This window comes from Muntiacus reevesi, chromosome 7 (assembly GCF_963930625.1).
Source record: "Muntiacus reevesi chromosome 7, mMunRee1.1, whole genome shotgun sequence".
NCBI lineage: Eukaryota > Metazoa > Chordata > Mammalia > Artiodactyla > Cervidae > Muntiacus > Muntiacus reevesi.
Window position 1 is genome coordinate 16,994,199 of NC_089255.1, and position 288,358 is coordinate 17,282,556.

A 288,358-nucleotide genomic window follows, 5' to 3' on the forward strand; every position below is an offset into this window, starting at 1 on the left:
GGAAATTTAATTGCACGATGGGTGCCAGTTAAAGATGGTATGAGTTCTTCTTGGCTTTTCTTAATTCTAATTAGGATAAAATTTACCGATCTTACAGACTCACAAACAGAGGCTTGTCACCGGGCCAGGCATGGGTCCTAACAGCGTTGGCTTCCTTTTCTGAGTCCCGGGCCTTTTCTTCTCTCTAAACATCATCTCTGATTGGGGCTTTTTGCTGGTTGTGAACATCGTCAGCTCTCCAGTTTCTTTGCCATGTCAGAGGACCAGATGTTTTTTATTTGAGAGCAAATTGACACATTAAATTACACTGTGCAAACATTAAAGCCAGCCGCGGGTAAACAGGCCGAGATTCATTGAATTTTACGGGTCACAATAATGTTTATGTAATTTAACAAATTCCTGCCCTGCTGCTGGGTGTCTCCCAGAAGTATTAATTTAAGAAAGATGGGACCTGCCCAGAGGCGCCCCATGCCATCCTCTTGCTGAGGCCCGCTGTACTTAGATCCGGGCATCTGAATTTCCCATACAGAGTGGGGAACCACTGTGAGGCCTCACTTTGTCTTGTCTACTATTTCCATGCACATGGAACCTTATGAAACTTTCTTGGTTGTGGACATCTGTTGGATTTGCCTGTCCAGGATCCATTTATTATTTCTCTTGATAGCTGCACTGTGATTTTTCTCTAGGAACCATCATTTCTGTCTTATCATCAGTTTTCAGGCTTCCTTTGGGGGCAGAATTCACGCTAGCGATATGGGCACATGTGGTACTCCATTCAAGACGTGGCCAATCAAAGCATTCCATTAGTCCCTGGCCTTGTGATTGGTTCAGAGGTGGGAGTATGATCAAATCCAGGCCCACGAGCATCAGCCGGCCCCAGTGTCTTTATAGGAACTGGCAGAATAAGGAGCTCTCTTTCCACTGGTCTCATTAAGTGGTAAAATGTAAGTTGGGAGTTGCTGGGCACTGTTTGCCACCAGTTGGGAAAAGGCAGCCTGGGAATCAGGCCAACACAGAAGAAAGTCAAAATGGAGAAGGACAATTCCTATGAAATTTTTTTGAGCCCTTGGATCCAGTTGTGGTTGAAGTCTACACCTGGGCTTTGGGGTTATGTGACTTAATAAATCCACTGTTAAGGTCAAGCCAAGCTGAGCTGAATTTCTGTGACACTGCATATTCAATGAAGCAAGACATCACCCCCTACCTCTCTGTAGGAATAGGACCCCTTTCCTAATTTCCTGCAAAACTGGCATTGGTCCCCATGGGTGCCCCTCTCATCTCTGATTCTCTAGTACTCTCCTAGGAGACCCACCACCCTCCACTCCAGCTAGTTCTGTTTCTAAACATACCCTGCTTTTTGCTCCTGCCTTCCTTCTCTCATTTTCCTCTTATTGCCCACAGTGCCATTCTCCCTCACCCCTCATCTACCTGTCCATCCTTCAAGGCCAAGTTTAATTCTGCCCACCACCACCCCCCACCCCCCAACAAGGAAGCCACCCTACCTATTCAGAATGCTCTGCTCTGAAATCCCAGATGCCTTCAGTAGGCTCCACATCTTTGGCCTTTATAAGAATTAAAGAGTTATTGAACTTTTATTGCTTCTTATATTATATGGTTGCTTTTCCTCTTCTGTTTTCTCTAGCCTATAAAATTCCCAAAACAGTGCTGGACACAAGAAATCATAGATAATTAGTATTTGAAGGTATATTAAAGATTAAAAAGATCACCCTGCCCCCACAGCTTACAGGTGAGGAAACTGAGGCCCAGAGATGTGGACTGACTTGTTCAAGGTCATGCAGTTAATTTACAGCCAGGCCAGGGTGAAATTCCAGCTGAATGTTCTTTTCTCAACACCAAGCTCCATCAATTTGGTTGATTTATTTTCTGGTTAAGTGTATGTACAGCTTGAATTGGCATCGTACCATGTACTAATGGTCCTGAGTCAGCACCTGCCGAAGAAAGAAGGGTGGACTTGCCCAAATCAAAGGATCTGGTTTCAGCTTCCAGCTGGGCTGTATGACCTTGGGCAAGTCCTACTGCCTCTTTTTTTTTTTTTTTTTTCTCATTTTCACAACTACGAAAATGAGTCTTGGCCTAGATCTGGGGACAAGTTTTATTTGTGGCCTTCTCCCTGGGACTGGAGGTCCTGTCTGCAGCGCTGTGTGGGAAGGATCTGAAGTGGCATTCAGCTCAGTAGGAAAGAAGGCCTTGACCTGTTACCACTGGCTCAAGTTCAGGAAGATGGGTGGGGGCGTGTCAGATACTTGCCCCACATGGACGAGATGTTTTCTTTTTTTTTTTTTTAATATTTATTTATTTTTGACTGTATTAGTTGCAACATAAAGCACCTTTCCTAGCAGCGTGTGGGCTCTCGGGTTGTGGCTCGCGGGCTCCAGAGTCAAGGCTCAGTAGTCAACCTTAGTTGGACTTAGTTTGGGCTTAGTTGACCTGCAGCACATGGGATCTTAGATCCCCAACCTGGGATCAAACTTGTGTCCCTTGCATTGGAAGGCAGATTGTTAACTGCTGGACCACCAGGGAAGTCCCATGGATGAGATGATTTCTGAGGTCCCCTTCTATTCTGTTATCCTAGGTAGTTAAGTACTGCTGCCACTGCAAACACAGAGCGCATACTCATCTTTGGAGCCTCTGTCAGGGCCCATCAGCTCTGGGCTGCCTCTCTGTGTAGCCTTCTGTGCCCAGGGCATCATGAAACTTCCTGACTCCAAGATCCACATCTCCACCCCACAGAAGTTCTCTTGGACCCTACCCTGGATCCACTGAGTAAGAGAAATTTGGCGTGTGAACTTGGTAGACCTAGAAGGTCACACAACTGAGAAGAGGCATGAGGTTATGGAGAAAAGCTGTTGGTTGGGGAACACAAGGGCTCTGAGGAATCTATTTCCAGTTTTGCACTGGTCTCCTTCTGGCAACAGACATCTTCCCAATACCCAATGGGAAACAGGGACCTGGAGCAATAAACCGTACAACTCTGGTATGGGTTCCCCTGGAGGGCCAGGGGCCAAGAATCTAGGGTCAGCTGGGGGATCTTGTCTGCTAGTCTACTTCTAGGGGAGGTCTGCATATGGTCCGACTTCTGAGATGTCAGAAAAGTACCCAACTTGGAAACTTATGTGCTGTCCTGTGTCTGAAGTTCTGACCTTTCACTAGTACTCCTTTCTTCCTCACTTTACCCCTCTTGCAAGTGGAGATAATAGTCCTAATACTGCAAGATTGCGATGAGAGAGTCCACTGAAATAATTTACATGATGTGCCTGGTACACAGGACCAAGTGGTATCTGGCAATGTACCTTCCTCCCGAACCCCAACCCCATTCTCCTCCAGTCTAAGGACATTCAGACACTCATTTAACAAGCCAGTCTCTGCATGCTGGGTGCTAGTAATGCAAAGATGAGCGAAGTTTATTACCTGGCTATCTTTTAGTCACAGTTAACTGGAATAAAATCCAAAGTACTTATGGAAGAATAAAGTAGGATGGAGATCTTCTGGTTTATAGAAGTAACTGCCTTCAGGCATGGCTGCATCCAGAAACTAAAATGATAGCATTGGGTCTTGATCACTTTCTTCATCTCTCAGCCTGGTTTTCTGCATGTGACAGGCAAGATGGACATTGGAAGCCCAGGTCAGTTTAACAAACCCAGAACAGGTGGAAGGAAGTCTTCTGATTGGCCTGGCTTAAGTCATGTGCTCATGATGGATCCAATCATGCGGTTAGGTAAGGTAGGTTGGTCAAGCTTGGGTCATGTGACCAGGGAAAAGGCAGGATGGACCCCCCCACCCCACCCCGCCTCCTATCCTCATGGAAGAAGCTTCCTCTGGGAAGGAAAGGGTCTTCTCTCTGGAGAAGCTGGATTGAATAAAACCACAGGGGTCTATATAGAATGGCTTTTGGACAGGGGTAGGGGAGGGACACATCCTCTTAAGAAAATGATTAAAATGTTCCCTTGGATTCTTTGTGGCTTTCCCTTGGGATTTCATGCACAGCAGGCTTGCTGTCCCCCTTGCTGGGCAGGGATGATGACAGCTCCTCGTTGGCACCTAGTCCCCCTCCTGCTGCCCTGTTCGGGGGCAGGGAGCCAGTGGCAGTGTAACCAGAGGTCTCTGGGTCTTTAGTTTTCTCCAGAGAACATAATGACATGATGCTGACCGCACGGGCCATGGACGGGGGCCTGGCGGCAGAGGCTTCTGAGGCTTGTGGTTTGGTTCCTGCCAATGTCAACTCCTTTCTGTCTAACTTTAGAAACCCACGGTTGGCTTCCCTTGCATCAAAGAAGTCAAAGTAGTCAACTCCAGAGGCTGTGTATTTTTAAAACAACAACAACAAAATCAAAACAAAACCAGAAAGAAAAAAAAAAAAATCCAGTGATCTTTCAGAGCCAAGGAGACTCAGCACATACACCCCTAAGCTTCAGGGAAATGCCCAGTGACTGTGGTCAGCCCAAATTAAACATATCTACTCTGTTTTTAAAGCTAAAAAAAATTCTAAATGACCTTTAATTAGTAGACCCACTTCTTTCCTTCCCATCAAAGCCAAGTGTTTCATGCAGAACTACATTTCCTAAAAAGGCCTAGGGCTAGAGGCTAAGTTCCCTCACCTTGCACATATTAATGGCCTGCAGACAGCATTCCTGCCTGGATTCGTGGTTCATGGCTATACTGAGTGGGGTGCTGTTGCTGGAGCAGAAGGGTAGGAGAGTGGCCAGACCTTGAAACCTCAGTAAGGAGGCCTGGAGTTCCCCAAATCTCCAGTCTGTTCTTTTTTTAACTGTGTAACCTTGAGCGAGTACCCTAATCTCTCTGGTCTTCATTTCCCCATCTATAAAACAGAGGCCCCCGATACCAGGTAGACACCTCAGCGTGACAAAAGTGGGCTTTATCAAAAGCCCCAGACCCTCTACAAAAAGATGAAATTGTTGCTAATCTATCAAAATGCCTTGACTCCTCTTCCCCCTTTTTTTCTTCCTCTTCTTTTTATTTAAACATGTCTCCCCTTTTCTCTGTCTTTGCCCCTCTCCTTGGATCTTCTTTCTTGGTCCACTCCTCCCTTGTCCTATGGGCACATCATTCATCTGGTTTCTAAGCAACAGGAAGTTCAAGAGTGATATTGGTGCTAGGGAGAAGGGGGGTTTCCCGAAACGGCCAAGCTACATTTATATAGGCGTCATCACCCAGACATTCTATTTGTGCATCTTTTCCAGGTCATCTGGCCAGATCCAGCCCCTTGGACATAGAGCTGTGAGAAAACATTCGTCCTTTTAGATCCAACTGGTGGTGCAACCCTTAGGAAATTTCCCTCTGCTGGCTGCCCAAGTTGGCCAGACAACTTATCCTCTGATCAGGGGGGTCACACATCATCCCAAGAGAATGGTTTATTTTTTTCTGAAGGCTGTAGGGCAGCAGAGGGAGGGGGAGGAGGCTTAAAATAAAACACATACACACATAGGAGACCAGTGAGTAACACTGATGGACTCACACAGACTTCAGGATTAATTTATAGATGCTTCTTAAGCTGAAGTGACTTGTTCAGGCAACTGGGACAGGCCAGGCCACACTCCCTGGGCTCTCCATCTACTGAACCTTTCTGTCCTCAGCCCCAGCTAATGCAGAGAAAGAAAAGCACTGACACTGGCCACAGGCCCCGGTGTGATCATGCTCCAGGTCTCTGCACTCAAGCCTCCCAGAATGTTAGAGTCCTAATAATTTTTTTTTTTAATTTCTTCAGTTGTTTTGTTTTTTTCAATCAAGGCAAAGTTTACAGAGAGTGCAATGTAGCTGTATTTAGTGTGCAATGCAATGACTTTTGATGAATATATATACCATATCAGTTTTAATAATACTAGGCAGCAAGTTAAAAAGCAGAGATTTTACTTTGCTGACAAAAGTCCATATAGTCACATCTATGGTTTTTACAGTAGTCATGTATGTATGTGACAGTTGGACTGTAAAGAAGGTTGAATGCTGAAGAATTGATGCTTTTGAACTGTGGTGCTGGAGAAGACTCTCAAGAGTTCCTTGGACTGCAAGGAGATCCAACCAGTCCATCCTAAAGGAGATCAGTCCTGTTGGAAAGACTGATGCTGAAGCTGAAGCTTCATTAATTTGACCACTTGATGAGAAGAGCTGACTCATTAGAAAAGACCCTGATGCTGGGAAAGATTAAGGGCAAGAGAAGAAAAGGGTGACAGAGGATGAGATGGTTGGGTGACATCACCAACTTAATGGACAAGAATTTGAGCAAACTCTGGGAGATAGCGAAGTACCGGGAAGCCTGGCGTGCTGCAGTCCATGGGATTGCAAAGAGTCTGACACGACTGAGTGGCTAAACAACAACTATATCAGTGACATTATAGAACATTTCCATTGCCCCCAGGAAGTTACTTTGTGTCCCTTATAGTCGTACCCACCCCAAAGGTACCACTCTTCTGATTTCTACCACCATACCCGAATTCTGACAATTTTAGAATTTTATGCCAAAGCAATCTCCCTATATTTGTTCTCTTGTGCATTGTTTCTTCACTGAAATTCATGTCTGTGATGTTCAGCCCCACTGTTTTTGGCATCAGTATTTGAGTCCAGTTTCCTCTGACTCCTAGCCCAGCATGCGAACACACCACTATTAATTTGCCCAATGTCTCCATTTATGAATATTTTTCTCATTTCCAGTTTGACGCTATTGTGGATAAAGTTGCAACAAGCATCCATGTACAAGACATGGTGTGGACATATGTTTTCATTTCTTTTAGATAAATACCAAGGAGTGGAACTGCTGGATCATAAGGAGTCAAATATTTAAATTTAGAAGAAAGTTATAATTGAAGTGGTTTGTACCACTGACCTCTCAACCAGAAATGTATGAGGGCTCCAGTTGCTCTTCATTCTCACCAACATTTTTTGTTGCTGTTTTTTTAATTAGTCACTCTTGTGTTTGTATAATAGTGGCTCATCGTGGTCTTTATTAGCATTTCCCCGATGACTAAGTAAGCTACAGCTTACTGTGTGTATTGGCCATTCATATGCCCCAAGGTCCCAGAGAGTTTCTCCTAGATTTTCTTCTAAAAACTTTATAGTTTTATCGTATACCTTGACGTCCGTAGTATAGCTCAGATTACGTTTGTCTGCGGTGAGAGGTAGAAGTCCATTTTCACCATATACATCCAGTTATTTAGTAGTGTTGCAAAGACTTTTTTGTCCCATGAAATTGCTTCGACACCTTGGTTGAAAGTCAATTCATTGTGTGTGTGTATATATATATTTCTGGCTTTTCTAGCCTGTTAAATTTGTATCTTTGCTTGTGCCAATGCCACACTCTCTTGACTATGTAGCTTTAAGTGTTGAATCAGGCAGTGTAAGTTCTCTAAGTTTGTCTTTCTTTTTCAATATTGTTTTGACTGTTCTATATCTTTGCTTTTCCATATAAATTCTAATAAGTTGTTTCTTGTCATTTGCTACAAAAACATCTGTTGAGATTGTAATTGGGATTACTTTAAAGTTGTAGAGAATTGGCATCTTAACAATATTGAGTCTTTCAATTCATTAACATGGAATATCTCTTCATTTGTACAGTTTAAAAAATGCCTGTCAGTGTATTTTGTCATTTTCATGACAAATATTATTCATATTTTGTTAAACTTATTCCTAAGTATTTTCCACATTGAGGTATTAAAGTAAAAGAGCACTTAAAATTGAATTTTTTAATTTTTTGCTGCTAGTATATAGAAATACAATAGATTTTTGTATTTAGACCTTGTGGCCTATGATCTTGCTAAATTAACTTATTAGGAGTTGCTTTGTAGGTTCCTTAGGATTTTCTACATAAAAAATCATATTGTCTGTAAAGAAAATTTTAATCCTTTTATTCATATTTTGATGCCTCTGTTTTGTTGTTGTTGTTCAATCTTATTTCATTATCTGGGATCTCCAGAACAACGCTGAACAGTAGTGGCTAGAGCCTTATCCCCATCTTAGGGGGAAGCATCTAACATTTAGATTGGTTACATTTATGGTAGGGCTTAGTTTTTTATAGATACCCTGCAAGAGATTGAAGTGGTCATACTCTATTCCTAGTTTGCTGAGAATTTTTTATTATGTGTAGATGTTCAATTTTTTCAAATGCTGTTTTGGATCTATGATTATATAAATTTTCTCCTTTATTCTATTAATATGGTGAATTACATTGCTTGGTTTTTCAAATATTAAACCAACTTTGCATTCCTGAGGTGAACCCCAATTGGCCATGATGCATTACTTTTTTTACATGTTGCTAGCTTCAGTTTGTAAATATCTTATTAAGGAGTTTTGTATCTGTGTTTATAGAGGATATTGGCCTGTATAGTCCACTGAGGGTGCTATAACAAAAATATCATAGTCTAAGTGGCTTAAACAACAAACGTTTATTTCTCATACTCTTGGAGACTGGAAAGTCCAAGATTAGAGCACTGACAGATTTGTGTCCGGTGAGAGCCTACTTCCTTCTTCCTAGGTGGCAGCTGTCCTCTCTCTGTGTCCCCGCATGATAGAGGAAAGCTTTGGGGGTCCCTTTTACTGGTGACTAATTCCACTCCTGAGAGTTCCATGCCCTCCCAAAGGCCCCACCTCCAAATACCATCACATTTAGGGTTAGCATTTCAACGTTTGAATTTTGAGAGGACACAAACATTCAGTCTTTAAAGTCTGTAATGTTCTTTTTTTTATGTCTCTCAATTTTGGTATCAGGATTAGCTAGCCACATAAAATGAGCTAGGAGTGTTCTGTCTACCTCAGTTTTCTGAAAGAATTTGTATAAGATCAAACTATTTTTTCCAAAAAATATTTAATGACATTTGAGTGCAACCATCAGAGATTGGAACTGGGGGATATCTTGCAGTTGTCACTCTCTTTAACAGAACTATTTAACTTTCTATATTTTGGGGGTGTCAATTGGTAAGTTGTGTTTTTCAAATAATTTGTCTATTTCACCTAGGTTGTGAAATTTGATAGTAATAATGTTGTTCATAACACCCTCTTACTAACTCTTTAATTTATAGCAGACATTGTGGGTAAGATATTGTAGAAACTCTGGATTCTATTATCTTCTGAAAAATGTTGAAATTTGTTATGGCTGTCAGTGTTAAGTTACTGGATAACCACTTTAAACTTGTAGAGGTTTGAGTTTGTACTTTCTTAAGGCATGTAATAATTGCTTTACCTTAGTTTTAGGGTAAATTCTTTGGTTCTGAGACACAGATTTTATTCTGCTAACTTGGTGAAACTCAAATCTGTAGCTAGGCCACAGCTGAAATCTCTACTCAGTTTTTCCAACCTCCTGGTTAGTGTTTCCACCAGGCTTCTTTTAAAAAAAAATTATTTATTTTTTGGCTGCATTGGGTCTAAATTACAGCGTGAGGGCTCAGTAGTTGAGGCACACGGGCTTAGTTGCTCCAAGGCATGTGTGACCTTAGTTCCCTGGCCAGAGATCAAACCCTTGTCCCCAACATTGAAAGGCAAACTCCTAACCACTGGGCCACCAGGGAAGGCTTTCCACTGAGCTCCTTGATGTCACCCCATGCATGTACAATTCAGGGGTCAGTCAGAAATTTGAGGGCAGTTGACATGCAGATTTGGGGGCTCTCCTCTTCTCCCCTTTCCAGGATTTCTCTCCCAGGTTCCAGTTACTCTGGTAGACTTGAACTCCAACCTCTGACACCAAAGATCAGAAATACTTTGGTTTTCCACATGAGTCCTGGCTACCCCAGGCCATGCAGATAGGGGTACAGTGCACTCAGGGGAAGAGTCATGAATCACCCAGTAGAGCTGTCTTCTTCCAAGGACCAATCTAGCTCCAGTTTCTGCCTGGTTTTGGCAGCCTTCCAATTCTTTCAAATACTTGTTTGTACATTTTATTCATATATTAAAACTACATTCTGTGAGAGAGTTAAGTCCAACACAACTGCTCTGACATTACCAGCACAGGAAATTAACCACTTAACTATTAAAGTTGGGGAAAGCGATGCCCAGAGAAGAATAGAAGAACTCTGAGCCAAGTCTCAGGTTGCTGGCTCCTCTTACTGTATCTTGGTGGTAGGTGACTTTTGATGCTTCAGAAGGAGCTATTGAATGAGATTCATGTAGCCTCAGGGAGCCTCACTGCAGGCTTTAGGTGGAGAGCAAAAAGGAACATGAGAAACTATGAGGTCAAGAAATTATGAGGCCACCAGAAAGCCAAGCATTATGTCTTAGAAGCAGAGGCCCAGCCCACAGGCAGGCTCAGAGGACCAGAGATTTCACAGCAGCTTCAAGTATCACCTGCACAGTTCTACCTCTGTAGTTCAGACTCCCTGGAATCTTAGACTCAATATGTCTAGAACCATTATGGTGCTCTCCATCCATGATCCATTTTCTCTTGTGTTCCCTAGCTCTGATCACAGCCCTACCACTGGGACTCCTCATTCCCAATACAGGGGGCCTGGGTTTGATCCCTGGTCAGGTAACTAGATCCCATGGGCCACAAGACCTCACACAGCCAAATAAATAAATATTTTTTTAAAGGCCCTACCCCCCATCTTCCTGAGTGTTTATCTTCCCAGAATATAAGAGCTAGTCCTGGACTCTGTCCTCATGCCTTATAGAGACTCATACAGATCCCACATCCTGTAAAACCCAGGAGTCTATCTCCTCCTTCTGGTCCCTGTTTTTGTTCAAGGTTTCTTCCCTTCTCCCTGGTTTGCTGCTGTGAAATCTGAACAGGCCCCAGCTCTGGTGAACTATGCTCACCCTCCCCTCGATTGCACTTTTTCCAGAATTTTTTTTTCCCCCTTAAGCCCTAAATAAGATCCTTCCCCTTCTTATATACTTAGGGAACTCAGTCCGGTGGTGAAAACAGGCAGATTAACAACTGGCTATAATACAAGAGATAGATGTGAATAGTAATTGTGAACTTGGAGAGCATCACATCCCTTGTAAGGGCCACCTTCCCGTCTGCCTGAAGAGGACTTCTGAGGAGACACTAAGGAAGACAGAAGAGCATTCTCAAAACCCCCTGGGCTCCATTCCACTCCCACCCCACACCCCACCTATGCAAAATCAGGAGATCTAATATTTATTAAGGTTGGTAAAAAAAAGTAATTGCATTTTCCAAATTGTGGTTTTGGACTGTGAATTTCAAATCATTATGACTAAGCTCAAACACATCTTTATTAATCAAAATAGGAACCATTACAATCAACATATTGCTGCCAATGTGAAATAAGTTTGTTAATTCCTGTAGCATAAGAATTCACGCTTTAGGATTTGACGAACTCTTGGAAAGCATTTTCTGCCTTTTGCTGGTTGAGGAAGTTGTTGAGATGTTTGAAGAAGTGGTAGTTGGTTGGTGAGATGCCAAGTGAATATGGCAGATGAGGCAAAACTCTGTAGCCCAATTCGTTCAACTTTTGAAGCATTGGTTGTGTGACGTGCAGTTGGGCTTTGTCATGGAGAACAATTGGGCCCTTTTTGTTGACAAATGCCAGCCGCAGACATTGCAGTTTTTCATGCATCACATTGATTTGCTGAGTATACTTCTCAGACGTAATGATTTCACTGGAATTCAGAAAGCTGTAGTGGATCTGACTGACAGTGACCATGAACCTTTTTTTGGTACAAGTTTGGCTTTGGGAAGTGCTTTGGAGCTTCTCATTCCAGCTACTGAACTAGTCATCACCAGTTATCATAAAATCCACTTTTCATCACAGGTCACAATCTGATAAAGAAATGGTTCAATTTTGTTGCATAGAGTAAGACGACACTTCAAAACAACTTTTTTGATTTTTGGTCAGCTCATGAGGCACCTACTTATCAAGCTTTTTCACTTTTCCAATTTGCTTCAAATGCTGAATGACCATAGAATGGTTGATGTTGAGTTCTTTGACAATTTCTCCTGTCAAAGAACTCAACAAGAGTTCAGCTCTAAGAGGATCAGCGTCAATGGCTGAGGATGGCTCTCAGTCGGTCATTATCAATTTGCAACGGCTAACCACTATGCTCCCCATCTTCGAGGCTCCCATCTCCGTTGCAAAACTTCTTGAACCACTGCTGTACTGTACGTTCATTATTAGTTCCTGGGCCAAATGCGTTGTTGATGTTGTGAGTTGTCTCTGTGGCTTTATGACCCATTTTGAATCTGAACAAGAAAATTGCTTGAATTTGCTTTTCAGCTATAGTCTAAAATAAACATAAAATAAACAGCAAGTAATGTCATTAGGAAAAAATATATAAATTGAGAAATGGACACTAAAATTATGTATAGCATAGCCATATTTATTTAAGAATATGTTCCAATATCAAACAGCAAAGTTTAACCACACAAAACCTCAATTACGTTTGCACCAACCTTCAAAGGAGGGGAAAAAAGTTCCCCAAGCTCAGAAATGAGACTGAAGAACAAAAGGAGCAAAACAAACAAACAAACAAAAAATGTTAAATAAGGTGTTTAAACTTTTGCAATAATTTCTACTTTAAAATAAAATCAATTTCTCAAAAATTGGGGGAGGAATTCCTCCCAATCCCATTTTAATCCAAGATTCCCATTTTAAAACTAAAGATGTGGAAGTCACTCAGTCTTTGAGACCCGATGGACTGACTATACAGTCCTTGAAATTCTCCAGGCCAGAATACTGGAGTGGGCAGCCTTTCCCTTGTCCAGGGGATCTTCCCAACCTAGGGATTGAACCCAGGTCTCCCACGTTGCGGGTGGATTCTTTACCAGCTGAGCCACCCGGGAAGCCCAAGAATACTGGAGTGGGTAGCTTATCTTTTCTCCAGTGGATCTTCCCGACCCAGGAATCGAACTGGGGTCTCCAGCATTGCAGGCAGATTCTTTACCAACTGAGCTATCAGGGAAGCAAAACTAAAGGTAAAGATGGGCTTAATATTTTCAAACTTCAGAAAGTGAAAAGGGCAGACAATGAGACGTAGGCCAAAATAGAACTTCTCTGCACCCTCCATCGCTCCTCTTTAAGGAAGAAAATGATCATTATCATCCTAGACAGCTCACAGGGTTGCTGCTTGTTGCATATTAGACAACAAATGCGAAGGCCTTTTGAGAAATTCAGAGTGCTATGACACAAGGAATTACTATCCCAGACACATTTATGTTCATTTTGCCTTCCTTGCTTCAGTGCTCCCAGGCCAATTAATATTCCAGAGGCACAGAATAACTTGAAGAATTATAGGTAGGGACAGGCCCAGAAGGCAGAAATCTTTGAAATTCCCAGGAGACAATGGGAGTCATCACTATTTCTAGCGGGCAGCAGGACCACACAGGGATCTTCCTAGCCTCATTTGACCATCCATGATGGCAAGTGCCAGGCAGACCATGAGCACTGGGGGGAGGGCTGAGCCTGGGCCCTCACCTAGCTCCAGTATAGAGCCCACAGCAAGGACCCTAGGTGCAAATCAGAGGGAAGCGTCTTGGCTCCACTACCGCCCCGCCGTGCCACGTTGGGAACTTCACACCTCTCCTCGGAGTTCAGTTTCTGAACTCTCCACTCCACCCTCTGTGCTGGAGTTGCGGGGAGAGTGAGATGAGCTCAGGGATGCAAAAGCCTCCTGGTAAACCACATGAACTGCATACATTTCCACTGCTGCTGTCATCGTCATGCATGCAGCCTGCATTTGGTGGAATAAGTCCATCTGTGCAAGCAAGGCCTTTGAAGGTATCCTAAGTCTGGCAGGTTTCAACCTAAGCCAGTTGTGGAGTGTGGTTTTCATCAGGAAGGCTGGCAGGAGACCAAACACCACGTAGCCTGTGAAGCCTCAGGATGCAAACTCTGCCCCTACCGGACAACCCTATACCAAACCACCCAGCCTCCTGTCCTGGCATTTTCAGGCCTCCGTTTCCACGTAGCACTTACTTTTAGGGTGGCCTGTGAATGAATGCTTTCTTCTTGCTTTTTTAAAATTTATTTTTAATTGCAGCATAATTGCTTTACAATATTGTGTTGGTTTCTGCCATACACCAACATGAATCAGCCATAGGTACATATACGCCCCTTCCCTCTTGAAGCTCCCTGTCACCTCCCACCACATCCTACCCCTCAAGGTTGTCACAGAGCACCGAACTTGAGCTCTGCATCATCCAGCCAGTCCCCACTGGCTATCTATTTTACATATGGTCATGTAGATGTTTCAATGCTGCTCTCTCCATTCGTCCCACCCTCTCCTTCCCCAACTGTGTCCACAAATCTGTTCTCTATGTCCGTGTCTCCACTGCTGCCCTGCAAATGGGTTCATCAGTACCATCTTTCTTTCTTTAGCTGGGGACTCTTAGGAAAGGCAGTAGGATTCAGATTCCCAGCTGGAACCCCAGGCTGTCCCCTTAATTGATTTCCTTTGTTTGCTTTGAGTCCTCAAAAATGTGTCGACATCCGTTTGGAGCTGCCTTCCGCCCGGCACACGCTGGCCAACTTTCTTCAATTAATGAGCTGAGACTGGAATTGAGAGCCTCACTTTTCACAGCCGCAGCAGGGACTGACCCTGCTGTGGTGCTAAGATAAAAAATACACTGTCAGTGCTACATCTGTGGAATATAAGTTAATAAGAAGTGGACACGCCAGCTTGCATGGGCGATGTATCCTCATGGACGACTATTATTTTGGCTGTGGCTGGACTTCTTCCTTCCCTCACCTCTGAACTTGGCTTGCTGGCTGCCTGTGCCTTTGCTCAACCCTGTCCCCCACCTAGTATGCCCTCTCTGTGAACTTTTGGCTCATTACAACTCAGCCAGCCTTCAGGGCCGAGTTTTTTTGGATTTTTCATTCAACCGACCAATGTTTGCTGTATGCCTACCGTGTACCAGATTCGTTTTTTAATAAAATTTTTATTGGAATATAGTTGTTTTGCAATGTTGTATTAATTTCTGCTGTATAGCAAAGTGAATCAACCATACACATACACATATCCCCTTTTTTGGATTTCCTTCCCATTAGGGTCACCACGGAGCATTAAGTAGAGTTCCCTGTGCTACACAGTAGGTTCTCATTAGTTATCGACTTTACACCTAATAGTGTATACATGCATGTCAGTCCCAAGCTCTCAATTCATTTTCATATATTCATTCTAAAACCATTTCTTAGGTGAGCAAGATAAACGCTGCTCTTATCCTCATGGAGTCACAGACTTGGAAGAACACAGAAAATTTCAAAGGTGACTCGAGTGTGACCTGGTAGGTGCAGGGCAGTAACAGACATTGGTATGGGCTTTGGGTACCGGGAAGGGGCACTGACTTCTGGAGAAAGTGCTGTGATTTTAAAACTTTTTTGTGATAGCAAATTTCAAATTCAGACAAAATTGTATAATGGACCCCTATGGAGACTGTTCTAATACCTATCATCTCACAGCCAATCTTTTCACCTATATTCCTATCTATCTCCCTCAACGAAATCTTGTACTGTTCTTAAGCAAATCCCAGGCAGCACTGTATTTTATTCATGAATCCACAGCCCTTCTTACCTGCACCCCTCATTGACTTTAGGTTAGTATTATAAGCATTATGAGTAGGGAGCCATTGAGGTGTTGAAAGACTATTAACTGGCCTTGGCATTAAATAAACCTGAGTTCAAAACCTACCTCCCATATGCACACATTGTGTGATATCACTCAAGTTACCTAAACTCTCTGGGTCCCACATTCTTCATCTACAAAATAAGGATGATATGACCTAGCTTCTAGTGTTGTCTGAAAATTAAATGAGATGTAAAGTGCCTAACATGATATCAGACACATAGTAGGTGTTCTGTAAATATTTCTCTCCTTGTCTAGGTTTGCCCTGGATGAAAATGAAAGTAAAATAAAGTGACCGAGTAAGCTTGACAATGGCACTTCACTTCTGATGTCCTAAGATGGGCGGAAGCTGCCAGAGGGCGGACACCTGACCGTACACGGTGCAGGTCCAGCCCAGACAGCTGCTATGAAAAGCACTTCTCTCTGATGTCAGCCTCCCTCACCGACTCTTTCTATCACAAGGACCTTCCACCAGCTTCACGTCTACCATTGTGTGGTTCCACCCAAGACAGACGTCGCATAGGTTTTGTGAAGTTCAAGTGAAGAAGTCAGCCATGATTTTACCTGTCTTAACTTTGGGGAGAAGGGGACACTCGGCCAATGTGAATGCGTGCACTCAAACCAAGCCCCCTAAGCTTGCTTTTAAAAACCTTGACCTGCTCTGCCAACTGTTGCAAGCACCAGATTCCTCTCTACTCTGGGTGGCAGCAGGCGATAAAGCCCCTAGAACTCAGACAAATGTGGCTGACGCCAGAGAGGAGTCAAGGGCCTGGCTGCGACGTCTGGGGCCAGCTCGGTCTTGGACCTCGCTGTGTGTTTACAAGTTTCTCTTTGACAATTCAGTTTTGAAGATGGGCTTCATTAAAGGGCAATTATAGGTTAAGTAACTTGTTGGCTCCCTGCCTAATGTGAAAAACTCGACTGTGACAATCAGATAATTTTGAGATTAAGCAAGACAGCAATTGCTACTGAAAGAAGAAGCTTAGCAAGAGGATAAAAGACTCTCCCCAGCCATGACCTCATCCCAGCTGCCCTGTCTGGGCAGGAAGTCTGAATCCAAGGAAGCAGCAGGCTCTGGGAACCTTTGGCATCAAGGGTGACCTCTTCTGGAAAAGGAGATTGCAGAAGGCAAGGTGCTTACCCATCCGGGTGGTGACGTGCCCCCCTTCCTCCCGGGCTCAACTCTTCTAGAGGCTTCTCACTGGGTCCTGAGGGCCAGCCTACTGGTCTCTGCCATGACCTCTGTACCTTACTCTTCCGCATCACACATTTCTGCCATATCGTCCAGCGTCCCAACTATATACCTAGAAGGCTGATTCCTCCCACTTTTCTTACTATCCGTAAAGCTTCCTGACCCAGAAAAGGATGACACACTTCAAAATTCCTAGCACACTTTGTATCGAATGGGAAACTTTCTATTATATGTCAAAACCCCCACCCCAAAATATGGGCTATGCTCAAACGGGGATTTATTGACTCATGTAACTTTTGGGCCTTTTTGACTGACTTCAGGGATGGTTGGATCCAGAAAGTAAAGATGCCCAAAAGGAAATCCGGGTGTTGTTATCAAAATGGGGAATAGATACCAAGAAGACCAAAACCTAACATACTTCTGTTCTCTGTCATGCATGTAAATGTCAACTCCTTGAAAACTCTATCTCCAGAGGGGTTTTTAGTTCCAAAAGGGCAGTGGTCCTGAGTGATCCCCAATCCCTATGAGGCATGAGCATCACCTGGCAACTCACTAGGAATCACTTGTTCTGGGTCCGCCCCATCCTGATGAATCAGAAACAGTAGGTCAGGGCCCAGGAATCTGTGCTCTAACAAGGGCTCCAGGCACCTCTGATGCTCTAAAGTTTGAGGACTACTGCTGTAGGCCAAGGGCTGTATTTCACATTCCCTCATTGTTGGCATTTAATATTCACTATGTGAAATAAAAGTAAATAAATGAACACACAGAGGGAGGCCCTGAGCTGTTCCTTTGAAGAAAAGTATTCATTACTCAAGGTTCACTTGGGTGCCTGCACAGAACTCTGGCCAATTTAGGCATGCATTTAGTCTCCTTCCCCTATTCTATTGGCGCATGGTAAGGGCTTGAGATAAAAACACAAAACAGCTGTTTTGATTCCTATGTGCCAAGCATTGTGTTATGTTCCAGCCATGGGTGGTAACAAAACACAGACCAGGTCTCTGTCCTCTGCAGCCACAGACTAGCAATCACGAAAAAGTCAGATGAATGAATGAAAACGGGGCACTCTGGGAAGTGCCCAAAATGAGAGATGCTGATAGGGTGTATCAGGGGAGGGGAATCCAATCAATGCAAGGAGGTGAGAAAGGCAGAAACCGGATTTGCTGGGAAACTCTGGAATCAAAGAATCAAAGGAGACCTGAGCTCCTGGCCTCAGGAAGACCATACCCAGGGCTGCCCTGAAGACCACAGCAGTCAGGGCTGCTCCTTGTTCTGGGCTCTGCCTTTAAAAGAACTCACTGTCAGTGTTGTTTTCCCTCCACTCAAGCATCAAATTCTAGAGAGGAAGAAGCTGCTTGGCCCAACTTAGCCGGTTGCCCCATGCCCGGGACTTACTCAGCCAACAGCTAGGTAGGCAGGAGAGCACCCCAGACAAGGGTCCCGAGGCATCCTCGAAAGCCAGCATTGCAAAGTGGTCAGCTCATTCTGATTTTCATGAGACTTTTTCAGTTTTAGTGTTGCAAGTCTCTTGTCCAGAAACCCCTCACTGTCTGGCTCAATCTGGCTCTACTTAAGCCCTTGAAGCCCCTTGGGACGGAGGCCACATGGGCCAAGGCCTCCCTGCCTCAGCTCCTGTGATCAGCGCCACCCTCACTCCACTCAGTTCACAGTCACACAGGCAGCAGGATGGAGGGTAAGGAAGGATGATCCAGGGGTGATCAGAGCCAGGACTTGTGCAGGCCTTGCCCAACTCATTGGACCTTCCTGGGCCTTTCTTGCTCTCTAAATGAGAGTCTAAGAAGTCTGGATTCTGGAATCCTTGCTCCTCTGAAACGTTTGGGTGTGCGGACCTCTCTGCTCGACTCTGAGATGGGGCTGGGTCAGTACAGAAAAAAGAAAGGGTGGTTTCTGCTCACACCGATTTATAATCCAGTTACACATCATTCAGGTGATGAAAAAACAAAACAAGCCAAGCTGCTCACATTTCCTCGTCCAAGTGCAGAAGACACCAGGGCCTGGGTAGGCCCCGGGAAACCACTGGGGGCTTCCTGGAGGAGGGGCTGAACTTAACTCACGTACTGGGTAACAGTGTAGAGGCTCCCTGGGTCTCCCTGGCTTCTTCCCCCACGTCATGCAAAATCTTGCTTCTTTAGCCTCAGAGAGCTGCAGATACTTTGTCAGAGGGTTCACTCAGATCTGGGTGGGCACGGGGACTGGATGGGGGCAGAGGGCAGTGAGTGTGATGCTGTGATTAAATTCACCTTTGAGGCTGGACCAAACTTGCTGAGGCTCAGACTCTGGGCAGTCGCCCCTCAGGTGGTATTTAAGAGGCGTTTGGGGAGTGGATCTGGACTATTGAGTGGGGGGCTACGGAGTACACCGTAGTCCAGTGCAGGGACAGGGAGGGAGGCTGGCATCTCTCATCAATTTGTTCATTCATCCAATCACTATCCAAACCTTTACTGAGCTCCTGCTCTGGGTCAAGGACTATTCAGGGCACTGGGATGGCAGAGACTCCGTATGTTCTACAGTCATTGCTGGGTATTTAGAGAATGTCTCCAACACCTCATTTTACAAATGGAGAAACTGAGGCCAGACCCAAGGCACACAGGGTGTTAATGGCCTGCCCAAGACATATCAGCAGTAGGCAGGTCCCCACCAGGAAAATGGGAATGACTCTGGGACGTTGGAGCCTTATATCACCCGAGCCTCAACATGTAGGACAGGGATGCAGGGGCAGGTACCACAGGTAAGGTGCAGCTTCTGGGGCTGGGAGGGGATGAAAATATCAGCACCAGCTGAAATTCAGACAATTAGCCACAGGGCAAGTTCAGCATCCCACCACCCCAGGACAGAGGCGCCCAGGAGTCTGGCTAGAAGCAGAACTGAGGTAAAGAGGGCTAAGCCCCAGCATTGTGATTTCCAGCCTTGGAGAGACTGAGGTGCTAGGCTTGGTCCTGAGTGACTCAGGTGGGGCTGCAGCATCATAAGAAGAATGAAAAAAAGAAGCTTCCCAGGTACCTGCTATGCATTGTCTGGATAAATACTAGCAACAAGTATATCCCCATATCACAGATGAGGAAACTGAGGCACAGGAAGGATAGGTTCTGGTCCAAGGCCACACACCTAGCACCTGGTCGAGCTGGACTTGAATGGAGATAGTTGGATTCTAAAGCCCATGTCTGAATAGCATCCCCACCCCCTCCCTATGTTTTAACTTTGCCTAGTACGCACATTTTCAAACATGTACAAAAGTAGAGAAAGCAATTATATTGTTCCCAAGTGTACCCACCATCCAGTGGGTGTGGATCCACATTTTGTAATCTTATTTAATCTATAGACCTACTATATTCAGGAGGGGGCTGGAATATTTTAAAGCACATTATGGACATCGTATTTCAGCACTAAACACTTCAGTATGCTTATCTAACGGACAAGACTATTTTTCTTTCACATAACCATTATGCCACTGTTTCACCTATGAAAGTCAACATTGACCTCTGGAGGTCATCTATTGCAACCTTCTCCAATTAGCTCAAAGATGCCTTTTTTAAAAAAAGATGTTTTGGATGTGGACCCTTTTTAAAGTCTTTATTGAATTTATTACAATATTGCTCCTGTTTTTTTTCTTTTTTTTTTTAACATTTTGGCATTTTTGGTCCCAATCTTAGCTCCCCAACCAGGGACCATACCTGGAGTCTTGGAACGTGAAGTCTTAACCACTGGACTGCCAGGGAAATCCCCCAAAAAAGCCTTTTTACAATTGATTTGTTCTAATCAGGACCAAACTAAGAGCTACCCAACGCATCTAGCTGCTTGCATCTATCAGATGCTAGTTTCCCCTCCCTCCACCCCAGCCAATGATGTGTCCTTCCTTTTACAGATGGGAAACTGAGGCAGGGTTCAAGGGGCAAGGCCAGGACCATAATGCAACTGACTCAGGTCCACAGGTCTCCCCACTGACAGTTTAGAACCCCTCTCATTTATTCTCATCTATTTTTGAACCAGCAGAGAAGTTAGCAAGAACGGGCATCCTTAAGCACTGTGAGTTCTCAGGATATAATTCACTTTAATCTTTTAAGCATTTGACAGTATTTGCTCGAAAGAAGGAGCAACAAGTACATAATTATTGCACTAATTAAGCTGCCAAAAACACAAGCGTGCAGCAAGAGCACCTTTGAAACGGGGAGCCCACGACGCATTAGCATCTGCTGTAAGCTTATTAATCACCTAACAGGCAATTAGCAAGCTGTTACTGTTTGAGGCTGCTATGTAAATAAATTCTTGGGTTAATTTCTTCCTCTGATAATAAAGAAAACATTATGAAAATTAGCTAAGCGACAATGTAAATGATCTTCACTGTTAATTATATGACGGTGTTACATATGCAAGGACCCCAGTGCTGATAAGGCCCCGGCTCCCTCCCTCCTCATCGGCCACCCCCAGCCCCCACCGTGGCTCTGCCGCTTTAAAAATAAAAGTGTTGACACAGGTAATGGGGGCGGGGGAGCGTGGGGACTGAAGTCACAGCTGTTTGCTTGCAGCTTGCCCAGAGCAATTGCCAATGCTGCAAACCAGGACAGAGCTGTTTCCTCGCTGGGACCTGAGGAGGCCCTGGGCTGCCTGTGACCCCAACTGGCATCAGGGGAGCAGGGAAGAGGTAGAAGATGAGACCGGGGTCCTCCCCAACCCGGGGCTGCCTGGTCCCACAGGCTTCCCTGCAGTGTTGAGTTAAAGCTTCCTGGGCTCCTGCATTGACACAGAGAGGCAGTTCCTCTGTATGTGGCATCTGGTAGGCTGGGACCTCCTGGCTCATCCATCAGGCGTGAAGTACAAGGCAGGTAAGAGCCCTGGCTTCAGAGTTCAAATTAGGTCTCCACCACACAGGGGCTATGTGACCTTAGACAAATGATCAAAATTCCCTTGGCCTCAATTTCTTCATCTGCAAAATGGGGATGGTGGTAATAGCACCTACAAAGAGTTGCTATGAACAGTGAAATGGGATCCTTGGAAAGTCCTTAGCACAGAGCCGGTCTATGGTGGGTACTCAATCAGTTCTGTTCAGTTGCTCAGTCATGTCTGACTGTGACCCCATGGACTGCAGCACACCAGGCTTCCCTGTCTATCATCAACTCCCGGAATTTACTCAACCTCCTGTCCATCAAGTCAGTGATGCCATCCAACCAACTCATCCTTGTTGTCCCCTTTTCCTCTAGCCTTCAATCTTTCCCAGTATCAGGGTCTTTTCAAATGACCCTTAAAAGTCAGTTCTTCACATCAGGTGGCCAAAGTATTGGAGTTTCAGCTTCAGCATCAGTCCTTCCAATGAATATTCAGGACTGATTTCCTTTAGGATGGACTGGTTGGATCTCCTTGCAGTACAAGGGACTCTCAAGAGCCTTCTCCAACACCACAGTTCAAAAGCATCAATTCTTCAGTGTTCAGCTTTCTTTATAGTTCAACTCTCACATCCATACATGACTACTGGAAAAACCATAGCTTTGACTAGATGGACCCTTGTTGGCAAAATAATGTCTCTGCTTTTTACTATGCTGTCTAGGTTGGTCATAGCTTTTCTTCCAAGGAGCAAGTATCTTTTAATTTCATGGCTGCAGTCACCATCTGCAGTGATTATGGAGCCCCAAAAATAGTCTGTCACTGTTTCCATTGTTTCCCCATCTATTTGCCATGAAGTGATGGGACCGGATGCCATGATCTTAGTTTTCTGAATGTTGAGTTTTAAGCCAATTTTTTCACTCTCCTCTTTCACTTTCATCAAGAGGCTCTTTAGTTCTTCACTTAACAGATGGGAACCCTTATGGCAGAAAGCAAATACTCACTACACGTTCACTATCACCACCAGCACTGACCTGGTCACTGATTGTTTGCCAAGTGCCAGGAACCCAAGGGGAAAGGCGCAAACCAGCCACCCCAGAACTGAGACAGCCAGCAGATGGGTGTCAAAATAACCAGCTCACCAGGTCCCACAGGCCACGAGCTGGAGGACAGAAACAGACAAGAACTGACCTGAGAGGGACAAGGCCTGTGTCTCATTTCCTGGGGGTTGGGTCTTGGATGTCGGTTCTAAACAAGTCCACTGGGACGTTATGTAACTGCTTTGAAATCAGGTAGCAGTTTGTTTCCCTTTGAGAAAACTCTCTGCTTGAGTCTTGCTTATAGAGTTTTGGGAATGGATAGATGGATGGGACAGGCTCACACAAGGCCCGACACTGATGGATGCACGATAAGAATGGGTCCCTTAAATTATAAAAGAGATGCCCGCAAAGAAGGCTTCTCGCAAGGCTCAGCCCCTGAGAGCGTCAAGGTCCCCTGGGCAGAGGAGAGGGGCCTTGTCATACTGTTGACAGTTGCCCAGATGTCTGCATCTTGATGACCAGGTCCAGATGCCCGCTGCCTTACACCAGCCTTGCCCAAGCTAGTCCTCTGAGATTGTCAAGGAAGAAAAAGGGCTTATGGTCCATTTAGGTAGGGAAGCACTTAGTGATACAGGTTGCATTTACTGTGGGACTCTTCTGAAAATTTAAACGCTTATATGTCCAAATCACAAAGTGTAATTTCTCCCACACTTAAAGAGCCCCAACAATCAATAAAAAGATCAGCAACTCGTTTTTTAAATGGGTGAAGTTGCACTTTTTTGTTCCCTAAAAATGCAACTACACAAGAGCCAGCAATTCCAATCCTAGCTACACACTTTAGTCTGGACGTTTTTGCCCCTGTGCACCATGTCCCAGGATCGCAGTTCCTGATTAAGAGCCTGGAAGTCCTCTGTTCCCCACTCTGCTCCTGGGGACTCAGGCAAAGGACAATCCAATCCTTTTATACCTTTAGATTTGTCCCATGTGATATATCAGACATATATCTATATGTCTAAATGCTAAGATGCCTTTGATTCACCAAGAGGGGTGTTGATAGAACATGTATACATTTTCTACACTTATTTGACTCTGGCCCCTTTTTTTAGGGGACACCTGTTGACCTCCTGACATTCCAAGGACACAGCTGGTAACCACAGCACACCCCCTGCTACTTGAAGTCCCAGTTCTGTCCTCTGGGGTCACCCCGACGATCTTTACCCCATGACAACCTCCTTGTAAATGGAAGGCCTGGCTCATGGCCTTTACTTTTCTCCCCCACCCCTTTTTTTCCCCAGCTAAGGGTCTTCATCTTCTTCAATAAGGTCTTTGACAGGTTCCCCAGGCCCTTCACCAGCTCAGCCCCTCTCCTCTCTGTAGTCTGCCAACCCTGATATGTCCTTTAATCTGTGACACCTCGAAATAAACACATCTCAGAAAGCGGCCCACAAGCACAGAGGACTGTCAGGTCATCAGTCCCCAGGCTCTGGGTGCATTGCCTCTGCCCAGGCTGTCCATGTAAGAGGCAGACTTCTCTGTGGGCAGCTGGATCACGCCACAGGCTTCTATTGATCTTGTGGTCAACAGAAGCCACCCCATCCCCCTCGTCACCCCAGCCCAGGTCTTTTACATAAGACGGCTGCAAGCCAACTTCCTGCATCCTGTACTTAGGCGATTGATTTTTCTGAACCTGAAATGGAAGGTGTCACATTCATCCCTGTTATGCTCTGTCCTGCTAGAGTGGCCGCTGGCAAGGCCTACAGCATCACATGAATCCTAAGTTGGGCTGCACGGGCCAGTGGAAAAGATAGCCCTGGGGCTGGCTCTGCCACCTGCCAGTGGTGTGACTTTGATCAAGTCCCATCTCGTCTGAGAGTGCAGAGTGGCTCTGAAACACCTGGGTCGTCACTGTCCCTTCCAGCTGTGTGCCCAGCCTCTTCCTGTGTCTGCCTCCATCCAGCTGCTTACACTCTCGTGTTGACAGTTTCAGGGCCCAGGAGAGAACTTGAAGGCCACCAGTGACCTCCCTCTCGGTCAAATGGAACCATCTGTCAACCCGTCGGGGTTATGCCTGTTCCATGAGCCCTTTACTGATTTATGATCCAGCCGAGGTTTGGGTCCATCTTCTGTTTATCACTCTGCCTTTTCTCCTGCACTGTTTCCTACATGTGGAAACACCCAGTGCAGTGTCTGATCTGAAGTCTAAGCAAAGTATGTATCTGTTTGTTTCCTTTTCCTTCCATCTCAACCTTGCTATGACCACGGTCTTTGCTTCCTAAGTCCTGCCTTCTTTTATACTCGATAATATGGCTTTGAGAAATGAATGAGGGCTCTGTGGCAAACCTGTTTCTCCAGCTGATCACTAGGGGCTCACAGTTGTCCTAGGTGGTCCCCAGGGGCCTGACTCCATATCAACTCCCATTGATTTGGAACAAGGGGAAAAAAATCATTGAACTTGTTTTGCCTTAGTCTTGGGTTAGGAAGTGGGTTTTAGTTCTACTCTCTGTGTTACTGTATCCTAATCCCACTGGAAGACCATTCTGAGCACCTCAGGAATCTTTTCTTGCAGAGACACAGGAACCCAGATCCAGGAGCAATGCCCTTTTTACAAAATAAAAATGAAATGGAAATGTATCCTCCGATACATTTATCTAACCACTGAACAAAAAATACTAATGTGACTAAAGAAAGAGATAAAAATACTAATCCTTAGCCATGAAAGGGAGAAAATTCTCTCACTGTTATTGGGATGATTAAATGCAACCGTTGATGTGGTCTGTCCCAGCATGTTCTAGCTATTTCATCTTTTGCTTTTTCTCTTGTACACCAGGGATATTGGCTCCAGTTATTCTGGAGTTAGGGCTGGAGAGGGCCTAAAAGCTATGCTAACTGATTCTCTTTTTACACTGAGACCCTGGCAGACAGGCTAGTGGCAGAATCTCCTACCCAGAAACTTTGCACATTCATAAGGTGATAATAAGAGCTAACATGCATTGAGGGCTGACTACATTTAAGCACATAACTCTACAATAACCTTATGAGGACATTTTATAGTAATTATTTTAAAAATTATTATCTTCCCAGCTTTGCAGATGAGGAAAGAGAGAAACAGAGAGGTTAAGAGGCTTGCTTAAGGTCACACAACTAGACATGGCAGGGCATGGTTTAGAAGCCTGTAGGCTGGCCAGTGCTCTGACCATCACACACAGTAACCTCTTTCACAAACTCCGAGGCTGCAAACCCTCCAGGACCCAAAGGGTCAAAGCAAGGCCTGGAAAAGAGCAACTGGATTCTCCTGCTATCGTAAATGTGCAAATCAGTGTGTTAACCGCAACCCCAGAGTTGTGCAACCATCACCTCTCTCCAATCCCAGAACATTTTCATCAGCTCCAAAGGAAACCCCAATTAAGCAGTCCCTCCCCATTTCCTCCTCCATCCCCCCCGCCCAGTCTCTGGCAATCACTTTCTGTCTCTACAGCCTTGCCTTTTTTGGACAGTTCATCTAGATGGAATTATACAATATATGACCCTTTATGCCTGGCTTCTTTCACTTAGCATCAGGTTTCTGAGGTTCATCCATGATGTAGCATATGTCTGCTTCATTCCTTTTTATGGCTAAATAATATTCCTCAGCAGCACTTCCTAATCAACATGGAAGTCGAGGGTCCATTCCACCTTTGAGCAGAGGCTTCTCAGGAGACAGGCAGGTGGACACAGGTGCACGTGAAAGGAAAAGGGAAACAGAAAAAAGATAAAAAAAGAAGAAGGCGAGGGGGGAGAAAGGGTGGGGGAAAGGGAGAGAGACCACATTTGAACAAGGATGGCTACAAGGAGCAGGGCTCAAGCAGATGCAGCTTTCAAGCCAGGCGGGTGCATTTTGGTGACACTCAAGTGTCAGGAAACAGTAGACACCAGAGTTAGGTGGCCTGGCAGGGGACAAGGTGTCAGAAATCACACAGTCGGTCCTGTACTTCCCCGTCCACCTGCTTTTCTCACCCCCTTCCCTCCCTCCTTCACACGTGTTCTTAGGCGTGGCTGGCGCCCTGCAGGCCTGTGAAGGCAGTGGAAGTCCCCTGGTCCTCTGACTCTGCCCCCAGATTTGGAGCAACCTTTTTCCTTCCCTCTGTGGGGGGAAGCAGGGTGCAGTTCAGAGTCTCTGCAGGAAACGCCTATGGTGCCTCTGCAGGGATCAGAGATGCTGAGACCCCCACGACTTAACTGCAGGCCAGGGCTGTGTTCCCATCCTCAGTACCGAGGAAACGGACCAGAGCAGGTGTGCCTCCCACGTTAGGTAGGGAGATGGGGTTGGGGGGGGGGGGGGGCGGAGTGCAGCCTCCCTCACTGCGGAACACAGGACAGGGCTTCCCTGGAAGGGCTCAGTCAATAAAAGACCCTAGCTCTCCTCTGAGCTCAGAGAGTCACACAAGGTTTGGCTTCTGCTGAGCCAGGGAGCCAGACCAACAGAAATATTGACTAACGTCAGGTTTAAAGGCTTTTGATGTCCCAGGTTTGTTTTAGCTTAACAGTTCGGGGAGTTAGAGATTCCCTTCCGATTCAAACTGGTTTGCTAAGGGTCTTTCATTCCCCCTCTCTGTTTTGTTTTGAACATAGCTTTGAAAAGTGGCTCGTAAGAGAAATTCATATTTGGCTTTGGTTCAAAGATCAACAAGTAGGTGCAGTTAGTTCTGGTCTGGGCTTGAAGCTCTGGTTCAGAGACAGGGCAACGCCACCCTTCACGCAGCCGGGGAAGGACCCAGTCACCACTGCCTGTTCTCAGCCACCCCAAGTGCAGGTTGACCTCCCCCCTCTCCACCTCATGCTGCGTGTAGTCCAGCCCTCAAAACCCAGTGAGTCTCCGGAGGGCAACACTTTGATTGATTTTGAAACTCTGACAGTATAACGGTTAATAAAAACCTGATAGATCTGTACAGAGGTGCTTTCCACATGGCGCGGGCCCTGCTTAAATGAGTGCTATTCCCCATGGCTGGGGACCTGAAACAAAGGGCGGGGTGTGTCAGCACTGCCAGGCGCCGGTAGGGACCCCCGACTTCCCCTGTCTGCTTCGGTCTCCAGTGAAGACGGAAATGTCTGTCTCTGGTGACCTCGCTTCCTCTTTCTCTGAGGCAACGGATCTCAAAGTGGGGTTCCCAAACCAGCCACAGTGTCGCCACCTAAGAATCTGTTAGAAATGCAAATTCTCAAACTCTGTCCCTCCTTGGGGACCCCCAAACTCTGGTGGGGCAGGGAGTGAGTCCAGCTCTTGTTTTAATCTCCTCCAGGAGATTCCACTGTGGTCCCCAGTCTGAGAACATCAGCTCTGCAAAACATCTCCTCTCTGGCCCCTCCAGTCTTCAGACACCCTGGGTTGTCAAACCTTATATTTCCTATTGAGAAACATCTAACAAATTCAGGAAACACCAGGTCTGAAAGTCTCATCCTCTGTGGACAGGGCTTTACCCTTGGACAGAGGGCAGAACCCTGCTTCTCCAGCCCTGGACACTGATGTTCCTGCTGACTGATGTGTCCTTTTCTGGGGTGGGGTGGGTGAAGGAGCGTTTGTGGCCCCAACTCTTCCTGCTGGTTCGGAGAATCAGAATGAGAGGGGTAGAGAAGCATGGAGGTTAGGAGCATGTGTTTTGGAGTCAACACACCTGGATTCAGGTGCCAGCTGGGCCCAGTGCTGGCTGTGTGACCTTGCGCAAGTCATCTCATCTCTCTATACCCTTTAGTTCCTGCATGTGAAAACTGGGAATGATGATAGGATCTATCTCCTAGGGCTGTAGTGAGGATGAAATCATCAGCGTGTGCACAAGTTCTTAGAACAGGGCCCTGCCCCTCTCCCAGGCACCACCCCGGGATGCTCTCATCCACCTCCCTTGGGCCCAGGGCTCTGTGCTTCTATAGATGCCCCCATCCCAGTGCTCCTGCCCTTGGAGAAGCAGGAAACCCAAGGCAGAGGCTTGAGGATGGTGACATGGCTCTGACACTGCCACTTTTGCCCTGAATGGGATAGCAGATCCTGGCAGTTACTGGTCCCCTGTGGGACCATCATGATTACCAGGGACAGTGGCCCTAGGGAGCTGGCTGGCTCCCCAGAGGAGAGAGCAGAGGGCAGTAGAGAAGCAAGAAAGGACAGCAAGAGGGAGAGAGAGGAAAATAGATGGAGAGAAAGAGAAGGGCCATGAGAGAAAGAAAAGAGGGGGAGAACGGGGGAAGAAAGATGGGCAAAGACAGGAGAAGCGGGAAAAGGAGCCATAATTGGGAAGTAACCAGAAGGTGACTCTGGACTAGGCTGAGTGCAGCCCACCCAAGTGTCTTCTTTAGCCCAATCAGGTTTTGTTTCTTTCATTCAAACCCTGTGCCTTCAGATGAGAATGTGCCCTCCTGTAGGCCACAGCCCTGACCCCTCCCTCCTGTCCTGCCTGTGTGCCCCTGCAGGCCCTGGACTTTAACTCATGTTCTAGAGGAACCAGGGGCCTCAGGCAGCCCACTGGTCTCTGTGAAAATCATTCAGGATGCAAGCATTTGGTCACGCCCAAGCAAATGTCCACTCGGGTCAGCAACTTCTAGCTCAGCATGCGGTCCCAGTCTGGGCTGTTTCTGCTTTTTGAGGCGAGGCCTCCTGGGAAAAGAGGTCTGCAGAGAATGGAGGAAGGAGTGAGCCTGTCAGGGGGTGGGGAGAGTCAGGAGGCCTGATAAGCCCCCTCCCCAGGGGAATGAAACTAGAGGCCAGCAGGGATTTCAGGCTGGAGTCAGGGACACTAAGATTTCTGGGATCTTCTCCCCATGGAGTCCCTGCTCCCAGTTATGGATGACAAAATAATCAATCAGAACAAAAGCTGATCTCTCAAGAAGACATACAAATGTCCAACATGCACACGCAAAGATCCTCTGCATCACTAGCAACAAGGAAATGCAAATCAAAACCACATGCAATGCCACTTTACCACTTCATACCAAAATGAAAAAATGGTAAAATAACCAGTGCTGGAGAGAATATGGAGAAGGTGAAGAAACTGGAACCGTGTATGCTGTCGGTGGGGATGTGAAATGAGTACAGCTGTTGTGGAGACAGTCTGGCAGCTCCTCTAAAGGTGAAGCAGAATGATTCAGTAACTCCAGGTGTATCCTCAAAGGGAGGAAAGTGGGGACTGGAACAGATACTTGCACACCTGTGTTCACGGTAGCATTGCTCACAGTCACCAAAAGGTAGAAACAACCCGAGGGCGTCTCCATGATGAATGGATGCACAAAGTGTGGGCCATTCACACGGTGGGTCATTACTCAGCCTTAAAAAGGAAGGGAATTCTGACAGGCTGCAACGTGGATGAACACTGGGGACCCTATGCTCAGTGAAAAAACCTAGTCACAGAAGGGCAAACACTATCTGATGCCATTCACATGAGGTTCCTAGAGGAATCAGATTCACAGGGACGGGTAGTAAGGACAGTGGGTGCCAGGGGCTGCGGGATGGGGCTGGGGAGTTCGTATTTAATGGGGACAGTGTCAGTTTGGGCAGATGGACACGTTCTAGGGGTGGGTGGTGGGGAAGATAACACATTATGTGAATGTGCTTCGTGCCACTGAGCTGCGTGCACTTAAAAGTGGTTAAGATGGTGAATTTTATGTTATTTTTTTATTATAATTTTAAAAACTTTTAATCAAATGCACTGCAATAAAACTTAAAAAACTGCATAGAATTCTATATACACATGTATATGCACACATGCGTGTAAAGCTGAACTGTGATAAGCTCTGTGGACGCATCGGTATCCATTTTCTAGTTTTATATTGCTCTACATATATTTTTAAAATTGAAATATAGTTGATTATAAATCAACTATGCTGTTTAGTTTGAGGTGTAATACTGTCTTACATTTATGCAAAATATCGGGGAACTGGGAGAAGGAACTCAAAACCTACCTGTACAATTTCTTGTGAATCAATAACTATTCCAAAATAAAATGTAAAAAAAAAAAAAAACTCAACATGAATGAGTGATCTAAATGTAAACTATAAAACCATGCAGGTTTTAGAAAAAAATATAGGAGAAAGAAACTGATGTTAGACAAAGAAATCTTAGACATAACATCAAAAGCACACACAGAAAAGGATATAACAGTGGGGCCACTAAAGAACGAAGGACCAGCTACAGACCTAGAGAAGGAATTTGCTAATCGTATCCAACAAAGGGCTTAGCGCCAGGACCATATAAAAAGTTGTCATAACTCAACAATACAAAAACAAGCCAACTGGTTTTTTTAAGTGTAAAAAAGAAAAGAAAAACACCCCACTTCACCAAAGAGGATGTTGGTTTCATGGCTCTTAAATGCACAAGAAGTTGATCACAACATCATGAACCATTCTAGAAATGCAATCGAACTCATGATAAGACACTGGTTAAGATAAAATATTCTGACAACAGCAAGTACTAACAGGGATGAGAGATGGCATGAGCTCTGAAAGAGAGCTGGCGGGACAACAGCCACTCCGGGACGCAGACGGCAGCGCCTCAGAAAGGGGGACAGACGCTTGGCATGACGCGTCAATCCCTCCGCGATATTTACCCTCAAGAAATGAAAGTTCAGCTCCATACAACAGCTTCTACCAGAAGGCTCAGAACAGCTCCACAAATATTCGCCCCAAACGAGACACAACACCTATGTCTTTCAACACTGTCAACGGACAGTTGGCGGTACATCCACAGGAACGCCACCCACGATAGAAAGGGAGCAGGCATTGGCATCACAGAGCTCGGATGAATTGCAGAGGCATCCAAGTTCATGCACTGTACTACTCCATTCACAGGAGATTCTCCAAGAGACAGAACCCTGACGTTGCAAGGAGAACAGATGGCGGTTGCCGGGGTTAGGGCCTGGAGCAGGCAGGCACCCAGGGAGGTAGAGGGCAGTGGAATGGTTCTGAGGCTGACGGTGGTGTCTGGAGAATGAAGAGGAGAAACAGCTCATAGACCACACAAATGCAGAGCCAAGCCTCCAGTAAGCTAGACGAGGTCTGGAAACTGGACCACCTTTAGCTTGTGTGATGCCAAATCCTAAGAAAACCAAAATATTGGCCACAGTACCTCTCTTGATGTTGCAGTCTGTGTCTGGTGGCATCTCTTCCAGCAGAGTCCTGTGGTCCAGCACACTGGTGAGGATGAAGAGGGTGTGGGTTCGCCAGGAGAACATGCCGGTGTCTGCAGGCGTCCTAGACTTGCCACTCCAGGCTGTGGCAGCCTGAGTCTACCATCCGGCCACTCCTCCAGGGAGTCCTGGCCCACAAGCACAGGAGACCATGGCTTTGGCCCCTCAGCACCCTTGGATTCAGCCCCCTGCGTGGTGCCTGGTCCTAGCCCCTCCGCCCTGCCCCTTGACCCCACACACCAAGTCACCGCAAGACTACTGCACAAAGGATGCTGGAAGTGAGTCTTGGTGCTTGTTCTGCAGAGTCTCCCACAATCAAGTACTTTTTATTCTTTTTTTTTTTTTTAACTGTTTATTTGGGCTTTTTGGTCTAACCATGGTGACATGTAGGATGTTAATTTCCCAACCAAGAATGGAACCTATGCCCCCTGCATTGGAAGCTCAGAGCCTTAACCACTGGACTGCCCAGGAAGCCCTTCAAGTATTTTTTGAAGTATATACACATTTAGACATGATGCTGTTACACACTTAATAGATTTCATTATGGTGTAAACATAACTTTTGTGTGCACTGCCAGGAAACTGAAAACTCACATGACTCCCTTTACTGTGATATTTGTCTTATTGCAAGAGTCTGGAATCAAGGGCTTGATATCTCCAAGATGTGCCTGTATAAGCAAGTGTATTAAATAAACAATAGTACAGGTGTTGGTATGTGCTCAAGTTCTTCAGTCATGTCCGACTCTTCAGTCATGTGACCCCATGGACTGTAGCCCACCAGGCTCCTCTGTCCAAGGGATTCTCCAGGCAAGAATACTGGAATGAGTTGCTATTCCCTACTCCAGGGGATCTTCCCAACCCAGGGATTGAACCCACATCTCTTACATCTCCTTGCATTGGCAGGCAGATTCTTTACCGCTGATCCACCTGGGATAAAGCTAAAAATGGTGATGGAGTACAAAAGACTGAAGTTTGGGAAAGCCTGTGTTGTCCCAGACACAGGCAGAGCCCCACCTGGACTGCAGACTGTTCTGACGCCATTCTGCAAGACGTAATACAGGCTCAGCCCAGGAGAGGTGGTAAAGGCTGGTGCTGAGAACATGTGCAGAGGATGTAGTGTGCCCAGGCTCATCCAGGACAGAGGAGATGCTCAGGGCACCTGGGTTCTGGGGCTCATGTCCACATCTTTCCCCCTGCAGACTTTACCCTAGTAACCCTCCCCTCTGAGGGGTGCATCTTGGGAAATCTGCTTTCCTGGGGGAGCTTATGACCCTGCTCTCCAAAACCAACTGGAGAGAGTGGAGCTGCAAGGGAAAGAGGTTTCATTGACGTGCTACCTCTGGATGATTCCCTCCTTAGGAGTTGGGAGGTGCCATAGCTGGTGGGGGGCGGGTGTGGAGCTAAAGCCCTTAAATCCCTCAGAGGCTCACTCTCCTCCTGCCTCAAAAGGGTGTCACCTTGCACCATCTCACTCCTCACTCCTTCTGCATTGGGTGAGGAGTGAGATGATGCAGGGAGGGTGGTGGGAAGTCCATGGCACCGTGGAAAGGGCCTGACTTGCTCCCTTTCCCCGGCTGTCTGAAGGTCAGCCCTTACTCCTCCAACCCGCCAACCAGGGCTCCCAGGAAAGCCCAGAGAAGGGGACCAGTGGATGAGGAAACAGCCCCTATAGCATCTCTCAGCAAGCTCAACACTGCAAAGGTAGGCTGCCCACCACGCAGCTGCCGGCTTTGTCAGGGAAATTACTCTGGCCCAGCATCATCAGCATCATTTTTTATGTGCCTGTTCAATAAAATAATTATTGATGGCCTCATCCATTTAAGTCACAATCAAAATAGCGGCCAGGATGAGGCAGCCCTACATTATATCACCAGAGCGAGAACTATTTTCTATCAATTCGCAAATACATTCACATTTAGGTGAAAAATTATGCCATCTAAGATCAAATATATCAGAAGCTTGGAGCCAGGAGGGAGCGGGCTGGGGTCTGAGGGCTTCTTCATTATTCATTAGTGAAGCCTGTGGGAGAGCAAAAGAACAGCCGTCTGCCTACTAGTGGGCATCAGTGGAGGGTGATGAAGCACTGCCAGTGCCCAGTGGTCTCGAGGGATGCTGACCCATCCAGGAGCCAGGTGGACCAAGGACATTCCAAGGAAGGAAGAATGAATATGTGTGAGTTAAACAGGGGATAGGCCCCCAACTCCCCAGGTGTTAGCCATGTGCCAATTCTGGAGCAATTGTCAGCATCCAAGATGGTGGCACAGATGGGGAAAGAGCCCAAAGATGGAACCTGAGCCAGAGTAAAAAGTAAGAGGGAGAGAGAAAGAAAAGAACACTCACCAAACGCTGCCATGTGCCAGGCACTGTGCTGGGTTCTTGGCATTAACCATCTCATTGAATCCTCCAACCCATGAGGCAGGGAGCAGTATCCCCACTGCTGAGTGGAGGTTGGGAGGCTCAGAGAGGGACATTCACTCCTCCAAAGGCACACAGCTTGTAAGGGACAAAACCCAACTTTCACCCTAAATCTGCTGCAAGTGAAAGAGGTTTCACTTGTTGTGTTATGGAACCCAAGCTGTATTATGGAACATGGCCTCATTCAGTACCTTATTGGTATGTGTGTTGGGTGTACAGAATTGAGATTGTCTGTCTGCTTATTAGGGGATTTTGTTTGTGTTTTGGAAGGAATGTGTTAGACCAAGGAACCAGCACTGCTTTTTCTGAGAACTGGAAAATTGGGAAGAAATAATGGATAAGTAGATTTGTAGCTACTGCGGGTGGGGGAGGGGGCTGTTGGGAGGAATGGGGAGTGACTACTAATAGGTATAGGCTTCTTTGGTGGGGGGTGATGGAAATGTTCTACAACTGATGATGCGGATGGTTGCGAATGTTTGTGAATATGCTAAAACCATTGAATCGTACTCTTTAAATGGGTAAATTGTATGATATGTGAACGATATCTCACTAAAACTGTTAAAAACAAACCACAGCCATGTTCATTTCTTAGACACCAAGGCCTCTGATACCTTGCTTGCCCTTTCTGATAGCAACCTTTAACTGGCCCTTTAACCCAGCGATCCTCAATATTTTAGGCACCAGAGACTGGTTTCGTGGAAGACAGTTTTTCCACAGACAGGGGTCCAGGTGGGGGTGGGGGGGGCCATGCGAGCGATGGGGGATGGATGTAAATACAGATGAAGCTTGGCTTACCCAAAGCTCACCTCTGGCTGTGCAGCCAAATTCTTAACAGGCCACAGGCTGGTACCAGTCCATGGCCGGGGGTGTTGGGGCCCCCTGCTTTCATCCTTGCACACAGATCTGTCACCTAGTTTCCCACTCTTCAACTACCCACCTTCTGCTACATGCAGCTGTTTCTGCTTACCCCGCCCTGGGCTCCCCACCCAGGGCGCCCTGTTTTCCTGATTCACATCCCTGGTCTCATCAGTCACCTGAGCTGAAGCCGCCCACAGCTGGAGCCAGTAGGAGGCCCGCTCCTCTAGGGCCTGAGTACTCCCTGGGGCGATCTCCTCTGCCTGGAATCAGGGTCACTCCAATGGCCAGGGCCATGGACACCGGCCTGCTCACCCCTGGCTGGTTGCGCAGATGTCACGGTGGACCAGTCTAGAATGTGACTGTGAGACAGAGGACTGGGCTTAAGTCCTGGCTCTGCCTCTTATTAGCTGTTCCAAGCTCAGGTGTGGCCCCCACCCCAAATTCTCATGTTAACGTCCTAAGAATGTGGCTGTATTTGGAGATAGGGTGTTTGAAAAGGTAATTAAGGTAAAATGAGATCATTAGAGTGAGCCTTCATCCGATAGGAGCAGTGTCCTAATAGCAAGAGGAAATTAGGACACAGGCATGAAGGGAAGATTTCACGAAAACACCGGAGAAGACAGCCATCTGCAAGCCATCAAGAGAAAGGTCTCAGAGGAAACAGCCTTGGGACTTCTGCAGTGGTCCAGTGGCTAAGAATTCACATTCCCAATGCAGGGGGCCTGGGTTCTATTCCTGGTCAAAGAACTAGATCCCGCATTCTGCAACTAAGAAATTAGCATGCTGCAACTAAAGATCCTACGTGCAGCAACAAATATCAAAGATTCTGTGTGCCTCAACTAAGACCCAGTGCAGACAAATTTTTAAAAAAAATTTTTTTTTTTTAAATAAGAAACAGCCTTGCTGAAACCTTGAGTCAGACTTCTAGCCCCAGAGCTGTAATAATTTCTTTTGGGTAAGCCATTACGCTGTGGTACGTTGTTATGGCAGCCAGAGCAAACTCATACACTAGTTATGTGACCTTAGGCAAGTCATTTCACTTCTCTGTGCCTCAGTTTCCTTTTCTGTCAAAGGGAGATAATACTAGTACCTACTTCCTAGACTTGCTGTGAAAATTAAATGAGCTAGACAAGTAAGGGTCTAGACAGTGTCTAGCACATAGTAAGTACTCTATGTGTTACTGATTATTATTCAGGGACACAGCTACATATTTTCCAGGGTCAACAACCATAATCAAAAGTCAGAGTTTTACTTTAATAGTCACTCCTTTAGATTCACAGAGGTATGCCAAGATATATGGCAAAATTTTAGGATATTTTGCTGCCTTATTTGACAAAGGAAAAGCTGGACACAATCTCTCAGCAGGGATCAAATAACATCAGAACATTATACAATGAACTCTATTCAGCCATTGACCAAGAAAGTCTGTTCTGAATGCTAAAAACTCAGACACATGAGGATTGCAATGCTTAGCACAATGGGTATTGGACAACTCTCTTTGTGTAAGTAATTAAGTATGATATATTATGCACAGATAGAAATATTGAGGGTGGTATGCATACTTTTTTTTTTTTTTTTTTTTTAAGAATAGCCTGTTGACAGAGGTTATCTATCTAGGAGAGAGACTAGAGTAGCAGCAAGGAGATTTTTTTTATTTTATACCATTTTGAAATGAATGACTTCCTTTTTAAAAAAAGTAATGTCACAGGATTATTTGGGTAGTGGATCGTGAGTCACTTGGCTTTCTAGCCTTTATTTTTCCTTGTTAAACAACACAACAACCAAGGCCTTAACAGGAAGCTCTTATAAAATGGCCCTCTGACTCCAGAGGTACCGCCCTATCCAAGTCCAGGCATGGATTTGCTCATTACTGTTCCCTGCTCTGAAAAGGTCAAAAGCCTGGGTTCCAACACCCATTCTGCCACAGGAGGGCTAAGTGCTTAAACTTCCAGGGCCTCAGCCCCCTCATCTGTAAAACAACATGTACCCTGACTGCCCTCCCTTGCAGGTCATTGGCAGGATCCAAGTCTCCATGGGAACTCAGCTGTCCCTGCTTTGCGTTCCTCCCCTAGGGTCAGTTCCAGAGCTTTTAAGATGCCAAGGAAAACTGCAGGGTCCCAGAAACCCCAGAGATGAAGCCCTCTGGGCACCCTCTGCTTATAAGACTGTCACACCACTAACCTCCTGTCATTGGGGCACTCAAGCAGCTGCTAAGTGCCTGCTGGGTACAAAGCAGAGCTGTGGGCTCAAAGGGGACGTGAGCTGAGACACAGACCCTGGCTCAAGGGTCTCCTAACCTGGGCACAGAACAGCTCCAGGGCAGAACTAAGCAAGGATGCAGAGAAACAGGGACAGGCTCCTTCCGGCTGAATGATACATCCAAGAGAAGCTCTTTGAAGTGATGAAAGAGGGTCCTATTTGCTCCTACAAAGATGTAGGGGAGGGTATTTCAGAAGAAGAAAGCCCAAGAAGAGGTTCAGGTTGGCAGAAAGAGGGAGAAAGAGCCTCCTCTGAGGTTCTTGGGAGGTTGGGGCAGAAACTGATCCAAACAACAGCGCCCACTGCCCAGGCAATATTCCAGACCACACTGGGTGCCACTAGTCTCCACGTCTCAGCACACTCCTGGGACAGACTTCCAGTGCCTAGTTCTGTCCCACTGGGCCCTTGGCTTGGGGTTCCAAGGGCCCCTTTCCTAGGCTTCTGCCCCCTTATATTTGAGGCAGCACCCTTTTCCCTTCAGGGGACTCACACACACTCAAAGTCCACTACGCCACTCATGACTGCCCCCTTTTAGGGCAGGAATGTCTGGAGGCTTGCTCATTGTCCCAGCCCACTTGGGCCAAAGCCTGGTGTCCTACAGCCTTATCCACCAGACGAGACCTGGCCTGTGATGGAGAAGCCAGTCACAGGAAGCCGGGAGCGGCAGGCATCACCTCAAAGGCCCTGGGTCCAGGAAGGGAGGACCTGCCCAGCATCACATGGCTGGTCAGTGGACAAACCACGTCTGGTCTCTGTGCTCCTAATCTATCGGAGAAGGGTGCAGTAGTTTCCCTCAGCTTCCCAAAGACAGCCTCTCCTGCCCTCGACGCCCTAAACCTCCACTATTAGCGACTTTCTTTTATAAATGAGCACTGACAGCCCCTACGGAAATGGAATTAGGAGGACCGAGTGAGGAGGAGTAGGGCCTGGCAGGCTTTATTGCCTTGCACCTCTGCCGGGTAGCAACACTCTTGCAAACCCATCCAGCAGCTGTTCATGGAGCACTTTCCCACCATTAGCTCCTGCCTTCAGGAGTTGGGCAAATGCCAGCTGGGTTTGGGTGGGAGGGAGGTTGGGATCGGAAGCCTGGCCCCACAGGTGCAGAGAGCCACCAGCAGGCTGGGAAGAACAGCAGGAAAGAGGGAGCAGCTTGGGAGTTGAGGGAGATGGCTTCCCCCTAAATGTCCCAAACTTGCACAGCTGGCTAAAGATGAGAATGATGCTGGGGCGAAGCCTCTTGGCCTCTGTAGGATCAGTGGTCGAGTACCAGGGTGGCTCAGGCAGGGAGGCCTTCCCAGCTCTGAATCAGATTCCAATTCCAGAGTCTCCATGCAGAGGGGTGAGCCCCAAGCAGCCAGAAGGGCCAACCCCAGCTGTACTCAGAGGGCTCACGGGTACAGAAACAGTTCCCTGAAGTCAGGAGATCCCAAGAAGTCAGGAGATCCCAAGAGGGCTACAGGTGCAGGATGTAAATCTAGTGACTGAACAAACACCAGTCTGCATGGAGCCGAGGTGGGGCTGGAACCTGTAGCAAAAGGCACTGCTGAATCAATAAACTCGGGCTGTTTGCAGCTGCCTGGGGGTTCAGTCTTCGGCCCTCCAGACATGGCAGATGGGGGTGTGGTGAAGGTGCAGTGCAACTGTGGGGTGTTCCTCAGACCACACGGGGCAGTGATGGGAAGAGAAGGAGAGTGAGGGGACCCACCTCCCCAGAAGGGTGAGGGACCCCAGGTGAGTCCCAACAACACCTGCTCCAGGCTGACCCTCTCCAGTGGGCCTGGGATAAAGTGACTGAGCAAAGGCAAGTTTGTAAAAGGGAGGCCGATCTGCCCAGCGGGGGTCCATGTCCTTTAAGAGAAGGACCCTGAGCAGGGGGAGCCACAGCGCAGAGAGTGTGAGGCAGCACGAGGCCCATCCTGGAGCGGGAGGAGGACCAGGAGGAGGAAGGGGTTCTTCCCCCACCATGTGGCCGCCCACCCCACCCCCCTCCAGATCCAGGGACCCAGCCTTCCGTGGGCTGGTGGCGGGCGCTGGGTGCAGGCCTCAGCAGCATCCAGAGAATGACTGGGGCCCAGGAGTGAGTTTGGGGCACCTCCTGCTTTCTGGGGGGTGGTGGGTGGGTCTTGCTCCCTGTGAGCATGTGTGTGCATCTATACACAAACACACAGACACATTCATTCAGGAAATACTTATTAAGCACACTGCCCCCCAGAGCTTGCTCCAGGTGTTGGGAATACAGTGAAAGTGTTAGTCACTCAGTTGTGTCTGACTGTTTGTGATCCCATGGACTGTAGCCTGCCAGGTTCCTCTGTCCATGGGATTCTCCAGGCAAGAATACTGGAGTGTGTTGCCATTCCCTTCTCCAGGGGATCTTTCAGACCCAGGGATTGAACCTAGGTCTCCTGCATTGCAGGAAGATTCTTTACTGGGAATACAGTAATGAGAGCAAAACAAAGCCAGCCCTCAGAGCACATACAGTCTTAGCAAAAGGATGGCAAGTAGAAAGGAGACACTATCTGGTCTTGTACTGTCCACCATTTAAATTCAGTTCCATGGGCCATTAATTCTACTCTTCTTTCTGCCCAGACCCTGCTGCACAGCCTGGGGCCATAACCAACAGCCCCACCCTGTCCCCTTCCCCCAGCTACCTCTGTCTCAGCTCTTCTTCCCTCTCTTCATCCTTACCCCGCTCCCTTCATGCCCCCCTCCCTCACCACCTCTAGGCCTCTCCACAGACCTCTCCCTCTCTCCCAGCAGGGGAAGCTGACCACAGGGACCTGGAAGGCAGGAGTCAGCTGATCTCCAGAACTTACACCTGCCCGAGCACCTCAGGGAGGAAATCTACCCACTGTGCCCAAGTTGACAGGTGGACCAGCTTGGGAGCAAAGCCGGCCCCCCAGAGAGTCAGCCAGGTAGGTCTCCTGTGTCCCCAGACATCCCTCAGACCCTCCTTGTCCCCAAATAAGAATAGCTGCCTTGTAGAGATTGCGTCTTCCCATACAGGCTCTGGCTGAGCCCTAATAAGCATCATTTCATTTAACCCTCCCAACAGTCATGTGCAGTGGGCAGCATTACTATAGCTTCACCTCCCCAGGGACTTTCAGAGAGCTCAAGGGGACTTGCCGAGGTTACAGAAGAAGAAAGTAGCAAGATCTAGACTGGAACCCAGGTCTGCCTGATCCCCAAGCTCATGCCATTGACCCCATCTCTACTGTTTTCCGAAACCTTTCCTCCATGGGAACTTCTCTTGTCTTCCAGTGCTCACCAATAAAGCCCACTATGCTTGTCACTCAGGGCTGTTTGCCCTTACTCCAAGTAACCGAATGTCTTTCTAGACCTAGATAATATATCTGTGACGGTAGAATTTCAGACAGACAGGGGTGAAGTGATAATCTTCATTTGGGAACAGGGCCTTCCCAGAGGTCCCACAACCAGCCCACACAGAAAGTGGCCTCCTTTCTCATAAGACTGCACCCTCCCCACTCTGAGTTAAGCAATCAGACCCCTCTGTTCCCGTGTTCACTACTCACCTAGCTTGGCTCCAAGGCAAATGTTCTAGACCTATTAATTATCACAGGATAATTAGGAATGGGGAAATCCAGGCACAGATAAAATCAAGGCCTTCCCCCACCTGCCCCCACATTCCAATCTGGAAATCCTGGGATGTGCTGTGTTTGCCTGTCATCTCCACCCTGTGGCTCCCCCCAGACCAACCCGGGCCGGTGCCAAAATGCCCAGAGGAGAGCTAAGCCCTGCCTGGGCCTGCTCAGCCTGCCAGTCACATCAACATTGGATTCCCAGAGAAACCCTCCTCCTGCCCACCCCAGAGGTCTGAGACCTGAAACAACCTCATCCTTGCTCCTCATCCCCAAGGCCTGAACTGTCTTTCACCCTTCCCACCTCCCCACTCAGAGGGTAGAAAACCCTGGAAGACCCTGGCTAGAGTAAGAGACTTTAATCAGGCATCCGTGCACCTAAGAATGAGTCTCTTAATTTCAGGTCAGGGACACCGTCACCCCGACCCTGAGATACTCGGCAAAATTCTTTATATGTGAACATAGCTGCATTTATCTGGGAAGACCCCACACCCTGCAAGAGATCCTTTTCTAAAAAATACTTATTTATCTACTGAGCCTTAGTTGTGACATACAGGATCTTATGTCTCCGTTGCGGCATGCAGGATGTTTAGTTGTGGCATGCAAACTCTTAGTTGCGGCATGTGGGATCTAGTTCCCTGCCCAGGGATTGAACTCGGGCCGTCTGCATTGGGAGCTTGGAGCCTTAGCCACTGAACCACCAGGAAAGTCCCACAAGAGACTCTTAAAGAGCCCTGGAACCTCCCTGAGACCTCCCATAGAAGAGGGGTAAGAATCTCTGCAGTAAGGCTTCATGAGCTTACAAAGAGCTTAAGTATCTGGAACTCCTCTAAGTCTTGCAACTATGCCAAGAGGCAGATTATGACTTAATGGTTGGGACCACCACCCTGCAGTCAAACTGCTTGAGTTTCATCCCAGTGCTGCTAATTGTTATAGAGCCTCAGTTTTCCTATCTGAAAAGTGGGGCCACAGAGGCATGGGAGCAGGCAGAATTGGATGAAGACAGTCAAAAGGTACAAGCTTCCAGTTACGAGATAAGTGAGTACTAGGGATATAATGCACAACATGATAAACATAATTGGCACTGCTATACATTATAGATGAAAGTTAAGAGAGTAAATCCTAAGATTTCTTATCACAAGGAAAAAATCATTTTTTCTATTTCTTTAATTTTTTTATATAGACGAGATGAGGCATGTTCACTAAACTTACTGTTGTAATCATTTCATGATATACACAGGTCTAGTCATTATGCTGTACACCTTAAATGTAAACAGGGCTGTATGTCAGTTATATCTCGATACACTGCAAGGAAAAATGGAATCACAATTTTCTCTACCACACAGAATTATCATAAGGATTAAAATAAAAGAGATTCACCAAGATAGTTCTAAACAGTCTTTCTGGCCAATAGTAAGTACTCAGTAGATGTTAGGGCTTCCCTGGTGGCTCAGATGGTCAAGAATCTGCCTGCAATGCAGGAGACCCATTCAATTCCTGGATTGGAAAAATCCCCTGGAGAAGAAAATGGCAACCCACTCCAGTATTCTTGCCTGGAGAATTCAATGGACAGAGGAGCCTGCCAGGCTATGGTCCACAGGGTGGCAAAGAATCGGACACGACTGAGCAACTAACACTTTGACTTTCATAGATGTTAGCTACGGTTTATCACCCCATTTAGGAAAGGAGACTGGAGCTCAGAGAGGCTCACTGACTTGCCCAGGCTCACATGTAGCACAGCCCCAGGTGGGAGTCCTCTCCGGAGTAGAATCTGGGATTGGATTTTGAGAACACTGTCAGGCCAGCAGTTGCTGGGGGCTGATGTTATATTGAGGTTGTTGCTGGGATCAGGTGGGCCCAGGGAATAGAGGTGCCTGCTGAGGGGCTAGAGACAGAGGAGGATGAGCTCAAGCCTCACTGGACTCATGAGCTCAGGCGAGCCGAGCTCTAGTTCTGGGGCTCCCCCGTGGACTGGGCAAGTTCCTCCCCTCTCAAGACTTGAATTTCTCATCTGTGAGATGAGGTGGGTGAGGTGGGGGCAGGACCAATCTGCAGGATTTTATCCCATAGTTAGGAAGCAGACAGATGAGGCTCAAAATTCCCAGGCGGTGTGCAGGGTCAGACCCACCCGAGATGAAATGAGCTGCCTTGGGGCTGCTACCAGGTCTAGAAAGAGTTGGGAAGAAGTTGGAGGACCACCTGCCCAGGAGGCAGTCGAGTTTGGTCAAGTCCCACATCCACTCATCTCCAGTGAAACCTCCCAAACAGCCTGGGGTCAGCTAGGGATGTCCAGGATCCAAAGGCCAGCCTCAGATAAACCAAAGGACACACAGCCTCTTGGTTTCTTCCTTGGATCATACAGCCTGGCTGCTCCAACAGGAGCTTGTCAATCACTGGCATGCTATGCGGCTTCAGTCCTGCCCAGCTCTTTGCAACCCTATGGACTGTAGCCTCCCAGTCTCCTCCGTCCATGAGATTCCCCAGTCAAGAATACTAGAGAGGGTTTTTATGCCCTCCTCCAGGGGATCTTCCTGTCCCAGGAATAGAACCCCCATCTCTTATATCGCCTCCATTGGCAGGTGGGTTCTCTACCACTAGCGCCACCTGGGAAGCCCATCAATCACTGGAGGGACCCCTAATCATAGTCTAAGGGAAGAGCCACAGCCCTGGACTCAAGCTGAAGTTACTTACAGTCAATATTCACTCTTTCAGCGAGACCAGCACCCTGTATCTCCCTCCCCATCCAGTACACATCCCAGGGTGGAGGAAGGCCTATGGATGGCCCTAAGCAGCCCTGCCTCACTTCTGATAACATGGTTCAGAGCTGTGAGGAAGCACCCCAGCACTACAGAAGACTTCCCTGCCCTGGGGGACCCCAAACACCCCTTGAGCACAGAACCCAGCCCAACAAGGTGGACAGTCACAGCCCAGGCAGCTCACCCATCTGCACGCACCTGCAAAAACAGTCACAGTAATCTGGGCATCGCTGCAGACAGGATTGGAAGGACTGGTTCTGCCCATCCAGGATGGCCCAGCAGAGACTTGGACAGAGGCCAAGACTCCTCCAGAGGTCAATGGCAAGACAGGCTGCTTCAGGGAGGGATGGGGAGGACGGAGAATAGGAGAGAAAAAGAAAGAACGGGTTAGGGGGAGGGAGGGCGAAAAGAAGGGAGGGGGGAGGAGGAAGAGGGGGGCCCTTTACGCCTCTTCAAACTCCCCATCCCTCCCTCTTCCAGGCAAAATATTCTTTCTCTAAAATAAAATAATCATCATCACTCCCCCTTCATCCCTTCCCTTTCTGAACAAGAGCTTTGTAACACTAGATGGCTGATCCGAAAATAACTATTTTGCCCTTAGACGGAATCTTTTTTTTTTTTTTTCCCAACAGGAGAAGCTGAGATATTTTGAAAGCCACCCCCGAGGCAAGAAGGTGGTGCATAAGGCACTAATTGTCAGCGCTCCCCAAGGGCGGCCTCAGGTTGGCAGCACCCGTTCCCTGGGGGAGTCTACCTCCCTCACTCAACCAGCCAGGCCAGCTCCCCCAGCCGGGCGCGGAGGAGATAAAACACAGGAACACAGATGATCTTACATAACCGAAGCGGGACTGAACATTTTCAGCAAATTACCTCTGTTATGAGCTCTGCCATAAAATCGCCTCACAAGTGAATTTAGTTTTTCTTCCCTCCGTGCCCAATCAATTAGCACATGAGTAATACCAAGCGCATTAGGACAAACCGATGCCGGGGGAGTTGTGTCATCTGCTATAGAAATGATTGCTTAATATACCAGTTGGCTCCGAGGAGCTCTTAGCCACACACAATCTTGCCATAATCAATAGCAACAGTCAAGCGATGCTGCTTCCAACGAGAACACTGCTGGGCAGCTCCGGAGCCTGGCCCAGTGTGGGGCGTGGAGCCGAGTGGGCCCAGAAGCCAGGGCCCCTCCCGCGCCTCCCGCCTCCCCCCCTTCTCCCCGGTGCCCTTCCAAGCCAACCGGAGAAGCCTGTGGTGACTAAGAGAAATGGAAACTCAGAGGGAGCCAGACAGAGAGGCACAGGAGCACAGCGACGGGGCGGGCATTGTGGGGATGCGTATCCAGGAGGGAGAAGGAGCCCCGCCTTCCTCTTTCCTCCTAGCAACCACAGAATGGGCTTTCCCTGGGAACATCTCCAGGCTCCTGGGAGACCAAAACCTCCATGGAGTTGAGCCTGTGGGCTGATACCAGTGCCTATGCGTGTGCACACTGGTACCCCAGGGCATAAACAAGGCCAAGGGCCTACACCTACTTGTGTGTGTGTGCACGTGTACGCTGGTGTGTGCGTGGGAGTGCACACCGAGTGCAGGTGTGTCCACGTGCTCCCGTTACTCCCCGCGGTCCTGCACAATGAGCCAGCCTGCCACGCCAGTCTGTTCTGTCACAACCCTGGGTTGTAGGAATCCAGAGGCCAAGCTAAGAGCATCTCCCCTGATTGATGGACAAGGGAAGCGGTGAGTCGTGGTGATCCCAGATCTCTGGGCAGCATCCTGGAAAAAGCACCGGCTTTTGGCGCTCGATCACCTTCCACCCCGGGTCTGGACCCTGCCCTGTCACCTGCAAGGGAGAGTGACTTGAGCTTCCTGGGCCTCCCCCATAAACTCTATAAACTAGAGATGTCTCATCTATAAACTAGAGATGTCAGCATGTCCCCAGAAGCTTGGATGGAGAATAAATGCTCAGAACGCACTCAGCATGGCTGCCACGAGTTCCTCCACTAAATTGAAGCCATGGTTACTAACCTCTGCCCTCCTGCTACTTCCTTGGCTGCCAAGACCAAGAACCCCCATCTCTCCCTGCTCCTCAGGATCCACTCAAGAACCAGGCCTCAGGACTTTTCCTTTTCCCTCCCAGATCCTCTGGGAAGATTTGTCAAGTCCCAGGGATCAGGCAAATCCCAAGGGATTGAGGGTTGACAGCATCAGCCCCTTCTCCCGTGCACAGACTCCTCTCCCCCTGGCTAGCCGGAGGGGCTCCCTGGCAAGGTAATTATTAGCCCTCATTGTCAGGTGGTGCTGCATTCAATCAATCACAAGATCCCAGACCTAGGGGGAAAGCTTGCAGGGGTAAACCCAGTGGTCCAGCATCTCAGACACACTAAGGATCACAGGCCTTGGAAACCATCTAGCATTACAGAAAACCATCTCCTTTACAGATGAGGTTTCCAAGGTCAGCCCTGGAGCAAGAACTAGGGGCTGCATCAACCCAGAGATGTGAGTCTGTTGTTATTGTTGTTCAGTTGCTAAGTTGCGTCTGATTCTTTGCAACCCCATGGACTGCAGCACGCCAGGCTTCCCTGTTCTTCACTATCTCCTGGAGTTTGTTTGCTCAAACTCATGTTCTTTGAGTTGATGATGCCATCCAACCATCTCATCCTCTGTCATCCCCTTCTTCTCCTGCCCTCAATCTTTCCCAGCATCAGGTTCTTTTCCAATGAGTCAGCTCATCATGTCAGGTGGCCAAAGTATTGGACCTTCAACTTCAACATCAGTCCTTGCAATGTATATTCAGGGTTGATTTCCTTTAGGATTGACTGGTTAGTCCAAGGCTCTCCAAGAGACTCTCAAGAGTCTTCTCCAGCGCCACAGTTTGAAAGCATTAATTCCTTGTTGCTTAGCCTTCTTTAGGGTCCAACTCTCACATCTGTACATGATTACTGGAAAAACCATGACTTTTTTATTATACAGACCTTTGTCAGCAAAGTGATGTCTCTGCTTTTTAACACACTTGTCTAGGTTTGTCACAGCTTTCTTCCAAGGAGCAAGCGTCTTTTAATTTTGTGGGGTCAGTCACCATCCACAGTGATTTTGGAGCCCAAGAAAATAAAGTCTGTCACTGTTTCCTAGCAGTGGGATTTTGCTCCCATGACAGTGGTGGGAGAGCAAGTGGGTACAAAGCGTACTGGAAGGGATGAACTTGGGCCTGTGAGGAGGTGCTGGCTGACGTCTGGGTATCCGGGATTCGGGGAAATGCGTGTGGAAGTGAGTGCCCAGCCCTTTGAAGCACTGTATTTCCAGAAGCACACTGAGAAAGAAGCCTCTTTCCCTCCCTGGCCTCAGCTTACCCATCCATACAATGAAAGAAAGGACTGTATGAGCCCATCGTCACTCCCAGGTCTGATGCCCTGGGATTGGGTTGCAGGCTTCCTGGGGCATGTTTGATGTGAGCTAGCATCTTCTGAGGATGGAGAGGAGGAAATGGAGAGAGTCTGGGAAGGTGTGAGTGCATCCCCAAGGCAAGGAGGCACTCCTTGAGCCCCACCCCTACCCCTTAACTGTGAGTGCAGAGGGAAAGGTTTTCTTTCACTTCCCTAGTCACGTGTAAGTGAATCTGCAGGGGCAGAGGAGGGATCTGCTTCCTGATCTTTCACTCACTGCCCAACCTCACGTGGTTACGTGGTCTCTCTGAGCCTCAGTCTCCTTACCTGTGAAATGGCATTGAGGGTGGCACCCGCCCAGGGGTAGTCGGTGAGCATGCAGTGAGGAGCTCCTAAGTGCCCGTCACTGCAGGGAACGAAACAGACGGACATCCTGCCCTCATGTGTTGGTGACTGGGTGGAGGACAGATTAATAAGAAAAACAGAATGTCAGGGGTGGTAAGCATTGCAGAGAAAAATCAGAGGGAACGGGGTGTAGGGGAGGGGTACAGGGCAGTTTAGTGAACAGGGCTGGAAGAAAAGAGATCTGTCTCTGGACTTCAGTTTCCTCATTTGCAAAGTGGGTATAAGGCCACCCACCTTACCTTCTCCTGGGCTTTTATTAGGGAATAATGATGGTCCCTTTAAATTATGGGATTGAAAGTCTAAAGGGTGAAACAGAACCTACGGGTGACTAGTATGAACGGGACCAACTGCATGTGAGCTCCTGTTAACTGTGGGTCAGGGCCACAACTCAGGGCTGGGATGTCCCCACCCCAACCCCAGCCTCCCTCACTACTGAGCTGGGCTAACATGAAGACTCACTCCCACCCCATCCTGTCTCTCCACCCACCCTCTGTGCCATGGGGAGCGTGCAGCCTCCTCTTCTCCCTCAGGGCTTTCTCCAGCCCAGAGCTCCAGCCTAAGCCCTGCACCCCAGCCTCCCTGTCCCTATGCATAGCAGAGAGGACCAGAGACACTCAGGCCTCCAATCACTGCACAGAGAGGCAGGATTTTTGGTGAGTAGCGCATTAGACTTGAAGACAGGAGTGCTGAACTTTCGTGCCAGCCCTGCTTCCAGCTGCTATGACACCATGAAATTCTTGGGGTCTCAGTTTCCTCGTCTCTAAAGTGGGCATAATACCACCCACTCTATTATATCACAGAATTATTATTAGAGAAGAAACAACTTAAAAAAAATTTATGTGGTTACAGCATCTTGGTTGCAGCATGTGGGAGCCTTCGTTGTGGCATAGAGGATATAGTTCCCTGACAGGGAATTGAATCCAGGCTCCCTGCATTGGAAGCAAAAAGGCTTAGCCACTGGACCACCAAGGAAGTCTCAGGAAGAATCATTTTTTAATGTAAGGTAAGCAGCTTAGTAAAGCAAAAGGTGTGTGAACTTCTAAAACAGAGGCTTGAGTTCTAAACCTAGCTAAGGAGCTTCCATGACCCTGAATCTTGACCAAAGTCTTTCCTGAGGCTACTTCTTCCTTTGGGAAGTAAAACTTGCCTGGTGACTGATGTAAAGATTAAATAAGCCGGGTCGGGGTCACTTCTGCTCCCTTTATTGAGACCCTGACACAAGTGAGGCCCTAGAAAAGGGCATGGAGTTACCAGATGTTGCGGTAACCAGCCCTCAAGGTAGTCCTCAAGGCCTGCAGGTACCCCTCGCAGGTTGAATAGGCAGACCTTTGTAACCCTCTGAGTTTTCAGAACAGATGGGATATGACTTCCAAGGCTAGATCACTTAGACTATCCTGCTTCTTCTTCCCCCGCCCCCCCCACCTTTTTTTTTTTTTTTTATATGGGCCCTTTTTAAAGTCTTTATTGAATTTGTTACAATATTGCTTCTGTTTTATGTTTTGGGTTTTTGGCTGCATGAGAAATGCTGGGCTGGATGAAGCACAAGCTGGAATCAAGATTACCGGAAGAAATATCAATAACCTCAGATATGCAGATGACACCACCCTTATGGCAGAAAGCAAAGAACTAAAGAGCCTCTTGATGAAAGTGAAAGAGGAGAGTGAATAAGTTGGCTTAAAACTCAACATTCAGAAAACTAAGAACATTCAGAAAACTAAGATCATGGCATCTGGTCCCATCACTTCATGGAAATTAGATGGGGAAACAGTGGAAACAGTGGCTGACTTTATTTTTCTGGGCTCCAAAATCACGCAGATGGTGACTGCAGCCATGAAATTAAAAGACGCTTACTCCTTGGAAGGAAAGTTATGACCAACCTAGACAGCATATTGAAAAGCACAAACATTACTTTGTCAACACAGGTTCATCTAGTCAAGGCTATGGTTTTTCCAGTGGCCATGTATGGATGTAAGAGTTGGATATAAAGAAAGCTGAGCACAGAAGAATTCATGCTTTTGAACTGTAGTGTTGGAGAAGACTCTTGAGAGTCCCTTGGACTTCAAGGAGATCCAACCAGTTCACCCTAAAGGAGATCAGTCCTGAATATTCATTGGAAGGACTGATGCTGAAGCTGAAACTCCAATACTTTGGCCACTTGATGTGAAGAGCTGACTCATTGGAGAAGACCCTGATGCTGGGAAAGATTGAAGGCAGGAGGAGAAGGGGAGGATAGAGGATGAGATGGTTGGATGGCATCACCGACTCAATGGACATGAGTTTGGGTAAACTCCAGGATCTGGTGATAGACAGGGAGGCCTGGCATGCTGCGTTTCGTGGGGTCGTAAAGAGTTGGGACAAGGCTGAGCGACTGAGCTGAACTGATATGGATCTTAGCTCCCCAGCCAGGGATTGAACCCACAGCACCTGCATTGAAAGGTGAAGTCTTAACCACTGGACCGCCAGGGACATTGGACCACAAGGCAAAAATCACAAGCAAAAACAGTGGGTTTTGCCTTGCCCTCTGGGATCACTCCTTGTGGAGGAACCCAGCCCCCACATCATAAAGACCCTGAAGCTACCCTATGGAGTGGCCCCTAGGGCAAGGAACTGAGGCCCCCAGCCAACAGCCAGCATCCCCTCACCAGCCGCGGAAGAGAGCCATCTTGGAAATGAATCCTACAGCTCAGTCAAGCCTTTAGCAGTCCTGCGGACATCCCCACAGCCGCCTCAGGAGAGGCCTGGGACAGAGCCACCCAGCGCCGGGGCTCCTGCATATCACTGTCCTGAGTCACCTGCAGCCTAGCTCTGTTGCATAGGGTTTCAACACGTATCAGGAAAGCAAACGCTTCGTGGCCCACACGTGTCAAACACAGCACTTCACGTCGACTTCATTGTATTAATTCCCACTCCCCCTCCATCAACCACCAAGTTCCAGGATCGCTGACCTGCAGAAGCTGTGAGAAATCGCACGTGTTTAGGGCTGCGGTCGCATTTGGGACAGCCGGCGCAATAGCTAACGGATGCGAACGTGGTCTCTGGCCTCTTTAACCTGGTTTCAGAGGAAAGGAAAGTGCGCAGAGAGGCGGGAACAAGAGGCCGTGTGTGGTCAGAAACCAGCCCATCACAGCGTTAGGATCTTCTCTGTGTGCAAGGCCCAGGGGATGTGTGTGATTATTCCACCTGAAGGCCTGGGAGGTGATGGATGAGAAAGAATGGTGGAATTCAACCGCTTCCTGTCCAGAGGGGCGGGGTTATGACAGGAGGAAGGCCTATTGCAGCCCTGAGATGCAGATCCCGGGCCCTGGCCCCAAGGAGAGAGTGAGTGAGCATGCTCACCTCTCAACATCTGCTGTGTAAAGTCCGACACTGGTGCACTGCACCCTTGCCTGGTACTCAGATCCACAAAGGCCCAGAGTCTCCCAGGAAGGGTTACTTTACTGTGAGTTTCAGAAGAGGGGAAAATGGGCTCCTTTGCTCTCCCAACAGCCTGGCCGCCCTCTGATTTTCACAGGTAATGGGGCAGGCAATTGCCCGTGGTGAATGAGCGGGACCTGTTACCTGTGGGTGGAAATGGATAATGAGAACTTAAACCCAGAAGCATCCCCTGATTGCATTAGGGAGGCAGCTTGCAAAAATGATTAGGATGGTTTTAATATCCACCGATCGGATGGCTACCCATCTCCTGCAGCAACCTCAGACTCATTAACCTAGCAGTCCCGCTCAAGCAATCAATCTCTCATGCTGGTGGAGTGGCCTCAGTCCCAGACCTCTCCAGGGGGGCCTCCCAGAACCCAGAGATTTGAAATAATTAAAATCCTATGTGGCATGCTGCAACTAACTCCCCTTAAGCAAAACTTGGATAACCCTTCAGACCTTATGTCAGCGAATAGCTTTAACCTTCCTGCCCTGAGCTGGAAAGCGGGGCCAGGGCCAACCCACTGGACTGTATCTGTTTCCTTTTACCTCCCTGCCACAGAAGTGCTCCTAAGAGGCAGTGGGGTCCACTGGAAGGAGCACCAGAGCCCTGGCGCTGGCTCAACAGCCGGTGACCATCTCATCAAGCCACATCCCCTCCCAGAACCTGTGGGTGGGGACAAGAGGACCGGCCTGGCCCAGCTTACTTCTGGTCCTCTATCACGGATGACCCGTAGAATTTTCCCATGTGTTCCTGAGTTAAGTGCCTTGTGTTTCCCCTCCCAAAGCTCGCCTGCTCCTACCTGGCCACCATTGTTCTTTTGTACTCATGTTGGCACTTCTTTCACCTTACGTTTCTTCTGCAAATCCTATCATCTTATCTTTGTAAAACTTCACCCATCCCATTGCCTGGCTCGTGGTTGGATTACATCAAGCTCCTCCTCTTAAATTTCCTATTCCAGCCTCTTCTTTCCCCTTAAACACAGCTTTCAACACATCGTCCTTCTGCTCCTAGACCAGCAGGGCCTCCACAGAGCATGAAGCTCTCCTTAAATCCCCCATTACGGCCTTGCCTTCTGGTTCCCCAACACGCGCCCTTTATCACGTGGCTGTTCTCCTTGCTTAGCACCCTCATCACCTGCAGGCTCTGCTCCTCCTCTCACCTGGCTGCACATCATCCCTCACGCCTTCCATCGCCCTCCTGCCCAGCTCTGCCTGTCATCCTCGCAGAAGCTGGACCTGCCTGTTTGTCTCCTTCTGGTCCCTCAGCCCAGAGCTCCTGCCACCCCTCCATCACTGACCTCCCAGCTTCACACAGACTGACTGACTTGAGGGTCACTTGCTCATTTCACTTTAATATTTCTGTTTGAGCGGTTTGTTTCTGCAGTCTGATGAGATCTTTGAGAATCCTGTCAGCTACACCTCTGCAAGGCCTGGAGCGTGTCTTGATCAGTGTAAGTACACAACTAATGTTCCTCTTCTTTTAGTGCTAGGGTGTCTGCCCTTGAGGAGATTCCCCGAGGAATACTTTGCTAAATTTGCATCCATAGAATTTAGAGCTTAAAAGGACCCAAGAGACCTATGTCTAGATAAAGAACTACATCCAGTCCTTGACCCATCTCGATGGAAGACTAGACTGTAAGATGAGAAGCAACATTCACTTTTTTCTGGACCTCAGACTTTAGATGGGGAAAAAAAAAACTTAAAAAGTGCTGGGGGACTTTCTTAATGGTCCAATGGCTAAGACTCCACGATCCGAACACAGGGGGCCCAGGTTGAATCCCTGATCGGGGAACTAGATTCCATCTGCTGCAACTAAAGATAAGATACTGTGTGCCACAACACACACAAAAAAGCATTAGCTGGGTAGCAGGGGAATGGGTCTGGGTTTAAGTGCTGCCATTTGTTTGCTGTGTGACTTTGGGCAAGTCACTTGACCTCTCTGGGCCTCAGTGAGGAATCGGTACAAAAAGTACTCCAATGTGTGCATTTTACTTTAGAATACACACACGCACACATGCACACACACACACACACACACACAATTAGTTTTGCTTGCAGAACTTTGTAGGGCCTTGTCTCCAGGCTGAGCAGGGAAGAAAGAACTTCATCTTGTAGGAAGACATTAGCAGAACACTCGATGACATAAATCAAAGCAAGATCCTCTATGACCCACCTCCTAGAATAATGGAAATAAAAACAAAAGTAAATAAGTGGGACCTGATTAAACCTAAAAGCTTTTGCACAGCAAAGGAAACTATAAGCAGGGTGAAAAGACAGCCCTCAGAATGGGAGAAAATAATACCAAATGAAACAACTGACAAAGGATTAATTTCCAAAATATACAAGCAGCTCATACAACTCAACACCAGGAAAACAAACAACCCAATCAAAATGTGGGGAAAAGACCTAAACAAACATTTCTCCAAAGAAGACATACAGATGGCTAACAAACACATGAAAAGATGCTCAACATCGCTCATTATTAGAGAAATGCAAATCAAAACCACAGTGAGATATCAGCTCACACTGGTCAGAATGGCCGTCACCAAAAAGTCTACAAACAATAAATGCTGGAAAGGGTATGGATAAAAGGGAATGCTCTTGAACTGTTGGTGGGAATGTAAATTGATATAGCCACTATGGAAGATGGTATGGAGATTCTTTAAAATACTAGGAATAAAACTACCATGTGACCCAAAAATCCCACTCCTAGGCATATACCCCGAGGAAACCAAAATTGAAAAAGATCCCATTGTTCATTGCAGCACTATTTACAATAGCTAGAACATGGAAGCAACCTAGATGCCCAATGACAGATGAATGGATAAAGAAGTTGTGGTACATATACACAATGGAATATTACTCAGCCATAAAAAGGAACTCAATTGAGTCAGTTCTGATGAGGTGGATGAACCTAGAACCTATTATACAGATTGAAGTGAGTCAGAAAGAAAAAGAGAAACATCATATTCCAACGCACATATATGGAATCTAGAAAAATGGTTCTGAAGAATTTATTTACAGTGCAGCAATGGAGAAACAGACATAGAGAACAGACTTATGGACATGGGGAGAGGGGAGGAGAGGATAAGATATATGGAAAGAGTAACATGGAAACTTACATTACCATATGTAAAGTAGATAGCCAACAGGAATTTGCTGTGTGGCTCAGGAAACTCAAACAGGGGCTCTGTGTCAACCTAGAGGGGTGGGGTGGGAAGGGAGATGGGAGGGAGGTTCAAAAGGGAGGGGATATATGTATACCTATGGCTGATTCATGTTGAGGTTTGACAGAAAACAATAAAATTCTTTAAAACAATTATCCTTCAATAAAATAACAAATGGGAAAAAAAAAAAGAACTTCATTCACAAGCCTCCTGAATCTAAGCTGCTGAGAGGTGGCCCCAATGCCTCAGCAGCTTTGAGTTGCCCACACCACAGCTGCCTGCTGTCCTTTCCTCCCCATGCTGCCCCTGAGCCAGGCTGGTGAGCCCCCTTCAAGCCCAGGCTGGCACCTCAGCAAGCCCTGGCTGCTCCCCCACCTTCCCTGAAACCTGGCAAGGGAGGGCCATGGGTGGGGGCAGGAGCTGGCTCCCTTTTAGACGGGATTCTCATGGAGAATCACCTCGGGCTGGCAGCTTTAGCATCATCTGGACAGGTGGCAGTCAACTGAAATCTCCCTGAAGCCTGTCAGAGGAGCATGTCCACCTGTTCTGGCCCAGCCCTTCCCCTGGTGTGGCCTCGGTACCACCTCTATCACCGTGGGAAGCCAAGCCCCACGTCAGGGCAGCAGCCTTGCTTTCTGAGGGCATATAGTTTTCTGGAGCAGTCTCGGAGGTTGTGGGGTTGATGTGGATGGTACCCAACTTGAAGGTATGAAGAGAGGCACAGTAAGAGGAAATTCCAAGAGAAAGAGGCCCAGAAGCAAGTTCCTCCCCCAGGGACAATTCAAGCATGCAAGAGAATGCTAAGTCACTTTAGTCATGTTCGACTCTTTGCCACCCCATGGACTGTAGCCCTTCAGACCCCTTTGTCCATGGGATTCTCCAGGCAAGAAATACTGCAGTGGGTCGCTATGCCCTCCTCCAAGGGATCTTCCCGACCCAGGGATTAAACTCGCATCTCTTACGTCTCCTGCAATGGCAAGTGGGTTCTTTACCACTAGCGCCACCTGGGAAGCCCCAATTCAAGCATGTCCTTGGGCAATACTGGGCCGGGGTGCCTACCAGTAGGCACAGAACGCCCAGTAGACAAGAGATCTCTCTTCTTCAACTCTTTATTTTGACAGAAACAGCCACCCATAATCAACAAGGAGGAGACCCCTGGACACTTTCTAAAACAGCCCCCAACTTCCAGAAACATTGAAGGCCATTAATTATTGACCCTTTGGCAAGGGCTTTGCCTCTGTGGGAAGAAGCAGCCCTGAAATGCTCTCCTACATAGACCTGTAATGACCCCCTGTGTTATCACCCGATAGATGGATGGGGGGGCGGGGGGGGGCACGTGCAGGCCAGCTTTGCAGCCTCAGCCTCCTGTCCTCCCAGCCTCCCTGCCAGGTGCAGAGGCCTCAAAGCCAAATTGTTGAAATACTATCACCCTTGTTGTTGCTGAGTCTCTCTGTTGTATTTACCTCTTTGCGACCCCACGGACTGCAGCACGCCACGCTTCCCTGTGCTTCACTCTCTCCCAGGGTTTGCTCAAACGCATCTCCATTGAGTCAATGATGCCATCCAACCATCTCGTTCTCTGTGGCCCCCTTCTCCTCGTGCCCTCAGTGTTTCCCAGCATCACCATTATCATCTAATAAAAAGAGCCCCAATCCAGGCAGCCCACCTGCCTAATCGGGGCACCTCATGAAATTCCCATCACAAGCAAGGCCAGGGCTTGAAGATCAAGAAAAACCCAGCACTGAGAAAACAGATTCCACCTCTTTCTTATTTATGACACAGAGCATTTTTATATAAGAAAAGCCAGCCATAATTTGCTTATAAATAATTGACTTCTCCAAGATTAAAATCTCTGGAGGGACTCAGTTTATTCACAACAAGGCGCTTCTGCCTACAGTGCAAATTAGGCCCTTTCAAACCTGTCTTATCTCCACCCCGAACGTTATGAAGAGTGATTTTTTTTTCCCCTTCATCCCCTGTAATAACCTTCAACTAACCTTTAAACCGGAGTGAATAATTTAAATCTTATTTTCATATCAATGGAGGAGTCAAGCCAAGCAATTATCTTTTATCTGTATATTCTGTCGTCAGAGCGGCAGGCATAATCAAGTTTTCCCAAGCGAGCCAGATGAGAGAGAGAGAGGAAGAGTGAGAAAAGTGAGAGATGGTATCTGAAGACATTAACGCAACTATGAATTATTCAATAATGAGTACAAGATCTGTCATAACACACACACACATAACACACACACACACACACACACACACACACACACACACACACACACACACACACACACACACACACACACACACACACACACACACACACACACACACACACACAGCCACACAGCCTTATATCTGCCCATTGTTCCAGGCAAGGCAAGGCTGGGGTCTGGAGGAGGGATACCAGGAAGCGCGCCGGGCTAAGCATGACAAATCGGCAGATCATCTGCTCAATTAGGGCCGAGAGCAGGTGCACGGGTCGCTTTTGCAGCCTAGGATGGCACTGTTGTGGGCCAAACAACAGGCGGAGGGAAAATACCTCATTTGCGTGATAGTGATTTAAAGCAGCTCAAGCTATGATTTTGCTAAAAGGGGTTGGGGGAGCAGAAAAAATTTCAGGGAGGGGGTGTGGGAGAGAAAAGGGAAGATAAAAAATAAAATAAAAGTCGAGAAAAGGTTGAAATTCCCCATGGTGCTCATTAAAATTCTACAGCACGCATCTCTTCCCGGGTCCCCCTGGACGGCCCATGATCATTTTTATTAATTCATAAAATATCGCACCAGTGATTGAGGCTGATGATTAGTGGGGCCGACAAACAGAGGAGCTAGTGAAATATTGCAGCCGCTCCTATCGGGCCCCTCCGAGTGAAAACACAGACGTCACATGAAAATTCATCCTCCAACTGGGCGGTGGGCAGCTAGGCTGGCTGGCTGAGGAAGCAGGCGGAGGGACCGGGGTGTCTGCCATTGCTCCTGCCGCCCCAACTGTCTCCCTCATTTAGACACCCAGTGGTATCGGCAGACATTTCCCGCCCCCATCACTTGGATTGTCGGAAATGCCTGCCTGAGACGGAAGTGCACTTTAACCTCCCGTGTGAAATGGATTGTCAAGCACTGGCAAGAAGCAGCCTGGAGGTTTGCATTAGAAGCGAAGCTCCTGGCTTAGCAGCTTGTATAGGATGAGCGAGAGAGCCGAGATCTCCCGCACTCACCCCAGGCTCTTTTTTAAATGTCCAGGCACCCCTCCCCCCACCCCAGAAATTCCGTTTAATGGGGATAGAGGAACCCCATCCCTGTGTATCATGTAGTACCACCCCCACTGAACAAGCATGGAAGCTCAAGGTTGGCTAAGTTCAATAGTAAGAGTGATGTCTCAAGGGTAGCAGGGGAGAGGTCCTGGCTGCAGGAAAAGCAGTCCAATTTTGTGTTCAGTTGTAATGATCAATCATTCTCTCAGGTTTCTACTGTAATTCTTTTGCCTTCTAGTTTCTGATACTATTTTTACTAATTATTTTATTCTTGGTGTGAGTCCGTATTTTAAGACACATCAGGGACTTCCCTGGCAGTTCAGTGGTTAAGACTTTGTGCTTCCCCTTCCTCCCACCAGGCACATGTTCCATCTCTGGGCAGGAAACTAAAATCCTTAATGCCATGCATCTCGGTCACACATCATGTACATACTCTGTGATGCTAGGTAGGAAGAAAGAAAGACTAGATCGGCTTTTCTCAACACTGGCCTCACTCCAAAGGCTTATCAAATGTAAATCTCAAGGAGGAGATGAGACATGGGAATCTGTATTTAACCAGCTTGTTAAGTGACTCTCCCTCACTCCCATTTGAGAATCACAGGCCCAGAGAGATCAGAGCTCAAAGTGCAGCCCTGGCTGCACTTTAGAATCACCAGAAGACTTTGTGAACAAAAAAATGGTTCCCTTGGGACTTCCCTGGCAGTCCAGTGGTTAAGACTCCATGATTCCAGTGCACGGAGTACACAGATTTGATCCCGGGTTAGGGAATTATCATCTCATATGCTGAGCGGTGCAGTCAAAAAAAAAAATCATAAAAAAATGTGATCCCTAGAAATTTAGATTCAATTGATCCTGAGATGAGACCCAGACACTGGTGTTTGTTAAAAGATTTCCAGGTGTTTCCAGGGAGCAGCTGAGATTGAGAAACACTGACAAATGACAATAGTAGAATCAGTTCAGTTCAGTTCAGTTGCTCAGTCATGTCCGACTCTTTGAGACCCCATGGACGATAGCACCCCAGGTTTCCCTGTCCATCACCAACTCCCGGAGCTTACGCAAACTCAAGTCCACTGAGTCAGTGGTGCCATCCAACCATCTTATCCTCTGTCATCCCCTTCTCCTCCCACCTTCAGTCTTTCCCTGCATCAGGGTCTTTTCAAATGAGTCAGTTCTTTGCATCAGGTAGCTAAATATTGGAGTTTCGGCTTCAGCATCAGTCCTTCCAATGAATATTCAGGACTGATTTCCTTTAGGATGGACTGGTTGGATCTCCTTGCAGTCCAAGGGACTCTCAAGAGTCTTCTCCAACACCACAGTTCAAAAGCATCAACTCTTCAGCACTGAACTTTATAGGTCAACTCTCACATCCATACATGACTAATGGAAAAACCATAACCTTGACTAGATGGACCTTTGTTGACTAGACTACTAAAATAGTCTCCCTGATTCTACCCTCTCAGATCATCTATATCTGATTCCACATACAGTGCCCACTAACCTAGGCAGAAAAAAATAAATAAAAGAAGTAGAATGAATTACTTTAAATATATCTATTCATTTTATCCCTGGGCACAGAGTCCAGGCTAATTTGCATGCACAGATGAAATATTTCAGTTTTTACTTAGAAAATAGCAATGTTATCTATAATGTGGGAAGAAAGATGTACTAAGTTCTTATATGATACACTCAAAATCGTTTTCCCTCTCAATTAGCTTTTGTAGACATCAAGCTTGCTGGATATACATTCTGCATTTAATGTATTTGTGCAGCTTCTACTGGGATCATTTTAGGATTCTGAGCTCCCAAATCTAGAAGTATACAAAGGCAGTTTTCATCTTATAGGCTTGATATCAAAGTAAAGCCTTGTTTCTCCTGAGCGAGCAGCTTAATTTTAGACTTAGTGCCAGCATGAATTGTAAAACTGATTGGGTGGCCTTCTTCGCTTTAGACACTGGGGAACTCAGGGCCAAATGTATATGCTGTGTATATTAACCTTTATCTCCTCTTTCTGACTTAGCATGTAAGTACACAAATATGGATAAAGAAAAATTAAGTAATAAGAGCTTGTGTTGGTACCTGTTGGATACTCATCTATCACCTCCTAGACCAGAAGGTCGCAAACTCAAATGCCTTCGGGGACCAGGCAGGCTGCATAAGTGAGTGAGTGGAATGAGCTTGGGTCACCCTAGAGAGAGGTTATGAAAACTGGGGAGCAATGTCCCATTATCCCATTTAAAGGCTCAGAAATTAAAAATAAAATGAGTAACCACTTCATTGGTCAATCAGAGCACATCTGCAGACCAAATCTGGCCCCTAATCCGTGGGAGGATGCCCAGGGCCCAAGCCTCCAGGACACTTAGGTAACGGACACTTCCCTCATTTTGGAGAGTTTGCTTACACAAGCAGCCAAATTTTCACTTTGGAATAACCATTCCAGCCTGAATGGAGGAAAAGTATTAGATTCCTGATTGAAGAGAAGTTGGTGCCCAGTAAATGTTTCATAAATGAGCTTTTGAATGAGGTTCATCCTTTCTGCTCTCAGAACTCTGCTCTGGAGTGCTGTGAGTGATTACCAAAGCAATACATGCTCATTGTAGACAAAATAGAAATGTGGACACATGCCAAAAAGAAAACAAAAATGCACATAAGTGAGACACATAGAGGCACATAAGCACTTAGCACCTCAGTGTAAACATGTCAGGCATGTGTGTGTGCTTGTGTGAGTACAGGGCATACATCCACTTTTATTTCCAATTTACATTCTTTGGGGAACTCCTTTGTTCCAGGGAAGGATTTATTATTTTCCAAAATTAGTTTCTTAGCCTCCTAAGGAATATTGCATAGTAAATGTGAAAGTCACAAAATCTCTTCCTCCTTAATTAAATGAAAAAATAAATTAAAAATAATAAAAAAATAAATAAATAAAATGGCAAAAAGAAAACCAGAAAAATATTTCACAAAATTTTAGAAGAAAACTTTCCTGAAATGAAAACTTCTGTCTATACTTTTTTAACTTTTTATTTTGTATTGGGGTATAGCTGATTGACAATGTTATGATAGTTTCAGGTGAACTGTGAAGGGACATAACCATACATATACAGGTATCTATTTTCCCCCAAACCCTGCTCCCATCCAGGCTGTCACGTAATATTGAGCAGAGTTCCCTGTGCTGTATATACAGTAGGTCCTTGTTGGTTATCCATTTTGAATATAGCAGTGTGTGCATGACCTTCCCAAACTCCCTAACTATCTCTCCCCCCACCACCCCCAGCAACCATGAGTTTATGGTCTGTGAGTCTCTTTCTGTTTTGTAAGTAAATTCATTTATATCATTTCTTTTTAGATTCCACATATAAGGGATGCCATACAGTATTTCTCCTTCTCTCTCTGACATACTTCACTCAGTATGATGCTCTCTAGGTTCATCCATTGGAGAAGGCAATGGCACCCCACTCCAGTACTCTTGCCTGGAAACTCCCATGGATGGAGGAGCCTGGTAGGCTGCAGTCCATGGGGTCACTAGGAGTCGGACACAACTGAGCGACTTCACTTTCCCTTTTAACTTTCATGCATTGGAGAAGGAAATGGCAACCCACTCCAGTGTTCTTGCCTGGAGAATCCCAGGGATGGCAGGGCCTGGTGGGCTGCCGTCTATGGGGTCACACAGAGTCGGACACGACTGAAGTGACTTAGCAGCAGCAGCAGCAGGTTCATCCATGTTGTTACTATTGGCACTATTTCATTCCTTTTAATGGCTGAGTAATATTTCATTGTATATATGTTCTACATCTTATTTATCCATTCCTGTGTCGATGAATATTTAGGTTGATTGCATGTCTTGGCTGTTGTACGCAGTGTTGCAATGAACACTGGGGTGCATGTATCCTTTCAGATCATGTTTTTCTCTGGATATATGCCCAAGAGTGGGATTGTAGAATCATATAGTAGCTCTATTTTTAGTTTTTTAAGGACCCTCCACACCTTTCTCCATAGTGACTGTACCAATTTACATTCCCAAAAACAGTGTAGAAGGGTTGCCTTCTTGAAAAATTACATCTGTACTTTAAAGCAGAAAAAATGCAGAACAAATCATACCACAACATATCTTGATGAAGTTACTAAAATGATAAAAGTAATATCAAAATCTCAAGTTTATTCAGGGTGAAAATACAAATCATATCTAAGAAGCAAAGTCAAATGACTTAATAATTCTTCACAGAAATATTGTATGCCAGAAAACAATGTAAAAATATCTACAGAGTTTGGAAATGGGAAAATAACCTGTCAATTTTATGCCCGAGCAAAATTTCCATTCATGTATTGGGTTGGCAAAAAAGAAAAAAAGATACATCAAAACCAAAAGTTCACATACAATCTATCCTAAACCTCAACCTAAGAGGAAAAACTTAGAAGTTCTAGAAAAGAACACAGGAGAAAATCTTTGCAACCTGTTGCAAAGTTCTATTAGATAATAGTGAACAAAGGTTTAGAAATGAAAGCGATCAATAAAGAATGGGAAAAATATGTGCAATATGAAAACAGACAAAGAATTTGCATCCAGAATGCAAAAAGAACACTTATGACTCAATAATAAAAGACAACCTAATTTAAAATGAGCTCATATTTAAGAGATCCTTTACCAAAGAAGATGTCTGAAGACTCATATAAACACATCAAAATAATAAGCACGTAAAAAAGGCTCATCCTCATTAGTTATAGCAAACACAAATTATAACCACAAGGAGACAGCACTTTATATCCCTAAAATGTCTAAAACAGAAAAGACTGACAATACCAAGTCCTGGCAAGAACATGGACCAAGTAGAACTGTCACCCACTGCTGGTGGAATTGCCAACACAATCACTTTGGAACAGAGTGTCAGTTGCTCATAAAGCTAAACATACGTCTATTATATGATCCAGTCAATTGAACACTAGGTATTTACCCAAGAGTAATGAAAACATATGTCCACATAAAGATTTTATACAAGTGTGTTCATAGCAGCTTTATTTGGGGTAGCCCAAAACTGAAGACAATCTAACTATCCATTAACAGGTAAGTAGTTCAACAAATTGAGATATTACCATGCAGTGGGACACAACCGTTAATAATTAGAAAAAACCTCCTAATAAACACAGCAATGTGGGTAAATCTCATGGACATTATGCTAAGCAGAAGTTGCATGCAGAAAAATATAGACTTATTATTTCTTACATATGAAGTTTTAGAACAGACTAAAATAATTATTGTGATGATTATTTTAAGGGGTAAGTGGTGAGGGGAGATTGACAGTAAAGGGGTACAAGAAAATTTGGGGGAAGATGGAAATGTTTTATTGTCTTGGTTGTGGCAATAATGGTAATGTGGGTACAGACTTTTGTCAAAGTCAACAGCTTTTATATTTAAATCAGAATGTATGATTTTTATTGATGAAATGTACACCTCAATAAAAGTATAATTTTGTAAAAAAAAATTAGTAAACCTGGAAATACAATTATAATACATGTAGTGGATAGTAAGAACTATTTTTCTTAAAATAAAAAGATCTCTAGAAGCACAGTGGTTAAAAATCTACCTGCCAATATAGGGGACACAGGTTCCATCCCTGATCCAGGAAGATTCCACATGCTTTGGCGTAACTAAGCCCATATGCCACAACTACTGAAGCCCATACACCTAGAACCTGTGCTTCACGAGAGAAGTCACCTCAGTGAGAAACCTGTGCACTTAACAAAGAACAGCTCCCACTCTCTGCAACTAGAGAAAGCCCACAGGCAGCAATGAAGATCCAGTGCAGCAAAAAAATAACTAATTAACTAAAAGAGGAAAGTTAGGTTTAATCCCAGTAGATCATCTGGAAGTGTATGTGAACCAACAAATGAAAACAAATCAATAAATTACAAATGAAATGTGAAAAGATGCTCAACCTTACTTATAATTAAAAACACATAAAATAACATTCATCAGTTCTCATCCACTAGATTTACCAATATTCACAAGATTTATAAAACAGTGTTTCTTGGGATACATGGAACCCATACTCTAATATACCTCATCATTTTTTGATGAAATTGATACATTTTTATAATGAGGAATTTCAAAAACAAAATCAGTTCATCCCCTCTTTGGTTCCAAATGACTTCATGACTCATCATTGCTCGTGAAAGTACACAGTCCTTAGCCTGGCAGCCAAACCCTCCATACTCTGGATCAATTTTACAGCATCAGCAGTATTTTTTGATGCGCATTCCCTCACTGAATCTTTCCAACAGCCCTATGAATTTGGGTCCAGCTGGGCCACTTTGGACCCCCAATACTTAGCATAGTGTCTGGCACACAGTGGATGTTCAGTAAATATTCAATATTCATCACTTCTACTACCTATATCGAGTCTCAGTCTATCTCACCTTTATGATGTGCCTAACCTCTACAAAATGTTGTCTCAGGTTGAAGAGCAAGAAGAAAGACTGGGATGCAAAGATGAAGTCATTGTCCCTCCTTGTGACTATGGAAATGAAAGAGTTCGACTGTAGGATGTCTGGCCTCACAGTTACACCACTCCACCCCCGTATCTGTGAAGTGTGGCCAGGGCACCAAGGATAGCACCAAGATGACCTGGGACAAGTGGGATAAGACTTCCAAGTTCACCTTGATTTCTTCCTTGAGTTCCTCTCATTGTCTCCCAATTCCCACACTCATCAGGACCTCAGGATGTTACCCTGGCATCACCTGTTCCTCCTTTCCTTATATATCAGGAGCCACCAGAATCTGGTATTTCTCTTCTCCAAAGCCTGGTACCAAATCCAGGATCTAGAAGAAAGGGTGTTAACTTAAAATGATCCTTAACTAAGGGAATGAGTCCCTGCTGGTGGTAGTGATGGGAGGTGGGATCTCTACATCTAGAGAACTCCTTTCCTCCTATATTCCTGTGGACACAGGCTGTGTCTGATCACCACAGCTCACACCACTGAACTCCAGGATTAGGTCAGTGGTACTGGCTGACTGAACAGTTCTCCCCACTTCTCACACTTCTCCCTGAGCACTAAGCCCAAAGTGATGGAAGAGAGGGCAGATCCTTCAGAGAGTGGAGGGCCTGTCCTCAGTCCAAGAGCTATGACTTAACCAGGCAGCTCTAGTAATCATACCACTGCGTGATGTCCGCAATAGATTGAAGATGCCCCATTGGGAATGGGGTCCCGAGCTAGACTAGCTGCCAGCTTCCCCCAGACTCATCCGAACCTTCTTGGGGAGCTCTTCTGGGAATGCAAAGGAAAGAGGATAAAAGGGAGCATCAGGGAAGTTCCCCCCACCATAGGCAAGAGTGAGTAAGTCATTTCGGACACTGGTGGTTTACAGACACTGAAATCTGGAGGCCCAGGAGGAAAACTTTTAATGAAAATATCTCTTTCAAATACCATCCAGGATTTTATTTAAAGAAGCGATTCCTTCAGAAGTGTAAGTAGGGGCTTCCCAGGGTCTAGGACGCTTAAGGCCAATCAAAGAGGAGCCTCAGGCTGTAGGTTCAACAGAGGAACTTGGGAGGAAGCCATCCCTCAGAGAAAGAACAAGGCACTTGCATTGGGGGCTGGAGAAAACAAACAGCACAGCTCCAACCCTCCAGATGATGTCGGAACAGAGAGAAAGACACGCAGAAGACAATGCCTTCTCCTCTCTTGGAGTCTGTCCCCTCTGGCAACCTGCTTTCCCTTCCAAAGAGGCTCCTGTGGGGGCTCCCACCCCACAGCAGACCCTGGTGCCCACTCTCCCCAGGCACCAGGCTAAGCTGGCCGGTCACTGACCCTTGTTCTGTCATTCTGTGCTCACAGCCACCTGTGAGGTAAAGACCATTACTGTCCTCATTGTCATGATCAGAAACCGGGCTCAGAACGTTAAAGAAGTTGCTAAAGGTCATGTGCCCTGTGAGAAAGAAGACGTGAATCCAGATATGTTTGGGTATGTTGGTTGCCATGCCAGTGGCTCAGACGGTAAAGAATCTGCCTGCAATGCAGGAGACCCAGGTTCAGTCCCTGGATCGGGACGATCCCCTGGAGAAGGGAATGGTTACCCACTCCAGTATTCTTGCCTGGAGAATTCCATGGACAGTGGAGCCTGGCAGGCTATAGTCCATGGGGTCTCAAAGAGTCGGACATGACTGAGCAACTAACGCACATGTGCACGCGCACACACACACACTCACGCTCTCCCAAGAATCATATCTGAGGGCATCCTGGGTGAGAGTTGGAGATCTCATGAGATTCATTCTGTTCAACGGTACAAATGATCAGGCTCACAACTCAGCTATATTCCAGCAAGGTTTGAGGGGCATAAAATCAACATACTTAGAAAGCATGAAATGATGTGCTTAATTCAGTTGGCAACCACAGCACAGAGCAGCATCATTTTTATTCTCCTGTCGGCTTCTTATCATGAGGGACCCAAAGTTCAGAACATTATGGAGTGGGGTAAGGTGTTCTTTTCCAACAGAATTTTAGAAAAGTAAGTTTCAATCTCAATTCTGCTCCCACATGCTCTGTGCATGGCTTTGGAGCCCAAGAAAGGAGGTGAAGCATACGCTGCATCTAGGAAGATGACAGCATTTGGTTAAGATGGGATGGAGGGCAAGGTCTGGAGGTTTGCAGTCCTCTCCTCTGGAGCAAGGGTCTCTGTCTCCAGAAGGAGACAAGCTGTGCCTATAACACTGTCTGCAGTTCGATCACTCCTGCCAGGAGATTCCCCCTTACTGGAGATGTTCACTGACTCTTGCTGAAGTAACACCTATTGTGCTGATCACAATGCACAAAGCTTGCCCATCATGCTCACCTCCCATCCTCAAGCCAAACTGGTGTATAACAAAAAAACTGTCACTGTGTATACAGCATTGATTCTATGTATAAAATAAATAGGGCTTCCCCAATAGCTCAAGTGGTAAAGAATCCACCTGTAATGCAGGAGACACAGGAGACTTGGGTTCAGTCCCTGGGTTGGGAAGATCCCTTGGAGGAGGAAATGAAAACCCACTCCAGTATTCCTGCCGGGAAAATCCCATGGAAAGAGAAGCCTGGTGGGCTATGGTCCGGGATCTCAAAGAGACATAACTGAATCGACTGAGCACGTATGCATGCATAAACTAGATAACTAATAAGAACCTGCTGTATCTCACAAGGAACTCTATGCAACGCTCTGTGGTGATCTAAATGGGAAGGAAATCCAGAAAAGAGGAGCTATATATATACCTACAACTGATTCACTTTGCTGTACAATAGGAACTAACACAGCGCTATAAAGCAACTATACTCCAATAAAAATTAATTTTAAAAAAAGAAAAAATAAAATATAAAAAAGTGGATATGTGAAAAAAAAAAAAAGAAAAAAAAAAAAGTGGATATGTGGACATGTGTAACTGATTCACTTTGATGTACACCTGAAATGAACAAACACAGCCTTGTAAATTAACTATATTCCAATACAACTTTTTTTAAATCTAAAAAATTTCTGTTCCTGTAGGAAGTGGTGGCCGTTTTATTAAATGGATTCAATTCAAAGAAAACCATTCATTTTGACAACACTCACATGGGGAGTTCCAGTAGGAGGTAGTGCCTCCACATCTGACAGACACCCCCAATATAGAGGGAGATGGTGGGGACCAAGCATCCCTGACAGTTACAGTATGATATCAGATCTCGGGAACTGCTTTACACTTTCAAGCAAGAACTAACTTGGATTCTCAGAGCAAACAAACCTAAAATAAGAAATCATTCCCTCAACTTTGAGAACACGCCCAGTCTCCCAGACCTTCCCTAATTTCTTCAAGAATGGTCTCTATGCCAACTTAAATATTGCATTTGGTTGGGAGAGGAGGACCCACAAGACCAGAGTGGAAGTCAAATTATTCCACAAATACTGCCTACTTAAATAACGTTTTAAAAAAATATATCATGTTCAGAGGTGAAGAACTACTAAATTATTGAATTCCCCGAAGCATCCTACAGGCTTTAAAGTAGCTCATGAAACCCCATAAAAGAATGTCATAAATAGTCGAAAAGGAATGCTGGGCTCCATGTCAGAATGCCTCTATAAGCCAACGCTAAACATCTTCATGTAATCTTTCCACTTAAACCAATGATTAAACAGATTAAACAGATGATTAAACAAATAAAGATTAATGGAACAAGTAAAGTAATCAAATCTGTATGGGTGTATAAACGAATGATTCCAGACAATATTAGAACAAATTGTCTAAAACTAATAGCGAATGCTTCAGTTCAGTCCCAACAGCTTTTGTTGGGCTCTCGCTTGGATGTAATCAAAACATTTGTTTAAACTAAGATGGATGTGAGGCCCTAAGATATCAGTTTCTTGAAAGGGAAAAATAAAACAAAAGCAATGTCTTCGGTAGTGAGGTTGGTACTGTCAATAGGGCTGCATAACTGAAGGGCTTGTGAACCTCGTGTTAGGGATACGTGGAAGCTTCAGGTCGCTCTGTTTTGTCAAAGAGACTCTGCTCACATGATAAATATAAGTGAGTCAAAAGAAGGTGGATCTGAGAGGAAGAGAAAAAACTGCTCAAATATCCTCCAACTCTTTTGTTGTTGTTTAGTCGCTAAGTCGTGTCCAACTCTTTGCGACCCCGTGAACTGCAGCATGCCAGGCTTCCTTGTCCTTCCCTATCTCCTGGAGTTTGTGCAGACTCAACCATCTCACCCTCTGTCTCCCCCTTCTCCTCCTGCTCTCAATATTTCCCATCATCAGGGTCTTTTCCAATGAGTTGGTTCTTCTTGTCAGGTGGCCAGAGTATTGGAGTTTCAGCTTCAGCACCAGTCCTTCCAGTGAGTAACTCTTTAGAAGTGTCAAGCGTTAGTCGCTCAGTCATGTCTGACTCTTTGCGACCCCATGGACTGTACCCCACCAGGCTCCTCTATCCACGGGATTTTCCAGGCAAGAATACTGGAGTGGGTAGCCATTCCCTTCTCCAAGGGATCATCCTGACAGGGATTGAACTCAGGTCTCCTGCATTGAAGGCAAACTTTTTACCACCTAAGCTATGAAATCTCTTTTAATTATCAATCACTGATATGCTAATTATAGCATTTGCTTATCTGTTCCTTCTTTCCTGGAGAGTAGGCCAACTATTCCCAATGCACTGTGGGAAAGAATAAAATGGAATTTCCTAGCAAGAATGCTCTATTTAGATTTTTTTTCATTAATTAAAACTAGTGAGTTTCTTGCCCCTCCTTAGAGTAGTTACTTGATTTCAACCCTACTGGCTGATTCAGGGGTTTTAATTTGCCACTCATTTGTAATTCCTAGCAGAGGGAATCCAAATCCTTGTTAATCCAAGTGTGGCCCTTATGTGGGAGCCCCAACCTGTTGCATCGGGATCTACATTTTAACATTTATCTCAGGAAGTGTTTGAGAAGCACTGATACGTGTAGTTTGGACCCTATGAAATTTCCTAGGCAAGTTGATAAATGAATGAAGAGGAAGGGCCATTTTCATTCTTCAAGGTAAAGCTTGTACGAAACGCTTTGAAAAAGTTGCTTTGGGAAGAGTGGCTCTGAAACAGGAGGGAAGGGGGCAGGGCATAACCTTGAAAAGAATGACATAGCCATAGGATATGATGAAAACTGATTAGAACCAACTAGGTTCAAGACGGTAGAATATTCAACTCCCAGTGGGCATTGAGCCTCATCATACACTCATTGTAACGCAGCAGCCAGCTAAATGACACACCCGCCAGTGCATTGACAGTTCCAAGGTCAACCATCCAAAACTAAAATGTGGGTGATGGCCCATTTCCTGGAAATCTCTGCCCCTTCCCCAAAACAGTCGGAATAATCCTCCCATCCATTAGCCTATGACATTATCCAGCCCATTGAAACTAACCATGTTGTATTTCGAAGCCACTCTCACCTTCGGAGATGGCCCACACTCTGTCTGTGGAGTGCGTTTTCCTCTAAAGAAATCCACTTCTTACCTATCTCTTTTTCTCTCAATGAATTCTTTCTGCAAGGAGACATCAAGAACCTGAGCTTCATTAAGTCCTGAAACTGGGTGTGTGATCTCAGTTAAAAGACCACGGATTCGTGTCCCAATCTGAGCTGCATGGTTTCAACTGGGGCGTGGGTGGGTGACATCTGCTGCAAAGTTTCAGCCAGGACCACAGAGCCTATCACTGTGAGGAGATCTCACATATGCCGTCCACTCAGTAGGGCCTGTCTACTCAACATGTATTCAGTGTAACGGATAGCTAGGTGGAATGGCTGGATGGCAAGCAATAGAAATTAGACAAGTCTGAGCAAAAAAAAAGGGTGAGTTATTTGCTCATTTGTTTTATGTAAAAATACAGAGTGCCCTCCCCGCAGACCCCACAGACAAGATGCTGCTTAAGGAAAACCTTGGGCTATAGTCTGGCAGCCCTCAGGACTCCCCCTTTCACCCCCCTCATTCTTCTGCTTCTCCCTGAGTCTCTACTTCATGCTCTCTGCAAACCAGCTCTCTCTGCCTACAGTAGCTGCACAGATCACAGCTGCCTGCCAACAATACCCAGGGATACACAATATTTCCAGCCTCCTAGAGACTTCGTATCTGAGGCCAAAGTACAAATGCAAGGTGAGAGAATCTGAAATCTGTTTGGATGGTGACCACCTGATCCAATCAGCTAGGGGAGTGGGCGCATACAGAACAGCCAGGCCTATGGGGAGCCCAGTCCAGTGCATGGCTGGGTGAGGGAGACAGAGACACAGAGGTGTCCTCAAAGAAGGGGAAGCGTGGCAGCTTGCCCAAGGTCACACGGTGCTGACGCCAGAGTTTGGACCCAGAGGTAGTCTATGACAGACCTCAGCCTGGATACCCAGCAGGCCCTATGGGGCTCCTGGGCACAAGGCCTTTGTCGCTCCCATTTCTTTGATTACAGGAAACAGCCTTCTCTCAGCCTCCATGACCTTCTCTGGGTTCCAATGGGCAGATTCAAGCAATTGTTAATCAGGAAAGGGAGAGGACATAAGACCAGGGAGAAACAATCCAGAGCACCCTTGGGGCAAGATCCTGGCTTCCCATCAAGGAATACGTGACAATACATGACAGTATCTTTGAGTTATTTTGCAGGTACTGAAACCCCCTCCAGATGGGAGAACTTAATGATTAACAATGATATGCTGACCACAAGTATGTAGACGCCAGACCAGTTGGACCTGAAGTTTGATGATGCTGACTAATACTTACCTCACTACCAACCCATCAGAAGAATGTCCATGAGCTGATCATGTTCGCTTTGAACAGTTACTATAAAAATTCTCACCGTCTTCCCCAAATGGGGACACGTGGTTTTGACAGCATGAGTCCACTGTGGCCCCCTTTGCCTGGCAAAGCAATAAAGCCCTCCTTTTCTACTTCGCCCAAAACTGTCTCTGAGATTTGACGAGGCACCAGGATCCAGAGAAACTGAGTTTTCAGCATCAGCCTCCTCTACCTCCTCTTTGATATCCTCCTGGATCCCGGCCAAGCCTGGGTCCATGTGAGGCAAGTGAACCTTATCATGAGCCACCTTTCCCTTGCTTCATGCTAGCCTCTGCCTTTCAACAACCAGACTCTGGTCTTCAGTACTCATGGGATGGTCCCTCATGGCTCAAAAACCACCCCAGCACTGGGGTTGCTTAGCACTGACATCCTCAGATCCTGATCTCTGAAGGTGATTTGCTCCCTGATACAGGAAAGCAATCTGTGTGATGTTATGGATGCTTAAGTGATGACACATCAGCCTCTGGAGTAACTCACTGGTGTTTTAAGAGAGGCCTCTTTAGAGATGCTTGCTGCTGCTGCTTAGGTGCTTCAGTAGTGTCCGACTCTGTGTGACCCTATGGACTGCAGCCTGCCAGGCTCCTCTGCCCAGGGAATTCTCTAGGCAACATAGAGATAGCACCAGCTCTGAAAGGTGGAAGGTGCAAAGCTGTCACAGTTTCTAGGGGAGATTCTGGGAGTGGAATTGCCTCTTAGGATTCCCTATCATTCCCAAATCAAGTTATTGAGAGAGAAACAGAGATCAAGACAGAGAAAGAGAGAGAGAAACTTGTTAAAATGTGAGAAATGTGGGACTCCCCTGATGGTCCAGTGGTTAAGAATCTGCCTTCCAGTGCAGGACCAAGTTTGATCCCTGGTCAGGGAACTAAGATAACACGTGCCTCTAAGCAGCTAAGCCCCAGAGCCACAACTACTGAGCCCACATGCTCTGGACCACACGCACCACAACTAGAGAGAAACCCGTGTGCCACAGCAAAGAGCCCAAATGCTGCAACTAAGACCAGATACAGCCAAATAAATGAATGATTTTTTAAAAGTGAGAAATGAGTTAAAAACACAGAAGTCCAGCATGCCCCTGGTATGCTGGATCAGAATCCCAGGAGGTGGAACTGGGGAACCTGTATTTTTAGTGAATCTCACTCCCCCACCCTACCCTCACAGATGATGGGCATGGCCAACCCAGATGAGCACTTAGGAACGACTCAAGTGGCCAAATGGGTTATAAGAAGTACCTTGTTCTATGGTCAAGCAGCAAGTTGGTGGTGGGCTTGAAAATGCTGGGTCGGTTGCCTTACATTCTAGTAAGTAGCTCCTAAAGCAGGGTCAGGTCCAAAGAAAAACCAAAGGGAAAAGAAACCCGAGAGCAAGACAGAAAATAAACTTTCTTAGGTAGGAAGACATGTCCAGAAATACCCAGAAGAGAAACTTTACTGCGAAGCTGGTAGCCTCACAGCAAGATTCCAGAACCACCCTCTTCCCTGGGCCAACCAGAGTCCTCCTCCCCACCCATCCCAGGGCACCAGCTCAAATGGGTCAGCCTGACATACTCCCGACCTGACATTAATACTAAGTGCTAAGGAGAGGAAAAAGGCAAAGACTGCAGTCAAAGGGTCTCATGTTCAACCCTTGGCTCACATCTGAGTATAATATCTCGGCACCTCAGTGCTGAGCCTCAGTGCCCCCAGAAGCAGATCCCAGGAAGCAGGCTGACCCAAAGGTTGTTGACTTTGGAAGGAATGAAGGAACTGGAGTGAAGGACCAGCCAGCGGAACACGCTGGAATCCTATATCATGCATACTGCGCTAAATCTCCTCAGTCATGTCCAATCCTGTGCAATCCCAGGGACCGTAGCCTGCCAGGCTCCTCTGTCCATGGGATTCTCCAGGCAAGAATACTGGAGTGGGTTGCCATGCCCTCCTCTGGGGGACCTTCTTGACCCAGGGATCAAATCCATGTCATGTTTCCTGCATTGGCAGGCGCATTCTTTACCACCAGTGCCACCTGCGGAGCCCTGGATTCCCATATAATCCTGCATAGTCCCATATTGTTGTCAGCCACTGCTGGGTGACCTTCTGAGCAGCCTTATGAAGTATGTTGTACAACTCTTGCCCTGGGGGAGGGACAGAGAGAACCTTCCTCCTGTGGCTTCTACTCCTCGCTGGTCAGGGGCGGCTCCGTGGCTGCCTTCCTGCACACTGGCTTCCTGCACGCCTCATGCTTTAGCATCACAGAAGGCCCAGGGTAGGAAGTGAGAGCGCCGGAGCCAAGCTGGTAAAACCCACTCAGAACTGATCATCACAGTGCTTGGAGCAAGATGAAGACAAAGATCTTCAATGACACCAGAAAGTATAGATTGATAGAGTTCCCCAGGGGGTTGTTACAGGAATTACAGGATAAGAGCAGTGTTTCAGCCTGGAATCTGAACTGCAAGCAACAGACACCAGCTTTGGTTACCACAAGCAGAAAGGACCCTCAGAGTTCACAGGAATCTGAAGAATAAGACTTGGAAAGTGGGAGAAAATACTAAGGTAGATGCAGATGACCAAAGAGCAGAAGGCTCAATCAGCTCTTTGCAAGGACAGACTGCCTAGGGCACTTGCCCCACAGCCATGGCCCCTGGACTCTGTCATGAGTCCATTCAAATGGTCCCTTTGTCTTTGATAATTTGCTCATTATTTAGAGTCCAGACAGGAACATCTGGCTGATGAGATCTGGGCCACACATCTAAACTTAAATATCCCAGGATGACTAGGGAGGCAGCATTTTGCCCTATTTGCTTTCCTAAAGATATGACTGTGCCTTCCACCCAGACTTCCCCAGAGGAATCTGGGATCAGGCACCCCAAAGAATGAAAATCAACCCACTCCCTGCTATGTGGGAAGTCTTCCCAATGCACAGGCTGACACTTGGTAGATGCTAAATGAATAGCAGTTTGTGGTGTGTAATGAAGTTTTCATTCTGACTCTGTACACCGTGCTGAAGTCCATCCCATTCTCCTACCTCATAGGTGACTGACCAGTGGATTTCTAAAAGGAACAGCAGGCCTCATTAAAGCAAAGCTAAAGCCCCCCTAGGGAAGACTCCCTATGGGAAAGGGTGGCCGTGCTGACAATTTCTCAGCTGTTTTCACTCACTTTTCCCTCCCTGCAGGATTCACTTTGATTTCCGCAGCCCAGGGAGCTGTTGAGTCTCCCTCAGAAGTCTTTGATCCACTCAAGCCCTGGAGAGTTTGAGGCTTTAGGCTTTGTGTTAGACAGGGAGGCACTGGGGACTTCCCAGTGGTTACAATCCAGTGCTTCCATTGCGGGGGATGTGGGTTCAATCCCTGCTCGAGCAACTAAGATCCCACATGCCATGTGCTGTGGCAAACAAACAAAAAAAGATCTCTCTCTCTCTCTCTCTCTCTCTCTCTCTCTCTCTCTCTGTGTGTGTGTGTGTGTGTGTGTGTGTGTGTCTATCTATCTAGTTCCTTTATTAAGAAAAAGAAAGAGGGATGTACTGCCACAACCATCATGGCGTGGTTTAGTTCAGTTCAGTCACTCAGTCATGTCCAACTCTTTGCTACCCCATGGGCTGCAGCACGCCAGGCTTCCCTGTCCATCACCAACTTCCAAAGCTTGCTCAAATTCATGTCCATCGAGTCGGTGATGCCATCCAACCATCTCATCCTTTATCCTCCCCTTCTCTTCCTGCCTTCAATCTTTCCCAGCATCAGGTTCTTTTCCAATGAATCAGTTCTTCACATCAGGTGCCCAAAGTACTGGAATTTGAGCTTCAGCATCAGTTCTTCCAATGAATATTCAGGACTGATTTCCTTTAGGATGGACTGGTTGGATCTCCTTGCAGTCCAAGGGACTCTCAAGAGTCTTCTCCAACACCACAGTTCAAAAGCATCAATTCTTCAGTGCTCAGCTTTCTTTGCAGTCCAACTCTCACATCCATACATGACTACTGGAAAAACCATAGCTTTGAGTAGATGGACCTTTGTCAGCAAAGTAATGTCTCTGCTTTTTAATATGCTGTCTAGGTTGGTCACAGCTTTCCTTCCAAGGAGCAACCATCTTTTAATTTCATAGCTGCAGTCACTACCTGCAGTGATTTTACAGCCCAAGAAAATTAAGTCTGTCACTGATTCCATTGTTTTCCCATCTATTTGCCATGAAGTGATGGGACTAGATGCCATGATCTTAGTTTTTTGAATGTTGAGTTTTAAGCCAATTTTTTCACTCTCCTCTTTCACTTTCATCAAGAGGCTTTAGTTTTTCTTCACTTTCTTCCATAAGGGTGGTGTCATCTACATATGTGAGGTTATTGATATTTCTCCCAGCAACCTTGATTCCAGCTTGTGCTTCATCCAGCCCGGCATTTCGTATGATGTACTCTGCATGTAAGTTGAATAAGCAGGGTGAAAATATACAGCCTTGACATACTCCTTTCCTGATTTGGAACCAGTCTGTTGTACCATGTCTGGTTCTAACTTTTGTTCTTGACCTGCAGGTTTCTCAGGAGGAAGGTAAGGTGGTCCGTTGTTCCATCTCTTGAAGAATTTTCCAGTTTGTTGTGATCTACACAGTCAAAAGCTTTGGTGTAGTCAATAAAGTATAAGTAGATGTTTTTCTGGAACTCTCTTGCTTTTTCTATGATCCAGTGGATGTTAGCAATTTGATCTCTGGTTCCTCTGCCTTTTCTAAATCCAGCTTGAACATCTGCAAGTTCATGGTTCATGTGTAGTTGAAGCCTGCCTTGGAAAATTTTGAGCATTACTTTGCTAGAGTGTGAAATGAATGTAATAGTGTGGTAGTTTGAATGTTCTTTGGCATTGCCCTTCTTTGGGATTGGAATGAAAACTGACCTTTTCCAGTTCTGTGGCCACTGCTGAGTTTTCCAAATTTGCTGGCATGTTGAGTGCAGCACTTTCACAGCATCATCTTTTAGGATTTGAAATAGCTCAACTGGAATTTTATCACCTCAGGTAGCTTTGTTTGTAGTGATACTTCCTAAAGCCCACTTGACTTTGCATTTCAGGAGGTCTGGCTCTAGGTGAGTGATCACACCATCGTGGTTATCTGGATCATGAAGATTTCTTCTGAATAGTTCTTCTGTGTATTCTTGCCACCTCTTCTTAATATCTTCTGCTTCTGTTAAGTCCACACCATTTCTGTCCTTTATTGTGCCCATCTTTGCATGAAATGTCCCCTTCGTATCTCTAATTTTCTTGAAGAGCTCTCTAGTCTTTCCCACATGGCATGGTAGCCTGTGGGTATTGGCAGGGAGTCTAGAGAGTTTCCTTATTGGATGAGGATGCTGAGTTCAGAAAAGTTGGTCCAACATCATACAGCTAGTGAACAACAGGCAAGGACGTGATTTAATTGTAAAATCCCACCTCCTCTTTTCTTTGCATGGGTCAGCTACCTGTCCCTGTCCCAACATAATGCTTTAGCCCAACCACATCTCAAGAAATTGCCTTTAAAAAAACTCACTAGACACAGAAACAGGCAGAGCCCTACGTCACCCCATCACTCACTCCTGAGTAATAGCCCTTTTCCTCTCTATAGGCATAAAGTTGATGACACAACACTTCAAGAGATGATTGCATGCATGCTAAGTCTCTTCAGTCATGTCTGATTTTTTGCAGCCCTATGAACTGTGTAGCCCACCAGGCTTCTCTGTCCGTGGGATTCTCCAGGCAAGAATACAGGAGTGGGTTGCCATTTCCTCCTCCAGGGGATCTTCCCGACCCAGGGGTCAAACTCTTGTCTCTCACATCTCCTGCATTGGCAGGTGGGTTCTTTACCATTAGCGCCACCTGGGAGACCCCAAGAGACCATTACAATGAGCAAGTTCGAAGACCATGAAGCTCTACAAATGTGTTAAGACAAGGATTTCTCATCTGGACACAAACACAAGTCCTTCTGGATCGGGAAAGAATTTAGGAAACTGTTAAGTTCAATTACGTTGTTTTGACAGGAAGAGAAACCCAGAGATGGATAGTGACCTTCTCAAGCCCACACAGCTAGTCAGTGGCAGATTCAGGCCTAGAGTTTAATCCTGAATCCTGGATTCAGGATTGGTGAACCTCCCATTCTACAATGCTGGAGAGCATTTCCAGAACCAAATCACTCAGCAGTTTTGTCATCTCTGGTAAAGCCCTTTGGCCAACTTTCACCCTTCCTTTGTCTTCAAAAACAGCATCCTTCTCGTCCCCTTTGCAATTGTCCACTGGCTGTCCTAAAATTACTGCAGTCTCATTTGCTTATTTTAGCTACAGTGGGTCTGAACTTTACACTCAGCTTGTGTGAGCTTCTCAAAGCCAGAATCAACCCCCACACACACTTGTCTTTGAGTGTAGGCCATTGAAGTGCAGGCCAGTTATGGCCAAAAAAATCAAGGAGGAAAGGATTTAGCGAGCTTCTGCCCTCTCCACATTTCCTGGGTCACCAGAGAAGCTATTTCCATTAAGAATTCTCACTCGTCTGTAACACAAGAAATAAATCAGATGCTCAACCAAACCACACTGCCAGGGTGGCCTCCCCACCAAGTGTCAAGGAGTTGGCACTGTGGGCACCAATATTTATAGATCAGGTCAAGCAGTGACACATTAAGGATGTTCTAAGAAACAGAGGTCTTTACATGCTTGACACCAGCAGGGGAGGATGAAAGAACTGGAGCACTGGGGATCTGTAGAAGCTTTCCAGCAGCCAAAAGGACCTGGAGGGCAGCATGGGAGGCAAAAGGAACTCCCAGGAGATTGTTAGCACCCATTCCATTACCCACCAGTCCCTCCAATTTGCAGTGGTTGTTTGAATTGCCGGTGTTTCAGCAAACAGCATACCTCCCAGCTTCAATCCATCTTCGTATTCCTACAGCGCCTAGCACACAGCAGGTACCCAGGAGCTGCCTGCTGTATGCTATGTCGTGCAACCCTATGGACTGCAGCCGCCAGGCCCTCTTGTCCTCGGATTTCCCAGGCAAGAACACTGGAGTGGGTTGCCATTTCCTTCTCCAGGAGATCCTCCCAAGCCAGAGATTAAACCCACATCTTTTGCGTCCCCTGTATTGGCATGCGGATTCTTTACCACTGGGACCACCTGGGAAGCCCCAGCTCCCTGTTGAAGCACTTATTTAATGCGGTTAATGGCATAAGGCACTTTACAAAATCAAGTGAAACACATTTTGCTCACAGAACAAAGTTGTCCCCAGCCAGGGGACACTTAGAGTGACCAAGCAGACACCAGTGAATGACAGTGCGTGCTAAAGGGTGTCACCAGGCTCCTGCCTTCGAGAGCAGACAGTTTGGCAGAGGACACAAGTGGCATACACACACACACGTGGTTTGAATGACGCTTTTCATTTTTCATGTACTTCCTCTTTTGCCTGCTTGGAGGGTGACCTTCCCCGTCCATCCCAGGGAACCATCTGCCCGGAAGCAGATCAGCCTTTGTTTCAAAAGGGATGCAGAAAGAAAGATTGAGGCAATTTTCAGTTATTGACACACAAATAGGACTATACATTGGGGCAATAGTTTTGTAAGCCAAGCTATTGTCTCAAAGAGGATTTCTAAATTCCTTTTTAGCCTCCGTTAGCATACCAACTGCCCCAGAATCCCCCTAATGAGTGGACAAATCCTGGGACCTATTTGCCATTAAGGTTCAGCAAAGATTTGGAGTTAGAAAGGGAGACGCTATGATGAGTGGAGGCCCCCAGTGTTCCCTGCCCCCCCCCACCCCACCCCACCCCCCCACACACACACACTATTATGACCCACTGCAGCAGGGAGGAGTGAATCCCTCAGCAAGTAATAGACTACAGGGCCAGTGGGCTGGACACGGATCTAGCTGTCCCTCCTCCTCCCCCAACAGGATTGCATCCCATTAGAGTTAAAGAGAGACTGAGTCAGCCAAGAGTGTCCTTCAGATCTGGCCAAGGCCAAGCCAAGGTCTTCCCATGCCACTGGCTCTAGCAATGAATGCCCCCAGGCAGACAAAGCAGGGAGCACAGAGGAAATTCCTGCTAGGGACTTGGATTCAACCCTCACCTCCACACAGATTTATTAAGATTTTATAAGCCCCTCTATATATATATACACCTGGACCCCATCTTAGCAAGTACAACAGCTAAGTATTTTTATTCACATGAGTAAAAATGTTCCTAATGAGACTGTTTAAAATGATCAAAGCCAACTATATTCAATCATATTAAACAATTAGTTAATTTTCTTTTCCCACTGTCCATCAAGATTGGGAGGGAAATCTGGTTAGGTAGGGGGGAAAAAACTAGTTATATTTTATCTGCAAATATTAATTGTGTGAATAATCAGATCAGCCATATACACATCTCCTATATAAGGCAGGGTGTGATTATAGCCAAATGAATGGAAAGATAGGAAGCTAGTGAAAATCCAGAGAACCAGTCAAGGATAGGATGGGCATTTCTTGTTTCTCTCTAACCAACTCTCCTTTCTCACTTCCTCCAGTCATCCTGCTTTTCCTTGAAGGACTATACCTCCCCTAGTCCACATGGTCAAGGTGAGGTTATCAGTCACAGCCCCCCTGCTCCAACCAAGGCTTAGACAGATGCTCCTCTGACCAATCAGAGAAGTGTCTATCAACTTGAATGCAATGATTGGTACAGGATGAGCACCCCTGTCACCAATCAGAGAAATACCTCTTGATATGAACACAGTGATTGGTTCAGGATGGACACTGATCCATAGAGGACCAATCAGTCTTCTCTGTTCTTTCAAATAAAGATGCTGGGAAGGGTGGGTTTGGGGGGAGGATACATTTTGCTTTTAAATTTCAAGTCATAAAGAACAAAGCTTGGGGCTGCTGGGGAGAGTGCATACTTTTTCCTTTTTTTTTTTTTTTAATCCCATATGAAGAAGAGCCCTGACGTACAGAAGGAAACAAAGAAAAGAGATGGATAGGGAGAGGCAAAGTTCCAAATACACAAATTGTTTCCTGGATCCATCTGTGTCTAAAGTTAACCTTAGATTTCACAATGACATGAATCACTAGTTTCCATTTTTTTCTTCTCAAGCTAGTTTGAGATGAATTTCTTATCATTACCATCAAAAGAGATTATTCATACAGAAATGCTAAGGAAGTTACCTGGAGCAGTTAAGTCCAGAGCTAACCCTTGGAAAATGGGAAGTCTACTTGAAGTCTATTTGCTTAATTTTTTTGTTAACACAGAGAGCATAGAAATTAGAAGAGAGAAAAATGAATGCAGGTACCAACAGTGGCGGGCAGCATGTGCGGTAGTGGGGAAGAGTCAGGGTGCAGAGCGAGCAGGGAGCAGTGGGACTAGGGTCAGAGGTCAGGCTGGGCCCAGACTACCTAGACCCTGAATAGCAAAAAGAAGAGGGTCTTCTTTTTTCCTACAAGCAGTGCAGGCCCATAAACAGTGTTTGAGCAGACTATGGCAAAACAGAAACAGTCTCATGGGAGGATGGTTCTGACCCTGAAGCCAGAGATCTCATCCAAAGGAAGCTACAGCTCCCTGGTGGTCATCCCCACGCATTTTTATGTCAGTGGCTATAATCACAGTTGGAATGAGCGTTCTACGAGAGACCTTAAGGAGCGTGGAGTCCCAATCCAGCTTTTACAGAAGAGGAAATTGAGGCCCAGAGAAGGTACATGTTTTTCTTGAGATCATCATTAAGTCTATGGTGAAAACCTAGACTAAGGTCTGAATCCCAACATGCCTAGATTGTGAAAGAAATGGCAACGTGTCTCTATGCAGTTTTCCTCCTAGGCCAGTTAGGAGACCTAACACATCAGTTTTCCATTGTTGCATAACAAATAGTACAAACATAGCACTAATAACTTCCCAAGGCATGCATATATTCGCTCGGGGTTCTGTAGGTCAGAAGTCTGGCACAGCATGGCTGAGTTCTCTGCTCAAGGTAGGACACAGCCACAATCAGGTATTGGTCAGGCTGAGTTCTCATCTAGAGGTGCTGAGGAAAAGTCTACTTTCAAGCCCATTCTTGTTGGCAGAATTCAGTTGCTTGTGGTGGTAGGACTGAGGAGACTGCTTTCTGTCTGGCTGTCACAGGAGAGCTGCGCTCAGCTTCTAAATCTCACCCCAGTGTCTTGCTCTGTGGCCCCTCCATTGTTAAGCTGTAAATGGTATGTTGAATCCTTTCCATTCTTCAAATTTCTGACTTTCTCTTCTGCAACCAGCTGGAGAAACCTCTCTACTTTTAAAGGGCCCCTGTGACTAGGTCAGCCCCACCCAGTTATCTCTATTTTAAGGCCAACTGATTAGGGATCTTAATTACATCTGCAAACCCCTTTCACAGTAGTACGAAGACTAGAGACTGATCGAGAGGAGTTATGAGTCCTGGACTTCCCAGGTGCTGAGAGATGTAAAGAACATGCCTACCAATACAGGAGACTCAAGAGAGCTCAGGTTCAATCCCAGGACTGGGAAGATACCCTGGAGGAGGGTATGGCAACCTACTCCAATAGTCTTGCCTGGAGAATCCCATGGACAGAGGAGCCTGGTGGGTGACGGCCCACAGACTCACAAAGAGTCGACACGACTGAAGTGACTTAGCACACACACACACGTGCCCAGTAGCCATGTAGGCATGTCACACTACCTGTGCATGCTCAGTCGTTCTGACTCTTGGTGATCCCGTGGACTATAGCCTGCCAGGCTCCTCTGCTCATGGAATTTTCCAGGCAAGAATACTGGAGCGAGTTGCCATTTCCTCCTCTGGGGGATCTTCCTAACTCAGGGACTGCACTCATGTCTCTTACATCTCCTGCATTGCAGGCAGATTCTTTACCACTCTGCCACCTGTCTAGGGGGTTATCTCAGAATTTTATCCCCAGAGTACCACAGTGCCTCCTGGAATGGACCACTCAAGAGGGGAGTCTGATAGCTTATTTCACTGAATCGGAGTGTGTGTGTGTGTGTGTGTGTGTGTGTGTGCATGTGTTGGGAAGGTACATAAACACACACAAGGCAAACCTACCATCTCAAATAAGAAAACAAAATTGAGGGTCAAAGCAAGAAGAGCAGCTTCTCGTATCACCCTGCATCTGTGTGGTACACCTGTGTTGTTCAGTGGCCTCTCCTCATAACTGACAACACTGTAACCCATTCAAGTTTGTTCTGTAAAAGTGTAAAAAAAAAATTTATACTGTAAAATTCGGTGTAGCCACTAGCAATTCCTTGAGAGCTCCCCCATTTGTTATTTCTAGAACCCCAATGTCCTACTATTTCTGGCATGGCCACTTCCACCCCCCTCTTGCAATCAACCCATGAACCTCAAAAGAGCTGCACTATCCCTCACTCTCTTGGGCCAGCCTGCTTTGGTTTCTGGACAGCCTGGAAAAGCCATCATGTAGTAATCTGTGCACTTGGCCTTGAATCAGGTTGCAGCAATAGGCGGCTCAACATCTGGGTCACTGGCCTGGGTCATCTGCCAGGGACCCAGGAGGTTCACTCTGGATCCCATCCAGCCCACCCAAGCACCTTTATGTCAACAGATTTGTCCACGAGCCATGTGGTCGGTCTTCAGAAAGTGGTTGGCACTTAGCTCATTTAATCAATTCCTTTACAGAGAGCTTGGAAGAGCTGAGAGGGAAAATCTGCTCAAATGGAGAAATCCAGAGGGAAACAAGGTAGAAGGGAGAAGACACTGATGTTCGAATTCTGGTCTCTGACTTCGCTCCCTCGCCCTTTGGAGCACCCTACTGCCCACCACCCTGGAATCTCAGAGCGCCTGATGGGCCCCGCAGCAGGAACCCCGCTGTCTAGGAGAAGCCCCAACTGCCACACCGCCTTGTGCTCCAGCAGAGCCTGACTCTGATTCTCCCCGGCTCCAGCAGTCGGCTCAGCTCCGAGCAGTTTGTTTTTTGAAAAGTCTCATAAATTTCCAAGAAACTTCTCCAGACAACTGTCACGAGGCTGCACCTGCCAAACAAACACAAACAGAGCTCTCCTCCACCAGATTAGTTACTTAATTAAGAAGAGAAAGAGACAAGGCACATAATGTGGAGATAATTACCCGTCTTGCCAAGGCTCCGAGTGTAGCGTGGCACACGCCGGCAAATTGCAGCACTGCCGCTAATGCATATTCATCCAAAGTTGTAACTGCTGTGAACATTTTCCACACAGACAGCAATATGTTCAACCAACAATCTGAGCTCCCTCTCGGATTCCAGCATCTTCCCACACCCTTCCCCTTCCTTCCCGGCTCCTTCCTTGTCTCTGTGAAGGAATTTGCTAAACAAAGCAAATAGCAAACAAGTTACAAGCAAATGTGATCAAAACCCTCTCCAGGGATGCTGCTGGGAACAATCAATTCTGGACCCCAAAATGAAGTGTTTGGATTTTTTTCTCCCTAACCTATTGACTCATTTAATTTAATCTCATGTAATTGAATGACAAGGATTTATTGCGGGTTTGTGTGCCCACCAAGTGCTGAGAGACACAAAAATGAGTATGAGGAGGTCTCAGCCTAGGAGGCTCACAGTCCATGGAGAGAGGAGCTCTCCTCTGTGAACTAGGAGGGTGGGTATTATGTTAATCCTACTTGCAGATGAAAACACAAGACCAAAGAGATTAACCCTACTGCTAAAACAGCATAGTAACTAAATAGGTGGTATGGACCTTGAACCAATATTGTATGGTTGGGTTTAGTCGCTCAGTTGTGTTTGACTTTTTGCAACGCTTTATACTGTAGCCCACCAGGTTCCTCTGTCCATGGGATTTTTCAGGCAAGAATACTGGAGTGGGTTGCCATTTCCTCCTCCAGGGGATCTTCCTAACCCAGGGTTTGGAGTGATGTCTCCTGAATTGCAGGAGGATTCTTTACCCATCTTATCTGTATTATCCGACTCCAAATCCTATGTACAAGGCAAACAAGGGGAAATTCTGCCTTGGAGACAAAGGAGGACAGAATAAAAATCAGAGCCAGGGAGGCCCAGGAGATGGCAGGGGGAGGGGGTGTGTCTGCTCCCAGCTTTGTCACTTACTAATTCTACTACCTCTGTCAAATCACTGAACTGCAAAGTTACCATTTTCTCATAAATAAAATATAGATGGGACTTCCCTGGTGGTTCAGTGGTTAAGAATCTGCCTTGCAATGCAGAGAACTAAGATTCTGGGGAGCAGCTAAGCCAGAAAGAAAGACAGTGAGATCAGAGAAATAGAACTGCTGGTAAGACTAGTAAAATCAGAATCCGAAAACTGCTCTCTGGGATAGTGCCTGGATAGTGCTTGAAAGGACAAGGAGAGCAAAATGGAAGAACATGAGGAAAGAGGCAGGAAGTGAGATGGGAGCCTCATGCAGGAGACGTTATTTGAGTGTGGTTTAATATATAGCAAGACGTTCTCAGAAAGAAACGGAAGCCAGGACATTTCAGGACATTCAGATAAATGCATGGAGAACATGCAGGAGAGAGAGTCAGAACCTGGGATGGGGTGAAGAGGGAGATCAGGAGGGAAGCTTAGGAAGCCCCAGGTGCTATGTGGCCTTGAATACCAGGGTGAGACATACACACAAAGGCATTTGGAATATAGTGAAAAGTGGTGCTAAGTTTAACAATTGGCAGTCAGGCCTTTGAAGAAGAAAGTCCATGAGTAATCCAATACATCCAGAGAAGAAAGAATTTGGCCTGTTTCCAGAACATGCTCAAGTGGTAGGGAAATTGACAATGTTTGACAATGTTGTCAATTTTGTTTGAAAGTACATCCTTATCTGATATCCTGCTCTCTCTACTCAACCTTCTTCACCCTAGGCCACCCAAGAGAGCCCATGAGAAACCATATGCAATGTATTTTTTAAAATGAATAAATTAATTCACTTCAAAGAAACTCTAAATTGCCTTTATCATCTCAGGTTAGGCCCTGAGGACCTCAAAGGATATTTAACGGAAGACTATAGTTGGCCTCTTTGGTATAATCTAAAAAGCTCGAGACATAATATTTACTAACCCTGCCTCTCTTTTACCCTGTGGTATTACCTCTTTAAACCAATGATAACAAAACAGGTTTCAACTGGGGTGCCAGATCCAATTCCCTGGAGCTGCCTGGAGTACAGGGTGGTGAAGCTCTGTGAGGACACTTCTGGTTCAGAGGGAAACCATGCCGTGATTGATTAGTGATGCCTGTCAAGGACATGGTAGGGAGGCGTGGCTACTTAGATATTTGCGTCCGTGGCAGTTGTCCCTGGGCTTTGGGCTAGTTTAAGCCTTCATGGAGCCTTGGGTTATTCTTCCCATTCTGAAAGCAGTAGAGAGCAGGCAAGAGCAACAGAAGCTACCAGATACTGAACTCTTAGAGTTTTAGAATGCAGGGGAATTGGTTTTCTTCTCTGATTGCCCTTCCATGTCTAAAGATGAGGAACAGTCTATTACAGTGGTTCTCATTCTGGGATGGGGTGAAGAGGGGGATCAGGAGGGAAGGTTAGGTTGGGGCCAGATGCTATGGAGCCTTGAATGCCAGATTATTCCTTGTGCATCAGAATAACCCAAGAACTTTTGAAATGATGCAGTGGCCCACAGAGATTTGGTTTTAGTTGGTCCAGGGTGAGTTCAGGTGTCAGCATTATTCAAAGCTCCCCAGGCGATTCTGATGTGCAGTCATGGTGGACACCTTTGTGCCAACTGTAAGCCCAACTGAGGAAGCAGCATGACTTAGGCCCCGACTTAGGCCCCACCAGGAATTTTCTGTTCCTTGGGACTTCCCTGGTGGTCCAGTGGTTAAGAATCTGCCCTGAGATGCAGGGAAAGTGAGTTCCATCCCTGTTTGGGGAACTAAGACCCCTCATGCCATTGAGCAACTAAGCCCCTGTGCTGTAACTACTGAGGCCACGTACCACATCTCGAGAGTCACAGCACAAGATCCCGCCTGACACAATTAAGACTTGATGCAGACAAATAATAAATTTTTTTTTAAGTTCCTGTTCCTTGAAGACCTGGTGAAGGTTCTAGTCCTCTCCTGGGAGGTGCAGGAAGCTCGGTTGGTGACATGAGGCCAAGACACAAGGATATGAGACTTATGGGGAGACAACTCATTCTGTCGGTATTAGATTCCACAGAGACGGGTTTGAGCCAGGCTTGGGGTCGATGGGCAGACTTTGGATAGATGGACTAACATGCACAGGATGAAGTATGGGGTCACAGAATGTGGACAGCAACTGGAACAAGCCGGAGCAGAGGCTCTAGAGGGGAACATGGGGGAGGAAACCACAGTCGTCCTGGGACCAGGGCCACGTGGCCTGGGAAGAGCTTGCTGAGAACTGAGGTCATGAACCTGCCAGGTCCTGCCAGGTGTGAGTGCTATCCAGACTTTTCTGCCTGCCAAGTCTTTCTCCTGGGAGCCCCACCTCTAGCCAGCTTCTGGCCCCAGGTACTGCTTTCTCCGTTTGTATTTCCTATTGAAACGAGTTACTCGAAACCAAATTTTCCTTCTGGCCACAACGTCTTTCAATATAGTCTAATTCCAAAACTAGGCTTTCAGAGCGGACTTAAAGAGCCTGCCCATGAGAGTTCACTGGGGCCTCCCTCCTTCCAGATGGAACAGTGGGCTCCCTCAGCTGGCGTTTCTCTGCCTGAGCCCCAAGAATCCTCCCCACCAGCGTGCACTCCAGGGACTGCCAAGAGCCTGTTGTTTCAACTTGGCACCTGCCCATGTTGCTTCTCTTGTCCCTTCCTGTCTCCCACCTGTTCACAGGGACTTCTAAATTAGTCATCTGTTGTCAAGGAAACGTTCTGCTTCCTCTGAGGTGTGAAGCCTGAGGGACTCAGTTATGGGGGAGGGAAAAGTGATTTACCGGGGCTGGCGTGCTGCCTACATTCATCAATACCTGGGTGGAAAAGGCTAGAATTCTCTGGAAAGGTGTGGTCCTCCTACTCCCAGCATTAGCATCAATGGAAAGGTTTGTTAAGATGCAGATTCCTGGCCCCACTCTGACTTCCTAAGTCACCACCTCTGACAGTGGGTCTCGGAACTGCTTATGGTGCCAAGAGACTCATGGTGGGAGCAGAGTCTGGAGGTCAGAAAAGAGCATCTCCGGCTTGGCCAGTGTGCAAAAAGCTTCTGGAGGACTGTGGCATTTCCTCGGACTTGACCACATTTGGCTGTTTCTAATAATTATGTCTTCATCACTTGATATTTGTAGAACTCTGTGTGTGTGTCCCAGAGCTGAACGCAGAGGTGGAGAGGAAGAGACTCAAGGATTAAATAATAGAGAAAACCAGAACTGTGCTTTGGAATATTTCCTTTGTGCCCTGTTAAGCAACTTCCTAATTCCTAGCAAATCCTATGAGCTCTCCCAGTGAAAAGTGCATTCCCAACATGTTCAAGAAAACTCAGCATTTAATTAGATCTCCATTTCTGATTGAAACAGAACTAAAAGAACAGCAAAGGTCAGAACCCTTTTGTGCTGGAATCAGAGACGCACAGCTTTGCCTGCTCCCCAGAGATCCATAGAAACGATGATTCCCCATGGTCAGAGAGGCCAGAGGCTCCCTTTCTATTTATGTATCTGGTGACCATTGCCACTCAGCCCTGTGACATACTAGAAACTGCTTTGAAAGCTGTAAAGCCCTCTTCAAGTATGGGAGATGACTGTTACAGGTGTTTGCTCTCCCCACTAGTACTGCTCATGCATCCGCTCCAGGTCAGCAGCTTTGCCGTACTGAAATAGGAGGGAAGCGGGTAGGCCCAGCCTTTGAAAGAATGACATAGCCCAAGGACATGACACGAACTGGAACCAAACGGGTCCAAAATGACTGACAAGTCCACTTCCCCTAGAACTTGAACCTCAGTATGCACTCACTGTAACACCTCAACAAGCTAAATGATGTACCCAGAGCTGCCACAACAGTTTCAAGTGAAGTGAAATTGTTAGTCTCCAGCTGTGTCCAACTCTTCTGTGACCCCATGGACTGTAGCCTGCCAGGCTCCTCTGTGCATGGAATTCTCCAGAGAAGAATGCTGGAGTGAGTGGCCATTTCCTTCTCCAGGGGGGTCTTCCTGACCCAGGGATCGAACCCGGGTCTCCCCACAGATACTTTATCGTCTGAGCCACCAGGGAAACCCTGTGGTCACCCATAAAGACTGCAAAGTAGGTGGTGGCTCAATTTGCAGAAATCTCTACCCCTTCCCCAAAATAACTGGAAATAATTCTCCCACTCATTAGCCTATGAAATTACTCAGCCCTTAAAAACTAACCACACCGTCATTTGGGACCTCTTGCCTTCTGAGAGGGCCCACACTCTGTGGAGTATGTTTCTCTCTAAACAAATCCATTTCTTACCTATCACTCTGTCTCTCATTGAATTCTTTCTGTGATGAGACATCAAGAACCTGAGCTTAAGTCCTGAGACCAGGTATGTGATGTCAGCTGAAAGATCGTGGGTTCAATCCCAACCTGAGTTACATGCGTTCAATACATCATCTCATCCTATATTCTCATCCCTATTTCACTGATGAGACAACAGAAACATAAATGACTTGCCCAAGTCATACAGTTAGTGAGAGACAGGGTTCTGTGTGCTTCTAAGAGAAACCCCCTTTCCATTGCCCATCATCCATCCCTGCAGTCTTTTCTTTCTTTAATTGAAGCCAGGATCCTCTGCATTGATACTGACATTGAGTCTGACTCTCACAGCATCCAAGGGGGCAGCAACACTTTCAAACCAACTCATTTTAATTTCTTCTGATAAAAACCACCCGCTGGTACATATACCTGGAGGCTGTTAGGAGGAAGAAGGCAACCATGGAAGAAGCAGAAAACTGGGATGTTGGGCAGTGATGCCCCATGCTGTAGGGACTGTCTGCCCATCTCCTTCCTCCAACACATGTTCACCAAACCTCTACTGCTCCACAAAGTTTCAGCAGTTGGAGGGTGCATGGGGGAGAAATAGAAAACACGTCCTGCTCCCCAAGAACTCAAATTCTGACAGTTTCAGTGTGTGCCTGATGCTGAAGCTCACCTGCTCTGTACATTGATACTAAATCAAATCTCAAAGACAGAATTTGGGGTAAAGTAGAAAAGGATAACTTTATTACTTTGCCAGGCAAAGGGGGCCCGCAGCAGGTTAATGCCCTCCAAACGATGGTATCCCCACTTGAAGACTTTATAGTAATTGTTCAAAGAGGGTGTGATCAGCTGGTGGACATTCTTCTGATGGGTTGGTGATGAGGGAAGTAGGAGTCAGCATCATCAAACTTCAGGTCCAACTGGCCTAGGGTCTATATGCTTGTGGTCAGCCTTCCATTGTTATTTGTTAAGTATTCCCACCTGCAAAATAGCTCAAAGATATTGTTATCTGTTTCTGTTAATGGGGAACCAGGATCTTATCCCAAGGCTGTTCTTAACTGTTTCTCCCTAGTCTCTCATTCTCTCCCTTCCCTAATTAAAAACTCCTTGAATTTGCCCATTGGAACTCAGAGAAGGTCATGAAGGTTGAATGAAGGCTATTTACCATAATCAAAGAAATGGAGGATACAAGAAGCCCTGTGCCTAGGAGGCCCACCGGTATCATGCAGAACCCAGCCCTTCAGCCCTCCTTTACAAGGTGAATGGAGAAGACTTTGCTGTTTTTAAGGAGGGGGTTATTGGCAGGAGGATGGGAGCATCTCAGTGACAATGGAGATGCTCTAGGGGGCACATCTAGGTGGACCTGGAGGCTCATTCTCCAGTCAGTGGACCAGCAGGGAGATTCAGCTCCTCTTCTCCACACAATTGATAAGCTTCCCTCTGAACCTCTTTCCCCTAACAAGGTAGAGCACTATGGAGACAGGCATCTTTGCCCAGCACATCCAATCCTGTGAGCCTGGCCTGAACGTGCTCTGTGAGGGAGGTCATCCAGGCTCTGGGGCTGGGAGAACCCTGCTGCTTCTCTGCTTGGAAGTTTTATCCCAGGGTGCCCCCCTTTACACGAGACTGGCACCAGATGTGTGGATGGCGGCGGGGGTGGGGGGGGCTTGCTTTGCAGAACAATGTCTATAATAAAGGTATCAGTCACATGACATGATCTTTGTATTATTATAGAGTGGGATGAGAAGACAGGATGCAAAAACAATGAGACATTTTCTGCATCTGGGCTGGTTCTGATGGGTCAATGATTGCTGTGGAAAATCCTTTAGAGCCAGCTGCCTGGGACAGAGAACATAGGTGGAGGACTTGATAAAGGTCTCCAAAGGCCATGTATTTCCCAAGGGAGTTCTCAAAGGGCACCCTGAGGTGCTGCAGCAAGGCCTCCAACCCAGAGAACACTTGCCGTATCAAGGGCATCCTGACAAGGACCTACAGGTTCTGTCATGACTGTGGCAGGAAGGGCACCCCTTCCAGGGCCTGAAGGTAGGCTCTTGTCTAACACTGGGGAATGAACTGTCAGAGGAGATACACGTGCTGACAAAGCAAGAGACTTTATCGAGAAAGGGGGCCTGGGCGGAGAGGAGGAGGGTAAGGGAAGCCAGGAGAATCGCTCTGCTATGCAGCTTGAAGTCTTGGGTTTTGTGTGATGGGATTAGTTTCTGAATTGTCTCTGGCCAATCATTCTGACTCAAGGTCCTTGCTGGTGGTGTGCGTGCAGTGCTCAGTCAAGATGGATTCCAACGAGAAGGATTCTGGGAGGTTGGCAGGACATATGGACCAAAGCCTTCGCACTTCCTTTGACCTTTCTCAAATTGTTCTGGTGGATGGTAGCTTGTTAGTTCCACGTTCCTTACCAGGACCTCCTGTCATAAGATAACTCATGCAAGTGGTTGCTATGAGACCTGGACCGGGCAGGCAGTTTCCGTCAGTGGTTTCCCTGACTTGACGATGGAGTGTTTTCTTCTCCAAGTGTCAGAAACAGACGCCGATTCCCCGCCCTGGGAGGCAAACAGAGCTATGTCTGCTCCCTTCTGCTTTGGCTCTAGACGCTCAGTCTACCATTTCCCGATTTCTTTCTTTCCTGGATTCACCAGGAGGCTGAAATGTCTTTGAGCAGAGCCCCATCCTCCTCCGGCCTCATCAGGGGTCTTCTCTTAGGGAGATGGGGCTCATGCTCTGTGAGCAGAGAGGCTATGGCAGGCCTGAGCTGGTACTTTATTGTCTTATTTAATCCTCCTAACCACTCTAGTCACCTACCATCCATGCCCCTGTCTGTGTCCTCTGTGGTCAGACTGCATTATTTCTTGCCTCTATCACTTTTTTCTTTCTTTTTTTAATGACATATCTTTTTGTTTTTGTGGGCTTTTTTGTGTGTGTGGCTGTGCCAGGTCTTAGCTGTGGCACATGGGATCTAGTTCCCTGCCTCTTTCATTGTGAGCATTGAGTCTTAGCCACTGAACCAGCAAGGAAGTCCCTCGACCACTCTTGAGTGGTGTGAACTTGGCAACAATTCCTAACTCCTGAGTCCTCATCCCTGCCTCCATAAAATGGACCTCTTAAAAACACTGACCTCTTCCTGTGTTCTTGTGAGGACTCAAAGGGATGATGCCAAATAAAGAACAAGTCACCCCATCTGACACAAGATGGACATATTTGCACATAATGATTCTGTGTGTTGTTATTATGAGCTCAGGGAGTTATTAGTGACTTCCTAAAGGTCACACAGCTGATAAACAGCAGAACTAGATTTGAACTTAGTTCTGACTAATTCCAGAGTTCATTCACCAGAACACCTTATGGCTGTGGGTCTAAGATGCAGTCCAGGACCAGTAGCACCAGCATCACTGAAAATGCAAATTCTCTAGCCTCATTCCTAAGGAGTCAAAAACTGGGGATGCCCCCAGTGATCAGCCTACCCTCCAAGGGATTCTGAGAAGCCTTGGTGTGGGGAAATACAGCAGGGCAGTCCCTCAACTTCCCTATGGCCTCAACCCACCCCTCACTCAGACAAAACTTCAGACCTTTTTAAAGCTCCATGCAGGAAGTACCAAGCAAAGCAAATCCTTAAGAACTGAGAGGATGCGACACAAAGGAGCAATTAGAATCAAGGAGGAAGTTAGCACTAACAGGAGGGTAGTTATTTTGAGTGAATTTTTAAAAAACAACAACAACAACATAAGGTGAGTCATATCTTCATAAATTCACAAAATCCCTCTCCTTCTCCCATAGCTCCTTTCTCTGTGCATTCTCTCTCCATTCCTGGTCCTAAGAAGGGCCACAGGGACCTGCATGGTTTATGAGGACTGCGTTTCTCCCCCTATGCAACCCAGGCTCTTGAGAATGGGGGTGACTGGGCGTCAACAGCTGCCACAGTGAGATCTAGAAAAGAAAAGGGGAAAGAAAGACATGCCCCGTTTCCAAGGGAAACTGGAAGAAAAAGCCCAGGAGACCCCGGTGCTTGTCAATGGAGGGACCGGGCAAGCCAGGTGCTTAAGACATCAAATTTAAGGAGACACTTGCCAGACCCAAGAGTAAGTACCTCTTGAAAGTTTGCACCCTTGTCCTGGCCCTACGTGAAGGTAAGCCTATACTTTGGCATTAAAATGTTGGTTTCTCCCAGATAAGTCACCTGAGTCAGGAGAATCATTTTATTCTTTGATTGGAAAGAGCCAGCTGCATCTGCACAATAGACAGGTGAGGGCCCAGAAACCTCAGCTAACACCTGCTTGTGACGATCGTGTGTGCGGAGCGAGCCTGCCTCACCACACCAAGGTGGGACCCATGCTGATGGTACAGCACCCTAGGGACCCCCGTCTGGGCCCTCCCAGCTGCCAGGAGGTGGTGCCCGCCCATGCCAGCTGCTGGGCCAGCCTCTCTGTGCTCAGGAGCCCTGCAGCAGGTGGGAGCCCCACCGGGGAAGGCAATGAAACTCACAGCCATAAACGAGTTTATTATTGTTGTTAACTCAGGAAATAAACGTCTCGAGCACTAATAAAATGTTGTGTTTTCTGTCTTTATGTCTCAGAGCTGAGGTTTTTCCCATCATCACGGCTGCTTGGAGCTGGTGTGGCCCTCGGTGACAGGGCCAGGGCCTGCTGACGGGGGTCTCGGGCGGCCCCCCCTCTGTCACCCAAGCCCCACCTGGTTCTTTCAGGAGGTGTCAGGAGAGGTAGGCACAGTGGAGGGACTCAGCCAAGGAGGAAACTTCATATGGAGGAAACTCACACATACCTCGGGTACATAAAGAAGCATGATCAGGAACTTCCCTGATGGTCCAGTGGTTAAGAATTTGCCTTCCAAAGCAGGGAACATGGGTTTGATCCCTGGTCGAGGAACTAAGATCCCACATGCCACAGAGCAACTGAACCTGCATATTGCAACTGCTGAGCCCCTATGCTGCAATGAATATCCTGCGTGCTATACTAAAATGCAGCCAAAAAATAAATTCATTAAATTTCAAATAAAAAAGAAGCATGATAACTTCCTCTCTGTTCCAGTGCGGTGTGTGCTGCATGTGACTGCAAGTGTGTCTGCTGAATGCATACATTATGAACACTTACATTATGAACACTCAGCGTGGAATTGTGGTGACAGGCCAGTTCCAACTTTCTCTGAGTCTCCATAGAGATTATGCAGAGACCCTCACAGGGCTGACATTCTATAAATTCATGACTGGATTTTTGAGGACAGAGTTTCCTTGACAAGGTAGGCCCTGGACAAATGCAAGTGAGGACAAATCCGTAGGGAATCTTGGGTTCTTTTCTGGCCGTGGGTCATGTTTTGGTCGGGTCAAATGCTAGTTACTGTATCAAGTAAACTTGAAATCATTAGGGGCTTAACACAAAATAAATTTATCTCTTGCTCCACAAGACTGTTTCTGGTTAATGGGCAGCTCTCCTCCACATGGTGACTCTGGGATCCAGGTTTTACTCATCTTGTGAATCTGACCTTCTCCAGGAGTCTCTGTGTCCTCCGAGAGAAGGCAAGCTCCTACACCATTGGTAAGAACTAGTCTTATGGCCCAACGGTTTGAAAGGGAGCCTGGGAGATGTAGTCTCTGATTGAGCAATGGCCTTAATATGTGAAAGTCTGGTAGGCAGCCGGTGGCAGAGACCAGCCTGTTAGAGGGATGAGCAAAGAAGCCAAGGTCTCAGGCTCCCAGCATATAGGGCTAAACCTGGCTGCCCCAAGGCCTGGCAGCTACCCCACCAGAAGGCTTCATTATCACCAGGGTCAGGGGAAATGGAAGGAAATTGATGAGGGGCTTCACACAGATGCTCTCAGCTTCTCCAACTGCAAAACGGCATTTCTAAGAGTACTTAACACTTTCCTGGTTGGGTCAGGATTAAACGAGATGACACATGTGAGCACCCTCAGCCCATGATACCTGCACTGTGAACATTAATTACTGAAAGGAGAGTCTCCATTATAGACAGCGAAGCTGGGAAAGAGGCAGTTTCTGTGGCTGTGGGAAGGAGACAGTCTACTCTGCCCTCTGTCCTAGCAAAAGTCCCCAAATCTGAGCCTGCGGTCCTTACATCTGAGCCTGGCCAAGGCTTTGTAAGGTAGAATCATATGTGTGTTCTTGGTTTAAAACTACTCAAAATTGAACTGACACCAAACTCCTTCCCTTAGACAATGACGTGGACACAAAAATCACACAGAGAGAAGGAAACAAACTTAAAAAAAAAAAAAAAGATGCAGTTTTAGCTATAGATACTATAAAGCTATATTTAGTGCCAGTTTAGCACAATCTTGTACTGCCTTACATTATTTGAAGGTTTAAATGAGTCCACCAATCCAAAATAATCACCCTGCTAGGAGTTGAGAGAGAGAGAGAGAAATAAGAGATGTGATGTCCTATTCTCAAATTGCTGATGACAGTGGAGATGTGGGAAAGGACAGCCATTCTTCGTTAAGTGGGAACCCCTGTTCTGATAATAAACAAGGGCACCACAGCTGGGATGGCTCCAAGGGAGGGCAGGGGTCAGGTTTCGGAGTTGACTGTTCCTCTTGCCCCTTTGCTTGGTGGTGGGCATGGGTGTGCACTGGTGGGGATGTGCAATGGGCCTGGCTTCCCCACAGGCAGGTTGGCTCTCCTGTCTTCACTGAGCCCCTTGAAAACTGTCTATCCTCGACAGATGTAAAGAGTCAGAGTTGAGCTGTGTACACAGTGCATCCAAAGGTCTCCCTCGTGGTCAGCCCACGCACCACAAGATGCATGAAACTTGCTTTAATGCAAAGGGAACAAGATGTTCTCTTCAGCTCTTGGGGGTGGCCCACATGTTCTACAGACTCTGCTGGGTGCATGATAAGGGCTCAAGACATCATCAAATGCAATTGGTGATGCTGCTGGTATTTCCCCCTCCCTGCTCCTTTGCCTTTTCTCCCCACTCTCTCCCTCTACCCAGGCAGCTGAGACAGTCTGCAAAGAATATTCTTTGCTTTACCAGATTCTCCTGCACTAATCTGAAGGTGCTAACCCAACAGGAGGCAAATAGTGTGTGGGGGTGGGGGGGTGGTTTCCCCTCCTTGGCCTGGTTGAATGGAAAGAACACAGACTTTGGGATCACACTGGTCTGGGTTCCAATCCCAACCTTGCCACTTACTCGATGTAACTTTGAGCAGATTGTGCAAACTTCCGAAGCCCCACATCCCTGTGTGCAAAATGGAGGACCTCCCCACCAGGAGAACTTATGCAAGGGGTAAACAGGATGACTTAGCAGATACTAAATAGCTGTTAGCTTCCTTTTCTTGTGCATGCATGTGTGTGTGCTAAGTCACTTCGGTCGTGTCTGACTCTTTGTGACCCTATGGACTGTAACCTGCCAGATTCCTCATGGGATTCTCCAGGCAAGAAAACTGGAGTGGGTTGCCGTGCTTTCAAGGACCTGGGTAGCCATACAGCCTCGCTTCTATATTCCACTCTGGAATTTCCACCATTAGAACTTCATCTCTTAAGCCTTTGATCCTTGTAAAAGTCCAGTATCCACTGGGAAAAAATCTGCATAGTAGAAAGATCACAGAGTGAGGGGGACTGGAGACATTGAAAGGGAACATGGAGACGTAGACTCTTAGGCTGCATGGCAGGGAGATGCTAACTCTGGTTCTAATCTAACCAGTTGGCAGCAGGCACTGGGAGCGCTGTGTCAAGGCTCCTGTGTTGAGGATTCTGAGGTCACTTTTGGCTTGGGGGAAGGAGGCATGCCTGGTCAACTGGTGATGTCCGTGAATGAAGACAAGGAGGTCACTGGGTCTCGAAGGGTGTGGGAGAAAGGGCTGACAGCATCCTAGGTGTTTTTGTTCCTTGGTACTCAGCTGACTTGTTCCTCTGCCTGCCACAACTCAGATTATTCCTCCAGGAGTTCTTCCTGACTGATCTTCCTAAGCTTTTCCTGCCCTTTGCTTTCCTTTCTCTGGACCAATCCAGCCTGACTGGCTACTGAGCATTGCTATGCTTTACTGTAAGTCCAGCTGCTTCCAGCCAGAGCCGGCTCTTGCCCACAGAGGAGAGCAGTTTTGAGCATGCAGCACCATGCTTCAGCATCCTTCTCCCCAAGCCTCATTACGATATTGTCGATATTCCCCTCGAAAGGGCATCTCTCCCGACGCCTTCGCTTTTTTATTAATGTGTGTGAAGGCAAGTCAAGCCTGATTATCATGAAGACAATTGCTAAATCCCTCCTGGAGAAGGCTCATCCAGACTGCGTAGGCGGTTTAATTTCAGAGACCCATTAATTGGCAAAATTGCTTAAGCAGCTGCTCTTGATGTCATTTCAGGACCACGTTGCGAGAAGCAAAGAGGAGGGGAGTGGGAAAGAAGGGAGGAAGAGGGCTTCCCAGTGGCCAGCCTGCTCAGCCTTGTGAAGCAGGCCATCAGCCCAGCATCTGCCAAGGTCCACTCTCCCCAGGTAAACAGATATCAACACGAGGAAGGCCATATCACGATCTGTGTCTGTGAGTGTGCTCAGCTGCTCAGTCATGTCCAACTCTTTGTAGTTCCATGGACTGCAACCCATCAGGTTCTTCTGCCCAAGGAATTTTTCAGGCAAGAATACTTGGATAGGGTGCTGTCGCCTCCTCCAGGGGATCTTCCTGACCCAGGGATCGAACCCACATCTCTTGTGTCTCCTGCATTGGCAGGTGGATTCTTTACCACTAGCGCCACCTGGGAAGCCCCCAGCACATAGAACCTGCCATAAATAAAGAGCTAAATAAAGTTGTGTTACAAGGAACATGCAAGGTTTATGTGCATGGATCATAAAGTTGTCCATTATTCAATAAACATGTGCCAGGAACGGTGCTGAGCAAAGAGTGTGGGCCTCATTTGAGATAGAGAGAAAGTCTGACAAGCTATCAAGGGATGTAGACCTGGGGAGATTCTGAGGTGAGTGTAGCATTCCCAGCTCAGGAGACTGGAGTAATGTTTGCAGAGGAGAGACTCAGAGCTGGAACATGGGAAAGGGACATAGCAAAGCTTTTTGACACCAAACCCTTCCAGAAAGCTGCAAATACAAAAATAAATATCTACATGTTCTGGTTAATATTCAGAAGACAGACAAATCCTGGGATGAGCATGTTTTCTAAAAAGTTACTGAAGCATAACACATGCAGAAAAGCGGATATATGTTAAGTAGATGCCTCACTAAATTCTTATATTATTATCCCCCTTATAACTGCCACCCAGATCAATAGCTAGAATATTTCTAGCTCCTGGGAAAGCTCCCCTCCTTAATGCCTCCTCCCCCACCAAGAGTAACCCCCCCAAACCCCCCTTTTTTTTTTTAACTGTGATCACCACAGATTGGTTTTGCCTGGAATTGTAAAGAAATCTTTCAGGTCTGGCTTCATTCACTCAAGTTTATAACTGTGAGACTCATCCATGTTGTATAGAGCTATTGGAACAAATAGGCTTTTAATGAACAGGCCCCTGTGAGCCCAATTCTGGCAAAGACTTCTCATTACCTATCACACATCCATTTCCCTTTCCTACTAGCTGAACTCCAATTTATATAGGGTGGTTACACACACACAACTATAAGACTACATTTCCCAGACTTCCCTGCAGCCCACAATAGCCAATGAGACATCAGTGAAAACCACTCAGTAGGGCTTCTGGGAAGCTCTTTACAGGAGACTGAGTCAGCCAGGAGGCCTCCTCCACCTCCCTCCTCCTTATGCCTTGTGTGTCGACATGATTGGAGAACCAGCGGCCATCTCAGGCCCTGAAGAGACTTGCAGATAGGGCTGTATGGTAAGGAATGCAGAGCAGAAAGCCAGCAGAGTCTGGATCCCTAATGACATCCTGGAGCCTCCATGTGAACCCTGGATTGCTTTCCTCTAGGCTGATACTTGGGTTTTCAGTTACAGGCAGGAGAACTGAATCCTAACAACGAGACCATATTGGTGCCTGAAACCTCCTGGTTTCCATATGGTGTGCATGGAATAAAATCCAGATTCTTGGCCATGTCCCCCATAGCCCTGTGTGATCTGGCTTACTTTCTGAGTTCTTCTTCCATTCCCTCCCTTGCTTTCCATTCACAGGAACCTTCTTTCTCCTCCTCAAATACCCAGAGCTCTTTTTTGCCTCAGGGCCTTTGCACGTGGTATCCCTCTGGTAGGAGCTCTCTTTCCAACATCTGCCTGGTTTCTCCCATTGTTCAATAGCACCGTAAGCACCGTCTCTTCAAAGAGGCCTTCCCCGAGTTTCTGATCTAAACTCGATGCCCCTGGTATTTTGCATTTGGGCACTTACCATACTTTTTAATTATACAGTCATTTGTTTATTTGTCCAAAGCCTGTTTACTCCCACTAGACCTCCGTTCCATGATGGCAAGGACTATGATTTTGACATATGGCAAGTACTTCAGAAATATTTTTGAGTTAATTTATTAATTTGAGGGAACTAGAAAAGAAGTTACAGTCCCTAGCTGAAAAATCAAGTAGACTACAGACCTCAGGTCTACAATAAAATGAAAGCAATATTATATAAGATACCAAGATGAGTCAAGCAGAGAACCAAGAGACCAAGGCCAGATTGGTGGGGGGACATCAGGGACTCATACAAACAGGCAGTGTTCTGAGAATCCGCAGAAGAGGACTTGAGTGTGATCAAGGAAGGCTTTGTAAGATGAACACAACTATAAGAAAGAGAAAGAAAGTAAAAAACAATCAGTAGATGGAGGAGAGTCTATTCATTAGAATCGAGTTCAGTTGTGACAAAAGTATCAAATTAGCAATGGCTTAAAGAAGATACAAGTTTGTTTTACTCTCACATAAAAGGTCTTAAGTCACCAGGGACATTTGTGCCTTCAGCCTTGCTTCTCTGCCATCTTGAGCACATTACTGGATGGTCTGATATGGCTGCTCATGCTCCAGCCGCTGCATCCAGAGTCCATGAAGCAGGACGAAAGAAGAGAAAGGGACAAAAGACGTATGCCAGTTTCTCTTACCATCTCATCGGCCAGAATCTAGTTATATAGCCTGTCACAGCTTCAGGGAAGTCTGAGATAGGCAGCCATGATTCTGAGCCCAGATAAATGTCAGGATTCCATTATTAAGGAAGAAAGAGTGGGTATGGAGGTAAGCCATCGCAGTGTCTACCACAGGACAGGGAAGGCATTCCTTTTGTCAAGGTGTGGTAGGTTGCAAAGGGGGCCGTGATACCCTGAGGCTCCTCCCATCGGGAGGTGGAGCCTGTCTCCCCATCCTTCATCCTTCCCATCCTGGACTGACGGATGACTTGCTTGGGCCAACAGCCTGTGGTGGAAGTGACAGTAGTAGGGGAGCCATTTCTAAGCCTAGGCCTAAAGGGACCTTGCAGCTTCAGCTCTTGCTGCCCTTCTAATACTGCTGCCCCAAGAACAAGCCTGGGCCAGCCTGCCAGAGGAGGAGAGACCAAGAGAAGAAAGAGCAAGGCATTCCTGCTGACAGCTAAATGATCACCAGACACACAGGCAAGGCCACCCAGGACCAGCCAGCCCCCAGCCCATACTCTTTCAGCAGAGTACACACACGTGAGCAAGCAGACTAGCAGGGCTAACCGACACATGCGTGAGCTGTATCAATCATTATTTTGAGTCACCAGGTTTTCGTGTGGTTCCTTACACAATCTTCTTTGGCAACAGACACCTGATACAGGTGGAAAGGATGCAGGTAAGGAAGTGTGGGAGGCTGAGTGGAGAGGAGACTTCTTGGGAGGTTGAAGTCAAGTCTGCTTCTCCCAAATGGTCCCGGTGATGTTTATTTATTCCAAATTAAGAGTCTTCCTGAGAACCAAAGTGCTTTCAAGGTGCTTTGGCTGAAAGAGGGAGTCAGGAGTCCCAGACTCCAAAATTCCACCATCTGTAGCATCTGTGTGGCAAGAAGTTAAGTCCCACCACCTCTCCTGTCCCCAGGCTCATCTGCCAGTGATGGTGTGCACTTAAGCCTTAAGGCACCTTCAATGTTTATAAGGACAAAGTTAGCTAATGAGGAAACAAAGAAGAAGAAGCTGGGATGTGGAGAAACAGGTCGTGGGACGTGGATTGTTGGAGAAACTGCAGTGATCTGGAACAGAAACATTGACTCAAGGTAGAAAGAAAGGGCTCAGTGCCGCCCCCAAGTGGCCATGGCCTTCCTCTGAGGGTCTTTCAGGTTCCTTAACGGGCTCTTTGCAACCACTACTTGTTCTTCCCTGGCAGAATCACAAAGACCCCAAAGCAAAAAGTAACTTTGATCTGCCTAAGCTCTCTCAGTGAAGAGGTGACAGCTGGAATTTCAGCCCAGATCTCTGGGTTTTGGTCCATTGCACTTGCTACTGATTGCCCTGACACCATAGAAGTCAGAGGGGCCATGGGTGTGAGACCTTGTGGCCCCAGGTCGTGGATGTCACCAGGTCTTTCTCTCCATCCAGTTGTGATTGGCCCCTGGGCCTCTACACCTCCTCCACATCAGAGGAGCTAAGTGCTAATGGATGCCCCAGGTTGCACTGAGCTAAGACTGCTCTGGCATGTTTTTATGGTCACACAGCTCCCCTCCCAAAAGTGGGCAATGGTCAGTCCCCATCTCCCCCAGTGCCCCTCTGAGCAAGAAATATAGGCCCCAGAATGCAATTGTACTGCCTTCCCACACCTAGGAGGCGGGTGGGCACCTCTGCTGTTCTAGAGCCCAGCAATCTGCTGGTAAACTTGGCCCCCGGGGACCACGTGGGTTTCAGATGCTCCCCACCCCCAATCCCCACTTAGAAGCCTCATCTGCATTCCTGGTTTCTCCCCAAATCACTGGCTCCTGCTGGGACTGGCCACCTGTTCTAAACCCCAGCTCAGCTGAACCCAGTGACCAGTACTGCCCCCAAGTAAAAAGGAGCAGATGTTCCGGGTTCAAATGTCTGCTCTGCTGTTTGCTGGCTGTGTGATCCTGGGCATTTTAGCTAACCTCTCTGAGCTTCATACCTGAAACAGACATGATAACCCTCCCCACGTCCCAAAAGGTGGTTGAAAGAATCCAGAGTAAACTTTTAAATCAAATCATGTATCCATCCATCCATCTATCCGATTGCCTGTGGTCGTTCTGAAACATAGCGGGTACATGTGGTCTCTCAGAGCCCCACTCTACAGTCTCCAATCGTCCCGTATCCCTGAAAACTACATTTCCCAAGCTCCCTTGCCTGCTGGCTTCGCTTTACGTTCAGCCAATAGGAAATACCGGAGGGAGATTGAAAGGCAGGAAAGAGGAAGAGGTGGCTGTGGCCCTGGAGGCTACAGCAGCAGCAGAAACAGTTTCAGCAGCATCTGCAGACTGGTGGCTCAGACGGTTAAGAACCCACCTGCAATGCAGGAGACCTAGGTTTGATCCCTGGGTAAGGAAGAGCCCCTGGATGAGGGCATGGCAATGCACTCCAGTATGCTTGCCTGGAGAATTCCCACGGACAGAGGAGTCTGGCAGGCCACCGTCCGTGGGCTCTCAAAGAGCCAGACTCGACTGAATGACTAAGCACAGCACAGCTACAGAAGAGCAGACCCTCGGGCTCCCACTGGGTGGCCGCACCCAAACGTGGCAGCGGGGCTGCACAAGGGCTGTGGGTCAAAGGTCCCAGGACAGGAGCGGCTTCTTGGTGCAGGGTCAAGAAGCTTCATTTCTATTTGCCCTCTGACCTTCTAGCCCCTTATAACCAATTCCTTGCATTATATCCTTGAAACATTTAGAGCAGTTCTGGTCTCCTGCCTGGGTCCTGGCAGATGCCATGGACAGCAGGTGACCCCCATCTGGAGAATTTCTCACTTTGTGCATCCTTCACTGAACTCTAGCCCAGGCCCTTTGGGTGGACTAGACCACCGAGGTATTCCTGCCACCACAAACATACAAACACACACAGCCTGACCCTCAGACCAGTCCCAGACTTGGGGCTCAGTTGCTGTACCCCGCAGGTCAATGGATTGAAACCTTGCTTCTCCAGTCTGTATCCAGCCCCTCCATTCTATTTAATTCCCCCACCCCTCCCTGCCCCAGGCCTTGTCTTGGCCCCGTCAGTCCTCAGGTCACTCGTTACCCACCCCTGCCAGGGGAGCCCAGCCACCCCAGTAAGAAAGAACCCTAAAAATGTGCGTCCTACCCACCCCTGGACAAAGCAGAGGAACGAATGGTTTCTGCTGCCAGCACAGCTCAGAGGTGGCTCTGGGGCTGGAGCAGCCCCATAAACATCTTCCAGTCTGTCCTCTGCTCTTCAGAATTACAAGATATGATTATGCCCATTGTACGGATGAAAACAGTGTGTCTCAAAGAGCTGAAGTGACTTGCACATGGCTTTCTTCTGAGAAAGGCTTCCATCTGACATCAACACTCAACTTTTCCCATTGATGGTTCTTCCAACTCCTCTGCCCTGTCTTAGGTGCTCACGGGGTCAATGCCCCTCACTCCCATTACATGGAGCCCTCAACTCAGGCTGAGTCCCTAGTCCTGGACTTTCTTGTCCTAAGACCCCAGATAAAACACGTCTCAGATTCCATGTCTGTTAATTGTTGTTTTCTGCCAGAAAGGGGGAAAAAAATTAATCTATCCTAAAGTGTCAGTGAGCAATAGAAGTGAGCAATTGTCAGTGAGCAATAGAAGGGTCTTCTATTGCTTAGAAACACATTTCTTCTGATTCGAGGTCTTCAGCCCATGGAAATCACTGCCTCCAGCTGTGTAAGATATGTGGTCTCCTCCCTGGTGGGCGCTAGCTGAGTGACTAGCCATCCACCCACCACCACCTAGAGTCATGCAGTGCACATTTAGACAGTGGCCCTGCCTTTCCAGAGGCCATGCTTAATCCAAGGAGCACCCTGTTAGAAAGAACTCATGACCACGGGTCAGGAGACCTGGGATCTGAACTGGAATCCTCCATGAGCCCCTGACTCTCTCACTATTGAATTCTGTCCTCTCTCCAGAAAAATCAGGGCATATGTTTGTGCAAAACTGGACACCTATATATGCACTATCTCATCCAATCACATATGAGGCAAGGCGGGCCTCCCCTGTTGCAGAAATGAGGGGATGGAGGGCAGAGAGTTAAGGACTTGCTCAGTATCTCATGGTTTAAGAGAGCCAGAGTCTAAAGGACTTCCCTGGCGGCTGAGTGGTTAAAACTCTACGCTCCCAGAGCAGGGGGTATGGGTTCAATCCTGGTGGTGAAACTAAGATCCCACATGCTGTAGGGTGTGGCCTATAAAAAATGAATAAAATCTGGGGACTTCCCTGGCTGTCCAGTGATTAAGACTTAGCCTCCCAGTGCAGGGGGTGCTGGGGTCAGAGAGCTAAGATCCCACATGGCAAAAAAACAAAGCATGAAACAGAAGCAGTATTGTAACAAATTCAATAGGCTTAGAAAGAAAGAGAGAGAGCCAGAGGCTGACCTTGGACCCTGTTCTCAGGCTCTTCCTCTGGTCCTTCCGTAGCCACTTGGGAGCAGGAAACTTTGTAATCTGTAAAGGCTCTTGAGGGTTTGTACCTGCGCACCCATGAGATGGCATCCTGGGCAGCGTGGGGGGTGGTGTCACAGGGCTGCTGAGGTCCACGAGCTCTGTCCACCTGGGTGGACCCTTCTCCAGCTGAAGCTCTGAGCTGGCTCCTCAAGGTGCCGGGTGGAATCCCAGCGTTTCCCCGCCTGCCTGGGCCTGGCAAGCGGAGCCTGAGAACAGATGCCGGGCACCTTGTTCTTGGCGAGAATGACGGATTTGTGGGTCCCCTTCCAGGAGCTGCACGCACTCCCCCGGTGCACGCTGTGTCCGCCCATCCCCAGCTAGTGAAAATAAACAGAGCCATTATCCCTCCGCTGACTGCCACGTAGTCTATTTACACCACTTAAGACGCGGGATAAATGGCTTCTCAGTTTCATAATGAAAGGAATATTTCATTTCGCAGAGCTGAGGAACTGTTTATTGAGTATAAAAACAACATTTATACTGTGTTTTGATAATAAACTGATCTGGAAGTTGGTTCATTTAGGCGATGGCTTGCATCTGAATTGGTTGTCTCTGCTGAGATTGGTGTGGGTAGTGGGGATGGGGGTGTGCGGATGGGGGCAACAGGGGTTCAAAGTGCCTGTGGTCAAGGGAGGCTCAGGGCCCTGAAATGCCTTTTCCATTGACCACATCAACTCACCAGTCCTCGCAGCACTCTTTTTGGTGGCTACCGTTACTATCCCCATTACACAGCTGAGGAAACTGAGGCACAGAGAAGCTCAGAAGCTTTCCCAGGTCACAGAGCCAGTATTAAACTGTATTAAGTGGTACAGTTTGAATTAAATGCAAGCAGACTAGTTCCAGAGCCCACCCTCTTAACCACCATGCCAAAGATTTGTTTTCAGTCTGAGAAAGGTTTAGAAGGTGACTTCTCTGGTGGGCCAGTGGTTAAGAATCTGTCTTCCAATGCAGGGGATGGAGGTTCGACCTCCATCTGGGAGGGGAACTAAGATCCCAGATGCCACTGAACAACTAAGCCTGCACTGCAACTAAAGAAGCCCACATGCTGTAAACTACAGTCCGTAGGGTCACAAAGAGTCATGATTGAGCTATTTCACTTTACCACAGAGGATTCTAGGCCTGTGTTACAAGGATAAAGAGGACCTTATTCTGAGTTTGCATCATCATTCCACTTTCCAGCTGTGGAGTTTTTTGATGAGGAAGAGACAACAGTAAATATTCACCCAAACCAGTTCACATTCCTCCTGGATATGACCCCTGCATCTAGGCAGAGCCATGTGGCTAGCTCTAATGAATGGAATGTGGTAGAAATGAGAATTGCCACTTGTAGGCCTGGCTCCTAGAGCCTCCACCAGCTCCTCTTTTTATGTCTACCTTGCTCATTTGCTGGCTGGATGCAGAAGATCCCGAGGAGGACTTTGAGGGCACTAGAGTGTTAGTTGCTCAGTCATGTCCGACTCTTCGCAACCCTATGGACTGCACTCCACCAGGCTCCTCTGTCCATGGAATTCTCCAGGCAAGAATACTGGAGTGGGTTGCCATTCCCTTCTCCAGGGGATCTCCCCAACCCAGGGGTCAAGCTCAGGTCTCCTGCATTGCAGACAGATTCTTTACCATCTGAGCCACTAAGGAAGACTCTGAGGACACTAAGGTACCCTCTTAAGCTAAACAAAAAGGAGCAGATACTTGAGTCACCTCTTGCAGAGCCGTTTGATGGCAGTACCCACACTGGGCATTCCATCAGTGATAAGAGCAGTGAACTCTCACTGGGTTAAATCACCGAGAACTGTGTGCTTATTAGTGCAGCATAACCTAGCCCATCCTGACTAACACAACTGAAAAGAGGGTATCTGATGCCTCTCATGTTTTCAACAAAAATAATTATTCCTTTCTCTTAGAAAGGAACCATTTCTCTGGATAAATATCAGATGAGGTCTATGAAATAAATACCCGTAAATCAATCATCTAACTATATCCTTATAGCTCCACCTAATAAATTCTCAAAAAGACTGAGAGTTAATAATCAAGAGTAGCTGCAACATTCAGCTTAGCAACTTTTCCTCCAAATGGTAATTTCTTACCAAACTTACCATTGCTTTGTACCACTTGCCTTAGCCACTGCTCCATCGGGGAGAGTCTAAGACCAGGATTGAGGTTCCTTGGTCTTAGCTTGAGTCTTTCCTGGTGGGATTTTCCTGCCCACTGCTCTTGAGGGTTTCTAGTAAAGATAAGTGATTATTGCAGAGAGGCTTAGGCCCTAGGAGAACTGATGTGGCCCAGGAAGGAGACAGGGGAAGAGAATAGCAGGACTCCACCTCTAGATCAAGAAAAAACAGCAGGGTCTGTCCAGGCAAAGTGAGGCATCAGGCTGAGAATTCCCTTCACCTCCACCTATTCGCTTCTTTAAGAGATGCCATCTGAGACTTTGGGAAGTAGACCCAAGCCCAGCTGGCTCTAGAGGACAAGTGGCCAACGAACATACAAAAGTATGACCACCCTCCCAAGGAACCTGAGAAATAAGAATTAGAAACACAGTATATTATGGGAAGATTTAAACTGCTGCCTTTTGTCAATTATAAAACATGTTTCGTTTCACATTTTGGAACTCAGAATGTGTCTTCTAGCCCACAGCATATCACAGTATAATTAGGAGCATAGATGAACAGTGCTTTTTCTTTTTCATGCTACATAACATAACAGTGTCTTAGATTAGATGAAATATAGTAGAGATGTGGTCAGAATCATTTATTAAAAGTGCATTCCTTTGTTCAACTAGAAATTTTAGTGCGATGTTTAAGTCTTGAGGTACAGGTTAAGATAGCAGGAGATAAATCCCCGAGTTACCAGCTGGAGGAGAGGTGCCCAGCAAAGCAAATATCAGATTTTAAAAAATACCTACTTGAAGGTGCTTCATCACCCAAAATACCAAGATTACAGGATTTCAGAATAGAATGACATGTGTAGTCCTAGAGTGCTGACCATGGGAATTGCGGTCTTTATACTGAAGTTAGCTTCGGGTGAATGTGGAAGATGGTCCTACCGGGATGCGTCTGACACATTGTTGTTGTTTGGTCACTCAGTCCTGTCCGACTCCTTGCAGCCCCATGGACGGCAGCACACCAGGCTTCCCTGTCCTTCACTATCTCCAGATTTCTCAAACTCATGTCCATTTAGTTGATGATGCCATTCAACCATCTCATCATCTGTCACCCCCTTCTCTCACTGCCCTCAACCTATGCCAGCACCAAGGTCTTTTCCAGTGAGCTGACTCCTTGCATCAGGTGGCCAAAGTATTGGTGCTTTAGCATCAGTCCTTCCAATAAATATTCAGGGTTGATTTCCTTTAGAATTGACTGGTTTGATTTCCTTGCTGTTCAAGGGACTCTCAAGAATTTTCTCCAGCACCACAGTTTGAAAGTATCAATTATGTGGTGCTCAGCCTTTTTTATGGTCCAACTCTCACATCCATACATGACTATCGGAAAAACCATAGCTTTGACTAGACAGACTTTTGTCGGCAAAGTGATGTCTCTGCTAGACACTTAACTAGTTGTTGAATTAATTAGAGTCTAGGACTAAGGAGTGACCTTTCTTTAATTCTCTTTCTCTTACATTTTGTTTCTCACTCTAGCCTCCCCCTTCCTCTCTACTTTCTATTATAGGGATTCATGGGAGTAATTCTCAAAATTATAAAACATTCACAGGAAATCAGCCCTTCTTTCAAGTCTATTCCCTTCCTGTGCCCCAGCCCTTCTTTAAAACATACAAGTAATGTTAATAACTGTTACCAAACTCAGTATTTTTAATGTGTCAGATCTGACACTCAATACTTTTCATGCACTGTAACATTTTGTTAATATTTTCTTATGGTTTTTAACTCACCATTCTTTGGAATGTAGTTGTCTGCTTCTTGTAAATCTCTTTTCAAAAAACTACGAAAAGATTCAGAAAACAAAGATCATGGCATCCAGTCCCATCACTTCATGGCAAATAGGTGGGGAAACAATGGAAACAGTGACAGACTTTATTTTCTTGGGCTCCAAAATCACTGTAGATGCTGACTGCAGCCATGAAATTAAAAGACGCTTGCCCCTTGGAAGAAAAGCTATGACCAACCTAGACAGCATATTAAAAAGCAGAGACGTTACTTTGCCAACAAAAGTTCATCTAGTCAAAGCTATGGTTTTTCCAGTAGTCATGTATGGATGTGAGAGTTGGACTAAAAAGAAAGTTGAGCACCGAAGAACTGATGCTTTTGAACTGTGGTGTTGGAGAAGACTCTTGAGAGTCCCTTGGACTGCAAGGAGATCAAACCAGTCAATCCTAAAGGAAATCAGTCCTGAATATTCATTGGAAGGGCTGATACTGAAGCTGAAACTCCAGCATTTTGGCCACGTGATGTGAAGAGCTGACTGGTTGGAAAAGACTCTGATGCTGGGAAAGATTGAAGGTGGGGGGAGAAGGAGAGGACAGAGGATGAGATGGTTAGATGACATCACCGACTCGATGGACATGAGTTTCAGTAAGCTCTGGGAGTTGGTGATGGACAGGGAAGCCTGGCATGCTGCAGTCCATGGGGTCACAAAGAGTCAGACAGGACTGAACTGAACTGTAAATCTCTTAAGAGGGGGATTAGGTCCTTAACTCTTTGTCAGCCCCTGTCTCCCTCACCTAGGAACTAACATTTAGCAAATATTCACATGATGGAGTAGATGAAAGGATGTATGCATGGACATACAGATGGACAGTTGGATACAATTATTTACATATTTTTTATTCTTGTGCCATTGAGAAATAGGCCAAAAGAGAGGTTCCCTACAACAACAGAGAGTACGAGGTCACCGAGGCAGGGATAGATTTCACAAAGCACAGCTGATTTATTCAACACTGCAAATGAGTAAAAATGATAAAGTTCCCCCAAAGTCCAGAAAACCAGATGTGCGTCTGCGCCTGGTCAAATACACATGATATATTCTTATTAATAAAGCCGGACTAGTGTCCGAAAATTATCCAAGGAAAACGTTCGCCCACCCACAGTGATGGGGGAAGCGATTACTTATTAATAAAGCAATAGCTAAATCTAATTATATCCCCATCAGAGGCAGTTGGTAATAAAACCGGGCTGGTCTTCCAGAGCTCTGTGACCTCACTGACCTCAAATCAAAGTTTAAACCATCCGTCAGCTTCCAATACATTCCCAGCACACCTACCAATTACCAGCACCCTGGTGCCGCTGTCTGCCGGGGGTCAGAGGTCACCGCGTGCACCAGAGAGCTGGGAGCTGGAACGGGGCTTTAGAAATCTCATTATCCTGTTAACCATACATTTATCTGACAAGATAAAAGAGACTAGGTGACCAAGCTATCATTAAAGATTAATAGAAAATATAAAAAATTCAGCTGCAACCAGCATTGCTGTTTAGAGCTTGTGATCGGCATGACAGGGTTATTAATCAGAGCGCCAAAAAGATTTAAGTCTTTGCTCTTGATATTTTCTATTTTTGTTTTTAGTTTAGTTTTTTTTTTTCTCCTTCCCTCTGTCTCAAGTCATTACTTCGTCCCTTACCACCCCAAACCAGAGGTCAAAGGAGACTTCTGCTAATTGGCTCTTCTGGTTTCAAATCATAACCCATTGGGCCAATTATAAAATCGCCAGGACTCAGAGGTGACAAGGGATGCAGCAGAGGGATGCTGGTGAGCTAGGGCAGCGATTCAAGCTGCCTACGGGTCTGCCGCCCTTTCTCACGTGCCAGGCCTGTTAATCAGTGGGGAAAATCAATAGATTTTTAAATTAATTCAGCCCTAGAAGGCACACCCAAGCCCCAAGATGATTTCCCCTCATTTGTGATTCCATTTCAGTTTTACACAGAAGATTTTCAGAGCACACCTACCCAGGAATCAGAGGGCAGGTTCTGTAGTAAGGCTTGGGGATTCTTAGTCTCTCAGGTCTCTCCCTATCACCCACGCACCCCACCAACCTGCTTCTTCCCTGGCATCGCCCTTCCCCGTTTTGGATCATAAATCAATGTCCTTTTCCTATTAGCTCTGGATGGTGTGCACTCAGATGACCAGGTGCCCTTTGGCCTGGGCCTGAGGCCGCAGAGCTAGGAAGATTGTGTAGGGAGAGAAGGAAGCGGTGTCCAAAGCAAAGGAGAGGCTCCAGTCTGCCCCGTGGAAGGGATTCGTGCCTCACAGTCCCCACAAGCCTGTTCAGCAGAAGCCTTGGTGTTGGCACAAGCTCAGTGGCATGCATAGGACGTCCGCCAGGCCTGCCTGGACTCCTGTCCGCAGCCTCTCCACCACTCACTGGCTGACCTCAGGAAAGTCACCCAGCCTCTCTGAGTCTGCTTCCCAGGTTGGGAAACAGGAACAACCCCCTCCTTCTCAGGGTTGTTTGAAGATCAAAGGGAATCCTTGAGTCCAATCTCTTCTGCTGTAATCACTTCCTGACTTGCTCCAGCTTCCTCTGGGTTCCATTAAAGCTAATCTGATAAATCAATTAAGAATAAAATTCTATTGACCAGCCTCTGGCGAGTTGCAGAGTTCAAGGACAGCATTTTATTCCTCTTCAACTTCACTCTCCCCACCCACTCAACACTCCCTGCCAACACACACAGTAAGTGAGTTGTCTGATGACCGCCCCTTGCAGATCACAGCATTATTCATGCCTCGTGAGTACAGCCCAGCATACCCCACCACGACTGCTCCATAGAGTTTGATGAAGGAAGGAAGGAATGCCCGATCAGATGGAAAATCCAAATCACCTGCTAGGAGGGACATCCGGGTCAAAGACAAGCCCATGGGGTTGAGGATTCAGCTCAAGGATCCTAGGAAGCTGAAACAGAAAGGAAAATCAGGAAGAGAAGAGACTGGTGGGGAAGAAGAGAGAACGGTGTTCAGAGAGAGTGGCTTGGGATTGAAGTCAGGCACACACTTGGCCTTTAGAATGTTAAGACTCCAGCTCTGTGGCTTAGGACTGAACCAGTTTCTAGAATCAGGCAGCTCTGAAAAGGGTGGAAATGTCACTGGCAGCTGCATTCCAGGAGACACACATCCAAAGATTACCTCGTTTTTCTGGGAAGTCAAGCAGGAAGGGGGGAAGGAGGGACGTCTTCCAGCAGGAAAGTGACATTTCAAGGGACAAACTTGTCATGATGTTACACAGAACAGAGGAGGAAAGAATTGAATTGGGAACTGAGAGAGAAAGCTAAAGGAATCGTTCAGGGACGACTCCACGAAGTTCCCCATTGGTGTGGAGATGCTTGGGCATGATGGAAGACCAACCAGCAGCCCACCTCTCATGTTCCTGCTCCTTGCATCCAGGCACAGTCTGTCTGGTAGGTCCCTCTCAGACCCACATTCCAGGGCCAGGCTGAGTTCCACCAGAAATAGAAAGGAAGTTAATGGTTACTTCCTTCATTTCTCTCTCCTGCCTCCCTCTGATTGCCCAAATCATTGTCTCATCTGCAAAAATGTGGTGTTTTATACTCAAAGCATTAAATGTCTAATTGTGTACTAGATTATTTACTAGCTGTGCATCTAATACAAAATTTCATCTTAAAGTGTCTTTTCCCCAAGAAAATAGTTTTCCTTTAAGCATCAATGCCCATTGTTTAAAGATCCTACACTAGGAAAACAAATCCAGTGAAAGATAAAAGAACTCACAACAGTTATCAGATGAACAGGCTGGGTTTGCAGACAGACAGGGGGACAGATTCCTTAAAGCCACACCCTCATAAAAATCTCCTGAAAGATTCTGGAGCTAAGAAAGGTTGTGTGTGTGTGTGTGTGTGTGTGTGTGTGTGCATGTGTGTGTGTATTTTTCTGGGTGTATTTGGATGTATGTGAGTCTGGGTGTATCTGTACTCACGTATATGTGAGTACTTGTCTGTGTGTTGGAGGAAAAAGAAAGAAGGAAACTAGTATTAATTAGCAGACTACCATGTTCAAGTGTTTTGGGCATTAACTTTATTTAACCCTCTTGTAATGTACCCATTTTACAGTTAAGGAAAGTGATACCAAGGGCAATAAAGAAACGTGTTCATCTGCCCGTTTCAGAGCTATTACCCCTCAATCATAGTCAAACCTATCTTCGCTGAAAGTACTAAAGGAATCAAAGTAAAATGTTTTTTTCCACTCAGTGGCATCGCCATACTTTCTCAGATCTATTTGTATACTTTTTAAGCATTTCATGAGTGCCTGCTTCCTAAGCATAGAGGTAGAAACTTTACATATGTTGTCTAATGCCATGCTCACAACATTTCTGCAAACAAGTTTACTATTCCAATTTCAGAGATGAGAAAACTTGAAGCACTGAGAGATTGATTCCTCTACTTGTTGCTATTGTTTGTCCCTAAATTGTGTCTCACTCTTTTGCACCCCAAGGACTGTAGCCCGTCTGACTCGTCTGTCCCTGGGATTTCCCAGGCGAGAATACTGGAGTGGGTTGCCATTTCCTTCTCCAGGGGATCTTTCTGACCCAGGATCGAATTCGCATCTCTTGCGTCTCCTACGTTGGCATGCAGATTCTTTACCACTGAGCTGCCCAAGAAGCCCAATTCCTCCATGGTTGGTGGTGGTTTAGTCACCATGTCGTGTCCGACTCTTGCGACCCCATGAACTGTAGCCTGCCAGGCTCCTCTGTCCATGGGATTCTCCAGGGAAGAATTTTGGAGTGGGTTTCCATTTCCTTCTCCAGTCAATTCCTCCATAAGGAAAACAGTTTTGTTTGACTCCAAAGCCTGAGCCCTTGACACTCGATCACACTGACTTGCTTCTTTACAGCCAAGTTTTAAGCCTTGAAAATTCAGAATATAGGTAGATAGGAAAATCATATACATATCAAAACCAGAGTTCTCTCATGATGATCTGCATCATCAAAACCCATATTCTCCTCATCTTCCCACTTTGTTACCACCCTCAGTGTATTGGCTGCCCTGGGCCAGCTTACCTCATGGTGACAGGATGGCTGCCACAGTGCCACACTTGGTACACCATCCTGAAGACGAGCAGGAGAAGAAAAGGGACCAGTTAATCCCTATGTTCTCTCTTTTATACCTTTATTTTCATTTCTATTATGTTGTGTCCACTATTCTAATCTTTCTTCTGTGCAAATGTATGGAGATACGTTGGGAAGACATTCACCTGATGTTCCAAAAAGTCTTTTTGTACTTTGATGCATTACTTGAATTGTTTTTATAATAAACAGACATATTTTTTTTTTTTAGAAATAAAATGGTGAAGTCAAGATATATAAAAACACAAACAAACAGAACTTATGATGTCAGTCACCTGCTTAAGATATACCATTGTCTCCCCCACTGCTGACAAGATACAGGCCCGACTCCTCAGCAGAGGACACAAGGCCTGCTGTGATCTACGGTCCCCATGGTCTTGCCATGGGACACAGGTCCTCAGACATGTCGAACACTTCTCTGGCTCAGGCTGCTCCCTCTGGCTGGAGGACCTCTGCTCCCCTGCTCTTAGTGAAAGCCGTTCTTTCCTCAAAACCCAAGCCAAATGATTGCTCCTTGGAGCCTCCCCAGAAAGCTCCATCAGAGGGTATTTCTCCCCAGTCCAAGGGTCATAGAATTGTATTGAGAAATATCTTACTTTTTAAGTATGCCCCATGGTTAGTTTGGGACAGTGGTATGCTGGAGTTGGCTTCCACTCAGTCTCAAGACCTGATTCTCTGCATCTCTGCCAAAGATGCCAGACTGGCACCTTGAAAGTGGTTATGGTGAAAACATTCATACCGTGGGAACTGGCAAATGCTGTGATAGAGTATCATGTTTTCCTGTGGAAAGCTAGTTATTAGACATTCACCAGCATACCCCAGTTTGGGTAGGCATCCTTTTATCTTCCATCCCAAATACATCTCACTGAGGTCAGCCGTACTTCCTCCAACACAGTGCTTTGTTCAGGGCAGGAAGTTAACATCTAAATGATCTAGTTTCTGGAAATGTGGTGTAAGCAGAAGGGCCATCCAGAAATATACTCATCCCCCAGCTGTGGGCGTAGCCCGCCCTCAGCCTCGCTGTGGGCTGTGCAATGCAGATTCCTGTATTCTTCCCGGAGAAACCCGTCTCCACCTGCTGAGAAGGAACAGGCAGGGCTTCAGGGGAACAGGTGATGTCAAATTGCCCCAGGCCTCCCCAGATCCCTAAATCTTACGCAACAGAGAGACTTAATTGACTGGAAATGTGGAAATGAGCCAGATGGTTCACAGGTCTTGGAAAATGCAAGAAGAAAGTGAAGTCACTCAGTCGTGTCCAACTCTTTGCAGTCCCATGGACTGTAGCCTACCAGGTTCCTCCATCCATAGGATTTTCCAGGCAAGAGCACTGGGGTGGGTTGTCATTTCCTTCTCCAGGGGACCTTCCTGACCCAGGGATCGAACCCAAGTCTTCTGCATTGCAGGCAGACGCTTCACCATCTGAGCTACCAGGGAAGTCCAATGGTTAATCTGGTCCAAATAGCATTGATTATGTGCTTACTGGGGGGTATCCAAGGGGTCTATCCAGTTACCCAAAGCACTGTCTGTGCTTTCTGAGGGAGATTGTGAGTGAAAGGAGAGCAAGAAGTGGGCCTGGGTGACAGTCTCACGGGGACCCTAAACCCCCAGGTGTGCAGCCGTGGCCCGCCACACACCCAAGTCTAGTCTATGTGGGGCACTGGGGGCTGCGGGGGTCCTCAGAGAACTCACAGGCTCAGCCCTGAGACCAAGTCACTCACACCACAAGACTGTACAGCCATCCAAACTCATACCCACATGTGCCCTGGAAGCCTGTACAAGAGGCAAGGCCTGGGTTCCCGTCCCCATCATGGTGCCCAGTCTGCAAGTCATTCTGAATCATCTTTGTTGAAGAAATCAGTCTGAATTCTGGTCCTTTGCACTGAGTTTCCCCACACCGACAATGAGGTGTCTGGGCTTCGTGGGCTCCCACCACATCAACTTTGCCACTTTCTGTTTCTAGGTTTGAGCCAGCCCAGGGCTCAGGAAAGACTGAGTGCTCAGTGAGTTGTCCCCGGGACCGACCTGCCCCCTCTCCCTGGCTCAGCCCCTGTGCAAACCAGTGTCTGCCGCCTGGAGCCCGCCCAGCTGGCTGGGAGCCCCTCCCGTGCCTGCCTTTGGGAGCCGATGATGAGCTTGAGATGAGAGAGAGGCTCAGCGCATGTCGGCAACACTATCACTCGGCTTCCTCGAGGGGAAGGTCATCAGAGGCACGTCAACACCCTGGCAGCTGCTGTTCCAGGCGGACGAGATGGGGGCGGACCTGGGGACGCCTGGACCCTGCAGAATCAGCCTGTGGTGGGTGAGAGCCGAGCCACAGGAGGGGAGCAAGCGGGCCTGCACCCCACCCCAACAGGCTTCAGGAGTCTGGGGAGAAAGGGAACAGAGAAATATGTCTTCCTGCATTTTCTGTCTAACTAGATGCTTTACAATTTGTGTCCTTTCTTCTCTAACATGACTCCATGGAGAGATGCTCTTGCCCCATTCTTCAGCTGAAGCTCAGTTAAGGTGGCATGTCTTGCCCAAGGTCACTCTGGCCTCCAAGGCCAAGATCGTTACGGATGACAGCTAAAAGGGACTGAGCACCACATTTTGAACAAACCTAGAAGTAGGAACCAGCCACACAAGTGTTCACCACACGGATTTTTACATGTGAGTCCACCCCTCCTACTCCAACTAGGGGTGCATCGGGGCCAGGTGTTCCCTGGCTGACTGGCATTTAAAGCATCTTGCAGGGAGGTGTTCACTTGTTGACAGCCGAGCTCTTTAGTCCAGGAAGCCTCGAAGCGGTGTGGGTGGGGTTTCCATTCATAGGAAGCTGGGGGCAGGTCAGGGTAGGCAGGATGATATGACCACTCCTGGGTCGGGGGGGGGAACCAGCCTGGGACCCAGACTTCGGCCAGCCTTTCCAGGGCACAGCCCCACCAGAGACCCAGCCTGTCTTTGATTCTCCTACCCTCTGCCCATTCTCCAGTCCCTCTGCTGGTCTTTCTCCAGGCCCCCACTCTTACCCACTTTGACCCTCCCACAGAAGAAGGCCCCAGCCTCTTTCTTTCTCCCATCAGGTTCCAAGAGTTCATATGGAATTGCTAGAAGGTACATTAGACGGTAACTCCAGGGTCAGTCAACACAAGCTCTGCTTCCCTGAAAACCAGAGCCTAGATACTCTACCCGCACACCCTACACACGGCCCACGCCACCCCCTCCGGAAGACTTTTCTAGAAGGGAGGGGAACAAGAGACACAAATGAACTAACACAGTTTCAGTTTTCCTATCGCTACTTCCAGGAAACTCAAAGAGGCTGGCTAACCTACCCGAAGGCACCCGGAGGAGTTGCAGGTGTCGCCATCTGAGCTGGGTCAGCACCAAGCCTGTGTGTGCGCCAGACCCTGCCCGCCTGGGGCTCCTGTCTACGCTAGACAGCCCTTGCACTTCTGTGCATCATCTCCTCTCCCAGCCTCTCACAGCCCCATCCTTCACAGTCAGCATCAGCCTGGGGCACGAGCCCGGGACCTTCTCAGCCCAGGTGCAGCCCTTGTCAATCTCCCTCCTTCTTGTAATCCCCACCCTCCACTTGTCAGGGCTCCTGGCTGCCTCTCCCTCCACTTCCCTTTTCAGAACATATTTATCTCAAGCCTAGGACAAGCCAGGGACTCTGCTGGCCACTGCAGAGACAGAAGTGAGTGAGCAGGACAAGGGGAGGGCTCCCTGCTCTTGGAGCAGACGTTCCTCTTAACAGAGGCAAGTAGATGAGCCTCAGATAAGAGACACGTGCTAAAAAGGCTCCCTGGGAAGGCAAGCTCACCCAGCCTGTCCCTCGGTGGTCCTCTATTGCGTTTGGCCTAACTGGTCCCCTCTCTTGACCTTGGGGAGCAGACGGGGGGCAGGAAGACCTACAGGAAAAGACCAGCCAAGCCCTTTTGAGTGTGGCATTGTAGATTTTCTCACTCACCCTGGAAGGTCGAGATTACCCTCAGGATTGTCCCCGGGTACAGATGACAAAACTGAGGCTTTGAGAGGTGGCTCAGAGACCCGGAAGCCAGTACAGACCCGTGTTGGAACGCAGCTCTCTTGACCTCCAGCCCAGCACTATTTCCAAATTACACTGCCTCCCAGGTCAGATATGAGATGCAGCTTCCCCTCATTGTCCTCTCCATATGCTCCCCTAACCTACCTCAGCCTCCCCTCCACCCCACCCACCTCAGCTCCTGCCAAGAGCACAAACCAAGGAGATCCAGAGACAATCCCACTAGAAGGCATTCAGGAGTTGTCATTCATGACAGACTGGTTGCTAAATTGATTTCAGGTGAGAGCTTTTTGGGCTTACTAGTTGGCTCAGTCTTAAGGAATCTGCCTGTCAATGCAGGAGACACAGAAGATTCAGGTTTGATCCCTGGGTAGGGAAGATCCCCTGGAGTAGGAAATGACAATGCTCTCCAGTATTCTTGCCTGGAAAATTCCATGAACAGAGGAGTCTGGCAGGCTATAGACCATGGCGTTGCAAAGAGTTGGACACAACTTAGCAACTGAGTATGCAACGGAGACACAGACATAGAGAACAGACTTATGGACAAGGGTATGGGGGGAGGAAGGAGAGGGTGAGATGAACGGAGAGAGTAGTATGGAAGAATCTACACTACCATATGTAAAATCGATAGCTGATGGAAATTTGCTATAGGACTCAGGGAACTCAAACTGGGGCTCTGTAACAACCTAGAGGGATAGGAATGGTGGGAGGTAGGAGGGAGATTCAAGAGGGAGGGGACATACGTACACCTATGGCTAATTCATATTGATATCCGGCAGAAATCAAACCAATATTCTTTCAATTAAAAATAAACGATTTTTTTAAAAAAGCTAACCACACCACGTTTCAAGGCCGCTCTCACCTTCTGCAACAGCCCACACTCTGTGGAGTGTGTTTCTCCCGAGGCCGCACTCACCCTCTGAGATGGCCCACTTCTTTCCTATCACTTTGTCTCTCACTGAATTCTTTCTGCAATGAGACATCAAGAACCTGAGCTTCACTGGGTCCTGAAACCAAGTCTGTGAACTGGGTTGGGAGACCGTGGGTTTTGGCCGGGTTCAAGAGCCGGCCATGTGGGTTCAAGTCCTCATCAGAGGTGAGTGGTTCCATGGTGAGCTCTAGAACCATGGTGAGCTTCCTCCTCTTTCGTGGAGGAAGCCAGCGTGGCTAGTGCGACTCTGAAGCAGAAAGAGCAGGCTTACCAGGGCTGTTGGCAGGGCCATACCAGATGGTGAGTCATGGGATACAGTAAGGCACTTGCCCTTGATCTGAGGCAGTGAGGAGGCTTTATGGCTTTCAAACACGTCCCTATAGTGAGGAAGGGGCCAGCAAGTCGGGGTACACCTTGGCAGAGGTGGTGACGGGAGACCCACTGGAGACTGTAGCAGGGTCCACATGAGCGACTCTGATGCTTTAGAGGCAGGTGGTAACAGCAAGAAAAAGAGAAGCAGGTACACTCCATGATACATCAACAGCAAGGCTGAGCAAGGCACTGCAGGTGGGGATGAGACACGGAAGTCGAGGATGGTCCAGTTCCCACTCTAGGGAGACCTGTGTGAAGAAAACCTGAGCTTGGGATCTGTTTAATAAGACTGAAAGACACACCCAAGACCTTCCAGCCAGCCTCGATCTGGGACTCCTAGTCAGTTTCTGAACATGTAGCTCGCGCTGAGCAAAGCAGGGTCCAGGTGAGAAGTGGGGAGTTGGGGCGCTGCTTTCTCTTGGTTCCCTAGTGAGATCGTAGAGACAGGCCTGGGTCATCGTAGTGTGCCCCACACCCATTCCACAGCATCTCACACAGCCTGTGATGCATGGGGCTCAGAGGGTTAGCCAGGGGTACTGAGAACATTACACCTCCCGGAAACTCAGACTCTATCTCCGTTTAAAGTAGTCTTGCTGACGATAAAATGCAATCAGGTATGCAAAAGCTCTTTGGATAGTACCAAGCATAAGTGAAAGCAGAGTATTTTTATGACAAAGTTTGGGATGGGGTTAAGACATGAAGATGAGAAGGAAGAGGGTCACAGGTGGGGGCTGGCACAGCCCAAGCACAGGCCTGGGGATGGGAGAGGGCAAGGCCATCCAAAGGGGAAGGTGGGGAGACGAGCTAAGTGCTGTCATACATGTTATCTCGCTATGCAGTCATCACAGCATTCTTATTAAGGTAAATATCATGTCGGCATTTTTCAGATAAGGAAACACAGTGGGACAAGTTGTCCTAAGTGGCCAAGCCAGCTCATCTCACTCCCAAGCAGCCTGGCCCTTAATAGATGAGAAAATCGCTTTCCAGGTTAAAAGTTAAAAGTGACTTTTAGAGGATGACGGCCTCCCCAGGAACTAGTTGAGAGGAGAAACTTTTAGTGGCCAGGACCTCTGAAGGTCAAGTTTAACAACCCAGGGCAATTCTGAAAAAGAAATTGGCCTTTCTCAAAATGGGCCCCTGCAAATAAAGGTGCTCTCATTTCAAGAGTCCGAGGGTCACGGAGGCAGTAGGCAGGCCAGAGAGGTGAGGCTCTGACCACATGACTCTCTCTTGCAGCTGCTCCAGAGGAGCTGGAGACGTGGAAGACACTGCTGATCAGCAACTTGGGCAAAACTTAATTGCTTCCCCAAACCTGAAACATATCAAACTGCATAAATAAATGTGCTTTAAATTATTAATAAAGGCATTTACATCTGAAGCCTGAAAATTAATTTAATTTCTTATGCTAAACTGGCTGGCGTGGCATGTGATTTGAAGATTCAAAGACACAAAGAGCAGGGAAGAAAAAAATGGGAGCGGTTATCTTGGGCATTTTGCATTTATGATCCTGGGGGATAAATAAAAAAGAAGGAAGGAGTAGAAAGAAAAGGTGGGAGGAAATTCTCCTGCAGACCCAGATGAAAACCACTTCATCACGAGAAGGAAAACAGACAGGCTACCTTTCTTCAGGGCTCTTGCATATTGAAATGCACTGGAAAACTCAGGGAGCCTGAGTTTCCAGGGAGGCTGAATTGCTTGGCTTTCTCAAGGGCAGACATAATTAGAGCCAAGGTTGGGAAGGATGTATTAGATGAGCTTGGAAAGGAGGCTAGGAAGCATCAGCTAATGCCTGTGTGACTGGGGAGAAAGAAGCCAGAAACCCCTGCCACCCAGCCACAGCCCAGCCTAACACTGTCAGAGGGTCATCCCTTCAGCGTCCAGAAGCAAGGTGGTACCAAACATTCCTGGATCAGAACCCCAGCTCAGCCAATTACTAGTTGAACATCCTTACCCAGCCTCTTTCCTCTGAGCTTCAGCATCTTCATCTGCAAAGTGGGTTAATAGTATCTGTCTCACAGGGTTTTGGTAAAGATGCTGCATGGCATTGGGAAATGCCTGAATCCAGACACTATTTGGACAAGCGATAGTGCTACTGTGCTCTCTACTGTTTTTGATATCCACTGATAATGCCCAGATACTTTTATTTTTTAGGAGAGAGAGTAAAGGAGATGTTGAACTGGGGACTTGGTCTAGGGAGACAGCAGAAAAAGCGAGGGGATATGGGACCTTTTCTCATCCAGCCACTGGGATAGGGTTGAGCTCTAAGATCTAGACGATGGAGAGTCAGAAGTCAAAATGGGGCTTCCCTGGTGGTCCAGCGGTTAAGAATCCGCCTTGCAACATAAGGGACACTGGCTTGATCCCTGGTCCAGGAAGATCCCACCTACTGTGGGGCAACTAAACCCATGTGCCACAACTACTGAGCCCGAGCTCACGAGCCCACAAGACTCAACTGCTGAAGCCCGCAAACTCTAGAGCCGGAGCTCTGCACAAGAGAGGCCACAGCCACGAGAAGCTTGTGCACCACAGCTAGACAGCCACGCAACTAGGGAAACCCTGCCTGCAGCAACAAAGACCTAGCACAACGCCCCCCAAATGTTTTTTAATAAAATAAAATTACTTTTTAAAAAGTCAAAAGGTTTTGTAAGGTTACTGGAAGCAGAGCTGCCCTGTAGCCCATGGAGGTGGAGATGGGCACCAGCCTCTGTCTGCCTAGAAGGGTCTGTGTGCCAGTGTTCCATGCCCTGGTGGAAGAGGGTGGGTGGCCCCCTCACAGAGCAAGGGTCATGCTTGGATGGGGGAGTGGGCACAGACATGGGGATTCAAGCAGGAGAGGAAGGGTGTGGTGGATTTCGTGAGTAATGAGGCCCTGAAATATCCAGAGAACACTCAGATCTGGCACTAGGGGACAGTGAAAGCAAATGAGCCAAGATTTTCTAGTTACAGGCTTGGGGGCTGGAACACCTGGAGTACATCTCTGAAATGCCCATCATTAGGCAGGTATACAGTAGGCATCAATACAAAGTCAGCTCCCTTCCCACTCTCCTTCGTTCCTATCTTGTGCATTTATCAGGTATTGATCTTTTTCCTTATCTGGTCTCCAGGAGAGTCACGGGTTAGGATTCTGTACTTTAAATCCCAAGACTCTGATGCTGGGAAAGATTGAAGGCAAAAGGAGAAGGAAGCAATAGAAGATGAGATGGTCAGATAGAATCACTGATTCAATGGACATGAATCCGAGCAAACTCCAAGAATTAGTGAAGGGTGGAGGAGCCTGGCGTGCTACACTCCATGAGGTCGCTAAGAGTCAGGCATGACTTAGCAACTGAACAACAACTTGAAACCCCAAAGAGAACCAGGACAAATCCAAACACACTGACCAACACTTGATAAAACATCAGCTACACATCTGCATTTTACTTTTAGCAGTTGAGTCAATGTTTTTACTTCAAATTCCCTTGAGCTACAACAACCATCTCATAAAGTAGTATCCCCACTCTACAGTAAAAGCAACTGAGTCCTAAGGAAAGTGACCTGTCTAAGGTCATGCAACTTGTAAACAAACGGCAGAGCAGGGATTTAGCACATGGTGCCCGGGCAGTATGGAGACAGGCTGAGCTGGGACTAAAGCCGGCCCTTCCTCCTCACAGCGACTCTCGCTGGCATAGCATCAGCCCTTCCTGGGTACTGTGCACTGCACCAAGAGCTTCAAGCATCACCTGTACATCTTCACCAAGGCCCAATCACTGAGACACTCCTATTATCCACTCCTGTTATCCCCGCGTGTAGAGAGTACACTGTTCTTTTGAGAAGCTAAGTTTCATTTGCTCTAGTCTAGTGAGTAGAAAGTCAGGATTCCAGCAGCTCAGCCCAGAGGCCGTGCCTCTAACTATGAGTCCTACTGCCTCTCACCTAACAAATCCCGCTTCCTACCCATCTAACAGACCTGATGACTCGGAACGGGCAGAGCTACTATGCAGATGGAAGCTGGCCACGGCACCCCCCCAGCACAGGGTGAGCTCTCAAAGGACACGTGTTCCCTTCCCCAGGCCACACGGCTCCCCAGACCCAAGCTGGGCCCAGAGGGCAGGAGTGAAAAGACAGACCTGAGACGGGTGACTGGGCAAGGAAGCCTCTCTCTGGCTGCCCGGTGAGACAGGTGCTGGCCTCACAGTCTGACACCCACCAGGGACCTGGGCATCTGCCTCAGCCCTGCCCTGGATCTCTCAGCCTAGCAGGGGGGAAGAAAGCACAGCTGGTCCTCTGTTCAACAATTCCCACTTTTGTTGCAATTAATTAATGCCCGAGCAGCCCTGTGCTGTTCACTTCACTATTTCTACCAGTAAAGGACACAGCTTAGTTGAAAGAATGGTGGCTCTAGCGTGACCTGGGCCTGCATTTGAATCCTGGGGGGCCTTGAGCAGGTCACCTTGGGCATGTCAGGTTCCCAGCTTACAATGAAGGGGTCCCTACCCAAGGTCACGGCCAGGTGCAGGTCAGGGCTGTGCTGTCCCTGAGAGGGCATCACTACTTCTCCAGTGACCGCACTGGCTGCAGCTTCAAAGGCAGCACCATGCAACAGAAAGGTCCTGTTTGCCATGAGAATTTGTCTTTTAAAAAAGGGGATACCTGCTCCAGCTTCTTTGAGTCATTTTTGTTTCTCAGGTATTAACCTTACTAATTGCCTTTGAAAATGCTTCTGAATTGCAACACAATAAAAAAAAATGTTTCTTAAATAATGCTTATGAAAGAGAATATATTAGTTTTAGGTTGAATTTACAGCACAGGTGGACATTATAGTATCTTTAGATTTTAGAGCAAATGGGGGCTCTTCTTGCAATCACAGTATGAAGTCAACAAGTATGTGCATTGTACAGGACCTGGACAGTAGCTTTCTATGTTACAACACAGCAGAAGTTTACAGGTGTTACCTCTTTACCCCATGCTGTTGGTCACGGCTTTAGTTGATTTAGTTTGATTTAGTTGTCACTGGGACATTTGCTGGGGACATCCTTGTCAATGACTACATGCCACAGCATAGTTGCTAAGAACAAGAGCAGGGTATTCCTGAATCCCACGTGTTTTGTGTTGGGCTTGAGAGGAAAAATTCCCATTTATTCAGAATTGTTTCGCCCTACTTTCTTTTTTTAATAATTTTTATTGGAGCATAATTGCTTTACAATATTGTGTTCGTTTTTGCTGTACAGTAAAGTGAATCAGCTATGTGAATACACATATTCTCTCTTTTTTGGATTTCCTTCCCATTTAGGTCACCACAAAGCATTGAGTAGAATTCCCTACACTGTACAGTAGATTCTCATTAGTTATCTATTTTATATTCAGAAATTGCTTTCACCCTGAGTGAAGAATTACACTTGGAGGACAAGAATAGCTGAGCTACCCACTGGCTTCAATACCATCCTTTCTTCCTTTCTGGCTCCCATCTCTGTCCCATGCGAGCACCTCTGAGCTTCCTGAAATTGTATATTAACCTACATGTGCCATTTTCTGGGAACATATAAATAGCAAGAACCAGATCCCTGCTCCTGCTGGCTGTGGCTGTCCTCAACCCCAAATTCCTATGTCATGATCCCACCCTCAACCTCCTGGCCCCCTTCCTCCTCTTCCTCTGCCCAAGAGCTCAGAGCATGGTTGGGTTGGGAATCTGGCCAGACCTGATCCTCATACCATGTGGCCCTAAGCAAGTCTCCTTTTTTCCTCATCTGTAAGACAGGAATGAAATAGTTATCTGCTCCACGGGTTTGATGGGACACCCGTATATGATCTTGGAGATGACAATATTCATCAACTGTAAAGAGCCATTGGTCATTATCATTACTCTGTCTCAGCTAGGCGATCAGCAGACACTCATTGAATTGGATTCATTTCTCCTAAAATAGCAGTGGTCCAAATGGAAGGAGGAGCACTTGGGTTTCAACAGATGAAATTGTAGAAGGAACTTCTCCCCTCCTCCCCAGCCCCACCCGCTCACAGAAAATGGGATGCTGCTCCTCCCCCACTTAGAAGTGAGCTGGGGAGGGGACTTTTAGAAGTGAGCTGGGGAGGGGACTTCCCAAGGAGCTGCTGCTCTGAGTGGTGAGCCCACCCATCCTGGGCTGGATCTCAGCTGGGCAGGGGCAGAGTAGCCATGAGTCATCCCCTGCCTTTTGCTTCCTGCGTTCAGGCATGGGGGACACCACACTCCCTTCCCCAAGGATGCTGGGTGCTCAGCTGACCTGTGATGTACTGAGACTGGGCCTTCTTGGAACCGTGGCTCAGGTAGGTAAGCCTCACAGGTTGGACCTAGAGGGAAGAAGGGGTAAACGGTTCCTGAATCCCTAACATGCTTCTTGCTGGGCCTACTATAGCTTCAAGTAGCAAAATGTCAGACCCTGATTGATTTCTTTGTTCAATGCATGCATGCTTGCTCAGTCCCTTTAGTCATGTCTGACTCTTTGCAACCCCGTGAACTGCAGCCCCCCAGTCTCCTCTGTCCATGGGATTCTCCAGGCAAGAATACTGGAGTGATAGCTGTGGCTTCCTCCAGGAGATCTTCCCCACACAGGGATCAAACTCACATCTCTTATGTCTCCAGCACTGGCAGGCATGTTCTTTACCACTAGCATCACCTGAGAAGCCCTATTTGCTCAATTAACCTGGGCTTCCCAGGTGGTGCTAGTGGTACCTAGCCTGCCAAGGCAGGAGACATGAGATGCAGGTTCAACCCATGTGTCAGAAAAATCCCCCAGAGGAGGACACAACAACCCATTCCAATATTCTTGCCTGGAGAATCCCATGGACAGAGGAGCCTGGTGGGCTATGGCCCATAGGGTCACAAAGAATCAGACACAACTGAATCGACTGAGCGCACACGCAAGCAGTTACTATCAAGCAGTTTCTATGGCAGTCACTGGGAAGAAGATCAGAGGAGGAGGAGAAAAACCTAGGCTAATGGTCACATCTTCTCTCTCATATAAATTCTTCTGTGTCATACGGGCTTTCTCTCCTCAGCACACATATACTTTCTCTCTCTACACACAAGCACGCACACACACCTCAGCCTCTGCCCTCCTGAGAGGCCCCTTGGTTAAAGCTGTTTTCTGGAAGCCAGAGGGAGCTCCGTGGGAAGAACAGGTTGATTCAGTGGGCAGCCGGTCCTGTCCCCTCCCCCAGCCCCCTGCTCCCCTCTCCCACCCGGGGCCTGCTCAGAGCTCCTCCCCACGTCGCATCAGCCTCAGTGGCTCACCAGGACTTGTCTGGCTTCACTTCAGTTTCTTAGATTCAGAAGACAAGACAGAAAGGGAAGCGTGGGGAGAGCCCAGCTGGAGGCCGAGGGGGAGCAGAGGGGAAGGGCTACGCCGCACCCTGCCACCACCGCCCCCCTCGCCCGCCCAGGCTGGGCCCAGAGCAGAAGTCACTGATGCACTGCGGTCGCCTTGCGGTTCAGGCCCCGGGGCTCAGGCAGTCAGTTGTGGGAAGCCCGATTCGCAGAACTTCGAAGGTTTTGTAACAAAAGGTGACAGCACAAAGCCGGAGATAACAGGGTGTCATGGCCCTGGGCCAGAAGCTGGGCAGTGGGAGGGCCCGCACGAAAGCCGCTCCTCTCTGGCCAGGGCGGGTGAGCGGGCCACTTCCCAGCTGAGACCTTGGAGGCCCTTGGGAGAACTCACGTGTTCGTGGCTGGGGCGGGGCTGTGACAAGAAGAGCGATGAGCTCAGGCCATCCCTTCCGGCCGAGCCAGGAGCGCACGCATGTCTCGGACCACAGGCCCCCTGCCATGGGGGTCTCCTCACGAGCTTGCCGTCTCAGTGTAGACGTGACCCTGGCCTGAGCGGCAGCCAGACTGATAAGCTCACAGGGAACTGACGCCTGGGAGGGAGAGCCGGAGAGAAAGCAGAGCCCGCTGCCTCAGACACTCTGAGTGCAGACGGAGCCACTGCAGGAGGGACCCACTGACGCCCTGTGGTCACAGGACCATGTCCTCCTTCCTCACGGTGGCACTCAAGGCGGCCTCACTCTGGGCCAGCCTACTTTTCCAGCACCACCTCCTACTCCTTGCCCCACTGACGGAGTCATCTCCCCAGACCATTTGCCAGGCACATCAGACACTCAGCTCTCCGAGACCTGAATGCCTGTGCCCCTGCCAGCTCCTTTGCCTTTAATGCTCTCCCCTCTCCTTCCTGCCTGGATGATCCTTCAGGAAACTGCTCAAATATTTTCTCTCCTGGGAAGACCTCCTTTGCCCCTCAGGGGAGAATTCAACCCTGGTAGACCCAGCCCCTCCACCAGGCTTGCCTACATGGCCATCTGCTTTTCACACCCCTCCACCTAGACCATTTGTTTTCCCGTTGGTCTCTCTTCCAGACTGTGAGGAGAGGGACCGTGTCTTAATTTACTTTCACTCCCAAACTCTAGGTCAGAGTCTGGCATTTAGCACTCACCTGATGCTGATAGGTGGCGGGTCAGAGGGTTAGATGCATGGATGGGAAGGAGGAGGGAAGGATCCAGGCAGGTGCACCCTGGTGGGGCAAATACTTCAGAACCCATCACCTCAGCCGAGGGCTATCCTAGAACCTGTACTTCCTCCCAGGCTAGAGGCCTGGGGTCCTCTTCCTACCTGAAAGCCCCTGCTTCCTTGGCCCTCACACTCTCATATCTTGGATCCCAAGTAAGTGCTTGAGCCTTGCAAAGTGGTTTGAACCCCAAAGCCTTAGAGGGAGTCATGGGAAGCCAGCTTTCCCCTTAGGAATTCCCCAGGGCAAGTCCTAGCCTGCTCTGTGCAGAGAAGGAGGGCAGGAGGGTTGATCAGCCGTAGGTCAGTATCATTACTCACCCCTCACTCAGGCCTGGCTACACACTGCTGGGTTCTTGCTCCCACACCCCCTGGTGTCCTCTGGGCCAGGACTGGAATCCCCAGGGCCTCTCCCATGCCTTGGGGTGACATCAGTGCCCCGCCCCAGGAGGAGGCTTCACCCCCAGAGCCATAGACATGAGCCTCTCAGAACAGACACCAGCCTTGCCCAGGGGCCAGGAGGTGGGCAAAGGCTGACTGAAACTGGTGAAAACCAGACTTAGCCGGTTTTGCTCTGAGCGGTAGAGGAAGTGAGTGGCTCACACCTAGTGAGATGGAGCAGCCAGGGCTATCTGGAAGCATTTTCTACAGCCAGATCCCCTGCGGAACACACAGGAGACACGGCCCCAGCCTGCGTCTCCTCACGGGACAGGGCCCAACACCAGCCCACAAGGGACAGCGCAAAACAAGGCTGTGACCCTGTATCCTCAGCCCAGACCTGGCCCAACCCTGTTTGGTGGAGACCCTTCAGAGAAGGGTGTGCATGTGTGCTAAGTCGCTTTAGCTGTGTCTGACTCTTGTGACCCCATGGACTGTAGCCCACCAGGCTCCTCTGTCCATGGGATTCTCCAGGCAAGAATACTGGAGTGGGCTGCCATGCCCTCCTCCAGGGGGTCTTCCCCACCCAGGGATCCTATCCGCGTTTCTTACGTCTCCTTCACTGGCAGGCAGATTCTTTACCATTAGCGCCACCTGGGAAGTCCTTCACAGAAGTAGGGGGAGTTCTATTAACTCTCCTGCCCTGAACTCACAAGGGTTTCCAGAGAACTCTGTCCATCTCTGTGTCCTTTCTCTAGAATCCCTCAGAGAACTATTTATGCTCCTGGCTTGTGGTGGGTGTCCTCCCTTCTGGAAACTTCCATCTCCACCATCCTCCATGGAGCACCAAAGCCAGGTTGCTGTACCTCCAAGGAAGCAGTGCCCACAGCAGTTGGAGTCCTCAACTCCTTGCCCAGTTTGCCCTGGGAGACTCAAGCTTGCAGAGATCCAGCCAGGTCTCTGCTGGGCTGCCCACACAGGCCACCAACCAGCCCTGCCTCTTTTCCTGGACAGAAACAAGCCTTTTCTGCTCCTGTTACCCATGAAGCTGAAATGCTTTTCAGAGAAGCCAGTGGAAGGGGAAACCCAAACCAAAGACACCAATAGGGACTCTCAGCGCCGAGAAGAAAGGGCTCAGCAGTGGGACCCCTAGCAGAGCTCACTGGAGTTCTGACTCCCTGTTTCCGGGCCGTGCTGTGTCTAGGCAAGCCCCTTCTCTGAGCTCAGTTCCCTCCTCTGTAAGACGGTCCTGAGCATAGACTGCCTGTGCATGTGGTCATATGGGAGCATTTGGTGAGATTTGGATTCTGAAGTCAGGAAGCACGCACATAGTAGGTGTTCAACAGACAACAATCCCCTTCCTGCTCGTTCACTGCCCGTGTGGGTTTAGGGTCTCCACCTGGAGTGCTCAGGCATTGGGAGCCCACCCGGTGGATCTGAATCCCGGCTGGTTATGCCTGGGGAACTAACCTAGCCTGTGTGACCCACCCTCTCCTTTTAGTGAGATGGGCTTGGCCACGGTTGTTATATGTGAGGGCTGTTAGGGGCTGTATGACAGGACGGGAGCAAAGTGTTTATCGCAGTGACTGGCATGGAGTTGGTGCTCAGAAAATGCTGGTGGCTCAGTGGTTAATTTTTATCCCATACACCCGCACACCAGCACACAGCTCTCCTCCTTAATGCTAGAGCCAGAGACACCGTGACCCCAGGGAGAGCCAGATGGGGGTACAGCTTCAGCCCAAACCCTCAGAAGCTGCTTCATCAACCACATCTCCCCACTGAATCAACATCACCTGTGGGACTTTTGGCACCACAGTGACACCCACAAACCCTGCTCTGGGGGGATGGGGTCAGGTCAGGAAAGGTGCCTCTGACTTCCCAAGGCAAGAGAACAGGTCCCTACAAGCTCACCCCCTGGGCCCCAGTGCCCTGGGAGGTGCACAGAGAGGCTGGCCCGCTCCATGTGGCCAACCTCTGGCCAGCGTACCCTGTGGGAAAGCAAAGACTTGGAGCTGCAGCGGTGGGACCTGGGGAAAACCCAGAGACTATTTCACAGCGAAAAACCCAGGTTCAAGAGGGGAAGTGAATGCACCAGGTCACCTGACCGCCAATGCCAGGTCGCATCACCTAGTGATTCTCATCACTGCTTTCGCCTCCTAACCATGGGCCAAGACTTTGAGAGATCATCCTTCGTATACAGACATGTACAGTTGTAATCACTCTTGAAAGGCATTGTTTCTATACCCGACTGCATTTTTAAAAGTCTTTATTGAATTTGTTACAATATTGTTTCTGTTTTATGTTTTTTGGCCACACAGGGCATGTGGGATCTTAGCCACCGGGCCAGGGATCAAACCCACTTTCCCTGCAAGTCCTAACCACCAAACCACCAGAAAAGTCCCTATACCTGACTTCTGACCATTCTGCTCCTCAACTTTTTGTTGTGATCAATTCTTCTGGGGTGAAATTCACATAACATACCATTAACCACTCCAGAGTGTACAATTCAGTGGTATTAAGTACATTCACAATGCTGGGCAACCACCAGCTCTCTCTACTTTCAAAACTTTTTATCAACCAAATAAAAGTCCCACACCTGTGAGATAACCCCTCATCCTCCCCTGGGAACCTCTGGTCTGCTTTCTGTCTCTATGGGCCTTCTGGAGGCGTCATATAAAACGAATCATACAACATGTGACCTTTGGTGTCTGACTTCTTGCTTTTAGTATAATGTTTTGCAGGTTAATCCACATATAACATGCATCAGTGCTTCACTCCTTTTATGACTAAATCCTATTCTACCGTATAGATATGCTATTCATCCTGGATGGACATTTGGACTGGTTTGTCATTTCTAAACATACAGGAAGACTGAAAGAATAATGTAATGAGCACTCCTTTTCCCATACCCCTGACTCTGCAACAGAGTCTGGACTGCAGCGAGGCCAGTGAGGTGTTTTGTTGGGACATTGAAGGAAGGGCTTGCTTCCAGCGTCTGCAGGGGCAGGTGGAACTTGAGAGGCATGACTCCCTCAAGGCTGCCCCTGAGGCATCTTACCAGCCTCATCCTGGCCCTGGCCCCGTTGGACCATTTTAATCTGTTGCCATGCTTGCATTGGCTGTCAAATGACCTGGTACATACTTGAAGATGGATTATGGACCACGTGACACTTTACTCCTCAGTTGCTCAGCTCCCAAGGACTATATGCATAGTAAAAAATCCACTCCCCACCATGATTTCATGTCACCTCCACCTTCCAACCATAGTCACATTTCCCAACTGCTCCAAGTACTTCTCTCAAAGATCTTTTGTTTGATTGGTTGGTTTGTTTTCACAACCAACCAAGCAAGTGATCTTTGAAAGATGTTGCTTGGTTTGTTTTGGGGGCTTCCCTGTTAGCTCAGGCAGTAAAGAATCTGCCTGCAATGCACAAGACCCAGGTTCAATCTGTGGATCAGAAAGATCCCCTGGAGAAGGGAATGGCTTCCCATTCCAGTATTCTTGCCATGGGGTCACAAAGAGTCAGGTATGACTGAGTGACTTTCACTTTCACTTTTTCTTTTGGTTTGTTTTTAGCAGGACCTAATCCATCCTAAAGGAGATCAGTCCTGGGTGTTCATTGGAAGGACTGATGCTGAAGCTGAAACTCCAATACTTTGGCCACCTCATGCAAAGAGTCGACTCGTTGGAAAAGACCCTGATGCTAGGAGGGATTGGGGGCAGGAGGAGAAGGGGATGACAGAGGGTGAGATGGCTGGATGGCATCACCGACTTGATGGACATGAGTTTGAGTAAACTCCAGGAGTTGGTGATGGACAGGGACGCCTGGTGTGCTGTGATTCATGGGGTAACGGAGAGTCGGACACGACTGAGCAACTGAACTGAACTGAACTGAATGGAGCTTCCCACATCACATGTGGATATTACGTCTCTTTCACATTAAAATGGCCTGAGTTTCCCCCTTTGCTCCATGGCATAGGCCTTTTAAAGAGTCCAAACCTTATTATACAGAGTGAAGTAAGTCAGAAAGAAAAACACCAATAGAGTATATAAATGCATATATATGGAATTTAGAAAAATGGTGATGGCGACCCTATATGCAAGACAACAAAAGAGACACAGATATAAAGAATAGACTTTTGGACTCTGTGGGAGAAGGTGAGGATGGGACGATTTGAGAGAATAGCATTAAAACATGCATATTACCATGTGTGAAATAGATGACCAGTCTAAGTTCAATGCATGAAACAGGGCACTCAAAGCCGGCGCCCTGGGATGACCCAGAGGGATGGGATGGGGAAGGAGGCGGGAGGGGGTTCAGGATGGGGGACACATGTACACCCATGGCTGATTCATGTCAATGTTTGGCAAAAACCACCACAATATTGTAAAGTAATTAGCCTCCAATTAAAATTAATTAATTAACTTTTTTTTAAAAAACAATCCAAACCTTATAGTCTTTCAGGACAGCCCACACCATGGATATGCCTGATTGTTTTCTCTTGATGTCATTTAACTTGTTCTCCTGTCCCCTATTGATCCCGTGACCTGGGATTTGGGGCTGGAGATTAAACATGTTGGCAAGAATACTCCATAGGTAAGGTGTGTCCTGCACATCACCTCATATCGGGAAGCCTGTGATGCCAGGTGGCCCTACTATGAATAGATGATGCTAAATTTAACCAGTTGGATAAATGCGTGGCCACCATAGTTGCCTGTTGTAATGGTCATTTTTCCTTTTTTTAATCATAAGCAAGCTGGGGAGACTCTTTGCAGCTGCACAAATATCCTATTGCCCAACAATCCTTCACTCACTGGCCTTTAGCACCCATAAAGGATCCCTGCCCAAATCAAGAATTATACTGGAGGCTGTGAAATGGTGACTTTCTAGCTTTATCCTTCCTTCTACAGTTCTCAGCTGGCATTCTTTTGAAAAGAAGAGCTCCCCTCACCCCCCTCACCCTCTCTCTTTCTCTTACACATACACACACACTGAATTCATGGATTTTTCTATTTGTTTCATGTGAAGTTTCAAGCAAATTTTCTAGTTGTTTCATTGATGATAGTCAATTTTCTTCCTGATGCTCAGAAGCCTCAAATTTTGCCAAAGGGAGCCCTTCAAGTCTACTTCTGCACCTTTCTGACATGACTTCACTTTTAGGCACGTCCTCACTTCTTGGGAAAGATTGAAGACAGGAGAAGGGGATGACAGAAGAGAAGATGGTTGGATGGCATCCCTGACTCAATGGACATGAGTTTGAACAAGCTCCAGGAGTTGGTGATGGACAGGGAAGCCTGGAGAGCTGCAGTCCATGGGGTGGTAAGAGCTGGACACAACTGAGCAACTGAACTGAACTTGCTTCTTGGAACCATAAGATGTCCTAAACTTACCTTGTACTTTCCTTTCCTCGAATCTGGAATCAACTGCTTCTCCAGAAAGATTTAGTTCCTTTAGGTGATTAGTGGTCTTAGAAATCAAGACTGGACACTGGGTGGTCTCATTGCTCCTGGAGTTCTTGCTTCTAAGCTCTTTCAGTGGACAAAGGTGCGGAAACTGAAATCAGTTTATAATATTATCAGTTCAAATTTAACCATCCATTTCTTCTCTTAACTCTTTTGCTGTTGCTAATTTAATATTTGAATCTCTTTTCTCTCACACAGACTTAGTTTCTAGCAGCATTAATAAACACACTTATTTACTTGATTTTATGATATGCATAAAATATTTCCCAAATTACTGTATCATCATCACTACTAATTATCAATGTACTAAGTAAGCTAAAGACTTCTTTAGTGAACTATATCTCACCTCAGATGTATGGTCAAGGTATTTTTTTCAAGTTTCTTGAAATTATTCTTTTTGTTGTACAGTTAGGCTCTTAAATTAATTTACAGTCAGGTTTATTTGTTTGCATTTGTGAACAATTTTGGAGTTTTCTCTCTTTTCTTCCTATTTTTGATTTAACTTTATGAACATACAAATCATGTACCTGGTTAAAAACACAAAACTATATTAAAAACCATATTTGGAGCAATTTTACTCCCACATCAATCTTCTCCACCCTGTTTCCATGCCCCTCTATTAGCTTCTGGTTTTTTATCTTGTGTCTTTTGATATATATATGTGCATATGTGTTCATGTATATGCATTATTACTTCCCCTTCTTTTCTACAGAATTTATGTTAGGGTGCAGATGAAAGTCTAGAGTTCTGTGAGATGAAACAAATTTAAAGGAGACACTTTTGCTTCTAAATCTCAGACCTACTCCCTGCTAGCTGTGTGGCTTGAGCTAGTCACATAATCCCTCCGAGTCGCTGTCTCCTCATCTGTAAAATGGGATAATAATCCCTGCCTTGTATGGTTTGGGCTAGAATAAAGATATTTCTCATATCATATTAGAATATTAAATTCTAGATAGAATACAGAGCAAACGGTAAAGAACAAATTAAAGAACTTTAATATATATATATATATTTAATATTATGCCTTCCTGTATAAGACACAAGCCCCAGAATACATAAAAGACTGAGGTTGTTTTATAGAGATGCAAAACAACTCTATGACAAAGGACACCCTAATCAATGTTAAAACACAAGTAGCAGACATGGCAAAAGTGTTTGCAATATATTTAAAACACATCAGGTACAATCACTTTGAAAAACTGTTTGGCAGTTTCTAGTAGAGCTTAAATATACACTCACCCTGTGACCCAGTTATTCCCCTCCAGGGTATTTACCCAAGAGAAATGAAAACACATGTCCACACAAAGACCTGTGTATAAATGTTCATAGTAGCTTTATTCTTTGTAGTCTTAAACCAGAAATGACCCATATGTTTATTACCCAGGACAATGGGTGACCCATGGGACAACGGGCTACCACTCAGCAATTAACAGGAACCAACTACAGATAACATGGGTAAACCTCAAAAATAGCTTGTTAAGCAAAGGAAGACAGGCATGAAAATGTCTGCTTGTATTGGATTGGCCAAAAAGTTTGTCCAGGTTTTCTGTAACATCTTACAGAAAAATATAAACAAACTTTTTGGCCAGCTAATATGATCTATTTACAGGAAACTCAGGTAGAGTCAAATCTAATGATGTGATAGGAATCAGTAAGACAGCTGCTCTTGAGGGGTCCTGATCAGAAAGGGACCTCAGGGAAACGTTTTCGGGAGCAGGGAGATGTTTGTGCCATGATTTGAGTGATGATTATGTGTGTGTGTACATTTGTCAACAATCTTCAAACCCTCCCCTTAAGATCTACATGTTTCACTGTATGTAAAATACACCTCAATTTAAAAGACAGTGGGAACTTCCCTGGTGGTGCAGTGGATAAGAACTGGCCTGCCAACACAGGGGTCACGAGTTCGATCCCTGGTCTGGGAAGATCCTACATGCTTCAGGACAGCTAAGTCTATACTCCACAACTACTGGGCCCACATGCTGCAACTACTGAAGCCCGCGTGCCTGGAGTCTGTGCTCCGCAATAAGAGAAGCTTCTGCTCTCTGAAACCAGAGAAGTCCGTGCACGGCAACAAAGATCCAGAACAACCAAAAATAAACAAAAAGTAAATAGAGTCTTTTTTAAAAACAACAGTGGATTAAATAAAGGATATATAAAGAGTTCTTAGAAGTCACTAAGAAAAGGTTGTGTGGTCTAAGTCACTTCAGTTGTGTCTGACTCTTTGTGACTCTTTGGTCTATAGCCTACCAGGTTCCTCTGCTCGTGGAATTCTCCAGGCAAGAATTCTGGAGTGGGTTGCCATGCCCTGCTCCAAGGCATCTTTCTGACCCAAGGATCGAACCCTCATTACCTGCAGTTCCTGCATTGTAGGTGGCTTCTTTGCTACTGAGCCACCAGGGAAGTCAAAAAAGGGGTAAATGCTATTTTTTTTAATGGGTAAAGACTGTAGACAAACAACTTATTTTTAAAGATATATTCATGTTCAGCCAACAAATGAAGACGAGATGCTCAGATTTACAAGGAAGCTGGGAAATACAGGATTGTATTTTTGCCGATCAGGTTGGCAGTAGTTAAAAAGACTAATAACACCAAATGTTGGTAAGAAAAGAAATCAGAGAAACAATCACTCTTATGAACTATAAATTGGTGAAGGTTATTAAAAGACAAATGATTAGTGCCTATCAAAATTTGAAATGTACATATCCTTTGACTTAGCCTTACAACTTCTGGAAATCTATCCAAAACAGGAATTACTTTAAATCACAATATTCCTGTACCAGGGAGTAAAGTAGTTCTATGAGTACCAATATGAAACGACGTATAACTAAATGAACAAAAGCACAATTCAGAACAATATACAGTATAGCACAATCCCACTTATACAAAAACACCTCAGTGAGTAATTATATGCATGCATGCATGCTTAGTCATATCTGACTCTTTGAGACCCCATGGACTGCACCCTGTCAGGCTCCTCTGTCCATGGAATTTTCCTGGCAAGAATACTGAAATGGGCATTTCCTCCTCCAGGGGATCTTCCCAACCCAGGGATTGAACCCAGGTCTCCCGCATTGCAGGTGGATTCTTTACTGCTGGGCCACTGGGGAAGCCAGTGCATATGATTACACATATATATTTAGGCATCCCCGGTAGCTCAGCTGATAAAGAATCTGCCTGCAATGCGGGAGACCTGAGTTCGATTCCTGGCTTGGGGAGATCCGCTGGAGGAGGAGGGCATGGCCACCCACTCCAGTATTGTTGCCTGGAGAATCCCATGGACAGAGGAGCCTGGCGGGCTACAGTCCATGGGGTCTCAAAGAGTCGGACATGAATGAGGGACTAAGCACAATCCAGAGAGGGAACAGGAAATATTTGCTTTGAGTGCTGACAGGGTTATTTCCCGGGAAGGGTATCAGGGGTGTTTGGTAAAGGAGAAGTTTCCTATATTATACTGTATGTTTTGAGTACTATTTTTATAATAAAAGTATATTTCTGCACTCTTGCTGCCATTGTAAAAACAAACATAAAAGGTTTCTTGACAAACTCTTTGACACTAACTAAGGATTTATGAAGGAGTCATTGAATATTTATATTTTGTCCTCTTCACATGTCCAGCATTGTCCAAGGGGTAAGAGAACCCCAAAGAAACATATCCCACTCAGGTCGCTGTACACTCACCTTGTGATGATCGCGCAATGCTGATCATGGAAATACAGTCCCTACTGTCATCCAACGGGCACTGGAAAACATCCAACAATTGTGTGCTCAAATGTATCCTCACAGGTGGGGTGGTTGCGAGAGAAGGGGTTGAGGGAATCCTTTCCTTGAAACTTAATCACATAGGATACCAACCCTGACAGGACCCTGGAAGCCATGTGTGTTTTGGAAATCAGAAATTTTATGATTTTAGTTGGCGCTAATAGACAGAGTCTGTATCTCATATAGTTCATGCATGTATGCTAAGTCGCTTCAGTCATATCTGACTCTTTGCAATCCCATGGACTATAGTCCACCAGGCTCCTCTGTCCATGGGATTCTGTAGGCAAAAATACTAGACTGGGTTGCAGGCCCTCCCCCAGGGGATCTTCCCAACCCAGGAATCAAACCCGGGTCTTCTGTGGCTCCTGTATTCCAGGGAGATTCTTTACCACTAAGCCACCGGGGAATATAGGAGATCTAGCAGAATCTGGGGCAGTACGTTATACTCAGGCACATACCCGATATTTCTGTAGCAAAATGCATGAATGTTCATATCGAATATGAAGACTAGTTAACCACAAGTCAGTCCAAGTCAGATTCTGCAGTCAAATGAGCTTGTGCTAATCTGACAAAATCAGCTTTTGATGTTTGAGATCTCTCTGGATTGTGGAACTGTGGGTAAGGGACTGTATTGCAAGATGATCTCTAAACCTTACCTTATTTTTTTTTATTGAAGCATAGATGACTTGGGGTTCCCCAGGTGGCTCTAGTGGTAAAAAATCCGCCTGCCAATGCAGGAGACATTAAGATGCTTCACTACAACTGAAGCGACATAGCACACACATAGATGATTTACTAAGCTTCACTTTGAAAAGAGATTTCTGACAACACAATGCCAGCGTGATGTGCCTGCATTTAATATCATTCCGCCTCTCTTCATTGAGCACACAGTGGATGCCATCAAGTTAAGGGAAGTGTTGGTGTCCCTGAGGCTGGCCTCAGTCATGCCAAATAATCTCCATTAAGATTAGGGAACCTACTGTTCCTACGCTAGGTTTTGAATTTTTTTTTAATTTTCTACTTACTTCTAGGATATGATGTAGGACAAATACTATAGCATAGTCACATTCACGCACACATGACGGAGGGTGGACTGAACAGAAGTATTACCCAAGCCACATTTGTTAAGTCCAGGCTCAGATCTTCACTCATTAGTTGATGTGGAGAAATCCACAGTCAGCTAATGAATGTCAGCTACAGCTCATCCAAGTCTAACAAACAAAATTTCATATTGCCAGTTCTCATGGAAGTCTGGGGTTTGAATCTACGCTACCTATGTGAAGCAGAACCCCCAAGCCAGAATAGTGAATCGGTCCCAGGTTGGCAGTGCCCCCTGGTGGTTAGAAGAAGCAAATACACATCCTCTAGAGTAAAGTGTTCTCACTTTGATTTGCCAAACTACAAAAAACGAAAAAAAACCCCGCACTCAAAGCAATGAGTCACCATGAACTAGAGTCAGCAGAGACAATAAGCCACAGATTTCAACCAGGATTTCTCAGCCTCAGAGCTATTGACATTTGGGACCAGTTAATTCTTTTTTATGAGGGCTCTCCTGTGCATGTTTAGTAGAATACCTGGGCTCCACCCACCAAAGGCCAGAAGTGTGTGTGCACACTCACACACACACACACCCCACACACAGATATCACCAGTTTTGACAAACAAAATGTCTCCAGACATTCCCAAATGTCTTGAAGGAGAAAAATTGCCCTCACTTGAAAAACATAGATTTAGATCTTCAAAGACTTAAAATATTAGAATAATAAGATAGATCATAAAATAGCTGTGTATAAAATACTTAAAGGCTTAAAAGACAGAACAAAGACAAATGGTAAAGAAAAGAAACTACCAAAATTTACAGGCAGGTGTTTACGAAGGCTCAAATAGAACTTCTAGAAATGAGAAAAATATAATCTAGGAAACTAAAAATTCAATGGATATACCAGACTAGATAAAGAATCAATGAATTAGGGGTGAAATTTAAAGAAATTGCCCAGCTATATAGGAAGAGCAAAACAAAACAGAAAATGGAACAGAGAGGACAAAAAATAAAAAACAAGGAAAATATGATACAGAGGTTAAGCTACAACCAAACTGGAGCCCCAGAAGGAAAGAATAAGGAGAGTGTGAGACAGGCAATATTTGCAGAGATAATGCCTGAGGCTTTTCTGGATCCATATACACAGGAACTTCTGAAAATATCAAGCTGAGTGAAAGTGCAAGTTGTCACATGGTGGATGGAGGAAAGCTGAAGACCAAGCCTCAAGGGCTTATCATTGAAACTGGGGCACCAATCCAATCCATGGGTCCACACGAGGGCCATGCTGGCATCAATGGCACGGATGTGGGAGCCCTGCCAAGGGAGTGACACTGTGGACGGTGACCTTGAAGGTTGTTGAGGGATGTTCACCCAATGTGACTTAAGAGACCTTGATTTGAGCCCTTGATTTTATAGGACAACCTGTAAGATTGATTGGAGGTGGAATGTAGAAGGGCAGAGAGGAAATGGGAAAACAGGGGAAAGAGCATAAGCAACGTTTTGGAGGGAAGCCTAACCCTTCATGAGCAAAAGACCAAAAGGAGTCCTGTTCAGTGGATTGCGGAAGATTTGAGAGAGGAATTACAAAACTTATTGAATGGACAAAGTGAAACGAGCCTGGGGGAGTTCCCTGGGAGATAAGCTGGTGTGTTTAGACTTGAAACTGTAGGCCAAGGGTTGGTCAGCAGCAGTTGATGGGCAAGTCTGGCCCACAGCCTGTTTTTGCAAATAAAGTTTTATTGGAGCACAGGCACACCAGTTCATTTACAAATCACCTCTGGCTGTTTCTGCACTGCAACAGCAGAGAGGAGTAACTGCCATAGACACCACACCGTGTGGGCTGCAAAGTCTGAAATATTTACTCTATGGCCCTTAACAGAGCAAGTCTGCTGATCCCTCACCTAGGCAGAGGCAGCCAGGCAATGGGGCCTTTCAGCCAATAACCAAGATTAAGAGGATACACCTAGAAGTGGCTGAAGGACTGTGTGTTTTGTAAGAGGAGGAAGAAGAGTGCTTAACCCTTATTGAGCTCCTACTGTATGCCATCCCTCCTCCCACATTATCATTATTTTTCACAACGACCCTGACTAGAAACTCTTAATATTTTATTTTTTTCAGAGATGAGTAAAATGGGATCCAGAGAAGTTAAGCGATTCACCCAAGGTCAGCCAGTGTTTCAGGCAGAGCTGAGACCTAATTTCAGGTTGGTCAGATTCCAAAGCTGATGTTCTTCCTACCACACCTCTCTGCCTTTCCAGGCACTGTGTATCCCAGACGGGAGGTGACAGCCTCAGGCTGATGAGTTGGCTACTGGGTGTCACAGCCAGCAATAGTTTAAATAGGGATGGTGGTGGTGGGGGTCAGTGTTTACCTCTTCTCTTGAAAACAGATCCAGAGGCCTACTCTGACCCGAGGTGAGGGGGACCTCTGGCTCAGGGCTCCTCCAACCATTGCTTCCAACTTGTCTAAACATTGGCTGCATCTTGGCCCCCTCCACCCTGCCCCTCCAGAGCCATTGGCTCGGCCAAGAATGCCTATCATACAACTTCCCTCCAGCCTCATCTCACAGCACTGATGCTAAAGGCAGTTGGGCCATGTGATAGCATCTCCATATGTATGAAAAAAAAAAAAACACAAGGGTTGGCAGCAATGCACAGTGCTACCCACAAGAGATGGCCCAGTTGATTTGCAGTGAAATTGCAACACAGCCTCTGCTCCTGCCCCAGCTGGATCCCAGGCCCTGGAGTAGAGCCCATCAGGGCTTGCTTCCACCCCTAGCCTGGCTCCTGTTCCTCCCATGACTAATTTGGATCCCCATCTGACAGTTACCATGACCACTCTGTCCAGATAGGGCCTAACAGACCTGCTTCTCGGTTTTGTGGTCAAACTGGTTCTTGAAACTTCCCCAGAGTTCCAGCAGGGTTGGGTCTGTCTGTGGGGAACTGTAACTGGCTGCCCCTTGGGGTTGAACTGGTTGAGGGTTTTGAGAAACCAAAAGAAAGAGATTAGGAAAATATGAATTCTACCTAAAGCCTTGGTTATCTATATGGTTGTGGGAGGTAATGGAAGTCTCCCCCAGCGGATCCCAGTGGCTGGGTCTGCTCTCCCCTTTACAGTCAGATGCCACGCCATGAGACCTCTAACCCCCAGCGTGTCTGTGAGGAAATGGATATAAACAGAGGCAGACAACCTTCCCAGAGCACATGGGAGGAACCCTGTGACCCCAGGCCTACTGACAGCCTCCCACGGACAATTGCTACACCCTCCTACTCTGCTGGAAGCAGAGATGTGTGTCAGCTCCAGGGACACTGGGCCCATGCCTGCTGGTGGGCTGAACTGCTTGCTGGCTGTCCCTGATGCAGAGGGACAGCGGGAAGTGAGAGACCTCGGCTCAGGCTTCTCCCACCAGCCTGCCTCAGACACAGCCTGCTGGCCCCTTTCCTGTGGCCTCAATGTGTCCACATGGGGGGCAAGAAGGAAAGGGGTGGGAGAGCCAGAAGTGGACGAAGAAAACAAGGAGGACAAGGAAGGTTTAAAGAGCATCTATTATATGCCCAGCTCAGCACAGGGCACAGACAAACATCATTACCTTTATTCCTTATGTGGGAAAAGAGACATAATGTATGAGATAAACATGTGCATCCCTGAGATATAACACAGCTCTAAGGACTGTAGATCTGACTCCTCCTGTATCCCACCTCTGCCATAACTGCTTGTGTGATCTCACCTCACTCGTCTAAAATATAGGGGCTAAAAAATATGAATGATTTTGTATGGTTGTTACAGTGATTAAAGGAGAGAATGTATATAAAGTACTTAGAATAATGCCTGATCTGAGCTCCCTGCATTATATAGCAGCTTCCCGCTAAATACCTGTTTTACACATGGTAGTGTATACATGTCAATTCTACTTTCTCAATTCGTCTCAACTTCTCTATTCCCCTCTGTGTCCATTCTCTATCTCTGCATCTCTATTCCTGCCCTGAAAATAGGTTCATCAGTACCATTTTTCTAGATTCCATATATATGCATTAATATACAATGTTTGTTTTTCTCTTTCTGACTTACTTCACTCTCTCTGACAGACTCTAGATGCTCTGTGATGACCTAGATGGGTGGAAGAGGGGGTGGGGGTGTAGGAGGAAGGCTCAAGAGGGTGGGGTTATATATATACAAACGGTTGATTGATGTTGTTCCACAGCAGAAACTCACACAACGTTGTAAAGCAATTATAGTCCAATTTTTTTTAAGTGCTAAAGGAAAAAATATAGACCTAAAAAATATAGCCAGCATATTCTCCAAAACCTAAGGACAAACAAAGATTGTTTTTTCAGAGAAAAAATATATAATACCTGATACAGAGACTGTAAAATCATAGTGTTAACTATCTTCTGATTTTTTAGTCTTTATTCTTGTTTTTAGTCTTTATTTCTTGTTGAAGAAATTGAGGCTCAGAGAGGAGCAGTGACCTGCCCAAGATCACACAACTAAAGAATGACAGATGCTGGCATTCACCTCTGGGTCTATCTGATGCCACTACCCCCTATTTGAAGATTCTGAGTCCACAAGGGGATTGAGATAGAAAGAGAAACCTGAGCACCCTTGGGCAAGATAACTGCTGCAAAGGCAGCAGCTGGGGCTGTGGCTGGCCTCAGGAAGGGAGTGAGTCAACCTCACAAGGTCATGGGGTGAGGTCCCCCGGGAGGGGCTCAGGGCTTCTTGGGCCCCTCAGGCCCTGAAGGGAACCCAGGTGGGGAAATGGCTCTGGGTGACAGGAGTCTGCCCATCCCTGAAGAAACCAGAGAATGATTATGCAGAAAGAATTGAGAAGAACGCTCGGCCTCCAGGAGGGCAGGCTTAATGGTGGTGAAAGAGCCCCTGGTGACAGATAAACAGGAAGTCCTGTTGCCCAATACCAGACAGACACGCAAGAAGTCCCCACACACGACTGGTGGTACCGAAGCCGGGCGCAGCAGCCCAAGAGGAAAGCGGCAAAAGCCCCCAGGGGTGGAGCACCCTGCCTCAGCCAGCCCACACACAGCCACAAAGTGGGCCAGGAAACCGGGGAAGGTACACAGCCTCCCTAGGCACCCCTTTTTCCAGCCATGAAGTGCAGGTGATGAGACCCAACTCCCAGGGCGGTTGTAAGGACTGAGGTTAGATTATGGGGTGGGATGCAGTGTGAGTGCCCTTTCTCATACAGAGTTCATGACCCCCTGCACCCCGAATGCTATGCCCAAACTGTCTCCCCTTCCCTCAAAGAGTTGGACCCAAGACAGGTTTCTACTGAGCTGCTCGGGTTCCTGGAGGGCAGAACTGAGCCTTTTCATATTTACAGCAACCCCACCCCTCTCCCAGCACTGCCTGCTGGCCCACACTTGGTGGAGAATAATAGTGCTACTTCAATATCCCTGGGGACTTCCTTGGCTGTCTAGTGGTTAAGAATCTGCCGTGCAGTGCAGGGAATGCGGGTTCGATCCCTGGTCAGGAAACTAAGATCCCACACGCTGCAAGGCAACTAAGCCTGAGCGCCGCAACTTCTGACCATGTGCACCTCAACTAGAGTCTGCGCGCCAGAACGAAGATCCTGCTTGCCACAATTAAGGCCTGATGCAGCCAGTAAATAAATAAATATTTTTAAAAAATATCCCTGGACAGGTGCAGCTTCTGGCCTCGTCCCCATGTCCCTGGAGCCAACCAACCAATCCAAGTTACCTCGACAGATAATCACTGGCTGCCTCTGAAGGTCCTGAGTTCTGCATCACTCGCGGTTAGAGAGGGCAGCACCACTTGGAGAGGAGGTTGCAAAGGGGATTCAATCACTGACTAGGAGTCAGATCTGCAGCCTTTGAAACCCTCACGGGCCAGCCAAAGCCTCTGTTCCTGTGTTGTTGGACTTCGGGGCTGTTTTACAGACAGAACCCAAAGTCTTCTTGGTAAGAAGTGCTATCTACCTAATGAATGTATTTCTAGGGCCTTTAAGTTCAAAGCCAGTAGAATACTGGCAGGAAGGAAAGACGAAAGAATGGAAAAAACAGGATGGGAGCTGGGGACCCCTCAGAAAAGAGCCTCCTCACTTCCTGGGATCCCTGAGACCGAGCCCTACGGTCTAAGCAGGTAGGTCTGTGATCCCATCCAGCCCGACCTGTCCCACGGCCCGAGGCACACCATGCATCTGAGCAGAGGCTACATCACACGCACTCTTTGGATTCCCTAATTGTTGCTCTGAAAATCTGTCAGAAGCTCCAAGGGGCACCAAGGCAGTTCTTTGGAAAACAAGCCGACAGCAGTGAAGGGAACCAAAGCCTCAATTACGCTGGGGACAGAAGCCTTTCAAAAGAGATGGTTTAATGAAAAGGTGCTGTCAGGAGCTAACTGTGTGGAAAGCAGCCTGTCCTCGGCTTCCTTTCTCCCTGTCCCCACCCTCCCCCACCTCGTCAGGAGCCAGCACTGCAGGCCCAGGACTTCAGTATCTGAGGATTAAGCCCGGCAGGGCTGGGAAGGAAGGGACTGCCAGGCCCTGTGCAGAGGTCAGCTCGCTCAGGTCCTGTTCCCTTACCCAGCCTGTGACCTGGGTTCTGGACCCATGGTTCCCACTGATCAGACTGCGTGGTGACCCAGGCTTGGAGAAGACAATGCAGCCACGGTATTTTTCTACAGCACTACTCATTGTTTGATGAGGGGGACTTTCAGCATAGATTTAGTCTTTATTGAATAGTTACCTTGACAAGTAATTTCTAATCTAGCCTTCAAACAATCCTTCGAGTTGCTTACTCCGTGATTCCCATTTTACAGATGGAGCAACTGAGGCACAGGGGAGCAGGGGAAGCAACTTGCTCTTGGTCACATAGCTAGAAAGCAACAGAACAAGTATTTAAACTAGGTGGTCCAGGTTTACAGCCACCCTTTCACAACTTTCCTCCTAGTCTTGCCCTTCCTAGTGTTGATATGCTGTCTTGATTAGCCTTCCAGACTGATTCCGGCCTCCACCTGTAATCCCCAGGTGCTTCCAAGTCAAGCCTGCTTCCAGGTTCAACCCCTCTCCCCAACACAGATTATCTTCTTGGGTCCGGGAGCTGCTGCCACCTACAGGCCTCATGTGCAAAGAAGCTTGAGCTCTTCGAGGTTCCCTGGGCAGAAGGGTGGCCTGGGGACCCACCACCCACGGTGCTGCTGTGTTCTGCCATATGGCTAAGCGATGGCAGAGGGTGGGGAGCTTTAGCTATGGAGAGCTCTGCAGCTGGCCCCTTCTGCAATGACAATCTGGACCCCACAAAGGAGAAAAAGGGTGGTGGGCTCTACAGGGAGGCAGACACAGTGGTGGGAGATGAGCCCCCACAGAAGCCTCACCACCTGGGATGAGTCAGCCTCCCAGTGCAATCCCGCCTAAAGACGGGAATTAATGGAGCTCAGAAAGAATAGTTATCATTTCCGCACTGCCTTTCTTTTGTCGCTTGCTAAAGATTTTAATGCCTACACCATAATCCAGCCGGAAGAAACCCATGAAGCTCCGAACGTCCCTGTGTTTCAGAACTATGCTGGACTCTTCTCCGCCAAGTAATTGGTAGGTATACACGGACTGAGGAGGGATTGAGAGCCAAGACCACTGGGGACAAACAGATTTAGCCGAAATGCAATCAAAATGTAGACCGAGCAACAGAGATAGGCATTTTCTGCCAACCCAGTCTAGTCTGAGGCTTTATTTCTAGCCTGATCACCGCCTTGCTGTGACAGCCACAGAAATCACCTCCCCGGGCCTCGGGGCTGGTGATACATGTGAATGGGGGAAGAGGAGAGGGGGAAAGAGAATGGTGATTAACTTTGCACCTACTGAGAGGCGGGCACTGTGCGACGTGTGCATGTGTGCAGTCGCTTCAGTTGTGTCTAACTCTGTGCAGCCCTATGGACTGTAGCCCACCAGACTTCTCTGTCCCTGGGGTTCTCCAGACAAGAACACTGGAGTGGGTTGCCATGCCCTCCTCCAGGGGACCTTCCCAACCCAAGGATCAAACCCAGGTCTCTCCTATGTCTCCTGCATTGGTAGGCAGGTTCTTTACCACTAGCATCACCTGGGAACCCCACTGTGCAAGGTGCTTTATGTGAAACACCTCCCAAGACCCCAAGTGACAATTTTTATATCTCTGTTTTAAAAAGGAGGAAATGGACTCAGAAAGGTAAACCCAAAGTCTCGTAGCTAGGGTGGAAAGCAATGACAACAATGGTAACCAAAACGACAATCATAGTCACTGTTTACATAGTGCTTGCTGTGGTCTGGGAAATACACTGACATGTTTAAACCTCACTGAAAACCACTGGGGCTTCTCCAGTGGCTCTCCTGCAGTGCAGGAGGTGTAGGAGATGCGGGTTTGATCCCTGGGACAGGAACATCCCCTGGAGGAGGGCATGGCAACCCATTCATAGGGTTCATAGGGTCGTACAGCATCAGACATAACTGAAGCAACTGAGCTCAGGTTCAAAACATTAGGTTGGTGTTGTTATGCCCATTTTGCAGATGAGGAAACTGAGCAGAGATCTGTAACTGCCCCCTAGGGCCAGCAGTACCACCCTCCTTCCTGTTCGTGTCACAGAACTGTTGTGAGGACCAGCAGTATTGGGGAGCAGAAACAATGTTCTTACAGAAGAAAGTCACCCCTGGACCTGCCTTTACTTTCCTCCTGGGAAGGGTCCCTCTCTGGCAGCAGCAGTCACTGAACCTCTGATGATGAGTTGAAAGCCCCAGGACTCATACATGATTGTTAACGATCTTTCCTGTGTCCCCAGAAATCTGGAGTGGGTGGCTTCAGAGGTGCAGAGCACAGTTGGGCAGAATCGTGGAAGAGGGACTGGAGAACAGGCTTAGTCATGAATGAGGAATGGATAAGTAAGTGGGAGAATAAATCTAAGATGGGCAATTGAGAATAGAAAGGTAAAAACAAGAGGGAAAGACTCCTTAGCCAGGACCCAGGAGCAGGTCATGGAGCCCCCCAGAGCCCGAACACCTGTGCCTACCACCCCAGGCCCTGACGCTTCTCTTTGATCCCCGAGGAACAAGAATGCACCGGGCCAAGGGTTAGCCTGGGCACAGGAGAGACCTGAGAGGAAGTCAGATAGACTGAATATTGAGACCCACCTCTTCCTCTTAACTCACTGTGTGGCCCTGGATAGGTTACTTAACCTCTCTGAGACTTAACCTCTTTCCTCACCTGTGAAAGGGAGATTACATCCTTGCCTTACAGGGATGATGTGTAGATTAACCACGGTGATGTCCAGACAGTTCTAAGCACAGAAGTGACTGGCCTCCAGCAGAGCTCGGTAAATTTTGGCTACAGTTATAAGCTGTTTTAAAAGCACTTGGCATGGAGTAAATACTCCACAAATAAGCACCATACAAGTGTAAATAATTATTAATTATTATGATGACTAATCATCATTATTGTTGATGATAAACGTGAGAACTGCTACCCAAATACCAGCTCCCCCACTCAATCTGTCTGCAGTTTTCACTCCTCAGCAACAAAGAAATATTCTGAGACCCAGAGCAATTGCTGGTCCCATGTAGGCAGACAGGGAACACAGACTCTGCCTCAGTCCCCACCCTCCCCCCACTCCCCCTCCCCTCCCCCACCCCCACCCCTACCCCCAGCAGCACAGCAGGGTCTGGTCTCACCCAGGCAGGTGATGTTCAACCAATCTGGTTGTGCATCTACTTAGCTCCTCTGCCACTGCATTGTTAAATATTTTGGATAGCACCTAAACAGAGTACCCCTTTGCAATTCCTTGAGCCCTGGCTCATGTGCAACAAGGCAGACCTGCATACAGAAAGTGAACAGAGGAAATCTTGGTCCAGTTCCCGGAGTCTCTGCCTCTGAGATGAGGCTAGTAGGCAAGGAACAGGCTCTCCTGAGCATGCAGATCTCAGCCGCGTACTGAAGAATCGGAGCAAGGCCTACAGAGGTGCCTACAGACAGCACCCCGTATAGCAGAAACTCAATAAACACATGGATGACTGGATAGTCGGATGGATGGATGGATAAGTGAGAGTGAGTATATTAATCATGTCTTTTTCCCCCCCTGACTTTCTGATGCTTTGACATCTAGGGCTTTGCTGACCCTGAGGAGTCTGCAGCTCCCAAGGCAAGTAAACTCTGAGATGGTAAACACACCTTTCATATGCAAACCAGCTAGTCCCTCATTCCACCCGTCCCCTTACCCTGCCCCCAGCTACCTCCTTTATCAGGCTTTCAGTCTTTAGGTCACTACCTACTTTCCCTCCTCACCCCAGGGGCCAGGTACCCGATTATTAGGGTCAGTCCCTGCACCCCAGAGCACTGCTGAAATCATTCTAACTAGCAAATCCTAAACCTGCTTAGCTTGCCTCATCTGTTCCTTCCCTTGGAAACTGCAGTGAAGACTCTCGCCCACATTTTCCCCTGCCTCCTGCCTCCTGATCTACCCTGGTACTTCCCCACATAGCCCCTTGTGGCATGGCCTGCCCTCCTCTGGGGAACTGTGAGTAATAAACTACCTTTTCAACAGCAGTCATCTTCTGATCTGCTGGCTTTACCATACCTGAATAATAACAAAACCTACATTTTAAAACAGGAGGGGGAAGGATAAAGGGAAGGAAGGGAGGAGAGAAGGAAGAATGGAAGGAGGAAGGGAGGGAGGGGAGGAAGAAATTAACCTGCTAATTTCAAGTTTCTGTAGGAATGATCTGATCCAAAACTTTGCTCTATGCTTTGAAAGAAGCAGCTTCCTCCTAGCAGATTCTGGATGTGTTTGAAAGGATGATCCTCCACAGTGCCATAGGCCAGAAGTTACAACACTCTACCTTTGGGGACATACAGGCTTGGTTTTGAATCATGACACTGCCTTTCACTGGCTATGAGACCTCAGGTAACTGACATGACCTCTCTTGATTCATTTCCCCAACTATTATATATATATATATATATAAAATAACCATGCACCATCTCACTCTAGCATCAAAAAGCTTGGAAGGTAGATACCTTCCAGGAGATAGATACCTTCCAGTACCCAGTATCCAGCTTAGAGTACACATTCCACAAATGAAGACTATTATTACTTGGCCATTCTACAGTCCTGCACCCCGAGTGCTATCTGGTAGCAAGACTGTTATCGAAATGTCATCTTCACCCAGAAATTCCTACTTGGGTCTCTCGGTTTCGGCGTCCCAGAGAGGTGTCTCAAACTCCCTGCCCAGTCCCTGGCCCGGAGTTTGGGTTCAGCAGACAGAAGGCTTGCTGCGCTTAGTCGAGGAACTAGAGGGGCCCTGCATCCCACCCTGTGCTTCCATTTTCCCAGCCCTGGGGTCACACGGACCCCCTTCCTGTAGAGATGCTGTTTGGCCTCCCCTGCAGATTTCAAAGTGAGGAGCAGGAGGACCTTTAAACTGGAATAGCATTTCCACTTTCCCGTCTCCCCCGCACACCATCACTCAGTAAAAATAGCTAATTTCGAAATGGCTGCTCTTATGATGGACGAGATTAATGGATCTTGAAGAGCAGCCAGTATACCAACTGCTCCTGCAGCCATGATGGAAGCTAATAATGTAGAAAATTCTGCCAATTCCTTTAATTCATGAATATTTAAGCCTGTGAAAAATCTGTCAGATTATATCATTTTTTTCTGGTGATTTTCCGCCTAAGTACATTCGTGGCGGCCTGCCAGTTGCTCAAGAAACTTCGGCGGGAGCAAAATTGTTCTCGTTCTTGTTGTTGTTGTTGTTGTTACCATGGGTTGTCGTCTTCCTGCTGAAATGATCCCCCCTCCCCATCCCAGGATGGAATCAGGCTCACTGACAAAGCCAAAGGCAACCCCCAGGACTTTACCTCAACAGGCATAGATTCTTCTAACCCAAAGGCTGGCACAGACCTTTGAGAGCAGAGCCCACAGTTTTCAAACTGTGCTCCACGGTACCCAGGGGTTCCTCCATGGTCCCCAAGGGATGCCTGGGAGGGGTTGGGCTAGAGATGCCAGGTGGATGGCATTGTGGGATGCAATCTCCACCTTCATCCAGCAGTTCTGCTTTCTGCAGCAAGGTTCCACCTAACATTTCCCTGGAAAGACATTTAAACGGAGTTTGGAAGCCACCTTGGAGCCCATCCCCCACCTCCCGAAATAACAGATGGAGAAAGTGAGGCCCCACAAGGGTAAGCAGTTTGTCCATGTCACCACGTACATGAGCGGCGGCCTCTGAACTGCCGCCAGGGTCCCCAGTTCCAAGCCAGCTCGCGCTCCTTTCCAGCACATTCTGGCCGACCTCTCGCCGGCCCAGCACAGCCTGGGTGGGGGAAGCAGGAAGCCGCCAGGCTCAGATGGGACGGCCGCCGCTCCCCGGCCGGGGTGGACAGGCCTCTCTCGGAAGCCAAGCTGTTTCCTCGCAGAGACAAGAGACAGACAATGAGTGTGGTTAGCAGCTTGGGAGGGAGGGGCGGCCCACTTCAGAGATGATTATCATGTGGGGACTTGGCTGGAGGAAGGAGCGAGCTGCTTTTTATAGGAACTCCAGTTCCTCGTTTTGTTCCCCTCGGGTGATTCTCCAAAGAAAGCCGACTCGAGTCAGCTGGCAGTGGCAGGGCGAGGCTGAGGCGGCCGGGCTGCAATGGCCCTGGTTCAGCACTTGCCCCAGCTGGTCACGTCCTCACCGGGGCGGCCCGCACTCTGCCAGGAGCCCAGGTCAGCCCCCATCCAAAATCAACAAGTCTTTTGTGCTTCTCCTTTAGACACGGTGTAATTACAGCAAACATGCATTGGCGGTGAGCAGCAATCATGAGACAACTGTTGAGGATTTCAGATGCGCTTGGCGGCGGCTCCTGGAGCGCAGCGCGAGGAACCGCAGCTCCAGTTGGCCCGTGCTGGCCCGAAAACAAGGGATTTGCAGAAGTCGGGAGCGGTGTGTTGGCACGGCGTCCACGCCATGTCGTTCATCAGCTATTTCCTTGATAGCGGGTTGCGTCTTACCACCAAGCCAACCGACTGACTCATGAGTCAGTGACTTAAAAAATAAATAAATACTTGAGGCCAGCTGTGCCCGCCGTGCAAAACCCGTCAGGCTGCAGACAAAGTGGGCCCCTGCCACTTTCCCGGGTGGTTTTGTTTTTCCTCTTTTTGTCTTCTTGTTTGAAAACTGTGAAAGTGAAACCGCACACCTCCCCCTGAAAGCTGCTGTGTTCCCACGGCTGGAGGAGGTGGGTGGGGGCGAGGTCTCCCAGTAGCATCAGCATTGCCCTTCCGCAGGCCCCAGGGTCCAGCCACCCGGCTGGCTCTGAGCAAAGCCCTGCACAGGGAAGTGGCCAAAACCCATTGTTAGGTGGCTACCACACATGGCCAAAACCCACCCAGGTGTGACTAGATTCATCCTCTCAACAGATGATGAGGAAAATAGTGATATGTGTGGGAAGTGTGTTAGTCGCTCAGTCACATCTGACTCTTTATGACCCAATGGACTGTGTAGCCCTCCAGGCACCTTTTTCCATGGGATTTTCCTGGCAAAAATACTGGAGTGGGTAGCCATTCCCTTCTCCAGGGGATCTTGCCGACCCAGGGATCGAACCCGGTTCTCCTGCTTTGCAGGCAGATTCTTTACCGTCTGAGCCATCAGGGAAGCCCCAAATAGTGACAGTATCCTCAATTTATAGATGAGGGAATAAAGACTTCTTAGTTTAAGATTCATGCTCTGATCCCACACTTAGTAAGTGGCAGAATTGGGTTTAAAACCCAGATTTATCTGATTCCAGTGTTCTTCTTATCTCAGATGCATCATACCATGAATATGTAACATTATAGGGTTGTTAACACTGACATGGCCCACTCACGCCCCTCCCCCCAACCCCAAGGCTGACATTTGAGCTTGGGAGGCACGAAGTCAAGGATGAATTAGACAATTGATGGTTTCACTGTGATTGTGGTTAACACCCTCAAGGAAGAAGTAAGTACAGGGTGTTTTCATCAGGGGTCAGAGGGCCTGGCCTGGCCTGAGAGGTCTGAGAGGGTGAGGAGGAATTAAGTGGGCAAACATTCCTGGCAGAGGGAAGAGCAGGAACAAAGACCCTGAGACCAGGAAGACTGTGTGCTGGAAGTTGATGGAAGGGCAGGAAGCTTGGAATGAGGGGGGCCTTAAGGGTGGAGAACTTGGTGGGGCATTGAAGGCCAAGGAAATAATTAGGGGCTTTATCCTAACAACATGGGGTAGCCATTGATGGGTTTTAAGTAGCAGCATGCACAAATCTGAGATGTTTTTAAAGGATCATCCTGGCTGTTTTATAAACAATTGGCTGAGGGACAGGAGAAGGTGCAGGGAGAGTTACCGATAGGCCAGCAATGCTGGTGGCTCACAAGTTTCCAGACTGGCTGGGGGCACAGGCTCTCTCCATCACCTCTCCTCACTGTGCCTCAAAGATGCTCCAAAGGCTCTATCAGCTAACAAAATAATCTCATAATCAGGGACTAACTTTACAGGTGTGGAAGCCAGAAGGACTACTGCAGCCTGGCAGCATGGTTCTGGGGATCTTGTCCTCCTCCCCCAAGCCCTCCAGCTGAAGCCAGGGTTGGGGTGACTGCAAAAGCAACACCCCTTTTCTCCTCTCCCTCCTGGTTCCACAATGTTCTAAGTCATTCTTTTGAGCAGTCCCAGGTATTCCCTGGACCAGTCCCAGGACCTTTCAAAGGAGGCTGCCATTAACTTCATTACCTCCACCATAGTTTGGCCTCATGTCAAACAAAAGAGAAGGAACACAACCCTGCCCACCAACAGAAAATTGGATTAAATATTTACTGAACATGGGCCCACCCATCAGAACAAGACCCAGTTTTCCCCTTAGTCAGTCGCTCCCATCAGGAAGCTTCCATAATCCTTTTATCCTTCTCCATCAGAGGGCAGACAGAATGAAAACTACAATTACAGAAAACTAACCAATCTGATCACATGTACTGTCTAACTCAGTGAAACTATGAGCCATGCCATGTAGCGCTCCCCAAGATGAATGGGTCATGGTGAAGAGTTCTGAAAAAATGTTGTCCACTGGAGAAGGGAATGGTAAACCACTTCAGTATTCTTGCCTTGAGAACCCTATGAACAGAATGCAAAGGCAAAAAGATAGGACAATGAAAGATGAGCTCCCCAGGTTAGTAGGTGCCCAATATGCTACTGGAGATCAGTGGAGAAATAACTCCAAAAAGAATGAAGAGATGAAGCCAAAGCAAAAACATCACCCAGTTGTGCCTGTGACTGGTGATGGAAGTAAAGTCTGATGCCATAAAAAGCAATATTGCATAGGAACCTGGAATGTTAGGTCCATGAATCAAAGCAAATTGGAAGTGGTCAAACAGGAGATGGCAAGTGTGAACATTGACATTTTAGGAATCAGTAAACTAAAATGGACTGGAATGGGTGAATTTAACTCAGATGACCATTATATCTACTACTGTGGGCAAGAATCCCTTAGAAGAAATGGAGTAGCCATCATAGTAAAACAAAAACGTCCAAAATGCAGTACTTGAATGCAATCTCAAAAATTACAGAATGATCTCTGTTGGTTTCCAAGGCATACCATTCAATATCACAGTAATCCAAGTCTATGCCCCAACCACTAGTGCTAGAGAAGCTGAAGTTGAACAGCTCTATGAAGACCTAAAAGACTTTCTAGAATTAACACCCAAAAAAGATGTCCTTTTCATTATAGAGGACTGGAATGCAAAAGTAGGAAGTCAGGAAATACTTGGAGTAACAGCCAAATTTGGCCTTGGAGTACAAAATGAACCAGGGTAAAGGCTAACAGAGTTTTGCCAAGAGAACGCACTGGTCATAGCAAACACCCTCTTCCAACAACACAAGAGAAGACTACACATTGACATCACCAGATGGTCAACACCAAAATCAGATTGATTATATTCTTTGCAGCCAAAGGTGGAGAAGCTCTATACAGTGAGCAAAAACAAGACTGGGAGTTGACTGTGGTTCAGATCATGAACTCCTTATTGCCAAATTCAGGCTTAAATTGAAGAAAGTGGGGAAAACCACTAGAACATTCAGGTATGACCTAAATCAAATCCCTTATGATTAAACAGTGGAAGTGAGAAATAGATTCAAGGGATTAGATCCGGTAGATAGAGTGCCTGAAGAACTATGGATTGAAGTTCATGACATTGTATAGGAGGCAGTGATCAAAACCATCCCCAAGTAAAACAAATGCAAAAAGGCAAAATGGTTGTCTGAGGAGGCCTCACAAAAAGAAGAGAAAAGAAGAGAAGCAAAAGAGAAAGGAGAAAAGAAAAGTTACACCCATTTTAATGCAGAATTTCAAAGAATAACCAGGAGAGATAAGAAAGCCATCCTCAGTGATCAATGCAAATAGAGGAAAACAATAAAATGGGGAAAGCTAGAGATCCCTTCAAGAAAATAAGAGATACCAAGGGAACATTTCATGCAAAGATGGGCACAATAAAGGACAGAAATGGTATGGACCTAACAGAAGCAGAAGATATTAAGAAGAGGTGGCAAGAATACAGAGAAGAACTATACAAAAAAGATCTTCATGATCCAGATAACCGTGATGCTGTGATCACACCTAGAGCCAGACATCCTGGAATGCAAAGTCAAGTGGGCCTTAGGAAGCATCACTGAACAAAGCTAGTGGAGGGGATGGAATTCCTGTTGAGCTATTTCAAATCACAAAAGATGATACTGTGAAGGTGCTTCAGTCAATATGCCGGAAAATTTGGAAAACTCAGCAGTGGCCACAGGACTGGAGAAGGTCAGTTTTCATTCCAATCCCAAAGAAAGGCAATGCCAAAGAATGTTCAAACTACTGCACAATTGCACTCATCTCACACGCTAGCAAGGTAATGCTCAAAATTCTCCAAGCTAGGCTTCAACTGTACGTGAACCATGAACTTCCAAATGTTCAAGCTGGACTTAGAAAAGACAGAGGAACCAAAGATCAAATTGCCAACATCCGTTGGATCATCAAAAAAGCAAGAGAAGTCCAGAAAAACATCTATTTCTGCTTTATTGACTAAGCCAAAGCCTTTGACTGTGTGGATCACAATAAACTGTGGAAAATTCTTCAAGAGATAGCAATATCAGACCACCTGATCTGCCTCCTAGGAAATCTGTATGTAGGTCAAGAAGCAACAGTTACAACCAGACATGGAACTACAGACTGGTTCCAAATCAGGAAAGGAGTACTCAAGGCTGTATATTGTCACCCTGCTTGTTTAACTTATATGCAGAGTACATCATGAGAAATGCTGGGCTGGATGAAGCACAAGCTGGAATCAAGATTGTCAGGGGAAATATCAATAACTCCTCAGATATGCAGATGACACCACCCTTATAGCAGAAAGCGAAGAAGAACTAAAAAGCCTCTTGATGAAAGTGAATGAGGAGAATGAAAAAGTTGGCTCAACATTCAGAAAACTAAGATCATGGCATCCAGTCCTATCACTTCATGGTAAATAGATGGGGAAACAATGGAAACAGTGACAGACTTTATTTGGGGGGGCTCCAAAATCACTGCAGATGGTGACTGCAGCCATGAAATTAAAAGATATTTGCTCCTTGGAAGAAAAGCTATGACCAACCTAGACAGCATATTAAAAAGCAGATATGTTACTTTGCCAACAAAGGTCCATCTAGTCAAGGCTATGGTTTTTCCAGTGGTCATGTATGGATGTGAGAGTTGGACTATAAAGAAAGCTGAGTGTCGAAGAATTAATGCTTTTGAACTGTGGTGTTGAAGAAGACTCTTGAGAGTCCTTTGGACTGCAAGGAGATCCAACCAGTCCATCCTAAAGGAGATCAGTCCTGAATATTCATTGGAAGGACTGATGTTGAAGCTGAAACTCCAATACTTTGACCATCTGATGTGAAGAACTGATTCATTTGAAAAGACCCTGATGCTGGGAAAGATTGAAGGTGGGAAGAGAAGGGGATGACAAAGAATGAGAAGGTTGGATGGCATCACTGACTCGATGGACATGAGTGAGCAAGCTCCGGGAGTTGGCGATAGACAGGGAAGCCTGGTGTGCTGCAGTCCATGGGGTTGCAAAGAGTTGGACATGACTGAGTGACTGAACTGAACCGAACTGAAGGTATTTCCTTCAATCTGCTTTTGAAATCTGCTTAACCAGTTTTCATCAATATTGAAAATGCTCCTCCAGTTCAGGCCTCCCCACCTCACCCTATCAATCCCCCAGGAGGGCCCCTCCAGGTCACACCACATCCAGCTGGGGCTTGGCTGCCCCTTGGAGACCCAGTTTTCAGGAAAGCTCAGAAATCCTTCCCCAGCTCCCACCCACTCTGCCCACCCCTTTCTCCTTCTGAAAGATGAAAAGAGGGTAGTCTGGGGCAAAGAAAGAGCTGCTCCTCCCCTCCCTCACGCCCTCCCCAGGTGTCTGGGCCAGACCCTCTCTCCTGGCCTAGAGGGCCTCGGGCTGCTGGGCCACTAGGTTTGGTGCCACTAGGAGGGGCCGTCTCCTGCCTTCTGTCTGCCCACTCTCCCCCAACTATTCCCACCGCTCTCACGGGACCGAGCAACACTCAGATCTGAGCCTTGTGTAAGTGAAGGGCAGGGATTCCTAGAGCCCTACGCCTGCCCCGGCACCAGATGCCATTGCTGTAATGTATCCCTTTGGCCATTTTGTCTCCTTTGCCATGAAGACCCCTCAGGGCACTTGTAGGAAAGGGCCACATTTTGACCTAACACTATCTTCAGAGCACTGTAATCTCGCCACAATTTCAAACCTCCATTCTACAGATGGAGAAGTGGAGGTTCAGAGGGGCTCAAGAGCCTGCCTGCTGCTAAGCGGGAATCTGGAGATGAAGCCAAGCCTGTTCCTTACATACTTCCTGGCTGAGTGAGCAGGACAGAGAGAGGGACCCTGAGGGCCTTTGTCCCCATCGGCGGGGCCGTGACGACACCCCCAAGACCACAGCACACACCAGCCCTGCAGGGGTCTGGCACCACATCCTAACAGTCAGCGCGGGCCAGGGTCTGGAGACTGGAGGTGAGTCACTGAGGTCCCACAGAGAGCCCCCACCACGCCCCAGGGATGGCTACGCACCCCTGCTCAGGGTCCTCAAGGCAGACATCAGCGAGAAAAGGTGAGGCATGGCTGGGATTTAGGGTTTTCAGCCTTTCCCGTCAGCCCCAGATGGGAGCACCCCTTGTCCTCCCGCCCCGCTGTGACCCCTCCTCCAGTCTCCCTCCCACCCCAGCACCCCACCACCACTCAGAGCAGGCTCGCTCCATCTCCTGATATCAGGGCAAACTTACTGCTAAGAGCATGGTGGGAGGGACCACCAGCGGTATTAACGCGCCAGCAGCCCCAGAGGGGCAGCTGCCAAGCTCACCAAACACACATCATGAAAAGTTATTGCTCAGAAAACATCAGGAGCTGCACTCACTCATAAATATTTAATGCCCCCACCGCAGACAGCCAGGCTTCCAGCAGGGCGGTTAATTGCCTCCAGGACAAGGAGGCCAGGGTCTCCTCAGTGCCAAGGCAACTCCTTAGCCCCCTCCTCGTCCTTCCACCCCAGCGCCATGGCCCCCCACCCCCTCATTCCCCCAGCCCCACCCGCCCATCTTGCCCAACGGCTGAGCAGGTCCTTTCTCTTCCTGGTTCTGCTGGCCAAGGATGAAGAAGCCCCTTAAGTCTTTATTTTTTTACAAATTTTTTTAAATTTATTTTAATTGGAGGCTAATTACTTTACAATATTGTAGTGGTTTGTGCCATACATTGACCTTAAGTCTTTAAATGTCACAACACAGGCTCTATCCGCTCTTCTTACCCAACCTCCCAGAAATCTTCCTTACTCGCTTTACACTCCAGTCATATTGAGTCAGTGACTGTTCCCTAAATAAGCCAAGTTTTTATCAGGCAGGAGACAGATGGCCCCTTTCCCCCTGCCCTAGGGTAAAGCCATTGGAGATTCATTCCCTGTGGATTAAAATAGCAGGACAATTAAGGGAGAGGCTGGGCCCTGCCCAGACCACCTATTTCTTATTCTCAAGGTCAGAAGACCCCCTGGAACACACATGCACAGAAAAGTTCCTTGGAGGTCAAAGGGTGAGTGACGTCAAGAGATGCTCTACCCACAGGCCTTTTCAGTAGAATCCATCTTAGCTAAGAGATGCTTGCATGTACACAGAAGGAAACTGAGATACACCAAATATGGACTGAGAAGCAAGCAAATCAAAATGACTGACCTCAGGAAACCTGGAAGAAATGCCCCATAAAAGTAATTCAAACTGCCACGAGAGTGAGACTCAGGAACTTTCCATCTGAGTCTGCCCGTGTGTCTAGCCACCAGTTGTTTTTGCTGTTTAGTCACTAAGTCATGTCCTCTTTGCAACCCCATGGACTGCAGCACACCAGGCTTCCGTGTCCTTCACTATCTCCCAGAGTTTGCTCAAACTCATGTCCATTGAGTCGGTGATGCCATCCAGCCATCTCATCCTCTGCCTTCCCCTTCTCTTGCCTTCAATCTTTCCCAGCATCAGGGTCTTTTCCAATAAGTCAGTTCTTTGCATCAGGTGGCAAAAATATTGGAGCTTCAGCTTCGGCATTAGTCCTCCCAATGAACATTCAGGGTTGATTTCCTTTAGGATTACTTGGCTCTATCTCCTTGCAGTCCAAGGGACTCTCAAGAGTCTTCTCCAGCACCACAGTTCAAAAGCACCAGTTCTTTGGTGTTCAGCCTTCTTTATGGTCCAACTCTCACATGTACTGTACTCTTTTCCCTCAATAAATAATTCACTTGCTTCATTACTTTTCATCTTTGTGTGAATTCCCACAAAGTCCACGGTCCACCCCACTCCCAACCTTCTCCTCCAGGGACACATCTAAAGTCCCAGCTCAAGGGTTCTCCCTGTGTCACAGGTGCTCTGTGTGTTTCTGGTGGAGTGCCACGCAGGATGGCACCCATCTACTGACATGACACAACCCCCACCAAGTCAAGTTCCTGGAGGGAAGAACCTAGATTTGCTATTTAGAAGCATCCTAGCTCTCTCTCTCGCTCTCTCTCTCTCTCGCTCTGTCCGCTGCCCCCAAGGAGCTCCCAATAAAGAGGAAAACACTGAAGGAAGGAAACAGATGGAGGGAAAGGGGGACGACTTCTCATCTGGAAGATAGGATAAGTACCTCTTTGTCAAGATTGGCATAAAACTGAAATAACACATGCAAAGCACAGTGCCTAGGATGTAATAGATGCTTCAAAACTATTTTTGGACAAAATTAAGGAATGAAGGAGGCAGTGAATGGTGTCCACAAGGAGAAGAAATTGGAGAGGAGAGAAACTGGGGGCAGGAGGGGAGAAAACAAATTCTTACTGAGCATCTATTCCATACCAGGCACAGTCCCAGGCTCCAGATACACTCAGTGACGGAAAAAGAAAAAAACAACATGTTATGCCCGATGTCCGAATCCCCGAGCGGGAAGAGAGAAGGCTTCCAAGACAATGCAACTCGCAAAAAAGGGAAGTTTATTGCTGACTCGAGTCAGGGCTCACTGCCGCAACCAACGCAGTGGTGCAGGGTCAGAGAGCACTGAGCCCGAGCTGTTACCCAATTTATAAGGTGTGCATAAGCAGTTGGTAGCTGGCTTAAGCGGGTTGGTTACATATTTGCAAAGTAATCTTATTGGCTCAAACCTTCGCAGGCTTTTTTTCAAACTTGGGCATTCACGGGCTTTTCAGCTTTCCCCTGACAGGTTCCCTTTTCCTTACTGGGCGCATATTGATTGGCTGGCTCCAGGTGGCCTGATAATCATGCTACCCTGGAAAACCAGGCCTACTCCTAATCTAGGCTGCCTGTCATGGCGCAGCCTCCCAAACAACAACCATATCACTGCATCCAAGAACCTACAATCTAGAGGGAAGACAGAGCTCAGTCTTAGCCCCAGTGTGAAGTGTAGGCACTGCCATTCTAAAACTTTATTATTCACTTCCCATGGCCTCCAAGATCAAGGTCAATCTCCTGAGCTTGCATTTATGGAGTCAGGATAGATAGACCATGCCTGTGTGCATGCATGCCTGCTAAGTTGTTCCAGTCATGTCTGACTCTTTGCAACTCTACGGACCATAGTCCACCAGGCTCCTCTGTTCAATGGATTCTCCAGGCAAGAATACTGGAGTGGGTTTCCATGCCCTCCTCCAGGGGATCTTACTGGCCCAGGGATCTAACCAGGGACCTTACATCTCCTGCAATGGCAGATGGGTTCTTTACCGCTAGCACCACCTGGGAAGCCCAGATGGACCATGCTATGTAACAAATAGCCCCCCAGATTTCAGTAGCTTACAGGACTTTGTCATTCAGGCAAATCCACACCAGTCCAGGCATGATCTAGCCTGGGTAGACCCCGTGTTTTGGGCAGCTCTGCTCCAGTGACACCTCCGTGTGTCACCGCCCATTTCTTTTCTGCTCAAGTTGGTATGAAACCGTGGCCCATTGCAGGGCGCTTACTCTGAGCCTCTGCCCATCCTCCTCTCCCTGGACAGAAGACGCTGCCACCCGCTCCCACCGGCAGATCCCGGAGGATCCCACGATTCTGACATACGAAGCTTGACTGTGCTGTAGGTTCAGAAAGAGAGGAGGAGAGCGAGGCACTCGCCACATTTCCCCGAGGACTCATCCTCTCCACCTGAGAGATGGGCAGAATTGTTCCTGCTGCTGTGGGTGGGGAGTAGGATGCCTCTTTCTGCCTCTGGGAAGAATCCACCCCCTGGAATCCTCACAGTCCTTGAAGACAGTTTCTACCCAAGGGCAGTTGTAGGCTGTGAAGCAGAGAGAGGAAAGAGATTGGCCTGAGGTTGGAAGCCCTCAGCCCGTGGCCACAACGTGTTAGCTAAAGGGGAAGCAAGCCATGGAGTTCAAAATAGAGAAAGAAAAGGAAACGAAAGCAGCTCATCTCCAGTCCCCGCCGCCCCCGCCCTTGCAATGCATTAGAGGATGAATCAGCTTGTACTCTTCATTTCTTTTCCTCTTGGAGGTAGTGGTAGGGCTGGCGGTGAGTAAGCCATATGGTTCCCCAATGCGGTTGCGGTCAAGGTCACTGGACACTTGGCTCAGCCCCCTCTCGGCCCGTGAGAATGAGTTCCACATCCTCTCACACCAGCTCCATTTCCCCTCTCCCCCTGCCCCCCACCACCCCCGGCAATCCCCTTCTGGCTTTTGCTTCCCTCTCCCAAGTCCAAGTCAAAGCACAGTCCGCCCCAGCCCCCACCCTACTGGCCCAGCCAGCCCCTCGCAGAGCACAGAGCATGGTCCGAAACCACATCGTGCAACGTGATTCACTCGATCTGTGGAAAGACTGATGCAATTGTGGGTGAGGAGTCATTTCTGCTGATGAGGAAACCACAGTGACCCAGCAGGGGTGAGAGGGCAATCCATCAGGGCAATCGGGACCCACCCTGAGAAAAGGCACTGCCCGGAGCCCTTGGGCTTCCCGGAGCGGCCTAGTCACACCACAGTGGGGGCCAGGGAACAGGACAGAGCCCCCAGCGCACGGCTCCCACTGGCTGAGATGCAGCAGGTGTGGGGCTGGGAGGAAGCCTGCTCATGTCCATGAGCCAACAAGCCCGTCAGCTTCCTGCCCCCAGCCCTGAGCTTGTGTCCCCAGCTATGAGGGATCAAGCCAGAGACTGCCCCTCTCTGGGCGGTGGCACCCCGACCCTCCTCACAGCATCGTGCTTGCTTCCAGGAGTTGGCAAGGGATCACGTGGTGTCTCATCATTGCCCCCACATTGGGTTCTTTTCGTCCATTCTTTATCATCTGGGTAGTGCGTGCTCAGGGTGGGTCTCCACCTTCAAACAGAAGCCTTCTAGACAGATGCTAGAGACATTAGCCTGCCAGATCAACAGACCCGTGAAAGGGAGGCATTCTTTCTTGTAAAAAAAAATATATATATATTTTGTTTATTTTGCTGCACTGGGTCTTAGTTGCGGCACACCTGATCTTTGATCTTTAGTTGCGGCATGTGGGATCTAGCTCCTTGTCCGGGGATCGAAGGCAGGCCCCCTGCATTGGAATTGAGGGGACCTAGCCACGAGGTCTAGGGGAGGCAGGGAAATCCCAAGTGAGGCATTCTTATCCCATTCTTCTGCAGAAGGAGCCAAGGCTCAGAAGGCAATATAACCCACAAGGACACCAGTAACTTGGCAGAGAGCAGCCCAAACTCTCTTCAAACTCCCTGCTCAGAATTCTCTACAGATTCCAGCCACCTGCTAACTCAGCTTCCTTCATGGGGGTCTCTTGATGAGGGCCAAAGAGATGAGGAGTCCTCTAAGAAGCGCCAAGCAAAATATGAAAGGAGAGAGCAGGACAGTTCACCCTCCACATCTGTAGGTCACTGACCCACAGAGCCAAGAACCATGCCAAACACCGGCCACTGCCCCATCCTTATGCCCTCCCCCCGCCCCCCGCAGGCTGAAGGGCCCCTGGAGCATCATAAAGGCTCTCAGCCTTCCATGTGCAAGCCTGACCTCTGGTGCCAGAACCTGGAACTGCATGGAGGCCAAGGCGGCCCAAGATGTCAAGAAGCTCGGCACTCACAGTGGAGCGGAATGCTGAGCCTCAGAGCTTTTGAATATGGCCACACTTCCCAGCCCCCCAGTCTGCGTGACTCTGGAACCCCAGGCTACAGGGTCTTGATAACCAACTCCTTCACAGGGCCAGTTCTTAGAATATGCTCATGAGTCACGAATCTCATAATGACCTAGGAGGCACATAGAGTTTTAGCCCCTTTCTACAGATGAGTAAACTGAGGCCGCAGCAGTGAGAAAAACTCCCCAACTACAGTTAGGAAGTCAATGACAGACCCTACACTCGAACCCAGATTTTCTAATTTAAAAGACCACTCCCTCCAATTTTTCTAAAATCTCCACCCCTTGGGTCACTAAAGGTAGAAAAGAGATAGGAGAACATGGCTTCTAGGACAGTCCACATACATCAGGTAGATTTATTTTAGAAAAATAAATGTATTTAAATGTAATAAATGTATTTAAAATTTAAAATGTATTTAATTTTAAAATTAAAAAATGTATTTAAAATTAAACATGTCTTGATTTGAAATTAAAGAGTTTATTTAAAACAATTGTACTTAAACATGCTTATATAAAATAAAGTACTTGCAAGATAGCTTTCCACCTGCTCCTAATAGCCCATGAGCACAGGACAGGTGATCTAATAAATATCGTGTCTAGAGGGGTAGATAGCACCAAGATTGCCAGATTTAGCAAATAAAAGTACGGACTGTGCAGTTACATTTAAACCAGATAAGCAATGAATCCGCTATTTGGGACGTATTTATGCTAAAAAAAAAAAAAGAAAGAAAGAAAGAAAGAAAAGAAAAAAGATTTGTTGTTTATCTAAATTCAAGTGTAACTGGATGTCCTCTGTTTAATCTGGCAATCCTAGACTAGTTGCTATTGGGGATGGGAGAGGACTGCAGCTAGATTGGGGGTTCCAGGAACAGTTTGGAGGCCTGTTAACCAGCGAGGGGTGAGGAGGGGGAGAGGCGGTGAAGTTGGAGATCCAGGCAGAAATTTGGAAGCTGCTCAGGGTTCTGGGTCCAGGAGTGACATGATCATGTCCTTCTTTTCTTACAGATTATTCTGACCCCACATGGAATATAAGAAAGGGGGAGTAGGGACTTCCCTGGCAGTACACTGGTTAAGACTTTGCACTTCTACTGCAAGAGGCATGAGTTGGATCCCTGGTTAGGGAAATAAGATCCTGCATGCCATGCGGCCAAATTTTATTGAAATAAATAAAAATAAAATTAACATCTATAATATCAAAAAAAAAAAGAAGAAAGGGGAGCAGTCAGTCAGGGAGGGCCAACAAGGATGTATGTGAGGGTATGTGGTTCATGCAGGGCTACACGATGGGTGGAGGTGGTGGGAAGTGTTAGGTTCAGGACATGTTCTGAAGGTGGAGCCCCCTGGACCACCACCCTCAGGGCCTGGAGGGCCAGCCTCTTCTCATCTTGGGTGCTTGGTTGCTCAACTGTGTCCGACTCTTTGCAGCCCCATGGACTGTAGCCCACCAGGTTCCTCTGTCCATGGGATTCTCCAGACAAGAATACTGGCTGGGTGCCATGCCCTCCACCAGAGGATCTTCCCAATCCAGGGATCAGACCCAGGTCTCCCACATTGCAGGCAGATTCTTTACTGTCTGAGCCACCACCAGGGAATCTTCTAATCTTAGCCCTTCCCAATCCTGCTCTCTGAACCACACCCCCCTGGTTTTGCACCCTCAGTTCTGACGTCTGCTGTTTTCCTCCTCCCTCCATGAACTCCCCACCCAGGTGCCACCTGATGGGGCTGCCCTGCTCCTCTTGGCAGGCAGGTCCACGGAGGGAAGAGAAAGAGAAGTCATTGTGTTGCTTTTCTTGTCCACCTCAAGGCCACCATGCCCCCCAGGGGACCCAGTCAAGTGGCCAATGTCGGGTTTTGCTGAGAGAAGCCTGTCCCTCTGCACACAACCGAGAACCAAGGCAGGATGGGCTCCCTGCCAGCCCCCCTGGAAGCAGGGCCCCTGAAGGGCCCCTGGAGAGGCTGTGTTCACCCTTCAAGTCTCAGGCAGGGTGAAGACACCAGCGCTCCAGACCCTGACTCAACGCCTACCAACCCCACTGCAGGGAAAAGCTCCTGGATGCAGAGCAAACCACCCCCTCCCCCGCCCCCAATCACTGCATACTCTTTCCCTGAACCAGACCTCAGAAGGGGAAAACGCTGGTCTTTCAGCTCAAGGTCAGTGATTTTCAAACTTATTCCCAAATTAGGCCACTGTGGAGGGGGAGAAGGGAAGGCAGACCTGGGGCAAATCCAGGAACTAACGGTCCCCCACATCAGCCACGTTAGTTATATGTGTTTTACATGTATAACTATACATGTTTTGTAAATTGGGGCTTCTGGTAAAATTATTTTTTAAAATAGCATTTTTTAAACCTTAAATTTTAATTTAAGGTTTAAAAAATGTTAAACGATTAATTAAAATTTAAAAATAAATTAATTTATTTTTATTTGGCTGCATTGGGTCTTCGTTGCATCACACCGACTCTCTAATAGTGGTGCAGGCTCCAGAGTGCACGGGCTCAGTAACTGCAGCTCTTGGGCTTAGTTGCTCTGAGGCATGTAGGATCTTAGTTCCCCAATCACGATCAAACCCATGTCCCTTACTGGAAGGCAGATTTTTAACCATGGGACCACCAAGGAAGTCCTTAAAATTCTTCTCTTAAAGGATGCCTTGGTGAAAATATTCCCACCTGTATGCATTTGGAACCCATGGGCGGGTCCACGTGTTGAGGGCTTGTTCTCCTGTATAAGGACTCCCTGGGTTCAACTTTCCCAGCACCATGTCATCTGAGCCCTGCTCCCTTAGCTTTCATTCCAGTACTGTCATTCCACCTGAGACTTTACGTCCTGGTACCGCCTGACTCTCTCTCCAGGGGTCTCCATATCGGAATCCCCACAGCATCTCTAACACCCCCTGGGCTGAGGATCACGTGGCCCATTTTACAGATGAGATCACTGAGGCCCAGAGGCAGCAGAACCTGAACTGGATGCTGGGAGTCTGACTGTAGATGCTGGCCCTCGGCGGGCTCCTACTGAGGCCCCAACCCCAGCTCCCTGCCAGGATCCCCATCTGGGCCACCAGAGTCCCAAGTCTCAGGACGGGTTGACTCCTGCTGGAAGTCTGCCTCAGAGCTGGAGGCCGTGCTCTGAGCAGAGCAGCCCAGACTGGCCTGTGCAGAGAAGAATGTCATCTCTGGGGTCTCGGCCCTGGAGTCCAATCCCTGGGGGGCCTCCTCCCGGCAGCACCCAGGGGCTCACTGCCTGTCATCTGTTACATAGCAGGAGAGACATGCTGGGGAACGCTTCCAGCTGAGACGGATGCCCAATCAAAGCCAAGAGGAGAGGCAGAGCCCTACACACAGCAGCCTATTGAGAACCCATGCAGCTCAGGGACCCCCTCAGCCCCCAGTCACGCTTTGCTGGGCATCAGAATCAAGACCACAGATGCTCAGAGGGAACTCACTGAAGATCAGTTGACTCAGGGTGAGCCCTGGGCCTGAGGATTGTTTGAAAGCTGCCCGGGTGATGTTTTGGACAGCCAAGGTTGAGAACTAGCATCTGGTTCAACATTTCCCTTCTACAGAGGAGAAAACTGAGGCCCACAGGAAAGAGCTGGTGACACCTTAGGATCAGGATCCAAGACCTACAACCTAGGACTAGGACCCTGGGGCCAGGAGTCTTTGCACCCTCAAACCAGTACCCCCCACAATATTCAGACCTGGGTCATGACATGTACAAGGGAGAGGGGAGAACATTCACCCTGGCTCCTGGCCCTGGCAGGAAACTCTGGCCTTCACTCCTGCTCTCCTGGACTCTTTTCTGTGAGTCACACAGTGGGAAGGTGACTCTGGGTAGGCAAACACAGCTGTGTCAGCCTCAGTGAGCAGTTTTGAGCACCTACTGTATACAGACACTCTTGCTAAATTCTTTGCCGGCTTTTTCATCTAGAAGACATGCAGGTTTCTGGCCAAAACTGTTCCACTTTCCCCAGGAGAAATAGGAAGCTGCTGTCCATCACTGGATGAACTGGATAAAGAAAATGTGCTTTACGTATGTGGAATGAAACATTCCATTGCATTGGAATATTACTCAGCCATAGAAAGGACATCCTGCCATTTTCCACAACGTGGATGGATCTTGAGGGTATTAGGCTAAGTGAAATAAGTCAGATGGAGAAAGATAAATGCTGTGTCATTTCACTTACATGCTCTAAACCCATCAAACTCATAGAAACAGAGAGTAGAAGGAGGGTTTCAGGGCCTGAGGAGTGGGGTAAACAGGAAGAGTTGGTCAACAGGTACAAACTTTCGGTTATAAAATGATGAAGTCCCAGAGATGTGATGCACAGCATGGTGAACTACAGTCAATAATACGGTATTGTGTACTGAAAAAGTGGCTAAGGGAGTAGATCTTAAATGTTCTCCCCATAACAGTGACAACAACAAAGTGGTATTTATGGGAGTTGAAAGATATGTTATGGGAGATGAAAGATGTGTTAACTAACCTTATTGCAGTAAAAACCTTATGGTATATGGGTGCATCAAATCAACATACTGTGCACTTAAAACTTACAATGTTTTTTAATTTTTTATTTTACATTGGAGTTGACTGTGAAGAAAGCTGAGCACCAAAAAATTGATGCTTTTGAACTGTGGTGTTGGAGAAGACTCTTGAGAGTCCCTTGGACTGCAAGGAGATCCAACCAGTCCATCCTAAAGGAGATCAGACCTGGGTGTTCATTGGAAGAACTGATGCTGAAGCTGAAATTACAGTACTTTGGCCACCTCATGCGAAGTGCTGACTCATTGGAAAAGACCCTGATTCTGGGAGGGATTGGGGGAAGGAGGAGAAGGGGACAACAGAGGATGAGATGGCTGGATGGCATCACCGACTTGATGGACATGGGTTTGAGTAGACTCCGGGAGTTGGTGATGGACAGGGAGGCCTGGCGTGCTGCGATTCCTGGGGTCGCAAAGAATCAGACATGACTGAGCGACTGAACTGAACTGAACTGAACTGAACTGATAGCCAGTTAACAATACTGTGATTGTTGCCCAGGTGGACAGCAAAGAGATTCAGCCAAACATATACATGTATCCATTCTCCCTCAAACTCCCCTCCCATGCCGGCTGCCACATAACACTGAGCAGAGTTCCCTGGGCTACAGGAGGTCCTTGGTGGTTATCCACTTTAAATACAGTGGGCACATGTCAGTCTCAAACTCCCTAGCTATAATTCATTTGAATCAGTTCTAATGAGATGGATGAAACTGGAGCCCATTATACAGAGTGAGGTGAGCCAGAAAGATAAAGAACATTACAGTATACTAACACAGATATACGGAATTTAGAAAGATGGTAACGATGGCCCTATATGCAGGGCAGAAGAAGAGACGCAGAAGTACAGAACAGACTTTTGAACTCTGTGGGAGAAGGGGACGGTGGGATGTTTCGAAAGAACAGCATGTATATTATCTGTGGTGAAACAGACCACCAGCCCAGGTGGGAGGCATGAGTCAAGTGCTCGGGCCTGTTGGGCTGGGAAGATCCAGAGGAATCGGGTGGAGAGGGAGGTGGGATGGGGAATGGGGAATTCGTGTGGGATGGGGAATTCGTGTAACTCTATGGCTGATTCACATCAATGTATGACAAAACCCACTGAAAAATTAAAAAAATTAATAAATTTTAAAAAAAATTAAATTAAAAAAAAAACAAACTTACACTATATTATATGTCAGTTGTATCAATAAAGATGGAGAGGGTAATGTAAGTAAGCTGGGTTTCCACTACTTTAATAGTCACGTCCTGTTTAATAAAATCCAAAAAGGCCTTGCTTGAAATTTCTGTCTAACAAGGAAAGAGTTTCCATTCTTACTCTAGGCAGGCAGCTCCTGGTCCCCTGCCTGGCCTGAGCTGTGATGGGCGTGAAGCACAGCCTTCAGTCAGGACACGTGAATTCTAGGCCCATCTCTGCCATCACGTGCTCGTGGGGCAAGTCATTCTCCTTCTCTGAGCCTCGGTGTCACTATTCATTAAATAGGTGGGGTAAACTCCACCAGGATATTCAAATTTGTTTTGTGCAAGCCAACACTTTCTTCCCATAAAACTGCACGTGGGTTACACAGCTTATCACGGATCCAGTAAAAGCAGCAGCTGGACTCTCAGAATGGGCATACACAGCCTTTCCACCCTCCACCCCCACCCCAAGAAAGCTCCCCAGAATTCCCTGAAACTTCACTCTGCTTGGCCAATAAGGTTGCCTCCGATTCTGTCACCTGGAATTGATGGGGGACAGGGGAGACGGGGTGGTGGTAAGGTATCTGAACAGCGGGGTCCAGCATTCCTCTTTCCTAGAACAGAGAAAGCAGCTTCTTATCCATCTGGCATGACTCAATAGCTAAAGAGGTAGCATGAGAGGGAGCAGCAATGCAGGCCAGTGGCTCTAGGGCAAGGGGAGGGGACAGCATGCGGGCATGGGGGTCCTGGTAGCACCCCAGCTCAGAATCAGATTTCCCCTGCTCTCCAGGATGCGGGCCAGAGTGTCCCACTGGTAGTTCCTTGTCACTTCTTGATCTATTTCCTGATCTGTGAAATAAGCACATCAGGGTTGTTGGGAGGGTTGGCCAAAAAGTTCATCAGGGTTTTTCCATAACATCTTACAGAAAAACCCAAATGAACTTTCTGGTCAACTCAATAGAAAGCATGCAAAGGGCTCAGAGCAGGGCCCAGCACAGCCCCAGCAGTTACTACTTGTTAACTGTGGTTTTCTGTGTTGTTATTTTTCTGCCTTGCGGTTTGTACGCGCCTTTGACTGGGTGGGGGCAGGGGAGCGTCATCTAATTCTTAGAGCTGGTGGAAACGGTGGAAACCTCCTTTGAGAGATAAAGAAAGTGAGTCTCAGAGAAAGAAAAGGGCCTTGCCCAAATTCACGTGGTGAGTCAGAATCGAGCTGGGGCTCCGGGGAGGACTCCAGCCTCCCTCGGGGAGGCCTCCGCGCAGGCAGAGCGCGCACCGCCCGCTTCCTCCTCGGCTCAGGCCCATTGGCCTCCGCCCACCCGGCGGTGGGGAAACCGCGGACCCCTAGGGCGGCCTTGGGTTCCTGAGGCCCCATTCGGCCTCTCCCTCAGAGCACACCCTCCCTTCCCTGCCCAACCAGGGCCTGTAATTGCGCTAACTGCCCCCTGGGGAAGGGGAGCCTCAGCTTCATCCACATGAGTCAGGTTTCCAGGGCAGAAACCACATCGAACAGCCTCAGCCTCGTCACCGCTCCCCACAAACCACTTCCTGCCCCTTTCCTGGCACCGCCAGCCTGAGGCTCGTGGCAGCTGCCGGGCCTTGGTCTCTGCTGCTCCAGTCCTAGCCCGCTGCAAACCCAGCCACACACGCCCGCGGCCCCCACCCCAGGAGCAGGAATCTGTCTGTCCAGGTGGAGGGGCCGTGGGCTGGGTCGGGAAGGCAGTGGGAAGTCCCACCAGGATAATCTAAGCCCTGGCTGTTCCTGACTCCTCAGGCACTGTCTAATTTGTTCAAGCAGCCTCATGTCTCCCACTGCAGCGCCAGACAGAGATGCAGGGCTGGCTGCCCCCTGCCCGTCCACCCAGGGCTGTGGCCCAGCTATGCCCATGTCTCCACAGGAGGTTGTAGGGAGAACAGAAAGAGCACGGGCTTTGGAGGCAGACCGATCTAAGTTTGGGTTCCAGTCTTGCCATTGCCTTACTGTGACTTGATCGGGGACCTCATCTTTCTTAGCCTCAGTTTTCCCACCTATGAAATGGACAACAGAGCATCACTTCTTCCAGATGTGTCAGGAGGCATGACTGAGCTAATACACACAAAAGCCTACAAAGTACACTGTACATGGTAGATGCTCAATAACTACTGGTGTCCTTTGTCCTCCAGAGCAGTTCTGGTGAAGCGATGACCGGCGGCCCAATGTCAGGAAGAGTCCTCCAGTGGGAATCAAGAGACTGGATCCAACCCTGGTGCCGCCTCTGACTTTCTGTGTGGCCTTAGGCCAGCTGGACAGCCTCTCTGGTCCTCAGTTTTCTTGGGCATAAGGATGAGGATGGGTTAGATGGTTTCCAAGGTCTCTCTGACACACCTGGGGGCTTGCTAATAGGATAGTGACCCTTGGGGAGGGAGACGGTGAGTGGAACAAGGTTATTACCATCGTCAGGGCGAAGGTCCAGCTTACTGGTGACAATGACTCAGGGCTGGGGATTTGAGCTCTCTCAGATGGTGCCAGGAGATGGCCCCCAGGGACATACTAGGTTGGGAAAGATCATCCTGCACTCAGGATAGATGAGCTCCCAGCACTTCCCTCCACCTGGTCAGCCTCACCTGCCGCTCTCTGGAGTCACTCCCAGTGCGTGGGGCACCAAAGATCCCACAAAAAACTAAGGCTTGTCTCTGCCTTTAGGGAGCTCTGCTGGGCAAGGACAGACTTCCAGGAGCTTTTGCTGGGGAAGACAGAATTCTCAATGCGTGATCAATAACTGTATTATTAAGAGACATCATGATACTTATTCACTGATTACCCCAGAGCACACCCTGTGTTAAAGCCTTAATGAGCATCATCTCATTTAATTCCCCGTGACAACCCCAGTGAGGTCATCATTACCATTATTTCTGCTCTACAGGGAAACAAAACGCAGAGAGATTGCGTTCTCTGGCTCCAGGGCATGCAGCAGTATGCGCCAGGCTCAGGCTGGGGCACCCTGAAAGAGCAGATGTGTGAACAAGGCGCCAAGGGGGCCCAGAGGAGAGGCCTCCCCCTGTCCTTTGGGGGTTTGGGAACTTGGCCCAGAGGTGGGGCATTTGAGTCAGTACAAACTCCCACTTATCAGGCACTTGCCAACATCATGCACTTCTCAGACTTTTAAGTAAGGGTCCCATTCAGGCCACCCGTCCCACCCCTCCGCCAGGTGCTACTAGTATTCCTGTTATAAGGAGGGCACAGAGAGGTCAACGCCTTTGGCATTGGGGAGCGGAGAGCAGGGGGCCCAACAGAGGGAGCAGCTTAGAATAAACGTGCTCAGGAATGAGCAGGCATAGCTGAAGCCTTAGGTGCTGGGAACAGCGGCTAGACAGGTAGGTGAGGCCAGGTCCTGAGCCTCCACCCAAACACATAACACCCTGGCCACAGGGGCCCCAGGTCCTCACCTCACATCGGAGCTTGGTGTTGGAGCCTCAGGGCCTCCCCCTCCTGCAGCTCTCAGGAGCGGGCCATTACCCATCCTGTCTGTGACACAGACTCTGAGTAAGCAAACAGATCATGGGGCTCCTAATCCCGTCACACCCAGAAAGCTGGGGAGAGGCTGGGGTGATGGGCCTGGAATCTGTGCCCTCTGGGAGAGACGGGGAAACCTCATTCCACCCTCCTTCTCAAACCAGTAAAACAGAATGCCTGGGTGATTCATTTTTCTTGAAGACACAAAATAAACACGGCCTGAGAAGAGATTTGGTCTTTGTTCCCCAGGATGAAAGACAGTTGGAAAGCAGGGTTGAAAATGCTGAAACCCAGGGTTGGCAAACAGAAAATTAGTGGCAGATTAATTTCACTGTCTCACTGGGGAGTGGAATCTTGTACATTAAGTACAGGATTAAAGGGAATTAATTTCCCATCTCACCAGGCCTGGAGGGAATTCACAGGAGTTCTGTGCCTCTGGGGGACAGGGAGGTCAGTTCCAGTGGAGGAAAGGCAAGGTTTGTCCCAGGGGTTGTGAGGTGGCTCAGGACAGACTGTGGGGTCCCAGGCCCCTGACAAATGGGAGGGAAGCACTGACCTTTCATAAAACTGGAGCCTCTGCAGTCATGGCCCCTCTAGGTGCCTTTCCAGCCCTGCAAGGTCATATTCAGAACCATTCTACCCTATTTACAAGCCCTCTGTGTACCCATTCTGTCCTTCCTTCCTTGCAATAATTAATCTTTGTAAGGTGATTACTAAATGCCAGCACTTTTCTTTAAAGAATCAGTTTATCCTTGCAAAAAACCCAAGAAGAATTACTATTATCATCCCCATTTTACAGATAAGTAAACTGAGGCAGAGAGAAGCAAACTGGTAGCACTGGTAAATAGCAGAGCCAGGATTTGACTCCACACTGTCTGGAAACTGAGTCTTGTGCTCTCACTCCAGCCTCTCCAAGGACAGGGTTCGTGGAGCAGGCCTGACCTAGGTGGTGCCGTCTGGGCTATTCCTGGTCCTTGCCGCAGTGGCCAGTCCCAGAGGGAGCCCCGCCCTGCCCACATCCCTCACTCACACAAGCACCGTGAGATTCTGGCCAAACTGGAATCATCTTGGGCAAGGAAGGTTGTAGCTGGGCCTGATGTGGTGGCCCTGGACTGCAGCTGCTACAGGTGGCGAGAAAGCCAGACCCAGCAGAGGGATCCGCCCACCCACAGAGCCGGGACTGGGTGGTACTGCTGCCTTCGCTGTGGGGAGGGTGGGGTGGAACAGCCCAGGGCCGGCCAGACCTCAAATGGTAGGCTGCTCCAGCTGCCTCCTAGACCTGCGGTTAGGACATGGACCCAGAGAAGGCTAATCTAAAGGAAGGAAAGACTACGGCTTGCCAGCTCACTGCAGCCCAAACCACAGTGTGGCAGAGACAGGAAAGGTTTGATAAGACTCCCCGCTGGGGGCAGGGATGCTTGAGTGGGTTCTGGAAGGACCTGTCTCTAGTCCTCACTCAGGCATGGCAAATAGCCTTCAACTTGCAGGTCAGCGCCAATCAGGTGGCTGGAGAATTTGCTCACAGCGTCAGAGTCATATTCTGGCTCAGCAGAGAAGAGATCTGTGATTGAATAGCAATGTCTGCGATAGGTGAAGCATCAGAGAGTGGCAGCGTGGCCGTGGTGTATGAACGATCCCTGTTAGCTCTATCATATGGCACCTAGGATCCACTGCAACACTTTTACCTCCCACTCCTCTCCCATCCTTCTCACCTCCAGCCACTCCCAAGTGATTAAGGCTCTCTGACCACATCCTTGAAAACAATACATTACTATATGCTTCAGGCAGCCTTTGTACATCGTGTTCCCAATGCCTCCATCCTTGACTGACTGATGAGCTCATTTTCATCTTTCAAAACTCTGTCCTGGCATCACTGCCCCGATCTTTACCTTCACGGAGTTCATCACGTTCCCTTGTGTACATCATGATCCACAGAACTGATGTTGCTGAGTGACTCCCAGGCCCAGCAGTGATGCATTAGCTACACCACTATTTAGACATCCTGCCTCACATCCTAAAACGATCCCATTATACACACGGGGACCTGATGCTGAACGATCTTAGGAATTTTCCCCAGGTGCCCAACTGGGCCGTGTTGGAACTGAGATCTGACCCCAGCTTATCCAAGCCCAAAGCCCGTATTTTAATCATCACGCTGTGATCTGGCTCTTGCCTTCTCTCTTTATACCACACCGAGGTGTAATCTTTTATTCATTTGTCTGTCTCCCTTTCTAAACAGTTCCTTCTTAGAGGGCAGAAGCCATGTCTCTCCCCCACATCCTCGGCAGCTAGCCCAGGGCCCACCACACAGGAGACACTCAATAAATGTTGGTTGAACTGGATCTGACAAAAACGGCGGAGAGTTTACTCATTCTGTCCCCTCTCCTCGTGTCCCAATCCTCACCCAGGGACTTGCCTCAGCCCTGCCTGTCTGATCCGGGCATTAGTCGCTCCATGTGTCTCACTCTTTGCGACCCCATGGACTGTAGCCCGCCAGATTCCTCTGTCTGTGGAATTCACCAGACAAGAATACTGAAGTGGGTTGCCATTTCCTTCTCCAGGGGATCTTCCTGACCCAGGGATTGAACCCCTGTCTCCCTCATTGCAGGCAGATTCTTTACAGCCTGAGCCTCCGGGGAAGCCCTGTCTGATCCAGGCAGTGGATGTTTAATAGAGCCTATGAGAGGACAGGATCATGAGTCTTTTTGATGTGGGTGATTTATCTCCCCAGAGAGATTATATGCTCACAGTGGAAAAGAACAAGGTATACATCTTTCTTTTTTTTTTTAATTTTCTTTTATATTTTTCTTCCTCCATTTCACTCCTTATTTATTGAGTGTTTCCATTATTTCAAGCCAGGGCTGGGTCCAAGGGAACATGAACCCTCCTTATGCAGTGTGTGGGCTCTATGGATAATCCACTGGTTTAAAACACAAGTTCCCTGACTCCGCTCAACCCTCCAGATTCTGACTATGTAGAAGCAGGGCAAAGCTCTCCACTACCCAGCTTTATTATTATTATTATTATTATTGTTGTTGTTAATTTATTTAGTTATTTGGCTGCCCCAGGTCTTCGTGTGACAAATGGGTTCTCTCTCTCTCTTTTTTTAAACTTGTAGCATGAGGGATCTTTTAGTTGTGGCATGTGAACACTTAGTTGCAGCATGCAGAATCTAGTTCCCCAACCAGGGATCAAACTCAGGCCCCCTGGATTGGGAGCATGGAATCTTAGTCACTAGACCACCAGGGAAGTCCCCACATTGCCCAACTTTGACTACATTTCTGATGCAAAGCCATCAGCAGCCACCAATCTGTTGAAATTCCCAAGTTTTATCATCTCACCATCACTGGTGCTGGCAACCCAGTGATGAACTGAAGGTCTGGTTGTGCAGGGAAGGGGGTACATTGGGTGTCCTGGTCTCCCCCCTGCCTACAAGAGGACTGAGGGTCCTCATTCCAGCTATTCTTCTTTCAGACTTAAACACCTCTTCCCTGAGGAATGCTCTCTGGTTCCTCAGGCTGGGCTCAATGCACTGTCACTTCTCCAATCATGGATGTGCCTCCCTGAGATGGCCTGGTTCTTTGCCTCACACCCAGCCTAGACTATGAGCCCCTTGAGAGTAAAAGATTCTTATTAATTGATTTTGTCCACCCAGAGTTTGTTGAATCATCGCTGGCTTTTCCATGCTCATGACTGAGAGAGAATGCTGACTGGTGATTTAGTTAGCAAGCCAACCATAGCCAGAAGTCCAAGGAGCAGTAGCAATGACGCAGGCCCTGGAACCAGCTACACCTGTGTTCCCCCCAGGGTCTTGTTATTAGCGGTGTGACTTGGAATGCATACTGTACTTCTCTGAGCCTCGTGTCCTAGCCAGTAAAATGGAAGTAACTGCTTCTGTACCTCACAAAGCTGTGAAAGTGAAAGTCGTTCAGTCGTGTCTGATTCTTTGTGACCCCATAGACCATACAGTCTGTGGAGTTCTCCAGGCCAGAGTACTGGAGTGGGTAGCCTTTTCCTTCTCCAGGGTAGCTCCCCAACCCAGGGGTTGAACCCAGGTCTCCCGCATTGCAGGTGCATTCTTTACCAGCTGAGCCACAAGGGAAGCCCAAGAATACTGGAGTGGGAAGCCTATCCCCTCTCCAGTGGATCTTCCTGACCCAGGAATCAAACTGGGGTCTCCTGCATTGCAGGTGAATTCTTTACCAACTGAGCTATGAGGGAAACCCAGGAATAAATGATAATAAATGTATGTGGAATCTAGAAAAATGGTAAAGCTGAGCCTATTTGCAGAGCTGGAATAGAGACACAGATGCGGAGTACAGACATGTGGACACAAAGCAGGATGAGGGCAGGGATGAATTGGGAGAATGGAATTGATATGTATACTCTACTATTTATAAAATTGATAACTAGTGGGAGCTCAGCTCAGTGCTCTGTGATGACCTGGCGGGGTGGGATGGGGAAGCTGGGGTGGGAGGGAGACCCAAGAGGGAGGGGATGTTTGTATACCTAGAGCCGATTCACTGCATTGTACAACAGAAATTTACACAACATTGTAAAGAAACTGTACTCCAATTTTTTTTAATGCATATAATAGAAAAGACCCCAAAAAATGATAAAATGATTCTAGAGAGCCCGGGACTCCCCCTGCCCTGCCTTGACTGGGTCCCACTTCTTGTGCTGAGACTCTCCCAATTGGCCATGCACCTGCCTGAATGTCCTCTTCCAACAGGGTCTCACTTGGTGAGGTCAGCCTGCTCCTGCTGGGTCCTGGCTAAAGCAGAGGTTTTCTGTCCATGCTTTTAGATGAATCATCATTTCAGTAAGGCCAAAATGTGCCTTTTTTAAGCTCCGGGCAACACAGGATACGATTCCCCAGGAGGTCCCAAGCTCAATAAGCAAACGCTGGGTTTGTGACACCTCTGAATTCTGGTCTCATCGCCTCCTGATGGACCTCAGGATGAGGGTGTCCTCTTCTTAGCTTTCCCAGGTTCCCCTGGAAGAGGCACAGAGCCTGCTTGCTACAGAGCTCACCATGTCAGCTGGCATCTTGGAATGTGGAGGCACCTTCCACACGCACTTGATGGGCGCCGTGGGCTCTTCCTAGGCATGGGCAGAAAAAAGGGAGACCCTGCCCCCGCCAGTAGGGGCAGACGGTCTCCTTCCTTCCGCAGAGCTGTGGCGGGCGTAGTGGACAGTACAGCAAAGTGAGGTACACAGAACTCAGAGGAACATTGCTCTAGACAGAATTTGTGGAGAGGAACTAATGTGTTGTGAGCACCTCCCGTGTGCCAGGCTGAGGCTCTTCACAGACATCATTGCCTCGACCCTTGTGTTGATCCTAACAGATAGCCTCGCTTTACAAATAAGGACACTGAGGTGTAAGAATGTAAGTGGCTTGTAGCTGGCATGGGAAAAGTTTGCAAACATCCAAGATCCAAACTCCCCAACTTTGACTCCAGAACTGTCTTCCCCCAAAGAAAAGTAAAGAAAAGAAAAGTCTCAGTTCTCATGGGCTGGAATGTGATCTTCCAGCATCTTCCCAGTCATCCCACACTTCCCCGGAGTGGGTCCCACCCAGATTCAAGTAAGGACAGTCTGAGTCCCCAAGCTAGCAGGCCAGGAGCCAGCATGTTCCAAACTGGCCCTGTCACCCAGAAGCTGTTAGCAGCTGTTGCTCCCACAGAAGCCACATAACACAGTGCTGTCAAACCAGGCCTTAGTGACAGAGACTCAGGTTTGAATTCCAGTTCCTCCAGCCTCTGGCTGTGTGACTTCAGATAAGTTACTTGACCTCTCTGAGCATCTGTGAAATGGGGAAAAGAATCTTGTTCAGAGGATTTTTGTACAAATGCAGACTATACAAAGTCCCTGGCTCATGGGTAGGGCTCAGTCAATGCTGATTATTCTCATGAGTTCCTCAGAAGGCAGCACAGCCTCCAGAGAATGAATCATCGCCCCCCTTCAGCTGCTTCCATTTTCTTCCAGTGCCTTATCTCCCACCAAGAAGAGAGAGAACTAAATATCTCTAGGCAGGAGAGAGAAAATAACTAGGTAGGAGCTGACTGCCTCTGCACAGCAGTTTAAATTTTTATGAAATGAGGAAATTCTCTCTCCCTTTTCCAAGTGCCTGGCTTAATGAGCCCAGTCAGAAGGAAAACATTCACTGGTTCTCTCAGGTGGGCACCTAGGCAGGAAAAGCAGGTCGTCCCTGGTGGCCACCTGTCCCAGGCCTGCCGAATGAGAAGAGGGCATTCCTCTGTGAGGCCGGGCATCAGAAGTGAAAATAGGCTGAATTTCCTTACAATGGGGCTCTAACACGTAAATGTACTTCTAGGCTCTAGGAATAGCCAGGATTTGAAAAGCCCAATATATAGAACAATTCTTTTCTTTTTAATTGCACACACCAAGGATTAGGTGTTTTTTTGTTTTGCTTGTTAGTGTGTGTGTTGTAATATTTTCTTATTTGGCTGCACCGGGTCTTAGTTGCAGCCTGAAGGATCTTTTAGTTATGGCATGCAGAATCCTTGGTTGCAGTGTGTGAGAATTTTTTTTTTTCAGTTGTAACACGTGAACTCTTCTCGAAGCATGTGGGATCTAGTTCCCAGGCCAGGGATCAAACCATGGCTCCCTGCATTGGGAGCACAAAGTCTCAGCCACTGGACCACCAGGGAAGTCTGTACAGTTCTATCAGGAGACCAGGAGGTCTCAGCAATTCAAGGGTTAGGACCCAAGAGCATGTGCAAAATTGCTTAGAGATTCCCCAGAAGTCAGGGGCGCCAGCGGCCTGCTTCGTGTATCCTTGTGACCACTTGTCAGGCCAAATACCTTGACTATGGGCGTCAGAGTCTTGAATCTCACAGACCTGCCTCTGCAAACATGTCTTCCAAGATCACACAAGCAACCTTTTACCAAAATTTGTGAAAAACAGTTCCTTGGCTGGAGGCAGTAGATGAATAGAAGCACTCAATGCTTTCACCTGAGAGGTGGGCCAGGTCCTGCCTTTCAGACCCTCTTTGCTAAGGTCCTACTCCTCCCCTGGACCAGCCAATAGAGTTATCACGGTGACCAGGGGTGTCTAGGGGTGCAGATGTGAGCAGGTGGAGGAGAAGGAGACCTATCCCCTGCTGGTACTTCAAGAGCATGAGGCTCCCACACAAACAACCCAGAGGTACCCCAACCCCTCCTCATGGAGCCAGACTGGCTTCAGATCCCAGCTCTGCCACTGGCTGTGTGGCCTCCAGCAAGTCACTGAACCTCTCTAAGCCTTGGTTTCCTTTGCAGGGCAATGAGGAATATAAAACTGCTTCAATGGATTAGATAACAATGACTGTGCCTGTGATACTGTTTGAGATCAAGATCTAGAATCTATTATTATTCACAATAGCCCTTCTGACCAAAGAGGAGGTTGGGGTGCCCATCCACTTCCTCCGCAAAAACCCACAGTTGCTGTCGGTGCACCTTCTAGGCGTTCTTCCCTCATCACGGCGCCCCTGTCCCCAATATCCGCCCCACCTGGATGCCACCTGCATCTTCTGACCTCCCTTGGCCTCATCCTACCTCCAGAAAGCACCTAAAATGCCCCAGCACCGGCCAGGTGTGTTGGAAGGAAGGCTCAGGTCTCCAAGAAGAGACCAAGGTGGGCTTTGGGAGAAGTTAAGCTAAACTAGAAGAGACTTGGGACCTGGGGAGAGGAGATCTTGGAAGTTGGAGCACAGGGGTTCCAGTCCCAGTTCTGCCACCAATCCTACGAGTGACCTAAGCAAACCCCTCTCTACTTGGTTCTAGATCTCCTGTATGTGAAACAAAGGGTTGGACCAGAGCTGAGAATTTCCATCTACACTGTTTGGGGACACGTCCCCGCCCAGCAAGGACCCAGGAGGGCAAGGTCAAGATGGTGCAGCGCTCTCTGTACCTTTTTAGACACTGGGAGTCCATGGGCAGTTTCAATTGGAAAAAAAACAACTCTTGCAAATGAACTACAAATTAACCAACCTGGACATCTGCCTAGACCCTAGGTAGAGTAAGGAGAAGGCAGTCCAGTTAAGTTTCTGAATGAATGAAAGAAAGAAAGGGCCTCAGAGAGGGGAAGGGCAAGCCCAATGGAAGGGAAGGTCAAAAGGAGGAAGAAGAAAAACTGGCCAACAAGAAGGGGGAGTGTCTAGAACAAGAAAGGAGATGAAAGAAGGGGGGGTGGGTACAGGCTTCCAGGGCACCCACGGGCAGGTCCACACATCAACCTCATGGAGGGCTGGCTAACTTGAAGGCCAGGAGGGGCTGCTTTTCCCGGCTTATAGCTCCACCATCTTCTGCTCTGAATATCTGATGTCTCCACCGGAAGGACAGCACTTCTTGGGAGCACAGAGAGGTGGAGGCAAAGCCAGTAATGCCCCCTCCCAGGTCTTCTCATGCAGTAGCCGTGCCTGCATCTGGAAACCAGCTGGGCCCTCCCTCCACAACACAGCTCCCTGCACCCAAGTGCTGCTTGTTCATTCTGATGGAAGCCCACAGCATAACAGTCGAGGGTCTCACACAGCTAATGGCCAGAGCTGGGTCTCCAGGCTGGATGGCCTGGCCTCCATCCCACCCACGTTCTTGTTAGACCCTCAGGCTGCTATGGAGTTCACCCAGGTTACAATGCTCAATAGTTCCGGGCGCTGACATCTGACACCTCCATCATCTGGGAGACAGGTGGACCGATTTTACAGATGAGAAAATGAGGTTCAGAGACAGAAGCTTGCCCAAGTCCACACAGTTACTTGGGGGTAGAAGCAGCCCTTGAGCCTGTGATTCCAAAACCGGTGCTCTTTCCAACAATAACAACCACTTCATATCAGTCATGTCATGTCAGTCTGTTATTCGTTTGCACCACAAGATTAAAAAGGAACAAAAAGCCAGAACAAGGAACAAGCTGGAGGGCTTGAGAAAACAAGTCCTCCCAGTGTCAAGTCCAAGGAGAGAAGGGACTGTGTATTTGTCCCCATTTCCTAGATGTAGGGTGGGCCACCTACATCCTCACTTTAAAGATGAGGAAATTGAGGCTCAAGAGAGTTTAAGAATTTGCCCCAAGCTTCATCACTGTAGTTGTGTTCATAAGTCATGCTCGTCTGACTCCCGACTCATCTCCCCAGGCTTCACAGAGCACCGCTGGGCCCCCACTACTATGCCCTCTGTTGGGAAGACACCAGAGGGCTAGATCTTCAGGTCCCTAATCTTGAGGAACCAGTGGCATTTAAGGAGGGGGTAGAATAATGCCACTCCCTGTAGGAGAGTTCCCTGCTTCTCCCAGCAGGCCAGGACTCACACACACTATTCACCCCCATGCTTTCCCTTTATGGCCTGAATCACAGGCCTCCTGGGATGTTGGGGGGATTCTCCATTTAAAGTCTCTGCCCTTTTCTAGAGCATGCAAGACCCAGATCTGCCTGGCCCAGAACAGGGCCTGGGACATGGAGGTGTCTGTCAACCCTTGATCAAGGAATGAGCACATAGATGGATAGATAGATGGAGGGCCGAATGGACAGACAAACAACTGCTAAAAGCAGGCAGGGCAGTGGGAGGTCAGAGAAAAGAGAGACAAGAGTATAAACTCGGAAGCCCAGGGGAAAGTGTCAAAGAGAAAAGGTTCCTTGTACATGTGGGTGGGGAAACAGCAGAGCAGCAGCCTCTCTCTAGGGCAGAGTTTACTGGAAAGAGACAAGCTCTGGGGCCACGTGGAAAGATGGCCAGGAGGCCAGGGTCAGTTTCCTCTCTGCTCACAACTCGCTGGCAACCTTATTTGGGGTCTTGGCCCCTCTGGGCCTCAGGCATTTCTGCTGTAAACAGAGAGGGTGGGGTTGACCTCACCAAAGTTTGAGTTCCCTTCTATTTCCAAAACCCTATGAGTAGGCCCAGCCAACAACTCTCACAACTTTCTCCCTTGGGCCAAAAGCCCAGCACCAGCCCAGGGGCCCTGAAACCCTGCCTGGACTGACCCTGAAGTGACCACGGGGCTGCAGAAACCTATGATTTTCCCTAAATTACCCCCAAGCCCACGTGGGGCCACGGGGCCCAGCCGGGTCTTACAGCCACAAAACCCGGCTCTGCTGGATCTTGGTTATGCGACTTTGGGCAAGTCACCGTGAACCTTGGGGCCCTCATTCATGACACAGGATAGAAGGTTTGCACCCACTCCCATCCCCCACCCCCACCCTCAGGTACCTTGAGCTCTAGGAGAACCAGGTTTGTGTAAGAATTTAGGCTCAGTGAAGCTCTGGCGGTAAAGGTCAGACAGTTGCATGGAGAAAGTTGTCTTTGAGTTCTTCTCCGCTCCCCGGGCCCCTCTTGCTCCCACAAGTGCCCTGAGTCCTGGGAGCCCCCAACAATGATCCTAGAGCCAGTGGCAGCAACTTCAGTGTTACTTCTGTCCCTGGGTGTGTTAATGGAGGAGATCCTCTGAAAGCCAGATGCGGGCTCTCCGATGGGGCAGTTTCCTGCCAGCAGTGAAGGGAGCTGGCAGGACAAGAAGCCGTTCAGAAACTATCATTCAGCTGCCCACTCCACCTGCTTCTGCAACATGCCTGGAGTCTAAACATCCTGTCGACAGATGCACCTGCCCAGACTCCAGCATCTGACCCTTCTCAGGGCTGTCCTAGGTGGTAGGAGCGACAGAGTCAAGACGCCAGAACGTCCCTTAGGGTACCTCTCATCCACCCCTCACTGCACAGACAGGGCCTCCCGAGGGGTGGATGAGGGTCAGTCACAGGCCCCCGCCTCTTAACCGCACTTGCTGTGTTCCCAAGGCGCTTCCCAGCTGCTCCCCAGATCGCGGTGATGACCGTGCCAGAGGGGAACGGCCCTGCTAGGTTCATCCGCCTGGGGCATGGGGGCATGTGAAGGGCTAGGGGCCTGAGAGCTGGACCTGGCCACCCCCCATCCTGCGATGGGGTGTTCAGGATGCCACATCCCCACTAGGAGGCTCAGATTCGGAAGCCACATTCAAGCCACCTGCTCTCCAGCTGCCAAACGCCCCCATCCCTAATGAAGTGCCATGCCTTCACTTTCCAGCCCTCAGGTTCTCCCCTCCAACCCAGACACCACCCTCTAGCCTGGTCCTGGACACCGAAACAGCGACCCCTGCCGGCGGTTAGATGTTTGCAATGCCAGACTCCGACATTCAGATGCCTCAGGGCCATCTGGGCAGCAAGATGGGCATTGGGCACAGACAGAGGAAGCTGGCTGCCCGTTCTATCCCTCGGCCTGGCGGCAGAGTCCCAGAGAGAGACCCCTGGCCCCCGGTCTTCAGGGGCCCTCCTGAAGGCCTCCAGGCCTGCCTGCCCCAGAGCACTTTCTTCTGCTCAAACAAGGCCTTTCGATACCAGGGCAGTTATCTTCTCATTCTTACACCCTGCTGCTTGTACAGACTGATGCGAAGCTGAGTGATTCTGAAAGGCAGGGCTCACTAGGGCTTCTTGAGTAATCTAGGCCCTCACGCTACTTCAGTCAAAATCCCCTTCCTTCGGGGACGGTGAGGGGGAGAAGTCTGATTAAGTCACGCGCACTTGGGTGTGGCTGACTATTAGTGCTATTGAGGGGGTGGGGGGAGCTGGGGAGGATGAATGTCTGGGTACCTTGCTGACCCCAAATAGAGGGAGAAATCTGAGACAGCTGACCAACCCATGAAAGCAGACCTGAGGGTAGTTCAAGAGACGATCCGGGGGATTTGAAAGTTCCCTGACGTCCCTGACAAGGTAAGGACCTCCACAATCCATTATGCATTTACAAGGTTAATCCTAGAGTTACAGCCCCTCAGAGTGGAAAGGACCTTAAAGGCCAAAGGCAGCCTTGGGGGTTGTGAATCCAGGCACACGGACACACATTCACGGCTTCAGAGTCAACCCGCCGGGGAAGATCTGGGGAGCAGAGCTAGGCTGATGGTGAACCCCATGCTATCTGGTTATCTTCTGCTGGAAATGCCCAAAGGGGCCCTGGAGAAGCTCCAGGGAGTGCAGAGTGGTTGGCCGCCTGGACGCAGCCTCAGTGGGCCAGTTGTTCCATCTCAGCCAACAGAGAAATGCGGGCAGGACGAAGTGGCCGTGGCTGGAGCCCAGACGAGGTGTTTGTGCAGCGGCTCATGGCAGAGTCCGAGCCATGGGTTTCAGTAAAGGTTGCACCATGAGATGATGTGAAGCTAATTACAGAGCCAGGGCCACAAGACAAACCCCCCTCTCTGCTCATAGGGTAATGAGCCTGTGACCTTGACAGAGTCTGTGCAGAGAGAGGCTCTGAGGGGGTGAATGGCTGGCATCCTCACCACACTCAAAGGCCCACTGCCACCGTACCCTATCCCCCACACCCACCCCCATTTACTCTCTTTTCTTTTCCTGCCCTCCTCCTTCCTTCCCCAAACTGCTTCCCTCCCCAACCTGCTTCCCTGCCTTTAACTCGAGCTACACCCCTCGAGTGGTGCTCGGGGTCAGGCACCTGTGCTGGGTGCCTGGGGGCATATGCACGGGGGCACCCACCTATGACTCAGGCAGGGTCGTCCCCTTTGCAAGGGGCTGTTGGAGTCACATGCACAACCCTGAGTCAGCTCAGAACTCAAACTCCTGCCTTGGGATGCCAAGAAGAGCACTTTGAAGGTTGATTATCCTCTACTGTTTGTGTAGACAGGGCTAAGCTGAGTATCAGACCTCCGGGCAGGGCCCGCCCTGCCCACAGCACTGCACTCACTGTTGTTAAAACCTGCCAAAAAGTGGATTTGAATGGAGGGGTAGGAAGATTGGTTTTTACTGAGCCTGTAGCATGAGTCAGTAACAGCAAATAGGTATCTCATTTACTCACACTGGCCTGCAGGGGAAGGGATTAGCATCTCCAATCTGCTATTGAAGAACTAAGATTCAGAAAGGTTAAAGACTCTTCAAAGCCGCACAGCCAGAAACTGGTGTGACCTCAAAGCCCTAGGAGAAGGGAGGGGGAGTGGAGGGAGCTGAGGTTAGCGTGGGTGGTGTCTGGTGGTGTGACTTCTGGCTACACTACCCCCAGCCTTGTGCTGGCCCCACCCACACACAGCTTGCACGCACTTCATCCCTCGCATCTACACACGTCTGGGGTGCAGAGCGGAGCCAGGCCCACCAAGCCTGAGGCAGGGTTGAATCCTCCCCCACACCAAGAGGCAAAGGAGGGAGAATCAGGCCCATAGAGGCCCCTCCCCAACTCCTCCCTTACCTCCCCCAGTCTGCTGCAGCCTCAGCCTCCCCAGGGTCAGCATCAAAGATTCATCAAAGCTGAAGCCCAGCAAAGTGTGCGCTTCACATCTCTAAATGTGCTTCTTCCCAATGAAAAATTCAGTGGAAAAACGCAGGGAGTTAAAGGCAGGGAAACAGGTTGGGGAAGGAAACAGGGAGGGAAGGAAAAGAAAAGAGAGCTACCTCTGAATTGTGGTTCTGCTGAATCCACCCACATTTATGGAGCATCTGCCTCAAGTAGGACCTTGAGCCTGACACCAAGGCAGGGCTGTACAATACAGTTGCCCACGCTGTGCACTGCATAACTCCAGAGAATTCATTCCCAGAGACAACAGAGGTGGTTCTGCAGAGGAAGCAGGCTGGCTCCCACCCAGATGGTGTGGGAGTCAGGAGGCCTGGCTCCTGCTCATCTAACATTTTAAGTCTTAGATTTCTCGTGTCCAAACAGGGGTTTACAGTACTCACACTTCTCATCTCCCAATGTCTCAAGGAAGACTCATAGTTTGTTAACTGTTGTGATAAAAGGAGAGAAAGCAGATAACTCCTCCCACAGAAAAGCCCAAACAGTGGATTGAGGAATAAAGAGGAAGAAGGAACTGCTTCCAGGTGGGGAGACTGGAGGAGGTAATATTTGATACAGGTTGTAAAGAATGAGGAGGCATTCTATAGGCAAGCCAGTGGGGTCAGTGTGCAGCATTGCAGGCCAGGCAGGGGGACCGTGTGGGCAAAGGCCTGGAGGTGGGAGTGAAGAGCTTGGGCAATGGAAGGGAATGTGTGGTTTGGCCTAGGAGGGGCTGGCGCAGGGAGTAGGGAGGGGAGGGCATGGATTTAGTCTCCATTTAGGATAGCAGAAGACCCCAGGGTCACTGCAGGGAAGGCCTGGGGTGGCCCAAAAGTGTGCTGAGAAGTCAGAAGCCTGTTCCCCTCGCCCTCACTGGTTTTGTCATCTGAGATGAGTCACAGCCTCCCCCAAGTCTCGGTTTCCTCATCCGTAAAATGTGGATTTCAGACAAGTTCCTCTTGTGGCTGATCTGGTTTGTACTTCTAGTTCTGAGAAACTGGTTCTGTTGACCATGCGGTGTCACAGGAAGCTTACGCTGACAAGACAAGCCCCGGGCTTCCCTGTTCCCCAGAGGGCACGCCCATCCCTGCCCTACACCCCCATTTCGAAACAACCTCCTGTTACTGTGCTGCATGGACCTGAGCCTCCCTGGAGGGATGCTGTACCTTCCTCTTTGCTGAAGACTCGGCCCAGCAGGACTCCAGCCCCGCCCTTCAGAAGAGCCAGGAACACCCACACCTGGAGCAGCCCCTGAGCCAGCAAGCAGCCTTCACAGCCCTGGTGTCATTGGCTGAGACGCAGGAACCGTCAGGGAGAGCAGCTGCTCCCCACATACCGCACGCCCTGCACACCAGCATCCCTAGTCAGATCGAACCGAAAGATAAGTCTCCACTTCCTGGGCAGGCCTGATGGCTCCCAGTGAAAAGCAGGGCCACCCCTATGGAATGGCAGCTCCATGACACCTGGTACCAGGGTTAGTGGGCTTCTTGCTGCTCGGCCAGAACCCTCCCCTTCCCCACAAGGACTATGATGCTTTCTCAGCTTGATTCTTGGGGCAACACAAAGAAGTAGTGGCTTGTGGCTTGGGCTTTGGGGTCAGTGGTGTGAGTTGAGATTCTCAGCCCCACTCCTTGCTAGTGGAATGATCCTGACCTCGAACCACTTCCCTATTCTTTCTAAGTCTCCATTTGCTCCCATTCATGAAATAGGAATAATAACATCTCCCTTCTAGGGTTATTGTGAAGATGAAAGGTAGTCGTGTTTTTAAGGTACCCTACCCAGGTGCCTGAACATAGTAAGGGTTGAGTCGTAGAAGATGGTAGAGTTTGCTGGTGGGGTGCCCTTGGGCCAAGTGGAGGACTTGCCACATACCAAGTGCGTGTCCAGAGGGGCTTCGCTTGGGGCGCAGTGGTAAAGAATCTGTCTGCCAATGCAGGAGACGCAGAGACACTGGTTCAATCCCTGGGTCAGGAAGATCCCCTGGCATAGAAAATGGCAACCAGCTCCACTATTCCTGCCTGTAAAATTCTATGGGCAGAGGAGCCTGGAGGGCTGCAGTCCAGGGGGCCGCAAAGAGTCAGACAGGACTGAAGGATTGCGCACAAGGTGAATCCTTCAAGGTGTGACTGGCAGGGGCAGAAGTTGCAGGGTTGGGTTGCTTGGCTCCACAGCGCCCTCTTCCCACCAAACAGGGCCACTACCACGACCTGCGCAGCCCGCAGACTTGAGCGCCCTCCAGTGGTCGCTCCTCTGCCCTGCTGGCACCACAGAAAGAAGAGCCCAATTGCAATACCTTGCAGGCTTCTCAAGCTTATAGTACCCCCAAATTAAGCAAGGTCAAATTTTTACCATAGGCATATGAGTTATGTTAAAAAAAAATACGAAGAAACAGGGCACCTGGGCTGCCCTGATGGCTTAATGATAAAAAAATTCACCTGCCAATGCAAGAGACATGGGTTCAATCCCTGGTCTGGGAAGATCCCACATGCCTTGGAGCAACCAAGCCTGCATGCCACAACTATTGAGCCTGTGCTCTAGAATCCAGGAGCCACAACCACTGAGCCCGCAGGCCTGGAGCCCGTGCTCGGTAGCAAGAACAGCCTCCACAGTGAGAGGCCCACGCACTGCAACCAGAGAGCAGCCCCTGCTTGCCACAGCTGGAGGAAAGGCCGAGCAGCAGCAGAGACCCAGCACAGCCAAATAAATAAGTTTTTGAAAACATGAAGAAACAAATGTTTTGTTTTCAAATTAAAAAAATATAATGGAGATGGAAGGGGGAAGTCAGAGTGGAAAAAGAGAAAAAAAGGTCCATTTTTCATAAGCTGTGTGATAGGGATGAAATGAACAGGGAAATTTCAGTTGCTAAAACCACTGCTGCAGTGTCTAAAAAAAAGAAGAAACTTCAGCTGGGACGAGGAACGTCAAGCCGTGGGGGAATGCAGCCCGGCAGGCATGTGTGTGAGCAGAGGGGGCCCCAGGCAGAAGCGCAGCTCATCCAGCCCCCCACTCTCAGGGGTGGGAGCCCACAGCACCCCCGTCTCTGGGATCTTGGCTGCAGTTGGTTCAGGGCCCTCCCGTTGGTCATGTCAAGTACCTTTAAACTCAGGATTTTAAAGTACCTTTAAACGCAGGGTTTTAGAGCCACCCACAAATGGTCAGGTGAGAAGGGCTGTGCATTTCCTGACATGAGGACGGGCAGATGCACACTCGACCTACGCAACCCAAATGCCTCCATCCTCCAGATTTCTGGGGTCACCGTTCCTTTAGCAGTCCCATAACAATTCCAAGCATCCATCTCCTGTGATGGGGGAGGGTGGGGGCAGTGCTTCCCAGGATTCCTTTCCGTGGGTTTCTGAGCCTCCCCGCAGAGTGCAAATGTGTTCATAGGACTCTCTGGATGTTTCTTATTCCTTGACTCCCCCTCTTCTCTGCTCCACACAGCTCCACATGGGATCACCGCCTACCAGTTCATAATCTGGTTCTCCAGCCACCGCACCCACCACCCTCCTTGGTATATCATCTCAGTCCTGGATGCAAGCCAGTGTCTGCACCCTCCAGCTCATCTAAGACCAAACTGGTATTTTAAGACAATTTTACTGAAGGTGGAAACTAATTGCAACTGCTACCAGATGTTCCTAGTCTTAAAGCTCATAGTCAAAATCTGACCTAGAGTCTGCCCAGCTCCTACTAGGGTTCCAGGTGGGGGGAACAGCCCCAGGAATCTCCAGGAGTCTGCACACCTCAAAGATCACTCATTTTGGCCCCAGAGAGAGAAGAAAATCCTCCCCTCCCCAGTGCAATGCCTGTGTCCTTTCCGGCCTCGGGACACGCCTTTCCTTTTGGACAGCTCTGGGCCACACGCAGGTGGCCTGAACACCAGGGCCCAGATTGACAATCAGAAGGACTCTAAAATACAGCACAAATGCATGTATCTGAGAAACAAAAACACAACAGACTTGAGGTTGCCTGGGGGAGGGAAGGATTGGGAGTTTGGGATCATCAGATGCAGACATACATAGGATGGATAAACAATAAGGTGCTACTGTGTAGCACAGAGAACTATTCAGTATCTTGTAATAAACCATAATGAAGAAAAAAAAAGAATGACTTCCAGTTTTTGGTATAACTCTGTTGGTGAGGAAAGTGCAACAGCAACTCATACCAGTTCCACACACAGTCACCCCGCCCCCAACCGGATCTGTAGGGAAGGGGGATGCAACTCCCACACCTAGTGATGCCTGGTTCTCGGCTCCAAATATCTCGGGAGAAAATGTAAGAGGACAGGAACAAGCTACTGTGAGAATATTGTAAATCCAGGTGTGGGATGGGGAGTGGGGTGTAGGCAGGACCCTAACTCTACGGGACCAGACTCCCCTAACATACCAGGAACATCCTAAACAAGCCACTGAACCTTGCAGGCTGCAGACTCTGATGCTGGTCCACTTGACCCGTGTTTCAGAGATTCCCCAAGAAAAATGGACAGGTACTTTCTGCCCTGACAAAGAGATCACACTTGAGATCATCAAGAGATGAATTCCAGTCTTACCCTACACTGCTTCAGATGTTTGCAAACCCCCAGAGGAGTTTTCCCAGCTCCAGATTTATTTTAAAATCCAGACTCTACTGGGTACCCGATTAAATACATAGAGAATTGAGAAATGCCTCATCAAAAGTAGGGAGGGAAGAGGTATTCCACCAAAATTCTTTTGTTCTTCATCATCTCGCTTCTTTCCATCCAGGAATCTCCTCTGGATCCCAATCTATCTGCCACCAGTCATCTATCTATCCATCATCTGTCTGCTTACCTACCTACCAATCTACTACCCCATGCCAATCTTAGCTGAAACGGCCACATTTTGCATGGAGAATTTGCAGGTGCTCTCCGCACTTGCTCACAGGCTAGTCTTTCAATTCCGAGTCTCTACCTGCTGATGCCTACAGCATTAACCCCTTCTCCCCTGATCACTTCCAGACTCCAGTCAACATCCCAAACTAGGATCATTTGCTTTCCTTCAAAGTGTGCCTTCTGCAAAATGTATATTTCTTTCTTTTTATTTGCATTACTTTCTTTAATTTAGGGTTTTTTTATTTTTAAAAATTGGAAAACTACAGGGAAAAGCAATAGATACTATTCTTGGGAAAAGATACCCATTACCAATACTCAGAATTAAAAACACTGTTAACTTCTTGGTATAGTTATGTTCAGGGTTTTCTACAACAATAAACAGAAAAAAAATCACTGTATAGTTTTTATTTTTAAAAATATACATATGTTCATCATAAAGAACTTAAGCAAGGCAGAAAAGTACAAAATCAAAGTTAACTATCAACCAGAAATAACCATTATTAACATTAACTAAACATCATTGCAGAAAACTTTCTCTGCATTTTTATGAAGAGAAAGCCAAACAATTGGATACATATGTAGAGAGAAAGTCAGAAATACTTTAATAAAAATGGGATAATGCTATATATGCTATTTTAATAAAAAGTATTAAATTTAATTTTACATGAATTTATCAGCAGAAAAGGAAACTGAAATGAAACAGAAGAAATCACTGAACTTCAAATAAACGTTCTTTACCACAAAAAAAAATTTCTTTTAAGATTCCTGTAAGGTGAACTAAAAGTGAAAAATGGTTAGTCACTCAGTCGTGTCCAACTCTTTGTGAACCCATGGACTGTAGCCCGCCAGGCTCCTCTGTCCATGGGATTCTCCAGGCAAGAATACTGGAGTGAGTTGCCATTCCCTCCTCTAGGGGATCTTCCCGACCCCGGGGTTGAACCCCATCCTCCTGCATTGCAGGCAGATTCTTTACCATCTGAGCCGCCATGAAAAAGCACTATACATTATAATGAGTATTTCCTCAAACTGCACGTTTGTGTAATCCTTGCTGTTGTGCTCGGTCAGTCACGTCCGACTCTCTGTGACCTCGTGGACTGTAGCCCACCAGGCTCCTCTGTCCATGGAATTTTCCAAGCAAGAAGACTGAAGCAGGTTGCTATTTCCTACTCCAGGGGATCTTCCCAGCCCAGGGATCGAACCCGCATCTCTGGGGCCTCCTGCATTGGCAGGTGGGTTCTTTACCACTGTGCCACCTGGGAAGCCTGTTTGTATAATAAACAGTATCAACTGATCCCCCACTTTGTATAAAGACATTAGTATTTTTTATTTTATGCTTATAAGGTTTAAGAGTTCATGTTTGATAATCATAACTCCCATAGTTGTTTGAAACTTTACTTTTAAATGCATTTGTGATCACCATCAATATTTCTGAAATTTTTGCTTTTATTCATAACTTATTTGGCTGGGTTTTCTTACCAAGTAGAACTCAACTAAGGGTTCATGCCTAAGAATTCACAAATTCTCTTAGACTTGAGAATGCCCATCTGCCTGGTCTTTGTACTTAAACAATAGCATGCCTGTGTGTTTTATTCTCAGATGATACTCCATTTCTCCCAGAGTTTTGGAGACATTATTTTACGGTCTTCAGGAATTGATGATTATGACAGAGAAAGCCTATAGTCAGCCTGATTTCCTCCTACATCACTCCCCTCCCCACCATCTCTCTAACCCTTAGTGGTGATTTGCTTTTGCTTTCCTGATATCCAAAGGTACTGTTGTTGTTTTATCCTGGAAATTCAGTAGCCTACCTAAGCTATGTTCAGCAATAAGTGTTTATTATCACCTATGCTCTTTTGATCTGCAGAATTATTCTTTTCTCCATTCCAGGGACATTGTCTGGTCCAACTTTGAATACATCCTCTTTATCCTTTCATGCGTTCTTAAATTCAGGCAGCACCTGAATTTAACATATTGGAGCATCTCCCTCTCGGTTGATATCTAGTAACTCCGCTCTATTTGCTGTAGTCTCTTTTTCTTCTACCCCATCAGGCCTGCTCTCTGTGTCCATAATTTCGGTTTTGTCTATGTTCAAGGGTGTCAATTCCTTCCTGGCTTTTTCTGATTTATTTGGTATACTTGAAGATTTGGGTCCGGCATTTAGTTTTGGGGCTTTACAATCTCAATCCCCTTCTGTTCCTCTCTCTTGTAACTTAGGGTTAGAATTTATGGGTTTATGAAACTAGTCTAGGCAGTCTTCAGATGGGCATATGAAGCAGTGGTGGAGAATCCCCTTCTGTTTGATGAACATCTTCTCTTCCAAGTTGGGTACTTTCCTCTCTCGGTTATAACACAAATTAGCTGCCTTATTTTTCTGTTGATTTTTTTTCCTTTGAATGGTTCTGGACTTCCTGTTTGTATCAATATAGTGAACATGCTTCTCAGCAACTTTTTTTAAAAAATTTATTTGCCTGCACCCTTAGTTGCCACTTGGGAAATCTAGTTCCCTGACCAGGGATCGAGCCCAGATCCCCTGCACTGGGAGAACAGCGTCTCAGCCACTGGATCACCAAGGAAGTCCCTTCTCAGTGCTTTTTGCCATACCTGAGACCAGTGGTTTTGTCTCCTGGTTGAGGGTTGGGGAAAGCATTTCTGGCCACTTTCATCCTGAGGGATGGTGGAGGGTACGGGGTGGGGAGGAGCTGAGTTCAGGCAGGACGGACTCTTGGTTAGAGTAACTGGGTTCTGTTTTCTCGCCCAAAGTCTGCTAAGTGACCTGGCCCAGGTGTTCCCCGCCTGCCTTGAGGATGTGCTCCATCACCATGGGGAACAACCTGAGCCAAGATCTTCCCTGTGATTCAGAACGTAGCCCTGCAGCCTTCATGTCTGTTGGAGGGGGTTCACCTTCCTCACTACCATCTCCCACTTCACATGCCCATGAAGCCTTCCCACTACTTCCAAGACAGATTCAGAAAGAAAGAGGAGCCCAGTCATTTTGCATCTCTCCAGATTAGAGGTCTTCTTGGAAAAAAAAAAAAAAATCTAGATTTCTATCCATTAAAGAGGAGCCTCACTGTACTGCATCTCTCCTCCCCACTCGGAATCCTCTTTTCTTTTCTTTGCTGTCAATATTAACATTCATGGGACCAGGGCCTATCATTCCTCATGTGGCTGCTGTCTGTGATTGCTTGCTTACTGGAGTTTGCAATTTTTAATTCATTTTTTTCAGTATTGCTGGAGGGAAATTCTGAGATTTGGCTTCCATTTATTTCCTATATCCCCCAATCCTTTGAACAGTTTTTGTGGCTTTCTCAGTTTTAATAATAATAATTAATATGCACCTAGTGTCTGTTATGTTCTAGACTCCAAACTAAGCCCTTTGGTATTCACTGCCTCACGAAAGTCTCCAAACGGTACTTTAAGGAAAGTATTATTAATTAGTGCTATTTTAAACATGAGAAAACGAAAAGCCTTAAAATATTTAAATAAGTTACCCAAAGTCACCAGTTAGTGGGTAACACCTAGACTAGCTAGTCATCAGCCAGCAGGGGTGTTAAAAGAATCTTCTTCATTTTGATCTCTCTGTATCTACACTGGGATGGCAAGAGACATTACAGGCAGACTGGGCTTTTATCTAAGAAAAGGACAACTTTCAGGCTAATTATGAGCTGGAATGACCCCTACTTTTTTCCTGAGTGACAGGAGAGCCTGTGATTTCTTGACACTTCTTGTGTCATGTGAAATGTGCCCTGAGATGTAGCAGCTGGAGGGTCACTGAGTCATGACCTCAGGCTGTGGTGCGTCTCCTCCTTGATTTTCTGCCTGCAATTCAGAAACTTTGTTGTTGTTCAGTCACTCAGTTGTGTCCGACTCTTTGTGACCCCATGGACTGCAATATGCCAGGCTTGCCTGTCCTTTACTCTCTCCCAAAGTTTGCTTAAACTCACGTCCATTGAGTTGGTGACGCCATCCAACCATCTCATTCTGTCACCCCCTTCTCCTGCCCTCAATCTTTCCCAGCATCAGGGTCTTTCCCAATGAGTGGGCTGTTTACATCAGGTGGCCAAAGTACTGGAGTTTCAACTTTAGCATCAGTCCCTCCAATAAATATTCAGGGTTAATTTCCTTTAGGATTGACTGGCTTGATCTCCTGACTGTCCCAGGGACTCTCAAGAGTCTTCTCTAGCACCACGCTTCAAAAGCATCAATTCTTCAGTGCTCAGCCTTCTTTATGGTCCAATTCTCACATTGTACATGACTACCAGAAAAACCATAACTTTGACTAGATGGACCTTGGTCAGCAAAGTGATGTCTCTGCTTCTTAATACACTGTCTAGGTTTGTCACAGCTTTCCTTCCAAGGGGCAAGTGTCTTTTAATTTGTGGCTGCAGTCACCGTCCACAGTGATTTTGGAGCCCAAGAAAATAAAATCTGACTTAGAGGCATGGCAATAGTTCAGCTTTGTCCTTAGAGTGGTTCTGAGAGCCAGAAAAGAGATTAAAATCCAAAGTCTAGCTGCAGTTAGTCCAGTGACCCGCCCTGCACCTCCCTCCCCCAGCTTCTAACCCAGAGTTACCCAGACTTACCCACGAAAGTAAGTCTTAGGTGGAAGTGAGTGGGTACTTTCGCAGGCTGCAGTATAACTGAAAATTCCCTTCTAACTGTGAAAAACTTCCAGATTTCCATCTAAAAAATTCATGGGAATTTTGCTTTCCAATATGTTTGAATTTTATATTAGAGTTGATATTAGAATCTTCCAGGAAAATTACCTTTCCAGGAAAATATGCTAGGCTTATCTGGGGTTTGCTGCCCTGAAACTTTGCATCTTGGGGGAGTGGGGGGTGAAAATAAGCATCCTTCTCTACACCCGTCTCAGCAGCTCTGCGTCTTTACGGTTTCTCAGTTCAGAATAGAAAACACTTGTCTTAGTCCACTTGCAGAGTGAGCAGGGGTAGGCTGCTTGCCTAGAAGGTCTGTCTGTCCTGGCTCACCAGCCCTGGCCAGCTTCCAGGACACCAGCCAGGCCACAGACAGGGGAGCCTGCCTTTCCCAAACGCGTCTCCCGCCATGACCTCAGCGCAAAAGGACTTTTGCAGCTGGGCCCTGCCTCCCAGGAGGTGTTTACCCAACAAAAGCTGACCGCCAGGCAGACTGAGCGGGGGCCAGTCACAGGACTTTCCAGGTTATTTGTCTTCCCCTCCAGACTCCAGGAATTCCCACCCACATCCTCCAGCCCTAAGTCTTAAAGTCATTTACCCGAAGTGAGGCACATTGAATTCATTACCTTTAATTTCAGCAGCCCTCAAAGACAGGTGTTTTTGTACCCATTTTGCTAAGTAGAAAACTGAGGTGAAGAGGCTTGCTTTCAGCCACACTGTCAGTAAGGGGCCCAGTGAGATTCAAATGCGTGTAAGTGTTACCTCCCACCCCACAGTGGGGATTCTGCATCTGAGGTTCAGAGGTGTGGGTGCTTTACCTCCCGGGAGTCTGAGCAGCAGACAGTGTGAGGTACACTTTGTTCACCCACTCCTGCTCTGAGAAGGGTCACACCTGTGTGTCCCTCCTCTTTCCCTGAGGGTGAGATTTTTCCCATGAGAACCTCCGGTCTTCATGCAAGTAGACTTCTAGTGGCCTGAGACTCCAGTTCTGCAGGCTGACCCTCTGTCTATGGCCTTGCCCAGGGTGCATGTGGACTCACTGGGCAGCGCAGTCCTTCTCCATCAGTACCCGCTAGAGGCTCCCTCTATCTCTTTGCAGTCATCCTGGACTCCCAATCACCCCTTTACATCACTAAAAACGGTGCTGGTGCTACAGAAGCTACAAATGAGCCCACATACCAGGGTCGTAGAGAACACACACACATGCACGTAACATACACACACGTGCTATGAGAAGTTGAACAGCCCTAGGGCCATCCGTCAGCAGTCTGTGCTCAGAACCATGTGCATGATGGAGGGAAAGAGGAAAAGAAGAGGGAGATAAGACTGAGTTGGGTGGAGGCTAATCAGGGAAGGCTACCAGGAAGAGGTGAACTTGCATTGCACCTGAGGAGCTCCATCATTCTTACACTGTGGTGAAAAGTGAAAGGAGAAACAAGTGAGCCAAGGCTTGCTTTCAGCTGCACAGTCAGTAAGGGGCATGTGTGTGCCTGTGTGAAGAGTCGTGAAGATGCTGGAAGCGGCATCATCCAGTTAGAGGAGGGAAGAGAAGGCGATGCCAGGCAGGGGGAGGTCAGGCTTGCACCAGGGGCTGCAGCTCCACCTCCCTGTGTGCCCTGCTTCTCCTCACTCCCTGCCCCACCCCAGCCACTAGGAGCAGTGTAGTGGGCACCAGTGAGTGACTGCTTCAGGATGCCCATTCTCTGGGCACTGCCCTTGAAGGATACAGGAGAGATATAAAGGATATCTCTTTATATATATAGATATAAAGGTACTCCTAGACCCTGCCCTGGCCAAGGATGACACCCTCGTCTCCCAAGCTGGGCCAATCAGACTCTCTCCCCTGAAAGATTAAAAAAGGAGATACACAGTGGTCAAGGGATGCTTATGCTTGAGGCAAAGCAAAGGCTCACCGACTATAGGCTGCGGAGCGCAGGAGCAGCCTGGCTCCTGCCCTTCTCAAAGCAACTCGCCTTTGACTTCTGGAATGCCCCCAGAGACTTCCAGTAACATTTCTCATTTTGCTTGAGTTCACTAAAATAACCACAGTTGATACAGAAGGGGCCGTGAGCAATTTTCTCATTGAGCACCCCAAGTGTTAAGAAAATTAACCGTGTCATCTCTCTTCATCCTCTCAAAAACCACACGCTCAGTTCAGTCGCTCAGTCGTGTCCGACTCTTTGAGACCCCATGGACTGCAGCATGCCAGGCTTCCCTGTCTATCACCAACTCCCAGAGCTTGCTCAAACTCCTGTCCACCGAGTCAGTGAAGCCATCCAACCATCTCATCCTCTGTCATCCCCTTCTCCTCCTGCCTTCAATCTTTCCCAGCATCAAGGTCTTTTCAAATGAATCAGTTCTTCGCATCAGGTGGCCAGAGTATTGTAGTTTCAGCTTTAGCATTAGTCCTTCCAAGGAATATTCAGGACTGATTTCCTTTAGGATTGACTGGTTGGATCCCCTTGCAGTGCAAGGGACTCTCAAGAGCCTTCTCCAGCGCCACAGTTCAAAAGCATCAGTTCTTCGGTGCTCAGCTTTCTTTATAGTCCAACTCTCACATCCATACATGACTACTGGAAAAACCATAGCTTTGACTAGATAGACCTTTGTTGGCAAAGTAATGTCTCTGCTTTTTAATATGCTCTCTAGGTTGATCACAGCTTTTCTTCCAAGGAGCAAGCATCAGGTTAAATAAAGTGTCTTTAATCACATGTGAGTAGGATTATTGTTCATGTTTTACAGATTAAGAAACAGACTGGGCTCCTAAAGCCAGCTATAGCATTGCCCAGGTTCAAACTGGGAGGTAGTGGGGTTGATGACAACCCAACCGTGGTCTGCCTGATTGCCAAGGCTATTTTCTTTCCCTCCTTCCTTGTGTCTCCCCACATGCATTAACCCAGGCCTGGTGTTATTATCTTTGGGTTAAACCTGGTTCCCTTTGGAGTAGTCAGTATCTTTTAAAAAATTATTTTTGGGGTAAAATGTGCATAAAATTCATCCTTATTGGTATGTAGCACATTCACACTGGGGTACAATCCTTATCACTGTCTAGTTCCAGAACATTTTCATCACATCAAAAGGAAAATCTCTCCCCATTTCCCTGTCCCCATACCCCAACATGGCAACCACTCACCTACTCTCTGTCTCTATGGATTTGCTGATCTTGGACTTTTTATGTAAAAGGAATCATGAAATAGGTGGCATTTGTACTTGGCTTTTTTTACTTAGAATTAGGTTTTCACAGTTTAGCCACATTGTAGAGTGGCTCATTACTTCACTTCTTTTTGTGGCTGAATAATATTCCATTGCCTGGATATGTCACATGCTGTTTATGCTTTCATCAGGTGATAGACACTTGGGCTGTCTCCACCTGTTGGCTACTGTGAAGAATGCTGCTCTGAACATTCATGTACAGGCTTTTATTTGAACATCTGTTTTCAATATGTTGGGGTATTTACCAGGAGTGGGATTTCTGGGTCCTATGGCAATTCTATGTTTAATTTCATGAGAAAATGATATAGTTTTATGTCTTTCTTCTCTTGGAAATTTCCACAGCTTTCTCCCCAGCATCAAGGCACCATGACAAAAGACAGAGAAAAGCAGTGTTCAGAGAAAGAAGGAAGCTCCCTTTAAAATTCTGGGAAAGAAACAACCGTTCTACGGTTGGTTGAAGGTTTACCAAAGGCAGGCACAATACTGAGCACTTTATGCAACTTTCGCGAGTGTTCAGGACCTAGGCCATTGGAGTAAACTCTTACCCCAGCCTGGGGCCTGGGAGGGTGCTCTGGCCAGGGACACACAGCATCAACATTGATCCGGATCCTAACCACTCCAGCGGGGGGTGGGGGGAGGGGCTTGTGGGTGACTGCAAATCTGCATTTCAATTCCCAAATACAAATTAAACCCAAAGTTGTCATCAAAGAAAGGATGAAGATGAGGATCAAAGTGATTCCACACTCCCGGAAAAGAAAGAGATTAAAGAAGGTGAATCGAACACAGTTTTAAAGAGGTTTTTAAAAGGTGTTAATGCAGGCTAATGCAGTTAATGAAGGTTAAAAAAATAAGTACTGCTCAATTAGCATTTTCAGCTAGAAAAAGGAGAGCTTTTTTGCACCTTCCCTTATATCAAAGCCTGGATTCTTCCTCTTATGAAAAGACAGCCTCGATTATTTTAAAAGGAAGAAGAGATTAAAAATAGATTTATGATAATTGCTTCATCCATAATAGTAACAATTTATTTCTCGGCTTCTAAACTCAACCTCATAACATATGGTATATTTGCCTGCCCCCAAGCAGTCTTTGAACCAACGCTGTGAGAGAGTGAGGGTGAGCTTCGAGGAACCACTGATTAAAATCTAGGATCCAGTTTTCGGCTAGACTCTCCTCTTCGTTTGACATGATGGGAAGTAAAACAACCACAGATGGACCCAGAAAGTCCTGGGTTTGATCTTCTGTCAAGTTTTTACTGCTGAAAATGAATGCATTGCTGTTGCCGTTCAGTCGCCAAGTCATGTCCAACTCTTTGTTACCCCATGGACTGTAGCATGCCAGGCTTCCCTGTCCTTCACTCTCTCCTGGAGTTTGCTCAAATTCATGTCCATTGAGTTGATGATGCCATTAAACCATCTCATCCTCTGCTGCCCCCTTCTTTTGTCTTCAATCTTTCCCAGCATCAGAGTCTTTCCCAATGAGTGGGCTCTTCACATCAGGTGACCAAAGTTTTGGAACTTCAGCATCAGTCCTTCCAATGAATATTTGGGCTTGCTTTCCTTTAGGACTGACTGCTTTGATCTCCTTGCAGTCCAGAGGACTCGAAAAAATCAGTTAAGATGAAACTTTTGAAAGTCTAAAACTCGTTCTTTTGGCATGTACAGTCAGAGAAAGTTTGCTTGATAAAATACTTTATTCAGAATTTTGACCTTGAGAAAATAGGGGTCTGGGAGCCAAGGAGGCACTTAGAAGACCTATGACGGGGGGTGGGGGGGGTCATCCACCCCTCCAATCCTGACCTTCATGGGTCAAGAATAATGGTGGTGATAAGGCTGGTGATAAAGATGAAGATAGAGGCAATAACAGGGTGCTGCTGCTACACATCTGTTGAGCACTTCCTGTTTGCTAAGTAGCATACATGCACTTCTCATTCATTCCCCAGTGAGCCCATTCTACAGATGAACAAACTGAGGCATGAAGAGATTCGTTTCTTCCCCCAGTTTACACAGTTGTCCAAGTGCAGAGCTGGGATGTTTACACAGGTCTGACTCCCTCCAAGTCCATAGCATCATTGACTACCAAGTTGTCCAGTTAAGATGTCTGCAAAACTAAGACAATTGCTCGGTACAAACACTTTCCAAGTTACCCACTGGATGTAAGGTTCTAAGGGCAGGAACCAAATGAAAACTCTCCTCTGCTCCCTACCCCCAAGGAATTCCAGCACAAACACTCCATTCCACAAACAGATGCATCCTTGTCATTTGCAAATTTCCTATTCCTGATTTGGGTTGTTGACTGGCAGCCCCTGAGTCCCAAGGTCTGTAATCAGGAGTTCTGCTGAGTCACACATTTAACTCCCAGGCCCTGCAAGGCCAGGGTGGAAGACAAGACCACTGAGTGGGCATGAACAAGAGCCTGGTTCCGGGCCCCTCCGGCTCCTATTTTTTGTCCTCTTCTCTTCAGGTACAAGGAACACTGGAAAGTGATGGAGAGTTTGCTCCCTTTTTGCAAATGCCCCAAGAAGGAAGCCCGGAGCTTGTCCTATGGCGATGCTCATAACTCTAGGCCTCGTGCCTACGTCACAACTCAGCCCTCCTAGGGTCTTCTGCATTCTGCTAATCTTTGCTTATGACAATAATAATATGCTTAGATTCCTGCTGCTCTCCAATGCCCCCATCTCTTACCCCTCCCTGCCCTCCACTCCCGGCCCTAAGTTACCCAGTCCTCACTGATTTCACTGTGGTGAGCATCACATTCACCCCATCACATATGTTCATATGAGCCACAAGCTGCTCAAGGGCAGGCCTGGTCCCAATCATCTTTGTTTCCCCAGTACCTAATACATCAAGGTGCCATGGGAAATCGTTTGTTGAATAGATACATGCGTTAATACCTAGTGAATTACAAGTGAAAATAACACTTAACTCTATACCTCCACTGTGATTTGACTGTGAAAAAAACTGAAGGCCAGAGAGGGTAAGTGACTTGCCCAAATTCACACAGTCCCTGAATCCCTTACTGCTGGTCAAGAGTTGTTATACAAAGCATCAAGCCTGATCCCCAGAATACAGAAGAAACTCAACCCACTCTAATCTCCCCACCTCTGCCCCTTTGCCTGAGTGGTTTGGCAACAGAGCTGAGGCTAATTCCCTCTTTCATTGTTACTCCTACATTTGAGGAATTTGCATAAAGAACAAGTCCTTTAGGGTGACCAACCCACCCGCAAACTGAAGTCAATCCTCAGGACTTATGTTTTGTTACCACAAGCGGACATCCAAGCCATGCCTAAGACATCAGCAACTGAAGGAAATCAGTGACTATAGGATCAGGTCCCTCCAGCACACCTCCACAAGTGGGAAACTCCGTCCCATTTTCAGATAACACTAATGTTGACATTTCTCCAACTCATTCTGCCTCCCCACTCCCCTTCTGGGTCCCAGTGAAGCCTCTGAGACTTCAGAGAACCCACTCAAACTCTCTGCCCACATAGCTCCCCCAAACTTGAAAACAATCCCCTTCCCGACAGTCATAGTCCTACAGAACCTCGTATTCTTCCTGTTGTATCAGCGGTACTCTGGCTGGAAATGCTTAGTTTGGTGGAGAGGAAACATGTTTATGTTCTTTATTCGTCTCCCAGGTTGGACTCAGAACCCTCACTTTATGTCAAGGTCATGTCTCTTTTCAGTTTCAGGTTCCCTGGGGCTGAGGTCTCTGCCTTCCCCTTAATGAAGTCCATATAGCATCCAAGTCTCCGTGGGGCCCAGGGCAGAGCTGGACCCAGCCCCTGGGCATAGGCTGGCGAGCAGAGAAGCAGCATCTCAGCTGGGAGGCAGACCGCCTCCCCCTGTGCCATCCAGACTTTGCAAATCACCCCAATAACTCTCTCCATCCAGGAGCCACGTCTTTACTGGGGGAAGGGAGTTTTAAATTGGTAGCTTCTGAACATAATAAGCTCAAGACCAGACAAAAGCTGTGCAACAGCCCCCGTGGGAACCAGTGGTTTTATGAGCCCGTCATATTTACTATTATCCAATGAGTCATCGGCGGCGTGTTTTCATTTTGAGGCTGCTGGACAAATAGGCTCTCATTGGAGCCACTGTTAATCCATTATTTACGCCTGCTCCTTGTCCTCTCCAGCACAGCTTTGCAGACAGGAAATTCACTCTTCATCCACCAGCCACGCTCACCAGCCTCATGCACATCCTTCATTTCAAGCACAGCCCGTGGTGTTTAAAAATAGCAAACTAGGCAAACACTCTGATTATGAAATTTCTAGCTGATATTTCCCTTGCCTTTCATTAGGGAGAAAACGAGCATGAAGTGAACCCACAAGGCCAATGGGTAGAAATGAAGAGCGCTGTGTTTATGACTTCTGTTCAGAACTGCTTCTCAGGAAGCTTCTGTTGATACTGGAACAAGTGGAACTGACAGTCTGAATCCAGCAGTTGTGCCTAAAGATGGCTTCACTAAAGCCCAGGAAGGAGGAACAGATAGCTAATTAGTAAATTGGCCTCAGGTTTGCACTTATAAGAACAAATCACTTGTGAGTTTTCAGAATCAGACTATATGTTTTGTGCCAGGGGAAAGGAAATGTAAGGTTTATGAAATTTAAAGTGACTCATTGAATCCAAATTTGCTTTCTGCTATTGGCCACCAATGACCCGTCATCTTGGCTAAACAAGTAAACACTTTATTTTCGAAGCAGGAGGACAGCTGGTGTCTTGCTGTCCTGCTGCTGCCTGCATTGCCACTCAGAGGGCTGTGTCACTGGGACCAGGCAGAAGTCTGGAGGGGGCGACTCGGAGACCCCTCGTGAGCAGCTGTATGGGACTGGAGGGTGACTGAGTGACAGGTGGAACTGTGAGGGGCGGGCTGGTAACCAGAAAAGGATCAGGGGGCAGGGCTGCAGATGGCAAGAAGGAAACACATTCTAGGTCCAACTGGCTTCTCCTTGGAGCTTGAATCTGGACCAGAGCGACAGAAAGACTAAAAGTCATTGGCACTTAACTTGCACCAGCAGCGGAAGCAGCAATGGCAGCCTTTTAAGATCTGTTCTTTTATCAATTCTTCCTGTTTCTGAGACCCACATGTGACTTCATTTGTCGTTCTGGTTCCAGGCCCTCTGGGCTGGCTCTCCAGCCTGCCCTTCAATCCCATGAGCTCAGCTCCATCTTTACGATAAACTCCTTGTGCTGATATTAGCCAAAGTGCTTTCTGTTACTTGTACCCAAAACTTCCTAGCAGATAAGAGCTGAAAAATGAAAGCAAGAGAGGAACACACACCAAAATCAAAGGCCCGATAGTCCTGGCGGAGGGTCAAATCAGAGAAGGAGACGCCAGCCCAGGGCCCAAGGCATGTGAAGTCAGAAGGAACACTCCAGGGAGAGGGTACAGCAGGCCCGGAAGCCCAGGCAGCATTCTATTGGCAGCTGATACCATTGCCCACATTTTAGACCCATGGGTGGTACACTGCGAGTCACTCCCAACCTTGAGTCTGAAAGGTGCCAGATGCAATGTGACAGCTCTTAATCTTCAAAGCTCTTATTCTAATTTTGACCAATGGTGGGAGGTCAGGTTAGGAAGGTAAATATGCTTTCTGCCTAGGATGATTTGAGTTCACTGGAAGACAGCGGGGCGTTGGATTTGAATTATGTATTTATTCATTAAGCAAACATTGATTGAGCTCCTATTCTCTGCCGCTATGTGCTCTGGGCACTGGGGACATTAAGGTGACTAAGTCACAGGCCCTGCGTTTGAGCTTGAGTAAGGACGGTATGCAAACGGCGCTGCATGATAGACCGGAGCACATGCGCACTTCAGAAGAGAGGGGTCCTTTGAACTGAGGGGAACAGGGAAGATGATGGGAGAAGCTGACCTTGGAACCGCTCCTTGAAGGAGAGGGAAGGTCTCACTAAGAGCAATTCCAGACACAGGGGCACACACAAAATGTGGCTAGGGTATCCTCAGTGCTGCCGGGGGAAGTAGGCCGACATTAGATTGTGGAAGGCCAGGCTGGGAAGTCTGGATTTTACCTACACTCAATGAGGAGCCAGTAAGGACTTAGAGCCACAGAAGAACAAGATCAAAGCAGTGACCTGCAGAGAATCTCCCAGCAGCAACCTGAAGAGCCGATAGGAAATGGGGGAGAATCTAAGCATAGGTCAACCTGCTTGGAGAATACTGCCATGTTCCAAGCAGGCCCCTTCACCTGAGTCTAAGAGTGGAAATACAGAGGAAGACAGAAAGGAAAGTTCCTGACAGTGGAAAAGTCAAGAGATGTGGCATCGGAGAGCAGGCAGGTATGGAGGGAGAAGGTGACCCAAGGGGGTCCACAGGGTTTGGATCAAAATAGCTGCTCAGTTCTATTAAAAGAACACCCATTTCCTGATCACCTGCTCTGTGCAGAGCAGGGGTTAGGGATGGGGAGGAGGTGCTGAGGCATTAGTGTAGGAGAGGAAAAGATGGAAAAGGCCCAGGTCCCGGAGGACCTGTGATTCCATGCTGAGGAGCCGGACTGCTTCCGAAAGACTGGTGATTATCACAATGTGCTCTGTGAACCTGAATCTCCCTTTAGCAGCAGCGAGGGGACACTATGCCTCTCAGCACTCCACTACCAGCTGACTTGAATGAAGTCTTAGGGGTAAGAAGAGGGAATTGCAACCCAGAGGGAAATGTATGACTGTTACTAGAAGTGGCTATGCCTTAAACCTCTTAAGCCTTAAAAAGTCAGTTCTTAGGTAATGTAAACCCAATCCCAAACCAAGGCCTTCATTGGGGTGGTTTCTGGCCTGGTTTCTAGACCGCCTCCATCCTCTATCCCAGGATTAATTTCATCCCAAGACACTCAATAGTGCCAAGTTATATTTGTTTCAGAGCAAAAAAACACCTATCAGGGTTTAGTCCAGATAAGACATTCATAGGAGTACACAGTCCAGTGTCCCAAATCAAGACCACATAGCATCCTTCATGAGGGGCCAGTAACCGAGTCAAAGCTGAGTTGTGCCAAGCCCAGGTGCTCCCTTCCATGATCTCCACCGTGAACGGTCAAGGTCAGGACTATGTGTCACTTTGGCACAGTTTTCACTTCCTGTCTCCTGAGAGCAAACGCTCAGGCAAGGACAGACCACACATACACATATATACTCCACATACACACAGAAACAACACCAAACACATCCCTGTGTGTTTAGCCCCTCGGTTATGTCTAACTCTTTGCAACCCCATGGACTGTAGGCTGCCAGGCTCCTCTGTGCATGGAATTCTCTAGACAAGAATACTGGAGTGGGTATCCATTCCCTTCTCCAGGGGATCTTCCTGACCCTGGGATCGAACCCCAGTCTCTTGCATTGCAGCCAGATTCTTCACCATTTGAGCCACCAGGGAAGTCCCATACATCCCTAGAGGAAATAATAATTCACAGGTGGGGAACACAGTCTCTCCACATTTAGAGAGAATGGTTTTCTTTAACTCCATAGGGAAGCAGTTCAGTCCTTTATACTCAACAGAGTACAAAACTGACCATTTAATACCAGCTCAAAACAATCTGCAACTGGGGCTTCCAGGAGAACCCTGAGTGCTTGTGCCCTTGGCTTGCAGCTGCCCCTCCCAGACTCTGTAGGTGACAGAGCTACTTAGAGGCTCTAAAGTGGTGGCCCTTCTAGCTCAGAAGGGTTTCCATGCAGTCCCCGTCCGTCACTGTGTAATAGAAGATAAATATGCTGAGCCTCGGATAACATGCGTAAACCAAAATGTCCAACACCCAAAGCCAGGCTGGGATTCAAGTTCAAGTCCACTTGAGCAGCAAGTGAGCTCAGCCAGTGAGCGTGTGGCCTTTCCTGTGAGGTGTTGATTGATACATGATGAGTTGTTGAACATTGAAGGTGACCTTTGGTGGGCAAGATGTATCTAGCGTGATATGGTCAGTCGGTTATGAGATTAAATGGATAGAAACATGATTCCACCTTGCACTTGGGACTTGGCGTCTAAGTCTTTCAGATTCAGTATGTGTTCAACTCTGGGCCTGGTAACAGCTGGGCCTGGCTTCCTTGATCTTGTATGAGCCAGCCCAAATGAAATGGGCAAAATTATTCAGGATTGAGTGCCGACACCACCGTGATGACCCACATCAGAGACTCATATCAGCCTTGTCAGCATATTTCCCTTGGCTTTTCATTGAGGAGAAATTAAAAACTGAGATCTTGAAGAGAAATAGGATTCCCTCTCCCCATCTCAAAAAAAAACTGTGGAAGAAAAGAGAAGCAATCATTTTTATTTCATTTTCTCCTATTATGGAGACAGTGAGAGGGGAAGACTCTGTGTTCTCATAAGTTCAGTTGATTAGCAGGATGATTTGTTTCATTTCCAGGCTATAAACTCACAGGGGCCCAAATAGGTCAAGTGACTTATCCAAGGTCACACAGCCTGCAGACCTAGAGTCCTGCTGCCTGTCATGCAATAAATGATTCTTGCTTGCTTTCCACTTCCTGCATCATTACCTTGAAAACCACACACACACATACATACATGTGAATGCTCACACACACATCGCCTCCCAGAACAAATTAGCTAGACTCTGGAGAGACTTGTCATAGCATCAGTCACAACATCATAGGTGGGAAGTTCTTAAAAGGTTGTTAGCAAACTCATGAATTCTGTAATGACTGCTCAATAATTCCCAGGGCTAAGGTGAGTCCTGAAACACACATTTTTCACTTGAAGAAGATTGAATTAAAACCATGTGTATGGTGCCGTTGACAAGCACTGCCCTTTGTCCTGAGAATATTTGTACTATGAAGAACCCATGGAGAGGGAAGACCAAGGTTCCCTAGGGAAGCAGACCTGGGGAAAACATCTGAATCAGGTGCTTAGAGGGTGAATGCGATCTCCGGTTCAGCACTAAGCCCCCACCATCCCCAGGACCACCACCATGGTTCTAGGTGGTCAGTAAGAAGTTCTGAGTATCCACTGTGTGCAGGGCTCAGTCTTGCATAGTAAGAGAGGAAACAAGACGAGAAACATGCTGCCCGGATGCAACAAACTCTGGTTTTAATTGGGAGACACTGTCTCTGTTCTGGGAAACCTCCCAGGAAGCTGGGAGGGTCCCTGCCCTTGGGAAGCTCTCAAATTCTTGGAAGACATATAAACTTCTGGAGCTCTTGGTTGGGTACAGAAGACAAGGTCTGTGCCCTTGGGAAAGACCAACCCATGTGTAGGATGGAGGGAAGGGGAAAAGACTGAGTTTGTGCTTAGGAAACCTCCAGACCAGTGGGGAGGATAGAGTTCCTGCTGTGATCAGGGAGGGACCTTTGGTCTCAGGGGGAGTCCCCACCCTAACAGGGAGTTTCATCCCATTTTGGTACCCACACATTGTATACATCTACAGTCCCTTGGACTGCAAGGAGATCCAACCAGTCCATCCTAAAGGAGATCAGTCCTGGGTGTTCATTGGAAGGACTGATGCTGAAGCTGAAACTCCAATACTTTGGCCACCTCATGCGAAGTGTTGACTCATTGGAAAAGACCCTGATGCTGAGAGGGATTGGGGGCAGGAGGAGAAGGGGACGACAGAGGATGAGATGGCTGGATGGCATCACTGACTCGATGGGCATGAGTTTAAGTAAACTCCGGGAGTTGGTGATGGACAGGGAGGCCTGGCGTGCTGCGATTCATGGGGTCACAAAGAGTCGGACACGACTGAGCGACTGAACTGAACTGAACCTTGTAGCATCTTGTCTGGAATAATCTCTTCTATGGCTGGCTATGACTATTAATGTTTCTCTTTAGAGTTCATAACCCAGCTTGGAACACCACATTTAGACTACATATCTCCATCTGCATTTGGCACCTGATTTACCCCATGAAGACTTCATTTACCTGTCTGTGAAGAGGCCAGTCCCAGGATGGCCAGATGCTGAGGCCTCATTCACAGACACTCCACAAGCTCTTTCATCCAGAGCAAGTGGCCCAGGTGCCTGGTGAGTCCAAGAGATGTCGGGCCATGGTGAATTTCTCATCAGTAATAGGGAAAATGGCCATCCAAACCAAGCTTCAGAAGGCCCAGAGCAGACAAGGGGAGAAGTCAAGGCGATGATTGGAATCCACTTCTGCTTCTTCACAATTTTTTCTTATGTGACTCTTGCTTCCCATCAGCCTTGGGACCAGTGGTGACTTGAGTGAGAATCACAGAGGCTTCTGGATTTGAGCTCCACCTCGTTCCCTTCCTGGGCCCCAGGTCCCAGGTCCTGCCTTCCCCATAGTCCCAGGGGCCTGTTAACTACACATGACATGAGAGAGGCATGGGGATGGAGGGGGAACTAGCTCTGCCCCTCTGTCTCTCCAGCTCATGGCTCCTCCCAGCTCCCCTGTTGTTGCACCCACAGGCAGAATTGCACACACAACAGAATTGCACCTCTTTCCACCATCCTTGACTGGTTGCTTCTACTGAGCACAGTCATTTCCAGGGCCCATGCTCAGCTTCCCCGCCCACTTTCCCTAGGAACTTAGGACAAGGACCTCAAGGGTGATACCAAAAGCCCTTTGAGAAATGCACTCACTGGCCAGGGTCAAACATGAACTCAGCACCCACCCAGGGTCTTAGGGACTTGACTTTCTCCTATTTCAAGTTGATGTCCCAACCTTCAAGGGACCCGGTAACCTCCTCCTGAACCTGAGGACATAGTGGAAATTTTCCCTTTTGTTTGAAAGTCTCGGTTCCAGTGCAGACACAACAGCTCCCGTGTTCCATCATTTCTGAGAGGTGGTTTCCTGATTAGACCCCACATCATGACTACACTACTTTATTTACTTTATTAAGAAATTTACTTTATTAAGAACTACTACCTGGGGAAAAAATCAATAAATAATTCAATAAATCAGGCAATGTAGTCTAATCATCATGAGTTAAGGTTCATTTGGGGAAAAAAGCTCTTCTAACTTGTTGACTAATCTAAATTCTGATATAGTTTTAAATAAACACTGATGTGTAGTGCACGGACAAATCCTAACCATCTCTGCTACCACAATGCATCAGGGTCTTTGTGGGCCAGCTCCCACTGTGAGCATACAATTGCATGTTGCTCTTTCACACTCAAATGCACAGCGGTCACTGGTTTGAACTGTGCTTTCTGAGTAGAGGGAGCAGGTTGAAGGTCTCTGGGATTTCAGAAAGATGGAAGAGAAGATGAAAAGACTGAACTTGGAGTCGGAGGATATGATGTCAAACTATGCAACTCCAAGGAAGGCATTTAATCTCTCAGTTTCTTCTTTGATAAAAAGAGGGAAATGACAATTATATTTTGGATGATTTTGGTTTGTGAAAAGAGACAGAAAAGAACCAAATCAAAAGAGACATCAGATGGAGCATAGCCAATCTTTCTCCTCCTGACAAAGTGTCTGTGATCATTGAAGTGATATATTCTGGGGAAGAAGGTGGAGGAGGAATGGAAGAAGAGAGAAAGAGAAATCAGAGGAGGTCTACTTCTACCAACACTGAAAATATGAAGGAAGGAAAGGCGGGAGGGTGAGTGGAGTTAGCAAACCAGAAATTCTGAGGAATTCCTGCAAAAGAGTAACCAGAAAGAACTGAACTGACTGAACTGACAGAGGAAAAAGTGCAGAGAAAAATCGTCCAACACACAAGGAGTCTTTCAAGAAACAGACATTCTTACGTGCAAACGTGAAGAGACAACCAAGACCCACTGAACATCTGAGGAAAACTCACGCTGTAAAAGAGAGGCCCTGACCTCACTAAGAGGGAGTAACTTCCAGAGAGGAAACAGAAGACAAATTTAGAATAAGAATTAACATGTTCGGAACGAGTCAAGATGATGACACTCATATCCAGAGTAAAAAGTTGCAATGAAAAGCAGCAATTCTTGGACATGGAAAATATGACTATAAAAATTAAGATCATAATCAATAGACTGAGTGAAAGAATAAACATAGAGAATTGAAAATAAATAAGTTGAATGGTAGAATTGGAGAAATCTCCCAGACCCACAGGGGGACGGTCAGAGACAGCTGGAGGCAGAGGGGTCTGTGGGGAGGGGAGTAATATCAATGCTGGTGGGATCTTAAAGTTTTGTGTGGGGGGAGAGGCAGCCTGGCATTACAGAAATGATTCTTTCATCGTCACACCAACACTTCTTGTGAGCAATCAAGCCCTTTTCTGTGTGAAATTATGCAAGCATAGCCTTCAGCCTAGTCCAAGTCAAAAAAATTGTATGTTCAGAATCAATGAGATCTGAGTTAGCCACATCTGAGTGCAAAGAGCTCTCCAAGGACACACACACACACACACACTCAGCCAAACTCCCTGAGCTTGCTGGTGGAAGGCCCTCCTCCTAGGGATCCTAGAGCCCAGTGCTCTCTTTGCACAGATGAGAAAACCAAGGTTCAGAGGGGCAGAGCTAGTTCCCTCTCCATCCCCCTACCTCGGTCTGTCTTTTCCAAAGTCTCCTTGATGCCTGAGTTCATGGGCTGTGTGTGTGCCTCTCCCTGAAGTCTGCCCTCCTCCACCTCTCCTTCCCTTTGGGTTGGGACAAGCCCTGGGGCCTCGGGCAGCAGTCCAACCAAGTCAGCAGCTCTGGGAAGGAGGACATAACATGAGGAGGAGTCCCGAGAGCTGCCTTTATGTTGGTTTGGGCAAAAAGAAGGAGACCAGCTGCTCCTGTCTCTGCCATGTATCACCTCCCTGCATCGGCCCCAGACAAGGGCTCTGCTTGTCTGTCAGGTGGCGTTTGGACCCAGCTGGTTCTTTTTGCCCCGACCTTGACTTCTCCAGTGGGTACAGTTGCCTTTCAGTGTTTAGTCTCCCTAGGGCATCATCCAAGCCCATTGTCTGCTCCTCCCTTCTGTGGGTTCTTCCAAAGAAAAAGGAATCTAAAACTGATAAACACCTCCTATGTACCAGACCCTTTGTGGCCACTTGACATACTTCTTTTATTTTCTTCTTCTTTATATTGTGGTAAAATATATATAACAAAAATTACCATCCTAGCCATATTTAAATGCACATTTCATTGGTATTAAATACATTCACTGTTAAGCAACCATCACCACCATCCATCCCCATAACTCTTCACCTTGTAAAACTGATCCACTAGACCCATGAAACAATAACTCCCCATTCTCTACTCACCTCTGGCCCTGGCAGCCACTGTTACACTTTCTGTCTTTTTAAACTGCTTTACATACCTCGTGCAAGTGGAATCAATCATACAGTATTTGTCTTTTTTATGGTCTGCTTATTTCACTTAGCATAATGTCCTCAAGGTTCATCCATACTACAGCATGTGCCAGAATTTCCTTCCTTTTAAAAGCTGGATGATATTCCATTGCATGGATATACCACACTTTGTTTACCCACTCGTCTGCCTTGAATACAGGTTGTTTATACCCTTTACCTATTGTGGTAATGTTATTATGAACATGGATGTGCAAATATTTCTCTGAGATTTTTTCAATTCCTTTGGGCATGTACCTAGAGGTGGAATTCCTGGATCATACGGTAATATTATTTTTAATTTTTTAAGGAACCACCATACTGTTTTTCATATGGTTGTTTCATTTTACAGTCCCATCGATAGTGCACAAGGGTTTCCTTTTCTCTTCATCCTCACCGACACTGTCTGGAATACAGGAGACACGTGTTTGATCCCTGGGTCGGGAAGATCCCCTGGAGAAGGGAATGGAAACCCACTCCAGTATTCTTGCCTGGCGAATTCCATGGACAGAGGAGCCTTGCAGGCTACAGTCCATGGGGTGACAAAGAGTTGGGCACAACTGAGTGACTAACACTTCACCAACACTTATTTTCTGGTCTTTGATCATATTCAGAGCAACCATGTGATACAAGCATCCGTCCTCACTTTTATAGATGAGAGAAAGAGTTCAGAGAGGTTAAGTAACCAACAAAAGGCCACACAGCCAACAGATGTGGAAGCCTATGGACTAAATCCATGCCTCTCTGACTTTTTGTTCCTCCTGTCCTCAGGCCAAAAGTCTTCCAGTGAACTTTTGGGTCTCATAAGACTTCTGGGAAAGGGCATTTGAACTGCAGTGACAAGTCACCAACTCAATGGAAATGAGTTTGGGTGAACTCCAGGAGTTGGTGATGGACAGGGAGGCCAGGCATGCGGCAGTCTAAGGGGTTGCAAAGAGTCAGACATGACTGAGCGACTGAACTGAACTGAACTGACAAGTCATATAAGCAAGGGACTTGAATTACCTAATTCCAGGTAACAGGTAAGTAATGGCTAAGTGGGGGCCTTGCCATGAGATTCCAAGTCCTACGATCAGGGAATCTTCATTGAGGTGGCAGACTCAGTTCATTCCTACAGGGCAGACAGGCAGAATTTGGAAAGTCAGAGAAGAGGAAGGAAAACTATTCCATGATTAGCAAGCAAGATTTTAAGTCACTTTAAAAAGTAAAAGACAGTGACTCCATCTGTCTTTAAAGAGGCCAGGGATATAGAATAATTTAAATCAAGGAAAGAACACATCATAGTCTGGATCCCTTTACTGATGGAGTCTGGTGGTGTGGCGGGAGCCACGTGGACAATCTGATCATAGTGAAGGGAAGCTAACCTGTGAGACTCTCTGCTTGTTCCTGCCCATGATTTTCATTTACAAAAACAGGCCAGTCCAAGTAGAGACTGGAGGCCAAACACAGCTCTTCGTAATAAAGGGAAAGAATCCTGAGCTTCTGAGGGCACCCAAGAGAGAGGAGTGAAAGGGGAAAGAGAACAAAGAGAGATGTGGGGAGGTCCCACAGGAGTGAGGAGCCAGGAACCCAGGGGCAGATGGAGGGCCTGGGGGAGGAGACAGTGGGGAAGGAGCAGCCCTTGGACCTTCAGGGCAGCCGTGAGTGACATCCATATTGAAGTTCCCTTTGCTATGATGTGACACAAACGGGACTTCCCTGGTGGTCCGGTAGTTAAGACTCCAAGTTTCCACTGCAGGGGGCACAGGTTCGATCCCTGGTCAGGGAACTAAGATCCCTCGTGCTGCGTGGAACAGCATAAAAACAAAACAAAACAAAACAGAAAAATGCCACAAACAAAAATAAACATCCCATGACCCACAAGGGAGCAGACACCAGTCTAAAGCTGGGTGCCGTAGGGAGGATTCCAGGTAGAAGGAGCCACACAATGGGGTCTCCATTATTCATGAAATGAAATGGGAACCTGCAGCAGTTTTAATGAAAAAGCAAAAGGAGACCCCATACATGGGAAATCTTTGTTGTTGTTCAATCGCCAAGTCGTGTCTGCCTCTTTGCGACCCCATGGACTGCAGCACACCAGGCTTCCCTGTCCTTCACTCCTGGAGTTTGCTCAAACTCATGTCTATTGATTGAGTGATGGGAAAGTTTGGGGACAGTCAAATGACTCACATACAGTTTACAAAAGCAGAGAGAATAGTGGAGACATAGTGTATGAATGAAGTTGATGGCTTTCATTCGCAGGGAGACGCTTGATCCTCATCCAGCCATGCGGGCTATTTTCAATTCATTTTATTCAGTAGGTCTGTGGCACCATTCCTGTGGCCTGGCAGCCGTGACAAGTTGCCTTTTAATAGCAACCGAAGCTTGTACATTGACAGAGCTGTCTGTCAGCACTGTTCTGAGCACTTTAAGTATCAAGTCACTTAATCCTCACCACCACCCAATGACTCTGCTTGTCCCCATTGTGCAGATGAAGAAACTGAGGCACGGAGAGATTAAGTTATCTGCTGAGGTTATGTAATAAGGGGCGTGGTTTTGAGATTCCACCCTTGACGGTCTGGCTCCAGTCTCACTCTTAATCTCGTCATTATACTACTTCTCTTTGGCTCTCCAGTTCCAGTTGCTGCCTTCTTTCCTTTGCTACTACTGAACAGACAGAGGGACTATTGAATACTTGGAGAGTAATAGCAGAAAACCCACATACTCTCATGATTCATTAAGATCTAAATTTGTATCAGTTCAAAGGATAATATCAGGATCAATAACTGGAAGAAACAAGGAAAAAGATTCCAGCTCAGTAGAAGGAAGGAAGACTGCCAGGATGATGAGCCATCTAAATGAACACATGGTCTTGAGAGGTAGTGAGCTTCCTGTCATCAGAGGGATGCAGGCAAGACTTCCCAGCAGTTTGATGTGGATGCACAGTCAGCTATGAGAGCTGTTAAGGTTCTCTCCAACTGGAGATTCCATGACTCCAGGAACTTTTCCTGATCTAGAAGAAATCATTCAAAAGAATAAGACACCAGGGATCATAAGAATCCACAGGCTTTGGGTTACCCCAAGTCTATTATATTGGCCATTCCTGAAATCTCCTTCCTCAAATCTCCTTCCTCTCCCTTAGTCCACCTGGTGAACTTCTACTTACCTTTACAGCCTAACTTGAAGGACACCTCCTTCAGGAAGCCTTCCCTCCTCACTCCGTTCCTACTAGGCACCAGGGTCGTCCAGGCCCTCCTCACTCTCTGCTTCTCTCAGCTACCTGTCTTGCTTCTCCAATTACATCTTTCTGACTACAGGTCAGTCCCTGCCTCTAGACGGTGAGCGCCCAAGCGTGGAAACCAAGCCCTATCTATGTCTAAATCCACAGCTCTTAGCATGGGGAAGGTGGTCAGTGAGATCAACTCAATTCAGCAAATACGTCTTTATATCACCAGTCTATTCTGTTTCTCTCTGGTCATCTGTGTTTACAGACAAGGCCCCTTGAATGCCAAACACCACTTCCTCTCTCCTGCTGTCTGACCTGTGCACATTCTGTAAATGATTTATGAACGGACAATGCCAGAGGCTCTCTTGGTTTATTTCTTCTGGGGCCACATGAGATGACATGGCCACATTTCCAATGGCAGAGCCCCTCGACATTCTACAGCCCGGAGGCCCACGAGCACACCTAGCTCACCTCACACCTGTGGACACTTGGATGCAGATTCGCCCATTAATGACGGTCTTGCTGGGGGGCTGTGGCATGCAGGGTTCAGGAGTCAGAGGGCTGCCGCACCAAGATCTCACCTCCTCCCCTGAGGACCACATCCGGTGACATTACAGTGGAGAAACATGCATTAAAGGTTTACCATAAACACCCGAACTTGTCCTCCTTTGAAGGCCTGCTGGCCAGGCTGACCCCTAGTTGGCATCTGGGAACTGGGGTTTTGGAGGGTCCCCTCCATTCCCTGATGAGAGTGGCTCACTCTACCTACACTGTCCAAACATTATGCTTCATGCTGAGCTCCTGCCTTCCTCCTGGGAGTCAGGAACTGTGGTGCAGGGCAGACAGAGGTGCCTGGATGGCCAGCCCTCGACCCCCACCCGCCCAAAAAAAGCCCCAGATTCTGAGTCTCTAATGACCCCAACAAAAGCCCTGGATTCTGAGTCTCCAATGAGCCCCCCTGGCTGTGAACAGGTCATACGTGTTGCCACTATTTGCTGCTGGAAGAATGAGTGTGCCCTATACGACTCCACCAGGTGAGGGTTCTTGGAAGCTTGTGCCCAAGAGATTTATTTGTTTATTATCACTGTAGTAAACAAACAATTGCTGCGAGGACCGCTATACGGAGTCCTGGGAGTCCTTCCAGTGGATCATCAAACATGGGGACCTCCAGCACAGTGTGTGAAGGTTCACTTTGGCGTCAGAGTTCTGTGAGAGTTGGGGACGCTTGCCCTCCTACCACAGACGCTTCTGCCTCTTTCCTTCCAAGATTGCTGATCCCCAGGGCATACCCTAGCTAGTATCCTGACTGCTAAACTCTGGCTTGAAGCTTGGTTTCCTGGGAGCCCTATCTTCAGCAGATGCAAATGCAGCATTTCAGGGCCAACAAGTAACTGGGCATTTTATTGTATGTTAATTTCATCAACCCTATCAGGTTTTTCCAGAGGAGGAAATGGAAGCTGAAATGCTAAGTAACTTGTCCAAGGTCACACAGCCAGTTAGAACTGACATGGATCCCGGGCAGGATGTTTCTGAAGTCTGCAGTCTCTCCTGAACCAAGCTGCCTTTCACCCATGGCTCTGAATGTCCGTGATTCTTCCAGATTTCAGGACCAGTAAGCAAGCCCTCTCCCACTAAGTTATTTGCAGAGGCATCTGGGAACCAGATCTGGGCAGCGCTGAGTGGGGGACAACTCCTGTCCCAGGAAAGGAGGCAGAATGCTGTCTCCCTGAAGGACTCGGACGAGAGGATGAGTGAACAGAACGCGGAACACTGGAATGCTCACACACACGCACACACCGGCCCCTCCACACACACACACCAGCACACCTGCACCCTTTGGCCAGACCTTGGCCTTCCTGGGTCTCAGAGGCCAGCCCTGGAGTCTGCGCAGAGGACACGAGTCCCGCGGGCCTCTTCAGCCATCACGGCAGCCACAGGAGCGGCCCAGAGAGTGACGGCGCTGAGAGGAACTTGGCTTCAGGCAGCCGAGGGGCTGCCACTCCGCACAGGCAGCCAGCCCAGCTGTCGGCTCCAGAGAAGACGGGGCGGCTGGGAGACGTGACAGACGGAGTCCCGGGGAGCTCGTGAACCCCATCTGTCCATGGCGGGTGGGGGAGAGCCGCCCCCCCAGTGAGGCGCGGGTTACTCTGCTAACCCTTCTAGAGTCACACAGGGGCCCTGTTGTCAAAGTCACTTCCGCAGAATTGCCACAGGGTGCCACAGGCCTCTCTCCTACGCCCTTCCGGGCAGCAGCTCCATTTCTGGGCTCCGTGTTACCACCGACGGGCCTGCCGATGGAGGGTGGGGTGGGCGTGGATTTCTCAAGTTCCCAGTGGAACAGCCCAGGGGGCCAGGAGCTGTCCCAGGTTTGCAAAGGCTTTCACTCCCGGAGCCTTCCCTGCTGGGACCTCCTGCCTCCAGGTCTCTGTGCCCACTCCACATTGAGTCAACAGGAACAGCAGAAGTAGCCCCTTTACACTGTTTCATGAAATACCTAAGTAAATAAGCAAAAACATATATAAAAAATTAATAAGCAAATGTGTTTGCCCAGTTAGTCACATACACAGCTAAAGTTAATGAAGACTGGCGGGGCCGGGGGTTGGGGGAGGGAGTCCCATATCACAGGCCTTACTGTCAGCAACTTGAAAAGCTCCCCTCCCTTTCCTGTCCCCTTGGGTCCCAAAATTCACATGCAAGTGTAAGGGATCCAGAAAAGCATAGACAATCCTTCAAAAGAAGGAGCAAATTGAAGAATTTACTTGCCGGGTTTCAAAACTTATCACAGGGTGAAGGAAGTAGGGAGATGTGGGTCAAAGAGCAAATTTACAGTTATAAGATGAACAAGTTCTGGGGATCTAATGCCCAGCCCTGTGACTATAGATAACAATACTGTGTTGTATAATTGAAAGTTGCTGAAAGGTTACACCTCAAATGTTTTTACACATTCACGCACAATGGTAATGATATGAGGTGATGGAGGTGTTAACTAAGCTTATTCTGGTAATCATTCTGCAATATATATGTGTATCAAGTCATCACATTGAACACCTTAAACTTACACAAAATTATATGTCAATTGTATACAAATAAAGCTGGAGACAAGGTTGTTTTAATTTTTTTTTAAACTTACTACAGGAGAATGAAATGGTAACCCACTCCAGTATTCTTGCCTGGAAAATCCCATGGACAGAGGAGCCTGGTAGGCTACAGTCCATGGGGTCGCAAAGAGTCAGACACGACTGAGCGACTTCATTTTTTTTTCATTTTTGTGTGGTGGGCCCTGGAGGAAAAAGCCCCTGGACGGGGGCTCACTTAACCTTGAAATAGGATACAGTTTCTTAGATATGGGACTTCCCTGGTGGCTCAGTGGTGAAGAATCCGCCTGCAATGCAGGAGACCTGGGTCTGATCCCTGGGTAGGGAAGAGCCGCTGTAGAAGGGAACAACTACTCACTTCAGTATTCTGGCTTGGAGAATTCCATGGGGTCGAAAAGAGTTGGACACAACTGAGCGACTTTCACTTTCACTTTCTTAGATGTGACACCTAAATCACAAACAACAACAACAACAAAAACAGATAAAGTGGACCTCTTCAAAATTAAAAGCTTTGTTTGTGTCAAAGGGCACTATTAAAAATGAAAAGACAATCCAGAGAAGAGGAAGAAATATTTGCGAATTATATATCTGATAAAGATTTACTCCTCAGAATATACAAAGAACTCTCATAATTCAGCAATAAAAGACAGCCCAATTAAAAAATGTACTAAGAATACAAGGAGACACTTCTCTAGAGAAGATATGCATGACCATTAAGCATATGAAAAGATGCTCAATATTATTAGTCATTAGGGAAACGCAAATTAAAACCACAATACCACCTCACACCCATTAAGATGGCCATTTTCACAAAAATGGACAGTGCTGACAAGCATGTGGAGAAGTTGGACCCTTACACATTGATGGTGGGAATCTAAAAAAGTCTGGCACTTCTTCAAAATGTTAAATACGGAGCTGCCACATTTAATATTTCTTCATAAGCAGGACTGTTCTTGGGATTAACACCTAGGGATGTGACTGGGATGAAGCAGAAGTCAGGAGAAGAAATGAAGCTGGGATGCAGGCCAGTGGCAGGCCCTTGGCTGACTTCATGGGGAGCTCTGGATCCAAAATGGCCCATCAGAGCTGTCCTTCATTGCACTAAAATAACCGATCCTTGTCCTTCCTCATGGGTCAGTCATCAGATGGGGCGCCCCCCTCTACCGCTACCAGAAGGGCATGACTATGTGCAAGGCAGCCCTCTGCAGCTAAGATGGACCCCAGAGGTGGCCTGTTGACCACCATCCCAGCAGCCTAGGCGAGACCTAGGGCATCTGGATGGTGCAACTCTCTGTCCATCCTGCTGGTACTGAGGCATCTGTTGTTGTGGAGCAGAAGCACCAAGACCCAGTGGAAGGGTGTGGGGTTGGGGAGGTGGGTGAGGGTCGGAAAGGTACCAGCAGTCAGTAAACAAGGTCACAGAGATGTCAGATGCCAGGACCTGCCCTGCGGAGGCCGTGCCTGGGCAAAAGGATGGGGCAAGATGCTGATGGTCTCTGAGAGGCCTGGGGGCCTCTGCCGTGAGTGGGTCAGCTAATGTGAGCTTGGCACCTAAGTAGGGCTAGTGAGAGTTCTGCTGACCCCTGGACTAGAGCTCCAGGGGTCACGGCGCTGAGCACTCAGTGACCCCCAGTGCCACAGTAAGGCAGCCAGGCATGCTGTTTGCCTGTGGGGGGAGAGGTGGGTGGGTCCTGCCTCTCTGGATGCAGGTGGTTAATCCATCCAGGGGAGGCTCTGAGCTACTTCCTGAATAAAGAACCCTTGGACAGTCAGGTATCTAAAGGTGAGGTATGTGAGTAACATGGTTCCAGAGACACTGCAGAGGCTCGTCTCCCAGGGAATGCTGGCAGAGCAAGGAGTCACCCCGAGCACGGCAGAGGGAAACAAATGCTCGGGCTGCAGCCCCCTGATCAGGCCTTTGATTAGCCGTGTGACTGTGGGCAAGTTCCTTGACTTCTCTGGACTTAGTCTCCCCCACAGTTAAATGAGAAGGAAGGAACTTCCCTGGTAGTCCAGTGGTGAAGAATCCGCCTGCCAATGTAGGGGACATGGGTTCGATCCCTGGTCTGGGAAGATCCCACATGCTGTAGAGAAACCAAGCCCATATGCCACAACTATTGAAGTCCGTGTGCTCTAGAGCCCATGGTCTGCAACGAGAGAAGCCACAACAAAGAGAAGCACCAGAGACAACACACCTAAAGAGCAGCCCCTGCTCTCCACAGCTGGAAAAAGCCTGCACGCGGCAACGAAGACGCAGCACGGCCAAAATAAACAAGTAAATAAATTTTTTAAAAAACTTCTAAACGAGAGGAAAAACTTAGATAGCCTCACAGGTACACGGGTTCATCCACCCAGCAGGGAGCTAGTCAGGGTGGGAAAGGTTCTGAGGCTTGTGCTCCCCTCCACCCAGAGGCCCCCAAAGGCAAACCAGAGCCGCCAGGATGCTCACCACGTCTGAGCCCACCACACCCGGCTGCTCCCACTCTCTCGGGCTCGAGCTGCAAATTGGTTCCCATGATGAACACAAGCTGCCCAAATCACTCCGAGGATGGCTCGAGAAAAAGCAATTAAATGCTTTCTTAATTGTAGGATGGCAAGAGGTTAATGAGTTACTATAAAAACCAGTCCCTGCCATCTGGTGGCTGTCACCAAAGCCCGCATGCAGGGAGCGATCCCAATTTGTAAGACAGGATGACGGGATCACTCCAAGTCAGGAGAAGGGGTGGGACTCGAGAGCCAAGTGAGGCTGGGGGCCCAGAGCTGCAGAGCCCAGCACGGCCCAGCCAGCCTCCAGACGTCCCCAGGCTGCGTGGAGCTTCAAAACCAAGTTGGAGGGAAATCAGATGGGGAGCCAAAATCTCTCATCAGATCCAACACTGGTCGTCTCTGGGATTCAGCTCTAGCGAGGGACGAGTGACAGCCACTTGCTCAGTGCTAGTCAGGAGGAGAGGAGCTAAAAGCGACAGATGAGAGAGAAGCCCGCCAAGGCGGAGGGAGGGACAGACAGAGGCAAGGACACAGACCCCGCAAAGACAAAGAGATGCAAACCAGCCTAGACAGACGGAGAGACAAAAGAGAAAGGATGAGCTCTGAAATGCCAGGAACTGGAAAACGACAGTGACATAGAGAGGCTGGGAATGTGAGAAGCCGATGAAAGGGCAGGTCATTTTTTAGAATCAGAAACGGGAAAGAACCTTTGAGGGATCTGCTTTGTTCTGGGCAAATGTGTTCTCTCCGATATTCTGCATCTCCCAGGCTTCAAGGAGAATGCCTTCTTCCTTCGAGGATGTGAAGAGCAAGCCTTCAGCAGAGCCAGCCTCAGCTCTGTGCCACACCACCAACCACACACACACACTCAGATATACACAGATACACACCTAGGCACAGCCAGTTCTCACCAGTCAGGAGCCACCTCTCCTTGTTTGGAGGAGGTCATGGGTCTCAGGCTGTCTCTCCCCTTAGCCCTGGTTCCAAGAGCCCATCTGCAGCCCCAAGCCTGGCAGAGGCAGGTCTGGCTTTCTGGTACAAAGAGGAAGGAAATCAGAAAGTTTACATATCCAAAGGGCTGCAAAGCCTGTGATTTCCATGAGACTAAACTCACTACTAGGCCTCTCTGTCATCTTCTAGAAATTGGCTGAGAAATACAGAGGTCCCTCCTCACCTGTTCCTTCAGGTCAGACTGTTTGTCCAGGGGGATTCCCCGGTGGCTCAGCCATAAAGAACCTGCCTGCACTGCAGGAGCTGCAGGAGCTGCAGTTTCAACCTCTGGGTCAGAAAAATGCCCTGGAGGAGGGTATGGCAAACCCCTCCAGTATTCTGAAGAATGCCATGGACAGAGGAGCCTGGTGGGCTACTGTCCATGGGGTCACAGAGAGTTGGACATGACTGAAGCGACTGCGCATGCATGCACACACGCGTTCTTCCAGGATAAGACTTTGAGACGGTCACTTCCCAGGACTCTGGAAGACTCCCCTCCCAGAGCAGGCTCTAACTGGCCATAGCAACAAAACAGCAACCAGCTTGCAGTGAGAGGATGGGAACTCCTCTTCTGGGTGTCACCAACTCCACCATCACTGCTTCCCAAATTTGAGGACCATGACAGCTTGCTCCTGAAAGTCAAGATCTCAGCTTAAACAAAAAACACCTATGGCTCAAAGTAAAAACAAACAAACAATTAGGGATGTAGAGCTAGAAGATTCCATATCTTCATTTTTCATGTTATCTTGAGTCCTTACTTTCCCTTCTCTCTCCCATTCCATTGCCACTTGGCTGACCCATTTTCCGGAAGACTCTGTACCTGATGAACTAGAGACACAGGAAAAGTCTTGTTGATCCATCCATCTTGTGTGTGCATGTGTGAGTGCTAAGTCACTTCAGTTGTGCCTAACTCTTTGCAACTGCATGTACCACAGCGGCAAGCTCCCCTGTTCACGGGATTTTCCAGGCAAGAATACTAGAGTAGGTTGCCATGCCCTCCTGCAGGGCATCTTCCCGACCCAGGGATTGAACTCACATCTCTCACGTCTGCATTGGCAGGCGGGTTCTTTACTACTAGCACCACATGGGAAACTCCCATCCCATGGGATTAGAAATCACCCTAAAATCTCTAGAGAAATGTAGGGAAGGGATTGCTGATGTTTCTGGGTAAAATTAAAGTTTGAAATTCCTTGTCTACACTTGGTGCCCAACTAGCACCAAGAGTTGACCTTAATTGTCTCTTTTACTTCCAGCAGTATACCCAAATCCCAAGGCTGCCTCTAGCTGGCCCCACCTAGCCAGCTGGTGGGTCCCTTGAGGACTCATGGCACCTCGAAGTCTCCCAGCTGCGATCTGCCAGGTCTATGAAAAGCTCCCCTGATTCTGGTCTGGGCAGCAGCCAGGGTCCAGCAGCTGCAGGCCGCAGCGCCATTGGGCAACATCCAGGAGCCAGCAGGGCATCGGCAGTGGTTTGGAGGAGTGAGTTTGCCTGTGGTTCTTCCTTCTGTCCCCGTGCCTTTGGAAGGTCCCAGCATTTCTCTTCCTGGTGATTCTGTGAACTGTCAATTGCTTTTCTGCTTCCAAAGAAAAAGAGCAGATAGGCACACACATGGGAGAGAAACAGAGACACAAAGCTAGTGACACAGAGAAAATGGAAATACTCTAATCCTTGGAACTGTCATTAAGCCAGGGGCTCTGGTCTCTGTTCCACTTTGACTTCCTTAGGCCGAGTCTTCCATCCCCAGTCAACTCCTGGGGGGCGCATGAGTTCAGAGCCCCAGTGTCATCCCGTGGCTTCAAACTTCACCTCTCAAGCTGGAAGAATTACCCAGTTCCTGCTCATTATTAGTCACCCTCTTTCTGCTCACAACCCACACCTCCTCTGACACAGAGGAAAATATACACACGTGCACACACCCCACACCTACCCCACTCACAACGACTGTGGCTCGAGTTCCACTCTGCGTTTTTCAAAAGCTACTGCTGGAAGGAAACACCTTCTGTTCCTCGGCTCTTGGTCTGCGCGTGTTCAGTCTCCTCAGGACTGCAGGGCCGTGGGCAGGAGAACCGGAAGTGAGCACAGATCAGCGTTTCTAGTCCGAGCTGTTATACAGACACAAATCAAATGTCATCGATGTCTACTCCATTGTTTTAAACAGTGGGAAAATCAGCACCCCAAACTTGGACCCAAAGGTTTTTCTTTAACTTATTTCTCCTCGGGGGTAATTTTCACTCAAGTATGACATGGACACAGCCAAGGAACACCCCCGAGATATTGGAGGCCCCTCAGTTCCTTTTGAGCCACCACCCCATCTTCTTCTTGGGTGCCGCTTTTTTAAGGAGGGTAATTCAGCATCATTTTGAATGAATGCATGAATGAGAGGAAAGAGTTCAGGATAGAGGACGGATAGTGAACATGTCAGGGAATTTTAAGAAGCTCAGCCCTGTGAGAAAACAAACCACCAAAGGATAACTGGAAAGCAAAGTAATGCACAAGCAAACGCAAGACCGAGGAAATATTTTGTGCTTACTCAGAATGTCAGGGCACTCAGAGGAAAGGGCAGATTATTGTTGGAAGGTGATGTCAAAATGTGTGTGTCCCCCAGGTCTGAGTGCCGTGGTGACTCGCTCTGGGCAGCTGCCACCCTCTCCCTCACAACAGTGCCCCAATCAGCCAATCACGACGGCCCCATCCATCTGAAAGCCAGTCAGCTGTCCTGCGCTGGCTGCCATCTACAAGGCTGTCACCCTGCGAGTCTCTGCGGCAGCAGCTGAGAACATGGGCTCTGAGGGAGAAGGCTTGTGGTTTGAGTCCTGGCTTCGCTGCTTGCTGGCACTGCTGACCTTCTCTGGGTTCCAGTGTGAAATGAGAATCATAACAGTGCCTCTGAGTGGATTAGATAAATTGATCCCTATGAAGGTGTATTGGTCTAGGTTCAGCCAAGAAATAAAACCAGCAGGAGACACATACTAAGAGGCTTGATGCAAGGAATTGGCTTATGAGATTGTGGGGTTGGCTGAGTGAGTCTGAAATCTACAGGGGAGGCCCCTTAGGAAGGGCAGGCTGGAACTCAGACCCAGCTATAGGTCCCAGGCAGAATTTCTTCCCCTTCAGGGAAGCCTCAGCTCTGCCCTTAAAACCTTTGAACTAATGGAATCAGGCCCACCCAGGTTGCCTTGGATCATCTCCTTTACTTAAAGTCATTGGTTTTGGACTTTAAGGACATCTACCTTCACAGCTTCCAGGTAACGCTAGTGGTCAAGAAACTGCCTGCTAATGCAGGAGACTTAATAGATGCAGGTTCGATCCCTGGGTCAGGAAGAGCCCCTGGAGGAGGGCATGGCAACCCACTCTAGTATTCCTGCCTGGAGAATCCCATGGACAGTGGGGCCTGGTGGGCTATGGCCCATAGGGTCACAAAGAGTCAGACACAAATGAAGCAACTTAGCACACACACACCCTCATAGCAATACCTAAATTAGCATTTGATTGAATAGCTGGAGACTCAGGTCTAAGCAAAGTGATATATAAAACTGCCCATCACAGAAGGGTGAGTACCATGTCTGGCTCCTAGTAACCCACCATCACTCAATGACATACAGCTTTTCTTTTAAGGATTCTAAAGCGTCTACTGTGAGGTTGACATAATGAGTCAAGCTTCCCCCTTTTTTAGCCCCCATCTTTCATGCTCTATAGCATCCTCTTCCTCACCCGCAAATCTTCTTCCAAAGAAGGCTGAAGACTCACTCAAGGGAACCAAAAGGAAGGTGTACTGTTGTTCAGTTGCTAAATCATGTCTGACTCTGCTATCCCATGGACTGAAGCAACCCTCTTTTATTCATTCTCTCACCGAACACTGCTAAACCAGCCCAGTGCCAGGTGCTGTACCTACAAACACAGGTACAAGTCAGTGCCTCCCCTCCTGGAGGCTGGATGCAGCAACCCACTCTCCTTGGTTCCTCATCTCTGGCCACACAGTCCCGCCAGGCCCGTGATGGGCCTGCTCTATAGATGTCCTACACCAGCACCTGGCCCATGTCAACACCTAGCCAAGCCAAGGGGGCAGAAATCCAGCCCAGGCTCTGAACTATGCACCCACCCAGAAGGGCACTTTTTCCAGATCACTCAAAGAAGCCAAGAAGCCAGTGGTACCCTGTAGTTCATTAAAGCACATACATCAACAGAGGGGAGATGCTCCCCTGGGGGCCGTGTGTTATTCTACACGGGACATTTCATTTCCCCATCATTGGGCACACATGGGATGCAGTAAAGAACTTAGTCCCTCAGAGCTCTTTCCACTCCTGTTCTGGTCTGCAGGCCCCTCTAAGGCCCCTCTAAGGTGCCTCTCTCTTGCTTACTCCCAGTACCCCTCACTCTGTCTCCTCCAATCCCCAGAGAGGTGATGTCCTGTCCAGTGGCCACCCTGATCCCACTTCTTCATTCTAGCCTGAAGCTGCCCTGCTCAATGGCATGGTGATGCTGTCCACTAACCTTGGACTAACCTGTCCCAGGTGTGCGGTTCTCCTGCCACTCTACCCTCATTCAGTTCTCATCTGCCCCTGCCGAACCCATGACGGCCCAGAGAGCACCACCACCCACTGCCCCTGACCCAAATACTTTCCAAGAGCTCAACTTTCTACATGAGCTTAGACAAGTTAATAAACCTCTCTGAGCTTGAATTCCTCTTATGAAAAATAGATACTATCATAAAACCCATTTCAAGGAGTTGTCTTGAGAAACAAGTAAAATAATGTATATGAAATGCCTGACACGTGAAATTCAGTCCATTTCCTGAATGCCCAACCTCCCTGTCCAGCTTTTGCTGCCCACCCTCCCTACAAAGAGATCAAAAGAGGCAATTCTAAAGGAAATCAACCTTAATTATTTATTGGAAGACTGTTGCTGAAGCTGAAGCTCTAATACTTTGGCCACTTGATGTGCAGAGCCGATTCATTGGAAAAGAATCTAATGCTGGGGAAGATTGAAGGCAAAAGAAGGAGCGGAGGATAAGATGGTTAGACAGCATCACCAACTCAATGGACATGAGTTTGAGCAAACTCTGGGGGATAGTGAAGGACAGGGAAGCCTGGCGTGCTACTGTCCATGGGGTCACAAAGAGTCAGACACAGCTTAGCAACTGAGCAACACAACTTCCTCCAAACTGATAAGATACATATCAGGTATGTGAAACCCACACTTAACCCATTTGATGTCATGGCATCCTAGCTCCAGCTTGCCAGACTCCAGGAAACCACAGCACTGGGAGAAAGAATCTCTTTGCCTTCACATCTGCTGGGGAAGGCCTCCCACCCATAAGGGGAACCTGGAATAGCAAGCAGGGTTTGCACTGTCAGAGTTGTGATCAAAGGGAGACTCCGGGGAGTTAATGACAAGGAACTCGTTTCATAGGAGAATGAGAAGCAGATGTAGCCTTTCCCCTCCCCCAACCTGTCCATGACCCCAACAATATGGGGGGGGGCGTGGTACAGAAGACCCCAATCTGTATGAACCCTACCACAGAGGAAGCACTTTGTCACCTGTCAAGCACTGTATTAATGTTAGTCACTGTGTTATAACTTAATTCCTCCCAGCTCCTCAGAAATGCAGTGCCCTGGGGAGGACTGGCCTGGTTATCTCCGCCTGTCCTTAGGGCAATCTGCCTCCCTTCTAGAAGGAGCACATCGGCCAAGAAACTTCCACATGTGGGGCCCTCAGGACCCCGGCCTTCCTACAGCAAGATCAACCAAAGGATCTGATTCTGGGCCCCATAGAGATTTATGAAAGTATTAGTCACTCAGTTGTGTCTGACTCTGTGACCCTGAGGACTGTAGCCTGCCAGGCTCCTCTGACAATGGGTTTCTCCAGGTAAGAATACTGGAGTGGGTTGCCATTCCCTTCTCCAGGGGATTTTTCCCAGCCAGGGATCCGACTTGGGTCTCTTGCATTGCAGGCAGATTGTTTACCATCTGAGCCACCAGGAGCTGGATAATTCTTGGTTTGTAAATCTTCCCTGGTGGCTCAGCAGTAAAGAATTCCTCTGTCAATGCAGGAGACGAGTTCGATCCCCGGGTCGGGAAGATGCCCTGTAGAAGGGAATGGCAACCCACTCCAGTATTCTTGCTTGGAGAATCCCATGGACAGAGGAGCCTGACAGGTTACAATCCACGGGGTCACAGAGTCAGACACAATTTAGCAACTAAACAACAACAACAATTCTTGGTCTGTAGCATATTCAGAGCCTTCCTTGCCTATCCCTCCCTGGATGCCAGTAGCACCCCCTCCCCAGCGGTAAGAACTAAAAGTGTCTCCGGACATTGCCAGATGTCCCTAGGAAGCAAAATCACCCTCAACTGAGAACTACCGCTCAAGAGCTGTCCAAGCAGTTAAACATGGCCTCATTAGGTTCCACGGCCCGGCTGCCCACTGCTTTCCAGCCATGGCACTGGCCTCCGCTCTGTACTTACACCAGACAGTCCATAGAGCACAAGTTCCTGCTGTATCCAGGGTCCCCTTCTGAGTCCAGTGGCTGGAGGTCTTGTGACCCTGGGACTCTGGCCACCAGCAAATGGACAGGATCTCCATCCTAGACCAGCCCCCGCGACATCATTTGTCTGGGTTGGAGCTCTTCAACTTCGTTCTGACTCCCCACCCCAGCCAGGCTTGCTCTGGGTTTGGGGGATTAGAGTAGGATGTCATGGTAACAAGATGCAGGGAAGAAAACGAGGAGACAAATAAATGCAGCATGGACCGTGGAACAGGAGGTCCCAGCTTCCCCAGTTTCCCAGAACCCATCAGATGACCACTTCACTCTCATAGCTCTTTAATTCTACCTTTTCTACAGTGATGACATCCTACATTTTAAGTCATTCTTAAAGTCTTTATTTAAAGTAATATATCTACTGCTAAATATGAACTATCAAAAGCTAAATTTCCCAAACTGGAATTTTTCATTTCTGATGTGAACTGGATATAATATTTTTCAAGGATATATTTTTGTTACAAAACCAAACGTGGCCATTTTTATTTCATTCAAATCAAGTGGGCATGGGTAATAAAATAAGAGAAGGAAACTAAACAGCTAGTTTTATTGTTTTCTTAATACCATCCCTTTTTTCAAGAAAATAAATCAACCTACTCTTTCTGCCTGTTCAGTCACTCCTGCCAAATTAATTTTTCTATAATTACTGTAATGCAAACACACATATAAATAATACATATTATATACGTAGTCACATGTATTTTCGTGAAAAGGTTATATCTTTCTGCAAGTTGGTGTGTCACTCAGCACAACTTAAGTCAGTGACCCCCTTGTTGGTTGGTGTCTCAGGAGCCTCACTACCCAGTAAAAATACCAGCTCTGACTTCTCTCAGCTGTGTGATTCTTGTGGAGGTTAATAACCTCTCTGTGCCTCTTCTGCAACGTGTGGGTGATGACAACATTGTCTACTTGATAAAGTGTTGAGTGAGTTATACAAGATCGTGTATAGCAGTGGTCTTTAACTTTTTGGCACCAGGGACTGGTTTCGTGGAAAACAACCTTTCCACTGATGGTGGGGGGGAATGGTTTTGGGATGATTCAAGCACATTACATTTATTATGTCACCGCTGATCTGACAAGAGGCAGAGCTATAATGCAAGCAATGGGGAGCAGCCATAAATACAGACGAAGCATCAATCACTCACCCAGCCCACCACTCACCTCCTGCTGCACAGCCCGGTTCCTAACAGGGACAGGGACTGCTCAGAGGTCCGGGGTGGAGATCGGAGACCCTGAGGTTTGGGAAGCACTCAGAACAGCTCCTAGACCACAGCAGATGCTCAGAAAAATGTTACCTCCTACTACACCGTGATTCCGCTACACAGTAAGACCATGCTCTGCCATGGAAATTTAAACTTTTACAAATGTTTGCTCTTATAAGCCATGATACAATGAATGCCCTTGTACTTACATCTTTGCTCATTCATGCCATGATATTGGAGGATAAATTCCTAGAGGAGAGATCACTGGGTTATTCAATAAGCGCTGTTTAAGTTTATGTGAAAATGAAAGTCAATCAGTCGTGTCTGACTCTTTGTGACCCCCATGAACTATACAGTCCATGGAATTCTCCAGGCCAGAATACCAGAGTGGGTAGCCTTTCCCTTCTTCAGGGAATCTTCCCAACCCAGGGATCAAACCCAGGTCTCCCGCATTGCAGGTGGATTCTTTACTGGCTAAGCCACAAGGGAAGCCCATATCTATTGACAAATTACTCTCTAAAAGGTTGTGGGAGTTTTCATTGCTACCAACAGTGTGTGAGAGCTCATTTCTTCACTCTCAGTTCTGAAGGTTATCAGTCTTTTTAACTGGATGGGCAAAAGTAAAAAACAATGCCACAATGTTGTTTTCATTCAAATTTTCTTAGTTATTTGTGAAATCAAACAATGATTTTTCTCCCAGTTTTAGAGGTCAAGTAATTTAATATTCTTCCTCTTTAATGGACCATTTGTATAGTGTGTGTGTGTGTGTGTGAGAGAGAGAGAGAGAGAGATTTGTCCATTTATGTTGCTTCTGACTGATCTGAAGAAATGCTTGCTATGGTATGCATATTTACAACTTTCCTGATAGAATGTGTATCAAATACTTTCTCCCAAGCTGTAATTTAAGTATTTATGTCTTGGTTTACTCAGGGTGCTTTTCACAGTACAGTTTTGTTTTGTTTTTAAAATTTTTATGTGGTCCAATCTGCCCAGCTTTTTTTTTGACCTCCAGGTTTGCCAACTAACTTAGAAAGGCCCCAAGATATAGAGATAGAGATACAAAGATCAAAACTGAAGTATATGATGCGTGCCTTCTGCCTGGCCTTGTAAGACTATATATGTGTATGCCTTCATCAGAGAAGGATGACAGCTTAGATTATGTCTTATATGTACATAGTCCTATATTGTCTTTTAATCTGTTAATATTTTATAGTAAATGCACAAATCTTTAATCCATCTAGGACATGTTACTGTACATGTGGTTGAAGCAGGTACCTAATTTTATCCTCTTACAAATGGCTGTGATTTCTGCTGTGTTCAAAGTGTCTTTGACTTCCAAATGGTCCACCTGAAGGACTAAGGGTCCCTGAACTTGAGTCAGTCTCGCCTGGAAGAAAAGGGGCTGGAAAAGGAGTGTTTCTTTCCTCCTCTCTACCCACTCACTCTCCACCTATATCACCTCCCTCTGTGACAGCAGGTGTCAATGAGGCTCTTCCATTCAGAGGGCAGGACCAGGTAGATGGGCAGGCTGCCGAGGGGGCTGTGAACACTCCATCACTGAGCATGGCATTCAGGGAATGGTAAGAGCCTGAGCTATGGTTATCCTGGGACCATAGTGACTTATGTGCCCAGAGAAATCATTTTCCTGGAAGATGCATTTTAGGCAGCATGGAGGCTCCAGTGACCTTTATATCATCTGTTCCCAGGTTTCAGTGAATTTACACATGCTGGCTCCCCACAATGGAAAGAAATCTAATTACTGGTGGAATAACTTACAGGTAAGGGGACGTCCAGCGTGTACCTACCATGGCTATAAATCCTCAGAGCTAGATTCCAAGAAAAGTAAACTAGTTCTCAGACCCGGATGCTTCACAGGGCTGGCATTCTTCCTAACCCAGGTGTGGGCAGGAGAGCAGGTGGGCTTTAGCAGAACAGCATGTTATCAGGGCCCAGAAAATGGACCACAGCCTCTCTAGCTCAATGAAACTATGAGCCATGCCAGATAGGGCCACCCAAGACAGATGGGTCGTGGTGAACAGTTCTGACAGAATGTGGTCCACTGGAAAAGGGAATGGCAAACCACTTCAGTATTCTTGCCTTGAGAACCCCATGAATAGTATGAAAAGGCAAAAAGATAGGACACTGAGAGATGAACTCCCCAGGTCGGTAGGTGCCCAATATGTTACCAGAGATCAGTGGAGAAATAACTCCAGAAAGAATGAAGAGACAGAACCAAAGTAACACCACCACCCAGTTATGGATGTGACTGGTGATGGAAGTAAAGTCTGATGCCATAAAAAGCAATATTGCGTAGGAACCTGGAATGTTAAGTCCATGAATTAAGAAAAATTGAAAGTGGTCAAACAGGAGATGGCAAGTGTGAACATTGACAGTTTAGGAATCAGCAAACTTAAATGGACTGGAATGGGTGAATTTAACTCAGATGACCATTATATCTACTACTGTGGGCAAGAATCCCTTAGAAGAAATGGAATAGCCATCATACTCAACAAAAGAGTCTGAAATGCAGTACTTGAACGCAATCTCAAAAATGACAGAATGATCTCTGTCCGTTTCCAAGGCAAACCATTCAGTATTACATTAATGCAAGTCTATGTCCCGACCAGTAATGCTGAAGAAGCTGAAGTTAAATGGTTCTATGAAGACCTACAAGACCTTCTAGAACTAACACCCAAAAAATTTGTCCTTTTCATTATAGAGGACTGGAATGCAAAAGTAGGAAGTCAAGAAACACCTGGAGTAACAGGCAAATTTGGCCTTGGAGTACAAAACGAACCAGGGCAAAGGCTAATAGAGTTTTGCAAAGAGAACACACCAATCATAGCAAACATCCTCTTCTAACAACACAAAAGAAGATTCTGCACATGGACATCACCAGATGGTCAGTACCAAAATCAGATTGATTATATTCTTTGCAGCCAATATGGAGAAGCTCTATACAGTCAGCAAAAACAAGACCGGGAGCTGACTGTGGCTCAGATCATGAACTCCTTATTGCCAAATTCAGACTTAAATTTAAAAAAGCAGGGAAAACCACTAGACTATTCAGTTCAGTTCAGCTCAGTTCAGTCGTTCAGTCATTTCCGACTCTTTGCAACCCCATGAACCCCAGCATGCCAGGCCCCCCTGTCCATCACCAACTCCAAGAGTCCACCCATTGTGTCGGTGATACCATCCAACCATCTCATCCTCTGTCGTCCCCTTCTCCTCCCACCCTCAATCTTTCCCAGCATCAGGGTCTTTTCAAATGAGTCAGCTCTTTGCATCAGTTGGCCAAAGTATTGGAGTTTCAGCTTCAACATCAGTCCTATCAATGAATACCTAGTACTGATCTCCTTTAGGATGGACTGGTTGGATCTCCTTGCAGTCCAAGGGACCCTCAACAGTCTTCTTGAACACCACAGTTCAAAAACATCAATTCTTCAGCACTCAGCTTTCTTTATAGTCCAACTCTTATATCCATACATGACTACAGGAAAAACCATAGCCTTGACTAGATGGACCATTGTTGACCAAGTAATGTCTCCGCTTTTTAATATGCTGTCTAGGTTGGTCATAACTTTCCTTCCAAGAAGTAAGTGTCTTTTAATTGCATGGCTGAAGCACCATCTGCAGTGACTTTGGAGCCCAGAGAAATAAAGTCAGCCAGTGTTTCCACTGTTTCCCCATCTATTTCACATGAGGTAATGGGACCAGATACCATGATCTTAGTTTTCTGAATTTTAAGCTTTAACCCAACATTTTCACTCTCCTCTTTCACTTTCATCAAGAGGCTCTTTGGTTCCTCTTCACTTTCTGCCATAAGGGTGGTGTCATCTGCATATCTGAGGTAACTGATATTTCTCCTGGCAATCTTGATTCCAGCTTGTGCTTCATCCAGCCCAGAGTTTCTCATGATGTACTCTGCATATAACTTAAATAAGCAGGGTGACAATATACAGCCTTGACATACTCCTTTCCCGACTTGGAACCAGTCTGTTGTTCCATGTCCAGTTTTAACTGCTGCTTCCTGACCTGCATATAAGTTTCTCAAGAGGCAGGTCAGGTGGTCTGGTATTCCCATCTCTTTCAGAATTTTCCACAGTTTGTTGTGATCCACACAGTCAAAGGCTTGGCATAGTCAATAAAGCAGAAATAGATGTTTTTCTGGAATTCTCTTGCTTTTTCGATGATCCAGCAGATATTGGCAATTTGATCTCTGGTTCCTCTGCCTTTTCTAAAACCAGCTTGAACATCTGGAAGCTTACAGTTCACAGTTCACATATTGCTGAAGGCTGGCTTGGAGAATTCTGAGCATGACTTTGCTAGCGTGTGAGATGAGTGCAATTGTGTGGTAGTTTGAGCATTCTTTGATATTGCCTTTCTTTGGGATTGGAGTGAAAACTGACCTTTTCCAGTCCTGTGGCCACTGCTGAGTTTTCCAAATTTGCTGACACATTGAGTGCAGCACTTTCACAGCATCATCTTTTAGGATTTGAAATAGCTCAACTGGAATTCCATCACCTACACTAACTTTGTTCATACTGATGCTTCCTAAGGCCCACCTGACTTCGCATTCCAGGATGTCCGGCTCTAGGAGAGTGTGAGTAATCACACCTTCATGATTATCTCGGTTGTGAAGATCTTTTTTGACTGTTCAGGTATGACCTAAATCAAATCCATTACAATTACACAGTGGAAATGACAAATAGATTCAAGGGATTAGATCTGATAGAATGCCTAAAGAACTATGGACAGAAGTCCATGACATTGTATAGGAGGCAGGGATCAGAACCATCCCCAGGAAAAAGAAATATAAAAAGGCAAAATGGTTTTCTGAGGAGGCCCACATATAGCTGTGAAAAGAAGAGAAGCAAAAGGCAAAGGAGAAAAGGAAAGATATACCCATTTAAATGCAGAGTTCCAAAGAATAGCGAGGAGAGATGAGAAAGCCTTCCTCGGTGATCAATGCAAAGAAATAGAGGAAAACAATAGAATGGGAAAGACTAGAGATCTCTTCAAGAAAATTAAAGATACCAAGGGAACATTTCATGCAAAGATGGGCACAGTAAAGGACAGAAATGGTATGGACCTAACAGAATCAGAAGCTATTAAGAAGAGATGGCAAGAATACCCAGAACTATGCACAGAAATTTTCACGACCCAGATAATCACGGTATGTTCACACACCTAGAGCCAGACATTCTGGAATGCAAAGTCAGGTGGGCCTTAGGAAGCATCAGTATGAACAAAGTTAGTGGAGGTGATGGAATTCCAGTTGAGCTATTTCAAATCCTAAAAGATGATGCTGTGAAAGTGCTGCACTCAATGTGTCAGCAAATTTGGAAAACTCAGCAGTGGCCACAGGACTGGAAAAGGTCGGTTTTCACTCCAATCCCAAAGAAAGGCAATAGCAAAGAATGCTCAAAATTCTCCAAGCCAGGCTTCAGCAATATGTGAACTGTGAACTTCCAGATGTTCAAGCTGGTTTTAGAAAAGGCAGAGGAACCAGAGATCAAATTGCCAACACCCGTTGGATCATCGAAAAAACAAGAGAATTCCAGAAAAACATTTATTTCTGCTTTATTGACTATGCCAAAGCCTTTGACTGTGTGGACCACAACAAACTGGAAAATTCTTAAAGAGATGGGAATACCAGACCACTTGACCTTCCTCCTGAGAAACTTATATGTAGGTCAGGAAGCAAAAAAACTGGACATGGAACAACAGACTGGTTCCAAGTCAGGAAAGGAGTATGTCAAGGCTGTATATTGTCACCCTGCTTATTTAACTTACATAAAGATGAAAAATGCTGGGCTGGATGAAGCACAAGCTGGAATCAAGATTGCCAGGAGAAATATCAATTACCTCAGATATGCAGATGACACCACCCTTATGGCAGAAGTGAAGATGAACTAAAAAGCCTCTTGATGAAAGTGAAAGAGGAGAATGAAAAAGTTAGCTTAAAGCTCAACATTCAGAAAACTAAGATCATGGCATCTGGTCCCATCACTTCATGGCAAATAGATGGGGAAACAATGGAAACAGTGACAGACATTATTTCTGGGGCTCCAAAATCACTGCAGATGGTGCTGCAACCATGAAATTAAAAGACTCTTGCTCTTTGGGAGAAAAGCTATGACCAACCTAGACAGCATATTAAAAAGCAGAGACATTACTTGGTCAACAGTAGTCCATCTAGTCAAAGCTGTGGTTTTTCCAGTAGTCATGTATGGATGTGAGAGTTGGACTATAAAGAAAGCTGAGTGCCAAAGAATCAGTGCTTTTGAACTGTGGTGTTCAAGAAGACTGTTGAGAGTCCCTTGGACTGCAAGGAGATCCAAGCAGTCCATCCTAAAGGAGATCAGTCCTGAATATTCATTGGAAGGACTGATGCTGAAGCTGAAACTCCAATACTTTGGCCACCTGATGCGAAGAACTGACTTATTTGAAAAGACTCTGATGCTGGGAAAGATTAAGGGCAGAAGGAGAAGGGGATGACAGAGGATGAGATTGTTGGATGGCATCACTGACGTTGATGAGTTTGAATAAACTCCAGGAGTTGCTGATGGACAGGGAAGCCTGGCATGCTGCAGTCCATGGGGTCATAAAAAGTCGGACACAACTGAATGACTGAACTGAACTGAGCTGAGAAAATGGGCAAGGCATCAAAATACCTGAATTCTTCCTTCTAGTAACCACCAGGATGACTTTAGCCTCTTGTTTAATGTCTTCAGTTTCCCTGTCCCAAAACATGGGTAAACATGTATGAAGACACAACCAAGGGACTATGTTATGAGTTTTAAATACAAATCTCCAATTTTCACAAGGCTGGAAAGTAGGAATGAGTAGTCCTGTTTTAGACATGTCAAAACAATTTCAAAGAGGTTCAGGAAGTCTGCCTGGAGTGACCTTTCTGGAAGGTTGCAGAGCTAAAATTGAAACCCCTTGCCAAGCCCACACTTGACCATCTTCCTAGCATCCATGTTTTCAGCTTAGTGTGTGGACACCCGAGGGTGGCATGCAGGAGGCTTTTCCAGGCTCCCCACAGAGTCCACTGGGGAGGCTCCTAGGGCTCCTCTCTCCCGTGGCCTCGGTGTGGCCTTAGCCCTGGGGACACAGGCACACATGGCTGGCAGGCACTCGCTCCACAGCAGAGCCCAGGCCCCTCTAGAACTGTGTGTGAGGAGGGGAGGGGTGGGAGTGATACATACTCTACCATGAGTAAAATAGAGAGCTAGAGGGAAGCCGCTATACAACGCAGGGAGCTCAGCTCAGCTCAGTTCAGTTCAGTCGCTCAGTCATGTCTGACTCTCTGCAACCCCATGAACCGCAGCACGCCAGGCCTCCTTGTCCATCACCAACTCCTGGAGTCCACCCAAACCCATGTCCATCGAGTCAGCAATGCCATCCAGCCATCTCATCCTCTGTCGTCCCCTTCTTCTCCTGCCCTCAGTCTTTCCCAGCATCAGGGTCTTTTCCAGTGAGTCAGCTCTTCGCATCAGGTGTCCAAAGTATTGGAGTTTCAGCTTCAGCATCAGTCCTTCCAATGAGCACCCAGGACTGACCTCCTTTAGGATGGACTGCCCCGTAATGATACAGAGGGGTGGGTTGGGGGGTGGGGTGAGAGGGAGGCTCAAGAGGGAGGGGATATTTGTATACACGTAGCTGATTCATGCTATTTTACAGCAGGAACTAACACAACGTTGTCAAGAAATTATCCTCCAATTCAAAAAACAAAGAACATGTATTATTGATAGCTTACAGTGAACAGTGTTGGATTCATGATCTCCGAGGAAGAAGATTTAACTTCGGGACCAGGGACAGGGCTTGATCACTCAAGAGCTTTTGTGTAGCAGAGTTTCACTAAAGTATAAAAAAGGACAGAGAAATCTTCTGACATAGACCTCAGAAGGGGGATGGAAAGTGCCCCCAATCCCTAGTCTTAGCAAGGGAATTATATACTTTTTAATTGGTTACTACAATAAATCAAAAGAATGTCTCAAGGTTGTAAAGATCTTACTAGACCCACTCCCATAACATACATTTTAAGATAACAGGATCAGTCAGAAGGTTTTCAGGAAGGAGAAACATGTCCTCAAGCAGGGTACATTATTGTTACATAATCCTTACTAAAGAATGTAGGAAAAAACGCTTGTCCTTTCCTCCTCCTTGAGAACCCCAGACCCCTTTCTCCTCCTCGGGGACCCCGAACTTCTTATCAACCTGCCTAGGAAATGACTCTCTCATTATTTACAAACTGTAATCAGAAAAATAAAAAGAGGTGGGGGAAACAGGCCTGCCTGCACCTGGGGGCCCCACACCACATGTCTACATGAGCAAAAGCTAAACCACAAGCCAACTGCTACATCAGCTATGATGCTCTACGCTCTACCTTGACAAAAACATCTTCATAATAAGACATAAAAAATTAATAAAGTTGTGGTTTTTACATGACCTAAAGCCTTCCATCAAAGACAAACTAACCTAGTTATTACTGTGTGTGTCTGGGTGTTCCATTAATGGGCTGGTGATATTCAGATAAGCATTAAAATAAAGACAGCCTTAGCTCATGTATTATTTTATATTTATTTCATTTATTTTTTGCCATCACTTCAGCAAAATCTCCAAGCATGTTCATTTTTACAAAATGTTATTCTATGGACAATAATTATCTAATAATTAAAAAATAAAATGCATATTCCAGGGAATAACTGTGAATGTACTTTCATTTTTAAAATACCATAAAAATATGTGTAAAAATTGAAAAAATTAAAATTATAATTCAATAGGAGTTCAGTGAAAAGTTACTTCTTCTCTATAATATTTTAAATTGCTACCAAAATTAAATGGAAAAATATAAATCGTAATAATGAGTATAAAATATTTTAATCAATGATACTTAAAGCTGAAATTTTTAATTTCTTGAAAATTTCAATATTTTTACAAAAATTAAACAGTTTGCAATTCTATGATTCAGCATCCAACTAGTCACCAATGTAAGGAGCTGATGTCACGCTTCGCACATACTGTGTCTTGAGCAGCATATACACAAATTTAAGAGCCATATGAATTGTTTACTACAGTAAAATACGCTTCAGTATCTACGTGCAAGTGTTGTGAATACTGTGCTTATTCTTATCTCCAGAACCAGGAGCTGGAACATGAAGAGAAGCAAGGAAATGAATGTTTGGCACTGCTGAGAAACAATAATTCGTTATACAAGCATCTACTGCGTTCAAGCTGAGAGGAAGGATTTGACAAGTTAATTAATTTGCCTTTTCTCTTACCCAAGCACTTCTGCTCAGACCCTTCTGTTTTCTGAGGCAATGTCTGCCTCTGACATTCTTAGAGGTGTTCAGCACACCGCCTTCATGCGGTTTGATGCAGTTTTCCAGGACATGAAGCAAGAGGTGTGCAGAAGGGTTTCCTGCGGGCCTGAACGGTGATAGATTGAGGGCTGGTGTTTAGGGTTACAGATTCCTGGGCCAGCGCTGAGCTCCAGATCCCAAGTGTCAGAGGCATGTGTATGTGGTGTGTATATGTGTGAATGCACATGTGTGTGTGAGAAATAGAGATTCAGGGCCCTCCAAAGTACAATGTAAAGCCCAGAGCCAAGGCCCCTCTATTCAGGTTTCAGAGTGGCACAGGAAAAAGGAAGGCTTGGAAGAGTGTCAGGATCCCCAAGACTGGTCCCAGGAAGGCTCAGAGGATTCAACAGCTCTACTCACGTGAAATTTAAGTATTATTCGCTTAGTCATGTCTGACTCTTTACGACCCCATGGACTGTAGCCCACCAGGCTCTTCTGTCCATGGAATTCTCCAGGCAAGAATACTGGAGTGGACTGCCATTCCCTTCTCCAGGGGAATCTTCTCGACCCAGGGGTCGAACCCAGGTCTTCTGCATTGCAGGCAGATTCTTTACCATCTGAGCCACTAGGGAAATCATACTCAGGGCTATGACTTATAACTGCAAAAGGATACAACAAAAAATTAGCAAAGACAAAGGTGCATGGGGCAACCTGCAAAGAGATGGAAAGCTGGCCCAGATGACAAGAGTCTTTCCCCAGTGGAGTCACACAGGACACACTTCACACCCCAGCTATGAGCTATCACGACACACGTTAAATGCTGTCTACCTGGGAAACTCATCAGAGACTCTGCCTGTGATTTTTACTGGCGGAAAGTGGGAAGGGGTGCTGGGCCCCCTAGACACCTCTGTCTGCCATGTACCAAGATTTCAGCTCCCGGGGGGAAACCAGGTGTTAGCATGAATCATATTGTTTGGACCGCTTAGGCAGAGTGAGTCTCTCTTACCAGGGGATGGTGGGGAACCCCAAGTTCTCCCATGCCAGCTAAGGGCCAGTCTTGCCAGCAGGCCTTCTAAGGAGAGCAGCTTTAGGCATCTATTCTCCATAAGAAGTAACTGTGGTGTGAAAGGTGGAGGAAGGGAAGTCCTTTTCATTTCACCCACCCTTAAATTTCTCTTAAGGTGAGGTCTGAGCAGAATGAGAATTGGTGACCAGCTTCATGCCTTACAAGGTTAATCCAAGTGGCCTCATACTAGTATGAAGTATTCATTTTCACTTGAAATAACACTCTTTTGGATACACATACCATAGTTGATTATCCAGTCTCCTAGAAGATACTGACACTATGACAGCATTTTTATAAAGCTCATATTCAAGCATATCTAAATAACATAGTGTTCAGGAATGCCATATGTGGTTAAACTATTTTCAAATGTAAAAGAATTCAAGACAATTTTTACCTGAGATGGGGAGGAGAGAGAGGCAAGGACAAGAATCAGAGAGAAAGCATACTAATAGTAATGTTTCTAAGAGCAGGTCGGTTCCCAGATTCATTTTATACTTATGATTTGTAATATCACACAAAGGAAGTTATGAATACATATATTCTCTTACATGTACTAATAATACATACTTTTAATGCTTTTGAACTGTGGTGTTGAAGAAGACTCTTGAGAGTCCCTTGGACTGCAAGGGGATCAAACCAGTCAATCCTAAAGGAAATCAGTCCTGAATATTCACTGGAAGAACTGATGCTGAAGTTGAAGCTCCAATACTTTGGCCACCTGATGCAAAGAACTGACTCATTGGAAAAGACCCTGATGTTGAGAAAGATTGAAAGCAGGAGGAGAAGGGGATGACAGAGAATGAGATGGTTGGATGGCATCACCAAGTCAATGGATGTGAGTTTGAGCAAGCTCCGGGAGTTGGGGGTGGACAGGGAGGCCTGGCGTGCTGCAGTCCATGGGGTCACAAAGAGTCAGACACAACTGAGCACAACAACAACAAAAATAATATATAATAATATATAAAAACATTTTAATTTTTAAAATTTGCCCTCTGGGTAATGGTAAGATGTCCTGTCTGATGGTGGGTGCATGTGAGGTGGAATTTTTAGGGCTGAACACTCTCAAAACTGAAAGATGTTATAATTTAATTACATAGAAACCCGTGGTCATAGTAAATCAAATGACATTATTCTTTTATTACTGAATGGTCATAGCCATTCTGTTTCTCTCACTGAGCATCTCATTTTTGTAAATCAATTAGATTCTGTGAATCAATTTGATTTTCATTGCTTTGCATTTCCTTGTTCATTTAAATTTTTTGGTGAGTAACATTGTTTTGCTTTCAGTGTATTTATTTTTACAGTTACATTCTATTTATAAGAGATGTTGGTTTTTTATTTACGGTATAGATGCAGTATTTCCTTTTAAAATAAGTTTCTACAAGTTAACATTTGAGGCAAATTAAATACAAATATTAATAAAATGACATCATGAGTGGTATAGGTATGTGACAAAAGTTATCTAAGAGGTGAATGAATGACACAGCTTGGAAAGCATGGTACAACTAATCAGCATCCAAATATCTATCTCCAATAGATATTTGGTGATAAATTTAAATTTAGATTAAATAGACCAATCTATCTATTTACTTTGTTAGGTTCTATTGGAGGCCAGTGTGTTACAAGGATGTGGGGTATATGTGTGTGTGTGTGAGAGAGAGAGAGATGACCTTTATTGTTAGATTCTTTTCCACTTGGAAAATAATAGGCTTCCCTGATAGCTCAGTTGGTAAAGAATCCGCCTGCAATGCAGGAGACCCTTGTTCGATTTCTCGGTCAGGAAGATCCCCTTGAGAAGGAACAGGCTCCCCACTCCAGTATTCTTGGGCTTCCCTTGTGGCTCAGCTGGTAAAGAATCTGCCTGTAATGCGGTAGACAGGGGTTCCATCCCTGGGTTAGGAAGATCCCTTGGAGAAGGGAAAGGCTACCCATTCTAGCATTCTGGCCTGGGCAATGCCAGGGACTGTTTAGTCCATGGGGTCACAAAGAGTCGGACACGACTGATTGACTTCCACTTTCACTTTCCACCTGGAAAAGCAATGCATAATGCTGTAGCTATGGAAACAGGTATTGGTGAGGTTTCAAAGCCAGTGCATGCGGGGGCCATACAGAAAACTGAAACAAGCAAGGGCCAGGGTTTAAAGACAATTAAGAGTGAAGTTACAAGTCACATTGCCTTTTAAAATGCTTTTTCTAGACATTTGGTTACAACCATACCCATTTCCAAGGGCTGTGTACAGATTCACGAGCCTCCAGTGGGCACCTCTAATTTATTGTACTAAATATATTTTTGCTTTCCTAAGACAGAGAAGCAGGGATTAACTTTAAAATTGTAAACCAACATCACAAGGCCATACATAATACAGTCTGTCCCTCTTCTGTATCATGTTAGGTCTTGTGGGAAAAGGCCCCACAGGGGAGATGATTCATCTCACCTGCCAAGGGAAGCAAAGAGCACTGTCTTACCAGATCTGAACTGTGCTGTCCTACCAGAGGTGGTAGATATAGATGAGCCATGCTTGGGTGACACCAAGAAGTAAAGCCCTCAGGAAAATGTGACCCAGGAGTGATGAGGACCACAGTCTTCTAATGTTCCCACTTCCTCTCTCCCACATTCCTCCCAAAGCCAATGGGCAATAGGAATGACTAATGGGAAGCATTAAAGAAACAATTGTACATAACACTTCTAGGTATGGAGCAAAGTAGGGCAGCATATGCCCTCAACAGCTATGTCCCATCACCCAGGCCTAAGGAGATGACCACCAAGAAGGCCAGACCCTAAACATTTAATTCTGAGACAGAACTGTATTATTGGAGAAGGAAATGGCATCCCACACCAATATTCTTGCCTGAAGAATTCCATAGACTGAGGAGCCTGGCAAGCTATAGTCCACGGGGTTGCAAAGAGTCGGACACAACTGAGTGACTTTCACAAAGCATCTGAGGAAATTAGAAATATATTTAGCAGGAATGAAGGAAAGCCATAAGAGACTTGTTCATTGATTTAACAAACCTTCATGGAGTCCCATCTAGCATTAAGTACAAATATTAGTAAGTTAGCTTAATCTTCAAGGGGCTCATAGAAATGGAAAGGGACAGGCATGTAATGGTGATACAGTGTGACAATCATGCTATGTAAAAATTCCACATTCCAGGAGGGAAGGTTTCCCATGTGGCACAGTGGGAAAGAATCCACCTGCCAAAGCAGAAGATGCAGGAGATGAGGGTTCTATCCCTGGGTCAGGAAGATCCCCTTGAAGAAGAAATGGCAACCCATTCCAGTAGTCTTGCCTGGAAAGTCCCATGGACAGAGGAGCCTGGTGAGCTACAGTCCACGGGGTGCAAAGAGCTGAACATGACTTAGCGACTGAACAGGCAAGTACCAGGAGGTAAAGAGCCGAGATAAGGGTCATTCACCCTGAGGGCGAATGGGTCTGAAAAACACTTTTTATGAACCTCCTTTGCCTAGAACCACAGCCCAGCACACAGTAGGTGCTCAATAGATAATTGTTGAAGTGTTGAATGTATAAGAAGCCTGAGATGGGCTAGATAATGGGCCCCCAAGATACCCACACCCTAATCCTGGGAGCCTGTAAATATCATCCTTATTTGGCAAAAGGGATTTTCCAGATGTGATAAGGATTCTGAGATGGGGAGATTATTCTGGATAATCCAGACTTGCCCTAAGTACAATCCCTTTAAGAAGGATATTTGATACACAGACAGATCAGGGGAAGACCAAGTGACCTCAGAAGCAGAAAGATTGACTGCAGAGGCAAAGGAGTGACATGGCCACAAGTTGAGAAGTCAGTGGCCACCAGAAGGTGCAAGAGCCTGGAAAGGGATTCTCCCCTGGAGCCTTCCCAAGGAAGCACAGCCCTGTTTGACACTTTGATTAGGCCCCTAAGACAGTTCAGACTTCTGGTCTCCCACACTCTAAGAGGACAACTTTTGGTGGTTCTGAGCCACCACATTTGTGGTCATTTGTTACAGCAGCCACAGGTAACTAACACAGCCACTGCTCTGAGAAGAAATTAAGGCAGTGGGAGCTGCAAAAGCCATCTAGGTGATGCCAAGTGCTTTGGAGAATCTGCAGAATTTGAACTGAGGCATCCTAAGATGCACACGGAGCTTGAGAAAGAAGAGTCTGGCTTGGATTGAAAACAGAGAGACCAGAGGCAGGGACCCCTGCCAAGAGGTGCCGGAGGCAGCTCAGCATGCAAAGGGAATGAGAGCCAGACCTCGGGGATTAGCAGTGGGAACGAGAGAAGGGGCGAGTACAAAAAAATTTTCAAAGGCAAAATTGATGGAGCTTAGTGAAAGACTGAATATAGCAGATGAAGGAGAAATTTCTTCCAGCTGTGAGAGCTGAGACTGGCAGAGAGGAGGAAATTGGAGGAAAGGGGAGACGTTTCTAAATGTTTCTAACAATAGCCAGTTCATCTCAAAAGTACCCCAGTGCTATGATTTGAGCTGCTCATTCAGTCAAAGAAACAGCTAGGGGATCCACGCTCTTCAATGCTGGTCACCAGTGGCTGAAGGAATGTCATATTGCCAGAGCTGCTTACTATAAAGTATGGAAGAATTCCTTCCAACCTTCCTCCTGATCTCCCCTCAACCTGATGCCTCCCAAGGCCTAGACTTTCAGAGTAAGAATGAGTAGGGCAGGAGGGAGGAGGAGAGAAGCAGAAGTAGAAGGGAGACGTAGAGAAGAAAACTAGAGCTTGGGTCCAGCTCACCATACATATAACCCAGCTGCCATCTGCAGGCTTCCCTGGTGGCCCAATGGTGAAAAATATGCCTGCCAAACAGGAGACACGGGTTCAATCCCTGAATCAGGAACATCCCCTGGAGAAGGAAATGGCAGCTCACTCCAGTATTCTTGCCTGGGACATCCCACGGATAGAGGAGCCTGGCGGGCTATACAGTCCATGGTGTTGCAAAGAGTCGGACACGACTGAGCATGCACACACATGCTGTCTTGCTAGGGACACCAGCCAGGATCCAAACCAACCATCAGAATGAGATTTAAGCCTTCACATCTCCAACAACAGGGCCCGGTTCTCACTTGCTGCTATTTTCATCCCTGAGGACCTGGAAGTAAACATCCTTCTTGCCAGAAGCAATCCCACTCCTGAGACTAACCCTGAGAACATCATAATTCAAAAATACACATGTATCCCAGTGTATACCGCAGCACTATTTACAATACCTAGGATATGGAAGCAACGTAGATGTCCATCGGCAGATGAATGGATAAAGACGATGTGGAACATAAATACAATGAAATATTACTCAGCCATAAAAAGAAATGAAATTGAGTCAGTTGTATTGATGTGAATTAACCTAGAGCCTGTCACACAGAGTGAAGTGTCAGAAAGAGAAAAACGAATATCCTATATTCATATATATATATGGAATCCAGAAAACTGGTACTGATAAACCCATTTACAGCACAAAAATAGAGACACAGATGTAGAGAATGAACTTGTGGACCCTGTCCTTGTAGAAGGAAAGTGAAAGTGAAAGTGAAGTCATGTCTGACTCTTTGGGATCCCGTGGACTACAGCCCACCAGGCTTCCTCATCCATGGGATTCTCCAGGCAAGAATACTTGCCATTTCCTTCTCCAGGGGATCTTCCCGACCCAGGGATCGAACCCAGGTCTCCTGCATTACAGGCAGATGCTTTAACCTCTGAGCCACCAGGGAAGCCCCTGTAGAAGAAAAGGGTGGGATAAATTGAAAGCATAGCATGGAAATACATATATCACCATATGTAAAATAGATAGCTAGAAGGAAGCTAGCACAGAGAGCTCAGCTCAGGGCTCTGTGATGACCTAGAGGGGTAGGATGGGGTAGGGGTGGAAGAGAGGCTCAAGAGGGAAGATATATATATACATGTGGCTGATTCGTGTTGTTGTATAGCAAAAGATAACACAACATTGTAAAGCAATCATATTCCAAAAAAAGAGAAAGCAATACAAGTGGATTCTGACATCCTGGGAAATTGCAAAGTACATAGGCGTTAGTGGTTGAACCTGAACCAGAGGAGGACATCTATTGTGAACACCAGTCAGATGAGAACATGATCCCCCAGCTCCCACTAGGCAATTCTGCAGGTGTATCAGCTACCTGTCCTGAGCAGTTGTCCAACCAAGAAAGCTGCCACTCTCAAGCTGCCACTTTGTACAGAAACTGTCAAAGCTCAGTGTTCATCTTGTCTTCAGGAACGGGGATGGGGGTACGGAGAGAGAAAAGGGAGAGAAATTCCTGCATTTACTTATTACTTATTACTTATTTATTGAGCATCTCCTGTGTGTCAGGCACCTGTTGGATGCTTAAAACACTCAGTGCATAAGACAGGCCAAGGCCCAGTCTTCATGATGCTTATAAATATGACCGAAAAGCCTTTGAAATAAGCTTGAGCAGAAACTTGAATCAGAACCAAATCTCCCTATTTTCCAAAAAGATTGAACTGTCAAATGTGCAAATGTTCTCTGGACCAAACCAAAGCTTCTTTCCATTTGAGTCTCTCTTCTCTTTGGGATCTCCAGCAACTTGCTGGACCACAGAAACTCACGTAGCCCATCTCTTCTGACAAAGTCCCCTGAGGAACGTGCCGCCATTGCCGAGAAGTCAATTTCATTTCACCACTCTGTAGCAGTATTACCTTTTTCCTTATGCAAGCCCCCTCATGGGTTCATTCACTCATTCGACAATGATTTATCAAGGGCACAGCAATGTGTGGATGCCAGGTGTGGACAAAGGGCTGGCCACCCCAGCAGGTGCACACCATCCATTATCTTTCCCTCCCAGCCTTGGCCTCTGGGCAGCACAGAAATGGCAGCCCCAGTCAGACAGGCAGAAAGCTGAAGGTCAGCCCACAAAAGGAACTGGCACCAAGACCCGAGTTTGGCAAGTGGTAGAGCTGAAAAAATAGCCCCAGACCCCTAGATCCTATTTTAACAGGTTCCCACACATGAATCCCAGGAATGGGGGAGCCTGGTGGGCTGCCGTCTATGGGGTCGCACAGAGTCGGACACGACTGAAGCGACTTAGCAGCAGCAGGAGCATTCACACTACCCAGATTTGTCACTGAGAACCTGCCTGGCAGGCCTTTTCAGCCCCATTTTACAGACAAAAAAAGTGGAGGCATGAGACACGCCAGAATTTGTCCCAAGCTACTCAGCTTGCCAAATTGAGGCACGATAAGTCCTGATCTCATGACTTCAACATCTCCTTTTCGCCTGATATTGAACTGTTTCTCTCTGTTCCTGGTATCTTGTCCTCTGCCTCCCCCAAAATCACACACATACACCTCCCCCAGCCAAATTTAAAAAAAAAAATAATTAAGTTAAATTAAAAACAGAAATGTCTTTTCGGCTCTCCAGAATCTGGCAGCAGGCAGCAGCCAAGCCTCCCGAGAACACTTAGTGATTTCCAGGGGAAATCTGACCATCGCTGACATCCAAAGATACAGCAGTGTTTTCAATTAGGGGGCTGAGTACTCTAGCTTTAGAGGCCAGGGAACAATGCAGAGAGTTCTGGGAGGGGAGGACTGACCTCTCTCAGAACCCCCTCTGTTCCGACTAATATGTCAATAGCCTCTTAAATGGAACGTTATGTGTCTGGGATTTTACTGTCAGACTCATCCTTTTTGGGTAGGGTTTAGGGTGGGTTTTTTTTTTTTTAATCTAAAGTTGATTGCCTCTCTCATTATCAAAGCCACCATCCATCTGTTTCCACTTTTTTAAGGGCTGCAGCAAGGAATTGAGCTGGAAATGTGTTTCTACTTGAGGTTTCAGGATTCCCCTCCTCCCGCCTTGTTGAGGGTTGTTCAAGTTTTAATGTTGTCACTGCAATATGATCTTCCAGTAGTGGGTGGCCCGGCTGCGCCATTTGAAACTCATTTACAGTTTCATCTGAGATGATCGTCACTTTAAATTAATTAACCAAAAAGCACCAAAAATCATATGATGGGGGAAGGAGGCGAGGAAGGAGATGGAAGAGAGTTTAAAGCAGTGAGAGAGGAGTCCCCAGCCTGACGGCTTACTGCCCTTGGGTACAAGGCCAATCTTTCCTTCCCTTCCCACCCACTTTTTGAAACTAAAGCACACACATATACCATAAAAAATTCAGTATGCTGTTTTTTGAAAGATTTCTTTGGGAAGATAAGAACTCTGTGTTGGCATCCACAAAATCAAGGCAAAGCTGTTACGGGGAAGAAAGGTGGGTAGGCCTGCCACTGGCTCATGGAAACTTCTGCAGCACACAAGGAACCCTGGATCTGAAATGATGGTGAGAGCTGTAGGGGTGGACCCGGGTCAGGGCAGGGGGAGGGTATTCACCTCACTCCTCCTCAGGAGCAGCTCCTTCCCACATTGTAGGAGAAGATCATTTGTTCGTCTCTTATTTGATAAGTCTGTGCATGCCTGCTGAGTCGTTCAGTTGTGTCTGACTCTTTGCAACCCCATGAACCGTACAACCTGCCAGGTTCCTCTGTCCCTGGGATTCCCCAGGCAAGAATACTGGAGTGGGTTGACATTTCCTCCTCCAGGCAAACTTCTCAACCCAGGGATTGAAGCCGCGTCTCTTGTCTCTTGCATTGGCAGACTGGTTCTTTACAATAGCCCCACCTGATAAGTCTGCTTTAACCCCTTATTCTGTGGCAAGCACTGTGGATGAGAAAGATACTTCAAGAGGCTTATACGATTCATCAAAATGACAGCCAACATTTGCACGGCTCCTGGAAGTCTCACATGTTCACACTACAGTCTCACCGCAGCCCTATGAAGCATGCAGCATTATCAGTCCCTTTAATAAGGGGAAGAACCAAGGCTCAGAGCGGTCAAGAGGCTCGCTCTTGACCACACAGCTATGAAGTGACAGAGCAAGAATTCAAATCAATGTCTGTGGTTAAACCCTGTGGTTGGGGATTAAAAAATACAAACAACAAGGATAAAGGGGGCATTACATCTATGGGTGCTTCTACACAAATAGAATTGGGGGTCAGCAGGCTCATTTGTGTGTGTGTGTATGTGTGTGTGTGTGTGCAGTCAAGTCTTCTGGCCCCTGCCGTCTTCAGACATGAGTTGGTGATGTGCTCAAAAGAAGTGGCTCTTTGACCAGCTCCAGAGAGTTCTAGGCCCTCAACACAGAGTGAATCTATTGATGACAGAACAATGCACTTCAGCTCTGGGCTCAATCTGACTTTCTAAAGCTGGAACACCGCAGAGTGTTTGGGCAGCAACAGATTATAATCTGTCTGTTTTTCCATGGCAACAAGTATCTGAAAGTAATTTGAGAGCCATTAACTGATGCCTGCATAATGCCTGGCTCACACCAAATATCCAAAAAACACTGGCTAGGATTGTTACTCCCCAGATATTCCCTCTTTCTCACCTCAAATCTCAGAGTTGGAAGGAAGAGACCTTAGATACAAAGGCTGGTCCTCAATCCAACCAAAAGTATGAATGCTGTTGTTGAATTGGGTCCAACTCTTTGTGACCTCGTGGACTGTAGCCTGCCTGGTTCCTCTGTCCATGGAAATTTCCAGGCAAAAATACTGGAGTGGGTGGCCATTTCCTTCTCCTGTGGATTCTACCCAAGGATGGAACCTGCACCTCCTGCATTGGCAGGCCAATTCTTTACTGGGAAGCACAAAAATATTGATTTCTGTTGTAGAATTAAGTAAACTCTAGTAATATTTAGCACTTAGCATACAGGAAGGGCTATCGCAGTGTTTACTGAAGTTACGTCTCAGCACAATTCTGTGAGATTTTTGATGATCCCATTTTATGGACGGGGAATCTGAAATAAGGATGGGGAAGACATCCTCTTGCATAACCAATATCCAAACCCATGCAACTTGCCTCCCAGCAAGAACACTTAGCCATGATACTATTTATCCTGCCCAAGTCCTTGCTACCGTCCTGAACACACGGTTATCTAGCTTTTGCTTGAACACCTCTGTGATGGGGTGGTCTTGTTGCCTTTGAGGACAGCTCTGTTTGACAAAAAGTCCATCTTTGAACACACACACACAGAGTCAGGCAAAGCTTGCAATCTGCTTATTTGGCCGTGCCTCTTGGCATGGGTGACCCTAGTTCCCCAACCAGGGGTGGAAATCACAGACCCTACATCAACAGCGTGGAGTCTCAACCACTGGACTGCCAGGGAAGTCCCAATAGAAAGTTGATGTTGAGATGACATTTTGCTTTCTACCATTTCTACACTTCGTGCATGATTCTAAACAGATCTCCCCAGAATAACTCTAAACTCTATCCTCAGACTTTTCTAGGCCCAGGGGACTTATTAAAAAGCAGATCTGTTTCTAAAGATCTGGGGTGGGGCCTGAGATTCTGCATGACTCACAAGACCACAAATGATGGCAAGTCTGGGATCCCACATTGAGGATCGAGGGCCTAGATGAGGGGCAGGGCACCAGCTTGCCGCCTGTCTCTGTAGACAGCCCCTGATGGCAGTACTTCCATGCCCACCTGTTTACACCTGCTCAAGCTGCTAATATGCTATAGCACGGTTGAGCAGTTGTAACAGACACAATAAGGCCCACAAACCCTAAAATAGTTAACCCTTTAAAGAAAAAGTGTGCCCGCTCCTGCTAGGAGCAGTGATGCCCAACCTTTTTGGCCTCAGGGACCATTTTGGTGGAAGACAATTTTTCCATGAACTGGGGTGGGGAGGATAGGGGGGGGATGGTTCGGGAATGATTCAAGCTCATTACATTTGCTGTACACTTTATTTCTAATCTAATGCCGCCGCTGATCTGACAGGAGATGCCGACACGTGGCCTGGAGGTTGGGTACCCCTGCTCTGGATGACCGCCCTGCAAACCTGGAGGAGTTCTGCCCTGTCCTCCACCCAGCTCATTGCAGGCCTCGCCACCTCTCCCATCAGCCAAGCCCCAAGTCCCCTCAGCATCCTGGTAGCTCCTGAGCACACTCATTTTGTCAGAAGCCCACTGAAAGGAGAAGCATCACCCCAAAGACTCATTGGCAGGAGCGGGGCAGGCCCATTCACTCCCTGATCTCAAGGTTCTGTTCTCTGTGGAAGGGTCAGCGCTCCAACCTTCTGCCCAGCGCCTCACGCCCTCACCATCCGCTTCTCCTTCCTAGCACTCCCTCCCCCACCCACCCTCCACAGCTCCACAGACTCTCCTTGGGCTTTCTGCTTAATAATTGATAAAACTGAGCAGAATGTCAATTGAGTGCATTAGGAATTCTGCACCCAGGCCGACGCAGATACAGCACAGACCTCCCCTTCCTGCAGGAAGTGGAGAGTAGCCATGACTGGCCAGAGATGTCTGACCATCTAGAGATGCATTCCAGAGGTAGAGGGCAGGGACCCAGGCCTGGGAGGAGACCAGGGCCCTATGAATTTCCCCCCAGTACCACTGCTCCAGTGACCTCAAGGCCTGTGCTCACTGCAGGGGCATCTCTAATGACTGGGAATGGTTCCAAGGGGTCTCCTTTCAGCTCAACAAGGAAGCCTTAAAGATGTGGCTTCTCTTGGCCAGAGCCCCTAAACGGGGGTGATTCAGAACTGAAGAAAGTTCCTGCTACACCTCACACCTGCTTTTAAAAAATGCCTTTTCTGGGGCGTCTCTGGTGGTCCAGTAGTTAAGAATCTGCCTTGCAGTGCAGTGGACACTGCTTCGATCTCTGGTCCAGGAAGATCCCTCATGCCACAGGGCAACTAACCCTGTGTACCACAACTACTGGGCCTGAGCTCTAGAACCCACGAGCCACACCACGGTAACCAGAAGCCCGAGCCCCGCAGCTAGAGTGTAGCCCCCGCTCTCTGCAACTAGAGAAAGCCTGCACACAGGAACAAAGACCCAGTGCAGCCAAAAATAAGCACATTAATTTTTTTAATGCCTTTCTTTTTCTCAGTATTGTCCAAGAGAACTTTCTGAGATGATGGAAATATGTCCCTGCCTGCCAATATAGTCACTGGTAGCCACGTGAGAGATATGGCTGTTGTAACAGAGGAACTATACTGAAAATTGAATCCAGACCACGGCAGTGAAAGTCCTAACCACTGGACCCTAACCAGGGAACTCTGCAGTGCTTCTGAATAAAACAAAAATGCCAGGACTGGGAACATCAGTCAGGGCTGAAGAAATTCTGGAAGGAGTGGAAGTCAACTCAGGCCAGGCAAAAGGTAGATTTAGTTTTGACTAAACAAAAAGAAGGGGCTTCCCAGGTGGCACAGTGGTAAAGAATCTGCCTGCCAATGCAGGAGACACAGATGAGGGTTTGATCCCTGGGTTGGGAAGATCCCCTAGAGAAGGGAATGGCTACCCACTCCAATATTCTTGCCTGGAGAATTTCGTCAACAGAGAAATCTGGCAGACTACAGCTCACGGGGTCACCAAAGAGTCAGACATGACTTATTCACTAACTAACAATGACAACAAAGGCAAAGAAAAGGCACTCTGGGCAAGAAGATGGTCACAGCAGACTTGCAGAAGTGGGCTGAGGAGGCAGCCAGGTTAAACAGGCAGCAGATCCCATCCACCTGGTTAGGGTGACAGGCCAGTAGCGGGGAGAGGACTAAGATGGGATGCTAGCCATGAAGCCCGACTTAGGGGCCTGGCCAGCTCCAAGGCAGGAGTTTGGGTTTCAGCTCTTTGCTTGCTTTCTGAGAAAGGAGTGGTCCAGGGTTCCTGCAGAGGTGCCTAGAATGGCCACAGAAGCAATGCCAAGGGTCAAGGGTGGGGAGGAGCCAGTGGCTGGCGACAGCAGGCAGTGGTACCAGTCATGCAGGGCTCTAACCCGCAAATAAGATGCCTCCTGTCCAACCTCTGCTCCTGCCCTCTCTTTTCCACATGTGTCGGAACCCTGCCTGCTCCTCATCCCTCATCCTCCACAGGTGTTTCCCCCAGTAAATCGTTTGCACCTCTAACTCTGTCTTGGGGTTTGCTTCTCTTAGGACCTGAAATAACAGAGTAGAATCCTATTCTCTCCTAAGAGATTATACGTGCCTTGAAGGTTGAAGCATCCTCCTAACCACACAGCCCCTGACAATCTCTCTGAACATTGGATGCCCTCATGACACATCACAGCGTGCGTATGAACAGGCCCTAAAGGAGGAGTCAGGCTGCCAGGGGCCGGGGCACGGCAAAACCAGTCACACACTCACCTGGGTAAATTCCCGGGGCCGCCCCCAATGTCCTCCCCATCCCACTCTCACTCCCAGAAGGGAGTGACCCCCAAAGTTAGCAGTGGTGTGCATGCTCCTACATCAGAGCCCCTGGAGGAAGAGAGCCAAGCGTGCTCACAGCTGAGACCCACCCCCTTCACTTTCCTTAAATATGGGGACCAAATGTTCCAAACTTTTGATCCTGGAGTGATAACAGAACTGTGAGGAATGAGGAGAAGGGGAGGGAAACCACAGAGAGGGGCTGGGTCCCTGGTAATGTTTTCCAGGGTTGGGGAGACAGTGGGGGGCTAAAAAGGGCATCTGTCACCTCTGTACCCTCCCCACTACAGCCTGCACTGTTAGGAATCAAGGCCAGCAGAGAAGGCACTTCAGCAAATGTCACTTACTCTCCGGGTTCACCCATTCATTCCACTGTTTAAATCTGGGCTTTTCAGCCTCAGCAGTAACAACATTTGGGGCCTGATCATTTTTTGTTGGGGTTGGGGGGCTGTCTTGTACATTGTAGGGTATTTAGCAGCATCCCTGGTCTCTACCCCCCAGATGCCAGTAGCACTCCCCACCCACCAGGTTGTGAGAACTAAAAATGTCTCCAGATATTGCCAAATATCCCCTGAGGATCAAAACAATCCTGGCTGTGAACCACTGATATTTTCTAAGTTTTTAAAAATTTTTATTTGCTTATTTACTTTTGACTGCAGTGGGTCTTCATGGCTGTGCTGGCTTTTCTCTAGTTGAGGTGAGCAGGGGCTACTCTTCGTTGTGGTGCTAGGGCTTCTCATTGTGGCGGCTTCTTCTGTTGCAGAGCACAGGCCCTAGAGCACAGGTTCAATATTTGCAGTGCACAGGCTTAGTTGCTCCGAGGCATGTGGGATCTTCCCGGACCAGGGTTTGAACCCACGTCTCCTGCATTGACAGGTAGATTCTTTACCACTGAGCCACCAGGGAAGCCCAGGAACCACTGATTTAAATCATCAGCAGAAATTTCACTTTGGACAGAATGAAATAAATCCAAGTCCTAGGGACTGTTTCTCTCCCCATCTATCTCCCCACAGTAAATGTTGTTTTCCGATCCTATCGAGTCTCTGCTAACCTGAAACTCCTCAAATGACTCTTTCCTGACCTGGTCATAAGGGTCTTCAACACCTCCCCAGACTCCAGGACCTTCTCTGTGTCCAGCCCCATCTTACTAAATCCCATTGGCCAGGCAGACCAGCCGAGCCCAGCAGACAGACACAGTGGTGCTGCCTGGCTAGAGAATCTTGAGAATGTCTTAGTTATGTATGCTAGTGCTTTCTGGTATGGATCAATAATGTAGCTCTGCTTACCCTGGCTGCATTTAAAGAGAACTAATCCTAGAAGGGATTACATTTGCTGCCCATCACCGAACATCTCTTGATTTATTTATTCATTCAAGAAATAGTGATTGAGTTCCTTCTAGATGGCAGGCGCTGTTAGGAGTTAGGGTTATAATCATGCATCAGACAGGCACTCCCCTGCTCTAATGCAAGCTCTGAAGTCACCCTGCTGGGGTTTGAATCCTAGCTCCACCATCTAACTGCCTGATTATGGCACATTTTTTACCTAAGGCTCAATTCCTCCACTAAGATGGAAATAATGATAAGTTCTCACCTCAAAGAGAGGTGAAAATTAAAATGGTGGGAGGCATAGAAAATGGTTAGTGTGGTGCCTGATTAAGAAAGAACTCACTCTGTTGTGGGGTTGTCATTACGATTATTCAAGACACTGTCTTCATGGTGTTAGAGTCCGGTGGGAGAAACAGACAAATTTAACATGCAATTATACAGAGTGTGAGAAATGCCTTGAGAGAAAGACACAGAGAATTCAGGTGGGAGGATAAGGTTTAGCGAAGTTTCTGCCAGAGAGAAGTGCTGCCTAAGACCTGAAGCTTCAGTGAGATGAGCCAGAGAGAATGAGGAAGCAGGGAGTGTTGCAGGCAGAAGAAAGGCATGTGTGAAGGCTCAGATCAAGTCAGTCAATCCTAAAGGAAATCAACCCTGAATGTTCATTAGAAGGACTGATGCTGAAGCTGAAGCTCCAATACTTTGGCCACCTGATGCAAAGAGCTGACTCATTTGAAAAGACCCTGATGCTGACAAAGATTGAGTGCAGGAGGAGAAGCAGGTGACAGAGAATGACATGGCTGGATGGCATCACTGACTCAGTGGACATGAATTTGAGCAAACTTCGAGAGAGAGTGAAGGACAGGGAAGCCTAGTGTGCTATACAGAATGTGGGGTCACAAAGAATCAGACAGGACTTAGTGACTGAACAACAAAATGACTCAGAGACCAGAGCATGGGGGTGGGGTCCTGGGTGTTCAGGGTGGCTGGAGCATGGATGCTCACTCCTAGCTGGAGTCAACCCATCAGTCCTGTGGGCTACATCAAGGTGTTTGACTTGACTCTAGACCAATGAGAAGCCATGGGGATTTTTCAGCAAAAGAAGGACATGATTAGATTTGATTTAGAAAGCTTGCTCTGACTGGAGAAAGGAGAAATGTGTGGAGGACAAAGTTGGATGCTGTTCTAGCTGATGCTGAGAGATGACGGTGGCCTGGCCTGAAGAGTGACCACAGGTATGGGATGAGGTGGGTGGGTTCCAAGTCCACAGAGCAGCAGACTTTGTGATTAGTACAACTCCAAGCATATGGTAGATGACCCACAAATATCTGAATGACAAGTGAGTAAATGGGGTACAATAATCAGGCCTTTGGGAGATCATGATGAGTTCAGGAGGGCCCCCAGAAATTCCTGTAACATCCAGCCCAGGGGCAGCTTCAGGAAGCAGATTAGAAACAAAACTGAAAACATCTTCCTCCCTGCCTAGTCCTCCCCTGTTGGCAGCCATGACCTGTGCCGATAGCGAGAGAAGGAGCAGAGATAGAGAGAGAGAGAAAGAAAAGGGATGTCAGGGCAGCCAGATAAGAACAACAATACACAGCCTGGCTTGATGGGCTGCCATCTGAGAGACACTGAAGAAATTAGGTCCAGAGTCTGGAAGGGCCAGAGCTGAGAAGGATCAGATCAAAGACTCCAGGGGCCAGCCACAGGCACCCAGGGCTGGCTGATGACACATGCGCTCACTCAGGTAAAGCGCCTGGTATGCAAGGTGTTCTGCACGTGTTTGGGTTTCCAGGATGGAGCACACACAAGCCCACTCCCCACGATGCAGAGCAACAGCTGGGAGCTTAAAACAGGTATGTGGCAACAGCCAGAAAGTGAAACTTCTTTAAATATCAATTTTTAATTAGACAACTAATTCTCATAAAAATTGGAAAAATAGTACAAATAAGCCTAAAGTCCCAATGCTGCCCCTCCTTCCCCTCTCCCCAAAGGCAACCACCCCTCAGCTTCCTAAGACCACCTCCAAGCCTCTTTCTATTTATTTACATGTGCACCTAATGTGCCCCAAATAAGCAAGTGATATTGTTTTGGAGGGTGTTTTGTTTGCTTACTTACTGCTTAGGCCGTGAGTAGCTGTGCCCTCCATCTATAGTTGGCTTTTCTGATTCATAACCTGTCTGGAGACTGGCCCAGGTTTGTCCCCAGGGATCTGCCTTCCTAACAGGAGCAACATATGGATACTATACAGTGGATTTGGCCAGTGGACAATTTAGACAAAGGTATAAAATCCAAAACACCGCATCCTTTAAGGATAGTGTGGGCTAAAAACCATAAGTATCTGGTGGGAGGGGGGTTGTCATTTTTATTTTAATTATTTTTTATTTGTTTGGCTGTACTGGGTCTTACTTGTGTCATGTGGAATCTAGTGCCTCGACCAGGGATTGAAACCAGGCCCCCTTCATTGGGACCACCGAATCTTAGCCATGGACCACCAGGGAAGTCCCAAGAAGTATCTGTTTTTTAGGACCTGCCATATAGCATAGGGAACTATAATCAATATCTTGTAATAACCTATAATGGAAAATTATATATAAATACAATGGTAATAAACATGTATTTTTATTAAATTTTAAAAAATAGATTAAATCTAGAGAGAAAAAATAAAACACAGAAGTACCTTCAGAAAGCTCAGAATAAGGCCCAGACTGGTAGATTCAGGAGCGGTCTTGAAGCTTAGAGGGAGATGGGATGAGTGTCCACCTTCCACAGTGAAAACCATATTTGGGGAACAGTTCAAATGGATGATTGAAAAGAGCTGCCATGGGTGAGAAGCTGGGTGGAGAAATTGCTTCCAGCCTTGCACATGCTTGGCTTAGCCGATACCACGCCCAGCTGAGGTCTTAAAAGAAGATTCCCTTAGCCCTTCCTTGGGAGAGCTGCAACCCTACACTGGGGCCCAACCTGACTTCTGAGCTCAAGCAGAAAGACCTCCATCTAGCACACTGGCAGAAGGGAAGATGGAGGTGACTAGGAGTCAATGGTTTGTGCATGCCTTCACAGGGCACACTAGACCTGACTCCTCACCCACAAGCACACATACCACTAAATTCTTGGAGACAGACGGGTCTTGGATCATTGTGGCTTCTATACTGGGTCCCTTCAGATCAACACCTGAGCTTGGAGGACAGTCTGGGCTAGATTCCATAGACACATCAGGTCAGAGGGTAAAAATCAATGTCAGGCCAAGGATGCTGGGGTGGGGCAGCAGGGCCACTTGGGTGACCCTATTCACAGGTCAGCACACCCTGACCCTGATGATGCCTGACGTTCCACACTACAGTTCCAGAGCTTGCTCAAGGCCCTCTCCTTCATCCTCTAACTCCACTAGCCTGAACTTCAGCCACCTGGGCTGAACACCCACCACTCCCATGTGGATGAGCTGGGTGGGTTGAAGACCCACAGGGAGAGACCCGCAAGGAGATGTCTGTTCTGGGCTGCCACCCTGTCTTCAGGTCACTGACTTTGATCCTTACAGTGGGTTTCAGCCAAGTGACCTGCACTCTCTGGAGCACCCTTCCCCCATGACATAAACGGGAGCCCAACAGTGCGTTTCCTACCTTCCAGGGCTACTGCTGGCTCAAAAGAAGCTCTGGTGTGCTGCTCAGATGAATATGAGATGGGCGAGTCACTAACACAACTCTACATTAAGCCTCAGTCTTCTTATCCATGAACTGGAATAACAAGAGCCTCTACCTAATAGACTGTTATGGAGACTGATGTAGATGCTACAGGAAGCACCCAATACAAGGAAGGCGCTACTAACCATAACCAAAATAATAATGATGCATAGTGAAGATTACGAGCATGAGAGCCTGGGCTGTGTCCCTAGCATCTCACTGAGGATTTAGCCTCCAAGCAAACAGAAGATGCTCAGCTGATCCTGAGGAAGATTCTAGGTTCTTGACTCAGTTCTTCTGACAAGAGGGCAGCCCCACCCTATCAAGCCTCCACCCCCCTAACTCTATCTCAGTCCTCCCAAAATCTCCTGACCTGTGTCACCTGGGCACTGTCACAACTAAGTTCAGCTGTAACTAACTCTTGGGCTCCAAAATCACTGCAGATGGTGACTGCAGCCACAAAATTCAAAGACACTGGCTCCTTGGAAGAAAAGCTATGGCAAACCTAAACTGTGTATTGAAAAGCAGAGACATCACTTTGCCAACAAAGGTCCATACAGTCAAAGCTATGGTTTTCCCAGTAGTCATGTACGGATGTGAGGGTTGGGTCATAAAGAAGGCTGAGTACCAAACAGTTGACGCTTTCGAATTGCCGTGCTGGAGAAGACTCTTGAGAGTCCCTGGGGCAGCAAGATCAAACCAGTCAATTCAAAAGGAAATCAATCCTGAATACTCATTGGAAGGACTGATGCTGAAGCTGAAGTTCCAGTACTTTGACCACCTAGTGCAAAGAGCCAACTCACTGGGAAAGACCCTGATGCTGGAAAAGATTGAGGGCAGAAGTGAGGTAGAAATTACTAAGCAGTCAAGTCTCAAGTCTGAGACCTCAGTCTCAAGTCTCAAGTCTGAGGCCTCAGTCTTGTTTTCAGTAAACATTACAGTCCATTGTCCTAAATTCCTGGAATGTGTCTTTAGTCTGATAAATTATCAGCACTCAGATCCAGGGAAGGGCAGTAATTAAATTCTGTTCCTTATGCTTGAGGGAAAACCAACTGGTGATCTTTAATCTTAAGCCCATACAGCTGGTCCATGGTAAAATGGCCAGAGGGCATGAAAAAGGGTGGTGACTTAATCCAAGGATCAAGAGAAGCCATAAAGATGTTAAGTATCTTGACCTTTAAATTGATTGGTTAGAAATAACCTGATTTAAGGAAGGATATAAAAACTGCTGTAAGTCCCATCTTGGGGGTGGATTCTTTACCCCCCTTTCAGCGTCTATGCTGAGAGCTTTGTACTTTCCTCCTCTTTAATAAATCCTATTTGCTTGCTACTATGAGTGTTTGTGTGTTCATAGATTCCATTCTTCAGCTCCGCAGACAAGAACTTGGATTCCCGTCTCAAAAGGAGGTGTGTATGTGATGGTTAGATAGCACCAGTGACTCAACAGACACGAGTCTGAGCAAACCCTGGGAGAGAGTGAAGGACAGGGACGCCTGGTGTGCTGCAGTCCATGGGGTCACAGAGAGTTGAACACAACATCTGAACAACAACTCACTCGGTTACCCCCACCCTGGACCGAAGGCAGGGTTGGCAAGAAACCAAAAGACAGTGTGACAAGCAGGCCCCTCCCACAGTTCACACGTCAGGTTCATGCCCAGCATTTACAATAGCAGCCGGTCCTGAGGGGGCAAAGGGTCATGCAGCAGGGGCTCCTGAAGAAACCTCAGGATGGCGGGCCAAGTAAGAAAGTAGAGTCTTTGCAGGCCCTCCTTTGGTTGTTTTCATTTCTGTTGGCCCGGAGGCAGCACTCACTGTGCCATACTCCCCCTTCCTCCTCCCCTGGGGCCTGACACCACAATGGATGTCTGAATTTTATCTTGTCCTCCCCTCTAAAGCCTGACATCAGAGGCCCTCTACCTCCCTTACGCTCGACCGGAATAGCTTCCAGAAAAACTCCTGAGCTACCCACCCCAATCTGCTGAAACAGGTGGCCAGAGTTCAGCCGTGTGGAAAGGATGGCTGTCACTTCCGAAATCTCAGAAGGTCCAAGCTAAAAGGCCAAGTCCCAGCCCCATCCCCTCACTTAACAGATGAGGAAGCTGAGTCCCTGCTGCTGCTGCTGCTGGTGCTAAGTCACTTCAGTCGTATCTGACTCTGTGCGACCCCATAGATGATAGCCCACCAGGCTCCGCCGTCCCTGGAATTCTCCAGGCAAGAACACTGGAGTGGGTTGCCATTTCCTTCTCCAATGCATGAAAGTAAAAAGTGAAAGTGAAGTCGCTCAGTGGTGTCCAACTCTTAGCGACCCCATGGACTGCAGCCTACCAGGCTCCTCCGTCCATGGGATTTTCCTAGACAGGTGCAAAGCGCCCAAACTACTGCTAGCAAAAGACGACCAGCCTTTCAGCCTTCACCCGCCGCAACTCAAAATAAACTCCGCCTGGATACCTCCATCACCTTCTCAGCAAAACGTGGTTATAAACCTGTTCGCAGATCTTTCTTAAATGGGATCTCTTGGGGCTGTGGCCTTGGTGAGGGCAAATCCCACATTAAACGTGGCCTTGGAGGTGGCAGAGCCCTGCGGCCCCCCATCGCAGACCCAGGAAAAGCGGGACAGGACACCCCTACAAGTCGCAGGGTCTCCACGCGACCATGCCACACGCTCTGGCGGCCCCGTTCCTGCTGGGAAGCCCAGGTCTCCACTTCCAGCCGTGAATGCACGCGCTCGCCGGTCCTCGCTGCTCTGGAAATTCGGGGAATTTCCTGTGAAGTCTGGAAGCCCTTTCATTCCGGCGCCCTGTCCTCTAATTCCTGCGGGAGCGCTGCGGTTGGGCAAGCGGGTCTCCGCGGAGGCGAGAGCCCCACCCCCAGCGCTCAGCCTTTGCCCGGGTGCGCAGCGCCACCTGCGGACCGATCGCCGAGCCCTCTCCAGCCGAGGGTCCGGTCCATCAGCCGACATGGACAGCAAAGGCCGAATTGGGTGGGCGAGCACTGAGAAGGCAGTCGGTCCGGCAAGCACAGGATTCCAGGGGTTCTGAGTTCGAGGGCAGCTGGACAGCCTGAACCCAGGTCACCGGTGCGGGTCTCTCAGTGATGGAGAAGTGAAGGACCTTCTCTCAGTGAAGGACCACCAGCCCCCCGGGCGCCTATTGAGGTAATAATGTCTTTGGCGGGGCCTCTCCTCCTCTCCTGCAGTCTCCACTCTCCCTACACTCCTCTTTGATGCCCAGCGGCTCACCCCTTCCCCTCCTGAGGCCTCTGCCTCCCTGCAACCTCCCTCAACCCTTACCAGGGCAGCCAAGTCTGGTTGCTGCTAAACCTCAAAGCCCCTCAGCAATCCCGCTCCCCAGGACAGGGTCCCTCTTCTTTCTAAGGCGACGGTCAAGCCAACTGGACAAAGAGACAGACAGACAGGTACAGTCCATGAGCTGAGTGAGCACCGATGGAGGAGGCAGGAAACTGGAGTTCAGCAAACAGTCCTGTGACCTTGCATAGTTCACATGCGACCCTTGGGGAATTTCCTCAACTTTGAAAAAGGAGAGGTTCTGTTTATATCTGAAATGCCTTGATTAAACTTCTCTTTCCAGAATCAATACACAATGGCAGGAGATCATCTGGCCTCGGCCTCCCCGAATTACAGCCCCTTCCCCCTCTCCACCTCCTGGGTTGAATTAGTGTGGAGCACCACCACAGACTCATCACCCGGACAACAGGCCCGGGGAGAGGGCAGCATGTACCCTGCCCCTACATCTGAGAGTCTGGGGAGACCCTTTCCCTCCATCCCTTCCCCTCTGCAGCCTTCATTTCCCCCTCCACCCTCCCTACTTCTCTGCCTCCTGTTTGAACAGCCTGTCCCCTCACGATGGGGCTGCCAGAACGGCCATCCAAAACACAGTTCTGATCGGGTCACCGCCTGAGCTGCACCCTCCAGTCGCTTCCCAGAGCCTTGAGGATGCCGCCAAGATCCACAGCCTAGCAGAGACAGCTGTTGACTATCTGCCCCTGCTGCTGTTTTCAATTTCCCTTCTGTCCCTTCCCACCTTGGGCTTGAGGGTCCCCATACACAAGCCTGTCTGTGATCCGCTGTCGTAACACGGACTCTGTACTCACCCCCGCACTTCACTTACGGGGGCCCCTTTGCCAAGGAGGGTCCTTCCCTCTGCACAGCCACAGGCACACAGCCACATGACCAACTTCCGCTCTGGGGCTCTTCCCCGTCCCCAGCCAAGCTTTCTTGCCTCTGTGCTCAGAGCCCACTGTGTTCACTTCTATCACTTCTCTTAACCCCATTACATTAAAATGCAATTCAATGTTCTTCTTGTTCCAATTAGGCGCTTGTTTTCCCCCCTAAATTGTGAATTCCTCAAAGTCTGTCCTATTCATCTCCAAATAACTCAGATGGCTCCTGGGATCTCCCAGCCCATTTAGCTCTAGTTTAGATGAGCTTCATGGCAGACACGGCTAATTGCCTACCCAATAGCCATTTTCCAGTTCCTTCTTAATGATGGAACCAGGATTTTGCTCAGGGAGGCAATATGCCTGGCTGAAATAATCTTCCTAGACTCTCTTGCAGCTAACTGTGACCATGTGACCCACCCCTGGCAAAAGTCACTGGATGGGGCTTCTGGGAAAGCTTTTCAAAAGAGGATAGATTCATGCATCTGACCTTTTTCCTTTCTTTCCTGGAACGTGGACAAGAGGTCTGTAGGAGAACAACAGCCTTGCAACCATGAAGACAGAAGCCACACACACAGTGCAATAAGACAGAAGGAACCTGGGTCCCCTATGATAACTTGAGACACTGTACCAATTCTTTGTTTAAACCACTCCTTGGAGGGTTTTTTCTTAGTTGCAGCTGAATTCAGTCATAACTGATACAAACCATCTCCTCACCCAAGAGAATGAGCTCACATTCTCATCATCACCACTGATATTCAGCTCCTACTCATTTTTCTTTTTCATCCTGGAGCCTGAAGTGACAAGCCACCAGCCTTCCATTTTCACAATTTCACAGTGGGAGGTAGGTTAAGTGAAAATATTTTCAGTAAAGACATAGACATGCTACATTGCAGCATCTCACAGTTTTTCAGACTAAAGAGTAGTAAGCTTCATTCTGAGAAGTCCTTCATTCAGTCCACACCCCTAGGGAATATATTCTGACCAGGTGCATTCATGTAGTCCCCAGGTTCACACCCTCTTGCCTTCTCTCCCCTCTGTCCCTCTCCTCTGATCTTCCCTCCCTAGCCCTCAAATAAGCAAAAACCAAATTCCTCTTATGTTCTCACTCACAGCAACTTAAACGTCACCTCTGTAGCTGAGACTCCTATGAGCACCCTCACCTTCTGTCTCAGTGGCTTACCAAGCTATTATTCCAAAGTCATTATATTCCTCTCTAAGATGAATTCTGTTACTAGAGGTTAAGAGCACTAATTTTTCACTCTCACTTCATTTATCTTGATACCATGTTTCGCACAATGTAGGGGCTCCATAGCATAGAATTGACTGAAGGGAACCGTGAGATACACACCATGCAATACTCAACCACTGTTTTAAGAGGTGCTATAGTCTATAAATCAAAGGAACAATTCTTCTGTGAGAAATGTCAAGCTATGTAAAAGAAGAGACAAGATCAGACAAGGAAAAGGGAGATGGCAATAAGTCCATCAACTCTTCTGTCCCTGTTCAAGTCTACTCAGTCTCGGGACTCAAATTTCCCATGAAGAACTTAGACCAAAGATAGGAGGAATTTTAAATCTCATCTTTAAAAAACTAAGAATGATATGAGACCCCTTTTCATACTGGAGAAAGGAATGGCCACCCACTCCAGTATTCTTGCCTGGAGAATCCCATGAACAGAGGAGCCTGGCAGGCTACAGACTCAAAAAGAGTCTGACATGACTGAGTGATTAACACTTTACATATTGGAGTTACTTTTCCATTCTTTCAACTGTGCCCCTTTTTTCTTGATCAATCTTGACAAATGTTTATTTTATTAATCTTTTCAAACACTAACTTATGGGATTTTAAAAATCACCTCTAGTTTATGTTTCTTTTCTCTTTCTTTGCTTATCTTTATTATCACTTTCCCTCACTTTCTGAGTTTATTCTAACTTCTTAAATTTGATGCTTGGCTCAAAAATTTTTAGGCTTTCTTCATTGCTCATATAATTACTTCTAAGGCTATAAACTTTCCTATATATAATGCTTTGGCTGTATCATCGTGTTTTGATGTGTAATATTTTCATTAGGGTTAAGTTCTAAACATTTTCTAATTTATATTATGATTTCTTTAACCTATGAGTTATTGAGAAATGTTTCCTTTTTCAGCTTTCAAAATAATGGGGTGGGGTGTGTGTAATTTCCTTTCATTATGGTTATTGAAATCTTAATTGCTTTGTGATTAGATTGTGTAGTCTGTATGACAGTAATCTTTTTGAAATTTATGAGGCTTTCCATGACCTTTCTTATAGTTAATGTCCATAAATATTCTGTATGTACTAATATTTGAAAAGAGTGTGTGTTGTTTTTTTGTGTGCAAAAGTCAGTCCATTTCTATTAGGTCAAACTTTGTTTTGTTCAAATATTCCATATCTTCACTAATTTTTTATCTCCTAGAAAAATCATTTAATAGGAGAAGGATGTTAAAAATCTTCCTTGGTCATAAGTTTGGGAATTTATCCTTACAGTCCTGTCCATTTTTGCCTTATATATTTTAATTTTTTTTTTTTTTTTGGCATGTCACTTAGAAGTGTTACATCTTTCTGGTCAAGAATGTCCTATGTGATACTCTGCTTCTGTCAGTTACACTGTTTCCCTTAAGTGCTATTTTGTCTGATAGTAGTATCACCACACTGTTTCTTTGGCTTAGTGCTTACCTTGCATATATTTTCCACACTTTTACATTCAGTTTTTGTGTATCCTTATGTTTTAGTTATGTTTCTTATAGGCAGCATATAAGCTGAATTTTGCATATTTAAGAAATAAATTTTTATCTTTTACCGAGATTTTTAGCTACTTTATATTTATTGTGATTACTGACCTATTTTAATTTATTTTTTCTATCTTACTTTTTACAAATGTACCACTCTAGTGTGGGACATTGATTGTGGGGGAGGCTGCATGTGTGTTGGGGTAAATAGAGGGTATTTGGGAACTATTTGTACTTTCTGATCAATTTTACTGTGACTCCAAAACTTCTCTAAAAATTAAAGTCTATTTTTTAAAAGAAAGGGAAGAGAAAGAAAATGTCAGACCCAGATCAAGTAGCAATCAACTCAAGTTCACTGTGAAAGCCAGAGGGCCTCTGCGGACACCTGCATCTCTTTTACTCACAAGGACTCCTGGGCTCAAACTCAGGTCCCAGATCTAATAGTAAAGGTGGCAATGCTACTAAGAAGGCAAGTCTCTCAGATCAAAGTCAAAACCTTCGTAGCAAGAATGGGACCCTGAGATATAGAACAGATGACATTGGGTGAACAAGCCCAAGAATGTTGAACCCCGGATGACCTGAATCCTCAGGATGAAAAAGAAGCTCCTTTCTCTTTGCTGGAGAAGAGTGGCCTCCCCGGGTCTGGAGACCACAGAGAAACTTTACCTGAGACAGGCACCTCCCGAAATGATTCTTGGCTTTCTCAAGATCTTCATGAACCATTACCTGTTGTCTTAAGCCAATAACCAGGGTCAGGATTCAGCACAGCCCAAGAGGAGAAGCGCAGTGCCTGCTCTGGGAGAAAATCGCTTACTTATCAGAGGAGTGGCAGTCCCTGGCTGCCGAACGCCTGTAAGAACCATGGGACCGTGTGTGGGTGTGAATCCTGAGAGTCTGGGCTTGCTCTAGTTGGCTAAAGATAAGGCTGAATATCTTTCCTATTTATTAACCTGGGAACATGTCTGTGTCTTGGCAAGGACTGAGGCCTTATTCAAGGCTGGGCTCCGTGATGGCCTGTGGCCCAGGAGATAAAGATGATAGACTGTCTGGCATGATTTTGAGGAAGGGGTACAATTCTCAGAAAGGTGGGACTGTTAGAATGGGTCTATTATGTTAAAGCACAGAGCTCACTTTGTTTTCTCAAAGCTACCAGAGCCTACCCTCATTCTCAGGCAATAAAGATGGCACTGGAAAGGGGTTCACCAGCATCTTTTAGCTCAGTGGTGATTGTGGCAATTCTCAGCAGGACAGGGTTGAAAATAGCAGATACTGCCATGGACTCAGGATCCCTAGAATCCTAGTGGAGATGACAGGATTCCAGGCAGGATGATGCTAAGGCTAGCGTTCAATCAGCAGGAACAACATAGACATAATTACTGTAATAGGCAGCAAGGCTGGAGTAGCAATCAGGCTACCTTGTCCTGTGAGAATCTAATTGGTGATTGGTAATTGGTTATGCTGTTCTGAGGGGCATGGTAGATAGACAATGGACTAGAGCATTATTTGATATATATAGCCGGAAAGAAGAGGAAGAAAAAAAAAGGAAAGAAGGAAGAAAGAAAGACCCCAAAAAACAAAAAGCTAAGAGCTAGCAAGCAGAAGCTGTCACCGTGGAATGCAATGATTCTGCATCCAGTTTCCATGGTTCTCAGGAACCGTGAGGCTGAAAAGGAGAACCATGATTGGAGAGGAGATCAGATTGCCTTGAGAAAGGACCCAGGACTATGATCCCAAGTATGAATGATAAGCCATTTCCTGATTCCTTCCCCAAAAGTCCTGCAGCCAGTTCCTACAGTAACGGTGCAGGGAGAGAACACTCAGACTTCTCAAGGAATTGAGGACACGGGATCTGTCTGACGCTGATGTCAGCCAGGGGAGCTGAAATGGCTCTGTGGTCGTCCAGGTAGAGGGGAGACTTATGGGGGTCAGGAAACACAGGATGGGAAGAGGGGTGGGCCCTCTCAGATCACGCTCTTGGTCTCTGCACAGTGGTGCTCTTGACGGCACTGGCCACAAAATGAGAGATCTAAATGACACCCTCACAGGTCCACATAATCATCTTGGCCAGTGATAAGTGCCCATTTGCGTTACAGCTTAATAATAAGAAAGCTGGCCCCTAAGCCAATCATGGAAAAGCAGAAACATTTAGGGACTCCCCTGGTGGCCCAATGGCTAAGATTCTGTACTCCCAGTGCAGGGGGTCTGGGTTCGATTCCTGGTCAGGGAACTGGATCCCACATGCTGAGACTTAAGAGTTCACATGCCACAACTGAGACCCAGTGCAACCAAAAAAATAAATATTTTTAAATTTCATTTTTAAAAATAATAAACTTATAAAAAATAAACAATCTTCTAACTAGTCTTGAATACCACTCAATACCCCAGGTTCCCCATGAGAAGGGACTATGCCTCTTCATCAGTCCTTCCCAGTTTCTCCTGGTGTCTCTGCTCTCCAATTTAAGGGCTTATTTTCCCATAGCATGGATGTGGAATGAAGCACACTTGACTGGGAATCAGGAGCCATGGCCCTAATCCTGGTTCTTCCCCAGCCAGCTGTGTGACCTGGGAAAAGTCCCTCACCCTATTCAATTCCCAGTGTGAGATAAGTGGACGCATTAGATGCCTACCAAGTCCTTTTGTTCATCTCCAGGACCCATAGACTTTACCAAGGCCAAATTCCAATGCATACATCTTTGGGACCTCAGCAGTTCAAGGAAACTGAATTTAGTTACAATTGTCTGCTCACAAAGACCTTCAGAGTGATTATCTGACATAGTGACCAACTTGCTTCTGTTGGGAGGTACCCTCCCAAGTCCCCAGGTAACTCAACCCAGAGCTAAGGAGCCTACGTGAGTTTTGCCTTGAGATAATCCAGGAAGAAACCTGTTTCCCACCCCCACCCCCAGGCACACCACTCTTCGGCCATCCATACTGTGCTTTCTGCCGTCTTGGAATTTTGCATGACCTCAAACACACCATCTCTGTCCCCTTTGTGATGCTGTTTGCTGCCCAGGCTGGAGGGCAGATGGGAGGGAAGCAGGAAGCAGGGTGGAGGCCCCACAAGTCACACTCTCAGTCCAGCCATGGGCTCCCTTTAATCAGAGACAGGCCAGAGCCTGGTTAGCCCAGGAATGCCTATCTTAGACAGATGTCTGCTACTTCTAGAAACCATTTACAGCAGCCTCTTTCTCCTCGCAGACTTTTGGCAGCGCTCTCGCCATTTCTTCATATTAATAATGAAAAAAGAAAAACCCTCAACGAATGTGCAGTGAAATGAATCTGCAATTAATTTTAAATAAGCTTAAAATTCCATCGAAATGCCCTCCCTTGGTATTTTTATGGGAAATGGTTTTTGCTAGATATGCACACCATAAAGATCCTGAAACATACGATAGACAAAATCCTCTTAGGCATGCTAAAGGATAATTTGGTTTTTCTCAAAGCGACATTAAAAAAAATAATAAATAAGGGATAGAAATAAGCCAGCTTTTAAGGAAATATTAACCACTAACCTATAAACTGTCCCAAAAAGCAATCTTCCTACTCAGGAAATTTAGCATATGTTTCTCTCCCAGCTTAACCCTTTTGCTGTTTCACATCTTCATGCATCTCTGACTTAAGCCAATTCACTTAAAATTCCTCATCTCCAGAGGCCTAAGAAGGCCTTTTCTCGTGCATCTAAAATCAGCAATGACCCTAAGACCAGAGGCTTCGCCAGGTTGGTCTGGCTGCAGGTCAGCCCTGTGCCAGCCAGGAGGGGCAGCATTCCAAGGCACTGGGAAGCTTTCTCTTCCCTGGCCTCCCGGACATTTTCCAGATTCAGTTCTCAGGCATCCCCACCCCCCATCTGAACCCAGGCCAAACCTTGGCTCCAATAATAACAAAGAGTCCCAGAAGATGAAAATCTGAATCCTCTCCCTTCCAGTTGAAACCAGGTGTGATGTTGGCAGGGAGATGTCCCAAGCTCCAGAGAGCCAGATGAAACAGTGCTAAGGCAATAACCCGAGAACAAGCCCCACGTGGGGCCAGATGCCCAGACCTTTCACTCATTTCACTATAAATGAGTTTCCTGGAGCAAAATAATTTCTTCCTTCAAAGAAAATAACAGTCAAAGGCCAGAGAAAAGAATGAGGGGAAAAAAAAAAAAAAAAGAATGAGGGGGCGGGGGGTGAAAGGGGAGGAGAGGGAGGCAGGAGGGAGGAGCCTCTGGGTAGATGGTTCAGGACTTCCCAGAGAGCTCAATGAGGCCCCTGTGCATTCTCCTGCTTGGAAACTCCTACCTGGATGTTTACAATGGGGAAGAGCCCTAGGAGGACTGCCCAGACTTTGGGCAAATGCTGCGTCCCTCAGCAGGGAGACATGGCTTTGGGATGGTTTCCTGGCCTCCCAGAGAGCTGGATCTCCTGGTGCCCTGGGGCTGGCAGGATCCCAAGGGAGGCATCTGAATACCAGAGTAAGGCCTGGGGGGTGGATGCGGACAACAGGGTGAATTAGAAGGCTGCTCCCATCTCCTTGTGCCTTAGTGGTCACTCAGATGCAGGGACTTAAGAAGGCAGTATTCAGCCCGGACTGCCAGGAAACCTTTGATCTTCCTTTAGAGTCTCAGGGTCACATATATTTGGAGCTTTTGGACTCAACCACAAAATGAAAGCCAGACACCCTGCCAAGCTGCTTCTACCTGATCATTTAGAGTGGACAGTTCTACAGGCTGAGCCAGAGCTGGTAGTCACCAGTCCGGGATGGGGCGGGGGTTGGGGGTGGGGGGGACTTTGTGCAGTGACCAGATATGGAGACACGGAGAATGATAAAGGATCTTTCTTCATTGCCTTGGTAACTGCTCATTCCGGAAGAGAAGTATGTCTGGCTGGTGGCTGCCATGCTTCCTAAGGCCTCAGCAGTCTCTGGGATCTTGAGCCACCATGTGGAACTCAGAACATTCAGTTTGTGTCTGACTTTGCAACTCCATGGGCTGTAGCCCACGAGGCTCCTCCGTCCATGGGGTTTTCTGGGCAAGAATACTGGAGTGGGTTACCATTTCCTTCTCCAGAGGATCTTCCAGACGCAAGGATCAAACCTGCATCCGGTGTTGTCCGGTGGATACTTAACCAATGAGCCACCTGGGAAGCCCGTTCAGTGCCAGATCGAGCACCATATCCCTCTGGTCAGATTTATCTTTATCTCCAACGTGGAGAAGGCTGAATCCTCACTCCATCACATCCACCCTGCCAAGATGAAGGGAGGGTTTGAGGGAGTCACCTGTCAGTGGGTATTTATTGAACACCCACTGTGTACCTAGTACTGTTGCAAGCACTGGGGATGCTACAAGCTGAGAATGGAAAGGTTCTCTTCTCCAAGAAGTTACTGCTTGGGGTCCCAGAATATGAATCTGCGGAAATCATCCAATCTAACAACCCCAATCGCCAAGGGGCCCCAAGGCCCAGAGAGTGGCAGATCCTGCTCAGAGCCACCCCTAGCAAGAACTGGGTCTCCTGCCCTCCAGACCAGTGTTCTTTCTGCCACCCCACAGTCTCACTCATCAGTCTCACGAATTTTTATGGATCATCTGCTGTGAACCCAGCCTGGAAGACCTAGAAGATCCAGACATAAGGCAGGAAGTGGGTTTCCGAATTTGACTCTCATACCTGTCATTGAACATGTGACCCTGAGTGAATCATTGAACTTCCTAAACCTCCTCCGTCAAGTGGGATCTGACAGCTACTGGCTCGTACTAGTGAAATTGTCATGAGTCTTCGGGAGAATGTTTGTCTAGCCTCTGTGGCTCAATAGCAGCTGTGTAAATGCCAGATGCTTTGTAATGTAAATGTAAATTACTAGGTCATGGCAACTGGCCTGTCCTCAGGGAGTAGAGAGTCTAGATGAAAAGATAGGACATGGGCAAAGTGGTTAGAATGCTGCCACTGGATATGTGCCACATGTCAATGACTGGGGCGGGGGAGGGAAAGAGCACCCCGTCCTCAACTTCCTGAAGGTGATGGGCCTTGGCCTGAACTCTGATGATCGGGTAGGCTCTGGATCATTCTGAGCAGGCCAACTATTTCAGAGGGAGGGGCCTTCACGATCATGTCGTCATTCATTTATTCTTCCACTTGTTTGGTTGACAAATGTTTATTGAGCAACAATTATGTGCCAGGCCCTGCTCTAAGCACTGAAGGGATAATGGGAAATAAGACAGGTGGTGTCCTTGCCTCCGTGGAGTTTATATTCTAGAAGGAGAGGCAGTCAACAAATTAGTAAACGTGTAAACTAACAAGAGAATTTAAGGAACAGGTTGATGTAACAGAGAAAAGTGGGTAGAGAGGAACCTTCTTTGGATAGGGAAGCCAGAGGAAGTCTCTGTGATGCAGTATTTGGTAGGTGGAGGGGGGGATGCTGTGACAGCACTTGGTTAGGATCCTCCATGGAGGGGCAAAGAAAACAAGGTATCAGGACGTTGAAGCAATTGGATGATGATACTAGGTTTTACTGAAATTATGGGTTCTGTTCAGAGCATGCTGTTTGATATGCTTCTTAGATATTCAGGTCAAAAGAGACATAGGGCTGAAGACACATAAATCAAAATGGAAGACTAAAAGCTATGGGACTGGGAGATATCAGTAGGGAGAGGATAGAGAAGGAGCAGAGGACCCAGGATCCAGCTCTGGGGCCTTTTGATATGTAGAAGTCAGGTGAGCAGAGACACTGAGGAGAATTGGACTCTGAGAAGGGATGAAAATTAGAAGAAGGTGGGGGACTCCCCTGGTGGTCCAGTGGTTGGGAATCTGTCTTCCAATGCAAGGGATGTGGGTTCGATTTCCAGTTGGGGAACTAAGATCCCACACATTGCAAGGCAACTGCACCAGTTTGCTGCTAACTGCAGAGGCCATACGCTTTGGATCCTGCACACCACACCCATAGAGAGAGGTCCACTCACTGCATTGAAAGATCCTGAATGCCATGACTAAGACCCAACGCAGTCATAAGTAAGTAAGTAAATAAATAAATATATATATATATATATATATATATATATATATATTTTTTTTTTTTTTAAAGAAGGTAGTGTCAGAGTAACTGTGGCTTATTTGGTTCCATTCCCACCTGCTTGCAATGAGCTTTCTTGCCCACTAGGAGGATGGGAAGTGAAAGAATATCATACCCATGGCCCCTGCAGCTCAGGTTTGCCTGTGACCTAGGTTTCTTCATGCAGGCACTCACAGTTTGGAAGATGGACCAGAGTGTATATCTGTTGCACCTCCTGGCAGGCATGGCCATGGGGGCATTTGCTTTTTTGGAACAGTTATAGCAGTATTCCTTCAGTTGGCATGGACTATAGCGGGGGCAAAGTAGACCAGTTGCAGCGTCCTAGCCATGGCAGAGGCAGCAGCTCCTATGGCAGGCCAGTTCTTCAGTGTTGTTCTAGGAGGTGTTTCTGCTGGATCCAATGTGGTGGGTGACAATCTCCAGCAGCCTCTCCAATCTGTCCAGTGCTTTTATAAGCACTGGACTCTCCTTATTAAATCTCTTTCTGCCTAAGCTGGCTGGAGTGGATTCTCTCATCTGCAGTTGATCCTCAGATGAGTCAGAAGTGAAGGTAAGTGGTGTAAGACTTTGGGAAAGCTATCCAACTTTTCTGAGCTTCCTCTGTAAAGTGGGAAGAATCATTGTCCCCTTGGAATGGATGTTGTAAAGCTTAGATGAGATTACACACCTTGCCTAGTGCATTAAGAAGTTCTTAATGAATAGTAGCTACTGAATCAGAATTCCTAGGAAAGGAGCTTGGGATCTGAAATTTTAATAAAGTTCTAAGAGGTTATTAAGTGTTGGTTCTTGGGGTCTTCAAAAACAGCTTGTCTTGGGCTTTTCATGTGACCTGGAAGATAGTAGGAGCTCAAGAAGTATTTGTTGAGTGATTAGATAGATAGACAGAGGAAAAGGAAAAGGAAAAGAAAAATACTGTCTTAGTCTGCTCAGGCTGCTATGACAAAATACCACTTATAAATCACAGAAATTTATTTCTCACAGTTTTGGAGGCTGCAGAGTCTGAGATCAAAGTACCAGCTTGGTTTGGTGAGGGCTCTCTTCCTGGTTCATGCTGGCACCATTTTGCTGTGTAAAAGGTAGAAGAAGCAAAGGATTTGTCTGGACCCTTTTTTATGAAATATTAATCCCATTCAAGAGGGCTCCACCCTCAATATTTAAGTTCCTTCCAAAGGCCCCACCTCCTAATACCATCATCTTCAAAGTTTAGGGTTTTTAAATGTGAATGTGATGGGGACACAAGCTCTTAGACCTTGATAGGTCGGTAGGCCAGTAGGTAGGTAAGTAGGTAGACAGATACACAGCTAGACAGATAGATATGAAGGAGTGAACATAGATAGGTAAATAGAACTGGTTGTTAGGATTTCAAAATATGAATGTGATGGGGACACAAACATTTAGGCCTTGATAGGTAGGTAGGTAAGTAGGTAGACAGATCGATAGATAAGAAGGAACAAACATACATAGATACATAGACAGAACTAGCTCTAAAAATTTACCAAATCAATTTCAAACATTAAAATTTAGACCCTTCCTTGTGACATCTTGCCACTCTCCTGTAAATAACAAGGCCATAGCACATGAGTCATTTCCCTCTTTGGAGAAAAATCCCAAGGGAGGGCCTTATAACCACATAAAATTCAACACCAGGCGAAGCCAAATGAGCCGCAGACTTAGTGCACACAGACTTTTTATCTTCAAATAGAACAGCTGAGTTTTTCAGCGATGTCCTTGCAAAGCTGATCTATTTGAAACAAACATTTCATCTGGAAGAAGAACAATTCTGTTGGCCCTAATTACACTGAATCCACTACAGGGTACGATTTCACCTCTCCATCCCAAGGTCAGCCAGAACACAGAGCACAGACAGCCAGAGAGATTCTCTGCCACAGCCCCAAGCCCCACCAAAGCCGGTGCTGACTCAGGCAGGAAGAATCACTTTTAAATTGGCCCTGATGCAGGTTTTCACCAATGCCTTATCATTCACCTAATTTATTAGTGTCTGGAAACCAAGGCTTTGGAATCGTCCTAATTTCACTTCTTCCTGCCTGGCTGGCAACTCTCCTGAAGTTTAAATAAGCCAAAATTTAAGTGTGTGTGGGTGGATTGAGGGGTGGGGGAGAGCGGAGATGATGAGGAAAGAAAGTCCAAGAAAAAAATAGCCTGCCTGACATTTTCTTTCAGGAGAATCGTTTGTTATGCCATTAAAGCTCCCTCTCTCATCATTCTGGGTGAATGTCAGTTTGAATATTCAACTTTTCATCAACCTTGATCTCAAGTTGATGCCTCTTCCTCCCTGCAGAGAAGGAATTTTGAAAGGTTAGAGGCAAACAGCCTCAAAACCATAGCCTATTAAAGGTTTGGGAGCCAGACTGCATCTCCTCCAACTCCATCTCTTTGGGCAATTTTTAAGTGTCCCCGGCAGCTGAGCCTCACTTGGAAAGACCTCCCAATGGCTACAACAGACTGTTTTTTTTCTTTTTTTTTTTTCAATTTTTCAGTGAACATAACATTTTGAACCTGAAGCTAGGGTATTAATAAAGTCTGCATATGGAATGCAGATCTGAATGACCTGAAATTTGCAGACTCAATTTCGGACAGTAATTGTTCCTACAGCTATTTTCTGCTGACTGCATTGGAATGCCAAAGCATCTTAAGAAGGATGGGAGACATCTTTAAGACAAGCTCAGACAAACTCAGTAGGGCTGAAGCCCTGCTCATGAACTAGCTATGTGACCTTGGGCCAGCTGTTTTAATCCCTCTGGACTCAGTGTTTTTATCTGTAAGATGGGTGGGAACAATGCCTGCTTCGTGAGGGCAAGTGTGAGAAATATTAATGCAAACCAGACCTCACAGGATGCTTAGCCCAGCCCCTGACACGTGGTTTCAGCTCACTCCAAGTTCATCTCTCCCTCCCACCCTGGCTCTCTTCCTAGGAGCCCTCTGCCTGTACTCCCAGGGGAACAAGGGTGGGGCACAGCAGAACAGGTTCTTCTCAGAAGATGCTCACTGCTCAGAAAGTTCTCCTTCCAAGGTTTTGTCCCTGCATAAACTCAACAAGCAAAGATGCCTTTGATACTGGACAGAGAACACTCTGTGTCCTCACCCTTGGTTATAGCAAGTTCAATATCAGTCCCTTATTTTACATCAAGAGAGACAAAGACATTGGAATTTTAAATTCCTCTGAGTGCTACAAGATAATAATCGACACTTGCAAAAAGAACTGATGCATTAATCTTTTAAAACTTGAGGGATTCTTTTTTTTTCTACACAGTAAATGAACACAGATTTATTTTTCTTCCCTAAAAAGACCTTCACATACACTGCTTAGACCTTGCTAGCATCCGTCTAAACAGTGGATATTTATTTTTAGGACACAGTTACACTTTCTGCTTAAGAAAAAGAAGCTCTAGATTTTCTGAAAATCTTTTTTAGGCCATGCATAAAATCTCACATGTGCTACACATGGGTTTCTCACCACCATCATGCAAAAATATCCCCCCATTAGACTGTCCTCTGCCTAAGATTCCACCACTACCAATCCACTCTTCTGGGGTTAAGCATTATCTTTCCATTTGGCTCCTGGGAGTTAGTGAGTCTAACAGCAGCTAATGACAGTGTAGCAGGAGAACATATCTACTTGTAAATTTAAACATGCAGTAAATATAATTATATTTATTTTCCTCTGCTCAAACTTATTCCAGACCCCTGAATCCTGAACCCTTCCAGAAGCTCCCCCCATTCTCCTGTTTCCCAGCCCTCTCTCGTATAGAAGTTCTGACTTCTAATTCTAATAAGACTTGAGTAGAAAGTGGACCCCAACTAGTAGGTGTCTACCTCATTTGCCTGATCCAGTCCCCTGGGGATGGCCGTAGGTGCCTTCATATCCTCCCTAAGATAAGCAATACTATGGTGACCATCTTACATCCTAGTACAAGTGTTCCAGTGAGGTTCTCTGGCATTCGAGAGCAGATGGCTGGGTGCTAGGGTACACCTATGCCCAGTTTCACTCTGCCCTGCCAGATTACCCTTTAAGACCTTAGAAATCATGGTTTCTGGTTCCCCATCGCCTCCCCAACGTTTGGCATAACATGGCTTTCTTACTTTTGTCAACCTGCTATGTTAGGGGAAGCACACTGACTGAAACCGCCCACCCTGGCCAGGCACCATAGTAACCATTTGCATGAGTTGTTTTATGACAGGAGATCCTGATAAGGAATACGGAACTAAAAAGCCACCACCAGCCGAAAGAGTTCAGGAAAGATTAAAAGGAGACACTACCTGTCCGTCCACTTCCCAGAATCCCTCTTGCTAGCATCCACCTTGGCTGAGCAATGCGTGCGCCACCAGGAAAGACTCTGAACTAAAATGATTGGCCAAAGACTACCCGGAAATGAATCCCATTACCATAAAACCCAAGACTGCGAGGCACGCGGCAGAGCAGTTCTCCTGGGTTCCCTTACCCTCCTGCTCTCCACCCGGGTGCCCTTTCCCAATAAAATCTCTTGCTTTGTCAACATGTGTCTCCTTGGACAATTCATTTCCGAGTGTTAGACAAGAGCCCAGTTTCGGGCCCTGGAAGGGGTCCCCCTTCCTGCAACAGCTAGATGCAATGTATATCTCATTTTCGCTCTATTTTTTGCTTTTTGTGATTACTAATGACATTAAAAATTTCTTCAGGTACTTGTTACCACTAGGTTCCCTTTCTGAGAAATGCCAGTTGTGTCCTTTGCTCATTTTTCCGTATCATTCTTGATCTTTTTATTATTGATTTTTCAAGAGTTGCCTGTATATTCTGAATGTTATTTTATTTCTAACTTCTCTAAATTTTTATTTTGAAATATTTCAAATGAACACAGTTATCATATGGAGTTTCCAACTGTTGATATTGTTCCACATTTGCTTTATTTGTCTTTCTTTCTTTGATATAAGCATGCTGCTGTGTGTGTGTTCAGTCGTGTCCGACTCCTTTGTGACCCCATGAACTGTAGCCTGCCAGGCCTGTCTGTCCACGGGATTTCCCAGGCAAGAATAGTGGAGTGGGCTGCCATTTCCTACTCCAGGGGATTTTCCCCACCCAGAGATCTAACTCACCTCTCCTGTGTCTCCTGCATTGGCATGTGGATTCTTTACCACTGCACCACCTGGAAAGCCCATAAGAGTTGATATAGATATACAAATATATTTTGCTGAAACCTTTGAAAATAAATTGCTGATGTTCAGACACTTCACTAAACATTGCAGCATAAATCTTCTAAGAACAAGGACATTTTCTTATAGTAAAATTCTTCCACTCAATAAATTTAACATTTATACAAACATTTATGCAACACTAAAGTCTAATTTAAGGTTCATATTCAACATTCCCCATTTGTCCCAATAATTTTTGACATCATAAAATGACCTCCCGATCTGTCTTTATTAGCATCATTTATGAAGATCATTTAACAGAATCTTTAATACTTATGCCATCAAATGCATTAATGTTTTCCCCTAAGAAGAGAAGTTTTGAGGATCTCATTTAAGAAGTTTTTGACCATCCTCAAATTGCAAGGATATGTTTCCACAGTTTCTCCTGTTAACTTTACAGTTTCACTTTTTAAAAGTATATCTTAAATATAAGTGGGGTTTACTTTTATATAGGATAAGAAGTAGGGAGTCAACGGTCTGTTTGTCTTTTCCATAGAGTTTTTCTGATGCCGTCTTAAAAGTGGCCTGTTCTTCCTCCCTTGTTTGTGGCCCTCTGTCGCATACCAGGCTCCCATGTCCTGGGTCTGTTTCCAGGGCCCCTCTTCTTTCCATATATATCTATTTGCCCCTTCCTGCACAGGAGCTACTCATGGCTTTGACATATGTTATCATCTCTTTCTGTCTGATAAGTTGTACTCTCTCTCTTTACTCTTATTTTTCAAACTTGACAGCTACTTGGGGATTTTTATTCTTCTCCATCAATCTTAGATTATGTTTTTTAAGCTCCACAAGCATTCTGCCCATAGCCAGTCATTGTAATAACCTTGACACACAGCTGCCCTGACACTAAGTGGCAAAGTTACAAATGAAGGTTCTATGAAAACTCATTTCATATCATACCACAAAAATGCCAAAATCCATCTTGAAAATAGACAGATAAAAGCAAATATTTGTGAAGTGATTTTGAATCACTTCCCAATTCACAAGTTCGAGGGTACGAGGAAGGACACTTTTTCTAACATCTCAAAACTGACCTGAATTTCTTTTTTGGAGCTCTGCTGGAGTAGTGGAAACTTAATTTCAGTTAATCTGGGGGGCTCTTCCCGCTTTCTCTGGAATGGTATTTGAGTTCCAAAGGGCTTTCAGAGAACCAAGGCTTCAAGGGGCAGGGAGGTCTATTATGTCAGCAATGTCATTAAGTCAGGCAAGCATCATTAAGTGTCTTTTGTCCAATCTGCTCTTCAGTCAGTGGTCACCAAAGGTCTGTCTCTACTCCTGTCTGTTCCTTTTTCAGGCTCCTGACAATCATCCTGTGGTTGCAAGGAGGGGACTGAGCAATGCTGTGAGACCCCCATCTGCCCAGGTGTTTCACACAACCCTCTGGGACCTTGTCACCTCTCAAAACTCTACCAGGAAAATTAGCAAAGGGCCCCTGTACTCTCAGATCCCGCCAATCTACCTGTTAAGGTGTCAGCAAGCTTCACTCTCCTCTCCCTGGGACCACTAGCAGCTACCTTCATAATAGGATTCTCCAGAGAAATGGAACCAACAGGATGTATGTGTCTATATAGAGAGAAATTTATCACAAGGAATAAATTTTGGAAGCTGGCAAGTCCAAAATCTTCAGGGTGGACTAGTAGGCTGAAGACCCAGGAGAGAAGTTGTTCAAGTCTGAAGGCTGTCTGCTGTAGAACCGGGAAATGACTGGCAGATGAAGCCCAAAGGCAGTTTGCTGGAGAATTCTCTCTTGCTCAAAGACTTGTCTTTTTATTCTATGCAAGCTTTCACCTGATTGAATAAGCCTACCCACATTTTGGAGGGCAATCTGCTTTACTCAAAGTCCACTGATTTATTATAAATGTTAGTCTCATCCAAAATTCCCTTAAAGAAACTCTCAGAATAACATTTGACCACATGTTTGAGTATTGTGACCCAGCCAAGTTGACATGTAAAATGAGCTACCACACTTTCCTTGATTAATACTATAGCAATCAGGTTCTAGTCAAGTAATTCAACATAAAGTATTTATATTTTTAATGGGCCTATAATTCACATACCATAAAATTTCTCCTTTTAAAGTGTAGGCAGGAAGGCTAGGGGTCTCCAAACAGAAGAAATAGGCTGCAAGTGTCAGAGGGTTTTTATCTTTCTCTTAAGTGGCAGGAGGAAACAAATTACAAGTATCAGATTTTGTTTCTCCTTCTCTATACAAATTTAAAAGGAGGTTTCTCTTAAAATTCTGTGTTGCCATGATGACACCTGGCTCCACCTGAACTTAGCTTTTCTCAAACCTTGAGCTAACCAATGCGTTTTTCTTATGGAAATGCTTTTCTTAAGCTATGTTAATGAACTATGTATTTACCCTAGACTCTCTTTCTTCAAGTTGGTTCCGCTTAAGACTCAGAACCCAAAAGGGCTCAACAAACCAGTATGCTTTATTCATACATTGTTCCCCTAATCTATGTTAATGAAACCATATATTTACCTAGAAACCTGTCTTTCTTTGAGATTCATGTCAATCGTTTCACGGCCAGGGGTGACTCACCTTGTCCCAATGTTATCTCAAAATGCATGTTGTGGGTGAGGGGCCCGGTGTGCCAGTCTCTTGAGTTTTGAGAAATTTCCTTTCTCTGACTAGCAGCCTGCTGGTAGCTATATAACATCCGGCTAAAGACTAGCAGGGGGACACTCTTTCTGCCCCCTTCTGTTGTCTATATCAGAAGCTTGTCTGTCTCTTTTATACTTTAATAAAACTTTATCACACAAAAGCTCTGAGCGATCAAGCCTTGTCACTGGCCCTGAATTGAATTTCCTCTCCTCCGGAGGCCAAGAATCCCAACATCTTTCTCAGCTCAGCAACAACCTTTCACAACCAACACCACTGTCTAATTCCAGAAACTTTTCCTCACCCCAAAGGGAAAACCCATACCTATGAGCAGCCAATGGGAGGATTTAATATAGGAAATTGTCTGGATAGCTATCAAAGGACTAAAGAGGCAGAAAAGAAACTCTGATGTCATGCAAACATGTAACTTTGGGAAACAGCTACCACTCTGAGCACTGGGGGCACAAAGGGAAGAAGTTGGGGTGACCAGAACCTAGGACCCTGGAGGAGAGGTCTCACAGAACTAGGGCTTGGATCTCCAAGAAGGGGGCACGAGCTAATGCCACTGCACTACAGGAGTGCAGAGGAAAGGTCTAAGTGACCTCTGATGGAGCATAAAGAAACACTGGAAGCTGGACCCAAGTCTGCTGCCTGGCTGATGCTGACAAGAACAGCAGGCATATAGGAGTAAGACCATTTTCCAACCTCCTGCTTTCTGGGCACCCTTTAGTGCCCCTTTTTGACAGGACTTGGCAGGGAACTGCTGGCATCAAGGAAATTGAGTTGCAAAGTTATAGCTTCACTGTCATAAAGCAAAGTATAGAAGAATTTGTGAGAAGTGGGGAGATGATAGCTTATACACCACATCTCTCAACTCTGCATCACCCCAGTCCCAGGGGCAGGGGTGGAGAGAAGTCTTATCTGGAGTTTGGACAACAGGGATAGCAGAAGTCTTGCTCTTCCTTGAGATATTTTTTTCCTGTTGCAAGTACTATCATACTGTATCCTCTCCCTGGTCCTAGGGCCTGTAAGCATGATTCCCAGAGATGCCTGGGGTGAAGTTTGGGCTGCTGTGGTGTGGAGAGGTGAAGGATGGCAAAAGGGGGCCTTGTGCCAAAGTGGACTGGATTATAGTGAATGCCCTTCGAGCCACACAGCACAGAGTGCCTCCTGAGACTCAGGAGGGCCTCTGTCTCAGATGAGGTGGCCCTGGCACCTCACCATGCTCACCCACATGCAGAGCTGATCCCATTTTAACCCCAGAAGTACTTTGCTCAATGAAGCAGCTCTCAGCGAACAGGACCACACTTATCCTCAATAGGGGCTTCCTCAGTACACAAAACTGGCACTCACAGGGACATTTCTTGCCCTGGGTTATAGCTACATAGATGCTCGCTGTAGCTGCACATTTTTGTTTTGTGAACTTCAAAAAAATCTGCATTGACCCTCAGACATTATCATACACAAGTGTGAACCAACTGTGTGGGCGCCTCTGCCTGTCCCAAATAACATTGCCCGTCTCTCCACCCTGCATCCTGACTGCGTGGCCTCCTTCTGTTTACTTTAGATGAGTAAACACTGTTGGATTTACCCAAGTAACGTCTGTGTCTGGGTTTTCCTTTCATCCAAGTCCACTGTTGACTTTTGTCTTTTCAGTATAGTAGATGTGCAATTTCCCATTACCTGAAGGGCTGAAACTTTGAAATGCAAAAAGTCAGGGGGGAAAGGCTATTTTTAATTTGTATTTTTGCTATCATCTCCTCTCCAGAAAGACTCAGCACAGAATGGCCTACTTGCTTCAAAGTAGGTGGCAGAGTGGGAAAGAGATGTGTCATAATTGCTTTTTTTTTTTTTAACATTTTGATTTTGTAATATGACATACATTCTGTTCACAAAACAAAAATGTACAGCTACAAAGTGAGCATCCATGTAGCTTTAATCGAGGGCAAGAAATGTCGCCATTACCCCAGGAGCCCCCGTGCGCTCCTCTATTGCTCTGCTGACCTCGGGGTTTGGATCGTGCCAGTTTTGACTAAACTGAGATGAGGCTCCCTGGAATCCCCAAGTCACCTGTAGAATAAATCAATTTCAGTTGTCCCCCTCTCCTAACCTCCAGTTTTTTCTTGTGCAGAGCTGGAAGATAGAAGTGAAGGAGCCGCCCCTACTTTCTAAAGGTCCTGTGGTTAGATGTGGTGGCAGACAGATGCAGAGGTCCCTGTGAACCCCAGCTTGTCCTCACTTTCCCCTGCCTACTGAACCAACAGTGATCCCAGCTGCAGATTCTCAGAATTGGCTGCCACACAAAGGCACTAGCCTTCTAGAGACTTCTCCCATCTACCTGTTCTAGTCCAGCAGCTGCCCATAGTGTCTGGTTTCATGATCCCCTGGAAGGCTCTGAGTATCCACTCCATGCCAAGCAGTGCTTCAGGGGATTGGTCAGTAGTTTTTCTCTCTCTCCTTCAGCGTGGATGAGGTGGTTCTGGCGCACAGTCACACTCATATGCAGAACAGCGCTAGCTTTCTTTATTTGTTTATTCTATTTGTTGGCTGTGCCACACAGCATGCAGGATCCTAGTTTCCCAGCAAGAGATCAAACCCACACTACCTGCAGTGGAAGCATGCTTTCTTAACTGCTGGACCACCAAGAAATTCCTTAAATTTTTTACAGGATATAGCAATAAAGCCTGGAGTTTTCTTTCCAGAAATTTTGTTTGTTTATTTTAACAGCAAATTAAATTTATCTAATAGATATAGGAACTAAAGAGCCTCTTGATGAGCACGAAAGAGGAGAGTGAAAAAGCTGGCTTGAAACTAACATTAAAAATAATAAGATCGTGGCATCTGGCCCCATCACTTCATGACAAATAGGGTGAAAAGTGGAAGTAGTGACAGATTTTATTTTGGGGGCTCCAAAATCACTGTGGATGGTGACTACAGTCATGAAATTAAAAGACACTTGCTCCTTGGAAGAAAAGCTATGACCAGCCTAGACAGCATATTAAAAAGCAAGAGACATCACCTTGTCAACAAAGATCCGTATAGTCAAAGCTATGGGTTTTCTAGGAGTCATGTATGGATGTGAGAGTTGGACCATAAAGAAGGCTGAGTGCAGAACTGGTGCTTTTGAAATGTGGTGTTGGAGAAGACTCTTGAGAGTCTCTTAACTGCAAGGAGATCAAACCAGCCAATCTTAAAGGAAATCAACCCTGAATATTCATTGAAAGGACTGATGCTGAAGCTGAAGCTCCAATACTTTGGTCACCTGATGCAAAGGGCCAACTCATTGGAAAAGACCCTGATGATGGGAAAGATTGAAGGCAAAAGGAGAAGCGGGCTGCAGAGGATAAAATGGTTAGATAGCATTATCGACATGAAATTGAGCGAACTCTGGGAGATAGTGAAGGACAGAGGAGCCTGGCATGCTGCAGTCCATGGGTTTGCCAAGAGTCAGAGATAACTTAGTGACTAAACGACAACAACAGTCTATTTTGAGTTTCTCCTTCATTTTGTGACACTTCTTGTAAATTCGTTTTTTCGATTTACAAGTCCATTTCTTCCATCGTGTTGAATTTTTTGGTATAAAGTTATTTATAACACTGTCTTACTTTTCATGTTTGTGGTAATAAAGCCTTATTTATTCTTGATGTTAATCATTTGTTTTTTCTCTATATTTTTCACGATAAGCCCAGCTAGGAATTTACCAATTTTGTTCATCTTTTCAAGGAAACAACTTTTGACCTTGTTAATCTCTTTGTATCATTTGATCTTTTCCATATTAATTTATTCTTTTATCTTTTTAGAAAATTTTATTTACTTTGGGTTTTATTTGCCTCTCTTTTTTTTCCCCCCTAACTTTTAAAAGGGTACCCTTGGGCATTTGTCTTGAACTTTTCATCTTTTCTACTATAAGCATTCAAAGCTATACATTTCCCTCTAAATACTGGTGTAACTAAATCCACACATTTAGCTATTGTATTTTCATTTTCATGCTGCTGGAAACATTTTTTAATTTACTTAGGATTTCTTCTTTGCCCCAGAGATTATATAAAGCTGCATTGTTTAATTTCAATATGTACGTGTTTTTCTGGACATCTTATCATTATTGATTTCCCATTTGATTCAGTGTTGGTCAGAGAACATATTATGAGCACCCCAAATTCTGAATTTACCTCTTGGAATTTCTGTTCTCCACCTATCCTCTTCACCATTATATCAGCTGCCTAAAGTCTTCAAGCAAATTTTTAAAAATAATGTTGTGTCTGGCTTTTCTTACTGTGCTAAGTGGGAGAGTTAATCCAAATTACCTAGTCCTTCATTATCAGGCATCACTAGTTGCATTTACAGAAGTGTCATTCAGACTAAATCAATCATTCAACATCAAAGCTATGCTGTAAATGCTTTTGGTGGAATTTTTCTGCATGGACTAGACTAGCTCACTTCTTGAGACATGAGTCAAAGTTTGGGCCAGAGGTATTTTCTCCCTCTCCTAACACAACCTCCAGAATCAAACCTGGGCAATCTTTTTACAAGGACTTCCAATAGGGACCCCAAATTGGGGTCTTCTGTCTCAACCATTTTTCACTGCCTATTCAGTTTATAAGAATGTCTCTGACATGAATTACGTGGTAATTTCTGAGGAGGAAGAAACTTCATTTTCCTCTCTTCTTCTTCTATGCCTTGGTCTCATGGCATAGAAGGACTCATGTTAGGCTACCTTCTCTTCAACAGTTAAAAATAATATTTTCTAGAAAATTCTACAATGCTCTAGCTAGTCGTCCAGTTTTCCTCAAACCCCTAGGTCATTGTTGAGAGGAGAAGCCTCTCATGTCTCATTCTACATGGAAGGGCACCATTCTTTGTACTACCTTTGGTCTTGATCAGACTGGAGGGTAGGAAAGAGAAGCTGGGCATGCGCAGTCCAGCCCCTTCTGCCCTTTCTCTTGGGCGCAGGTTGTCCTAACGAGGCACACCTCTGTTAAACTGCTCCAAGAGCTGTAATTCCCAAGCCAATATTTCAGGGGGCTACATTTATCCAAACCTGAGTCTAGAAAGCCCAAATATCAAATTCACCACTCATCAAGGAGCTATTTTGGTGTTTATACACTTAAGCTCTTGCCTTACTTCTCAGGACATTTGAAAACTAGGGTGGGGTAGCTATTAGGGTTTCCCCCGCTTTGATTCCTGGGTCAGGAAGATCCTCCGGAGAAGGGGATACTACCCACTCCAGTATTCCTGGGCTTCCCTCATGGCTCAGCTGGTAAAGAATTGTGCTGCAATGCAGGAGACCTGGGTTCGATCCCTGGGTTGGAAGGATCCACTGGAGAAGGGAACTGCGACCCACTCCAGTATTCTGGCCTGGAGAATTCCATGGACTGTATAGTTCATGAGGTAGCAAAGAGTCAGACAGGACTGACTTTCACTTTCACTTTCTTTCACTTCCCAGGCTCTCTTGAACCCAGTAGATATGCAAATAAGTTCTCTTCCTGAAGTGATAAATCCATCCTTTATTTTAAAAAGACAACATTCTCATGTTCTCAAATATTCCATAGAGAGACTGTGGCTCTTCTCAAATGATTCCTTGGTGCAGAGGCACATGGATGTAATTCATCCATAGAAAGGTTTTCCACTTCGTGAATCAGCTCACCAGATTTTTTTGTCACCGTGGATTGCCTGGACTAACAAAAAGTTTCAGTTCAGTTCAGTCGCTCACACGTGTCCGACTCTTTACGACCCCCTGGACCTCAGCACACCAGGCCTCCCTGTCCATCACCAACTCCCGGAGATTACTCAAACTCATGTCCATTGAGTTGGTGATGCCATCCATCCATCTCATCCTCTGTCGTCCCCTTCTTCTCCCACCTTCAATCTTTCCCAGCCCTTATTCCATCAATTAATTTAACTTAAGGAGTCTTACTTGTGACAGATAAGAAAGATCAAAAGTGGGGATGTGGCAGTGAAAATATGAGTGTGTGCAAGCTCAATCATGTCTGACTCGTTGCAACTCTATGAACTGTAGCCCACCAGGCTCCTCTGTCCATGGGATTTTCCACGCAAAGAATACTGGAACAGGTTGCCATTTCTTCCTCCAGGGCATCTTCCCTACCCAGTGATCAAATTCACGTCTCTTGCTTCTCTGGTATTGGCAGGAAGATTCTTTACCACTGAGCCACCAAGGAAGCCTGAAAATATGAGTTGAGCATCTCCAATGAAAGAAAAATATCACTCTTGACTCTTCAGTGTGATGTGATGGGACAGAACTGAGCTCAAAAATCAGCTCTGCAGATTTGAGCAAATATTCGGTGCCTCTGAGTCCCAGCCCCCTCTCTTAGGAAAACAGACAAATAATGTCCATCTTCGAAGCTTTTAAGTGAGGTAACATATTGGAAGGCTTGAAACGTAATGAGTACTCAATAATGGCAATTGCTTTTCCCTTCCAAAAAAACCAACTGGATCAAATTTTCTTGATTATCATAAAAAGTCTTGGGGAATAGTCTCAGTAATACTGAAAACTAGAGAAATAGGAAGATTGGCAAAAGCAAAATAGACAAAACAAAACAACAGAGTTCAGAGAAGAAATAATTCGCTAAGGCAGCTTACATCTGTACAACTTAATGCTTTGCCAAAGGGCTCCCCTAACTGTTATTTGATTTGAGCCTTACAATAGCTCTATGAAATTGATGGGGCAAATACTACTGGGCCCATTTGAATCAGGAGGAACTAAAGTTAAGAATCGTACGTGATTGCTCATGGCTCTCCTATGTCCAACCTAGCATATCTCTCCCATGGTACCCTCTCTGTGTCACAGCTGCTCTGAAATAATGTCCATAACGATGCCACCCACGTGCATATATGGCACTTTTCAGCATGCAAATCTCACATTCATTTTCTCATTTTGTCCTCACAACAAGGATTTCTGGATATTTTACAAAGGAGGAGCCACAGGCCTCAGAGAGGCCAAGCAACCAGCCCCAAATCACACAGCTCATGCAGAGGCCTTCTGACATGCACACGGCTTCTGTGCTTATGGATATTAATCACATGGCTCAAGTGGTAAAGAATCCGCCTGCAATGCCAGAGACGCAGGAGATGTGGGTTCAATCCCTGGGTCAGGAAGAGCCCTTGGAGAAGGAAACAGCTACCCACACCAGTATTCTTGCCTGGGAAATCCCATGGACAGAGGAGCCTGGCAGGCTACAGTCCATAGGGTCAGAGAGAGTCAGACATGATGGAGTACACATGCCCATAGATGTGCTATCCTATCCTAAGGACATGAAGGGCAGAGGAAGATGGACTCATGCCCAGGGTGAAAGCAGAACACGTGTTCTTCAGCCCTGAGGCTCACTTTGCACAAGGCCCTGGTCCTTGTGGTCACAGCAACGGTCACAGCGCCTGTCACAGCCAGCACTCTGCCCTGGTCATTTAGTACAATCGGCAGCAATGATGTGATTTATTGATGGCTTTCATTCCCCACTGGGATGGCATGGAAATAATCAGATGAATAATGAGCTCGTGAAGATGGATGCACTGTGAGCCAGCTCCCACAGAAGGGAAATATATGCTGGGGTTCTGCCCGGAGCAGCACAGGACGATGAATGTTTCTGCAGAAAGCTGGGCCTCATTTGCTCCTTTGGCAGAGAGTCACTACTCTCTACAGACACAGAGGCTTAAGAGGTAATAGCACTGGCATTTCCCTGTTCCAGGAGTGGAGATGAGATGAGCACTGATGGGCTCTGGGATGACAAAACAGACCCTCATCCTTGGGGGAAGAAGCTGCATTTAACCCTATGGAAGCTGGCAGAAAGGCCCGCTCCTCCAAGGTTGTCTAATGCATGGACTCCTGCCCGACTTGGTTATGAACCATGGGACGGTTCTGCTGGTGCATCCAGGTTGTTTTACTGCTGAATCACAAACCACCCCAAAACTTAGGGACTTCACACAACGATCATCCTATTACTTACCGTTCTGTGGGTCAGAATTTTTTTTTTTTTCCATTTATTTTTGCGGGTCAGAATTTGAGTGGCTCAGGGGGAATGCTTATCTCTGCACCCTGTGTTGCTGTCTAGAGTGGCCTGACCGGGACTCAAGAATCCCAGGTGACCTCACTCCGTGTCTGGGGCTATGCTGTCCACTGTTGGCTGGAAGCCTCAGTTCTCCTCTGCACAGCCTTCCTCCAGTGGTACAGCCTGGACTTGTTTACATGACAGCTGGGTTCCAAAGGCAAAAGTGAAATTTGCAAGTCCACGTGGGCCTGGACTTTTGAATTCCCAGAAAATCTCTTCTACACATTTTCCTGGTCAAATCAAGACAAGACAATGAGGCCAGCTCAGATTCCAGGGGTGGAGACATGGTCTTCATCTCTGCATGTCACTGCAAAGGGGTGTGGACATAAGAGGGGCCCGTCATAATTCCTTGGGGGCCACTGGGAAGCAGGCTCTGAGTTGGTATGTAGTGAGTGAGCAGGATATGTATCAAGGAGGGCCCTTGGAATGGTCACCAGTAGAAAGGAAGGGAAAGGAGCAGGCAGGGGCAGAGGGAGGTGTTGAGCAGCAGTCGGGCCCACAGACAGCCCAGCCTATGCCGCAGACATGCTAAAGGGAAAATGGCCTTTCAGAGCTGTCCTGAGGTAGGAAAGATGGCCAGGATGTCATACGCACAAGTCAAAGGATGTGGGTGCTTGGAAAGGGACATGACTTGGGTGAGGCAGTCCCTAAAGGCTGCACTCCCTGCAGCTAGAAACAGGCCCTGCACTGAAGGGCATGTGGGTGGCCCTCACGGTGTCCACCCTGGTTCTAGCATGCTTGCCTTCCCAGAGAATCTATGTTCCTCTCAGCTCCCCACCACCCAGAGGACAAGGCAAGACACCCTGGACGCCCCTGGACCTCCCTCTCCGTCTGCCTGCTCAGCGTTCTGCTCGCCACGTGTCCAGCCTGTCCCTCCCTCCCCATGTGGTCCGCTCTTACCTGGATGGCTGAGATGTACTCCTACCAGCTGTCCCCCTTCCGCCCTTTCCCCTTCATACCCATGTTTCTGCAGCAGCCCCAGCTGTCTAAGACAGAAATCGACCCAGGATACTCTGCTGCTTAAAGCTCTTCCCTGATCCCTACAACCCCAAGACCACACCCTGACTTCCCACACGGCTCCCCAGGCCCAGCTCATGGCCTGACCGTGGCTCTGGCCACTTCCCCCTTCACGTTCCCCCCAACCCTCGGGAGCTCTGAGCACGCTCTTGTCTCTGCCCCATCTGCCTGGACACTCACTCAGTCCTGTGTGTCCCCCTTTCCCACGCCCCTCAGCCCCCTCAGTCCACCCCTCAGCTAGCAGCTCTCCTAAGCCCCCAAGTCCACCCCAAGTGTGTCAAGCGGCCTTCCTCACGTTCCTGGGGCCCCTGCGCTCCCCCACTTCAGCAATCTGCACACGGGGGTGGTAGAGGGGCCCGTGATGTCTGTCTGCCTCCCACTAGACGGTGAGCCCACAGGGGCCGGCCCCATGTTCACTGCACCCCAGTGAGGAGAACCAGCATCACAACTGCGCACTCAGCACACAGGGGCCCAGTCACGTGTCCTCTGAGTCACGTGTGCCCTAAGGAGCTGGAGGGGTGACAAGAGGAAGGGAAACAAGGCCTGCACCTGAGGTCCAGAATTAGACCAGCCCCGGGGGATGAAAGCCCTTGGGGGAGGATGGAGCGTGGCTCTGGGAAACGGGCCTGACTACAGCCTGTGCCCGGCCGCAGACCCGCGTGGTGAGAGCGCCTCCTCGGGTGCAAGGTGGACCAGGGCAATGGGAGCCTGGAGGATGCCCAGCGACGGTGGGCACGCTGTGGAGGGTGCTACTTCCTTCAGGATGATATCCACGTCTCTACTCCCTACTGGGCTTTTCCTCAACGCTTCCTCACAGCCTATCTTCCTCCCATCCCAGAGAAATGCTGCCAACCCACAGCAAAAGAGAAGTGCGCACCATTCCTGAGCTCGTACCCTGTCCAGGGCACTCTATAGGGATTATAGGCCTTGGGTTCCAGGTTAGGTAACGGAGGCTCAGAGAACACAGGTAACTCACCCAAGGTCCTTAAAACTAACACATGGCAAATCTGGGATTTGAAATCAAGTCTTGTGTCCTCTGAACACCTGAGACCTTGCACGAGGCCGAGGCAGGGCAACGTGGAAGAAACAGAGCTCACACCCCAGGAAGGCACTCACAACCAAAGAGGGATGGGGCTTCAGTGAATAGATCACCAAGTCATATTCTAACTTCTGTAATCCACTCTACCATTCGCGAACACAGGACTGAAAGCGAACGTGGAGACAGTCTTGTCTAACTACCTCTGTATTTAATTTTATTTTGAGCCCTCTGGGTTATGGTCTTAAGATCCACCCCTGTTTCTAAATGAACATCTGGCCTGTTACTTTTAAGCGTTTCCAGTGCTGCATCAGCCCTGGTTTACTGCCCACTGCCGTGAGGATGGACATCCATATTGCAGCTCACTACAGACTCCGCTGCACTCACCCATAGTCTTGCTTCTGTCTTAAAGGTGAGAAAACAAGGATCAAAGGGTGGGGACTGACTGGCAGCCATATTCATCTGTCGTAGCCATCTCTA

General features: G+C 47.3%; 1 long non-coding RNA gene across 1 annotated transcript; it reads right to left on the reverse strand.

Moving 5' to 3' along the window:
* Positions 1 to 12,133: 12,133 nt before the first annotated feature.
* LOC136172017 (uncharacterized) lies at positions 12,134 to 149,060 on the reverse strand. Its single transcript, XR_010663952.1, has 3 exons — positions 149,035 to 149,060; positions 148,728 to 148,912; positions 12,134 to 12,198 (listed from the first exon to the last, which is right to left on the reverse strand). It is a non-coding gene; the product is annotated as an uncharacterized lncRNA (long non-coding RNA).
* Positions 149,061 to 288,358: the final 139,298 nt, after the last annotated feature.